The following is a 273,889-nucleotide window of genomic DNA, read 5'->3' as shown; positions in this document are numbered from 1 at the left end:
TTGTGTTAAACCCCAAAAAACCATTATCTATGATTTTGCGTTGTAACCCCCAAATATTTCATAGTTCATTTAATTTACATTGGTTTCCTTTTTTTACTGGTCATCCGTTTGTGCAGTTTTCATTAATGGAACAAAACTGTGTAGGTTTTAAAAAATCTGCTTCATCTTGTAAGCGTATTTCATATTTTTCTCAACTTCAAGGGGAGATGATTCTGAACTTATTCTTACGTTGCTCATTTACGATAGGGGTTGAGTACTCATTGATATGAAACACTGTAAAAGTTTGAAAAAAATTGAATGAAAACTGTAAATTGCATAAAGAATCTGCATTTCACAATACTTTGAATTCAGTAAAAGATCAAAATAGATTTATTGCTCCGATATCATCATTTTCATTAGGGTTCGAGTAATACTGATATAAAAACACTTAACAAGTTGGAAAGATTCAGACGAAAGTTGTGAAATCTTTTTAACAAGTGGAAATTGTTTATTTTGTCAAATTAATAGAAAAAATTCTGGACTTATTGTCCCGATGTTCCTCATTTTAAATGAGGTAAAAATGCTCATTGATATGAATACACTATAAGTTTGGAAAGAATCTGATGAAAAATGTTGACATAATCACCTACCAAGCAGTTTTTCACTTTATTTTAAATTCAAAGAGACATAATTCTGGATTTATGGTCCGATATTGCTCAATAGAGTTTGGGTTGGGTCCTCATTGATAAAAAAAAACTGTGCAAGTTTGGGAACAATCGGTTGAAAATTTGGCCTTCGAACAACGATTTCAAAATTTCTCAAATTCTAAGGAAGATAACCATTGACGTAAGGTCGGATAATGCTAAAGGGCCAATACCTCCTGGATAGTAATACGTGTCGCGCTTCGCGCTCTATATGTGGTTCTTAAAAAAAACAAACTCCGAGGAGTGTTTGACTCTAGGGAAACGGGTTGCTGGGACACAGCTCCTCCTTATAAGCGGCTGCTTCCTTTATCGCAACTCATTGTTACAATCAATAATACGTGTGTCGCGCTTCGCGCTCTATATGTGGTAGGGATAGTACTTAGGGCCTATGATAGACAACCATAAAAATACATGGATAATAGATGTGTTGTTTGCATTTATTTGGTAATATAAAAACGCGTGTATTTTTTATAAGATATTTAAGTGATGTAAGAAAGTTTTATTAACGTTGTCACCACGCGGCATCCAATAATTTTAATAAAAATGCCCAATTGTAGTAAAATGGATTTAAAATGTCTACATAAAATAAAGCTTTATTATATTATTAACCTGACTGAAAAAAATTGTCAGCCGCCGAACTGTTCCGTTCGTGCCGGATCCCGGGATTGAACTTCTAAATTAATTTGTCATTTTGTTTAATGACGCAATACACACTGGGTCACTCAACCTCCGCACAGAGATTTGACTGGAACCAGCTTAGCTGGATAAAATGAAAAAACATGTATGTGGGAGCAAGGAATCACGATTCGTTCTATATTTTGAGCATTATCCCAATAAATATACTCTGAGTCTGGTGTACCTATCAGAAGGAAATTTATTCAATGTACTTGGCAAGCTGAAACTCTGGTACTAGGAAAAAAAACGGTCAACCGTTGGAAAAGGCCCTTTAAAAGCGCTTTCAGTTCTTTCAATATAACAAAATTATAGATATATTGATCATTTTACGAAAGTTTTATGTCTATCAATGTCACCAATTATCATAGCACTTGAGATATACAAAAAATGTTTGTATATTTTATTTATATATGGGCAAGCATAAAGCAGGACTTTAATAGTTTGGAAAAGAGACCCCGACTTTCTTAGTCTTTACGAACAACAAGTTGTAATAGACACCCGACTTTCTTAGTCTGTACTGAGCCTATGTATTGTTACATAGAATCTAGATTATTAAGGAAATCTGGTATTTCAGGGAAGCGCAAATGACTCTCATTGAAAACAACTGTCGTTCAGACAAGTAATAAAAATAAAGTAAATTGGCAGACAACTGACCCAACCTTCCAGACAGCAGTCCAGGAAAACTGACTTGCAAGTACCAGACAACACAATTTTGTTTCTGATGCCTGAATTGAAATGCTGGACAGTGAACAATCAACTTGCCGGACTATACAACTGAGTCACCAATTGGTTCCAAATTGTTTAAGCGACTGAAGTGTTCAGTTGAATGTTAATTACTTGTAAACCATATGAGTCGCGTTCTGAGAAAACTGGGCATAATGCATGTGCAGTCCGCACAGGCTAATCAGGGACGACACTTTCCACTTAAATTGGATTTTTGATAAGAAGAGACTTAATTTAAACGAAAAAATGTCATACAAGCGGAAAGTGTCGTCCCTGATTAGCCTGTGCAGACTGTACAGTGCTAATCAGGGACGACACTTTACGCACATGCATTATGTCCAGTTTTTCTCAAAACACGACCCATATTAATATATATTCATATTTATATGATACTGTACATAACTATATACACTAAGATACATGCATATGCAGAAACATAGTTCAATAGGTGATGTCTTGTTCATTTACTAACATAAGTAAATACAGGATTATAATTTGTTGAAGGTATATACTAGACTATACTAGTAATTAAACAGTATTTTTATAATTAATTCATCATCGCATCGAAAGTTTATGCATAATGACAACAAAAATATGTGCATGTATTTCCTATGAAGAACCAATACTTGGTGTTGGCGGGGGAGATACACGCACAATGAATGAGGATGAACTCAGAATCCTAATGGTGTTGCAATTTAACCCATTTATGCTAGTGGACGCTCCCATCCTTCTAATTGGATCAATTTATTTCCCAAAATTAGAGATGTCTAGAATATTTATTTCTATATTTATAATATTTCTTACAGAAATTCCTTTAAGCAAACAGCGCAGACCCTGATGAGACGGCCGCATCATGCGGCGTCTCATCTGGGTCTACGCTGTTTGCCAAGGCCTTTTTCTAGAGGCTAGGTATAAATGAGTTAAGATATAAATAAATGGAACAACAAGTTTGTAAATATTCTGAACATTCGGTGGTAGCTTTATTTAATATATCACCCTATAAAGGTATTAAACAAGGTTTTTGCCCGTAAATTAGGTAGCGCATATGGTAAATTTAGAAAATAAATGCTCCCAAACTAAACAGCTTAAAATACAAGTAGTTTTAAACACTAAGGCATCACAGTTTTCTGACTACCGTTGTATGACTGGCATACTTCAAAATGCGGCGAAAAAATCCAAACAAATAAAGATCCGAATGAGCGACAAAATGACCAAGCAAATGTAATCAAACAAACCTATGAATGTTCGGATAAGGTTTCGCAGATCCTCCCTTCTCTGCAGTTCCGGCTTCCCCTCGATGAACTGGAAAACAAGCGCCCCAAGACACAGATACACCGTCACCACTATCATCAGGGGCAGCAGACGCTTCCATGACATTGCGGTATCCATGACGACGAGCGTTCCTTAGCAACGACAACGTTGGATTTCAGATCTCCATTCCAGAAAATGATGCAATTTACTTATGCACAATTATTTTGTTATTTCAATCAAACACAATTGTATGACATTTTATATTGTTTAAAATTGGCAAGAACCTTTTTAAATAGTTTATTAAAACTTTATACAATCCAAATCATTGTAAAACTGTATACTGATTTTCCGTCGAATTGTACTAAAGCACTGTAATTTTGGAATCTTACATTTTTGCAATACCATGTACTAACCACTGTTATATCTTACACTGTCTCAACAACAGAAGTACTATATTTAAACAATAAAGCTTTCCGAGACGTAATACACAACTAATATCATGAAATGTATCCAGTTCTTGAACAAAGACTAGTCCCAACAAACATCCAGGTATTTACTAACGGCAACTGACTCATTGGTTCGGAAACCCGTACCAAGAACGCCAATTGCCAAGGTTGTCAAAAGCCAGGTTATTGCTAATATCAATTAATATCAGCCGATTATGATTATTACAGCAACTACGTAGTTCGCTAATACTTTCACACCGATTCCCGTTAACAATTTGGCACTGAATGATCATACATTTCATCTCGAGAACCGCAAATCGCGTTGCGAGGGGATGCAGTCTTGTGTCGAGAGTAATTTCTCTTTATTGACAATATGCACCAAAAATAACGGAGAGTTCTGAATTTCGAGCGTAACAAATTTTGTGTTAACCCATTTATGCCTAGTGGACTCTCCCATCCTTTTAAATTGGATCAATTTATTTCCCAAAATTAGGGATGTCTAGAATATTATTTTTTATATTTAAAATATGTCTTACAGAAATTCCTTTCAGCAAACAGCGCAGGACCCTGATGAGACGCCGCATCATGCGGCGTCTCATCTGGGTCTACGCTGTTTGCCAAGGCCTTTTTTTAGACGCTAGGCATAAATGGGTTTAAAGAACGACTAGGGTTGTATTCAAACAGCAGCTTTGGAGCATCTTAATTTCATTTAAGATGTGAATATATTTTTGAAGTCATCAAATCGCATTTACACGGAGAAAATTAAACCCTCAACTTTGTATTGTATATACGGTAACACATGAATACAAAGTGCTTTTAAATAGATAAACACATTCAATACTTAATGTAAATAAATGTTTAAGTGTAAACCAAGGTACATTATACATATACCTTTTGTTTTAGTTTATCTCTCAACACACGTTCCCTTCACACGAAAGTTACTACCGATTTATAATCCAAAATAAACAGTTCTGACAAACGCACGGGCAGGACGCTTCTATTGAACTGGGAACCAGACAAATCTCCCGCGGATAGCCAGATGATTTCACTTTCTATATATGTCCGCTACCCCAGAACGCACTGACGCCAGTTTTATCAGAACCTACGTATAGCTTAACGTTTTTGCAGATGCCCGGAGTACTTTAAAGGGACAATCCCCATGCGTGTAGATGCAATATTGTAGACCTTTCTTTTTTATTTTACATTTTCACTGACTTTAATTTCGATCATATTTTGTGTAAAAGAGTGTTTAACGCTTTTGCAAAGTTAGGCTATTGTGAAAGGCTAACTTGTATACACAGTGGCAAACTCAAGTGTATTTTCACGGAAAGATGCATTTATGTACTCATATTTAAATAACTACGGTTTATTTACAAAACAGCAACGCAAAAAATATTTATAACAGATTTCATAAATCGCTACTTTACAAATTTTAGAGACCGTTGATTGTTTGGTTGTAGTCCAAAAAATATATCGTTCCTTTAATATGAGTGGAAAAATACAAAATAATAAAATCGTGGAAATAAAATTGAAAGCTTCTCCTGAATGCGTGCGACTAGATTTACAGAATAGAAGACATTTGCCTCATTGACGAATGCATGTAGCTTGGTTGAAATTAGGTTCGGAACAATGCCCGGGATACAATGCCGTCCCAAGAAGTCCGAGTATGACACCATTGTGCGACCCGTAGAAAAAAAATCGGCCATCGTAACGGCATGAATGTAAACTCCAATACGCAGCATCGTAAAGCAAAGTTTTGTGTACCGTTTAATTACTCACAACTGCGTCGACAAAAAAAGCTTACAAGAGAGAACCTGTTTCTCACGTAAATACCTAAGTATTTAAATCGCATTAACGAAAGTATATCAAAGCCATGTTTTATCTCCCTGTATCTGAGCACTTCGTCGAATTCCCGATGGGTTATTATACAATATGTACAGGCTCTACCGGTAAATCGAACTAGTTGCTTTTCAATTAACACACACCCGCGCAAAAAAGTTCTTAGAAACGTGTGAAATTCAGTTCAATTCCTCTACTTGCCATTCTGGAAAGTTACACATAATTCTGAGTTTTTGTTTGTGACCTAAACGCAAATTCAATTCTGACAGTATAGAATTAAGTTTGATGACTTCCCATACAAAAAAAATACTCTTAAGTTACTATGCTCTGCTGAAATTTTTATACATTTTCCTTTACCCAATGTCTTATCAGTTCGGATTTATACTACATGCATACTTATTGGAACTTTTAATTGATGTTTGTTGTAGTAACCTTTAAATTTTTAATCCATCCAAATTAAATCTGTGATATGATGATCATAATTGATACGTTTGATGTTTTCTGCTTGAAGGTGCTACTCAATAATACTGTGATAGTACATGTCTGCAAAGCTACAATGTGGTATTAATGTTTTGTTCATTGATGTGAATCTCAGTATTATATTTCATGTATTTATTATTATTAATATAGTATTTAGTATTATTTTATTACTAGTGCCTCTCTATGGTGTGCCACCAACAACAAGGACCACAATGGAAATAAGGGATATTGCTGTTTTTTGTGTAATCATTGGCGTTGGTGTGCATGCCATTGTGCTTTCTATGCATGTACTTTTCAATTATGATTGTTTTTTTTTTTACTTCATATTGTTTTATGAACATGTTGTTTTAATGCATTGTGTGTTTGTATCTCCAAAATAAATCTATCTATCTATAAATATAAACACACGGTCTATCTTGATAGGACATTGGGGCTTTTTTGAATACGAGGCATGACGGAAAATAATCTTGAATTAGTCGCGCCCATGAAACGTTAACTCGGGAACGTCAAGGGTTTATTCGCTTCTCAACAAGCTTACCATGGTCCAATCGCCGGTCCGGTGAGCTTGGTTGGTAGTCATCATAACGGGCAGGTTGTGTAAAAAGTAAGACCATGCTAGAATTGACATCTTTCATTAAACATTTAACAGCTGAAATATGCAGCTAACATGTATCATTCGTCCAAACTTTCGTGAGTCTATATAATTGATTAGATAGGAGTGCCTGGACCCACTCCGTGTCCGTATATGTGTCGCGTTCTGAAAAAAAACTGGGCATAATGCATGTGCGTCAAGTGTTGTCCCAGATTAGCATGTGCAGTCAGGGACGACACTTTCCGCTTTTATTGTATTTTTCATTTAAAGGAAGTCCCTTCTTACCAAAAGTCTTGTTTAGGCGGAAAGTGTCGTCCCTGATTAGCCTGTGCGGATTGCACAGGCTAATCTGGGACGACACTTTACGCGCATGCATTTATGCCCAGTTTTCTCAAAACGCAACACATATAATGCTGTATCAGGAGCGAGACTACCTCATAATTCAAAATGCACACGGTTCATGTTGTATGAGTCGGTCTTAGGGACAGTTTGGGTCAAATGTGTCAGGTCTCAGGCATAAAATGGCTCATCATAAACCGGCTTGAACGGACGAATGGACGATCATTATTCAGGTTACACATTTTCGCGCATTATGTCATAAAATCCCGTTTGAATTAGCAGGGATACACGTTGAATGTAACAAATTCGAGACAACAACAGTCTTACGCATTACACCATCATCATTCGCAAGTTATACAAGAAATCCATTGTTTGTGTTCGACCAGCAAAGATTTTGCTTCTATTTTTTACCACAAAATATCTCAATAGTTCTACATTATTTTGGCAACCCGAACAATGGTTCATACGTTATTTTGACAACCCTGTCAATGGTTCCTACGTTATTTTGACAACCCGGGCAATGATTCCTACATTATGTTGACAACCCGGACAATGGTTCCAACGTTATTTCGACAACCCGGACAATGGTTCTTACGTTATTTTGACAACCAGGACAATGGTTTCTACATCATTTTGACAACAAGGACAGTGGTTCCTACATTTTTTTGACAAAACGGACAATGGTTCCTACATTATTTTGACAACCAGGACAATGGTGCCTACGTTAATTTGACAACCAGAACAATGTTGCCAACGTTATTTTGACAACCCGGACAGTGGTTTCTACGTTACATTGACAACCAGGACAATAATTCCTACGTTATTTTGACAACCCGGACAATGGTTCCTACGTTAATTTGAAAAACCGAACAATGGTTCCTACGCTAGTTGGACCACCCGGACAATCGTTCCAACGTTCTTATGTCAACCTGGACAATGGTCCCTACGTTATTTTGACAAGCAGAACATTGGTTCCTACGTTATTTTGCCAACCAAGACAATGGTTCCTTCGTTATTTTGACAACCAGGACAATGGTTTCTACGTTATTTTGACACCCAAGACAATGGTTCCTCCTATTGGATGCAAACTTAACAACATAGTAAAGCCCCAGTCCCATAAAAATGCCGGATCAACACGGTTTATATCCGGGATGATCCGGCATGTGAACCGTGTAGCCGCAGTGTAGCTCCGTGTGGATCCGTGTAGGACTTGGGAATGTCCTTGGCGCTCCGGGAGGCCAACACGGCAGTTTTGGGAAGTTCAAAACTGCCATGTTGATCCGTGACGATTCGGGATGTAAACACCATCCGGGATGGTCCGTGTAGCTGCCGTGAGGGGTCCGGAGACAGCCGTATAGGGTTCGAGGATAACCGTATTTATGCCTTGGTTGTCCGTGTGCGTCCTTGACAGTCCGGGAACACAGTTCAGACCCATGTCCTTCAAGGACCGTGACGGCAGTTGTACGGCTGTGCTACGACGATGCAACATGGGCGATGAGATGACGACTGACAAGCTAATGGTCATGAGATGCCAGCTTCTACTACACATATCTCAGGTTGAAGTATCCTGATTGTTAAAGCGAAGCTACGAAAGAGAAATAGAAAATTCGCGAAACATATTTATCTAAACCAGTGACTTGAATGAAAAGGAGAACCATCTGGGTCAGAAAATGGCTTGCAAGACGACCAGGCCTGGTTGATTACTTACGACCGATAGAAAAAACGCAGCAAAAGACTTATCGTGCACATAGGCTATCAGATATACCAAAAGATCCTGAAACGTATTGAGCAAATAATCAAACCGAAGAAGTTAAACTGCAGAAGCATTTGACAGCTGGCATTAAGTTTTGCTAACATTTGGAACAGTTACCACTGTCTGATGCATGGCTTTCAGGTCGCACACAGCACCATCTCCAATGTCATCTTTCAGGTCTGCAATGTGTTATTGTAGAATTTGCTTAGAAACCAATGTCCTGTCCTTGAAACGCCATATAAGTAGATGAGCATCGGCAAGCAGTTTGGCGACCTACAACAGTTGCATTACTATGTAGTTGTTTTGGACGGGAAGCACATCGCCGTGCATAGTCCTCGGTGTGGTAGCTCCTTGCACTACAACTACTAGCATTTCATAATCCTCATGGCCTTGATCGACGTCGACTACAGATTGATTTGGGTTAAATTCTGCAGCAATTCATTTCTTGTTCAACATTGGGTTCTCATTGAGCCAATCGGCCATGATGTCCTCATTCTTCTGAAAGGACGAGGGACGTCTTCTTCTTTAGGTGTCAGTTTCTGTGGGTGGTGTTGATGGTTGTTGATCTACTTGTAAATGTAATGGCAAGCTTGATCGGGGCCTCGAGCTTGTTTCTCCTTTTTAGTGATGTTTTTCATCCATGGCAGATGCTGCTTGTGCCTGAAAGGCTCAGTTTGGTAATACGCTTCATTTTAGGTGGAATTTTGACGCTCTATATATGTATACGAGTTTACACCTTCGATATTTGATTGCTGAATGATGGAATCACCGAAAATCAACCTGCTTTTATACAAATTATTGTCGATCCGGCGAAGATCGGATTTGGTCCGTATAGATATCTTGTTCGTCCGTGTCGTTGTCGATAAGGTCCGTGATGGTCCGTGTAAATGCCGTGTTCGTCCGTGTTTATCCGTGTCTCGGACGTGTAGGTCCGTAGCCCTGTCGTGCATGTCCGGGACATTCCGCGTGGGCGCCGTGTTGATGGCGTGTTGCTGCCGGGTCTGGTCCATATGGATGCCGTGTTGTCATCGGGGTGATAGTCTTTGGAAGACCGTCGACGCTCAAAAATCCCCAAAAGCTACTTGATCCAGGGAAATCCAGGAAGATCCGGGACTGCCGTGTCCATCCGTGCTTATATGGGACTGGGGCTTAAACGCCAAACATAGTTTATCCCGTATACTTAACAGACATTAGACGGCTACACTGTCCATGTCTAATTAGTGACTCGTAAGCCATTTGCATGGCTGGGTAGTACTGTTTGATTTGAAATTGTATATAATAACTATTATATGTATGTACTATGTGTCACTTAAAAAAAAATATGTAACTAAAAATACTAAGCCGGCAATTCTTACCTAACTTGTTAACAGTAAGCCGATTCAACATGAGCAGAACAATCTGATTTTCATTTATTAGTTTACTAATTTACTAACTAACTGACAGTTTTCGACTCTTTCACTTACTGTGTTAACAATACGCATATATATTAATGGTCCACTTCTTCAACTTCACTTCCAACATGGTACTTCTAACGAACATCTACTGTTTGTCTGTCAGGGTCACTCGTACTCCAAGAAACACACGTCCAAGTTTACAATACGATGGCTATGCAGTACAAGTTGTTCCGATTCCTGCAAGGGTTTGCTTATAACAGATCTAAATCTAAGTAGATAAATTCAAAGAATGTTTAACATTATCATGCTCATTCTCACGAAACATTCTTTTAATCGTTTGAAAACTGATAAACTTTAGAACAATAAATATCTTTTAAAAGATATTTGGGGGATTTTGAAAAGACAGATTGATAATTTACATTTGGGCCGCGCCCTGTAAATTAGGGCTTTAATACATGTGCGTAAAGTGTCGTCCCAGATTAGCATTTGCAGTCCGCACAGGCTAATAAGGGACGCCACTTAAGGCCTGAAGTGGATTTTGCTAAGAGACTTTCCGTTAACGAAAAATATCATAAAAGCGGAAAGTGTCGTCCCTGATTAGCCTGTGCGGACTGCACAGGCTCATATGGGGCGACACATTACGCACATGCATTAAACCCCTTTTTACAAAGCACGGCTCATTTATAAATAATTCAATTAAAAACAAAGGTTAACCCATTTATGCCTAGCGTCTAGAAAAAAAAGGCATTGGCAAACAGCGTAGACCCAGATGAGACGCCGCATGATGCGGCGTCTCATCAGGGTCTGCGCTGTTTGCTTAAAGGAATTTCTGTAAGACATATTCTAAATATAGAAATAAATATACTAGACATCTTTAATTTTGGAAATAAATTGATCCAATTTAGAAGGATGGAAAGTCCACTAGGCATAAATGGGTAAATCGCAATTGGCAAGTTTCGAATGCCTATCCTGGCTTTCATGAAAGGTATCAAGACAGGAAAACCGCGTACTGACCTTGGAATCATATCTGTAATGTATTACGTCCAGAGAAAGTGCACAATATTTAAATCCATAAAACTTCTGTTCACTACCAAGTTTCATCATTTAGCCAAATAAAAAAGACTTTGCTTTGCAGCCATTATGTCCGATCCTCGGCTTCATTGTAAATTCACAAGTGTCTTCATTGAAATAGAGGTCCCAGATGCTGCTCAGCCGATAATTTACAAAAACGGATAGATCTATGATATGGTTTTCAAATGTATCGATATATGTTGTTTTCTCCAACTGATCGATGATATTTAAATTTGCATATTATATATCAGACCAATACATATTTGTAACATATGTTGTTTATTGCACTAGACGACACAGTTGGCTTAGGGTTTATTTTGCTTTAAATTAAGATATCACACTTAAAATCCAGTTTAAAGGAGCCTTTTCACGATTTGATAAAGTGACAACTTTGAAAAAAATGTTTCAGTTTCGCAGATTTTCGTTGTAGTAAAGATATGTGTGAGTAATACTGTACATTTACCATGCTCTAAAATATCTATTACTTGCATCTTTTGACGATTTAAAAACCTGCAAATTATTAAGAATTGCAACGCGAAACGATTGAATAATTTGGAAAGTTTTGTTGGTGTAGTTATATTTTGTGATAATACGAGGATTGCTTATATAAAGTATAAAATACATCAATCATTGTATGAGCACGGATGACCGAATGGTCTAAGCGATTGACTTTTACTCCAAGGGTAAGTGGTTCGAGCCCAGTTATGGATTACTTTTCTCTTTCTTTAATTTCATTCTTGTTTTTTTTTTACTGTAGCTTTTTAGATCCAATGTTTACATTTATCAATATACATGTAAAGCATTTAATGAAAAACTTAAATACATGCTAACATCTGTGAAAAGGCCCCTAATACCTAATTTAACATAAAGTATTGCATAAACTCGATTTTTTCCGAACAGGATACAACTCTTTTTTATGACGTAATTGAATTAGGCCAATATAATGGTAGTGTAAGGAATACGAATGGACAAAAAGAGTATGACATCCGGAGTGTTTTAATGTCATTATCAGTTTCAAGAATTGATAAAATTGACGAAAAATTATTTAGTTTATCTGTAATGTATGGTATACAGGTATTTAACATGGCCGTTAATCACATGCGCCACCTCTTTTTGCGTTGCATTAATAAATGAGCCATTTCTACTTCCGAGGTGGCACTAAGGACCGCATGTTTTGAAAATTCACCGCTAATTCTACAGAGTGACTGGTGAGTAAGATTCAACATATTTCGCATTATTAAAACAAATCGGGCAATTTAGTGCGATTCCGCAACGATAAATTTATCCACAAATGTACAGAAACACATACTCACAACCCATTTAGAAACGTGGCGACCTTTATTAGTTGCGTAATGGTGGAGTTATTGACAGCAAATCGATGTGTTTTGCCTGTGTGACGAGGACATTTCAAACAAATGAAAACGACAACGACACCAAACCACTGCTTTGAACATGCACAGGTTGGTACATTCACAAAACATTGGCCACTAGTCGATCTAATAGATAAAATTGTTTTTTTTTCGTAAAGATGCCAAGGAGGTGGGGTTTATGACAGGAGGTGGCGCCAATGCACACTTTCCGCTGTTTTTTATTTTCGTTACCGACCGTCCTTGAGGGGTATTCCAGGTTGCATGCTCGATTTTTTTTCTTAATTCGATGATACTGCAATATACATGTAATCGAAAAGCAAAGTTTCAAAATAATGAAGAAGCATGTGTTGCAAAATGATTTTGATGATTTCTGTCATTTAATATGCTATAAAACTGGAAAGTAACTTGAGTAGAAAAAAATGGTTTACGATAAAAGACCGAGCTATCCTAAAAAAATAATTGTAAGTGGGGACAAGCGACATTTTTTAGCCTAATTATAATTCGTTCACCTTTGCCTTTTAGTGAAATAAGCATTTTGATTAGGGGACAAATCTCATCGTTTCAAGCAGAAATAACATCTTTTGATTATTTCTTAAATTATCTTACTGTATAAACACATTTATTGTAGAAAAAAATATTTTGAGAATGTTGATAATTTTGTTATTGGATTATACGTATTACATATTTTGGGTTTATATCGTACAATATTTTTTATTCAGGTTGCTGACATCTTAATTGAGTTGGTTACTTATATATTGACATCTTTTTTATATAGAATATGTATATCTTCTATACATATTTGGGTTTAGTTATAGACGTTGAAAAATTAAATTGAAAAGGAACATAATGTAGCTAATGTTAGTCATGTGATCATTCATATATCGTGCATTGGTGCCACCTTATGTATTTAGCGCCACCGCCTTGGCATTCGCTCCATCTCTTTTAGAAAAATACAAAATTATCTGTTAGATTTGAAAGAGGCAAATGGGTTTGTGCACGAAAAAACTAGTATATGTTGAGCGCAATCGTTTGATGTCAATAGGGTGTCAAGCTGGTAGCATGTTCTCGTCTCACAGGCAAAAAATATCAATTTGCTTTCAAAAACTCCACCATGGCACAACTTATTGTACGTGTCTGTACAATAGTTGATCAATTAATCTTCGCTCAATCGCATTACATTGCCTGATTTTTAAACTATTGCGAAATATGTTGAAAAACATGATATCTACCTACCATGTAAAATTATCGTTGAAATTTCCAAACGTTCGGTTCATAGCACCACCTCGGAAGAAGCATTGGCTGATTTATTAATGCATCACCAAAAAGATGTGGCGCCCGTGATTTAATACATTGTATTCATGTCCATATTTACATAGGAAACGTGTTGCCTATTGTTAAGAGATTGTGAAATCGAGCTTTGTTTTTAATCAGATGACTCCAATGTATAAACTATAAATATTGTTATAGGTGGAAGAACAAACTGCGTCGTGACTCAAAATGTCCATGTGTACTAGTATTTATTATTTTACGTGTATTTCATTCTGCTATACCGTGCTATTTTAAACGTGTATATCACTACATATACCTGCCAGAGGCATAGGGTAAATAGGCATTGCCTTTCAACACGAAACGATCGACCTGTCAAACACTGACCTCGCCTTAGTTAACATGTAAATGGAAAGAGAACAAAGAGCCTTCAAATGTTAAACTAGAAAAATATAACAGTCAATAAACGTAAAAAAACTTATATGCCTCATTAACAAATTATTTTCAATTAATATTAAAAAGTAGCCAAAGTGTTGATTTTCATTTTTTGAACTTCCATGTGCATATGTTGTTGTATTTGCTTCTTTTAATTTCTGTATTTTCTTGCGCATAAAATCATAATAGCAAGTTAAATGAAGAACACCATATGAACTTAAAATGCGATCCTCAGGCTTTATTCCATTAAAAAACGGGCAGTTATTATAACAAGAGGGCACCCAAAGTCGCTCACCTGAGATAAAAAGAAATGACCTGTTCTTTGCAGCCCAAGATATCAATGGAACAAATGTTCTAACCAAGTTTCATGAAGAATGAACAACAAATCCCCCCCCCCCTTCCCTCCTGGCGGCCATGCTTTTTTAACAGACCTAAACCATTTTTGAACTCTTTTAAGATATGTCCAAATTTCATGAATATTGGGCAAAAAAATGTGTCTTCTAGACTGTTCACACGTTTTCACTATATACATATAAAGAAAACTGCCCCACCCCATGGCGGCCATGTTTTTTCACTGATCAAGACCATTTTCAAACTCGTCCGAGACATCCACATAACTAATGTTTTGACCAAATTTCATGATGATTATGCAAAAAATGTGACTTCTAGAGTGTTCTAAAGCTTTTTTACTATATGAATATAAGGAAAAAGACCCCCCCCCTGGCGGCAATGTTTTTTTTACCGATCAAAACCATTTTCGAACTGAACTGTTGTATCCAGGTGTGGTAGTGCGGTCTCGTTCGCAAGATTTAATGTTACACAAACAACTTTGAAACAACAAAACAATGAATTCAAATAAAAATATACTGTTACAATCTGCTTATTGCTCTTGTTGATTCTTAACTCCCAAGAATATACATATGCAGCGTACATATTTCACATTTGCAATATTAAAACATAGCCAAATAATATTTTAACAAATTTACACTTTCAGTAAACTTTAAATATTAACAATGTTCGGAATTTGTAACATTTTAGGCGTCATTAAATAAAAATCACACATAAGATTCTTTTCAAGCAACAGTTTATATACAATTATTTTACTCTGTACATTTCCTTTTCTTTCCGCACCGACTGAATTGCTGAAGTTTCCTACAGTCAGGACAATACCATTTTCCTTTCGGTTTACTCTCTACGTTAACACACTGGTAGTGGAACCAACCTATGGAACACGCATATTGTTGTCACAACATATCATGGTCCCAAACTCCCCCTGTTCACAGTAGCAGAAAGATTCGTCTTCAGCCACATTTTCACTGTTGTCAATCGACTCATTGTTGTTGACAATGGTATTTAAAGATATAGATTGCAAGACTTTGGGGGTCTGGAATAAAACTTCCCAACTAGCTCTGGGAGAATGGCAGTCTTGAACAAAATCTCGGATTCTGCACAAATTTTGTCCCATGTGACCTGACAAAATTCAATTTCTTCCACATGAAGATCCAGTGCTGTCCATACAACAAAGTATGCCCGCTCCATGCCAGTGCAGCCCAACTGAGTCTGTATCTGGTAGAAGTAGTCGTGATCCTTTGTTAAAGTTTTCACGCCGTCATTCGCAACTAAGTAATCCAAACCTTCTAACACATTGTCTCGACAACTATAGGGGCATTTAATTTCTAGCGTAGCCTGGTCACAGCAGTCGCAGGTCACAATGCCGTCTGGTGACGCACCAATAAACTGCTTTTCATCTGATATCACTTAACCAACATCCTCAACTCGACAATTTTCGTGCAGGGCTTCCATAGCAGAAATGAACTGCTCCTTGGCTTCAGATTCATTATCTTTACCCCATTTGCTGGCTGGAGTTTCCACATTGGCAATACCTGGATCGCAAATGCTCTTTATGAGGCTTTGTGATGGAGCAGCTTTACTTGTTACACAAACCTGCCTTGCCCGTGATGCTGTTATCCGACCGGCTCTAAATTGGTGCCATAGTTTGTTGTTCCGCTGTTCTCTGGTAGCAAATTCAATCGCACAGCACAGCCTTAGAACATTTCAAGTCCATTTGTTTGCAATGTTCAACCAATTCAAAGTAATTCATTTCTAAGCATTTGTCATTTTCTAAGTCCGATAGAACTGCTGGAAAGTCCTGCGATATTGCCTTTGGCACAAACTTATCACAGTAAGGTTCAGTGATTGACAAAATTGCTGCTTTTTACCCAGCTTCTGCAAGAGTTTTTAACAACTGGTAAATATCTTCATCAGAAGCTTCTGGAACTTTGTTGTCCCGTACTTTTGATGCTGGAGTTCTAGGAACTGGCGTTCTAGGAGTTGGTGTCTTAAGGGTGACTGTGTCACAAGCTTTCTCCTCTAGTGCGCTCCTGAAATTTTGCTTTGCTGTCTTTGCTGCCGTGAAATCTATATCTTAAATTTCTTTGTATGATACCTTCTTCAGGGCAGATGGCAGCAGCCAATACGCCTTTTCCTCTGTAAATGTTTTTGAATAACGAATTTTAACAGTTGTTTCAATAGCATAGAGAAGCGCAGCTATATGGGTACATGCCTCACCCAATCCGGCCATGCAGTTACAGTGCTCCCCAAGAATTCTTCCATCTTTTGCACAGATTAGCCATGGTCTAAGTGGAGTCTCACTAAGTCTCTGTTAATGCATAACTTTTGCACTTATTACAGTATTTCCGTCACATACAATGGCACATCGCTCTCGGACCCAACCATTTATAAACTGATTGTAGGCATCCAGACCTTTGTACCTGGCCGCCTCCAATGCAGACAATTTCTCTCTGTATGAAGTTGTATCCTTTTGTTAATACTTTAATTAATGTAACTGCAGTGTTTGAAATTTTCTTTGTCAAATTTAATGCTTTTTAACAACATATTTAACGGAACTACGGAGGTTTTCAAATTATCGGTAAGTATCATGAAGCGATGCATTTTTTTGTTTAGCCTCCAAAATAGCCTTCCGATAGGTGGCGGTGTTGAACGGACGTGTTTTTTTTTACATCTTGTCTTTTATGACTTTTTAAATATAATTTTAAGACATTTTTTTGTGGTGTAAGTGACTTTTTAACAGGTGGATGACAGCTGCGAACAACATAATAGCAACGGAAAACAAATTCGTGTGATTTCCCCTCCCTATTAGGAATATTTTTATGATTTTAATCTTCGTCCTTTGTTCGTCATGGCGCCCACGTGTTAAAAAACTGTGAATGAAAGAAAACAGTTATTTTATGGTGTTTTATCGTCTTAGATTGTGTCTTAACTGTTTGCAAACTGTGTTTTATATGTTTTATGTGTGCTTTTATGTGTGATGAACGGCAGAAACAGATTTTAGACCACATGTGCTTAATTTACAGAAAACCCCAGAATCTATAAAAGGCGGCCATCTTGAACCACGCCACGAAATGTGTTTATAGATAAACTTTAGAGTATTCCAGTAGATTTGTGCCTTCATCGTTTGCAAAACTGTGTTGTATGTTCTTTATGTGCTTTATGTATGCTTTTTATGTGTGCAAAGTGGTATAGACAGTTCTTAGACCACACGTGTTTACCTTATAGAAAGGCCTAGAAATAATAGAAATTATAAGAGGCAACCATTTTGAATCTTAATGCTGACACTTTTAACTGAAGACTTCTTAAAGTATTTTAGAAACTTTCGCATCCATATATCTGCCTGACATCTGTTGTGTTGCGCGTCACATTCTAATTGAAAGCCGTAAATCTCAACTGCAACTCATAAGAAACTTTTACGCCTGTCTGCCCGATATTTATTGTGTGTCCTGTGTCGTGGTACCAGTGTTTTGTGTAGTACCTAGCCGCTTATTCGCATTTATCCCATGATTAGAAAGTGCAAGAAACAATGGTAAAAGAACTCGGCTAATATTGCTGCTCTAGAAATCTCGCAGCGTCTACGGTGCAAAATCAAACAGGAAGCAGCCAAGAAGTCCCTGGTCCCACATGATAAACTTAGCAACATAAATCTGCAAGTGCCCAAAGCTTTTATATACAGACTACTAATAGTATTTGACCTCATTATTCCTTTTAGTCGCTATATCATGGCTTCGCTTGCTATTCCAGCAGGACCCCTTGAATCTCCAACCGTAGATACTGAAGCACGACCTTATACCTTGAACGTCGAGTCTGCCCTTATCAAGAAGCTGAAGGCCGCAAGAAGGAACATTTCACTTGAAATTCACCATAAGAGGGGAAATCTCGTCATCGATGCAGACCTGGCAACCTTTGAACTGTTGAAATGTGCTTTGCTCCAATATTACTCCATTAGAGGACCTAACCGTTCAATAGAAATTAAGAAAGTTTACGATAATAAGCGAATTGCTATCACAGAATACATTATCTGCGTATTGGGTAATGATTGTACTGAACATTCCTACACACTAAACATCTATCCTACAACCAGTAGATGCCTGGTCAACGGAAAAGGTATGCAGGGATTCATTGACGCTGACCTTCCCAAACTCCAGTCTATGCTTCAAGACGCCCAGTCTACTTGTGGTTATAGTTTTGAATACATAAACAGAACATTGCAATCTGAAATAGAAAAAGCTCTGAACAAGAACTCTGAGAAACCTTCTGATATTTGCCGAGGCTGTAACAAGAAATGTAAATCTCGTAGTACCCTTTGCACATTTGGTAATCATTGGATACACTACCGGTGTGAAAAACTGACAGAATTTGAAATATCATACAACGAAGACAAAGACAATAAGAACAAACAATACAAATGTAAGCTCTGCGTATCCTCCCTGCCTGCATTAGCTCCACCACCTCCCTGTGTCTTGACATGTGCACAAGATATACTGGATGAAGAGTTAGGTGATCGTTGTGTGGCCTGCGAAACTATCATAATGGACAACAGTGAGGCATGTGACAGTTGTATGGGTACTTGCCACCTGGCATGTGTATACAAGAACGGCGGTAGCGTGATCTGTAACCTTTGCGCCGCAAACCAGTCCCAGATTAACATGACAAGTGGCACAGCCCGTAATAACACTGCTTCTCCCAGACATGATGCTGATAACTCCAGAGGCGTAGCAACCACCCACAGCGAGCATAACTCCATCAATCAGTCCACTTCGCACCCTGGTTACTCCTCACCTGCTTGCACTACCGCCTCTCCGGCAGGCTGGAAATCAATCCTCAGTCATCAACAGTCTGTCCCTACACAGAACTGCGACAAATGCTTGCGGTCTGATGAAATTCGTGCAAAAGAAATCAAGCTAACCAAATGGGAGAGTGAATTAAAAATCAAAGATAAAAAGATGGACGCACTCCAAAAAGACAATACTAGACTCGAAGCATTAGTAAAAAAACTTGAATATAGAAACAACGAAATGAATCTGACAATTAAAACTCTAACTACTAGAATCTCCATGTTCGAAAATGAGACACTCCTCAGTAATACTCAAAACATTGGGAACACTTTTATGACGAATGAATCTGTATCGCCATCAATTAACAATAAGTCTGAATCAGATCAGGTTGGAAACATTAGGAGCAAATTTGCGATAAGCTGTCAAGCGCTGCATGATAAAATTTCAGATATTGTATTTGGAGAAATGGAAAAGAAAATCGACTTCATTGCTAAAGTTTTTAATAATAGCACACAATCTTCATGTGAGGACGATTCTATTACACCCAGTTCATGTATGCCAAATATACAGTCTAACACTACCGACCCTAGACCTTTCACAGGAGGTCCTCTATTTCATGTGACACCATCGCCACCAACATTTATTATACCCCCACAAATCCTGAAATGGCCCCCACCTACATTCCCTATACCTCCACCTGGTTTTCCTTGGCATAGAGGCATCCCAGACTTCCCCCCTGCACGCAGCCTTCATTCTATGCCAGGAGGCGATCAGACCATGAGCAGTGTCCCGGCAAATCCGCCTACCGATAACTGTTACAGGGTACCAGGAAGGGCCCAGCCGGAGAGTAGCGCCTCACTTAAACACCCTCATTGTCAGCCCTCAGCAGGATGTGCACAGCAGGCAAGCAGTGTCTTACGTCAGCTGCCAGACGATAGCCACCCACGCTCGGTACCCGGAAGTGCCAAACCGGTGAACATCGCTCGATGTACGCTACCGGACGACGCCTCTCATCACCCCAGACCAGGAAGCGACCTACGGGGAAACAGCATCCATTGCATGTCACAGTCTGGTAACAGCAAAGCAGGCTCAAGTCTGGATAAGATGGGTAATCCTGGCATGACAGAAGTGGTTACAGCTGATGCAACCAGAAATTTTCGACGAACAGCCTCAAACATCCTAAACTTTTAGCAATCGAGGACCACGTGTTACTGCGAGTAGGTTCGTTCAATTGTAAAGATATGAAAGCATCAACACACGCTATTTTAGAAATGTCGAAACAATGTCACATTATATTACTACAAGAACACTGGCTCTTTCAAATTCAAATGTCGCTCCTCGGTGGTGAAATATCCGATAAACTAGACTACGCAGGTAAAGGATCAGACTTTAATGATCCTTTATTGCCTATCCAATTACCCCGAGGATATGGTGGAGTGGCCATACTGTGGGACAAATCTATAAGCAGTTTCATCAAACCCCTCCATGAAGGTTCGGAAAGAATCCAATGTGTGGAAATCTGCGACAGAAACGCATGCAAGATGAAAACTCTCATTGTGTGTGTATACATGCCTTGTCAGGGGTACAGTACTAGTACTGATGACTTTTGTAGTGTCATTGATGAACTTTTTGAGATTATCTCTAAGTTTAGAAACTCTCACAACATCCTTATAGGCGGCGACCTAAATATAGACCTTAGAACGCAAAACTCTGAAAGAAGACGATCCTATATTGACAATTTCATAGACGAATTTCAACTGGAATATACATGTGTAGGCTCTACGTTCTTCCATCCAAGTGGGGCGTCTGAATCTGAAATAGATTACTTTCTAGCGACAAACTCTAACCACTTTATACACAGAAATAAAGAAGTTCTCCCAATAGTGTCAAACGTCTCTGACCACGTGCCAATCACAGTTATTATAAAACTTGAGCTTACAGCAAAACCATCAGGAGACTGTACTAAGGCTAAATTAACTATTATGAATAGTGTAAAGTGGGACAAAATTGATAAACAATATTATGCTGATCTCGTTGCTTCAAAGCTCAATAATTGTGGATCGCGTATTAATCAACCAATAGAAAAGTCAGTTACTGAAATTTGTAATATTATGTGCCATGCAGCTCATGAAGTACAGGGAGAAAGGAAAAAACCAAGAAACACTAAACCCAAATTAGCAATATGGAACAATGAAATATCTCAATCCTTAAAGAATCTCAGAATAATAAACAAACTATGGAAAGCGAATGGTAGTAAGAATGAAACGTGTGACCAAACATTCATTGAAAGAAAGAGCGCCAAGAAGGAATTTAGGCGACTATGTAGGGTTAGTGCCGCTAAGAAATTGAGCGATGAGAAACAAGAGATTATGAACTCTAGATCATGTGACAAGAAACTATTTTATAAACTGATTAATAAACAGAGAGGATCCTTGAAACAAGTGGTTGAAGATCTATATGTAGGAGAAACACTCTACTCAGGAACAGATGGTATTCTCGAGGGGTTCAAAGCACACTTCGAGCACTTAGCACAACACTCAGATGACACCAATTTTGATAAAACCTATCACAGTCAGGTTCAATGTGAGATATCCGCAATCACCAATATCGTCTCCAACTCACCTGTGATTCCTGTGACATCTGCTGAACTGACAAAAGCCCTGAAAACAATTCATAAAGGTAAAGCGGCGGATATTTTTGGTATTAACATAGAGCACGTTGCATTTGGCCCGGACAGTTTAAGAACTAGTATTCTTGAAATCATCAACATTATCTTCAATAACCGAGAAAATCCTACCTGTTTGAAAAGAGGTATCCTAACCCCGGTCTTTAAAAAGAAAGGTGTCCCATCTGAAGTAGGGAATTACAGAGGAATAACAGTACTACCTACTCTGTGCAAAATTATAGAGACATTTTTAAGAAATAGAATTCAAGACTGTATTTTAAAAGTGCAAAATGCTTCACAACGAGGCTTCAAGTCAGGGTCCTCCCCCTTAAATGCTGCCTTTATCCTGGAAGAGTACTATCGCGAGTGTACAGACCTAAAAACCTCTGCTCATGTGGTGTTCTTAGACGCCAAGTCAGCGTTCGACGTGGTCGACCACTCCCAACTTTTACGCAGACTCTACCATGCAGGTATAAACGACGGTCATTGGCTCTTCTTGAAATCCTTGCATGAAAACTCATCCAGTGTGGTCAAGTATAGATCCCAAATAAGTGGTTCCTTCGATATATCACAAGGAGTACGTCAGGGAGGGATCCTCTCCACGGACCTCTACAAGCTCTACGTCAATCCTTTACTGGATAGGTTAGCCGACACCGGACGAGGTGGGCGTATTGGCACCGTACTCGCTAATAGCTCAGCGTGCGCAGATGATGTATGTTTAATGGGTAGAGACCACACAGATGTACAGCTAATGATAAACATGTCCCTATCATTTGCAAATGAAGAACGTTACCTTCTTCAACCCACAAAGACTGTGGCCTTAAATATCAAACCTTCCAAAAGAACAACAATCCCTAAAAGTGAATGCTTCAAACTGGGTGAAATTAACCTTAATCATGTCGATACCTCCGTCCATTTAGGTATAACAAGAACGACGTCTGTCTGTGAAACAGCTGAAGTGAACGTAGAAGGGAACATCTCAAAGGCATGACGTGCTCTGTACAGTCTCCTTGGAGCCGGGCTGCACGGTCATAATGGTCTGGACCATAAATCAATGCTGGATCTTTATAAGTCATTTGTTCTTCCTGTGCTCACCTACGGCATAGAAATATTCACACCAAATAGTACTCTCATCAAACAACTGGACCTGTTCCAAAGGAAAACTATTAAACAGATACTTTCTCTGCCAAATAACGCTGCAGGTCCCTGCGTGCTTATCCTTACAGGACTTTTACCAATTGAAGCATTATATCATCTGAAAATCTTAAACTTTTTCAACAATATATGTGGCCAAAAGGAGTCTAGTATTGAACGCCAAATTGTGGTACGACAACTTTCTGTGAAATCAGGAAAATCCTCATCATGGATAAACTGTGTGCTCCCTCTCCTTGTAAAATATGACCTAGGAGATGTTGATGATTATCTGCAAAACCCTCTTAATAAATCCCAATGAAGATTAAAGGTACATAAAACGGTAGTGAATTATTGGAAAGAATATATCGATAGGATCGCCCGCACATATTCCTCTTTGAAATACATGAACATTCAATATTCACCTGGCAAATTTCATCCTTTGATACAAGTTGGATGCTCCTCAGCACTAGAGGTAACTCGACTGCCTACAAGATTCAGGCTACTCACCGGCACTTACGTCCTCCAAGTAAACAGATGCCGCTTCAACCAGTATGCCATAAGCGCAGTGTGCCCGAACTGTAAAGTGGAAGATGAAACAATCGAACACTTCCTGTTACACTGCTCTGCATTGGAACAGGTAAGAGCCCCAGTTATGTGCCAAATCTGGAATTTACTGGAATCTATGGACCTCACCAAACAAGTTACTTCCCCTGCTCTACTAGCCCAAACCCTCATTGACTGGTCAATCATAGTCCCAAACCACCCTTCATATAGAGACAAAACGCTTATGTTAGAATTTCATATACGAAGACTATTCTTCTACTTACATACTACAAGATATAGGCTTTATAAAGAACTGTCTGGAAACTGAGGACTTCTTGGTTGCATGGCATGCGGTCTAGATACTTGTTCAGTGTTTGTAATGACTGATGTGTGTATATACGAACCCTGTGATGTACGTGTGAAAGAAAATAACATGTGGTCCATTTCCCCAACGTCTGTATAACCCGTGTGTATATAGACCGTTCCATAATCGATAAATTGACCGCCGCCATATTGTCAGTCACGTGACTGTCCGCCATTACACTGCTGCTAACTGGTGCGAGACTGCGATTCCAAAAGCCAAAAACGTAGAGAATACCCGCTTAACCGTTGTCGGATAAATAAATTACTTAATGAATTAATGTGAGGCGATTATCACATTTTTGTTGTTTAAATGATTGTTTGAAGTTGAGATTGATTGTTACAAATAAAATGTTTAAAATGCTTTCGTGTATTTGTTTTTTTATATCTGTAATCAAGTGGTAATCATCGGCGAAAATTTGCCGGTTCAGTCGCTCATACTATGTCTTTGATTAGACTTGTTACTTTTAACGTTTCACAAACAATTCACGCATGTTTTGTTGTGTTGATTTTAATAGCCGCAACATCAAGCAATTTATATTTTAATTAATACTTATTAAAGATTCTCGCGCAATTAATTGCCGCTAATTGTTTGTAATTGGTCTCATGTGGTAAAAATCTACATTCCAAAATCATAACATATTATATTAAGTATGATATGTTTGATACGCCTTCCTTTATTTTTCTTGTTCTAACTGATATCAAAGATAAAAAATTGTGGTTTGGATTTATAATTATTTTTTTTTGTGATGGAATTTTGTCACGTTAAAAAACGAGCTTTTTATCGTGAGAGAGTGATATTGATCTTGACGATATTTTATGTGATTATTCGGAAGATGAAGAGAATGTGATCTATGTGATATATCTATATTTTCATCTGTGAATCATTTAACAGCTATAAAGCTAAAAAATACTAAACAATGTATTTTATAGGTCTTTGAAGTAACGCAAAACATATGGATAACGACACCAAATGTTTAGTCAATTAATCCACACAAAAAAACTCCGAAAAAAACACCTAAATAATATTTCAATAATATATTATTAAGCGCCAAACGAATGTATTAATACATTTATTTGCAACTTTAAAAACGCGGCATAAGCATCAAAATAAAGATTATCTGAAGACTAAAAGGCCGACAATTTGACACAACAAAGAGCTCTATGCATAAGCCGTAATATTTTTTGCAGAAAAGCTTCAATAAATTACAATAGTAATACATCTAATTATAAAAATATAATTATGAATGGCATGAGTACGTTAGTGTGATAAACACGTGAGTAATAGAAAGTATAAGGGGTGCATTGAAAATAAACGTACTACAAAGCCCTATTAAAAGCGAAGTGCATGACAGTATTAACATGTAATTTTAATTTGATGGGTTTTGTACAGAGAATGACGCTATTGAGGAATATTAACATACAACTGAAAAACACAACTTTACATGATGCAATTTAAACTGTGTATTCATGTATATTGAAAACTCGTTACTAGTGAGTACGAGTGGCAAATATCTAACATTTTAACACACATATATCTATATTAATATTTTTTTAAACATTATTTACCCCCGTTCGTGTCAAATGTAATTTCTTGTTTTTATGATGTCGTTCGTGCATTGTCGTAACATTAAATCTTCATACGAAATGACGTAGTTTTAATTAACCGATACCCGCTAAATACGTTAAATGTTATGTTTTTAGGTAAATTTTATAATTATCAAATACTTTTTTTCATAAATTAAACCAGGGATTAAACGGGCTAGTATCTTTACGGTGTACAATTTCTGATATTCTATATTGGACATAACTTTTAATTTGTACAATATGTAACATATCTAATGAACGCAACTGTTAAGTATGTCGGAGGTAAAATATTAAACCAAATGACTGCTTAATACTACCAGAAAGAGAAGACATGGTGGCATCATCATTTGTGTTTAATGACCAGACTGTCATCTGCCACCCAGTGTGGTTTATGACACCCCGGGATGACGCCATGTTGTTAGTTAAGTCTGGACAAAGACCTATCAATATATTGATAGGTTTTTGGTCTGGATAATATCTGATCAAAACGAGATAATCGGATTATGCAGAACAAACGGGCAATTAAACACTGGAATGCAAAGGATTACGCGATTTTAAGATTGATGCATATAATCAAATGATAAATATTGCATTTAGTTTAATTAAATGTTTTTTTAATGTGTCAACGTGTTTATTTTCCTAGACAAATACCTAAAAAATGCACGTTTTTCAAACATTTTTCTGTTATAACACTAGCTTAACATCTCCTCTAGCAGAAAAACTTTATTTCATACAATTTGCATGACAAACAAACAAGTTTTACAAAAAGAAAGAAATTCACCCGTTGAATAATCGGTGCTATCTTATATATGTTACCGGTTGTTTGGCAGTAGTGTAATGGCGGACGCGGAGAGTATTCAGGGGAGATAATTGGGTAATTACTAAATTATGGAACGGTCTATATATGTGTACTGTACGATACACCTGTGAAAACTGTGCAATGACCGTGATGTGTATATATATGTACCTTGTGATATACTTGTGAAACTATGTATATAGGAACTAGTGCGGTGAAGGTGTGATATTTATACTATGGACTTGTTCTCCCAGCAACCACTGGGGTTCGCCATCTTTGGCGGTGAAGAATACACAGATACAGAATGGCCGACATCCGGTTTGGACGCAGTCTAAAATGCGGATCGTGAAATACCTCAATAATGTGACTTCTAGAGTATTCACAAGCATTTTTTACTATATAAATATAAGGAAAATGACCCCCCCCCCCTCCTCTGGCGGCCATGTTTTTTACCGATCCGAACCATTTTCGAACTAAACCGTCATATCCAGAAAACACATGTTATGACCAAATTTCATGAAGATTGGACCAAAAATGTGACTTCTAGAGTGTGTGTGTGTATATCAGAGTTTATTTACAGGTCCTACCGGCCTCTTCACGAGGTCTTTAAGGTCCGACTTGGCCATGTGACTTCTAGAGTGTTCACATGTTTTCACAATATACATATAGAGAAAACTGCCCCGCCCCCTGGCGGCCATGTTTTTTCACGGATCTGGACCATTTTCGAACTCGTCTGAGATATCAATAAAACCAATGTTTTGACCAAGTTTCATGATGATTGGGCAATAATTGTGACTTCTAGTGTTCACAAGGTTTCTCTATAGCCATATAAGGAATACTGCCCCGCCCCCTGGCGGCCATGTTTTTCAATGGACCGGAACCATTTTTGAACTCAAACAACATATCATTTAGACAAACATTTTTACAAAGTTACATGAAGATTGGGCATCAAATGTGACTTCTACAGTGTTCACAATGTTTTTCTTTATAGATTACCTGAGTACAAGGTGCTCATGGTGAGCTTTTGTGATCGCCTTTTGTCCATTGTGCGTTGTGCGGCGTCAACATTTGCCTTGTTAACTCTCTAGAGGCCACATTTATCGTCCAATCTTCATAAAATTTGGTCAGAAGATTGGTCTCAATGATATCTTGGATGAGTTCGAAAATGGTTACGTTTGCTTGATAAACATGGCTGCCAAGGGGCGGGGCATTTTTCCTTATATGGCTATTTAAGGCTATAGTAAAATCTTGTTAACACTCTAGAGGCCACATTTATAGTCCGATCTTCATGAAACTCGGTCAGAAGATTCATCCCAATAATATCTTGGACGAGTTAAAAAATGATGCCGGTTGGTTGAAAAACATTGCCACCACGGGGCGGGGCATTTTTCCTTATATGGCTAAAGTAAAACCTTGTTAACACTCTAGAGGTCACATTTATTTTCCGATCATCAGGAAACTTGGTCAGAAGATTTTTCCAAATGATATCTTGGACGAGTTGAAAAATGGTTTTGGTTGCTTCAAAAACATGGCCACCAGGGGCGGGGTATTTTTCCATATATGGCTATAGTAAAACCTTGTTAACACTCTAGAGGCCACATTTATAGTCCAATCTTCATGAGATTTGGTCAGATTATTGGTTTCAATGATATCTTGTATGAGTTCAAAAATAATTATGTTTGCTTAATAAACATGGTTTCCAAGGGGCGTGGCATTTTTCCTTATATCATGCTATAGTAAAATCTTGTTAACACTCTAGAGGCCACATTTACTGTCCGATCTTCATGAACCTTGGTAAGAAGATTCATCCCAATAATATCTTGGATGATTTCAAAAATGATGCCGGTTGGTTGAAAAATATGGCTGCCACGGGGCGGAGCATTTTTCATTATATGGCTATAGTGAAACCTTGTTAACACTCTAGAGACCACATTTATTTTCCGATCTTTATGAAACTCAGAAGATTTGTCTCAATAATATCTTGTTATCTCAAGTGAGCGACTTTGGGCCTTTCAGACCTTCTTGTTTTTTGACCTAGTGACCTAGTTATTGACCCAGCATGACCCAGTTTCAAACTCAGTCGAGGTATCAATAGGACAAATGTTCTGACCAAGTTTCAAGAAGATCAGACAATAAATGTGGCCTCTGGAGTGTTCACAAGGCAAAATGTTGACAACTGACGACGCACAATGGACAAAAGGCGATCACAAAAGCCCACCATGAGCACGTTGTGTTCAGGTGAGCTAATTAATGTACCCTGGAGAGAAAAAATGTATGAAACAATGACTGGCATGTTAATATAATGTAGCAACCAATGTCCTGACTGTCAAAATAACGTAAGAAGGAATGTACAGGCAGTCAAAATAATATAGGAACCATTGTTCTGGTTGTCAAAATGACATAGTAAGGAATGTCCGTCTATGTCAAAATAAGCGTAAGAACCCTTTCCCGTAGGAACCATGTTCAGGATTCATTCTGTTACAAGACCAGCAACGTATTCTGTCATAGCAATGTAACCTCGTTTTAACCCATTTTTATATTTAGAATATTTTTTACAGAGATTCCTTTAAGCAAACAGCGCAGATCCTGATGAGACGCCGCATCATGCAGTGTCTCATCTGGGTCTGCGCTGTTTGCCAAGGCCTTTTTTCTAGACGCTAGGCATAAATGGGTTAAAGTTTAGAGCTGGTTATCTGCAGTTAAATGACGGTAAAATGTGCAAATGTTATGTATGCATTATTATTTGTAGATTTTTACCATCAGTTTTCGAAATCTAAGGTTAAATTTTAATTCACAAAGACAAAAGCCGCCCTGTGAGCACACAAATAACTATTCAGACCATTGTGTTACCCCAAGTTACCCCAAGTTATTGTTTTAGTGCATAAATATTGTGCATAGTTGCTCCGTGAAAACAGGGTTCAATGCATGTGCGTAAAGTGTTGTTACAGATTAGCCTGTGCAGTCCACACAGGGACGACAATATCCGCTTTTATTATTATTATTTTTTGTTAACAAGTATCTTCTTAGCGAAAATCCAGTTAAGGTGGAATGTGTCCTCACTGAATAGCCGTAGCGATTGCACAGGCTTTTCTCAGACAACACTTGATGCACATGCATTACACCCAGAACAAGGCTCATATGTGAATACAAAATACTGAGCATTTACATGAACATGAGTTATCCGTTCTCCAACATAAGAGCGATTCAAGAAAACGGAATGGACGAGACCATTGTAAAAGTATTCAATACTGGATATCATAGGTGCGTTGTTACGCTTCATGTACTCACAAAGCATAATTCTTTTTGGAATTTAATCACAGAGAGAATTGTATTAGTTTATCAACAATACTAAGAATACTTGGTGAGGCAAAGAAAACTTGAACTAGAAGCCTTGGTGAGTGGTTGAGCACATTAACCCATCTCCGATTCTATTTATCCTTTTTTATCTTATTTTAAATAATGATTTTTGTGTTTATTATGATAGAAAGAGCACCATATACATCAACCGATGTCATAACAAGTGCGTGAAAGGTCCAAAGTCTCTTACCTGAGATACAAAGGAACTGACCTGTTCTGTGCAGCCCATATTATCATTAGAACAAATGTTCTGACCAAGTTTTTTAAAGAGTGAACTATAAATGTAACTTATAGAGTGCTAACAAGGTTTTACATGTATAAAGAATTAATTAAAATATATTGTCACAAAATTAATTAAGAATTACTTAAAACAGATCTTAAAACACACAAAAACGATATAGTGAACTTAAAAATTGTTGCACAATATTACATTGCGTTTATTGAACAGTGTCATTTTTTGTAAGAAATAAAACACTCCTGTATTTGATTTATGTAAAAATCTTTTTAATCATTTAATTTGATATACATGTCCATGTATCAGCCAATATAACAGCAAACCGTACAATAACATGTAAATTAAACAGTAAGAATAATTTTTGGTACAGAGCAAAAAGCCATTTTGTTTTATCGTCAAGAAACATCCCAGAGTAAAATTTATAGTAAATATTATGATGGGAAACATTGTTTTGTATGTAAAAAGCATTTGTATAAATAAAGTTCACAGAAACATCACAGAAAAGCATTGATATCAAAGCTGTGTTTATTGATACATTGTGTAGATCTTTGATTGATCTCAGTTTGTGTGCAAGTTTTTCACATTTGTTTTAGAGCCAATATTATAAAAAATTAAAGCCAATATAACTGAGCCAGTTCTGACTGGCCCTAACAATACGGCTCTTGTGCCGTACGCAGCCGGGAATTCGTCAAAAGCGACATAACTTTGGAAAAGAATTAAAGCCAGAAAAGGGAGGTGAATGTGGCAAAATCTGTGAAATATTGTGGATTTCCTTGTCTCCCATGTTTGATAGTATTGCATGTAGTAGCCAAGGAAAACTGACAGAGGAATGTTGAATGTCAGCATCTGAAATAAATAAATGAATATTTGATGAATTACAATGTATAATTATGTTTTGTAAATACATTTTCAGAAGGCCTACATGGTGCAGAGGATAACGTGTCTGACTTGTGATTGGAGGTCATGGGTTCGATACCCACCGTGGCAGAATTCTATAGATCTCCCCAAAAGATGCAAAGTACTGGTTATACCCAATAAGCCTTAGGCTTTCGATGCAATCCAGCTAAAAAAAAAGCTTTAATTTTTTTTTTAAATACCGGTATATTTTTTTTTTTATTGTGTGTGTTAACACATGATCAAAATCATTATTTAATTGCCTGGTAAGATAACATACTGAAGTTGTCCTTTTCTTTTATGCAAAATAAAACTAATGAACAAAAGTAATAGCGCCATGATGGCCTTAAAGCGCTCATCTGTACGGTGAAATAACTTTTGGATGTGACTTAACCTTGGTATTGTCAAAATGTATCAATCTTACCTGGTTGCATATAGATTGATTGATTGATTAATTGATTAATTAATTGATTGATTCTTAAATGTGGCCACCTAAGTAGTAACAAGGTTTTTAATAAAATTTAGTAGTAACAAGTTTTTTTTCTTAAATTTGATCAGGTGACCAAAGTTGCACGTGACTAGGCCTAGATATTAAGGTAAACATTCAAACCAAATTTTGTCAAAATTGAATCATAAACGTTTCAAACAGAGTAGTATTAAAGATTTTAAAAGATATGACCTGGTGACCTAATGTTTGTACACACAGGACCCAGATTTGAACTTGTCCTTTGTATTGACAAGATTTACATACTGACCAAGTTTTATCAAGATATGAATCGTGTTCTGAGAAAACTGGGCATATGCAAGTGCGTAAAGTGTCGTCCCAGATAAGCCTGTGCAGTCTGCACAGGCCAATCAGGGACAAAACTTTCCGCTTTTATGACATTTTTTGTTTAAATGAAGTCTCTTCTTTGCAAAAATCCAATTTAAGCGGAAAGTGTTGTCCATGATTAGTCTGTGCAGACTGCACAGGCTAATCTGGGACGACACTTTACACACATGCATTAAGCCCAGTTTTCTCAGAACACTGCTAACATAGTCATAAATGTCGTCTCTAGATTGATAAGAGGGTTTTCTAAGATTTGACCAGGTGACAAAGTTCTGGATGAATGTGACCTAGAATCAATTTCGGCCTAGATAAGTTCAAGATAAACATTCTGAGCAAGTTTTATTCACAAGGATGAACATTATTTCCCAATGAAAAATGTTGGTGATAGTGCAATAGCGTACTAAAGTTGACAACAAACAATGTAGCCCACAGATCCCTCAGACAGGGTGATAACAATGGCTCACTATGAGAACTTTGTGCTTAGGTGAGCTATAAATAAAGACGTTCAATGATTGCAAAAACACATATTTAAAGAATCAATATGTTTGTGTAGTACAGAAAGAGAAAATTCATTAAATTAACTAGATATCTGTCAGCAACAAGTCAAGCCTATTGTCAAGAATGCTTGGAATTACTTCAGAGGCTCAACCATGTACATGTTTGACCTTGGGCATTTAGTTTGACCTCAACCTTTTCCCATGGGTTGGCACACTTTCTCCACATGGTGAAGATTATTGGTACATTATTTTAAATGATGAAATAACAGTCTGAAAAGCTTTTTTATGGCCTATTTAACATTTGACCTTTATGTGTGACCTTGGCCTTTAAGATAGACTGCTGTTTCATCAACATGACGTCTTCTCTCTCATGGTGGTCTTTTGTGTGAATTTTACAACAAATATATTATCTACAGTCTACAGCCAAATTTAACCTGTTGTTACATGCAACATTCTGCCTTCACACGGCGGTCATTTGTATGAGTTGCATGACAAATTTACTTAGTTAAGTCTACAACAATTATTAACAATGATTGTGACTTCTATATAAAGCTTTCAGTAAGCAGGCTTGAAAAAATAACTGTGACGAATTAATGTTGAATGTTGAAAAAATGTATATTTGTATCAAAAAACAAAAATGGTTAAAATATAAAAGTACAATGTCAGAGCATTTAATAAAATAAGTGTCAAATAATGAAAACATTGATCTACATTAAAAACAGGGACAGTCTGCACCTAGACATACCTGAAAGATTCCATAGAGATACAAAAGGCAGGCAGGAAGGTAAGTGCCGCGTACGTACATCCCCCACACAAACACTACCCCCGTGTGGCCGTCAAGAATCTCACCAGCAAACCAGGGACCTAGTGCCAGGGAATATACAATTGAGACTCATCCTGAGACAACTTAATGCATGTGTGTAAATTGTCGGCCCAGATTAGCCTATGCCATCTGCACAGCTTAATCGTAGACGACACTTTATGCCTAGACTGGATTTTCATATAGCGAAGACTTTCTATAAACAATAAACATTCCATAAAAGCAGAATGTGTCATCACTGATCAGCCTTTGTGGACTGTATAGGCAAATCTGGGACGACACTTTACATACATGCATTAAGACCAGTTTTCCTAAAATGCGGCTAAATTTAAGATTATGGTCTCCTATGTTGTTTGTTAAGTAAATCATGAATTTGCAGAAACATGTCAGAGTTACTTAATGCATAAACCATTACTCTTCAGTTCATTTCTAAAATGTAATGTTAGCACATAATGAACAATTTGGTATACTCAAATATAATGCAATTTCAATGAGGTCTCCACATAAGGTATGTACATTTGATTTTCAATACAAAACCTCAATTTTTATTTATTGAGCAAAAACTTTTTTCCACAGTTATTAACGGTGACCTTGATCCCAACCAACAACCATAACCTACACAAATGACGTCTTAATATAAGGTATACAAATTTCATTGCAATAACTCCCTCCATTCTAACTTTATTTTAAGTTTATTGGGCAGAAACATTTTTTGTTATTCTTTATAATGATAACTCCATCCAATCAATGATATCCTTAGCAAGGTCTATATATAAGGTATCTATGTATGAAAATTCCTCAAAATACTTTAATTTGTTCCACAGTAAGAGAGTGGAAAACAAATACTGACACCTCTGAACAGAAGTAAAGCTATGAACTTAAGTTAATGTGTCTTATTCTTCAGGTAAAAACAAAGCGTACACAACTGAGCATCTTTCTAGACAACTGGGTTTAAAACACATGCATAAAAAGTAGTCCCAGATAAGCCTGTGCAGTCCACACAGTCTACTTAGGGACAAAACTTTCTGCATTTTTGCTACTGAGAGATTTCTTATAAACAAAAAATGCCATAACAGCAGAAAGTGTCATCGCTTATCAGCCTCTGTGGACTGCACCTTCTAATCTGGGACAACAGTCTACGCACATGTGTTAAGGCCAGTTTTCTCAGAACAGGGCTCAATAAACACAGGGCAATGAAACCATATTTATGACTTATGAAGTGCAGAGAAACAGTTGTTATTCACTAAACTTCTTAGAAATGCTAATTACTTTAGAGCCCCTGTAAACAAAACTGTGGGCCCCAAATCAATTGATAATTTTAAATCTGATTATTAAATTTGCAAATTACACTACCATCATAAATAATATTATTGGTCGTTGTGGTGTAATGGATATGGTATCCACACAGCTACCAGGCGGTCACGGGTTAGATCCCCACTGTGGGAGCGTTCTTTAGATCTCCATAAAGACATAAAGTACTGGTTCTAGGCCCAGGATATGGATGTCAGCGTTTGAAATGAGTAGTAAGAACTTTAAATGATATTGAGCTAAAATAAATAGGTTTAGACTAAACGATAATAGATTAAGTTAAACAGATCTTGCAACTTACCAAAGGCCACATACAATGTGAAGCCTACTAAAGGGTAGAAAAGTCTTCCAACATGGGCCAGAAGCCACGCCCTGTACAGCCAACTATTGAGGACTCTGGCCACACAACCTGTGACACCAGTTTGGCCTGAAATGATTGCAAGTTTACATGGAGATTTAAAACTGTTTATAATAATGAATTTAATTCAATAGTGTTTGGGGGATAAAACAACTCAGATTTATGCAGTGAGCTTATTTCAGGCGGTATCGGGTGATATAATATCAGGGATTATATGTTGAACACATTTTAGGGGTTATTTATGGGGTGAATTTTGTTCAGGGGTTATGTGCCAAACTAATTTCAGGGTTTCTTATTGGTTGAACTCAGTTCAGGAGTTATTTATGAGCTGAGATCATTTCAGGGTCTATGGGTTGAAATTAGTGAATCCTATAAAAAAAGAAATCCCACCTGACATCATGTAAGGCTTGATATTGGAGCATCTATGAAGACTCACAAGTAAGCCAACATAAAGAGCAATCAACAGGTAGAACACAGCTTGCAACTGAAAAATAACAAACTTGGATGACAGATATAGGCCTTGTTTTATGTTTTTTTGCATCGTTTATTTACATTGTAAAAGAGTTTAACTGGATAATTTCCCAGGATTTATGACGTCATTTCGTCGATAAAATGACGTCATTTCACAGTAAAACAATGAAAAATATTTTTCACTATTATTTTTCACTGTTTAAAACAGTGAAATATCAGTTTTATTTCACTGATATTGTTCTATAAACCACCGAAAAGCATAAAATAAATATTCTCAATTCATGTAAGTGTAAAATAAAATACTTGAAGCAAGACGACTCAGGATAGAACACTTGATGACTAATATGCCAGGTACCAAAAAATATGTCAATAAAAAATGGTACAAAAAGAATGATAAAACATGAGGGCCATGATGGCTATAGTTTTTAAACACTCTAGACCCAGATAAAAATGGCCTTAGATATTGTCCAGATAAACATGCTGACCATAAATGTGGCCTCAAAACTGTTAGAAGGGTGTTTCTAAGATTTGACATGATTATCAAGTTTACCAACAGGTATGACACAGATTCAAACTTAACCAAGATATTGACAAGATAAACTCTCTGACCAAGTTTCATCAAAATTGTGGTATAAATGTGGCCGCTAGGTTAGTAACAAGGTGTTTGCAAGAATTAACGGGACGACCTAGTTTTTGGACGCATGTGACCCATAAATTGAACTCGGCCTTGCTATTGTCAACATAAACATTCTGACAAAGTTTAAGTACCATAAAAATTTTAATAAGGATTCTAGAGTTGTAACAAGATTTTTCATAGATTTAACCCGGTGAACAAGGTTTTTGAAGAACATTACCAATATTTGAACTCGGTCTAGATATTGTTCATATAAACTCTCATAACTCAGCTTAGATAATGTCCAGAAAAACATTCTGTCCAAGTTTCATCAAGATTGAATCATAAATGTGGCCTCTAGTGTGATAACCAGTTTCTTCTTACATTTGAACTGGTGACCTAGTTTTTGAATTCAGAGTAAAACTCAGCCTAGATATTGTCAAGATAAACCTTCTAAGAAGTTAAGTCTAGCTTAGATAAATAATGCGCCGTCTTTAAAGTGGAAAAGATAAAAAATGACCTTTGCACAACGCACAACAGAAATCATACTTCAAATAATGACAGACATCCATCCACAATAGCTCAATATGAGAACTTAGTGCTCAGTAACGCTAATAAGCATAGGTCATACTAAATTTGTTTAATCTATTATAATAATGATTGCTTGCACCAGTGTGAAAATAGAAAATGTCACCATTTCAATGTGTAAGATTATGGAAGTCTTTAGCACCTTTTTGAAGATTTGATTTTTCCATGACTATAATTTTGATTTTTTTGAAAATAAAGCAACATGATTGCGGTAAGAAATTCCAAATGATTAATGCAAGCTCTCATTACTGCTGTATGTCTATGAATGGGTTGACGACTAGTCCAGCTTGTGAACAAAGTCTTACCAAAGAACCAAGATCCATCATCAGAATAAGTCGTGCCCTAAACTGAAACAGCGGACTGGTTCCGTCCAATGAAAACACGTGCTCTTTTATGTGCAGTCCATATACATCATCCTGAAAGCATGTAAAATTCATATTATTGAGCCACCAACTGGTAAAATGAAATAATGCATTTATGTAGTGTTGTTGCAGATAAGCCTTGCACTCTGCATAGGCTTATCAAAAACAACATTTTTAGCTTTCATGGAAATTTTCTTCAAAGGAAACATTTTATGAAAGAAAATGAAGTACAGGAAGAGGGTGTTGTCCCTGATTAGCCTGTGTGGACTGTTGTTCTTGATAAGCCTGTGTGGACTGTTGTCCTTGATTAGCCTGTGTGGACTGTTGTCCTTGATTAGCCTGTGTTGACTGTTGTCCTTGATTAGCCTGTGTGGACTGTTGTCCTTGATTAGCCTGTGTGGACTGTTGTCCCTGATTAGCCTGTGTGGACTGTTGTCCTTGATCAGCCTGTGTTGACTGTTGTCCTTGATTAGCCTGTGTGGACTGTTGTCCTTGATTAGCCTGTGTGGACTGTTGTCCTTGATTAGCCTGTGTGGACTGTTGTCCTAAATTAGCCTGTGTGGACTGTTGTCCTTGATTAGCCTGTGTGGACTGTTGTCCTTGATTAGCCAGTGTGGACTGTTGTCCTTGATAAGCTTGTGTGGACTGTTGTCCTTGATTAGCCTGTGTGGACTGTTGTCCTTGATTAACCTGTGTGGACTGTTGTCCTAAATTAGCCTATGTGGACTGTTGTCCTTGATAAGCCTGTGTGGACTGTTGTCCGTGATAAGCCTGTGTGGACTGTTGTCCTTGATAAGCCTGTGTGGACTGTTGTCCCTGATTAGTCTGTGTGGACTGTTGTCCCTGATAAGTCTGTGTGGACTGTTGTCCCTGATTAGCCCGTGTGGACTGAAGTCCATTTTCTCAGAATGCAGCTCATTTGCTTAAAGAACTTATAGCATTCTTGTAAATAGTAATACTCCATATTGTTAAATAATATTTCCCCTTGATATTATTATATGCACTTGAGAAATGTACATAATATTAAAGAGATGTGATTATATATATAATATTTAATGTGGTGAGTAAAGTACTTGTATTTCTTCTTATAATATATTCAAATATAAAAAATGAATTAGCTAGTATATATCTAAAAAAAATGTTATCAGGTTCAAATTTAATTTTTTTATAAAATTATGATTGTATTAACCTTGACTTCAATGCGTAAAGTATGAAGTCCCCACTTGTAATCACTAGGTGTCCAAGGTAGCACATATACAGGCCCTGTAATGCTAGTTGCCTGTCCTAGGTATACCCCATCAATGAATACATCTATAGAGGTTATGGTTCCTGCTGTAAACACCAGCATTCTGCAACGTGACAAGAAAATTAGGCCTCGCTCTCTGAATACGGGATAAATTTATGTGCCTAAAACGTACGCCCAGATTGGCCTCTGCACAGGCTAATCAGGGAAAACAAATTCCTCTTTTATGGTGTTTTTCATTTAAAGGAAGTTCCTTCTTAACTATAATCCAAATTAATCCAATGTAGGCGGAAAGTGTCATACCTGATTTATCTGAGGGGACACTTTACGCACATGCATTAAACCCCGTTTTCCACTGCTTAGCTCATTCATAAACAAGAAGGCCTAAAGGCCAAAAGTCTCTCACCTGAGATACAAGGGAACTGACCTGTTCTGTGCAGCCCAAATATCATTAGAACAAATGTTCTGGCCAAGTTTAATGAAAAGTGAATTAACTTGTAGAGTGCTAACAAGGTTTTACTATCTATATAGCCAAATAAGGATAAGTTTTTCAAAAGACCACAACCATATCTTCTGACCAAGTTTCATGAAGATCGGACAATAAATTTGGCCTCTAGACTGTTAACAAGGCAAATATTGACTCCTTACGACAGAAGACGGATAAAAGGTTATCACAAATGCTCACCATGAGCACATTGTGCTCAAGTGAGCTAAAAATAGTAACATAACAATACAGAAAACAAGAAGGTCTCAAAATGTCCCAAAGTCGCTTACCTGAGATACAAAGAAACTGACCTGTACTGTGCAACCCAAGATATCATAAGAACAATGTTCTGACCAAGTTTCATCAAGAGTGAAATACAGTCTACTCTCTTAATCTCGAAGTCGGCGGGAACAAGAAAAAATATCGAGACAACGAGAGTTCGAGATATCCGATTAGGTGTTTCAAAGAAAAATTGAAACAAAAATTTATCTTGTTTTTAACATCTAAATACCTGTTAAGTGGTCTAACTAAAGCTGTCACCGTGTGGCATAATAGTCTCTACTACCTTACAGTATTTGCTATTTAAATGCTTAAAATGACGTTTTAAGTGTTACAATTGCATGAACACATGCGGTTATCATTTTTCTAAACTGTCGAGCAAACATCCGGTAACGTTGCTATTTAAAGTTATGATGTAATTGACGTCCAATCAAGACGAGGGTTTTCCATCTGAACATGCGTAAATCACATTCCGGAATACTGAGCTGTACATGTACATTTTGTAGTTTGAAATGCTAATTTCAATTGATTATTAGCAGCACATAGACATCGACATGGGCGATCATTTAAATCAAAATTTGCGAAGGTTTATTTATGCAAAAATATAACTCAATTCATTTTGGAATGTTGTTTGTAAAAACAATTAGTCTTGCGGCCTTTCGGCAGGCTGTGTATTAATTGCAGTTAAAGTGACAGTTAAAGTGACAGGCCTTACTCAAGTGTAAATGGCTAACCACATTACACACGTGTTGTCATTGATGTAATTAACGGATCAATTATCTACCGCACAATATTGGGAGCAGCTGGGCAAAGCGGGACGGTGAAGTATCAAAGAAAACATTTCTCACCTTTGCCAACACTGGGACTGTTATTAGCATTTCGAGATAAACCACAGTAAATACATGTAAAATTGAGATTTTTATATCATTATATCGAATTAATCGACATAACCAAAATCGAGATATGTGATGTTTATTAATATAGATAAAGAGGGAAAAAAGTTGGAACATTGAGCTTACTTCGAAACATAGAGAACATTGAGATATACAATGTCGAGATAACGAGAGTAAACTGTACATGTAATTTTTAGAGTGCTAATAAGGTTTTACTATGGCCATGTTAGGATAAATTCCCCGCCCCCTAGCGGTCATGATTTTCATCAGACCTGTACAATTTTCAAACTCATCCAAGAGATCAATAAAACAAATATTCTGATGAAGTTTCATGAAGATTTGACAATAAATGTGACTTTTAAAATGTAAACAAGTTTTTCCTTTAGCCATATAAGGAAAAATATCCCCCACCCTCCTGATGGCCATGTTTTTCAACCAACCCAAACCAGTCTAGTATGCTCTGCAAGTGGCAATTAAGCTGTTGTTGCTATGGTGAGAAGGTGTATCCTCCTGCCTACCTTATGTGCGAAGACTTGTTCACAGCATAGTATGGTTCATGTAAAGGGGTCTGCATCGAAGCTTCCTTGGGGTTTGTCACCAGTACAACAGGCCACTGATTCATCACAGAGTCTTGTATGGACAGCATGTCATTATCTACAGCCAGGACTCTGTATCTAAAACAAACACAACGAACATTTATCCAGGCTTACTCTCTTAATCCTTTCCTGCTCAGATACACGTTTTGACACATTTGTAGTCCCTTAGAAAATCAAATTAAATTTAAGACCTTTCTTACTTGTTTTAAAGGCTTCGTCCCGACCCTAAGAAACTATTGAGAAGCAAACAGCATACAATCTTAACAGAGTGCGAGTACGGTAACTCTAAGGCTGTTTTGGTTTTATGCTCTTTGCATATAGCCATTATCACTTTGGTTCCAAGCAGGAAAGGGCTAACCTGTTAAGACCAACACTGTATCAGAATTTCTTTGTCATAATATATATCTTTAGAATTTCTTTGTCATCATATATATCTTGCAGTTCAATTCACATCACAATGAGCTGTTACAAATATAGAATATAAATGATCCGCGTTCTGAGAAAACTGGACTTAATGCATGTGCATAAAGTGTCATCCCAGTTTAGCCTGTGCAGTCCGCATAGGCTAATCAGGGACGACACTTTCCACTTGTATGGTATTTTTAGTTTCAAGGGAGTCCCTCCTAACCAAAAATCAAGTTAAGGCGGAAAGTGTCGTCCCTGATTGATTAGCCTGTGCAGACTGCACAGGCTTATCTGGGATGACACTTTACCCACATGCATTAAGCCCAGTTTTCTCAGAGCAAGACTTAAATGTGAATGAGGGACGCACTGTCTGAACACACAGTTGTTACATCATATAGTTAGACCAACACTTGAATCTTACACTGAAGGCAATATTGTAATTTTTTCCTAATTAAAATGAAATAAATTAAAGTAAGTTCAGCCTCTTTCCAGGAAATCTGGGGATAATGCATGTATGTAAAGGGTTGTCCCAGATTAGCCTGTGCGCATGGATGACACTTTCCGCCTAAACTAGATTTTCAATTAGGCAAGACTTCCCTTTAACAGAAAATTCAATAAAAGCAAACGTGTTGTACCTGATTAGCCTGTGATGACTGAACAGGCTAATCTGGGACGATTCTTAACGCATGTGCATTAAGCCCCGTTTTCCAGAACAAGGCTCATATAAACTCCCTATTTGCCTCACATGCGTTCATCCTTCCAGTCGCCCAACTCCAATTCTAGCATGCCGGTCTTGTGCCTGGCAAACATGCGCCGTACCAGGCCTCCCAGTGTGTGAAGATGTCCACACAGGTAGCCTGTCACGTTCCTGAAATAGTGGCCATCACCTATCAGACAGCAGTATCATTAAACCATTTATGCCTAGTGGACTCTCCCATCCTTCTAAATTGGATCAATTTATTTCCAAAATTAGGGATGTCTAGTATATCTATTTCTATATTTAGAATATTTCTTACAAAAATTCTTTTTAGCAAACAGCGCAGACCCTGATGAGACGCCGCATCATGCGGCGTCTCATCTGGGACAACGCTGTTTGCCAAGACCTTTTTTCTAGACACTAGGCATAAATGGGTTAACCCTTTACCACAAAGATACGCATTTTGACCAGTTTTTAGTTCCTTTGAAAATCTAATAAAATGAAAAGTCTCCCCTGCTAGATATAAGTTTTAGAGCCTTTATTTCCAACCTTAAGATACTGATGAACAGCAGACAGCATTAAACCTGAACAGACTGCCAGTTACTTGCAGACTGATGTGGTTTGATGCTGGCCGCATAAAGCCATTTTAGTGTTGCTTCTGAGCCAGAAAGCGTTAAAGGAGCAGTTATTTAAATATGGCATAAGGCAAAGCAAACCCAAATTCCTGAAATAGTGGGTATCACTAAAAAGTATCAGTAAAGAAGCAGTTTTTCCTGTAAAACACTAATGCAGTTAGGCTATATCAATACCGTTATCTTGATTTAGGAAAAATATATAAGAAAGCGCTCATTATTAACAACTTTGATGCCCATTGTGTGTATAGTGTGGATGTATTTAAAACAGCCAAAGATCCCTTGATCAATGACAATAAATGAAAAAAGATGACAAAGTGTGATTAACACCTGATTGAAATTGGTTCTGCCCTATTATTACAGATTTTTTTTATAAATACCGGTATTTATTATGGTCATAATTAATAATGAATAAAAATACATTGTAATTGGAAATTGGCCTTCTTGCTTCAAACACTTCTCGATGGTCATTCCAGTCCCGCTAACCATAACAATGTACTAGTTAATTGACATGTAATAAAAAAAGGCCAATTACCTATCAACTCATAACAATGGAATAGTTAACTGGCATATGAAATAAAGGGCCCACCACCTGTAAGTGACCATCTCCCCACAACCTTTATCGCAGACAAGAATTACAAATAAAGAAAATGACCGACCTAAATTCTTTATTCTTTTTGCCAAAATCAGAGATCCTTGAACTTGCATGTCCACGAAATAGTCTTTCTTTTTAACCACAAAATCATACGCCAACAAAAAATGGTTTTACAGCATTTTAATTGAAAGATTGATATTGAATTCAGAGCATCTTTCATGAATAATAATTTTCAGCCAAAAAAATAAAAATTCAATTAAATAGCCTTGCTTGAAGTTTGAAGGCGTTACAAAAAATAATTACTTTAACACATTTGTCATTATTGCTACCTACCTAAGTAAGTATCTGATATCCGTGCCTGACTCCATAGTAATGAGAGACGTTGGATAATGCCCAAAAGCGATTGTCAAATTGCTTGTTCTGCTGCCATTCAAAATTTGGTTGAGTGTTGCCTCTCCAGACTGCAACAAATAAGTATATCTTTAAGGATAAAACCACAATATGGCAATTTGCCAATATGAAACCAATAAAGGGAATTATAGCACAGCTTCAAGATGAGTCAATACTTAAATGCTGAGAGTTGAGCATAAAACAAATTGAAATACTTGACATTCCTATAATCAAGCCTAGTTCTTAAAAATATGAGCTAAATGCACGTATGCAAAGTGTCGTCACAGATTTGCCCTCGCAGTCTGCACAGGCTTATCAGGGGTGACACTTTTTCGCTTTTATGCATTTTTTTTTACAAAATGTGTATTTAAAAGAATTATTTTCTTAACTTTAGTCCAGTTAAGGGGGAACAAAAGTGGCATCCCTGATTAACTTTTTGTAAACTGCACAGGCTAATCTGGGACGACTCTTTAAACACCTGCATTAAACCCTGTTTTCCTAGAACAAGACACATATAATTATACATAAATGAGTACAAGATCATGAGCTTCACGCTCATCACTTTATACTTGTTCTTAAAAACTATTTTTGTTTTTTCATAATTAATTTCTTTTAATTTCTTAAACCATCAATTGCGTTATGCATGGTTTTCTTATGTTCAAAGAAGACAATAAGGATATTGTTGGTAATGTCTGATAGTGGCATTCCGGAAACTAAGGAAGGAAGGAAAGAAGTAACTGAATAAATTGAAAAATTATAAAACTAGACGTGTCACAGACACTGATACAGGCATATCACATGTTTCCACACAGTCAAATCTGCCAGTTAGTTGCTTCCTCACAAAGAATCATTGATATATAGAATACAAGAGCGTTAACTCCAAACAATTAAACAAAAAATTGCAGCTATCATTCTTTCCCTACAAATAAAAGTAATACAGCTGTGAAAGTTCAACAAAGGGTGATTATTCTGTCGTTTTGGTTTCTGACTTAATTTGTGTCTGTGAAAGGATGGACAGAATCAGCCAAATAATAAAAGAGTGGAATACACATATTTTTGGTGACTATATTCTTAAGTGGAAGAACTTTCTGTTTGGCGTTCCTGTAGCAATAAGGTTTCAACAGGGAAGGGTAGCAAGCCCTACACCCAACCCTCCTCCTTTTTTCAGCGAGGGCTTTGGAACATCCTTGGCGGACTTCCAGCAATTAAAAAGGAAAGGAAAACACAAGATTTATATTGGGGAAACAGAGAAATGACCATAAATCTGTCAAAACTGGTCACAGTCAAAATTTCTTCATTTAATATCATCTACACACTAAAGTCCTTAAGCTGTGACAGTTTTAGCAAGATCTTCTCTGCCCTTAAGGAGTTGAAAACACAGGCTTCCAGACATTTGTACAGTGGTTAATATGGGCAGGGCAAAGTGTTCTCACTGATTAGAATGTGCTGTCTGCACATGCTCCACCGGGACAACACTTTCTGCCTAGACTGGATGATTATTTAGAAGAGAACCCCTTAACCCTTTCAGTGCGGGAACCGAATTGTAAAGGCCTTTGCAAACAGTTTGGATCCAGATCAGACGCCACCGAACGTGGCGTCTCATCAGGATCCAAACTGCTTGCTATTCTGATAGTATTCTTTGAAAAAAATCGAAGAAAATGCTTATTTTAGAAATTCAGCAGTCGACATTTTAGCAGAAGACAAGCATGCAAAGGGTTAAAACCAAAAATTCATTAAAAGCTGAAAGTGTTGTTCCTGATTAGCCTGTGTGGTAAGGCTGATTAGCCTGTGTGGTAAGGCTGATTAGCCTGTGTGGTAAGGCTAATCTGGGAAAATACATTTCGCACATGCATTAAGCCCTGGTTTCCCAGACCGCTGCGCATATCCTTTGTACAAACAGTGGTACCCTAAGCAGCTACATGTATTGTAAGGATGTGATTTTAAAGAGATTTGCAATACCTGCTGTATGTAGCCAAAGAAGTTGAAGGGTCGTTTGGGTCCAGGATTGGGGGTGGCATCCACTGCCACAAACGAGTATGTCCCGTATGGCTTCTTGTGGTGGTACACGTAGGAACTTGGGTGTTCTCCACCCTGAGCTGAGAATAACCTGCAATTTAAATTCTCTTGTTTTCTCGCCTTTTTTGGCATGTACTTTCATACAAAAACAGTTTGAGATACTGAAACGTTATTAATTAACTTTGAAAATGCAAAAATGTCAAAATTGATTGTTGAATATTGCCTTCATTGAACAAGTATAATTAGGAAACTGATATTTGAAATGTGTGAGTTTGTCCTAGTTTTATTAATGCAGTTCAGTTCAAGGGTAAGAACCAGATTTGAAAAATAATTGAATAAAGATTCAAAAATACAGTGCAGCACTTTAAGAGTGAATTACTCTTCATGGCTGACAGTGAGAATATCAATAATGAAAGTAAACTTAACCCACTTATTGCTATACATCATTATACAATATGTAAATATGTTTCACAATAATTTCAATGTCAAATAATAAAAAATCTTTTTGGCTATATAACAATTGCCTCTGACAATGAAATGTTGAATGTTTCATAGCCCTATTGGCTATGAAAAAAATAAGTTAGTTTTGCAGACTGTATAGAATGTAGTGGAAGTGTTGATGAGTAACCTGAACAAATTATCCTCATGGCCATGGCTGGGTGTACCAAATGAATCTGAAATTATATATGTACATGTTATAACAAGGGCTGTTTGTAAAACATGCATGCCCCCATATGGGCTGTCCGTTGTACTGGCAGCCATTGTGTGAATACGACTTTTGTCACTGTCACCTTAACCTTTGACCTAGTGACCTGAAAATCAATAGGGGTCATCTGCAAGTCACGTTCAATGTATCTATGAAGTGTCATGATCCAAGGCAAAAGCGTTCTTGAGTTATCATCCGAAAATCATTTTACTATTTCGGGTCACCGTGACCTTGACCTTTGACCTTGTGACCTCAAAATCAATAGGGGTCATCTGCGAGTCATGATCAATCTACCTATGAAGTTTTATGATCCTAGGCATATGCGTTCTTGAGTTATCATCCGAAAATCATTTTACTATTTCGGGTCACCGTGACCTTGACCTTTTACCTAGTGACCTGAAAATCATTAGGGGTCATCTGCGAGTCATGATCAATCTACCCATAAAGTTTCATGATCCTAGGCATATGCGTTCTTGAATTATCATCCGAAAATCATTTTACTATTTCGGGTCACTGTGACCTTGACCTTTGACCTAGTGACCTCAAAATCAACAGGGGTCATCTGCGAGTCATGATCAATCTACCCATGAAGTTTCATGATCCTAGGCGTATGCGTTCTTGAGTTATCATCCGGAAACCATTTTACTATTTCGGGTCACCTTGACCTTGACCTTTGACCTAGTGACCTCAAAATCAATAGGGGTCATCTGCAAGTCATGATCAATCTACCCATGAAGTTTCATGATCCTAGGCGTATGCGTTCTTGAGTTATCATCCAGAAACCATTTTACTATTTCGGGTCACCGTGACCTTGACCTTTGACCTAGTGACCTCAAAATCAATAGGGGTCATCTGCAAGTCATGATCAATGTACCTATGAAGTTTCATGATCCTAGGCTCAAGCGTTCTTGAGTTATCGTCTGACAACCACCTGGTGGACGGACCGACCGACCTACCAACCGACCGACCGACATGAGCAAAGCAATATACCCCCTCTTCTTCGAAGGGGGGCATAAAAATGCAAATAATAATCTTCACCTCTTTATTGTAATTTCAATTATTTTTGTGTTTTATTATAGTGTAACTGTGTATCATAGCTCGACTTTTCTTCTGCTTTTATTTTCTGTCAGTCAACTGATATAAAGACCACTTACGCAATTCTTGAGGTTGAGTACATAGATTTGTAGCTTAGTTTAAGCTTAAAATGTATAATTATTCAAGAAATGTGACCAGTCCAAGAAACGTGTTTTTTATCGTGTTACCAATTAAATTAGCTGAATTTAATTAACTTTGAAAGCAATGTTTGCTTATAAGCTACCCACACACAAAATAAAGCACAAAACCTACCAACACAAACAGTTATTAATCAGAAACAATGTTACTATTTGAAGTTACAATGACTCAAATGGCTCCAAATGCAATACAACTTTTGGTCTGCTTGTAAGGTACATAGAAACACAATTACAGAACAATACCTACATTCCAACTTAAGTATTTTCATGGACAATCCTTTTCTGTGTTTAAAAAAGTGGTCTTTACTTCACTAGGCCCCAAATGGAATCATATTCTGAGAAAATTGGGCTTTATGCATGTGCGTAAAGTGTCATCCCAGATTAGCCTGTGCAGTCTGCACAGGCTAATCAGGGACGACACTTTCCGCTTTTATGACATTTTCGATAAAATGAACTCTTTTCTTAGCAAAAATCCAAATTAGAAGGAAAGTGTCGTCCCTGATTAGCCTGTGCAGATTGCACAGGCTAATCTGGGATGACACTTTGCGCACATGCATTATGCCCAGTTTTCCCAGATCGCAACTCATATCCTAGATAACCCTGTAACCTACATGCAAATGAATTTCAGAACAATATCTCCATCCCAACTGAAGTAAAAGCCCATTCTTTCTATTTCTTAATAAAACTAATACTTCCTTCTTTAAATACGAATATCCGCAAAATCTTTACAGTAATAAATTTTATTTTCTGTGTGCTAGTTTTATAAATTTTGGAACCAACGCTATTACTTGCATAGGGCACAATAAAGAAAGATCTCCAAAAATAATACAAGCCCTGTTCTCGGAAAACTGGGCATAATGAATGTGCATAAAGTGTCATATCAGATTAACCTCTGCAGTCTGCACAGGCTAATCAGGAACCACACTTTCTGCCTAAACTTGAATTACGCTAAGAAGAGACTTCCTTTAAATAACAAATATTTTTTCCCAGAGCGAGGCCCATATTTAACCCATTTATGCCTAGCGTCCTGAAAAAAGGACTTTGCAAACAGCATAGACCCAGATGAGACGCCACATAATGCGGCGTCTCATCTGGGTCTACGCTGTTTGCCTAAAGGAATTTCAGTAAGTAATATTCTAAATATAGAACTAAATATACTAGACATCCCTAATTTTGGAAATAAATTGATCCAATTTAGAAGGATGGGAGAGTCCTCTAGGCATAAATGGGTTAATGTTAAAACAAATAACAACCATGGTTTCCCCTCAGATCCAGCCAGGTGGTGACAGTCTTCTGACAATGTTGAACAATGTTTTGATACGTCTTCCATTCGTCCAAAAACTGCTTTGAACCCCTCAGATCTTTGAACTTTGCATCTGTAAGGTCGCCTGTGAACAACACCGAAGGTCATTCAAACCGCCACATACTGATGCTGCTTTGACAAGGTTACACCAAATTTGGAAGTCCCATATTTTGAAATGTTATGTCAATATATGACCTTGACCATGAAGGTTTAAATGTAATAGTTGCATGCAACATATCATGTTACATATTATAGGTCAAGTCAAACAAAATTATGCAATGTGATCATTCAGTTTTATGAAAAAAATATTTAAAAAATTGGAAAAAGGGCCATCTTCATAGAATCTTTGGACCATCTATGTCACACATTATGTCTCCTTTTCAATACAATTGGTGAGAAATTAAAAAATAAATAAACAGAAATCAAAGAAGTAGTTCACAGGACAAGCTGTTTTTACCAGCAGCCACCGATTTAATTTGCTTTACCCATTTATGCCTAGTGAACTGTCCCATCCTTCTAAATTGGATCAATTTATTTCCAAAATTAGTGATGTCTAGTATATTTATTTCTATATTTAGAATATTTTTTACATAAACTCCTTTAAGCAAACAGCGCAGATCTGGATGAGACGCTGCATCATGTGGCGTCTCATCTGGGTCTACGCTGTTTGCCAATGCCTTTTTTTTAGATGCTAGGCATAAATGGGTTAAGAAAAGTCCACAACACTACTTTTTTTATATCATGAAGCATGAGAAGATTATTAAAATAAACAAGTGCTGCCAGTGTAAGAGCTGAATGCACCCAATAATTGTTTGCCCCATAAGTTTTTCTTGAAAAAACAAACAAGTTTTATTAATTTTAATTTAAACAAACCAGAAAACAGAAAATGAATAAAGAACAATAGCTCTGTCATTCTGTAGAAATAGTTGTATATGTTCTCTATTCTGCCTCTCAAAGCTCCTTTAAATGACATGAACCTTTGTAAGATTCCCCTCAATACTCAAACAGTAATTCTCCATTAAAAAATATCTTCAAAACTTATGAATTTATGCTAAACACATGTAAATTAAACATGGGGCAATAACCCTGCATACATTGAAGACGTAGCGTTATGGTCCTCATATTTTTACATTCCTTTTAAAGCCATCTATCATAAAATGAAGATTCAATTGAATACCTTAAATAACTGGAGAATAATGTTCAACAAAACAAACTATCCAAAAATGAAGCAAAAGGCACTAGCTGCAAAAATTCTGACAAAAGAGTTGTTTGCACTTACCGGTACTCTCAATGTCTTCTGTTAAATTTTTATGTTAAAAGATTCCATACTAAGAGAGTTATGCTTCGCACAAGAAAATTTACTAAACGGCACTAGTCCTTGTACTCCATGCTCCCCCTTAAGCCCCATTAGAAATTTTATTTGAATCCCTTCCATACTTCCACAGTTATGCTTCAAACCCAAGGAAATGGACTAAACAAAAACAAGAGCACCGCATAACGGGTGCCAACGCTCCGCTGCGGATGCAGTTTTGAACAAGAGCTTGTCACAGTAGTGCCAAATCCCTGCCGAAATGTGTTCGCTTGTATGTCAACATTTGTTTTAGAGAGTAGAATAATATTTGTAAAAACAAATAATTCATTATGCTCCGGACAAAAGTTTACTTTGAAATTAAATAAAGGGAGATAATTCAAACACTAAGGTAGATAGAGTTATGGTTCTTAGAAACTGCACTTCTCCTACTTGCCATCTGTTTATATTTCAAGTTTCAAGTAAATCCCTTCAGTAGATTTAGAGTAATGCTCCAGACAAAAAATTACTTTAAAATTATATAAAAGGGGAGATAATTCATAAACTAAGGTAAATAGAGTTATGGTTCTTGGTCACTGCACTTCTCCTAGATGCCATCTGTTTATATTTCAAGTTTCAAGTAAATCCCTTTAGTAGATCTAGAGTTATGCTCTGGACAAAAATTTACTTTAAAGTTATATAAAAGGGGAGATAATTCAAAAACTAAGGTAGATAGAGTTATGGTTCTTAATCACTGCACTTCTCCTACTTGCCATCTGTTTATATTTCAAGTTTCAAGTAAATCCCTTCAGTAGATTTAGAGTTATGCTCCGGACAAAAATTTACTTTAAAATTATATAAAAGGGGAGATAATTAAAAAAACTAAGGTAGATGGAGTTGTGGTTCTTGGTCACTGCACTTCTCCTAGTTGCCATCTGTTTTTATTTCAAGTTTCAAGTAAATCCCTTAAGTACATTTAGAGTTATTCTCCGGACAAAAATTTACTTTAAAGTTATATTAAAGGGGAGAAAATTCAAAAACTAAGGTAGATAGTTATGGTTCTTGGTCACTGCACTTTTCCTACTTGCCATCTGTTTATATTTCAAGTTTTAAGTAAATCCATTGAATAGATTTGGAGTTATGCTCCGGACAAAGTTACGGCCTGCCGGACAGACGGCCGGACAGACGGACAGGACCAATTACTATATCCCCTCTGAAAAAAATCTCGGCGGGGATAATAAATGAAAGCTTGTCAGAATTTTATTTTTTTTAGAGGTCACAATGACCTTGACCTTTGACCTAGTGAACCATAAATGGGTGTGGCGTGTAGAACTCATCAATGTACATACTAAGTTTCAATGTTGTAGGTGGAAGCACTTTTTTTTTAGAGCCAATGTTAAGGTTTTATCACGGCGGATGGCAGACACCGGACGGCGGACGACGAGCTGGCTATGACAAATTGACAATACATCGGGTTTTCTCCGAAAACAGCCAAAATAATGAAGCAAATGCAATTATTCACACAAATTATGACACAAGAGTTGCAATTTTGTACTCTGCACCTCCTTTCAATGTTCTCCATTAACATACAAGGTTGCATTTAAATACCCTAAATACTAAATAAATTATGATCCACGCAAAAAAATTACTAAAGAGGCAGAACAAATAGTAAAGGACAATAAATCTGTAAATCATGAAGTGAGATGTTCAATTTGTGTACACTGCTTTTTTCCCTTAAAGTCCTTTTTCATTACATGAAGTTTTATTTAAATCCCTTTCATTGTTCAAGAGTTATACTTCTCAAAAGAAGTGGACAGACGGACAATGTTATTACCAGGGATCATATTTTCCAACAACATCAATCGGTCTGGATTTTGAATGGGGGAAAAGTATTCGAAAAATTACATCTGAAATCCATGCATGCCAGAATTTTTCAGGTCCAAATCGGGAGATTCCATAAAAAATTGTCGGGAAATTTGACCAAAAAGCAGGACAACTAAAACGATCATTCCACCTTTACTTTAGTCAGCATATTACTTACAAAAACTGTAATTTTCTGCCAAATTTTGACGATACATGTGTTTCAGTAATTCATGAACACAGCGTTCTCCATTTTCCAGGGGAGTAAACACACATAAACTGAATTGTGGTGTTTCCCCGTATGCCTCGATTTGACATCCAATCGGTACAGGGATATCCCCTTGAACATATGTAAATCGTGTGACGCAATGTGAATGCATCGAGCACTTTTCTTATTCGACCAATCGTCAATTAACTCTAAATTTAGATTGATGCAGTATGTTACAAATTATTTTCTGGCAATCAGTCGAAAACGAAAGTTAATTTATGTTATTACTATATGAGCTGAAGGAGCAGAATCAGATGTCAAAGGAAAATCCCTGATTTGGAACTTCAGGCACAGCAGTAACTCTGTGCTTAAACGTCCTTGGTAAAGGCCTATGATACAATTATACCTGTTGCTAAAACAAAGTCCGGCTTGATGACAGTAAGATGTGTATCACAAAAGTCTTGAAGGTCGGGTGCACGTTTAAAACCATAATAACGGCTTATGTGGATGTCTGTTACCTAATGACATAGAATAAATAACATTTAATAAATATACGTAACACATAATCATTTAATTAAACAAACATTATTTGTTTATTTAACTGAAAGACAAAATAAAAACTAAATAAAAACTAGAGCCTTTGTCACAGACGTGACGAATACCCCCACATGACGCATTGACATAGAATATTTTTCACGTTGTCTTCACAAAAAACACCAGACACCATGCTCAATGTTTAAAAACGCACTAAGTGACCCAATGACCTAGTTTTTGACCCGGCATGGCCCATGTTCAAACTTGACCTACACATCATCTAGTTACAACTTCTGACCAAGTGTGGTGAAGATCGGATTTAAACTACTTGAAATAGAGAGCGGACACCATGCTCAATGTGTAAAATATGTACTAAGTGACCTTGTGACCTAGTTTTTGATCTGGCATGGCTCATGTTCGAACTTGGCCTTCAGATCATCTAGATAAAACTTCTGACCAAGTTTGGTGAAGATAAGATGAAAACTACTTTAATAAGAGAGAGGACACCATGCTGAATGTTAAAACACGCACTTAGTGACCCCGTGACCTAGTTTTTGACCCCGCAAAGCCCATGTTTGAACTTGGCTTTAAGATCATCTAGATACAACTTCTGACCAAGTTTGGTGAAGATCGGATGAAAACTACTTGAATTAGAGAGCGGACAAGCTGAATTTTTAAAACGCACTAAGTGACCCGTGACCTAGTTTTTGACCCGGCAAAGCCCATGTTCGAACTTGTCCTAGACATCATGTACATACAACTTCTGACCAAGTTTGGTGAAGATCAGATGAAAACTACTTGAATTAGAGAGCGGACACTTAATATGGACCGACAGACAGACCAACAGACCGACCGACAGACCGAACGACAAACAAGTTCACTCCTATATACCCCCCTAAACTTTGTTTGTGGGGGTATAATGATTATTATGAAATAAAGTACATAGGAGGGATAAATGCATATATTATAATTGCATTTTTGCTATAATATTTTGTCTTTGATAATTGGTCAGTCCTCCATTTAGGAACAATGTTGCAATATGGTGCCTCCATGTTTGACCTCATTAAAATTTCAAAACAATATCATGAATGGGTGTTAATGAAATCGGAAAAAAACAAACTAACCAAGTTTCAGTTTTTGTTTCATTTTATAAAAATACATGTTAACGTTATGATAAGCATTCTATTTTCCTTTGGCTATTGGTCCTTGACAAGTAGAATACAGCGACTCCACTTTAATGCCAAAGGAAGAATAATAAGGTAAAATGAAGTTTGCTTGAAAGGTTTAAAGACCATACCGAAAATGGACCATACGGCCCAGACCATACAGCCAAGATGTGCAGACCATACAGCCCAGGTTTGCGGATTATACTGCCCAGATTTGCAGACTATACAGACTATATGTCTTTACGCCATGTAGATTATTTAAATACACGAAATACTAAAATACTTAGTATGCTGTGATATTATGCATCTGTTAAAAATAAAACACCGGTAATGAAACGTTATAATCATTGCATTTTCGCTATAATATTTTGTCTTTGATAATTGGTCGGTCCTCCATTTAGGAACAATGTAGCAATATGGTGCCTCCATGTTGGACCTCTTTTAGTTTCATTTGATAAAAATGCATATTAACATAATGATATGTGTTTTATTTTCCTTGGACTATTGGTCCTTGACAAATAGGCAAAAGCGACTCCATTTAAATGCCAAGGGAAGAATATACTTAAACCCGGTTAACTCGCCCTCTGGATTTTTAACCTGCGTGACCTACTTGTCAAATCTGACAGAAAACATCTCTTGCTATAGATTGGAATCAATTTTTTATAAGATAATGTTGAAAAGCTCAGAATTTAACAATATTTGAATTTGCATAGTTCATCTAATTGTCGTAACGAAAAAATACGACATTGCTTGAAAATAACTGTGCTATTTATTTTATTTGATGTCTCAAAATCTATTTATTTAAATTGTTATATACTTATTGATTGTTACTTTGAATGGTATGTCAGAGCTTTGATTATTCAGGTTTATTTTAAAATTGGTGCTGTTTAACCTTTTTACCGCGAATCTACCAGGAGAAAAAATTAAACAACAATGGCGGACGGTGGGGTTGAATTCGTTTCTACGGCAGTTAATATTGAAGGATTTTCGTCATAAAAAGGCAGTTGTCCAATAAAGTTAAGTTAAACATGATTGTCCTTAAAATCATTTATCTGATACATGAAGATCGTTTCTAGACGCAAGTGAATATTCCTCAAGTACCACGAGTCAACCGTGTTGCAGTATAATAAGAACAAGAGCACAGCATAACGGGTGCCAACGCTTGGCTGTGAAAGCTTGTCAGAATTTTTTTTTTTTCTAGAGGTCACTGTGACCTTGACCTTTGACCTAGTGACCCAAAATTGGGTGTGGCGTGTAGAACTCATCAAGGTGTATCTACATATGAAGTTTCAAAGTTGTAGGTGGAAGCACTTTGATTTTAGAGCCAATTTTAAGGTTTTAGCACGAAGCCTACGGCGGACAGCAGAAGGCTGACGGCAGACGACGAGCTGGCTATGACAATACCTCGGGTTTTCTCCGAAAACAGCCAGGCTAATAATAAGGTAAAACGAAGTTGACTTGAAAAATGATAAAAATTTACATTATGAAATTGAATTATTTATTTTTGTTGTCATAAATCTTTTAGTTATGCATTTATCAATCTGATGCAATGTTACCTCTCTGTGTCATCAGCAAATAAATGACCTCATAGTCATACCTGAACAAACCAAAATATTTGGTCTGCATTTCCATTCTTCACTATTTTTGGTCCCAATCCGTAAACTCTGTTTTGGCCTGAAATGTCATTATGAATGGCCTTTGAAATGTATATGAAAATTAAAACAAACAACGATATAAATGAAACAAAATGAGTAATTGTTCTCATCGTTGGGCGTCTGCTGTTTGTTTACAAATGAAACTCCCTTCTTTAGAGAGAGATATCAAGACCGACAACTCTGTCGGGTACCCAACTCTGTCAGCCGGAAATAGTCGAAATAAGCAAGCGTCGTGAAGACTGTGATGAGATGAAAAACAACAACAGACATATATGATTTAACCAAATTATTGTAAATAATTGTAGAACAACTGTCAAAATGGCCTGTGTGAAAACAATAATTGTGACGTTTATAACGGGCATTGCGTTTGCAGATATTGGTTTGTAGAAATAATTGTATACAGTCAAGTTACCATTACCGGGGTCCATAGCGGATAACTTTGATGTTCAAGACTGCGTATCGCGATAAATAGTTGACATTTTTAGATGATATTTTGCACACAGTATCTTCAAGGCCTGTTCTTTAAAACGCATTGATTGAGTCGTAATCGGAGCTACACTTTGTCAAACATTTCAGTATGTTTTGCTGATATGTATATACGACTTTGTTGACTTCCGTCTCGTTTCCAAATCGAGGTTGAACATTTTTCGGGCACCCAATTTTTCGCTTCCACATGCTATAACTCTGTTGGAAAGTAAGAAGTTTATGCATTAATTTAAAGGCCATTTAGTAGTCTTTCTGCCTGCAAAAGTCAATTTCAGTTTGTATTCGTGTTTAAGATTTTGCAACACCTGTCCTCAAATAAAATTAAGAATTTGGGAAATAATATTTTATTATATTAAAATATATGCAAATCTTCTTAATTCTTACAATAAATGATATCAATCTTAATGTTTTATTTATTTTCCATGTTCAATATTTATAAGTAGATATGATTCAAACAATTTACATGGTTTATCAGTGTTTTTTTTCATTCAAAATCGGGTTCGGTAACCGGATCCATTCCCAATGGAAAAAAGTATATATTTTTCCCAAATGGGAGCAAAAAATTCCCAATTTCCGAAAAAGATTTTATTTTTTTTTTAAGATACCAATATTGTGTTCATCTCCCATCCAAATAAGATCAACATTAGTAAATATAATACTGGACACACTTGTATCCTCAATTTTTGAGCATTTGTTAGCAAAACAACAACAACACTAATTTCCAAATTTTAGTCAAAACGCCGCGAATTTTCCCAATACAAAGGGACCAGGCCCCATTCCCAAAATGGTGAAAAAAACCCACTGTTTACAAGATGCCCATAGCTTTTCTATCTTTTGAGGATTTTTAACAGATAATTCACACAAGAACACCATGAGTAAAGTGTGGATACAAGTTCACATATAGAAAACAATTAATAACAAAAAAATGAATATAATTTATAACTGGTAATATAACTTGGTCATTGTAAACAACACATTTTATGTTTTGACAGTTTAAATAGTGTGTTAGATGCCCCATGAGTGGTTTCAGTCACGTGATCCGTTATGGCTACAACTGATCTGTTAATGTATGAATTCTGCGGCCAAAAAAGGTATCGCAAATACATTTTGCCTGCGTTTAAAAATAAGACAATGTGCTGAATCAATAAGCAAAGGTATTATTTAATTAAAATTGGGTAAAAGAAGTCTCAAAACATTTATTGCTTTTCACCAGAACAACTTAATTACACTACTGATCCGGTAATGGTAACTTGACTGTATTGTAAATTTTAAGATTTCTAATCTAAATGTTCTCATTTGACATTTCTCATTTCTGTCAAAGTTTCAAAAGTGTCATTTTAATGTAGTGATTAATCAATAATCAATTTCAACATTGGTTTACTTTCACATTTATTTTTTCAATGCCAGACACCAACCGTTTGGTTTCTCTCAATCTTGACCTGTTGTTGCAATAATTCAACTCTCAGCTGTAGACCCTCCAGGTAGCTTGGTGTTGCAGTGATAATAGCTTTTTATCCCCCGCCAAAAGATTGGTGTTTTCCGTCCTTCATTTTGTCTGACCATCTGTCCCAACATTTTCATATTGGCAAAGTATATCAATTCAACAAATTGGCTTGTTTCATGTAAATTTGCCATCTGGATTCCAATTTAATCGGTAATATGAGTCACATAAACTATTTTCTGGCACAAATAAACACGAACAGTTCATAACTATATCTGTAATGATTAAATTATTATATACAGGGCTCTAGCTTGGCTCAGATTTTAGGGAGAAGTCACTTCTCCCTCAGCTCACAGTAGGGAGAAGTTTTTAGAAATAGGAAGAAGTTTTCAGAATCAGGGCCCTGGGGAAATGTAGCGATCGGTCCAAAATGGGACTTATTCTAGCAGACGACTAAAACATAAGGTTTTGTTAAGGCTGTTAATAACTTTTAAAGATAATCAGTCAGCTGTTACATCTTAAACTAAAAAAGAAAAACAAATAAAATAACTCATCTTTATCCTAATAAAAATGTTTGTCAGAGAAACAAATATGCATTATCACTTTTATCTTCAGTGGATAATTACATGATATGGTGTGCTTGCAGAATGATGATTTTAATCCAAGTCAGGTTTTTTTAGGCCCGATTTAATATTCCCAATCTCAAAATGAATACTTTTTTTCTCAAAATCTGCTCAAAAAAATTCCCAATCTTGAAAAAAAACGCTAATGAAATCAGCTGTTTTGCTTTTTAACAAAGCGTTCATAAGTCTGATCCGGTCTCGTACGGGTTTTAGTCTATACCTCGATTGGGATAACATTAGCATTGTTCGTGTAAACAATATTCTCAGAGTTGTTCAGGCGCTTATTACATTTGCGATGAAATTCAAGGTTTTTGTGATTTGGCTGAATGGAAAAGTATACCTTTTCCCAAAATTCTGCTAAAAAATTCTCAATCTGGAAAAAAAACGCTAATGACATCGGCTGTTTTGCTTTTTATGCCCCCCTTCAATAAAGAGAGGGTATATTGTTTTGCTCATGTCGGTCGGTCGGTCCATTGGTCCGTCGGTCCGTCCGTCGGTCCGTCCACCAGATGGTTTCTGGATGATAAGTCTAGATCGCTTACGCCTAGGATCATGAAACTTCATAGGTACATTGATCATGACTCGCAGATGACCCCCAGTGTTCTGCCTTGGATGCGCCCTTGCGTCATTGGCGCGAAAATAAAAGATTTGTCCCAACCCGTTTTCTGTATATGGGTCCGCGGGCACACAGGAATTAAGAATTAAAACTAATTGATTCAATTAGTAAGTCAGTAAAGTAATCGAGTGAATGTGTAACTAGAGCGAATTATTAAATTGGACGTGACGTCATTTTGCAGCTAATGGTTAATTTACTTTAATAACAATTGATTGCAATGGTAAGTTGAGATTATAACAATCAATCAGCTGATATCAAGGAAATTTTTACGCCTATCAAAATGGTGGAAAGTGACCGGCCGAAGAAAACAAAATCCATTTGAGTTTTTTTCCTCCGGCAAGTAAAATTAGAAAATATGACGATAATAATATCAACACCCCAACAGAGTCTTCCCAAGTCCCAACATCGTTTAGCAATGACAAAAAAGTCTGCCCTTAACGTACATTCCAAGCTTTCGAAAATTGTCTTGGTCACTGTTTGACAACAACAAAATGACATGCAGTTTGTGCATAAAGCACAAAAAAGAAAATGCCTTAACTATCGGTAATTCTAATTATCAAACAAGTACTTTGACACGCAATGCTGAGTCCAATGACCATCAATCTGTTCAAAGTTTTGTAAATATAATGACAATTGTTTGACAGTTTTAAAAAGTTTTTAAAATGTTCAAGTTTGAATTAGAATGTTACATCCTGTGGACTGGCTGTAAGAAGAAATCAAGCAAATTTAAGAGTGCAAGTAAAAGGTAATTTGTTTCTGAAAATTTAATTCTGCTACAAATATATTTCTGTGTCCCCCAGATTTTTCCTTTTCGTCCCCACTTTTGTAACCATAAAGGGTCCCTGTCCCCAACAGTAAAGATTCATGGCAGAACACTGGACCCTATTGATTTTCAGGTCACTAGGTCAAAGGTCAAGGTCACGGTGACTCGAACCAGTAAAATGGTTTCCGGATGATAACTCAAGAACGCTTACGCCTAGGATCATGAAACTTCATAGGTACATTGATCATGACTCGCAGATGACCCCTATTGATTTTCAGGTCACTAGGTCTAAGGTCAAGGTCACGGTGAATCGAACCAGTAAAATGGTTTCCGGATGATTACTCAAGAACGCTTATGCCTATGATCATGAAACTTCATAGGTACATTGATCTTGACTCCCAGATGACCCCTAGTGATTTTCAGGTCACTAGGTCAAAGGTCAAGGTCACAGTGACTCTAAATAGTAAGATGGTTTCCGGTTGATTACTCAAGAATGCTTACGCCTAGGATCATGAAAATTCATAGGTTCATTGATCATGACTGGCATATGACCCCTATACATTTTCAGGTCACTAGGTCAAAGGTCAAGGTCACATTGACTAGAAACAGTAAAATGGTTTCCTGATAATAACTCAAGAATAATTAGGCCTAGGATAATGAAACTTCATAGGTACTTTGATCATGACTGGCAGATGACCCCTATTGATTTTCAGGTCACTAGGTCAAAGGTCAAGGTCACAGTGACAGAAAACGGATTCACACAATGGCTGCCACTACAACTGACAGCCCATATGGGGGGCATGCATGTTTTACCAACAGCCCTTGTAAACAAAGTGTTAATAAGTCTGATCCGGTCTTGTACGGGTTTTAGACTATACCTCGATTGGGATAACATCGGCTTTTTTCGTGTTAACGATATTCTCTGTGTTGTTCAGGTGCTTATTAAATTTGCAATGAAATTCAATCTTTTCCTGATTTGGCTGAATGGAAAACAAAGATGTCGCGCAATTTGAAATATTAAGTGAAAAAGATTCCTAAGCAAAAACCTGGTGGCCAAACGAAAACTGTTGATTTTTAAAAGCAAGCGTCATTAGATAAACAAACATCGTTATCAAGTACAAGTCCTCCCATTGAAACTTCTTCCATTGTTAATAATAGATATTTAATAACAAGTGACTCATCCTCGATTTCCGAAAGCAAAGTGCTGACTGATATTCAACATTTTGAAAGCTTTTGTTCTTCAGAAGAAGCCTCCTAATAAAATGGTGCCTGATGTGACTGAAGACTTTGTATGAGCTTATTATGTGCAAAACTGTTGATCATGATGGTGTTTGTGATTAAAGATGTTGAACTCTTTCATGTAGTTTTATATCCCCATTTTTTTTCTCAATTTTTTAAAAATGCCTATAAAATTGTCAATTTCAAAGCCATGGGCTATCTTCCCAAAAAGCTGATAAAAAACCTGCAAGTTTCAAACATGTGAACGGTTCATGGAAATGTTGATGGTAACAGGCATCGTATTTGTTACAATGTATTAGGTTGATTGAACTCAATTTAATAGACATACATGAGACATATTTTTATGCCCCCGAAGGAGGGCATATAGTGATCGCACTGTCCGTCTGTCTGTCCGTCCGTCCTTCACACTTTGCGTTTAGGTTTCGAAAACTGCTCATAACATCTATGTCGCTTCAGATGTAACTTTCATATTTGGTATGCATGTATATATATGGACAAGGTCTTTCCATACGCACACAAATTTTCACTCTTGTGACCTTGACCATGAACTTAGGGTCAGCGTTTAGGTTTTGAAAAATGCGTTTAGGTTTCCAAAAATGCTCATAACTTCTATCAAAGCGTTTATCGGGGGCATATGTCATCCTATGGAGACAGGTCTTGTTTACAGATTTTATCAGGAAGAACATTGAGCTGTACCAATGTTCTCATAAAAGCTCAAAGCATTCAAGAAGAACTATCTTGACCTGAGGCACACTGTTGATAAAAGTTACATCCTGGTAGACCTTTTTACAACATCCTACTCAAATTTGTACCTGCCTGATCCAGGAAACCTTGTAAACCGTAATTACTCTAAGACTAAAATATTTTTAAAATACAGGTGTTCGAAAATTAAGAGACTTGTATTTATTTTATGTTTGTCAATTATTATATTGAAATAAAGACAAAAAATTAACGTCTAATCATTTTGTTTTGTTGTTATCTTTTTTCTCTGCTTTGAAATAAATACATGTACAACTTCACATCTTTAAAAATCACTTACCTGAAATAAGACATAAAAAATAGAAACATTAATCTTATTGCTTTCTTAATACAATAATTATTTCAAAGGCTGTTGGAACAAACCAGTGTTTATTACCAGTTACCCATTAACGAAAATGTAATGGTCAGTTGCCCTTGGGCATTCATCTGCCAATTTTTATGACTTTAATCGGGTTGTAAAAACACATTATCAAAGGGTCACCAGATAAGCGAAAACATGGCCGAAATTTGGTAAAATAGAGCTGTTAAATTGACTCTCCGAGAATGTAGAGTCTATTATTATAGACAAAATTTTGTATTTTGGCCTTAAATAAGGGGGTGTCCAAAAATTTTGTGTCCAAAATCGTAGAATAATTAGGGAACTGATCTTTGAAACTTGTAGTGTTTTCTTCAGTACTAGAAAGCCCACAACCTAAGCTTATGATATATTATAATGGCCATTAGAACATTGAGCAAATGGAAAACACATTTAAAAAAATAATTTATATATTTTAGTAATTCAACCAGATGAATGTCCAGGAATGTACTGTGGCAGAATGAACATTGGACCAGCTCGCTACTCAGATTGTGGGGTAATGTCTCTATTTTATTGTGACTTTTTACTAAGACTAAAGAGATGCAGTTTATTTTTATTTTCAATGTAAGTGTAAATAAAATTAATTAATTTTTTTTTGTTTTTGCAATGGACCAGGTACTTGGTGTTTTAACTGTGTTAAGATATATATTATATTTAAAATGAAAGTAGTTTAATGGTTTATAACAGAGATTGGCCTAGCGTCAAATTTTTGGGAGAAGTTACTTCTCCTTTGAGTGGGCCTTGACTGGGAATCAGGAGAAATCAAGGAGAAAGCATGTATTTTGGTTAGATAATAAATATCTTGCATTAAGTTGCATTATTTCATCATTTTTTAAGTATTGAATACACATTTTTAGCGAGGCTGTTTTTCGGAGAAAACCGGAGGTATTGTTATAGCCTGCTCGTCGTCAGCGGTCCGCCATCCGCAGCCGTCGTGCTAAAACCTTTACATTGGCTCTAAATTGAAGTGCTTCCACCTACAACTTTGAAACTTCATATGAAGATACACCTTGATGAGTTCTACACGCCACACCCATTTTGGGTCACTTGGTCAAAGGTCAAGGTCACTGACCCAAAAATTTCTGACAAGCTTTTGCAGCCGAGCGTGGCATCCGTTATGCTGTGCTCTTGATAAATTATGAATTCTTCGTAATGAATTATTTTAATTGTTAATTAAATTGACCATAAGAAAACTCAATACAGGATATTCCATTATGACAAGTTCATTTCGGCCATGCTCTGTGAAAAGTGTGTTTAAGTCATGTGCGGAAAGTGTTTTCCCAGATAAGCCTGTACAGTCGGCACAGGCTAATCAGGGACGACAATTTGCGCACATGAATTTAACCCCCATCTCACAGAGCACGGCCCATTTATGTTCAAAGGCCTGTCCTCGAGGATATCAAGCAGAGAACTCTGTCTGTGGTGAATGCACGAGCTCACCCGACCTCTACGACTGGCTCTACTTGGGATTCATGGCCATCACATCCATACTTCTACATTGCTTCTTCATAGATTACACAAACGTTAAAAAAGAGTGAGTATATATCATGCTATATGAAAATGTTTAATATAAAACTTTCTTTTAATTTATAGAGTTTGGCATTCAGCTGTAGTATTGGCATATATTACTGGTGAACATGCATGTCTGGTTAATTCATTTGAGTTATTCAGTAACTTGATTGCCTGTTCAATCCAAAAGCTTTTATTTATTCTTTAAAAGTGGCAATTGCTTCTTTGACTGGTCATATTATTGGTACAAGGTTATTATGTTAATAAAAATAAATGACTATTATTGTAAATACTAAATCCATATTAAAAATGAAAAAATATGAAGTCATTTAGGCAATGTTGTCTGTACAAAATAACAACATGATCAAATTTTTTGTCAACATGCTTTCAGGTCTCTAGTTGTTCTTCACCTGTCGGCCGTAGTTGAAAGCGTGATGGCCGCCATATTGACGCTCCTGTTGGCAGACCCGCTTGGTTCACTAAGCCTGCGCTCATGCCCAGTTGCCAGGCTGCAGGACTGGTATTCCATGCTCTACAATCCATCGCCTAACTATACTACGACCTTGCATTGTACACAGGAGATTGTTTATCCCCTGTAAGTCTGGGTAATTGTTGTGTTTTCTTATTGAGCCTTGTTCTGGGAAAACTGGGCTTAATGCATGTGTTTACAGTGTGATCGTAGATTAACCAGTTCAGTCCCCGCAGGTTAATTAAGGAAACCCTCTCTGCCTAATCTGGATTTTTGTTAAGAAGACTCTGCCTTGAACAAAAAATTCCCTAAAAGTGGAAAGTGTGATCAGCCTGTATGGACTGCACAGGCACTAGGCTAAATTTGTGTCTTAAATTATCAACCAGGGTTGTGATTACTATTCCTTTCAGCTGATCGCTTCTTTGATTAAGTTTCATGATTTTACAAATATTGTAGAGTTGGTTTTATTTTGCCTGTGTTAAATTTTAAATTCTAAACTGGAGCATTAAGTATGTTTATCCCAATCTTAAAATATAAATATGGGCAGTGTTTTGAGAAAACTGGGCATAATGCATGTTCGTAAAGTGTCGTCCGGGATTAGCCTGTGCAGTTTGCACAGGCTAATCAGGGACGACATTTTCCGCTTTTATGACATTTTTCGTTAAAATGAAGTCTCTTAGCAAAAATCCACTTTAGGTGTAAAGTGTCATCCCTGATTAGCCTGTGCAGACTGCACAGGCTAATCTGGGACGACACTTTACGCACATGCATTATGCCCAGTTTTCTCAGAACACGACTCATATATGTGTTCTTGCCACTCTTAGCATTTGTGTTACATGTATCAGCGTTCTAGATAAGCTGCGTATCAGCGTAATATACGCATTAGAAAAATCAAGATACGCTCAATTTATCATTTCCGTGCGTACATTTAAGCAAGCCAATATGGACTTACGCAAATGATGTAAATTCTCTGCATACAACTTAAACAAAAAATATAAACAGCTGATTGTCTTTTGTCAAAATATGAGACAGGTTGTAGTAAAAATTAGAGATAATTTGTGTGCTGGATTGTAGAAATACTTACCCAGTTGGTATGTATACTCTGTATCATCTAGACGCATGAAGAGGTCAGCATGGCTTCTTCGAAGCCAAAACAAATTACTTCTCAAAGTAAAATAGATTCTTTTTATACGGCAAAAGTTGTATCGAGTAAAAACTTTGTACTGCCAATACTGAATGATTTAATTTCCTCTGTTTTCAAATCAAAAAGAAAACACTTAAACACTAATAAAACAACTGTTGAAAGTTGGCAAAAAAGTTGCCCATGGCTCACGGTGGTGGAAGCCTATAAACCAAGCACAGTTAAAAAAAACACTTTACGAAACCTGCTACTATGAAGGAATACACATAGTTAATGGTTTATTGTGTTTAACATGATTAAAGTAGTGTGTCTGTACCCTGGCTATATTCTTTTACTTTTAGCAAATTACCCTTTAAGCAAGGCAAAATTTGACAATTTACCCCCATGCTTTGAAAAGAGGGGGTATTTACCCCCATGGGTAAAAAATTATCTATAACGCTGTGTTGTATTACTAAATGGTTCGAAAATGTGTTTAAACAGCCTTTTTATTGATGTGCGATACTGTTTTACTAACCTAAAGAATAAGCATTTGCAACGCTAGTTCATGACATGTTCATTTAAGATCCTAGATTAAGTAATGCAATGTTCATTAAAATTAATTTAAGTTGTCTATTTTAACGTTCATTTTAAATTTGGGTTCTTAATGATAATGCAAATTAATGACTTTGGGAATAAAACAAAAATCTTTTTTAGCTGTCCTAAAGAGCTCTGTTGTTGTGCATAGTTTGTCACCTTTAGCTTGTTATTGCGCTAAAGGCCACATTTTTATGCAATCTTGAATTGTGCAAAGTTCAATTCTTGTGACCAATAGTAGATATCCAGGTCAAATAATAGAAAAATTGTATTACCTCTCTATGGGCGACATTTATGACTCAATGTTAATGAAACTTAGTCAGGATGTTTATCTTAATATTATCTAGTTTTAATCTGGGTCAGGTGCATTAAAAACTAGGTCACCAAGTGAAGTATTAAGGCAAAATGTATCTGTCAATCTCGGTGAAACTTGGTCAGAATTTTTATCTTGAAAATATCTAGATGGATTTTTAATATGGGTCAGACTCTTGTGTTATAAAAACTAGGGTCAAGGTCAAATCTTGGAAAAACTTCGTGACCACTCAAGCGGCCACAATTGTTACCCAATCTTGGTTAAACCTGGTCAGCACATTTTTTTTGAGACAATATATACACCAAGTTTTAATGTGGGCCACATTTGTTCTAAAATAAGGCAATGAGGTAAAATCTTTACTTAGAAAACCCATAGCACCACTCTAGGAGCCTTATTTATGATTCAATCATGGTAAAACTTGGTCAAAATTTGTTTAATGACAATATCAAAGCCATGTTTGAATATGTCTATAGTGGGGTCAAAGGTGTACTTTGAACTTAGGTGAGCATATCACAGTCGTCGTGACCCTCTTGTAAGAAAAAAAAACAACATGCACATTCATCCTCACAAATCCAGAGCATTCCACAGGAATACTTGAAGAAACCAGCAAGTGACTACTTACCGTTGGTCCCTAAAATGTGTTCCAGTTCCTTTGATTTTCTGAGAAAACTCATTTGTCATCCAGGCCTTTCCTGAGAGCCTTTAAGCACAGTGGCACCATATACCTACATTTTCAAATCAAGGGCACCTATGTGCCTGAATTTCCAAATCAAGGGTACCTGTGTGCCTGAATTTCCAAATCAAAAGGTACCAATGTGCCTGAATTTCCAAATCAAAAGGTACAAATATGCCTGAATTTCAAAACCAAAGGGTACCTATGTGCCTGAATTTCCAAATCATGGGTACCTATGTGCCTGAATTTCCAAATCAAAGGATACCTTTGTGTCTGAATTCCTAATCAAAGGACACCTATGTGCCTGATTGTCCATTTCAGGAGTACCCATGTACCAACATTTCTTTTAGTATCTTTGTGTGCTTGTTTAAGCTTATGAGTAATCTAGATATTAATATGGGACATATACTTTAAAGCAAGAAATCAAACTAATTCCCAACTGTGGGTCTATGCCTCTGTGCCTAAACAAAATCTTGTTTATGCAAGAAGTTAAATTTCGGCAATTGAGGTCAAACTCTTAGTTTATAAATAAGTGTTGTCCCTAATTAGCCTGTGGCCTCAGGACTGCACGGTTTCACCAGGGAAGACATTTTACGCACATGCATCAAGCCCAGTATTCCCAGACTGAGGCTCATATGAGTCGTGTTCTGAGAAAACTGGGCATAATGCATGTGCGTAAAGTGTCATCCCAGATTAGCATTTGCAGTCCGCACAGGCTAATCAGGGACGACACTTTCCTCTTTTATGACAATTTTTGTTAAAATGAAGTCTCTTCTTAGCAAAAATCTAATTTAGGCGGAAAGTGTTGTCCCTGATTAGCCTGTGCAGACTGCACAGGCTAATCTGGGACGACACTTTACGCACATGCATTTTATGCCCAGTTTTCTCAGAACACGACTCATTTATTGCTTTATGGTTACAGGTACACTATAGTGATGATCTACTATGCCTTTTCCCTGGTATTTATGATGTGCTTACGGCCATTCATCAGCTACCAGTTTGTGGATTGCCTGGGCACTAAGTCGATCTACGCTGCACTCTATTTTCTGCCGATTCTTATTGTTGTACAGGCTTTATTGGCTGGGCTTCTGTGTAAGTCTTTTACTTCATTGAACAGATTTATCATTAATATTGCTTGTTTTTAGAATTGTGTTCAAATTTAATCACTTGTCTATATATTTTATTATTCTAGCTTATTGTGATTTTAATGCCTCAAATAAATAAATGTAAGCAGGTTAAGATGTGAAAAGGTGTCTTCTCTGCTAACAGTCAAAATATGTGTGTTCTCATGTTAAGAAAAAATGACACCAGGGAGCAAAGATTAATTTATAGCCATGTGAACTATTTTTAAGTTCAAACACAAGACTCAATTTTAGCTCGACTATTATATATGAAATATATATAGTAGAGCTATCCTACTCACCCCGGCGTCAGCGTTCCCGTTCCCGTGAGCGTTGGAATGTTAAAGTTTGCGCACCACCTCAAGTATTTCCTATGTCCCTTGACATATTGCTTTCATATTTTGCATACTTCTTTACCAACATTACCCCAACCTATAAACAAGAGCAGACAACTGTATCAAGCATTTTGTAAGAATTATGGCCCTTTTTCCACTTAAAATATGCATATTATTGATAAATCTATGTTAAAGTTTGCATACCACCTCAAATATTTTCAATGTCCCTTGACATTTTGCTTTCATATTTTGCATACTTCTTTACCAACATGACCCCAATCTATAAACAGGAGCAGACAACTCTAACAAGCATTTTGTAAGAATTATGTTCCCTTTTTATGCCTTAGAATATGCATATTATTGATAAATCTATGTTAAAGTTTGCGTACCACCTCAAATGTTTTCTTTGTCCCTTGAGATATTGCTTTCATATTTTGCATACTTCTTTACCAACATGACCCCAATCTATAAAAGTGAGCAGACAACTCTAACAAGCATTTTGTAAGAATTATGGCCCTTTTTCCACTTAGAATATGCATATTATTGATAAATCTATGTTAAAGTTTGCGTACCACCTCAAAAATTTTCTATGTACCTTGTCATATTGCTTTTATATATTGCATACTTCTTTACCAACATGACCCCAATCTATAAACAAGAGCAGACAATTGTACAAGCTATTGCTTTCATACTTGCAACACTTCCTAACTATCATAAGGGGACTGTGCAGGCAAAGTTATGTACAATGTAACTCTAGCATTTTGACTGAATTATGGCCATTTTATACCTAGATAATTTAACATTTGGTTAAGTTTTGTGTTTTGGTCCAGTTGGCTCCTCTAAAGTATCATAGCTATTGCTTTCAGACTTGTAAAACTCGCTTACTATCGTAAGGGGACTGTACAGGGCAAGTTGCATAACTCTGGTTGGCATTTTAACAGAATTATGGCCCTTTTTTGTCTTAGTAACTTTTCATATTTTGTTAAATTTTGTGTTAAGATCCACTTTACTTCTGGTTCAAACTTAAAATATTTTCTTACTATCATGAGGGTACTGTACCTGGCAAGTTGACTTTGACCTTGACCTTTGATTGACCTTGACTCTCAAGGTCAAATTAATAAATTTTGCTTTAATTGCCATAACTTCTCTATTTATGATCAGATTTGATTCATACTTTGACAAAACAACACTTACCTGACATACCACAATGGACTCCACCCAAACCATCCCCATGCCCCACCCCAGAATCCCCCACCCCAAATTATGTTTTTTTTTCTTATTTTTGAAAGATTATCTTATAGATGACCACACCCCCACATTATACCCCCCTCTCCACCCCCACCCACCCAAAAAGATTTTTTGTCTTTGAAACATGGTAAAAAAAAATATTTTTGAAGGACCATCCAACCATCCCACCCAAGCTATTGCTATCAAACTTGAAATAAAATCTTATTAGTTTGTTTTATGTCTTTACAAATGCTCAATATATTGTGGAAAATATACCTGAACTCAGAATCATATATTAAAATAAAACACCTTTTTCAAACATAAGCGATCAATATGTTTCAATTATGGTCCTTTTCCACTTAGAATATGACCATATTACCTTGACCTTATTGAATATGAACAATTTCCCAATGATGGCTTACGTTATACTGTCAAGCACTCGAATAGTCGAATGCGCTGTCCTCTGACAGCTCTTGTTAGATTGCCCATGCAAAATAAAGCTTTGTGTTTGAAACAACATCGTTTTGACTTTTCTTGAAGAATGTGATGATAAAAATGGGTTCTGTTCAGAGAATTAAATAGCAAAGTAGCACAGTAACCCAAAGATAGAGAGACTGTTGTGTTGTTGAAGCCTGAACTATTTCTATGTGTCCAATATTTTGCTTTGTTGTTTCAGATTACTCATTTCCCTACATTCTCATTATTGTTACCCTGATAACAAGTGCCGTCCACCTGTCCAGGACTGTCCACTCGGTGAGTAGTCTGGGGCCAATGTCTATAAATAGCATTAACGCTGATAATATTTTGTGTTTTCAATGGGCCTCACCTTGGGAAAAGGGGCTTTAATGCATGTGAGTAAAGTGTTTTCCCAAATTAGCCCATGCACTTTCCTCACTAAGAAGAGATTCACTTTAAATGAAAAATACCATAAGTGTCATCATGATAAGCCTGTGTGTTGTGCACAGGCTTATCTAGAACTACACTTAAGGCACATGCATTAATACTATTTTTCACTCAAATGTATTTTTTGGTTGATGATATCAAAAACTTTGAAGTAAGTAACAACGGTTGATTAAGTCAAACATATAAACAAAGCATTCAACATTACACTAAACATGTTTTAATGCATTCCAAATTTGCAGTAATTATGATAAAATGAATTTACAAACATGCCTATAAGAAAATGTATCTCATCCTTGAATATTTTTATGTGTTATTAAAAGCAAACATTTGATTTTGCGTTACAGAGCGTCAAAGATCTTATAAAAGAAAACCTGACGGACGCCCGTCGCCTAATTATTCTTATCTGCCACTGGGTTCTACACGGATATGGAATTATATCACTTACCGAGCTAAAGAATCCGGAACTTCATGGGCCAGTGCTGCTACTGGTCTTTTGCCCTACAGTTTTTTATGTTACAACAACAAAGTTTACAAATCCGAGTAATTTACAAACAGCGGAATAATGTGTTATTTTTTAAAATTATACAGGAATTATATAAGTTATGAACAGTTAGAACATTCATCAGATATATTTATTGTTTTAATTAGCATTTTTGTTACGAGTGGATATTGTCAACATGACTAGGTTACAGTACATGTATGATATCATAAAATATTATTGCGTATTTATGTATTGTAAATTTTTGATAGAATATTTTAAAGAAATATATTGGCGTTTAGATATGGAAAAACCAGTTGGGTGGGTAGAAGGATGGACTTGCTGGAAAAAAACTCCACTGTAATTACAATTCCAGTAAAGTTTCATTATCCTGACGTGTGCAAACGTTTTTGGTCTATGTTGATGAAACTGAACACTAAATACATACAAGGGGCACAACTGCATGTAAAGCAATGTTTTGATAAGAGTTTATTCTTGGATTGATGTCTTATTCTAACTTCACAAAAAAGTGAAACTTTTCTCACAGTTTCATTTATACCATATGTGCTAATGAAAATACTTTCAATAGTACTATTAACATCATCTTTACTGCCTAGCGTGTCATTGTTTGCAACCTGGAAATGAAATCAATTTGTTAAAGCAATTTAAAGACAAGCATTAAATCAAAATGCTTGTGTTGAGAATATAATATAGATATACTTTCACAGTTTATTGCTTTACATCTATACATCTGTACAAGGCATATTGCTGCAATAAAGGAATCTAGGTTTATTATTAATGATTTAAAAGGATGTCATATTAGCCTGGGGAACACCTTTGTTTAAAAAACGATTACCTGCATTTTATCAAACATTTCACTTGCAAGATTAATGTTTTCATATGCAGTAATTCTAACAAATACATTTTTGTGTAATTAATAAGAATACATAATCTTTGGAAGATATTTATTAGCATTTCCTTTATTCCAAATTTAAACTTGTTTGTGCCATTAGATTTATTTTTTTAAATCTGAGTATTGCTAGTACATAACTTGCCTAGCTATTTGTCATGAAATCCTTTCTATGGCCATTCTCCCCCTACCTTTGATGATTCCAGCAGTTGTCAGTTACTGGCATAAGTGAGCTTATTACTAGTTAACCAGCCCTCCCATGAAATGTTTAAGTTGGTAAACTTATGGCTGTGATATTACTGAAATACTGTTGACAAGGCAAACAATCCAATCAACAAAAAACAAACATTTTTGAGAGCAAGTATAAGTACATGACCACCAGTATGTATCAGGCTAATGTAGTTTTGCTCAACATGCTCATGTATGACTTTCAGTCAGTACACTACTTGTTTATTGATGTGACATGTATAATTGTTTGAGTCTCGTCCTGGGAAAATGGTGCTTAATGCGAGTGGGTAGTGTTGTCCCAGACTAGCCTTGCAATCAGAGAAGACACTTTCCATTTAAACTAGTTTATTATTTAGAAAAGACTAAACAATTTTTTTATTGAAATAGAAAATGTAATTCCTCATCTGGGAAAACATGTCACCCACATGCATTAAGCACCGTTTTCCCAGAGACAACTCAGTTTTTATTTGTCGGCTTCTGTGGAAAATCTCAATTCATATGACTATGTCTACCTATTTTATTTTTTTATTTTTTCAGAAAGACATTCCTTAAAAAACATGAATTTGTCTCGATTCATTGAAAACTATCAGAGTTGTCTTCACACATTTGAAGACATGCATATGTTTGTAAAGTACTTGAACACTTGAACATTTGATAACCCATGTTATAAATGAGTAATTGGCTGTGCCAAGAGGACTGGAAATATTTTCATAAAGGAGCTTTGCTTCCAGAAAACCGACCTTAATGCATGTGGATAAAGTGCCGTCCCAGATTAGCACGTGCAGTCCACACAGGCTAATCAGTGACATCTATTCTGCCTAAACTGGATTTTTATAAAGAAGAGAATTATCTTAAGACCAAAATTACAATAAAAGCAAAAAGTGTCGTCACTGATTAGCCTGCTGAACATTCTAATCTAGGACGACACTTTACACACATGCATAGTCCTGATTTCACATAGCGAAGATCAAATCTAGGCACATGATTTTGCTAATTGTGTTCATGTACAGGTATATTGCATTTCATTTCATGAACACTTGAACATTGCAAGGTTGAAAATGGTAGTAATACTAATAATTACCTTTGACAAATTGCCGCATAATGCCTCTTTCAGTTTATATGCTGGAATATTAGCAATACTTTATGTTATATGATGTTCATTCCCTACATTTGTGTATTTTCATTGTTGATTCACCTATCTTTATGTTTGGTAAAAATGTGCAAGGCTTAATAAATATCATTTGTTATGCGATTTATTACAATTTATTTGTTGTTCCAACATTTAACCTTCGAAACTTAAACTTTGAAATACTACAAAGATTTAGCACTTTAAGACCCTGTATCAGTAAATAAACTTGACTTTAGAAGTTTTTGAAATCTTATTAATTTCTTTAACTGTCAAAAATTGTGATTGCGATGGTTACAGAAATAACAAACATAACTATGTAATGAAACCAATATTTCAATGTTTAACCTAATAAATTTAAATAATTTTGCTATCCCATCTAGGTCTGCATGTAAGCTACATTCAAGCAAATCGCAAAGCAATACCTCCCTCAAAACTCAAGTTATTGATCAGAAACCGATTTTCCTCCTATTTTAGTAACAGTGCTCTTGACCATATCCAGACTGGCAAAAAATGGACTGCATTATACAAAACCTTTACAACAAAAATCAGCACAAAATCTCCATCCAAACATGTGTTTACTGGAAATTATTATTATATTTCAGGAAAAGTGACCTTGATCTGACTGGTCAAGAAAGGCAATTCCAAGCTTGATTTGTTTTATGTACCTACACACAAAATTCAGTGTAATACCTCTTACCAAATTTAGTGTATTACGAGTAATTAAGCCATTTGTTCTGTTAAAAGTAATAGTGGCCTTGACATTCACCAGACACGCCTCAAATACAATTCCAAGCTAGGTCATCATGCAAGCTTGCTATGTCTCAAGTTTCATTAAGGATCGTTAACTACTGTTAAGTTAGCAACCGCAAACAAACTGTTTAATGTTGCCAGCCTGGACAACATACAGCAATCTCATAACCAGGATTTTCAACTTCATTGAAATCAGTTCTTTAAATGAAAGATTAATCTAGATCCTGTGATAAATCAGAAAATCTTGGTATGTTGTTAAAGGGCCATATGTTGAATATGTATGATATTTCCTTTTTTTCAAAGGACAAAAATTGTGGTTGTTATGGTTATAGAAATAATCAAATACTAAGATCCGGATCCTCGATAAACTAGAGCTTTGTCACAGACGTGACCAATACCCCACATGCTGAATTGACACAGAATATTTTGCAAACTGCACAGGCTAATCTGGGACAACACTTTACAAGCATACATAAAAAACTATTTCCAGATCAAGACTAAATTGCAAATTCTTTCTGTACCATTTCAAAAGCAATGCACCTTTACACTGTCTAAACAAAACAGGGTGCATGATCAATGGGGTTTACACGCTTGCTGGACAGAATGAAAAGACACTGTTAAAAACTTAATTTTTGCAATTATCTCAAGTTATTAAAATATGTTTGCAAAAATCTTTAGTGCATAAAAGGCAGTTTGTGCTGATATCTTAAGATTTAAGACTTTCTCACTGAATATGTCCAAATCGGTGCCGAAATTTCACGTTGCGTGTAGCATTACCGTGCATTTGAATGACTGTAAAAATCTAATTTTAAGCCAAGAACACAGGCTTATTAAATTAAGCTATTCAAACGTATTTATGTCCCCGGTAGGAGGGCATATATTGATCGGACTGTCTGTCCGTCACACTGCGTTTAGGTTTCGAAAAATGCTCATAACTTCTATGTCCCTTGAGATGTAACCTTCATATTTGGTATGCATGTGTATATGGATAAGGCCTTTCCATACGCACACAAATTTTGACCCCTGTGACCTTGACGTTGAACTTGGGGTCCACGGTATGGTTTCGAAATCTGTGTTTAGGTTTCGAAAAATGCTCATACATGTAACTTCTATGTCCCTTGAGACATAACCTTCATATTTGGTATGCATGTGTATATGGACAAGGCCTTTCAATACGCACACAAATTTTGACCCCTGTGACCTTGATGTTGAAGTTAGGGTCTGAATTTAGGTTTCGAAATGTGCGTTTAGGTTTCGAAAAATGCTCATTACTTCTATTTCCCTTGAGATATAACCTTCATATTTGGTATGCATGTGTATATGGACAAGGCCTTTCCATACGCACACATATTTTGACCCCTGTGACCTCAACCTTGAACTTAGGGTCCGTGTTTAGGTTTCGAAATCTGCGTTTAGGTTTAAAAAAAAAACTCATAACTTCTATCAAGCGTTTAAAGGGGGCATAAGTCATCCTATGGTGACAGCTCTTGTTCATATTTCCATAAGTCGCATAAAAAACTGTCTGCAATAGTTGAAATTCTTAAGAAAAATTGTTTTAAAAAGTTGTATTTTTTAACTGCACTATTTACTGGTGTGATTACATACATTAATATCCATTTGTGAACCCCATAAAGTGATCCTGCACCCTGAAATGTTGGCTTCAAATAACAAGAAGTGTATGGTGTGTTTTTTTTTAAAGACAAGCGTATCAATTTTATATCACAGGATTCTATTTGTTTTAAAGTACTAGTAGTTGAAAACCTTTATTTAAAGACCATCATTAGCATACATATTTCAAACCCAGTATGTCACTTATTTATGTATTTTTTAGTTGTTCGCTTGCCAACAACTAAGGTTAATACCATATGTATCAACCCAGTTTTCCTAACTACTAATAACTATAAACCTTTAGGTCGCCGTGGTGTAATGGATATGGTGTCCGCCTAGCGACTGGGAGGTCACGGGTTCGATCCCCACTGTGGGAGCGTTCTTTACATCTCCCCCAAAGACACCAAGTACTGGTTCTAGGCCCAGGAAACGGACTCGAGAGCGTTTATATAAGCCTTAGGCTTTCGATGCAATCGAGCTTAAATAAATAGGTTGAAACTAACTACTATAAACCTGATAACTGCTGCATCTGCCGCATCCGCCCCGAGAAAGAGTTGTATAATTTATGCAAGAGGGTTGAGTTCTTCAACTATATTCATTCACAAATGAAAACAATGTGAATATCGTGTTAAATTGAATATTTTATAACAGAGCGTATATAGAAAAGAATCAATAACCAATGTTTGTATTATATGTGTCACGGAAGAGAATGTTTATGAATGATTTAAATAGTCCACTATCTGTTGTGTCTTAATGATGTGGTATTTTTGCTCAGCACAGGTCATTCATAATCTGAGACTATTAATAGATGTGGGGAAAAAAAGTACTGCTTATCAACAAGAGATATGGAGTCAGATACACTATCAAGCGTCTGTTGCGTAACCTTGTTGATAGTGCTTGCTACTACAGCGGGGTTAAATTTGATATGTCTGGGTAATGTTACGTTCTTTTGTTCTCAACAGATAGCGGCGATCTCTTGTATTTCACAGGTGCTAAACATCGAAATAGTATAGGGTTAAGTTTGTTTATGTTCACAGTTCCCAATTTATAAAACATTGAACATGAGTTCACCAATAACTACAGGTATAATATAGATAACCACAAAAATGCTTTATAAACCGAATATAAAAACAACCAAATATAATAAGAAATATCTTTTTTAAAGATATTCTGCAAATATGCTGACTTTGAAATAAAGTTTGAAATTAATGTTTCTAAATAAGTAAATTGAAAAACAAAAGTTAAACAATTGTGCATGTTTTTTCACTTGTTAGTCGCATATTCACTGCATGAAATGTGTGCTCTAATAGCCAAACCACACAAGTGTGTTAGTAAATTATTCTACGTGAATTAACATCATGTGTCCTCACATGGCTTATTTTGAGTTTATTTCTCCACCATTGAAATATATCGTGCGAAACATTCAAATCACACTTTCATTACCGCTTCATGAAAAAGTGGGTCTTATGGCGTTTCGGCCAGCGTAGCTCAAGCCCAGTCAGTGCATTCTGGTCAGAGGCGGTTGGTACTGTCTGCTATAAAATCATTCAAGGTTTTATGGTCTCATGATGTAACTTCTGACTTGACTGAGACATGTGCAGGCTGGATTGGCTATAGCTATGATGGCTATGGCATAAGACCCATTTTCGCATGATGGGGGTCTTTGTAAATCTCATTGCGAGTTGTAAATAGTATTTTTTAGCACATTGCATTTTTGATATAAAATTGAATTAAAAAAAATCAAATACAGCAAACTGACAAATAAGGGTAGCCTATTCAGGCGTTCAGAAACGATTTCCAGACGTGTTGATCGAGTACGGCAAAAATTTGTGGTTAGATAATTGAACGATTTTCCGCTTAACATGACGCTTAACTATTTTTAGTTTTTTTTCTCATCTTGAAAGCAAAACTATGTTTATCGATAGTCAATTATATCTTCCCCTGACGATTTAGTGACCGAGTACAGACCCTGCAATTCTGCGAGATGGACTTTGACGCATAAATGTAACTGGGCCACATTAAGTGTCTATGTGTGGTTTGAACATGCAGAAAGTAGTCCGGAATTCCGTACATTGAACAGTGTTACATCTTTTACACTGTGCACAGACACAGTTATGCAGCAAAATTCAGGGGATTCCTCTTTAATCAGCCCATTTAATATTCTAATATATTAATTCATGCCTGCTGGCGTTATGTTGAGGTCATTTAAGGTGAAAAGCTGGATAAAACAGCTACGCCGAAAAAGAGCACGAGTGTTCTATACTGATGTTAAGGGCAGAGACTGGTTGACAATGTGTCTAGTTACTAGAGTGGTGATGCATAAACAACAAAGTACGGGTTTACAACGCTGTCTTTGTGACTACCTAATTTGAAGTAAAATGTATTGCTCGCAGATTTATTATTTTCAACAATTATCTTATTGTTTATTATGAATTGCATATGGTCAGGTGTCAAAAAAGTATTGAATTTCTATCATGAAATTATATAATTAGTTTGATAGGTATTCAATATTCCCACAATATTCATTTAATATGATGGTGATTGTCAATTTTACTTTATATTAACTGGTTATCATTATACCATTTTCATCATATTTTAAATGCTTTCAGAACGTCTAAAAAAGAGTTATTTTGTTTAAGTTATCTCTATAACATAAATATGATGATAAACAGTGCTCACGCATCTCGACTTGTGCATTAAGACACACTCTTATAAATTTGAATGGGTTGTCTTTCTTTCAAACTTGCGATTTAAAAAGCTATAAGATTATTTAAAACAAGAGGGCCTGAAAGGCCCAAAGTTGCTCACCTGAGATTCAAAGGAACTGACCAGTTCTGTGCAGCCAAAGATGTCATTAGAACAAATGTTCTAACCAACTTTCATGAATAGGGAACACCCTGGCAGCCATGTTTTTGAAAAGATCGGATACATTTTTTTTCACATCCAAAATATAATTTAAAAAAATATTCTGACCAAGTTTCATGAAGATTGGACAATAAATGTGACATTAAGAGTGTTAACAAGTTTTTACGATCGCCATATAAGGAACAAGAGATGTGTTTGTCAGAAACACTATGCCCCCTACTGCGCCGCTTTGATTTATCTATTTATTTTTTATCATTTGGCAGGTTCAGATAATTTAAAGGGATTTACTAAAATATTACTTGCCTTGTAAAATGATCTGTACCTGCCAAATGAAAAATATAAATTTTCTCCCTTTAAAGCATGTTGCTTCCCTTGAATTTGTTTTTTTGACCTTTGACCTTGAAGGATGACCTTTCACCACTCAGTGGGCATGTTTTTCGACCAACTGGAATAATTTTTGAACTTGTCTTAGATATCATTGGGGCAATTCTTGTGACCAAGTTTCATGAAGATCAGACAATAAATGTGGCTTCTAGAGTGTTAACCAGGTTTTACTATAGCCATATAAGGAAAAATGCACCGCCCCCTGGTCCCGATGTTTTTCAACTAACCGGAAGTATTTGTCAACTCATCTAAGACATCATTGGGACCAATCTTCTGACAAAGTTTCATGATGATCGGACAATAAATGTGGCCTCTCGAGTGTAAACAAGGTTTTACTATAGCCATATAGGGAAAAATGCCCCGCCCCCTGGTGGCCAAATTTTTCAACCAACCCATATCATTTTCATACTCGTCCAATATATAATTAGGATAAATCTTCTGACCAAGTTTCATGAAGATCGAACAATAAATGTGGCCTCTAGAGTGATAACAAGGTTTTGCAAAAGCCATAAATAGCCATTTCAGGAAAAATGCCCCGCCCCTGGTTGCCATGTTTTTCAAGCAACCAGAATCATTTTCAAACTTGTCCAAGATATGACTGCGACAAATCTTCTGACCAAGTTTCATGATGATCAGACAATAAATGTGGCCTCTAGAGTGTTAACAAGGTTTTACTATAGTAATATAAGGAAAAATGCCCCACCCCTTTGGAGGCCATGTATTTCAACCAACCGAAACCATTTTCAAACTTATCCAAGATATCATTAGAACAAATCTTCTGACCAAGTTTCATTAAGATTGGACAATAAATGTGGCCTCTAGAGTGTTAGCAAGGTTTTACTAAAGCCATAAATAGCCATATAAGGAAAAATGCCCCGCCCCCTGGTGGCCATGTTTTTAAAGCAACCAGAACCATTTTCGAACTTGTCCAAGATATAATTGGGACATATCTTCAGACCAAGTTTCATCATGATTGGACAATTAATGTGGCCTCTAGAGTGTTAACAAGGTTTTACTGTAGCCATATTAGGAAAAATGCCCCGCCCCTCTGGCGGCAATGTTTTTCAACCAACTGGCATCATTTTTTTAACTTGTCCAAGATATAATTGGGATGATTATTCTGACAATGTTTCATGAAGATTGGACAATAAATGTGGCCTCTAGAGTGTTAACAAGGTTTTACCATAGCCATATAAGGAAAAATGTCCCGCCCCTTGGCAGTCATGTTTTTCAAGCGAACATAACCATTTTCGAACCCATCCAAGATATCATTGAGACCAATCTTTTGACCAAATTTCATGAAGATTTGACAATTAATATGGCCTCTAGAATGTTAACAAGGCACATGATGACGGCGCACAACGCACAACAGACAAAAGGCAATCACAAAAGCTCACCATGAGCACATTGTGCTCTGGTGAGCTAAAAATAGTTGCGTCTAAGATTATGCAATAGCGAACAACTTCATTGCCTTCCGCGCTTCGATTTATTTGATTTCAATGTAGTGTTATAGTTCTTACTTCACAACAAGTTGTTTTACTTAAGTTAATTACCATAGTTCAGTATGTTGTTTTTGTTTTTCAAATATTCCATAAACATATTTGGAAGTTTATATCTATGTGCACATTGAATCAATGAATGTGATTATAAGAACAGTTAGAACACAGGAAGTTTTATCATTGAAAAATGCTTTATTAAATTCTTAAATGCAGATACAACATGAAATGAACATATCATTTTTACTTCTGTCATTCAAAACAATTTTATATCAACATAAAAATTGAATTTAGCTTTGAAATGAGCTTAAGTTAGGATGAAAATTGTTTATTATAGATTACCAAAGTGTGGGCCAGCTCATAATGTATATCCAAAAATAAAAAAGGTGGCAAAAATATTTACTATAAGAAAATATATCTCAATCTCCATATTGATACAAATTCAACAAAATGCTCTAAAAATCTTTATCTGGAAACTATTAACATTTATAAATAAGAGGGCCTGAAAGGCCCAAAGTCGCTCACCTGAGATAACAAGATATTATTGGGACAAATCTTCTGACCAAGTTTCATGAAGATCAGAAAATAAATGTGGCCTCTAGAGTGTTAACAAGGTATTACTATAGCCATACAAGGAAAAAAGCCCCGCCCCCTGGCAGCCATGTTTTTTCAACCAACCGGCATCATTTCTGAACTCGTCCAAGATATTATTGGGATGAATGTTCTTACCAAGTTTCATGAAGATTGGACAGTAAATGTGGCCTATAGTGTGTTAACAAGATTTTACTATAGCCATATAAGGAAAAATGCCCCGCCCCTTGGAAGCGATGTTTTTCAAGCAAACAATTATTTTTGAACTCATCCGAGATATTTTTGAGACCAATCTTCCGACCAAATTTCATGAAGATCTGACAATGAATGTGGCCTTGAGAGTGTTAACAAGGTTTTACTATAGCCATATAAGGAAAAATGCCCCGCCCCTGGTGGCCATGTTTTGAAAGCAACCAAAACCATTTTCGAACTCATCCAAGATATCATTGGGACAAATCTTCTGACCTCTAGAGTGTTAACAAGGTTTTACTATAGCCATATAAGGAAAAATGCCCCGCCCCCGTGGTGGCCATGTTTTTCAACCAATCGGTATCATTTTTGAACTCGTCAAAGATATTATTGGGATGATTCTTCTGACCGAGTTTCATGAAGATTGGACTATAAATGTGGCCTCTAGAGTGTTAACAAGATTTTACTATAGCCATATTTAGCCATATAAGGAAAAATGCCCCGCCCGTTGGCAGCAATGTTTTTCAAGCAAACGTAATCATTTTCGAACAATTCCAAGATATAAATAAGACAAATCTTCTGACCAAATTTCATGAAGACTGGACAATAAATGTGGCCTCTAGAGTTTTAACAATATTTTACAAAAGCCATATATAGCCTTATTAGAAAAAATGCCCTGCCCCCTGATGGCCATGTTTTTAAAGAAAGCAAAACAATTTTCCAACTCATCCAAGATATCATTGGGACAAATCTTCTGACCAAGTTTCATGAAGATCTGAAAAATGTGGCCTCTAGATTATTTACAAGGTTTTACTATAGCCATATAAGGAAAAATGCCCTGCCCCCTGGCGACCATGTTTTTTAACCAACCGGCATTATTTTCGAACTCATCCAAGATATTATTGGAATGAATCTTCTGACCAAATTTCATGAAGATTGGACAATAAATGTGGCCTCTAGAGTGTTAACAAGATTTAAAATGAATAAAATTGACCTTTGACCTTGAAGGATGACCTTGACCTTGAACTTCCACCACTCAAAATGTGCAGCTTCGTGAGAACGCCGCTTTGAAAAAAAAATGTTGTTTTTTTTTCCTTTGACCTTGAAGGATGACCTTGACCTTGAAGGATGACCTTGACCTTCCATCACTCAAAATGTGCAGATTCATGAGAATGCCCCATTGAATTAAAAAAAAAAAGACCTTTGACCTTGAAGGATGACCTTGACCTTCCACCACTCAAAATTTGCAGCTTCATGAGAAAGCCGCTTTGAATATTTTTTTTGACCTTTGACCTTGAAGGATGACCTTGACCTTGAAATATGACCTTGACCTTGAACTTCCACCACTCAAAATATGCAGCTTCATGAGAACGCCGCTTTTAAACAATTTTTTTTTTTTACCTTGAAGGATGACCTTGACCTTGAATTTCCACCACTCAAAATGTGCAGCTTCATAAGATACACATGCATGCCAAATATCAAGTTGCTATTTTTAATATTGAAAAATGTGTTTGTCAGAAACACTATGTCCCCTTCTGCGCCGCTTTGATTTTTTTGTGTTTTTTGTTTGACCTTTGACCTTGAAGGATGACCTTGACCTTTCACCACTCAAAATGTGCGGCTCCATGAGATACACATGCATGCCAAATATCAAGTTGGTATCTTCAATATTGCCAAAGTATTCATAAAATGAGCGATTTTGGCCACATATACATGAACTCTGACCTTGAAGGATTACCTTGACCTTTCACCACTCAAACTGTGCGGCCCCATGAGATACACATGCATGCCAAATATCAAGTTGGTATCTTCAATATTGCCAAAGTATTCATAAAATGAGCGATTTTGGCCACATATATTTGACCTCTGACCTTGAAGGATGACCTTGACCTTTCACCACTCAAAATGTGCGGCTCCATGAGATACACATGCATGCCAAATATCAAGTTGCTATCTTCAATATTGCAAAAGTATTCATAAAATGAGCAATATTGGCCACATATATTTGACCTCTGACCTTGAAGGATGACTTTGACCTTTCACCACTCAAAATGTGCAGCTCCATGAGATACACATGCATGCCAAATATCAAGTTGATATCTTAATATTGAAAAAGTTATTGCAAATGTTAAAGTTGGAGCAAACAGACCAACGTACAGACCAACAGACAGGGCAAAAACAATATGTATCCCACTATAGTGGGTGGGGGACATAAAAATGCCCTGCCCCCTGGCGGCCATGTTTTTCAACCAACCGGAATCATTTTCGAACTTGTCCAAGATATTATTGGGATGAATCTTCTGACCAAGTTTCATGAAGATCAGACAATAAATGTGGCCTCTAGAGTGTTAACAAGATTTAACTATAGCCATATTAGGAAAAATGCCCAGCCCCATGGCAGCCATGTTTTTCAAGCAAGTGCAACCATTTTCGAACTCATCCAAGATATGATTGAGACCAATCTTTTGACCAAATTGCATGAAGATTGGACAAAAAATGTGGCCTCTAGAGAGTTAACACGGCAAATGTTGACGCCGCACAACACACAAAAGGTGATCACAAAAGCTCACCATGAGCACGTTGTGTTAAGGTGAGCTAAAAAGGACTACAGTATTCACAAAGATTTGGGAAAAACCTAAATATTTGTAGACACAATAAAACTTAAAAGCATATATATCTGCATGTAAAATTGCCCACATACTTTCTGAATGAAATAAATGTTTATATTTACAAAAATGGCTTTAAAAAGACCTGCATCCATCAAATGATCGACAACAAAATGAACATGGCATTACAAAAATGAAAATGCATAAATTGTACAATGCATGAAACTTCTCACTGTATATGAAACAATGTGATAGAATTAATGCTTTAAAAAGCTTTTCAATAAAAATGTTGTCTTCTTTACAAGTTCAAAAAAGGTTTGACTTATACATGTTGATTATCGGAAACTTAAAGATAACTTACTACATTGATGAAATGTAAAAAGAATTCTTCTGAAAATCATTTACCACTTGTTAATCAACTTAAATTTAACATGTATTTATGAGTTACAAAACAAGAGATCATTGGAAGAGTTAATGTTATATTCACAAATAAATGGAACATTTGTATATTACTCCAGCTTGACATAGTTACCATAAAATTTCTACATTTTTAAACACATCAAATACACTTAAATACCAAAAAAGCAAGAACTGATAAGTTGTTACTGATCTCATCTCCCAAAAACTGAAAAAGGTCAAACCAATTACTTTCACCTACATTCAAAACATAAAATCAAACCATTTGATAAATGTCAACACTACCTTTCCTCACAATGAACATAAAAATTTACTTAACCAACCTGAGTTCACACAGGTTTTGTAAGTTTATCATTCTTCACAAACTTTTTTGCCTCCTTTTTCAAAGCTTCTATATCCTCTTCTTCCTCTTCCTCGTCTTCTTCTCCTGATTCGTCTACACTATCATCATTCTCTTGGGTCTGACTCTTGTCGTTAATAAAACTGTCTTTATAATCGTAGGTGTTAGGACCTGTCTCACCATCGTCATCGTCATTTACCCTCTTTTTATTTTTCTTCTCCTCTGCAACTTCATCATTTTCTTTTTTCTCTGAGATTAAGAAATGCATAATTATTATGATTTCAAAAGCACATAAAACATCAGCACAGACTTATCAGTGACGACAATTTCAGCTTTTATAGTATTTTTTGTTAAGAAATAATCTTTGTACAGAGAATCCAGTTTAGGAAGAAATTGTTGTCCCTGATTAGCCTGTGCAGACAGTGCAACCGGCATCATTTTCGAACTTGTCCATGATATTATTGGGATTAATCTTCTGACCAAATTTCATGAGGTTAGGACAATAAATGTGACCTCTAGAGTGTTAACAAGATTTTACTATAGCCATAAAAGGAATAATGCCCCGCTCCTTGGCAGCCATGTTTTTCAAGCAAACGTTACCAATTTCTTACTCATCCAATATATCATTGAGACCAATCTTCTGACCAAATTTCATGAAGATTGGACAATAAATGTGGCCTCTAGAGAGTAAACAAGGCAAATGATGACGCCGCACAACGGACAAAAGGCGATCACCAAAGCTCACCATGAGCACGTTGTGCTCAGGTGAGCTTAAAAGCAGCAACAATATGAGCCGCATGAAAGCAAAGTTGAGAAAGCTTAAGAGGTAACACAGACCACCATGCATGTTTGGCAATATTTGTTACTGGTAACTGAGATTGAAAGTTTCATCTTAGTTTTTTAAGCAACTTATATTGTTATATCTTTGAATGGCATATATGGAGTTACTCTTTCCGATTATCAGTTGGTTTGCAGAGTTCAGCCACCCCCGCGATGTGACTTATGATGAACAGTCTGGAGGACGATGATATCCCATACTGCCCTTATGGGTCCACTTGCTATAGGTGAATAATTGAGCCGCTATCTTACAAAGCTGGGCCAAATGCATGTGTGTAAGGTGTCATATCAGAGTATTCTTGGCAGTAAGCCCAGGATAATCAGGGACGACACTTTCCGCCTTAACTAGTTTTTTGCTTAAAAGAGACTTTCTTTAAACAAAAAATACCAGAAAAGTGTAAAGTGTCGTCTCTGACAACACATTACCCACATGCATTAAAACCCATTTTCGCAGAGCGGGGCTCAACTATTGATCTGCTGGGCACACACCGTTAGGGGTCCTTTCTTCTTTGTCGTTTGTATGATGTCTGTATTGCTTTAAGTGGCTGGTATTCGTTCTGAAAATGCAACACAAAGGTGAGCATTAACAGATTCAATATATGAGCCGCATCCTGAGAAAAGGTTAAATCTGGGACAACACTTTACAGGCATGCAATATGCCCAGTTTTCTCGGAACGCAACTCAAAGGATTACATAGCTTTTAATAGGCTTTTTACCCTAAAGTGTATTTTATCCCCTCATTTTGTTGTGAAGGGGTATTTTACACCCTGTACCAGTAATTTCCATAGGCCATTTGAGTGTCCCTCGCCAGGGATGATTGAGTTTCAAAATCAGAGACAGCAGGGCACTTGAAATTTACTGATTACCGGTAGTGTATTTTTCTGCAACTAGCACTTCTTAAGATCAAAGCGATATCAACATAACAAGCAATAAAAGTCCCCTACCGGCTCCACCATTGTCAGAAATTCCACCAACTCTGTAATTGATTAATAGTTTGCGTTGCTATTTATATGCATCATCCTCTTACCCATATATACACTCATACAAGGTTTGAATGAAAACTTCCCAAACAGTTCCAACATATAGATCCGGACACAAAAGTTCTTGTACGGTCTGACAGACAAGGCAAAAAGAATACACTGCAACTCCAATATATCAGGGTCCGTTATATCGCGTTGTCCAATATATCGCGAATCGGCTATGGCTCCCAAAAATCTGACGAGCATAATCCCCAAATAAAATGTTTTAATCTGAGAATTTGATGAATATAAATCCGTTTCAAGCTAGTACTTTTCCTTTTTTTCACCAACTTTAATCCAACATTCATAATCCAGTTTTGACCAGATTGTTTGCTTACATTGTACATCACTTTAACACCTGTGTACTGCGATAAACAATAGCCCCTCTTGTCAAACATCACAGGTCATTTCGGGTGTTACCATTCTGTATTGAATTTGCTTTGAACTGCCGAAACGCACCAGTGCACACATGATGGTGTACACAATTATAACTGTAAATGTCACAAGTCAATACTGACCTATCTCAACAATCTGTGTGCGTTAGATACAGTGTAAACTACTTGCTTTTAATTGAGAGGAAAATATCCCTCAGTTTGTCAAAATGCACTACTGTTAAAACCCATGCTTTGCATGAGAATGAATGACGTCATTTTGTACATGGGTCTAATTTGTGCATGCTTTCTTGAACAATACAACTCGGCAATGTTTTTCGGATTACAAATTTAATTATATGCATTTAAAAATACTCACAAGGAATAATGTTTTGTGTTATACCAATGAATAACATATGGATATAACACATAATTGAATAAGGTAGGTAAATAGCGTGTTTTGAGATTGCATAACGATGCTAATGCATACATATACATGCATACATAACCATACAATTTATATCGCGCACCGGATATATCACGGTCGCGATCTTTGGACCCCTTTAACCGCGATATATTGGAGTTGCAGTGTATCTCTCTGCCTATTGCGCTGGATAATTACTCACCTATAGCAAGTGCTGGATAATTACTCATCTATAGCAAGTGCTGGATAATAACTCACCTATAGCAAGTGCTGGATAATAACTCACCTATAGAAAGTGCTGGATAATAACCCACCTTTAGCAAGTGCTGGATAATAACTCACCTATAGCAAGTGCTGGATAATAACTCACCTATAGCAAGTGGACCCATACGGACAGTCTGGGATATCGTCGTCTTCCAGGTCCGACTGTTCATCATAGCTGACGTCCCCGGGATGGCTGAACTCTGCAAAGTGCTCTGGGTTCTTCCTGAAATTCATGTGAAATATTGTGTTGTGACTTGGAGAACTAGTTGTGACCTTTTTGTGTTTTAATTAACTTGCATGGTGTCAGGGATTCAAGCATGGCTGAAGCAGTCAATATTTTCATTTCAACTTAATCATAATGCAATCAAAAAAGAGCTTTATGTTTACAATAAAGGCAATATGTGCAATGAATTATTAACAAATTACTGGAAACTAGAGATTTGTTCTATGAGTACTAAACCCAAACTGCTTTGTCAGCGATTTTCAAGGGCAAATAACGAATGTGTGGATCAATGGGAATGAAGAGTTCTGCAAATCTGCACTTCAGGCTGATGAGATTTTTTAAGTTGTAATATAATAACAACAGTAATAGGTTGAGAATTGTAGAAGTATAAGCTTCACAAACTTATAGCATTTAAAAAGAAAATGACTGACCACCCAACAAAGTTACTCTTATTCATTTCATCCCTTAAGATTTATAATAAAATATGTTCATAAAAAAAACACTATTAATCTAATTTACCTGTAACATTTCTTGCCGAACATACATGGTGGTCTGTGTTTACTCTTTAATTGCCTGACTTTCTCAACTTTATCCCGACCTTTTCCAGACGATTTGTCGTCATCATCATCATCACCATCAACATCATCCTCATCAGAACTTTCCTCCTCCTTCGCAGCTTTCCCTCTTCCACGCTTCTTCTTGGGGGTAACTTCTTCTTCCTCTTCTTCTAATTCTTCATCCTCTTCCTCCGAAACAGAACCCTTTTTAGGTCGCTTAGTTTTAGGGTCTCTTTTGGGCGCAACATAATCGTCTGAGCTCGATTCCTCTTCATCGTCGCTACTTGTGCGTTTCCGTCGGGCTCCACGACGACCACGTTTGGCAGGCGGAATGGCGGCTCTCCGTTTCTTGGATGACCTTGGGACATATTCATCCTCTGACGATTCAAGGTCCTCGTCAGAGTCCGCATAACGTTTCCGTTTGCCAACAGTACGAGATGATCTCCGGCTACCTTGCGGTTTGGACTGAAAATGGATGACTGGTTTTGATTTTGGATATTCGAGTGGCATTCTGGGAAAACACGTATTTTTCATGATAATTGGAATAAAAGAGTGACTTCAAGAAAGTTCAATAAGTTTGACTGTAGCCATATAAGCAAAACTGTAATGCCCACTGACAACCATTTTTTTAAATGCACAGGAACAGTTTTTGAACTCTGCTAAGCTATCATAAGAAGCAAGATTTTGGGAAAATTGTACAAAGTTTGGAAAAAAAATGGACTTCTGAAGTGTTCACAAGGATTCCCTATAGCCTTGTAAATAAAAAAGTCCCAATGCCCTAGCTGCTACTTTTTTAAATGGACCAGGGCCACAACAAATGTTTAAAGTTTCATGAAGATTGGACAAAAAATATAACTTCTTAAGCATTCACAGTAGTTTTTAACCAACATGGGCAAATCCCAAACTTGGCTGAGATATCAATAGAACAAATAATCTGACCAAGTTTCAAAAGGACTAGGCAATAAATGTGGCCTCTGGAGTGTTCACAAGGTAAATATTAACAACACACAAAGGACAGCGCAGGACATACAAAAGGTAATCACAAAGGTTAATGACACAACAAGGACAACACATGACATACAAAAGGTAATCACAAAGGTTGATGACACAACAAGGACAACGCACGACATACAAAAGGTAATCACAAAGGGTCACTATAAACATATTGTGCTTAGGCAAGCTAAATAGCAATCTGATAAATAATTTGGTTTTTTAAATCTTATGAGCTAACCATCTTCTTTTTTTAAATAGGTTAAATAAAAGTCATCTCAAAAGACAATTACCCAATCCCAGACCAATCTTTACCAGCGAATGATTGAGCTGCTTTCAAAGAAAACTAGGCAAGATGCATGTGTAAAGTGACGTCCTATATTAGCCTGTGAAGTCAACAAGGGCTAATCAAGGATGACAGCTTCTGCCTTAAGTGGATTAACGTGAAGAAGAGCCTTTCTTTAATTGAACAAGAGCTGTTTTTGTGAAACACAATGCTCCCTACTGCGCCGCTTTGAAGCCATATATTTGACCTTCAACCTTGAGGGATGACCTTAACCTTGACCTTTCACCACTCAAAATGTGCAGCTCAATGAGATACACATGCATGCCAAATATGAAGTTGCTATCTTGGATATAGCAAAAGTTATGACCAAGGTTAAATTTTTGGGACAGACACACAGATACAATGACGGACAGACAGACAGGACAAAAACAATATACCCTCGATCATTCGATCCGGGGGCATAACAATAATATGAAAGTGTCAAATAATATGCTGACAAATCTAAAACTGCAAATGATTCACCTTTTTCTGCGATGCTGATTTGATTTCCTCCTCCCAATCACTCCCAGAGTCCTCCTCCTCCTCTTCACTAGCGCTCATCACAAAGTCACTGTCCTCGTCCTTCTCCATGGACTCCTTGGGCACGTCCTCGTCCGAGAAGTCCATGAAATCATCCACTGAAACAGGAATGTATTATCACTTATAACAGCCATTTTTTGTGTGCCCAATCTGTACCAGTATTGTGCAAATTGGAAAAAATTAGTGCCAAAATCCCAAAAATTGGGAAAATTCGCATTGTGAAATCTTCAGATTGGAAATTATGGGTCTTTTAATTGCTTTATACTTCAATGCACAAACCAATTTGTATATTCTTTTACATGACTTTTGCTAAAATGTTTAGCATCAGAGCTCATTATATTTGTTCAGTTGCAGATCATACGCTTCTGGAATGCTATTGATGCAAACTTTCTTTGCCTTTGGGAATTTTTCGGTAGGGGATTGGGAAATTTGGACACAGAGTCAGCTTTAAAGTCCAGTAATTTTTCAAATAAGCTTTAAAATAAGGTAAACAACAAAAAGCACCACAAAGAGACCAAGTAACTTTTTGGATAGGAGAAAAACACAAACATAACAAGAGCACCGCCTTGCGGGTGTAGACCGCTCATCTATTTTCTTTTTAAAGGTGAAGAGACTCTCATTTTCAATCACAAACGAGGGAGGGGTGGAGTTAAGAGGGGTGTATAGTGTGGGGGTGAGGACATTTATTACATTATTTTCCAAAAATGCGAAACAAAAAATATCGGGGGGGGGGGGATTCTTGGGTGGGTGGGGTGGGGGGGGGGGGGGGGGTATAGTGTGAGGGTGTGGTTGTCATTTGTGAGATGATCTTAAAAAAAAAAAAAAAAGAAAAATTTAAAGGGGGGGTGGGATTCGGGTGGCGGGAGGGGGGGGGGGGATTCTACGGTGCGATGGTTGGACGGTATTTCAAACATAAAATAATAAAATAAATCTTAGTGTTTTTTAACAGTTTCAAAAAAAATAATTTGGGGGGGGTGGGTGGGGTGGGGTATAGTGTGAGGGTGTGGTGGTCATTTGTGAGATGATCTTAAAAAAAAAAAAAAAAAGGGGGGGGGATTCGGGGGGGGGGGGGGGAGGGCACGGGGGATGGTTTGGGGGGAGTCTATTGTGGTATGTCAGGTAAGAGTAGTTTTGTCAAAGTATCAATCAAATCTAATCATAAATAAAGAAGTTATGGCAATTTTAGCAATATTTAAAAATTTGACCTTGAGAGTCAAGGTCATTCAAAGGTCAAGGTAAAATTCAACTTGCCAGGTACAGGAACCTCATGATAGCATGAAAGTTTGAAGTTTGAAAGCAATAGCCTTAATAGTTAAGAAGTAATATGGATCGAAACACAAAATTTAACCATATATTCAAAGTTACTAAGTCAAAAAAGGGCCATAATTCCGTAAAAATGACAACCAGAGTTATGCAACTTGTCCTTTTACTGTACCCTTATGATAATTTGCGAGTGTTCCAAGTATGAAAGCAATATCTATGATACTTTAGGGGTAAAGTGGACCAAAACACAAAACTTAACCAAATTTTCTAAGTATAAAGGACCCATAATTCCGTCCAAATGCCAGTCAGAGTTACATAACTTTGCCTGCACAGTCCCCTTATTGATAGTTAATAAGTGTTGCAAGTATGAAAGCAATAGCTTTGATACTGTAGGAATAAAGTGGACCTAAACACAAAACTTAACCAAATTTTCAATTCTCTAAGTATAAAAAGGGCACATAATTCTGTCAAAATGCCAGTCAGAGTTAAATTACTTTGCCTGCAAAGTCCGCTTATGATAGTTAGTAAGTGTTGCAAGTATGAAAGCAATAGCTTTGATACTTACGGAATAAAATGGAATAAAAAGTATAAAAAGGGCACATAATTCTGTCAAATTGCATGCCAGTGTTATCTAACTTTGCCTGCCCAGTCCTCTCATGATAGTAAGTAAGTGTACCAAGTTTGAATGCAATAGCATTGATACTTTCTGAGAAAAGTGGACCTAAACACAAAACTTAACCGGACGCCAACGCCGAAGCCAAGGTGATGACAATAGCTCATAATTTTTTTTCAAAAAATAGATGAGCTAAAAACACAAAACATTCTTTACCATAACTTTTCCGCTTTTCTCGGGCTGCTCTGTTAGCTCTTGAAGTGCCAGGTGTAATGTCACCTGCACCTTTCCGTTCTTTCTTTGGCTTTATTTCCTCCTCTTCCTCCAACTCTTCCTCTTCACTCGAGACGGCCTTTTTCCGCGCCCGAGGCTTGGGCTTGGCTTTCGGGGTAGCCTTTTTCGCTGGTGATCTTTTCTTAGGCTTGAACTCTTCTACCTCCCAATCATCATCATCGTCATCATCATCACTGCCTGCATAACTCTTTCGCTTCACAGTTCGACCTGGGTTGAAGATGAATATTTTCGGAGTAGGTACACATTATACTATTATACAATTAAATCAAATATACAAAGCTTGCTTCACCAAGAGGGAAGAGAAGGTTTGTATCATTTAAAAATATTTCATAGCTTAATGTTCATGAATCAATCTTCAATTCTTAGAACTCACTAAAAAACAGACCTCAACCATTATCAATTTATATTGAAATAAGTTTTTGTTTTTATGAAATCAGTAGAAAAGCTTTGATGGAAGACTAAACCCTGTTGATAATATATGAAAAAAAAGAAAGAAAAAAGTTTCATAAATTCTGATCATTGCTTTCCGAGATCTCAGGTGGAAAATAAAGATCTATGAGACAATGAAATATGAATAATGGAATGTGCATGTCCACTCAATAGGATATTGCATATCAAGTTTCATCAAATTCAGATTTTTATTGTCTGAGATCACATGCAAAATGAAAGGTATCAGCAAAGGGAATTAACTCATTGAAAATGATTGGACAGGAACCATCAAAGTCTAATGATTAGTGTCTGTGATCTCATGCAGAAACAGAAAGTTTGACCCACTGAAGTACTGATGCACTGACAGACGGTAGGACAGACATGGAGCAGCAAAGAAATGATAAATTGCAAAAATGGCTTATGACCCATGCAAACTAAATTCCATCAAAATTAGAATTAAGACAGAATCGTTGCTAATGTGCTCCATTTTTCAAGAAGCATAATAAGACTGTCTCTTGGTGACTAAACTTTGGATTAAAGATCAAGCCCCAAACCTCGTTTAGTTGTTGTAACCACCTCTTCTTCTTCTTCCTCGGCTTCCATTTCAAAGTCTTCGTCATCTTCACTCTCAGTCTTCCTATCAGAATTAATCAGACATTTTGTTCAGTTTCTTTAATTGTCCACATGAGCTGTGTCAGGAGACGGTGGTTCTTTTTGCCATATGCCACCAGCTTAGCTCTAGATCTGCCTCAGCATACACCTATGCTTTAAAGCACTACCACACTCGGGTTAAACAAACATTGTTTTAAAGGCTATTTTTTCAGCACTTATGGTATTTCCATTGTACATGAATGAATCGAATTATGAGTTTCATTTGTTAAATATTTGAACCATATATATTTTTGTGTTATATGTAAATCAATAAGGGATTTTACAAATATAGATTAAGTTATATGGCTATAAAACTGCTTTAATCAGTTCACTATTCTGTTCTTACTTTTTCCTGGCTGCCTTCTTTGTGCTTGGTTGGGAAGTGCTGACTTTTCTAGCATGAGGTTTAGCTTCAAAAAATAATATAGAGATAACAGTCAAACATTAGTTATAATGCTGGCAAAACAGATATATCGAATTCCACTTTTGTATCAAAAGTACACTAATTTAAACAAGAGGGCCATGGTGGCCCTGAATCGCTCACCTGACTAACCAAATACAATCCCAACCCAGATTTCATCAAGATAAACATTCTGACCAAATTTCATAAAGATTGGATGAAAACTGCAACCTCTATTGTCTACACAAGGTTTTTCTATTATTTGACCTAGTTTTTTACCTAGTGACCTAGTTTCAGACCCCAGATGACCCAAATACAATCCCAACCCAGATTTCACCAAGATAAACATTCTGACCCAATTTTCATAAAGATTTGATGAAAACTGTGACCTCTACTGTCTACACAAACAAATTGTTGACGGACGGACGCACGCACACACCCACACACAACGGACGCCAGACATCACATGGCCACAAAAGTTCACCATGTCACTTTGTGACAGGTGAGCTAAAAACAAGAGCACCGCCTTACGGGTGCAGACCACTCATCTATTTTCTTTTTAAAGGTGAAGGGACTCTCATTTTCAATCACAAAGGAGGGAGGGGTGGAGCGAAGAGGGGTGTATAGCATGGGAATGTGGACATTTATTACATTATTTTCCAAAAATGGGAAAAAAATGCTAAAAAAAAAAAAATCGGGGGGGGGGGGAGGGGTTTAACCATTAAGAAAAAATGAAATTTGGGGTGGAGGTGGGGTGGGGGGGGGGGGTATAGTGTGAGGGTGTGGTGGTCGTTTGTGAGATGATCTTAAAAAAAAAAAAAAAAAAAAAAAAAAATTAGGGTGGGGGGGGGGGGGGGGAGATTCGGGTGGGGGGAGGGGGGGGGGATTCTTGGGTGCGATGGTTGGACGGTATTTCAAACATAAAATAAATATTTGTGTTTTTTATCAGTTTCAAAAAAAAATAATTGGGGGGGTGGGGGTATAGTGTGAGGGTGTGGTGGTCATTTATGAGATGATCTTTAAAAAAAAAAATAGGGGGGGGGGGGGGTTCGGGGGGGGGGGAGGGGGGAGGGCACGGGGGATGGTTTGGGTGGAGTCTAGTGTGGTATGTAAGGTAAGAGTAGTTTTGTCAAAGTATCAATCAAATCTAATCATAAATAAAGAAGTTATGGCAATTTAAGCAAAATTTAATAATTTGACCTTGAGAGTCAAGGTCATTCAAAGGTCAAGGTAAAATTCAACTTGCCAGGTACAGTAACCTCATGATAGCATGAAAGTATTTGAAGTTTGAAAGCAATAGCCTTGATAGTTAAGAAGTAAAGTGGATCGAAACACAAAATTTAACCATATATTCAAAGTTACTAAGTCAAAAAAGGGCCATAATTCCGTAAAAATGATAACCAGAGTTATGCAACTTGTCCTTTTACTGTACCCTTATGATAGTTTGCCAGTGTTCCAAGTATGAAAGCAATATCTATGATACTTTAGGGGTAAAGTGGACCAAAACACAAAACTTAACCAAATTTTCAATTTTCTAAGTATAAAGGGCCCATAATTCTGCCCAAATGCCAGTCAGAGTTACATAATTTTGCCTGCACAGTCCCCTTATGATAGTTAATAAGTGTTGCAAGTATGAAAGCAATAGCTTTGATACTGTAGGAATAAAGTGGACCTAAACACAAAACTTAACCAAATTTTCAATTTTCTAAGTTTAAAAAGGGCCCATAATTCTGTCAAAATGCTAGTCAGAGTTACATTACTTTGCCTGCACAGTCCCCTTATGATAGTAAGTAAGTGTTACAAGTTTGAATGCAATAGCATTGATACTTTCTGAGAAAAGTGGACCTAAACGCAAAACTTAACCAAAATTTTCAATTTTCTAAGTATAAAAAGGGCACATAATTTTGTCAAATTGCACGCCAGAGTTATCTAACTTTGCCTGCCCAGTCCTCTAATGATGGTAAGTAAGTGTACCAAGTTTGAATGCAATAGCATTGATACTTTCTGAGAAAAATGGACCTTAACGCAAAACTTAACCGGACGCCAACGCCAACGCAGACGCCGACGCCAAGGTGATGACAATAGCTCATAATTTTTTTTCAAAAAATAGATGAGCTAAAAACAGCCATTTTATGGTAAAATTCGACCCAAGACCTTTAAGTGTGACCTTGGCCTTCATAAGTTGGGAGATGAATCATCCTGATTCTTGCAAATGAACAATGTCTTGTGATAATTGATAATATATGCTTAACACATTAAAGTTTGAATAACATGATGATGAGGGAATAAAAAGAATTGTTGACAATATATTGCCTTACAAGAGTTTTTCATTGGTGATGACTTTGCCATCTGCATCATCCAGTCTGGCAGCTTTCGCTTCTTCTGCAAGGGTAGGGTCATATCTAGACCACCCTCTGGCTTCACTATACCATTCCACTGAAAAAAACGCATTTTTTAACATATGAGCCTCCCCTCTGGAAATACTGGGCTTAATGAATGTTCATAATGTATTGACCCAGATTGGCCTGTGCTGTCTATTAAGGCTAATCAGGGTTGATTTCCGCCTAGACTTGATTTTCATTTAGAAGATACTTCCTTCAAAGAAATATTCCACTAAAGCAGAAAGGGTCATCACTGATTGCACTTAACGCTCAAGTATTAAGGGCAAAGTATTAAGCACAGTCTCCCCAGAATGAGGCTCATATGAAAATGTTGTGCCACAGTTCTTTTGGAAAGATTTATACAATGTCTATACAACCATAGCAAATAATAATGTGTTTGTATGTCTCTCTTAAAATATTAACTCATATTTGTGCAACTGACACATAATATTTTGTACAGAATGAAGCAGGATGGCTTGACTTGCACATACCTATGCAGGAGGTAAATAAAGTCTCTTATCTAAAATAAAATCATTTACTACCACCAGCTGAAAATAACGTTTTAACCAAATAATCCTTTTCAAAAATGGTCTTAAAACGTATTTACAAAGAGAAATATTTGTCACAATTGTAAGCTTATGGTAGACATTCAGAATCAATTCTTAATTAACTGTATGTTACAATGTACTGTGAAACCATTTATTTTCGACAGCACAAAATTTCGTCATTTTTATAAAAATGACGATTTCGTCAGCACTTAAATTCGCCGATTACTGATTTTGAATTTTTTAAAAATGCGTCAGTCAATATCCGATTTGTATGTAATACATATTCGCGATCAATCGCAATTGCAAAAAATCGTGGTACGAATTCGGGAACACACTTGAGAATCACTGCAGGAGGTGGGGCCTGTTTGTCACATGCCAATTAACTAGTCTTTTGTTATCAAGGGACAGTAATGTACCCTCTTAATGTATGCCATTCACACGTTCATTGTTATGATTAGCGGACAAGTGGGATCGAATAACCGTTAACGAGTGTTTGTAACAACGAAGCCAATTGCCAATTAGTCTTATTCTATCAAATAGCAAATCAAACTAGTCACTTTTGTTTATTTTCTTGGGTATGTGTTCTAGTTGGTATGATTTTTATTAAAATGCTGTCAATACCGTTTAAAAACTGTTTGTGTTATACGACAGAGGTTCCAGCTTGTTAAGTGGTTTTTTTACAAATAAAATGCTTTTTTATTCTGATATCAACATGAAAATTATAAACTCTGTATGTGTGTTTGTTCTTAAAAAGTAAACTACAGGTATATAAATCAATAATGTCAATAATTTAAAAATAAATAAATTGATACATATAAAATAGTAATAAGTGTGCTTAAACGCAAACAATCAAACAACAAACAGCAACTAAAATATTCTTTATTAATTTGTGATAAATACGCATGTTGATCACACATCGTTATCTTTTCATTTGGTTTATTGTCTTTCATCGGCATTTGCTGCGTGATGGCTAATATGCAACACCCCTGAAAAACACAATGCACCTAATGGGTAATAAAGATATAAACAATTAGCGCTAATTCATTACCATTCTACATAAACGAAGTCAACGCATTCGATACAGCTGTACTGCACACGCGTTTTAAAGAAGTGTAACGTGTCAGTTAAGTACCTTGTGTAATCAACATCCCTTTGTGTCAAAACCGGATTAATCGTGATTACAAAACAGCAGTGAATGTGTGCACGGATTATGTTGGAATTTAATGCCTCATGTCTACAGTAAAGTTTTGAAATATTGTTCAACTTAGTGTTTGTTTTTGTTCAAACATAGAGCACGATTGTTCGTTAGGATCTTAAATTCGCCGATCGGTCGACTGACGAAATTTATGAAAATTAATGCCTGACGATTAATAATGGTTTCACAGTATCTAAAACCACTGAACATTGCAATAAAAATATCATTAAAAAGGACTCAGAGCAGGATTTGCATATTCTGTATGGTATGTACATGTAAGCTTCTTTCTTACCTTGTTTGTTATCATGGAAGTTTCCTCCTCTACAATTTCTGAAGAAAACAAGACAGTACGTTAATGGTCAGTAATTGTAACCTGCTCTGGGAAAACGGTGTTTAATACATGTGCTGAAAGTGTCGTCCCTGATAAACTTGTCTGGACTGTACAGGTTAATCGGGAATGACACTTTAAGCATAAGCCTGGTTTCCCATAGCAAAGCTCTATTTTTACAAAATTTCATTCAGTATCACTTTTAAAAAATTCACATAAATTCATTTTAACAAGAGATGTGTTTGTCAGAAACACAATGCCCTCTATTGCGCTGCTTTGAAGACATATATTTGACCTTTGACCTTGAAAGATGACATTGACCTTGACTTTCACCACTAACAAGGGCTGTTTGTAAAACATGCATGCCCCCCATATGGGCTGTCCCTTGTAGTGGCAGCCATTGTGTGTATACCATTTTGTCACTGTGACCTTGACCTTTGACCTAGTGACCTAAAAATCAATAGGGGTCATCTGCGAGTCACGATCAATGTGCCTATGAAGTGTCATGATCAAAGGCAAAAGCGTTCTTGAGTTATCATCCGAAAATCATTTTACTATTTCAGGTCACCGTGACCTTTGACCTTGTGACCTCAAAATCAATAAGGGTCATCTGCAAGTCATGATAAATCTACCTATGAAGTTTCATGATCCTAGGCGTATGCGTTCTCGAGTTATCATCTGAAAACCATTTTACTATTTCGGGTCACCGTGACCTTGACCTTTGACCTAGTGACTTCAAAATCAATAGGGGTCATCTGCGAGTTATGATCAATCTACCCATGAAGTTTCATGATCCTAGGCGTATGCATTCTTGAGTTATCATCCGGAAACCATTTTACTATTTTGGGTCACCGTGACCTTGACCTTTGACCTAGTGACCACAAAATCAATAGGGGTCATCTGCAAGTCATGATCAATCTACCCATGAAGTTTCATGATCCTAGGCGTATGCGTTCTTGAGTTATCATTCAAAAACCATTTTACTATTTAGGGTCACCGTGACCTTGACCTTTGACCTAGTGACCTCAAAATCAATAGGGGTCATCTGCGAGTCGTGATTAGTGCACCTATGGAGTTTCATGATCCTAGGCCCAAACATTCTTGAGTTATCGTCTGACAACCACCTGGTGGACGGACCAACAGACCGACCGACATGAGCAAAGCAATATACCCCATCTTCTTCGAAGGGGGGCATAAAACTGTGCAGCTCAATGAGATACACATGCATGCCAAATATCAAGTTGCTATCTTCAATAATGCAAAAGTTATTGCAAAACTTTAACAAAGGTTAAAGTTTTGGGACACGCACAATGAATGAATGACAGACAGACAGGCCAAAAACAATATACCCCCGATCTTTCTAACCATAATCTCATAACGGACTCAAGAGTATTTCGATAAGCCTGAGGCTTTCGATGCAATCAACTAAAATAAATAGGTTTAAACTTAACCTTAATCTGACAATTCCACATGATGTTTGCTTACCTTTTGGTTCACTCTTCTTATTGGGCTTGCTGAAAAAACACAAGAAAACATTTATACTCAATATTTGTTTTAAGTATTTCATCATTTAGTTATGTGTTGTAACTTGCAGTTTGACTTTTGTTTTCAGGCAGATATACCATAAGATGAATTTTATAATAACAATGTTAATATTTGTAATTTACTTAGTAAGTTATTCAATTGATCCAAGGAGTATAAAAAACGTTACTTTATGTTCGATTATCTTTTATGTTGCAAAGTATTTGTTTTTTATCATTAATCAGGTTGTTGTTTTTTAATATAACAGCCCCTCTCTGAGAAAAGGGGGCTATATGCATGTGAGCTATGTGTAATTCCATATTAATGCACATACATAAAGATTAGGCACAGGCTAATGAGTGACAACACTTCCCCGATGACTATATTTTCGTTACAAAGAGACTACCTTTAAACAAACAATTCCATAAAAAGCAGAAAGTGTCATCCTGATAAGCCTGTTCTGATCAAAACACAATTAAACCCCATTTTTAATTCCTACTTGTGACAGATATAGACATGGCAATAAGGAAATTCTGGATACAGTGCTCCAGCAAAGCCTTAACACGAGCACCACATAATGGGTGCCAACGCTCGGCTGCGAGTGCAGTTTTAAATAAATGAAAGATTGTCAGAATTTTTTTTTTAAAGGTCACAGTGACCTGGACCTTTGACCTAGTGACCCAAAAATGGGAGTGGCGTGTAAAACTCATCAAGGTGCATCTACATATGAATTTTCAAAGTTGTATGTGGAAGCACTTTGATTTTAGAGAAATGTCAAGGTTTGAGCATGACGCGGAGGGCGAGCTGGCTATGACAATACCTCGTGTTTTCTCCGAAAAAGTCCAGCTAAAAAATACACTTCCTTGTTCTCAGTGAGTACAGACATACTAACTTGTATAATCAACGTTCAAAGCGTTCTTTGTACTGTACTGAAACTAACTGCTATTTTGACCAACCAAACCATCATCCAACAGTTGCAAAAACAATACTTACCACATCTTCAAAAGATAATTGGAGCCTCGAATTGGGAAAAGTGGAATGCATGCATTTGCGGCAAGTGTCGTGCCAGATTAGCATGTCTAGTCAACACAGGACTATCCGGAACGTCACTTTTCGCCTAAACTGGATTTTTTGTTTAGAAGAGACTTCTTTTAAACATGAATTTCATAAAAGCAAAAGTGCTGTCCCTGATAAGCCCGTGTCAACTGCACAGGCTAATCAAGGATGACACTTAAGGCAAATGCATTAAGCCCATTTTTCAAAGATTGTGGCTTAGAGTTACCTTTTGGTTGTACCATTCTCTGTCACAGGGCAGGAAACTTTAAAATAAAGGCTATCAGGGAGGAGACCAAAGATGTGTCCATTTTCCAGCAATCGCCTCTCATCCTTTTTCATTATCTCTACGCTACCCTTAGGTGTCTTCTTGAAAAAGCAGGGGTTGGTATGTGTCTGTAAATATAGTGACATGCGTGTTAGTCAAATTCTTTGATTTAGCTTGATTGCATTGAAAGTCTTAGGCTTATCGCCGTTATCGGAATGCCCTCGATTCTGTTTCCTGGGTAGAACCAGTACATGGTGTCTTCGTGATCAAATGGGGATCGAACCCATGGCCTTCCGCTTGCTAGGCAAGCAACATATCCACTACAACACAGCATTCATTATTCAGAATTTGCAGATCTGCAGAGATACCTGAAAGCTACCAATATATATAAATATCACAGTTCCATTTTATACCAAGAAAGCATTTATTTATAATACTGTCCAGGTAATTGATATCGTCTTAAAAATGCAATAATTACCATAAATAATTTATAAAACGGTTAGCCTATGGCAACAGCTATATTTTTCCTTCTTTCCCTATGTAGAAAATATTACAAAAATTTCTAAGTGCTTTTTGAATCCCTAATCCCTAATAGGATGGAAAGCTGCATTAATTTTGTTCCAAAACCACATTATCAGCAAGTGAACAAACAAAATGAGCATTGAAACATAACATTACCAAATAGGCATGTACAAGAATATTAATTGGATTGTGCAATTTAGTACAATTCAATTACAAAGACCCATAACTCCCAATCTGAAGATTAACGATGCAAACTTTCCCAATGTCAGGGTTTTTCACGATAAATTTCCTTGTTGACGCTTTAAAGGGATCTTTTCACGCTTTGGTAAATTGACAAAATTGAAAAAAGTTGTTTCAGATTCGCAAATTTTCGTTTTAGTTATGATATTTGTGAGGAAACAGTAATACTGAACATTTACCATGGTCTAATAGAGCCATTATATGCATCTTTTGACGATTTTAAAACCTAAAAATTATAAAGCGTTGCAACGCGAAACGATTGAATAATTTGGAGAGTTCTGTTTTTGTCGTTAAATTTTGTGAAACTACGAAGATTGCTTATATAAGGTATAAAATACGTCAAGTATGTGTACTCGGCGGAATAGCTCAGTAGGCTAAAGCGTTTTTACTTCAGGACTCTGGCAGGACACCAGGGGTCACTGGTTCGAAACCTGCTCCGGGCAATGTTCTTTTCCTTTTTTTAGTTTTATTCTTGATTTTTTACTGGAGCTTTTACGATCCAATGTTTACATTTATCAATATAAAGCATTTAATGAATAAGTTAAAAAATGCCAAAATCTGTGAAAAGGCTCCTTTAATGGTACTTTTCCCTATTTGGTAAACAAAATCGCTAGCACACATTCCAATATGATGTTAATTTTTTATCAATATTACCGGTGTGAGATAAAGTTTCCCATCAGAAACCTCCAGTACCCCATGATTTCTGGACACCCGCTTGTCTGTAACCTGAAAAGTTTAAAATGAAATTTTTGTTTTCATTTAAGTTGATAGCAACTACATGCTTAGAAAAAAAGATAGAAAAATCATTAAAACGGTATACTTCTACTTATTTTTTATCAAAAGCAAATTAAATTATAATTTGATGAAAATAAATACAGATCTGTCCAAAGGCAAATCATATCATTTAAACGTGTACCTGCAGAAATGCACCCCGTCCAATGACTGTTTTTCCCTCTTCAATTGTGATGGGCTGGGTATTGCTGTCATCTAGCTTAACTATTGATATGGCACTCATGGTTATTGTTATCTTATAAGCTGCCTCTAAAGTCTAATTGAAATATCAACACTAAAATCAAAAGTAGGTCATCAACGCTGTTTGTGTGTTTACAGAGATCTTGCAAGCAAAGACAAAATTAAGAACATATTACAAAATTACTGATAACTATGTTTAGTATCCCATAGATATTCTGTAAAAATTTATATAAGATCATGAAATTTGTAGGCAAAGCATGTTGTTTCACTGATATTTTTGTAATTTGCTTTTTTGCATAAATTTAACTCAAAGAGAAATGAAGCCCAAATTCAAAGAACATTAAAAAACGGTTACACCACACTTATTTGAATTTAACGTGGTGCAAAGGGTGTACAGTGTGAACATGCAAAAATATTTGTGTGCGGAGCACAACCAAAAAGCAAAGTTAGCACATCAAAACCAATGTCATCTGTTTATAGAACGGAATAGAACATAACCTTTATTTCTCACAAATGTTCAAGCTATACACAATAAGAGTAAAATGAACAAAGCAAAATACTAAAATTATGCATATGAATAGTTTACATTCACTTCATTTAACTAATATAACACGGCTATTTGTTTAATACAGTTTAATGCAGAAAGACCTCTGCACTAAATGGAAATTGCTCGAGGAATGAAATGATTAAAAAAAATAAGTTTTTCCTAAAAGCTTAATGAAATATGCCACGTGTCAGTATTCATACAACACCTAATGAAAATTTTAACTTCAGTTGTAATTTACGCGAAAATTTCAGATCATTTTTTTCAGTGGTGATTGAATGCTTTATGCTAACAAAAACGGTAAAATACATTTTAGCAACATTTACTGATTAAAATATGTTAACTTTAAAATGCCTAAACACGTTATAGTCTAAATGCATTTTAAGAATTGAAGTAAAATACTTCAGTTTCCTTCGGGGCGTTGTGAATATCGGTCCTGGTCTGTAGGCAGATATCGGATGCCGCGAGAACCGCTGGGAACTCGCGACACGCATCTGAAAAATCTTTCCTCGGATTTACTTTGAAACAAACCGAATACACGCGAAGTTCTTGGTGTCGTAGAGAATGAATGTGAATATGAAAGCCGTTCTCGTAAAGGGTGTGTACGTTATTTTTAAACGGACATCAGTATCTCAGATGTTTATGGCCCCTTCGACCCAAAAATGCGTATGCGTGCAAAATAAGATCCTTTTTGCGATATGCAGTTTGAGACGTTAGCCTTTCTATAGGAATGTAGCCTTTATACCATCGCTCATGCAGGCAATCAAATAATTTATTCTTTGGTTCATGATCTCTTATATTTGACACCACAATTTTTGTACAATGTATACCAGTACATACAGGGCATGAGTGTTAGTGAAAAGTGAATTAGTTGACCAATTCAAATAGTGTCGCTTTCAGTGCGTTCACCTTGTTACGCAACGGTTAACATACCATTATTATCATTACATAACAATTATACCTGTATGTTTAAAATACACTTAAGGTGTCATATTTTTATTTGAAATAAAACTTTTTAATATTGAGTTGTGAAAAATGTCCCTTTTCATATAATTAGTGTGTGTTTTTTTTATGAGGGATGTCAGACGGTTGCATCAGGTGCGTGTCATCGGAGTATGCTATGTGTACCTAGTATAAATAGCAACTAGACGGACCATGCATGCCATTGTCATAGTAAAGTTATGCTTTCATAAACGCCATACTGGCTTTAACAATAAATAAGTCTGTCATAAAGTAGCGCACGTTCAAAACAGTACAATACACCATATGCCTGTGGTATCGGTGACAGGTTTTATATTAGTAGGTGTATACACGCCTTCAACCATGCTTATCGAGTTTAACAGCCTGTACAAACCTTACGGTCTATAGTCAACAGTATACCTTTGTGTACCGTCGTTGGCAGGCTACCACATTTTAAAACCTTAAACGGAAGATATGTATTGATGTGTAGAGGTATGGTTTAAGGACATTGAACGGAATTTAAGATGCCGTGTTTATATGTTTGCGAGGGAATAAAGACATACTATAATACAACAGGGATTACTTACAACCAATAATATGACCATGGAAGGTGTTACCAGTGCCATGTATTGTGTGATAAATATGTAAAGAAAATTGTTACGATGTATTCATGTCCAGGACTTCATGAAATGACATGACGTTAAACGTGCACAAACTATGGGCAGGCAGTATAATAATAGTACGACAAAGGTCAGATTTTCGTGGATTTAACCATCAGAACTGGTCATGTTCAAAGCAATAGGACGCTGGAGCGCTCAGATACGCTCGAATGGCTTAGAGCTTATAAGCACTATATTCGGAAAAGGTGGCAAAGGCAGAAAATACGGAGGAATCGACGATGAAACGGAGGAAATTTTCAGCGACGCGAAGGAAGAACTAGACAGCGATGATGACCTCTCAAGTGACAGTCACAAGGTTGAGATACACATTAAACAGGACAAAACACATTCTTCGGATAATTTAAGTACGTTGAATGTACTTCCAAGTACAGTTGAAACTGATACTCAGGACAAAAAGTCGGGAGCAGATGTGACAGAAAACAAACATGGAGGCAGTGAACATAGTTCAAATAGCGACCTGTCTGGTGACGTGACAGATTCTTTCGCGGATAAAGCTGAAAGCGTAAAGATTGATAACAATGTAGCGAATATCAAAGTCCAGATAGATGAGCCAAATGATGAGGTCGGCGACATCGAAGCTGATAAGTCGGAAGCGGAAGAGGTGGTGCAGGATCATGAACATAATCATACAGAAGACAATCACCACGAAGTAGACCACAGCGACACCAAAAAGATGCTAAAATCCAAACCAGGTGATATTCCGAAATCCAGTTCATCTTCCTCGGTGTTCCAGAAAATGCACAGAAGGGTAAACAGTTATACTCAGAGACAGTACGCAAAATTTGACAACTTACAGGAAGATGAACACGGACATTCTGTTAGCAGTGTTCTTGAACAGGCCAGTACAAATGGCAATAATCATGTTGACAATGTGATATCGTCCATAGACCATGTGGATGGAGATAATTCGTTACTTACGAGTAAATCGAAGAAAAAACGAAAGGTACCATTTTTTAGTTTTATTCGAGGATTTTTTCGTCGAGGTGGAAAGGAGAAGTTGTAATTACATAAATTATTAACATTTGCATAAAATACTCTTGATGTGATGCAGATGCACATTGATTTTCGCTGAAAAGTATTTACATACATATTTAACTAACCACTAAACAAAATGGTTTAATTGTAAATTTTAAAATGATTACACTGATTGCTAAAACGGTTATCATTGTACTGACGAAAGTGTGCTTTTGGGTATCAATAAAATATTGGGCTGGTAATGCTATTTTAAACTATCCAAACCTTGATGATTATAAAAGGGTTAGAGACAATCAGTTCAATGTCAAACATTTCCGCGTAATATTTTTCAAAGGAAAACTTCATTTGTTAGCTGTATTAGTTTGAGCTGCTTAAGTTAGTAAGATATTCAATACAACAAATACTCTAGATCTACTTTGTAAATTCAACGTTCTTTGCAATCATGTATGTTACGATGTTTAACCCATTAATGCCTAGTGGACTGTCCCATCCTTCTAAATTGGATCAATTTATTTACAAAATTAGGGATGTCTAGTATATTTATTTCTTTATTTAGAATATTTCTTACTGAAATTCCTTAAAGCAAACAGCGCAGACCCTGATGAGACGCCGCATCATGCGGCGTCTCATCTGGGTCTACGCTGTTTGTCAATGCCTTTTTTTCTAGACGCCAGGCATAAATGGGTTAAGGGTTGGGCAAATGTATTTACCGGTACTTAAGCGTTTAAAACTGGCCTTTTTCAACAAGCCCGACCGAACCTTGTTTGCCAACCAAAGATATTTTCGTCTTTAAGTTTGATTTTTTTAAAGTATAATTTTTGCTGCATTCCATCGTATTCGCCAATGTAAAATTTACACGCGAAGACAGAAATATGAATTTTGAATGCATACTGGGAAGATTTCTACTCATGCACAATTCTTATTTAAATGGGAAGAAACTTGTTTATGAAAAAAGTTTTACGCAAAAAATACTTTAGCCAACCTACCTTTCCTATTTTTGAAAGTGTGAAAGTAAAAAAAATTATTTGGACTGATAAAAAGGGGATTAACACTTGATTTAACAATGGTTGATAATCCCAAGGTATAAACGAATAATTATATTATTATCTTTCGATGATTGAATAAGGCAAATGTATTTAAGCGATATATATATCGGTATTTCGGTCTATTGTATATGAAAGGAATTTTCATAATGCGCTGTAAGATAAATATTAACGTTGTTTGCGTTACATATAGACACATTCTCTGCGTTGATAGTACATATAAATTTGATATACAGTAGTACATACATGTAGAAGTGGGTTATCTACTAGTATTACAAACGGATAACATAAACATATACCCGCCGATATTGGCATGCCATCTAGTATCTATATAAAATTGCTCATTTCATAACATGATTGTTTTAAATGTATAATCTGACACTAGCTATGCCTCTTTCACTTTTTGTTGAATCCAGGTAATTTAGTGCATTGTCCATATACTGTTGTTCAAGCAACCAGTGTTTTGTATGATTTTGATTATGCATCCTAACTTATTTATTTATTCATATTGCGTTGATCATTTTTGTTCCGCGTTAGTTCGATTAATTTGTTAGGTGTTATTTTGATGAATCAATCAGATTATTTGTATTTATTATTAATATCTCGGTATTCGTTTTTGTGTGTGCACAGTATTTATTAATATTGCGTCTCATATAAACATTTTTATTTCGTTGCTCATTTTTGTCCGTATCAAATTAATAAAGCAAACCAAACATTTGCTTATATGTATTGAAATGAACAAAATAACCCTTTGAACGAATTAAATGTGTATGGCATGTATGTACAGTATTGTAATGCATTTTGGATGTCGTTTTTGTCAAATGTGTGCGCTGATATTTATTGTACATGTATATAAAATGGACTACCGGTACCTGGTATATGCATGTCATGATTTCAATGTACATTTAGAGTATATTTGTTAGAGTACCACTTGTTTTGTTTAAACATTTTTAATTCAATTAAGATACCCTTATGCTTTTTTTTATTTATGTTGAACTTGCATAACCAGAATGATCTGATTTTAACATGTTTTTATTTTGGAAACTTTGCATACTACGTATCATATACTCGCAAAGAGTATAAATGCAAAACAAGTACGAACTTTTAAAGAAATGTTTATTTATCGAGTATTTGTATATAAAGGTTTTAATAAAACCGTTTCATAGTTTAAGTAGATATATTGTTGAATAGAATCTCTATTTAATAAACTGTTTGGCCTTAACGCTGCTTACGAATAAAACTATTCGTGATCAGATACTTGTGCGTGTCATTAAAGTAAACATAACTGGTTAATTTATTCGGAGCATATAATCCCCGCACGCGTGTCGCCTCGTATTTTACTATTGCTGATTTTGTTCACTTGCTATTCACCCGACCTTTCCGATTGGACATACCGCTGACTTATCTACGATTCACTTCACCCCAAACATAAAACAACCCGTATTTACCCTTTTATGCCTAGTGGACTCTTGGAAATAAATTAGTCCAATTTAGAAGTATGGGAATATTTCTTACAGAAAACCCTTTAAGCAAACAGTGCAGACCCTGATGAGACGCCGCATCATGCGGCGTCTCATCTGGGTCTACGCTGTTTGCCTAGGCCTTTTTTTAGACGCTAGGCATAAATGGGTAAAATTTGTTTATACAACGTAAGCAACACACTTTTACCTTTGGGTGAATCCATTTAGCTTATATGGACTATCTTCAAACCGTAATCTTCTTATTAAATTAACATGGGTTATGGTCCTACACACACACGTCGAAGTTAAACCAAGGTGCGCTAACCTCTCAGGCGACCTGCGCCATATCCACGAAGCTCTCCCCCCATGGCACAGTCCAATAAAAGATCTTAAGAAAGATATAAGTTAGTGCCGAATATTGTTGCAAGAAACAAACGTTGATCATGTGATCACGTGCAAGATGCCAAGAAAGTTAATACAAAAACTTTAATTAAGCATGCATAGACGTTAGAGCAAATGAATACAAATATTAACTAGAAATGGCGCGGCAAAGGCCGACGCGTATCCCCACGCCGCATGTTTTACCCAGGGGGCGCCCCAGGCTTGGTAATTGGGCCCTGCATAGTTCAGATTGACCGTATTGTCAAAAGAGATGTTCATTATCAATTTGAAGTAAATCAGTGTAGAAATGAAGAAGTTATGGTAAAAGGCAATTTTTGGTGGGCGTGGTCTATGTGGGCGGGCATGCCCCAAGGTTGGTAATGGGGCCATGCATAGTCGAGATTGACCGTATTGTCATAAGAGATTTTCAGTATCAATTTTAAGTAAATCGGTGTAGAAATGAAGAAGTTATAGTAAAAGGCAATTTTGGGTGGGCGTGGCCTATGTGGGGGGGGGGTGCCCCGGGGTTGGTAATGGGGCCATGCATAGTTGAGATTGACCGTATTGTCATAAGAGTTGTTCAATATCAATTTGAAGAAAATCTGTGTAGAAATGAAGAAGTTATAGTAAAAGGCAATTTTGGGTGGGCGTGGTCTATGTGGGCGGGATCGCCCCAGGGTTGGTAATGGGGCCATGCATAGTTGAGATTGACCGTTTCGTCATAAGAGATGTTCAGTATCAATTTGAATTAAATCGGTGTAGAAATGAAGAAGTTAATGTAAAATAACATAAAAAAATGAGTGAAAATCTCTGACCCGGTCCCACCCCAACCCCCATAACTTCTGACCCAGGGGTCAGATCAAAATTCCAAATAGTGTAGAGTCGCACATATGCTCATAGCTACCATGTGCGTAAGTTTCAAGGTTCTAGTGCTTATAGTGTAGGAGGAGATAGTGGTCAGGATGGACGGACAGACAGACAAACAGACACACAGACGGCGGAGATAACCACAATACTTGAAAAGCGTGGAGATAACGACACTTTTCACGGATTTTTGTTGCGTGTTTTGAATTTTATCTTAGAATGCGTCAACTTTAAAGAAAGAACGGAATTGAAGAGAACAAGTTTAAGAACATGACAATGTCTGCACCCCAAAAACAACATAAAAAGTTGACCACTCAGGATTCGACCCAGGGTCGTCCGGATAAAAAAGTCTGCACAGGCTTATCAGAGACGGCGCTGTGCGCCTAAACTTGATTTTCGCTAAAAATAGACTTATTTTACACGAAAAATAATAAAGAGCGGAAATTGTCGTCCCTGATTAGCCTGTGCCGTTTGCATAGGCTCTTAATTCTTGAACGACATTACGCACATGTATTTAGCACCGTTTTTCAGTAGCTAGGCTGAATTAAGTTTAAACAACAACAAAAAACACAACAGCGTTGTGACTTTGGACCCAGGTGATCCATTTCTTCTACAGATGGCAAAGAAGGCGCGACGGGCCGTGCGCGGAACCTGGAAGTGGCTTCAACGGAGCATTCGCATGATGGTGGACACTCAAGGCTTTCTGGCGCCATCTTTTGTCAGCGCGTTTCAGGCCAGCAGTGCAAGGAAAACGTGATCGGACTATCAGGATATGAGCATTTCGTTTCAGATATCTAATTGCCGAATGTTTCATTTGGCTCTTCATACGTAGCGTAACTTAAAAGAATAAAAAAAACAATTACGTGCAGTTTCAGCAATTGCAAACGAAATTCGCCTTTTGCAGGCAGTCGTATGAACGTATATGTTGATTATAGGTTCGATACATTACAACCAGCGCTTGGAGGATGTACTCATCGTGATTGTTTGGGTTCAAGCAATACAACATGTGCGTAATAAAATAAATGTGATCGTATTGTTTGGCTGTCATAGCATTCAATCAGTGTTTACAAAATGTAATCAGATAATACAACCAGTGCTAAGGAAAAGTAACCGTAGACTCGTATTTACTTTGTGAGGCTTTAAACAATACAGCCAGTGCATAAAGCATGTATTTGTATAATTACTTTTGTAAAAAAAACTGTTGACATCAATTGCACAGAACAGTGAATATTTGGTAAGCGGTTTAAAGGCTATTTTAATTAAAAGGGGTTTGCCGTTTGCTACGAAAATGTGAACATTTCCGCTCGTAGTACATGTTGCTGGATTCTGGTAATTGTGTTAAAAACCAATTCACAGGAATTGGCTTACTCCTTAATATATTTAACAACTAAACTGCTTCAATCGAACATAAAGAAGATATTAAAAATTGTATCTGAGCATTTGGTTGAGAAAGAAACGATGGTGTTTTATTACTTTTAATAATTATTGTGCTTTTCCATAATTGTACCTAACTGGACACATGATAAACACGCTATTTTTAAATGAAGTCATTCTATGTGTAAAATGTTATAATTTGCAATAAATTTATTATCGTCATGCAATCTCTTTGTCCGGTTAGCGTAGTTGTCGGAATAGAGGCTTCTTCACTAGGCGACACCTTACCATCCCAAAGCCCAGCTCATGTCGGACGGGTGGTGTTTTACCTTGGAACTATGACCCTTCACCACACATGACAACGTAACAATTGAATACATTTCGGTAACGTGTGCCGACTTGTAACATGCAAAGCATGTTTAAAGGTCTTTGTTATATTGCGTTTGAGTTAAAGAGCTGAACACATTATTTTGGCATATTTTGGATAACTCAAGGGACATAATTAATTTTTTTAATGTGATCCGGTACATACCCGAGATTTAAAGCCCAAAACAATGTCATCAAGTTTGATGATAACAAGATTGCAACTGTTTGAGGCAATAGCGGACTGGTCATTAATATAGCTTACCGGAGCTAAAGGTGCACATTGTAAGCTATAAGAAGACCGTGATGTCTGTCGTCCGTCCGTGTGTGTACCCGTACGTCCTTTAACCTTTTATTCAAGCGACATTGGAACTGCTGGGCGGGAAATGACAAAACTTCACAGGAGTGTTCCTTGGATAGTCTTTTATCAAAATTGTTAAAATATTGTCGATCCATGGAATAATTATATCAAAGGACTAAAGAGGGGGTTTCGGAAATGAACAATAAAACAATGCCCTAAACTGCATGGCCAAATGTTCAGTATTTACTATTTAGTATGAAACATCTTATTTTGGTTCTTGACTAAGTGTTCAAATCATCCATATGGGGTAAAAATTCACCCGGTCCTCGGGATAGCTTGTATTAAAAATAATTATATAACGCAGACTGATCTCATCTTAAACCACAGGGTCCAGAAGTTTTGTAGTTATTGTGTAACATGTATTGTGGCCGTCTACCATGTTTGATCCAATAATTCCCTCGAGGTCAAATAGGTTCTGATATTGGGGACGCATGCTTTCTTTACAGGTATATAATGACATTTAACAAATATCCTCTTACGTTTTAAGGCAAAGTGGTATGGTATTTTAATGCAATATCATATAGTGTCCTAAAACAAGTTTGTTTAAATCATGCCACATAGGGACCGATATTGGTCTAGGGTTAACTTGAAGCCTTTGAAAATAAGTTTAAAAAAATCTTCTGTAAAAGAATATGGACCATGTGTATAATAGTTGGTACTTTGTAAAAAATAGACTTACATAGCATTATATGTTTGAATTATGCCCCTGTTGTCAAAAGTAGCCACATACCGTTGATCTCCAGTATTATACCGCTAAGCCGCAGTCATGCTTTTTAAAGGACCGCAACCATTTTCAAACTCAGACCAGATATCATTAGGGCTAATGTTCTCAGCAAGTTTCATCATGATTGGACCAAATATGCGCCTTCTAGAGCTAGAGTGTTAACAAGATTCCACTATAGCTGTTAAAGGCACGCCATGCTTTTCTACGAAACATTTTCAAACTTGGCTGAGATACTATTAGAATAATTATTTTGACAATGTCTCATGAACATTAAACTGGCGCAAAATCTTCTATTCAGAAGGAGTGCTGTTTTGGAAGATTTTACAAAAAAAAGTTACTTCTAGAGTTTTAAAGGGACCTTTTCACAGATTTTGACATGTTTGGAGTTTGAAATTAAATGCTTTAAATTGATAAATGTAAACATCGGAACTAAAGAGTTCCAGTATAAAACAAAAATAAAATTAAAGAAAGAAAAAAGTAATCCACACCATGGCTCAAAACGCAGACCCTTGGAGTAAAAGACTAGGCCTTAAGCAATCAGGGTCATATCAAGAACTATGACAACATAACTTTCCTTATTATACATTCGTTTCGCGTTTGTAACGCTTGATAATTTTCAGGTTTTTCATTGTCACATGATGCATACAATGCATATTTTTTTAGCATGGTTCAATTTTACCGTTTCTTTTCAAACACAATAACTAAAACGAAAAATTGAAACAATTTTTTTCCATTGTGTCAATTAATTTAAACATGAAAGGTCCCTTTAATAAGCTTTTTATTTAATTTGACGATTGACTACAATGATGCAAGACAGACAAAATGCAATCACAAAAGGTGAGCTAAGAACAGTATAGTTTACCCCCCCCCCCCCCAATTGTTTCCTTATATGTTAGGTTCTAGGCCTCACCTGATCCATTACAAAATCGTAGGGCAGGACTACCTATTATCCTTTATATATCTGGCACCTTTGTAATCAGGTTGATATCAGCATAGTTGTATGATAGAAACTAATTATTGGTCTGCATCATTATAGATGCTTCTCATACATGTATATACATGGGTATATAAATTTTGTTTCAGCATATTGACTCCCATAACCTTACAGTGTTTGAACATTTAAAACTGTAAATGAAAATATTGTCAATAATTACCAGAGCTCCAGATATGGTTTTGTGAAATTCTTAACGTTACTAGTACTACCAGATGTTCAAAAAGAATTCTTAACTCTGAAATTCTATTTTAAACGTTACTACTAAGTTTTGGAAAATAATTCTTAACTTTTCTAAATGATCTAAAAATAAATAATAATGGGTGTCATCGTATAAGATCTTTTATATATTGTCTTTCTTAACATTCAACTTCGGCTCACTTTGCGTACAATGTGTTAAAAGCGTGTTTTTTGATTGCTTTGCAGTCTTTTTAGGACGTCCTCTGGGCACAGTCTTTTTTTTGAAAGATAGACTGTACACGCGCTTTTATTGGAAGAAATGTGCTTTGTTAAACAAACCTGATAACAATTCTATATAAGTACCGAAAAGATCGTTAATATGCGAAAAGAACTCAATAAAAATCTATACAAACAGATGTAAAAATAATATTCGTAACTTGATTTTGTAATTTTTAATGGTACAAACAGATTTTAAAATAAATACGTAATGGACTTGAAAATAATTCTTAATTACGAAAATAGGACCCTTATCTGGAGCTCTGATTACTGTTGTACAATGAAATAACAAGAGCTGTCAGAGGACAGCGCGCTCGACTATTCGAGTGCTTGACAGTATAACGTAAGCCATCATGGGGAAATTGTTCATATTCAATAATTTATTAGACGATCTTTAAAAAATAAAAACAGGAAAAAAAAATTTGGGGGGGGGGGTGAGGGGGGGGGTGAGAGGGGGTATAATGTGGGGTGGGGTAATTTATTAATGATGTTAAAAAAAATGGGGGGGGGGGTGGGGGGTAGGGGGGGGGGGTGGGGGTGAGAGGGGGTTATAATATGGGGTGTGGTAATTTATCAGCTGATGTTTCCACAAAAAATGGGGGGGGTGGGGGGGTGAGAGGGGGTATAATGTGGGGTGGGGTAATTTATTAGATGATGTTTAAAAAAAAATGGGCGGGGGTGGGGGGGTAGGGGTGAGAGGGGGGTATACTGTGGGGTGTGGCGATGAATTAGATGAGGTTTTAAAAAAAAATGGGGGGGGGGGAGGTTGGGGGGGGGGGGGGAAGGGATTCTGGGTAGGGGCGTGGGGTATTGTTTGGGTGGAATCCATTGTGGTATTCATAAGGTAAGTGTTGTTTTGTCAAAGTAATAATAAAATGTGATCATAAATAAAGAAGTTATGACAATTTAAGCAAAATGTTCAATTATCTAAGTGTAAAAGGGGCCATAATTATGTCAAAATGCTTGATACAGTGGTCTGCTCTTGTTTATAGGTTGGGGTCATGTTGGTTAACAAGTATGCAACATATAAAAGCAATATGTCAAAGGATATAGGAAATATTTGGGGAAGTACGCAAACTTTTACATAGATTTTTCAATAATATGCATATTCTAAGTATAAAAGGGGCAATAATTATGAAAAAATGCTTGATAGAGTTGTCTGCTCTTCTTTATAGGTTGGGGTGATGTTGGTAAACAAGTATGCAAAATATAAAAGCAATATGTCAAGGGACAATGAAAATAAATGGGTTAGTACGAAAACTTTAACATTTGCTGCATATTCTAAGTGGAAAAGGGGCCATAATTATGACAAAATGCTTGATAGAGTTGTCTGCTCTTGATTTTAGGTTGGGGTCATGTTGGTAAACAAGTATGCAAAATATGAAAGCAATATGTCAAGGGACAAAGAAAATATTTGGGGTAGTACAAAAACTTTAACATTTGCACGCTAACGCAGACGCCGGGGTGAGTAGGATAGCTCCACTATATATATTTCATATATAATAGCTAAAAATGCATGTTTGTGATAAATCCTAATCAAATAATGCCTCACTATCGCAAAAATGTCCACACATTCATGCTTAATAAAATATGTTTTACAACAAATTGGTAGTCAGGACACAACATGCATGACAATTAAGTTTAAAAAAAGCAAGCAGCATGATGCTTACTAAGTGTGCATCAATATAATACCTGAATGATAACAAAACATGAAATATTGTTAATTTTATTAAATACTTTGAGTTTTTATGTATGCAGAACAACCATAGCATAACTTTCAATAAATACATGGATACACAAAAAACAACAGGGAAAATCTAGCACTGAAAATTTTATATATTCAATTTTATTTATTTTCCAATTTAATTACATTTGATTGTTTACTATGCGAGATGAAAACGACAGCTAATAAATTGTACATGTTTGTCAGTCCCTATGCAAACTTTGAAAGACAAAGCAGTTAAGTAAGTGCAGTTGCAATTATATTTTGTAAAACAAGTAGCTTTAAGGACTTGTTCACAGATTTTTGTGCGTTTGGAAAGTGTCATAAAATGTTTTTATTAACACAAATATAATATTAAGAATAATCTAAAATAATTATAAAAGCAAGAAAAACGCTTTTGATATAGGGGACATATTTTAAACAATAATTAAGTTATACAAGCATTTTCATTATTATCGATGAAAAGGGTTAAAAAAACACTTTATTATTTTGCTGATTCTGATTGATGATTATTCTGATATCTTTCACATTTTTCTAAGGCATGTGTGTGTCATCGTCTGCAATATTATTTAGCTTGCTTACAATACAAACATTTGTTTTTTAATCAAAGACGTGTTTTCTAGAAATTGTAATTTGGGTAAACTGTGAACAAGTCTCTTAAAAAAAAAATAAAAATCCTCAAATACCCAAATGATTGAAATTAAGCTGTATGTATTACACACAGCAGGTTTTTCAATACTAACAGATTAAGGGAATTTATTTATTATAGACAAATAGTACTTTTTAGATGACCTATCACTATGACAAAAAAGAGATTAAACAAACTTTGTAGCAATAGACAAAATTTTGGTGAATTCTCCATCCTTCCCTCGTAAACACGAAGGTATGGGCACTCGAATTCTAGTCCCAGTGGGGGTGCCATTTTCCTCTACTAGTACCACATTGTTATTATCAAACCTTGGCGTGTTAGGCTTTTGCTTCTGCTTACATCCTACAATGTAGCCATGTTTTTTCTCACCACAAATAGCGAGTAACACTTTGTCACCAATTTTCCCAATACCCGCACTATTATAAACATGAATGATCTTGGCCTTTTTTCCACGTTTGACAGCAGATCGTCCAAGGATGGAATTGTCTACCACCTGAACTGTGGACAACTTCTGGAGCTCGCTTAGACATGCTGAGGTCCTGAAAACAGATGCTGGTACATAATTACATGGCAAAAATCATATCATCATTATATGCGCTCTGGGAAAACTGGGCTTTATTCATGCCTTTTAATTGTCATCCGAGATCAGCTTGTGCAGTCTGCACAGGCTAATCAGGGCAGAAACTTTCCACATTGGCAGAATTTTTTGTTTAAAGGAAGTCCAGTCTAGCCGGAAAGTGTTGCCCTTGATTAATCTGGGATGTCACTTTACGCTTTTGCATTAATTAAATTATAAGTACATATATATTTAGATTTATAAGTTTTGTAAAGGCGAATTGACGCTTCATTTTAACCTGGCCTGATGAAAATAGTTTTTCTAGTTTGAGACAATTCCCTTGTTGTTATTTAATGCAGTAAATTACTCTTACATGTGAAACCGCAGAGAATGTTGAATAGAAAAACAAGAAAATAGCAAATGCCCACAAAACCAGGTTTTTAAATTTCAGTTTCTTATCTAATTAAATGTGCTACCCCATGCTTGATCTGCATCAAGGCTACAAATACCAATACATTAATAGTTTACTCTTAAATAAAACTAAGTCAGAACATTTGTTCTGATGATATCTTGGGCTGCAGAGAAACAGGTCAGTTCCTTTGTATCTCAGGTGAGCTCGTTTGGGCCTTTTAGGTCCTCTTGTTCTATTTTTAGTTTGTGACTTTGACCTTGTCACGACTGGCCTTAAATGCAATCCATAGCTAGGTTTTTATGAAAACTCAATCAAAACTCAAGTTATTGAGTGAAAACTCTTTCTATATTTAACAACAGTGGCCTAAACCATCACCCGACATGCTAAAAATTAATCAAAAGCATACATGCTTTCCATACAAGCTTGTTATGTGCAAAAGTTTCATCAAGATTTGTCTATGAAAACTAAATTTGTTCACTGCAAACTACCATCTTGACACAGGTCGCCCGCCTTCCCGCCATAACCATATTCTAATAATCAGGATTTTCAACTTATTTGTAAACCTGTTAAAAACTCTATTATAGATCTGATGAATTCTTTTTTTTCCAAATAATGTCAAGTGTGGAAAATAATCAGATCATTGCTGGTTATTAACCTCACAATAATTATCATAATATGATATTATTGTCCCCTACCGGTTTCACCGTCTGACACACTTTTCTGGATCCTGCGATAACTTTAAAAGTTCTTCATATTTTTTCATGAAACTTGAAAAATGGATAGATGGCAATATGGACATTTTGCACATCATTTCATTTTGTTCCTACGTCAAAAATTATGGTTGCTATGGCAACAAATAGACTAGAAATACTGCTGAAAATGGTGGTTTTCTGGATCCTGCGATAACTTTTAAAGTTCTTAATATTTTTTCATAAAACTTGCAACATGGATAGATGGCAATATGGACATTATGCACGTCATTTCATTTTGTTCCTACGTCAACAATCGTGGAGCCGGTAGGGGACCATATTGCTTGACAATAGCCTCGTTTAAATTATCATTAGCTTTGTCATCATTAAAAGTTTTAATAATAACAAGGGCTGTTTGTAAAACATGCATGCCCCCCTATATGGGCTATAAGTTGTAGTAGCAGCTATTGTGTGAATACGTTTTTTGTCACTGTGAACGGTGGTGGTGGTGGTGGTGGTGTAGTAGTAGTAGAAGTAGTAGTAGTAGTAGTAGTAGTAGTAGTAGTAGTTGTAGTAGTAGTAGTAGTAGTAGTAGAAGTAGTAGTAGTAATAGTAGTAGTAGTAGTAGTAGTAGTAGTAGTAGTAGTAGTAGTAGTAGAAGTAGTAGTAGTAGTAGTAGTAGTAGTAGTAGTAGTAGAAGTAGTAGTAGTAGTAGTAGTAGTAGTAGTAGTAGTAGTAGTAGTAGTAGTAGTAGTAGTAGTAGTAGTAGTAAAAGTAGTAGTAGTAGTGGCAGTAGTAGTAGAAGTAGTAATAGTAGACATGGTAGAATAAGTGGTGGTGGTGGTGGTGGTGGTGTAGTAGTAGTAGTAGTAGTAGTAGTAGTAGTAGTAGTAGTAGAAGTAGTAGTAGTAGTGGCAGTAGTAGTAGTAGTAGTAGTAGTAGTAGTAGTAGTAGTAGTAGTAGTAGTAGTAGAAGTAGTAGTAGTAGTAGTAGTAGTAGTAGTAGTAGCAATAGCAGCAGCAGTAGCAGCATTACAATACCAATACTTAAGAATGATCAAATGGGAAAGGTAACCTAGCACTGGCAGTAAATATGGGGCTCATTTACAGGTCAGATTTGGAATCTCTGCTGTAAAATGAGATTTTGAATGAATTAAAGGGAGGCAAATCTGTAATAAAAAGAACATGCATAAACCGTAGTTGTTTCCCTTGTTTGAACCGTGCTAAATCCTTAAAATGCCTATTTCCAGTAACTGTGACCTTCACCTGTGACCTTTGACCTAGTGACCTCAAAATCAATAGGGGTCATTGCGAGTCATGATCAATGTACCTATGAAGTTTCATGATCCTAGCCCCAAGCGTTCTTGAGTTATCATCCGGAAACCACCTGGTGGACAGACGGACCGACCGACCGACACGAGCAAAGCAATATACCCCCTCTTCTTCGAAGGGGGGCATAAAAAATGAAGGTCATAGAAATGTTACCTGAAATTGCACTGTACAACTCGAGGCAAAGCACTACCAGCAACCTGCAGTAGCTTTAATATCTGTGCCATGGGTGCCTACAAAAGTTAAAAGAAAAAAAATGCAATCACTTAAAGAACAGAACAAAGGGCAAAAGGCCCTAGACTCTCACCTGAGACCTGAAAAAAATGAACTGTAAGAGCAAAGGTTGAGCTTAAATTGTGGCCTCTCTCATGTTTAAGCTTGAAGCTTTTTTTTTAAAGTGTGATCCTACATGACAAGGTTTTGAACTTGGCAAGGATAACATTGAGCAAAATGTTTTATCCAAGATTCATGAAGATTAGGCAATTACCAGTGATTAAGTTTTTGTATTGCACTTGACCCAGATTCAAACATTTCCTTGATATTGTCTAGTTAAACATTCTGAACAAGTTTCATCAATATCGAGTCATAAATGTTGTTCTAGAGCGGTAAAATTATTTTTCTAAATTTTGACCAGGTGACTTAGTTTTAGGATGCACAAGACTAAAATTCGAGCAATTTTTATGAAGAATGGGCACAAAATGAGAGTTGACTGGGTTTGAAAACAGCCATAAAAGCAAGCATTCCTTGCCCACAGACAGACATGTTTTCTAGATATCTTTAGAACAAATCTTCTGAGTAAGTTTTATAGTTATTGAACTAAAAATGTTACCTCTGGACTGGTAACAAGGTTCCACTTGATCAAATAATAGAAATACTGCCCCACTCCATTATAGGTTGCTGGGTTCTTTTAAACAAACTGGAACCATTTTTAACTCGGTTTAGCTATTATGAGAACAGATGTTCAAATCAAGTTTCATGAAGATTTGACATAAAATATAACCTATAGAGTGTTAAAAAGCATTTCTCTAATTGTCCCCTACCGGTGAAACTAGATGAAACTTATGGTTTGCGCTCTGTGCGTCAGTCTGTCAGTCCGTCACACTCTTCTGGATCCTGGGATAACTTTGAAAGTTCTTCATATTTTTTCATGAAACTTGAAACATGGACAGATGGCAATATGGAGATTATGCACATTTTGTTCCTATGTGAAGAATTATGGTTGCTATGGCAACAAATAATAAAATTATTTATTTTTTTACTGACAATGGTGGAGTTTCACCAGAAGGGGACCATATTGCTTGGCAATCTCTTGTTTTATCTAGTTTATGACCTCTCATGATCCAGTTTCAAACTTTGCCAAGATATAGCTAGGACAAATGTTCAACCCAAAGTTAATGAAGATTTGATTAAAAATGTGACGTCTAAAACTCTAAAGTATAAACAAGTCTTCACTAAAGGCAAAGCATTATAAGAAAATCTCCTTGCGTTTGGAGACCATGGTTTTCAATGGACTTGAAACATTTTTTAACTTGGACCAGACATCAAAAGATCAAATATTTAGGAAACCTTTCTAAAAAAGACTTCTTGAGTGTTGATAAGCTTGTATCCTTATACAGAAAACTGCCGTGTGTCCTGGAGGTCACGTTTTTCAAGAAACCAGAACAATTTTTTCAACAAATTTTTTAACAAAGTTTAAAGAAAATTGGACTATTACTATGACTTCTAGAGTGTTAACAAGTTTTTACTTTTATTTGACCCAGTGAGTGAGTGACCTAGTTTTTGACCCCATCAGACCCAGTTTTCAACTCAGAAAAGATATTATTGGGACAAACGTTCTGACCAAGTTTTATGGACATTGAACAATAAACAAGGCCTCTAAAGTCAACAAGGCAATTATTGACGATACACCACATGAAAAAGGCACGTCAAAAGCACTTCATGAGCACGTTGTGCTGCGATGAGCTAAAATGGCAATTTCTTTAATAGTTTCAAACAATTATGGAATTATTTAAGATTTTTGTCACTGTAACTTTTAGCTAACAGATCAACAATATTATGCGCTTGCGAGCATGCTATCTATCTTCAGATACTGTTGAACTCCCCTTTCGGGTATTATTAACAAATCAACTTGTGAATCTGCCTATCAGCTAAAGGATATGTATGTTCTAACTAGCTGTTCCCGAAAACTTTGAACTTTTTAGAGTACGTACGTACAACTCAAACGCATCGGGTCGTTAAGAGTTTATTATTGCAATTAAACCCCTCCACCCCAACACAAAAAGTTGGTGTGAAGTGATCTGGGTACGAAATCAATATTTCATTTAATGTTTCCCGTATAGACAAACCTTTGACAGTCATCACTCAATTAATAACAAAAGTTTTGAACATGCTTCCAATTTATCAGAAATGTAAGAAACCATACGTTTGAACAGCCTTTGTTCTCAACCAAAATAGTGTCAAACACAACCTTTCTTGTTTAAAGTAAGTACTATGGGTTACATTAAACTAATTTCTTGGAATACCGGAAAAAATAAACTGCGCTGTGTGTCGGTGAGTGCCTGGTGAGTAACTAAAAGTGTGAAATTTAATTAAAATGATCATTTATGCAGTGGATGATTAAATCAATATGAAACATATTTCAGTCACAATCTACTATAAATTTACTTTGATAATGTTATGTGTAACGGGCTATATTATCAGTTGTTATGGTACTTTCGATTTCGAGACCAAGTTGAAATGAAGGGGGAAATTCGAGCGTTGCTGATCTCAGAGATGTTGATCAATTTAAGCTACTGAATAAGTAAAAGGCGTACGCAATTGAAACGAAACTGTGTAATAAATTATTATCAATATATAATAAGTGGTTTCTTATGTTAGCTTGTACAACTCTTCGGAAAATGATTTGTTAATGAAAAACACAACATATGATATGTTAGTCAAACAATGAAGTTTTATAGGTTTATAAGGATTGAGTAAGGAATGTCCACTTTTGGTATTAATTTTTAATACACAATGTAAAAACATTCCATAGTCACAATTCATGTCAGTCCGAATGAAGAAGATGGCTTAATCTATATACACTTGTATTTTCAAACATTTACAAGTTACCGGCTTTAAACCTTTATACCTATAAATGGACTGTAACAGAGATTTCACATTTATTGGCACTTGATTGGTCATTGTCAGCTCAGGTACTACTTAAATGTACCCCGGGTACTCTTAAAGGGACTTGTTCACAGATTTGGGCATGTTTTTAAGTTTGCCATTTAAAGCTTTAAAGGGGCCTTTTCACAGGTTTTGGTGTGTATTGAAGTTTGTCATTAAATGCTTTAGATTTATGAATGTAAACATGGGATTTAACAAACTCCAGTAAAAATACAAGAATACAATTTAAAAAGGAAAAAAAGTAAACCTTAAAGGGATCTTTTCATGGTTTGGTAAATTGACAAAATTGAAAAAAGTTGTTTCAGATTGCAAATTTTCGTTTTAGTTATGATATTTGTGAGGAAACAGTATTACTGAACATTTACCATGGTCTAATAGAGCCATTATATGTATCTTTTGATGATTTGAAAACCTAAAAATTATAACGCGTTGCAACGCGAAACGATTGAACAATTTGGAGAGTTCTGTTGTTGTCGCTTAAATTTACGAAAATACGAAGATTGCTCATATAAGGTACAAAATACTAAAATTGTGTATACCCGGCGGAATAGCCGAGAGGGCTAATGCGTTTTTACTTCAGACTAATTCCAGGACTCCGGGGGTCACTGGTTCGAGACCTGGTACCGGCTACTTTTTTTTCCTTTTTTAAATTTTATTCTTGATTTTTTACTGGAGCTTTTAAGATCCAATGTTTACATTTATCAATATAAAGCATTTAATGACAAACTTCAAAATATGCCAAAATCTGTGAAAAGGCCCCTTTAACTGGGCTTAAACCACTGACCCCTGGAGTAAAAGTCTATCGCTGAGACCACTCGTCTATGGAACGCCTTGTCTGTCTCCTGTTGACTATTGATATATTGGAGGTTTCATTGAAATGGTGTGGGTTTAAATCATATGATATGTGTTTATAATAGTATGCTGTGTGCTTGCCATAGTATGCCGTGTGTTTGTGATGGTATGCTGCGTCTTTGTGATGGTATACTGTGTGTTTGTGATGATATGTTGTATGTTGTCATAGTCTGCTGTGTGTATGTGATGGTATGATGTGTGTTTGTGATGGTATGCTGTGTGCTTGTCATAGTATGCTGTGTGTTTGTGATGGTATGATGTGTGTTTGTGATGGTATGCTGTGTGCTTGTCATAGTATGCTGTGTGTTTGTGATGGTATGATGTGTGTTTGTGATGGTATGCTGTGTGTTTGTGGTGATTTGCTATGTGTTGTCATAGTCTGCTGTGTGCATGTCATGGTATGTTGTGTGTTTGTCATGGCATGCTATGTGTTTGTGATGGTATGCTGTGTGTTTTTGATGGTATTCTGTGAGTTTGATTGACATGATGTGCGTTTAAATAAAATGATATGTACGTGCTTATAATAGTATGCTGTGTGCTTGCCATAGTATGGTGTGTGTATGGGATTGTATGCTGTGTGTTTGGGATGGTATGCAGTGTGTTTGTCATGATATGCTGTCTTTTGTCATGGTATGCTAGGTGTTTGTCGTGGTATGCTGTGTGTTTGTCATGGTATGCTGTGTGTTTATCATAGTATGCTGTGTGTTTATCATGGTATGCTGTGTGTTCGTTATACTATCATGCGGGTTTATCTAAAATGATGTCCTTTTCATTTGCTATGATGTAAGTTGGCGTTATTTTAATTCGGAACACTCGGTGCTTGTCAAAGAACTAATGGTTTCGTCATACGTATGTCCGGCGGTCCGTACGTCCATATTTCCGTATATCTGTGCGCCTGTCTCTTTGTCTGTTTTTCTTTCTGTGTGTCTGTCTTTCTGTTTATCTGTTTGTGTGTCTGTTGTCCGTATGTCTGTTGTCTGTTTGTCGGTGTGTCTGTCTTTCTCTCTGTTCCTCCATCCGTCCGTATTACCGCCCGTGTGCAGTGTTTTTTTTATGGCATTTTCGAGGCCGATATTCGGCCCCATTCACCTCCAAAAATAGTATATATTTTCCCCCATTTTTTTTTAAAAATCCCCTCCAAAAGTAAAAAAAAAAACAACAAATTTATATTTTTTTAAATATTTTTTTATAGAAACGACTGCCTCATGCCTGATGTATCTATATTGTGTCAATATTTGTTGACAAAAACATTCCAATTTGGCCAATTTCATTGATAAAAAATTCTCAAATTTTCCATTTTATTGATTAAAAAAATCCAAATTAGACTCTAATTAGCTTGAAAAACTGATACTGTGCATGACGGCTGAACTGACTGAAACTAATGTTGAACAAATCATTGATATAAATTTAAAAAAACAAACAGAGACATTCAGCTGTGAATATTACATTCATACATACATGTGTATTCATATAATAAATATCATTACATATAAAAGAATGACTTCTTAATTTTTCCCTTTTCCTAAAAAACGACGTGTTTTTCCCCTTTGGACGGGCCCCGCCACCATTCCCCTATAGGTGAAAAAAAAAACTGGTGTGTCCGTCCGTCCGTGTGTCCTTATTATCTTTTGTCCGTCTGTCTGTGAGTCTCATCTGTTTGTCTGTTTTTCTGTATGTCTCTCTGTCTGTCCGTATGTCTGTATGCCCATTTGTTTGTGTGTCCGTCCATGTGTCCTTATTTCTGACTCGTGTGTGTCCGTTCGTCCCTTGGTCAGTATATCTGTCTGTCTTTCGGTTTGTCGGATATGCGGACATAAGGACGGACATACGCACTGACATGCAGAAATAAGGACCCGTGGACTGAAGGAGGGACGGGCGGACAGACAGACAAACAGACAGACAGACAGACAGACAGACAACAGACAGACAAACAACAGAAAAATAGAAAGACAGACACACAGAAAGAAAAACAGACAAACGAACAGATGGACAAATGGACTAAGGGATGGACGGACACACAAATTGATAGACAGAAAAACAGACAGACACACAGACAAACAGGCAGACGCACGGATTGACGGAAACACTTCGGCGCAAATTTCCGCAAATCACGGATCATTTCGTAATGTTCAAACAAGTAAAATAGTATAAGTCACAAATCAATAAGATTGCATATTATTTTATTAAAGTGATATTATGAATGAGCTGAAAAAATTAAGAGGTCAAAAGAGTTAGTTAAAATGTGGTTAATGACCAATTATCTGCAACGCATCTTGCTACCAGTTGTTTATAAAAAATATATATTATATTCAATATTTTACGTGACTGGTGAGTCCTCATAGTCGAAATGATCCGTAAAACAAAATAGTGTCTTTGTGTCGTATGAACAAATCTGCATAAAACTCAATTTAGATTCACATTGTAAATCGAATCATTCCTGTCGTCAGTTTAAAAACGTTATTACGGTTGATATTCAAAAGCATTATATTTCTCTTTCCGGGACATTTTTTCAATATGTTGATGCTGCATTAACGAATATACTTGTATATGAAGTAAAAACACCAAAAATAAACAACGGTTGCGAAAGACACCTATAAACTGTAAGATGCACATAATATCACTTAAACATTAGTTCATTTTTGTTGTTGCAGAATTTATATATGTCTTGCATTAATTTATGACATCAATCTTAACTTGTTATATCTAATTTAAATCTAAATTAGCATAAATTATATTGTTTTACATGTTTTGCATTAAATTAAACATTTGCATTTATTCGGCTACTGCCGTTTGCATATTTTTGCTACTGACGTTTGCCATTCCTAAACGTACTACTGACGTTTGCCATATTTGTTTTCACTCTTTAAACGTTTATTTAATATCTGGTATATATTTTTGTTTGTTTATGCATTGACATATGTAATATATGTTTGTCCAGTTAAGCATAGACAGTTGTGTGATCGTTAATTTTCGAGAACACTGACTCCTTGTAATTTTACTACTGACGTTTGCTTCTTAAATGGAAATTTGCGCCAAAGTGTTCTTGAAAACCAGAGCAACACACAAAACGCGTGATATACCGATCGAAAGCTATATGCATGCCATATTGCCTGCACTAGGTCGTATGAAAGTCAGAGGATGATCAGCAAAGATATTGGAAAAAAAACTACCTTGCGCGGCTGTTTGTTGTCATAAAATGACTACTGACGTTGACTTTTGTGGTCACATGACAGTTTTTGTTCATTCACAGTGATATTTATAAATGTAAACATTGGATCTAAAAAGCTCCAGTAAAAAAATCAAGAATAAAAGAAAAAAAAGGAAAAAAAGTAACCCTCAGCAGGGCTCGAACCACTGACCCCTGGAGTCCGGGAGTAAAAAGTCTACCCATTTAGACCACTCGGCCATCCTTTCGGATACAAGGACATAATGTATTTTATACTTTATATAAGCAATCCTCGTTGTTTCACAAAATATAACGGCAACAACAGAACTCTCCAAATTATTCATTTGTTTCGCGTTGCAACGCTTTATAATTTTCTGGTTTTAAAATTATCAAAAGATACATAATTATAATGGCTATGTTAGAGCGTGGTAAATGTTCAGTATTACTGTTTCCTCACAAATATCATAACTTAAACAAAAATTTGCGAATCAGAAACATCTTTTTTTTCAATTTTGTCAATTTCCCCAAACGTAAAAAGGCCCCTTTAAGAAGACCAAGTTCCTGGAAATTGCTGCACAATTGATGAAGTAATGGCTGTTCAAAGTGATGCACCGTGTTTTCGGGTCATTTTGAGTTAAATACCTTGTTATTTATCATATATATTGGATATTGATTTTTTTTCACAGAAGATTGATTTTTCGTTATAATTTGATGATTTTTTCATTCAAAATGATGTTTTACTAATTAATATCATTACCACACACTAACCACCTGTGTTATAATATAGTTCAGTAAAACATTAGTTGAGATAAGAACTTTGTGAAGGTATTGTTTATTTTACAATGAACAGATTAGAAAAGCATCAACTGTATTTAATAACAGGTAACATGGGCAAGTATTTTAAAATAAAATAGATAAAATTTTATATTTATGATTTATAAAGAAAATGATAAACTACATATATAATGATCAACAGTTAATCATCTGACAAACATTAGTTAAGACTTAACTGAGTTAGGTTTTCCTGGATATCATGTTTTTCATCTTCTTTCAGATGATAAAAAATGACATGTGGTTTTGGAAGTAGAGTGAAGATATGGAGATTACTTCTTCAGTACTTTGCTTTTACTGTTTAAACTATTTGAGTGGTATGAACTATGGCATGCTAGCATTAGTTGGTTGCTTTAAAACTTTTGCAAATAATAGTTTAAATGTATGTCTAACGGAGAAATGTATTTCGAATTCAATTAAAGACTTCAAGCATAGGACCACTGTACACTATGCTAACAAGTTTCCTATCTTTCTTTACAGTTTGCAACTATGTTTACATCCAAGACAGAGCATCTTGCAGTTGCCTTGATTGTTTTTGTGTTCGTATGTACGGTATGTTTTGCTAGTTCTTTACAACATTTCCCAGTTTTCTTGCTTGCCCGTCTTTTTTTCACTGAAATTAGAAATGTGGTGCTTACATTCATTATGATGAAAAATTAAGATTGAAAGTTCATGCCATTTGATTTTAATATACAGCATGTTTTTAAAGTACAATACTACTTGAACATGAATTCCTACATATGCATGTTGAAGTCCTAGAATGTCCTATCATATTTGAAGCATTTAACTTAAATATCTTTAAATGCACTTCTATTAATGAGCTTGTCAAATTCAGTTTACTCTTTTGTTCAGATTGTCTTAATGTTTTACAGTTGAACTGTGTATCTTTATTGAAGCTTGACTAATCTATTGCTGGTTAAGACATTGTTCTTTTTATGTCAGCATGAGCCCAGTAGATGCTTTGAATTATATACTGTGCTTGACCATGCACTTATTAAATTCAACTACCATTCAATTCCAGATGCAGTTCGCACACGCCGCCTATGTTCCAGAAGTCGCATGTGTGCAAACATGTCAAAAATTCAAGGTAGCTTTCCAGAGATAGCTTTTCAATTTACTTCCAATTTACTTCCAGTACATGTATAATCAAGTTCTTGTGATAAATACAGCATTGTCTAGGAGCACAGCAGGATCAGGTTGCTGCTAAAATGGGCAGGTTGGAAAGCATCAGTATGGTGACATTTAATATTGAAGTCCAAAATCATATGAATTTCTTAGTTTCACATTTGTTATTAAGTTTTTTAGCTCACCTGTCACGAAGTGACATAGTGAGCTTATGTGACTGTGTGATGTCCGGCGTCTGTATGTGCGTGCGTGCGTAGGTGTGTGTGTGCTTGCGTGTGTCCGTCAACAATTTGTTTGTGTAGACAGTAGAGTTCACAGTTTTCATCCAATCTTTATGAAATTTGGTCAGAATGTTTATATTGATGAAATCTGGGTTGGGAACGTATTTGGGTCATCTGAGGTCAAAGACTAGGTCACTAGGTCAAAAACTAGGTCAAATAATAAAAAAAATGTTTATTTTGATGAAATCTGGGTTTGGATTGTATTTGGGTCATCTGGGTCAAAAACTAGGTAACTAGGTCAAAAACAAGGTTAAAAATAATAAAACCTTGTGTAGACAGTAGAGGTCACAGTTTTCATCATATCTCAATGAAATTTGGTCAGAATGTTTATCTTGATGAAATCTGGGTCGGGATTGTATTTGGGTCATCTGGGGTCAAAAACTAGGTCACAAGGTCAAAAACTAGGTCAAATAATAGAAACACCTTGTGTAGACAGTAGATGTCACAGTTTTCATCCAATCTTTATGAAATTTGGTCAGAATGTTTATCTTGATTAAATCTGGGTTGGGATTGTATTTGGATTATCTGGGGTCAAAAACTAAGTCACTAGGTAAAAAACTAGGTAAAAAAATAGAAAAACCTTGTGTAGACAATAGAGGTCGCAGTTTTCATCCAATCTTAATGAATTTTGGTCAGAATGTTTATCTTGATGAAATCTGGGTTGGGATCGATTTGGGTCATCTGAGAACAAAAACTAGGTCAAATAATAGAAAAACCCTCAACAATTTGTTTGTGTAGACAGTAGAGGTCAAAGTTTTCTTCCAATCTTTATGAAATTTGGTCAGAATGTTTATCTTGATGAAATCTGGGATGGGATTGTATTTGGGTCATCTGGGGTCAAAAACTAGGTCACTGGGTTAAAAATGAAGTCACTAGGTCAAAAACTAGGTCACTAGGTCAAATAATAGAAAAACCTTGTATAGCCAATGTAGGTCACAGTTTTCATCCAATCTTTATAAAATTTGATCAGAATGTTTATCTTGATAAAATTAAGGTTGCGATTGTATTTGGGTCACCTGGGGTCAAAAACTAGGTCACTAGGTCAAATAATCGAAAAACCTTGTGTAGACAATAGTGGTCACAGTTTTCATCCAATCTTTATGAAATTTGGTCAGAATGTTTATCTTGATGAAATCTGGGTTGGGATTGTATTTGGTTAGTCAGGTGAGCGATTCAGGGCCATTATGGCCCTCTTGTTTAGCTTGGTCTTTTAATTTGAATATAAATATTTGTCAATATATTTTTTAACTTCTAAACAGTTTCATACCTAATGTGTTGACTTCTCTACAAGGGCAGTAAGGTGATGGTGAAAAAATGCAAAACAGATGAGGGCACAGAAGCTTGGTATTTTGCCCTTGATATTTCCCTACATTGACTGACCATAATTTTTTTGTTTTGCATCCACAGTTTGGAAATGTAATCAATTATTTTTATGTTAAACTTTCATGCTAGGATTTTCTGGTAAGTTAAATTTTGTGGATTTGTTTTATTTTTTCTCTGGAGTTCAGTTAGATTATTTCTCATCTCATATCTAATTCTGTCTGGTAAACATTTATTGGTTTGGGCGTTCGTAAACCTGTTGAAAGATGGGATATGGTTGAGCTTTGCAGGATAGCAAAAAAATCTGAAATGATACTTTCTAGATTGGACTGTTTCCTTTTAACTTGTTTCAGTGAAGGGTTTGTATTCAGACAAATTTTCAGGACTGTCCAAATTTGTTACATTGAAAACAATATTTCATGCTGAAAAATATCAATAAATTAAAAAAGAAAATAGAGCAAAGTACCCTAATGTCGACATGTCCATTGTTTCGACATGCGTTGACATTTTTTATCTAATTTAGCCTAGTGCGTTGTGTGTTCTAGTCAATTTAAGTTTTTTATGATGACGTCACATATTTCTGACATCATCAAATTATTTCACCCATAAAATTTGTGTTTTTTTTCTGCAAACCAAGGTTAAATAACACGGATTGTTTTGTGTTTTTATGCGATTGTGGCCCTTATACAAAGCTGTAAGACATGCAGCAACCAATTGTTAGTCTCCTTTTGTTTTATTTGCAGGAATACGTTTTAATTTGTAGCGAGAACTGAAAAACAAACATGGAATATGATATTTTTAAACAGTTCTACATAGCCGTGAGCTTTTTAGCGGCCAATGCAGGGATGTCGAAGTTAGGATAACAAAAATCGTTTGGACCGTAAATTCGACATAGCGAGTAATATAACTAAATAACTATTAGGCATTGCCTTATGTAATCTTTTCATTATATATAGATATATAGATCAACACCATTACTGTGTAATTTAATATAACATGTACATACCAGCTCTAGTGCTTTTTGAATGCTCTTGAGATTTTATGAGTACATACGTACAGCGACCCAGAGGGTCAATAGCTGGGAGTTTGATTATTGCAACTAATACCAGTTCCATATCTTGGTAAATGAATCTTGCATTCCTGTTGCACAGCAGATTTTGCAAAAGATGCGTTTGTTCTTTTCGTTTTACACCAACCAGTCAAACTGGTTTAACCAAGTCGCCTGAAAAACATGGGACTTAGGTGTTTCGATTGGTTTGTTTTTGTTTTTCTGATTTTGTAGATTCATTTATTTTAATCAATTTCTTATTTCTGTTTCGTCAAAAGTGGAATGCCAAAATCGGCAAGCATACATTGTGACATTCTGAACACGAATGATAAATGGTACAGGTTCAATATTTTTGTCAAAGTCATATCTGTGTTTGCCAATTTAAATATTTTGACAAGTTACAAACGGGTCGCAATGTTCATAATTGAAACAATGGTGCAGGCCTACTAACTGTTACAACAATAAACAACTTTTCGCCAAACAGGGTCGAAGACGGGGTCTCAACTTCTTTGCTGACATTCACACGTTATTGTTATCAAAACATCGTGACAATAAACAAGTATTTACTTCAATTAAGCGCTGTCCCCCTAACTGGAACAGCGAATGTGTTAAGATTGTCGTCTGCTACAATTCATCAATACACAGGTGTCTACTGTGAGACTGCGCCAATCGTATTGGAAAGGAGGCTGAGTTAAGACTGATCGAGACATGTGCAAAACAAATTGAGTCTGGATAAAGCAGTGTTGATTGAAGCATTTTAATCGACAGCTTACGTGACGTTGCAATTTTCGGCATATTACCAATTTTTAGGAAGTACGGTGGACATCATGGGTTTTGTTATCGGCGTATGGAAACAATTATCGGGTGTAACATACGACCGTACGCCACATAGTGCAAGAGGTGCTCTTAATAAATTATAAATCAAAGACTTAACAAGCGGAATACATTAATTACAATTTTTAAAGGTTGTGGTAATTATCTGTTCCATGGAAAGAATTTTTGTTTTCTTTGCATTTTTTTAAACAAACTAGGGGTGTCGAAATAAGGGGCACCATGTCGAAATAACGATTTCATACTTCGTTAAAGTTTTAAGTAAATACGATACATATAAAGCATCCTCACCTGACAGTCAACACTTAAAAAGCGCGGGATGCAATAAGTTACGTTAATGGTATGTCGAAGTAAGGAGGATGCCGATCATACAAATTGGTATACACATTTTAACCTTAAACTGTCGAAATAAGGGTACTTTGCTCTAGTAAAATTAGAATCAACAGATCAATATTCACTGAAAAGTCTGAGCTAAACCGTATTTTTTGGATGTGTATGAGGCATTTTTTACCAGACAAAAGTTTCCTGCATGTTATATTTTAATGGGCCTTATATATAGACACAGTAAAATTCAGAATTTCTTTTTTTTACGTCAGAATTGCATAAATGCAGGAGGGATAATCATTACCTGTACCATCGGTTACACACTACTAAACATATTGTATGAGAGTACAGCAAGGTACTGTAGGTTTCCACGTATAGCGCGCTCCCGTGTATAGCGTGCAGGCTGTTTTTTAAATGCAAAAATGGAGAACAAAATATTTAAAGACAATAAAACCACCAAATCGTACCGAAAATGGCTGCCATTTTACTATTGCACAATCCAATAATCCAGGGCATTGGAAAGCTTAATTAAGCATTCAAAATAGGAAGCGTCATTATGATTAGGAGCATGGGTTGCATAGCACTATACTTTTCTGACAATTTTGTAATTTTCTAGCAAAAGATTAACAGTCCACGTGCATTTCGTGAAAAACGTGAGAAAATAAGAATTAGTGTACATCGTGTGATTTTTCCTCGGGTAAAGCATGGGCATTACCGGGAAATTTTAATGTCGCATGGGAGACAGGGATTCAGTTGTTGAGGTACACCACTGTTAAACGTTTAATATTTATACACACAAAATGCAATTGCATATCTTCACGTTCTCAAGTGTCAATTAGTATCTCAAATGTCAATTAGCGTCTTAACAAGTCGTGGCACATATTACTCAATAACATCTGCCAATTAGGAAGTGCAAAATGACCCCCTTTCACACCTACCGTTACCCGCAAAAAAGACCTCGTTTGCACCTACCCTTGCCTGCTTTCCGGAATGTCGACAACAATCCCCATCGGAATTCATCAATAAAGAAGTGTAAAAACACAAACACAAACAGAAATGTCCGCAAGTTTATTCAAACAAATTTATTTTTGACCAAAACTTCTTCTACCACATTCATATCTACCAGTAGCGACTTCTTGTTGTTTCGACAATGGCCCCTCAGTCTGTACGATTATAGGGTGGTAGTTTTCTGGATAAAAACATGGCGGCCATTTTGATTATTTACGGCCACAACATATTTTTTACCAATTTAGCAGCCAGGATAGCGTTGTATCAATGTATAGCGCGCATCAGCTTTTTAATTTGAATTTTGGAGGTAAATCACTGCGCGCTATACGTGGAAACCTACGGTATATTATTGTACATTCAAAACAATATAAAATATGACAACTCAAGATAAAAGTAGTTTCCCATTGAATTTATTTATTACAATTTTTCTTAAAGATTAACCCAAATGTGACATTTTTAATGACTTATAACAAAAACAACAAACAAACAGTCAAAACAAACAGATTGAATTTAGACTCTTTTGGTAAGACAATTTCCCTAAAATTCTGAAGTAGTTATAAAAATCATCACATTACCGTAAATGTTTACGCAATTCACATTATGGACGTAGGCACTAAAGATGCACTAAAGATTGTTGTGAAAGGTTTAAACCAGTTATGCATGAATAATTATTGCCCTCTGTCACTAACAATCAAATATATCAGTGGTTTTGTGGCATTTTGTTGAATTTGTTAAAACTACCACATTCATTGGTACCTACAATGTGCTCCTTCCAATATCATATTATAGCCAGTTACTTAGGAGACAGATGATGGCAAGCAGCTGTTTTCGCCTGAAAATTTCATGAGCATAGTTTAATTTGCAAAACAAATAAAAATTATGCTGAACATGTACAAGAACACATCATCTGCATGGAAAACTTGGGTGTATAGATTTTTGCAAAAAAACAAATCACAGATGAAAGTGAATTTGCTTAAAAGTTTCATAGTTCATTTTAACAACATTATTTATAGCAAATTATTTGGAATTAGGAATTATTTAATCATTTACTGTAATGTATACTATGATTAAACAAAAAACTGGATTTAGTTTTGGGTGTTGTGAAAACATTCTTAGCAGGTTAATTGACGTTTTATGTAGACAACAATGTTTTAATTTAAACCTTTTACTTTTAGCTTGCTTGCACATAGAGCCAAACGCTTATTTAAATGCTTTCGAGTCTTTTTCCTTGGACTAGAACCAGTAATTGATCTCTATGAGGGAGATCTTAAGAACGCTCTCACGTTGATGATTCAACCTGTGACCTCCCGATCACAAGGTGGACACCATATCCAATACGCCATGGCGACCTGTACTGTTTTGACAATTTGCGAATGCAACTCTTTGCTGATTTTTGTCCATAATTTCTGGTTATACATTATACTGACTCTTGGTATTGTGTTAATTAATACAGGGGTGTGATTTTTCCTCTTTTCAGCTGATTTCCCCCCTTTCATTGTCACACTTAATTTACAAATAGTTGTAAACCTTGCTGGATCTACATAGAAATGAAGAGTTTAGTTGAACCATGTAAGGGTAGTAGGGCATTTTCCTCCCCTGTGTCGCCTATTATATCACATCCCTGAAATTTAATATGTTCTGATAAGTATAAAAGTTTACAACCATGTAATGATGTAAATATATCAACCAATGATAAATATAAGGCCTCTTCGCCAGGACTATGCATTTGATAGAGTATGATACTAAGAAACCTCAATGCTTCAGCAATGGTGTTTGATATGTGTTTTTTTTTTCTTTTAACAATGAACTTGTAAATGGCATACTATAATGAGGGTCCATTACTATCACCTGATAACAAAGAGTAGTTAACTGGCCTGTGATAAACAGGTCCCACCTCCTGAAAGTGACTCCCAAGTGTACTCCCCCTTTCCCCGCCACGATGTGTATAACAAACAAATCGGATATTGACTGATGAATTTTTAAGCCCCCGAAGGAAGGCATATAGGGATCAAACCGTCTGTCCTTTTGTCTGTCTTTCCGTCACACTTTGCATTTAGGTTTTGAAAAATGCTCAGCACTTTTATGTCCCTTGAGATATAACCTTCATATTTGGCATGCATGTGTATATGCACAAGGCCTTTCAAATTTTGACCCCTGTGACCTTGACCTTGAACTTAGGATCCGCGTTAGGTTTCGATATCTGCGTTAAGGTTTCGAAAAATGCTCATAACTTCTATCAAAGGGTTTATAGGGGGCATATGTCATCCTATGTTGACAGCTCTTGTTTATTAATTTTTTCAAAATCAGAAATGTGCCAATTTAAGTGCTGACAAAATAGTTATTTTGTGAAAAATGACAAAATTTCATGCTGACAAAAATAAAAGGTTTCACTGTTGCTTGAGTCTACCAACATGACTTACAGATGAAGTGTGAGTTTTGTTCCAGTCTATTGATTTTTGACGAAGTTATTGGCCTTTGACTAAGATTTTTTTTTAAAGAAACACTTTTAGATATTTTGCTGATATTTGGTGTGTGAAGCTACCTAAATGACTTACAGATAAAGTGGGAGTTTCGGTCCATAGATTTTTAGCTCACCTGATTGCTCAGGTGAGCTTTTGTGACCGGTCTTTGTCCGTCGTATGTCCGTCCGTTTGTCCGTTAACATTTGCTCGTAAACACTCTAGAGTCCACATTTCTTGTCCCATCTTCATGAAACTTGGTCAGAAGCTTTGTCCCAATGAAATCTCGGCCGAGTTTGAAACTGGATGGTGCCGGGTCAAAAACTAGGTCACTAGGTCAAAAAAAAGAAAAACCTTGTAAACACTGTAGAAGTCACATTTCATGCCCAATCTTCATGTAACTTTGTCAAAATGTTTGTCTTAATGATATCTTGAGTTCAAAAGTGGTTCCGATTCGTTGAAAAACATGGCCGCCAGTGGGCAATGCAGTTTTCCTTATTTGGCTATAGAGAAACCTTGTAAACACTCTAGAAGTCACAATATTAGCCCAATCATCATGAAAGTTGGTCAAAACATTGGTTCAATTGATGTCTCGGACGAGTTCGAAAATGGTCGTGATCGGTGGAAAAACATGGCTGCCAGGAGGTGGGGCATTTTTTTCTATATGTATATGGTGGCAGTTTTCCCTATTTGGCTATAGAGAAACCTTGTAAACACTCTAGAAGTCACAATTTTTGCCAAATCATCATGAAAGTTGGTCAAAACATTGGTTTTATTGATATCTCGGACTAGTTTGAAAATGGTCGGGATCGGTGAAAAAACATGGCCGCCAGTGGGCGGGGCATTTTTCTCTATATGTATATAGTAAAAACATGTGAACACAGTAGAAGGCACATTTTTGGCCCAATTTTCATGAAATTTGCTCAGAACATTTGTTTCCTTGATACGAGAGTTGAGTTCAAAAATGGTTCTGGTCAGTTGAATAACATGGCTGCTGGGAGGGGGGAAGTTTTCTCATTCCCCCCCCCCCCCCCCCCCCCCTTCGAAGAAGAGGGGGTATATTGTTTTGCTCATGTCGGTCCGTCCGTCCTCCAGATGGTTTCCGGATGATAACTCAAGAGCGCTTATGCCAAGGATCATGAAACTTTATAGGTACATTCATCATGACTAGCAGATGACCCCTGATGATTTTCAGGTCACTAGGTCAAAGGTCAAGGTCATGATGACCTGAAATAGTAAAATGGTTTCCGGATAATAACTCAAGAACACTTATGCCTAGGATCATGAAACTTCATAGATACATTGATCATGACTCGCAGATGACCCCTATTGATTTTCAGGTCACTAGGTCAAAGGTCAAGGTCACGGTGACCTGAAATAGTAAAATGGTTTCTGGATGATAACTCAAGAATGCTAATGCCTAGGTTCTTGAAACTTCATAGGTATATTGATCATGGCCCCTATTGATTATCAGGTCACTAGGTCAAAGGTCAAGGTAACAATGCCAAAAAACGTATTCACACAATGGCTGTCAAGGTCACGGTGACTCAACTTAGAAAAATGGTTTCTGAATGATAACTGAAGAATGCTTACGCCTAGGATCATGAAACTTCAAAGGTACATTGATCATGACTCGCAGATGAAATAATGATGAAACTTGACCAGGATGTTTGTCTGGACAATATCTAGGTCAAGTTTGAATTTGGTAAAGATTTAATGAACCGACTCCTCTCAGGTGAGCGAACTAGGGCCATCTTGGCCCTCTTGTTTGTGAAGTAAGCCTCATAAGTCAATGATTTTGGTCCATTGATTTTTTATGCCCCCGGATCAAATGATCGGTGGGCATATTGTTTTTTTTCCTGTCTGTCTGTCCCAAAACTTTAACATTGGTTAAAGTTTTGCGATAACTTTTGCAATATAGAAGATAGAAACTTGATATTTGGCATGCATGTGTATCTCATGGAGCTGCACATTTTGATTGATAAAAGGTGAAGGTCATCATTCAAGGTCAAACGTCAAAAAAACAAATCCAAGAGAAGAAATAAGCTTTAAAGGGAGATAATTATCTATACCTGCCAAATGATAAAAAGAAAAAAAAAATCAAAGCGGCGCAGCAGGGGGCATTGTGTTTCTGACAAACACATCTCTTGTTGGTGAAGTTATAGGCCTTTGACTTAGAAATTTTGTTTATAGAAACCGTTTTCCTGATTTTTTTAAACAAATATTATAATTTTACAATATGCTTTCAGATATTTAGCTGATTTTTGGTATTTGAGTATTTCATGACTTTCAGGCGAAGTGTGAGAATCGTTCTGGTCCATTGATTTTTGGCAAAGTTATGGGCCTTTGAGTTAGAAATGTTCTCTTTAATAATAGTTTTCTGGATTTTTTTATAAATTACGTTAGAGATTTTCAGCTGATTTTTGGTCTGCGAGTCTACCTAGCCGGTTAATGACTTAAAGATGAAGTATTATTTTCCTTTTGGATTTCTTTCAGATGCGGCCAATTTCCTGTAAATTTTTCAGATATCAATAAACTGCTTTCTTTGTCGTGATTTTTATATGCCCGTTTTTCAAAATGGGACGTATTATAGTTTCACCCTTGGCGGGCGGCAGGCGGGCGGGCGGTCGGCATCCACAGCAGTTTCCGCTTTCTATTTCAAATAGTTTTCATCCGATCTTCACCAGACTTGGTCAGAAGTTGTATCTAGACAATATATAGGTCAAGTTCGAATATGGGTCATGCCGGGTCAAAAACTAGGTCACACGGTCACTTTGTGCATTTCAAGGATTTAGCATGGTGTCTGCTCTCTAGTTGAAGTAGTTTTTTATCCGATCTCCAAATTTGTTCAGAAATTGTGTGTACATGATATGTAGGTCAATGTCAAATATGGGTCATGCAGGGTCAAAAACTAGGTCATGAGGTCACTTAGTGCATTTCAAGCATTAAGCATGATGTCCGCTCTTTAATTGAAGTAGTTTTCCTCTGATCTTCACCAAATTTGGTCAGAAGTTGTGTCTAGATGATGTCCAAAACCTTCAAACGGGCATATCTTGTGACAGTTTGGCACTCTTGTTTCAATTTGGTTACAGCTGCTGTGTGGCTTAAAAGTGCATTAGAGGGTGTTCTGAAACAGCTCTTGTTAAACTTTCAATAATTAATCTAGATATTAACCCCCTCTATCTGGTCCTTTTTGTGCATCCTGTAGTTCAGTGCGTCTTATTTATTATAAATTAGGGAATGAGTCTTTAGCTTCTGTGCAACTTATACCGGAAAATACAGAAGTCCTCATCCAAATGTTATGTTGGCTTTTGAGTAATGCTCTGGTTAAGATAAATTTACATGTTCATATCATTGTTTCTACTGCAGGTATTGAATTCAAACTTGACAATACAAATACAACTTTAATCAATTAAATAGGCATAAATCTGTATAACATATTTTATTAATTGTTATCTTCTTTTGTAACAAGATTTACTATTAAATATGCTCGCTTATAAAATATTTGTATAACTTTGAACATTTTATACACAAATAACAATGTGTAGACAATTTTTATATTACTAAAGGCAATAGAAAATAAATACCTTGATTCTCATTTAAATTTTGGGGAAAATTGGGCGGGTGGGTTTTTAACCAGGTTTTCCGAAGGAAAAAACTGGTTATTAGATTGGCGAATGCGGGCGGGCTGGCTGGCGGGCTGGCTGGCTGGCGGGCTGGCGGAATAAGCTTGTCCGGGCCATAACTATGTCGTTCATTGTCAGATTTTAAAATCATTTGGCACATTTGTTCACCATCATTGGACGGTGTGTCGCGCGAAATAATTACGTCGATATCTCCAAGGTCAAGGTCACACTTTGAGTTCAAAGGTCAAAAATGGACATAAATGAGCTTGTCCGAGCCATAACTATGTCGTTCATCGTCAGATTTAAAAATCATTTGGCACATTTGTTCACCATCATTGGACGGTGTGTCGCGCGAAATAATTACGTCGATATCTCCAAGGTCAAGGTCACACTTTGAGTTCAAAGGTCAAAAATGGCCATAAATGAGCTTGTCCTGGCCATAACTATGTCATTCATTGTGAGATTTTAAAATCATTTGGCACATTTGTTCACCATCATGGGACGGTGTGTCCCACGAAAGAATCACGTCAATATCTCCAATGTCAAGGTCGCCACGACTAAAAATAGATTTAAAAAAAAAAAAAAAAACTTACAAAGGGGGTTAATTTTTTTTGGTCATTTCAAAAGTTCAGTTTGAGTTTTCTCCCTTTATCAGATTTTTTTTCACAATGAAAACCTGGTTTTGTGACAATTTTGTCCCTTGTTATTTTTTATTTTTCATTTTATGTGTCGGACCAATATGTATGTAATGAAATGTTCACGAATTTGTTGGTTTATATGCATAACGCCTATATGTATGTAAAATTATATAGAATAAAAGAAATACATTATCAAAATTTGACTATTGTGTTTTATTTTACCCTTTTAATATCATTTTAAACATATTCTGACATTCAATGAAACATTGACTAGACAAAGTATTAAAGAAAATACAAATCTGTAACAGAACAGAATAAAATTTCCTAGTCAGTCGACAGCTTGACTTACTGTAACATCGGGTGACACCTGTGTCAATTCTAATTTATTTCGGCCGACGAAGGCACAGACAATTTTCGGGTGGTCAACTTTCAACGATTGGGCTAAATCATACGAACCACAAATGAACTCATCGTACAGGTCTGCAAGAGTTAAAGTTTCTGCACATTTTGACACCAGCAATCTTTTAGGGTTGAAACGCCGTTTTTACACCTCAAAATAAGAAACATTTTGTTGTTGTTTGCGCTCGATCACTAAAAATTTCAGACGACGCTCATGCGCCGTTCAAAAGCAATAAGCGTCTTGGAGACATTGAGTTGCCGATTTGCTATTTTCGTAATCTCAGCCGTTTTGTCCTCAGTATTTTGCGGGTCAATTTTTGTTACGGAATAAATTTTTATGTCCCCCACTATTGTAGTGGGGGACATATTGTTTTTGCCCTGTCTGTCTGTTGGTTTGTTGGTCTGTTGGTCTGTTTGCGCCAACTTTAACATTTTGCAATGACTTTTGCTATATTGAAGATAGCAACTTCATATTTGGCATGCATGTGTATCTCATGAAGCTGCACATTTTGAGTGGTGAAAGGTCAAGGTCAAGGTCATTCTTCAAGGTCAGAGGTCAAATATATGTGGCCAAAATCGCTCATTTTATGAATACTTTTGCAATATTGAAGATAGCAACTTGATATTTGGCATGCATGTGTATCTCTTGGAGCTGAACATTTTGAGTGGTGAAAGGTCAAGGTCATCCTTAAGGTCAGAGGTCAAATATATGTGGCCCAAATCGCTTATTTTATAAATACTTTTGCAATATTGAAGATAGCAACTTGATATTTGGCATGCATGTGCATCACATGGAGCTGCACATTTTGAGTGGTGAAAGGTCAAGATCAAGGTCATCCTTCAAGGTCAGAGGTCAAATATATGTGGCCCAAATCGCTTATTTTATGAATACTTTTGCAATATTGAAGATAGCAACTTGATATTTGGCATGCATGTGTATCTCATGGAGCTGCACATTTTGAGTGGTGAAAGGTCAAGGTCATCCTTCACAAGGTCAAATTCATCCTTCAAGGTCAAACATCATATAGGGGGACATTGTGTTTCACAAACACATCTTGTTTCTAATAAAAAACGTTTGGGCGGAACAATTTTCGAGGAGCGGGCGGGGATGATAATATAGGAATTTATTTTCTATGGCCTAAATGGGATTAAGATGTCCTATCAGCTATACAAATTAACATTTTAACAAGCATAAAGCTTTATCCCATATTACTTAAACAGGTGGTTGTATTGTGTGCTTTGTGAAAACAGTATATGTGTTGACGATCTAACTTGACTCATGTGTGTCAAACATGTACTGGTGTTTATCGTTGTTGATGTTTTGAAAAATACATTATAAAATACAGGTTTGAAACAGGAATAATGATTATTATATAAATAGTTGCCTTTAGCTATTAGTGATATATTCTCTTTGTTTTGTGAACCTGGTATACTTTGGATTGATAAAAACGGACCCAAGTGGATAGAACATGTACTGTTGGTTGTGTTTGTAAATATGTTGTAAAACAAATTAATCATTTTATGTTTGTTACAGTGATAATAATTGTTATTTAAAGCCCTAATAATACTTGCTAAAAATACAATGCCAACCTCTGTCTGTATATAAGCTAACAAAAAAAATAACTTTGCATCACAATATCTCCATCCAAACTCTTTTTCTAGTCAGGAATTTTTTATGCCCCCGGAGCCAAAGATCGGGGGTATATTGTTTTTGGCCTGTCTGTCTGTCATTGTATGTTTTTGGTCTGTCCCAAAAATTTAACCTTGGTCATAACTTTTGCAATATTGAAGAAAGCAACTTGATATTTGGCATTCATGTGTATCTCATGAAGCTGCACATTTTGCGTTGTGAAAGGTCAAGGTCATCCTTCGAGGTCAAAGGTCAAATATATGGCTTCAAAGTGGCGCAGTAGGGGGCATTGTGTTTCTTGAACACTGCTTTTGTTTGAGTTAAATAATTCCTTTGGCCAAATTTGCCATAAACTTTAGAAATTCTAATAGTTTTTGACTGTTCTATGTAGTCTTATGCAAAAAATGTAGCCAAATATATGTGTTTAAGGCAAATTTGTCTAATGTAAACCCTGTTTTGTCAGAACATTTTGTTCTTCTGATTTTTCAGTAGAAAAAATATGGTTCTGGTCTGCATGAGGTGATAAGTTTTCATTTGTGTTTATAGTAAATCTTTTAACAGTCTAGAATTCACATTTTTGACCCACTTGTTAGGAAAATTCTAAGAACGTTAAAAAAGTGTTGTTATGGTATTGGATGATTTCAAAAATGATTGTTGTTAAAAAAAATGCTGTCAGGTGCTGAAACATAGCAAAGAACAGTTAAATACAAGGGGCAATTTCTGTGAGAACATTAGCTCAACTGTTTGGCACTTTATTATAATTTGGTGATTAGTACCCTACTAGTGTTACGGGAAAGAGACTATTGGTTTACCCCCAGATCCAACAGTCCATGAGTCTGAATGTCCGTCCGATTCTGGGTCCTGCGATAAAATAAGTGAACTCAAGCTTGGATGATGAAACTTTGTTTGTGGATATAGGAATTATATAAATAATAAATAAAAATAACATAACAAGTACTTGAGTTGGGTTGATTAAAAAATGGATATCATGTTCCTACTCAGATAACATTGACCCAGTAAAGGACTGCGGTTTTGTCTGTTACAAAGTGCTTGTTTATATTGCAACTGTAAATACGTATAAATAATAATAAATTGGTAGGACAATATTTTTTTTCAGGATGAAAAATTTGACAATTACTGTCATAAATACGGTTCATGTGATTGGTATTGTGCTGCACAACGGATGAACTGTTCCGCTCCATACACGTACCACTGCGCGCGTGCATTTGGATATCTTGAAAATCAGTTTTTCAATGTATGCGCCATCCCAATACGGTGCAAAAAAGGTATGATGTTTTAGTTATAACATACCTTTCTAGCTCATCTGAGTACAATGTGCTTAGGGTGAGCTTTTGTGTCACCACCTTTTGTCCATCATTTGGCATTCAGTGTCAACATTTACCTCTACAACATTTTAGAGGCCACCTTAATAGCCCAATCAATAAAACTTTGTCAAATCATATGTCCTATCATACCTGGGTCATAAGGGGTCACAAACTAGGTCATCTAAAGAAAAAAATTGTGAAATTGTAAAATCAATATTTGTTTTCCAATCTTTATGAAACTTGCTGAGAACATTTGAGCCGAGTTCTGCGGAAACTGGGCTAAATGCATGTGCGTAAAGTGTCATTCCAGATTAGCCTGTGCAGTCCGCACAGGCTAATCAGGGACGACACTTTCTGCTTTTATGGTATTTTTAGTTTCAAGGAAGTCCCTCCTTACCGAAAATCAAGTTTAGGCCAAAAGTGTCATCCCTGATTAGCCTGTGCGGACTGCACAGGCTAATCTGGAATGACACTTCACGCACATGCATTAAGCCCAGTTTTCTCAGAACACGACTCATTTGTTCTAATCATATATTATGAGTTTGAAAATGGCTCCAGTTTTAGAGGTATCATCTTGACACTTGATAAGTAGGTCAATATCATTAAAGGGATGTTCATTTATAAAGAGTTAGAACTCTTGCTTCCCTATTATTAAGTAGTTGCCCTATATTAATTTATTACAATTAAAATATGTAAAGGGCATATTTTTAAACTATATTGTGTTTCAACTTGACAAAATAGACCATTTTCACATTAAGCCAAAATCAATAAGAGCGAAGTCACGTGACTCGCAGAATTTCAGAACGAGGCTGAAGTTATGACATTTCTAATCGCGCCACTTAATGCCATGGCTTATTGCAACCCTTCACTGTTTGGAACATTTGGCGATGTAACAATATTTTCAACACAAGATGACATTGTATAAATAAATAGTAAATATATACTTCCCACAATAAGTTTCAATCCATTAAATAAATTTTCTTTATTGAAGTACTTGTTTTTTTTCAAGTGTTTGCATAAATTTTGACGCTTCATTTGAGCATTTTTATCGCATTGTTTAATCAAAGATCAATCAATGATCTTATTTATTGATAGTGGTTCTGTTGCTCCTGTGTTTAGCACTAACCCACTATTTCACCACGATCAGATACTGTGCCGACAAATACTAAAGAACAACATGATGTCATAAACAACAGGTGGCTGATGTCTGATGATTAAACAATACAAGACAATTGATTTCGTAATTAAAGGCAACCTGCCCAAAATACAAAATAAAGGCATGTCACATTATACATGCATAAGTTGTGAATAGTTTTATGTTTATGCTTTGCTCATTAAGAAATATATGAATAATGCAATTTTGTTCAATTTTAGATAATTTTTCGTTTTTATCAGATCAATAAAATCTATTTCTTCTCTGTATCCACAATACCAAGAAAAAAGGTGCATGTTACTTTCTTCGTGACATTTAGGAAAATGAAAAAATACATGAAATTCATTCTCAATGACTCAAGTGTTTTCTACATTTTGACATTTTGTTCAATATCTAAGATCATGTTCTATACCAAGATGTCGTACAGTTTCAAAAAGAAACTTGTGGTTGGAACATCTAAACTTTGCAAGTGATTTCTATAGTAGAATGGTATTTTAAGCGAAATATATTTTTCTGTCTCAAGCAATGATAAACATGTTTCACATCTTGACGAGTTGAATAAACTCCCTTACCATTTTTGCTAGTTACAACAAATAAGGCCTTGGACCAACTTAATTTTGAAGTAAACAGTAAACCCATGTTTTTGTACACTGATGTAACATTTACACAATTTTCATTTAGGAACCAACTTTCATATGACCGCAATAGGCCACCATTTCTGAATATAATTATTTTGTTTTTCCTTTTCATTTACAGTCATGCCACTTATTTGGCGAAAATCAAAAATACTTTTCAATTGACGCTTTAGTTCAATTGCGGTTTCAGAGCAACTCGCTACATCATCCGCAAATAATTTACATCGTATTTTTGGAATATCTTCAGAAATGAAAATTCCTTGATTGCCTCTAAAACACAATTTATGATACCCATATGTTTTCTAGTAGTAGTAGTAGTCATTTCTTGGAGTAATTTAATTCAAAATACTCAACTGTTGCTCTAATTAGATATGTAACATATTGTAAAAATTGAAAGTAGTATGTCCAAACAGATTGTCAGTAACTAAATACTGTATAGGTATTTGACAGCTTAAACAGAATAATGAAGTGCTTAATATCTAAACAATAAAATTTTTTTACTGCAAAACATTAAACAGATGTAGCGGGTACCGGCAAAATTAAACTCCGTCATTACGTTGTCCTATAGAGAGTATACGGTAGTGTATATAAAAACATAATTAAAACAAGCATTTTTGTTTGACCACAAAGGGGTTAAATTATGTTTCCGAAAAATACAAGCAATAAACATTAATAACATTAAATGCCATATTATAATCACTCATCATCACTTATAAAGAGATTTCAATATGCATGCATAGACATGTAGACAGTTTGAGTTTCACCGTGTTTTTTTAACTTGTTTAAAATAATTCTTCAATATTTTCCTTCACTTTTAAAGAAATTCCATGTTAAATAAAATTAACATATAACATTTTAATAGTGTCATGTACTATAATTTTTAGAGTGTTTTGTCTTGTGGTTGATTGAACACACCTTTTACACTTTCGATAGTTCATGAAACCATACCATTGAGAGTTCAGGGCTATAGATAACTTTTGGGGTATATTGGGTAATTCACCCTCTGTTTTTGACAACAATTGGGTTTTTGTAAATTCAATAGAGTTTTAGTAAAAGTGTTCACCCCCTACTTTTGAGGTTAATTGGGTTTTTTAACCCCGTTTTTTTAACTCAATTGGGTAATTTAAGGAATGACATATATAATATAATAAAAATCTACAATTATCTATATTATTTATACAAATGGAATTCAAAAAGGTACCTGTGCATAACAACAAACAATTAATTTCTGATCAAAGTTCATTCATTTTTGCTTTGAATACGACCGAGCTCGTGAAAATCACTGCATAATTGATTAAGTTATGGCTGTTCAAAGCAATGCAACCCGTTTTTGGGTCATTTTGAGTTGAACACCTTAAAAATGAAAGTAGAAGTTGGACTGGTCTGCAAATTATTACAATAATACCCCAAAAATTGATAACTGCTGGAAAGATTGCCTTCTTTTCTTCATAGGATAAACTTTCCGGTACATTTTTGTACGGAAAATAGCCAGTCTAAAAAATACGCCCAGTGTTTTTAAGAATTGAGTTTCGTGACGCAAGGTTTTTTAAGGGAATTATGTTATTAAATTTGTATTTTTGTTTGTGTACGCTTTATTTTGAATTTAATTATGTTTTTGGTTATTTCAATTGTGTAATAATGCAAATACGCTTGTTATCTATAGCCCTGGAGTTATAGTTATATAATACTATGTATTGTATTTTGCGGCTAATTATGTTTTGAGCAATTATCAATGTTTTGTTTTCAAACCAAATTTACTCTTATATGATAATTTGTTACTTGTATTTTTATAATAATGAAATAAAATTTATAAACATTTTTGAATTGTACTAAATATTATGATGTTTAATTACTATTTAGGTGTTATGATGTTTATTTTAGAATTACTTATCAATTTATGGACCAAGCACATAATGTAATAACTGTCCTGAATGTAAAGAAATACATTTAATAATCATCAACATTCTCCACCATCTGCATAATATAGGAAAAGAAAGTTATCTCGTACAACCTTGTTCTGAGATTTCACATGATATCTTAAATAGTAACAGTGTAAGTTATGTGAAACTGGTATATTAGGTAGATAGGTCTCAAAGAAATGAAGTGAATAACATAAGAATCGTTAATGCTGCCTTCATCATTTCATAGTTATTGCCTTCAGGAAGTTTCTTGCTGAATTTTTTCTCTAAGTTATAGTTTGACTGTTACGCGATATATCTTGCATTGTTTGGAAACCAGTTTTTATCCCCACGGAGAAAGCATGGGGATTATGTGGTTATCTCCGCCGTCTGTCCGTCCTTGCCACTATCTCCTCCTACACTATTAGCACTAGAACCTTGAAACTTACACACATGGTAGCTATGAGCATCATATGTGCAACAGTGCACTATTTGGAATTTTGATCTGACCCAAAAGTTATGGGGGTTGGGGTGGGGTCGGGTCAGAGATTTTCACTCATTTTACTAACAACATACAGCGTGGGGATACGTGTTGGCCTCTGCCGTGCCATTTCTAGTTAAATCTGAACTGGCTTTGTCCTCTGACAAGGTGGCATGCCAGGGTATTTCAGACACAACAGTGACAGTTCCTGTATTTTATAAGCACCGATGCCGTGCTATTGTCTTATGCACCTATCACTGTAATTCACTTTTATGAAGCAGGTAAGGATGTAATGTTGGAGCATTAAGTTATATTCCCTGTACACAATTTAGATCAGTTCTGCATGAATAGGCTTTTGTTGTCCCCTACCGGTTTCACTCTGGTTTGTGAGTGAGTGAGTCACTCTGTGTGTCTGTCTGTGAGTCTGTCTGTCTGTCACACTTTTCTGGATCCTGCGATAACTTTAAAAGTTCTTCATATTTTTTCATGAAACTTGAAACATGGATAGATGGTAATATTGACATTATGCATGTCATTTCATTTTGTTCATACGTCAAAAATTCTGGTTGCTATGGCAACAAATAGACTAGAAATACTGCTGAAAATGGTGTTTATCTGGATCCTGCGATAACTCAAAACGTTCTTCATATTTTTTCATGAAACTTGAAACATGGATGGATGGCAATATGGAGATTATGCACATCATTCCATTTTGTTCCTACGTCAAAAATTCTGGTTGCTATGGAAACAAATATATATAAAAAAATCTGACAATGGTGGAGTTTCTGACAATGGTGGAGCCTGTAGGGGACATATATTGCTTGGCAATAGTCTTGTTTATTATTAATTTGCTTACAGTGTTTTTTTATGGCAATTTTGGGGCTGATATTCGGCCCATTCCCCTCAAGAAAGACTTTATTTTCCCCCAATTTTGTAGAAAAAATCCCCTCCAGAAGTTAAAAAAAAAAAAAAATATTATTTTTTTTTTGGGTAGAACTGTCTTAGGATTAATATATCGCAAATTTATTTCATAAACAACTCACAAAGTATATAACTATAATTAATATGAGTTTTTCTTATTATAAACAGTAATATTAAATTAGTTTTTCCCAAATCAGTGGACTTTTCACATGACATGCATTTTTTCCCGAAATGACCAGGAAAAGCCTGATGTATCTCTATTGTGTCAATATTTGTTGATTAAAAAAATTCTTATTTGGCCCATTTTTTTGATAAAAAATGCTCAAATTTGCCATTTTATCGATTAAAAAATCCCAATTAGACTCAAATTGGCTAGGAAAATTGAGACTGTGCATAACGACTGAACTGTCTGAAACTAATGTTGAAAAAAATCATTGATACATATTAAGAAAAAGGACAGAGACATTCAGCTGTGAATATTACATTCATACATACATGTGTTTTCATATGATAGATATCATTACGTATAAAAGAGTGAATTTTTAAATTTCGCCTTTTCCTAAAAAAATGATGATTTTTTCCCCTTTGAACAGGCCCCGCCACCATTCCCCTACAGGTGAAAAAAAAAACTGGCTTAATATTAATATGCTCATCAGGATAAATTAATACCATAATTTGCAGGGACAATTATTGTCCAGTAACATGTCATTCAAATACACATTTCTTTTTTATGGTCCTTTTTTATACCCCCACAAACGAAGTTTAGGGGGTATATAGGAGTGAACTTGTCGGTCGGTCTGTCTGTCGGTCCGTATTGAGTGTCCGCTCTCTAATTCAAGCAGTTTTCATCCGATCTTCACTAAACTTGGTCAGAAGTTGTATCTACATGATGTCTAGGCCAATGTCGAACATGGGCCTTGCCAGGTCAAAAACTAGGTCATGGGGTCAATTAGTGCGTTTAAAACATTCAGCATGTTGTCCGCACTCTAATTCAAGTAGTTTTCATCCAATCTTCACCAAACTTGGTCAGAAGTTGTATCTAGATGATCTTAAGGCCATGTTCGAACATGGGCCTTGCCGGGTCAAAAACTAGGTCACGGGGTCACTTAGTGCGTTTTAAACATTCAGCATGTTGTCCGCTCTCTCATTCAAGTAGTTTTCATCCAATCTTCACCAAACTTGGTCAGAAGTTGTATCTAGATGATCTTAAGGCCATGTTCGAACATGGGCCTTGCCGGGTCAAAAACTATGTCACGGGGTCACTTAGTGCGTTTTATAACATTCAGCATGGTGTCCTCTCTCTTATTCAAGTAGTTTTCATCCGATCTTCACCAAACTTGGTCAAAAGTTTAATCTAGATGATCTGAAGGCCAAGTTCGAACATGGGCCATGCCAAAAACTAGGTTACAGGGTCACTTAGTACGTTTTACACATTGAGCATGGTGTCCGCTCTCTATTTCAAGTAGTTTTAATCCGATCTTCACCACACTTGGTCAGAAGTTGTAACTAGATTATGTGTAGGTCAAGTTCGAAGATGGGCCATGCTGGGTCAAAAACTAGGTCACGAGGTCACTTAGTGTGTTTTAAACCGTACCATGTTGTCCGCTCTCTAATTCAAGTAGTTTCTATCCAACCTTCACCAGAATTGGTCAGAAGTTGTATCTTGATAATGTCTAGGGCAAGTTTGAATATGGGTTATGCTGGGTCAAAAACCAGGTCACGGCCTCACTTAGTGCGTTTTAAACATCACAATTTTGTCCGCTCTCTAATTCAAGTAGTTTTCATCCAATATTTACCAAACTTGGTCAGAAGTTGTATCTACATGATGTCTAGGTCAAGTTTGAATATGGGTCATGCCGGGTCAAAAACTAGGTCACGGGGTATCTTAGTGCGTTTTAAACCGCACCATGTTGTCCGCTCTCTAATTTAAGTAGTTTTCATCCAATCCTCACCAAACTTAGTCACAAGTTTTATCTAAATGATCACTAGGACAAGTTTGAACATGGGCCATCCGGGCCTAAAACTAGGTCACAGGGTCACTTAGTGCGTTTTTTAACATTCAGCATGGTGTCCGCTCTCTAATTCAAGTAGTTTACATCCGATCTTAACCAAACTTGGTCAGAAGTTTTATGGAGATGATCTTAAGGTTAAGTTAGAACATGGGCCTTTCTGGGTCAAAAACTAGGTTAAGGGGTCACTTAGTGCATTTAAAAAATTGAGCATGGTGTCCGCTGTTTTTTGTGAAGACGACATGCAAAATATTATGTGTCAATGCGGCATGTGGGGGTATTCGTCACGTCTGTGACAAAGCTCTAGTTCGCTTTGTCCATCAGGGGTTTGAAATAGGAATGAAGTAAGAGGCCTTAAAAGCTTTAAGCTCTTTTTACAAATTTGTGTACATGTTTGATTAGAGATCACCACATGGCTTTGTTAAGCCTTAAATTTGGTTTTGTGTGTGTGTTTTATTGGTTTAAAAAACAAAAACAAGAAGCTTAAGTCCTAATTTATTTTATCCATATTTGCTATTTTGAATCTCTCTAACATTCACAAATAATGCAGGTGAAGAACCATTTATCAACATGACAAACACGCCTGCAGAAGTCAAGTGCATTCCATGTGTCAATAAAGATTACTACAATGACAACGATCAACTGATGTCCTCAACCTTCTCAAAATGTTCTCATATGAAAGTCAACAAATGCACGAAGGAAAACTATAAGATAGACTGTGGACTTGAGCATGGAAATAAGGCATGGAATGTTCAGACGGAGACGGATGGGTTCTGTCGTTGCGACGCAAGAGCGGGATACGAGCCAAAATATAAAGATGTATTTCATATTAAAGGAGGATATTGCTTTTATGAGAAGGTGGAATGTGTTAAGAAAGAATGTCCGGGCATGGAAGTTTCACTGAGTAGGGATATTTCATTTTTCTTTTTCTCGTCAAGGTTCCTTATTGAATAGCTCTGTAATTAACACTTTAATTTAATTTATTAGAATTATATAGTTCTTGAGTGAGGATGCCAATGCATGAAAAGATTGATGAATTGATATGTATTGTTTAATTCATTTTAAAGTTTAGTGCCCTTGTATCTTAGATGAGTGCCTTAGCCCTTAGGGCCAATGGCCCTCATGTCTTTATGAAACTTCACATTGTTATCAGACTTATTCTCAGTCTTATTTTATTTCAGATTATGAATGCATGCCAAGGTGCCCTGATGGACAAGGTCGAAACCAGTTGTCAGATGTTTGTACTGATCTTATGTAAGTTCTGTATGCCCGATATTTACACAAAACTAATGAAAGGTTTTTTACCTTAACAGAGCTTATGGTGTTCTTTTGTGATCACCTTTTGACTGTCGTCCCCAGTGTGTTGTCAACATTTACCTTGTTAACACGGTAGAGACCACATTAATTTCCTGTCTTCATGAAACTTGGTCAGAACATTTGACCCAATTATACTTTTCAACTTGGTCATTTGGGGACAAAAACTGGTCATTAGATCGAATAATAGAAAAGCTAATGAACACTTTTGAAGTTACATGTCTAGCCCAATTGTATTGGAAATTGTTTGAACATTATTTTCTTACTTGGGAAGTTTTCCTTAAATTGCTATATTGAAACCTTGTTGACACTGTTGAAGCCACATTTTTAACCAAATCTGCATGAAACTCACTAAGAATATTTGTTCTAATGATATCTCAGCTCTTTTGAAATAGTTGTGCTTTTGATATCTCGGCAGAGTTTATAAAAGAGTCCAGTCCATTCCAAACAATGTCTGTCAAAGGGGGATGGGGTGGGGGACACTTGTTCAGAACATTTGTTCAAATGTTATATGGGCCGAAATTCAAACATGGTTCCAGTCTTTTGAAACACATATGTGGACAGTTTTTCTTACATGGCTATAGTGGAACAATGTAAATACTCAATTAGTCTCATTTTTTTTCCTATTCATGATGGAAATGGCTTAGAATGTATTTGCTGTCCAAACATTTCAGTTACTTTGAGGCTCAGGTGAGCAACCAAAGGCCTCTTTCATCATGCAAATATATTATGTTTTCAGCAGATTCTCCATGTCTACTTCTCAATTAAAGCAAAATTGCTAAATTGGATTTAAGTTTACATGCACAAGATTTTTATGTCCCCCACTATAGTAGTGGGGGACATATTGCTTTTGCCCTGCCTGTTGGTTGGTCTGTTGGTTTGTCTGTTTGCGCCAACTTTAACATTTTGCAATAACTTTTGCTATATTGAAGATAGCAACTTCATATTTGGCATGCACGTGTATCTCATGAAGCTGCACATTTTGAGTGGTGAAAGGTCAAGGTCAAGGTCATCCTTCAAGGTCAGAGGTCAAATATAGGTGGCCAAAATCGCTCATTTTATGAATACTTTTGCAATATTGAAGATAGCAACTTGATATTTGGCATGCATGTGTATCTGATGGAGCTGCACATTTTGAGTGGTGAAAGGTCAAGGTCATGGTCATCCTTCAAGGTCAGAGATCAAATATATGTGGCCCAAATCGCTTATTTTATGAATACTTTTGCAATATTGAAGATAGCAACTTGATATTTGGCATGCATGTGTATCTCATGGAGCTGCACATTTTGAGTGGTGAAAGGTCAAGGTCATCCTTCAAGGTCAGAGGTCAAATATATGTGGCCCAAATCGCTTGTTTTATGAATACTTTTGCAATATTGAAGATAGCAACTTGATATTTGGCATGCATGTGTATCTCATGGAGCTGCACATTTTGAGTGGTGAAAGGTCAAGGTCATCCTTCAAGGTCAAGTATATGGGTCAAAATTGCGCATGTAATGTCACTTCTGCAATATTGAAGCTAGGAATTTTATATTTGAAATGCGTGTGTATCTCAAGGAGCTGCACATTTTGAGTGGTGAAGGGTCAAGGTCAAGGTCATCCTACAAGGTCAGCATCATATAGGGGGACATTGTGTTTCTCAAACACATCTTGTTTATCTTAAGTATTTATGGAACATTATTTGAAAAGAAAATTCTCAGTGAAAAGTATGTTATTTTTTCTTTGGTGTAGAATGATTATTTTCACTGTTTGATATAAAATTGTAATATTTATTACAGACCACCAACAATATTTACAACAACAAATGGAACAACAAACATTGTCCTATCATCACAACAGGAAAAGGATAGCACACTAGGTAATACTATTGTTTTTATATGGCAATCGTTTCAGAAAAACAAAAGTTGGAGGGTGGTCATTTTAAATCATCTCAAACAATTTGTATACCTCATTTTGAGAAACAGCGGTATTATGGGAAAACTAGAGCAGACGGGCTGGTGATGGGAAATATTTGCCCTAAGGATAAATTTGTTCAGCATTTATGGATTTTGACAAAGTGCTCATGGTTAGCTATTGTGATCAGTATGTATCAGGTGTCTATTCTACTCAAGAAGCCAGATTTTAACCTAAATCTTTAGAAATTTGGTTACAATATATATTTGGAAAATATTAGGCCAACTTAACATTTTTATCACCTGTCTAAAAACTAGGTAACCAGAGCAAATCTAAGAAAAACCCTAAGGTTACCATTATAGAAGCTACATGTGCGACTCCATGTTGATGAAACTCAGTCAGAATGTTACTCTTGACACTATTAAGGCTAAATTTGAAACAGGGATGCTTATGCCCAAAATCAAGGTTACCACCTCAAACATATAGAACCTTGTTATAACTGAAAAAGCCATATTTATGACTAGATACTTATGAAACTTGGTTAAAATGTTGATCATGATAATGTTGAAGTCAAGTTTATATTTGGGTCACATGGAAGCGTAACTTGGTCACCATAATAAAACATGATCAGATTGTTCTATATATGTCAAGACCTAGGTCCCTAGACACAATGTCAAAGGTCAAATTGGTATCTTGGTCCACCATTTATGGATTTCAATTAACAAGTCAAAAGTGATCTGCATGCTGAAACAGTTTGAATTGCTTTTTCAACTGTTAAGCAGATCCGATTCATTGCTGAGAGTGATATTTATGCCCCCCTTCGAAGAAGAGAGGGTATATTGTTTTGCACGTGTCGGTCCGTCAGTATGTCCGTCCGTCTGTCCACCAGATGGTTTCCGGATGATAACTCAAGAACGCTTAGGCCTAGGATCATGAAACTTCATAGGTACATTGATCATGACTCGCAGATGACCCCTATTGATTTTCAGGTCACTAGGTCAAAGGTCAAGGTCACGGTGACCCGAAATAGTAAAATGGTTTCCGGATGATAACTCAAGAACGCTTATGCCTAGGATAATGAAACTTTATAGATATATTGATCATGACTCGCAGATAAGCCCTATTGATTTTCAGGTCACTAGGTCAAAGTTCAAGGTCACGGTGACCCGAAATAGTAAAATGGTTTTCGGATGATAACTCAAGAACGCATATGCCTAGGATCATGAAACTTCATAGGTACATTGATCATGACTGGCAGATGACCCCTATTGATTTTCAGGTCACTAGGTCAAGGTCACGGTGACCCGAAATAGTAAAATGGTTTCCGGATGATAATTCAAGAACGCTTATGCCTAGGATAATGAAACTTTATAGGTACATTGATCATGACTCGCAGATAACCCCTATTAATTTTCAGGTCACTAGGTCAAAGGTCAAGGTCACGGTGACCCGAAATAGTAAAATGGTTTCCGGATGATAATTCAAGAACGCTAAGGCCTAGGATCATGAAACTTCATAGGTACATTGATCATGACTGGCAGATGACCCCTATTGATTTTCAGGTCACTAGGTCAAGGTCACGGTGACCCGAAATAGTAAAATGGTTTCCGGATGATAACTCAAGAACGCTTATGCCTAGGATAATGAAACTTCATAGGTACATTGATCATGACTGGCAGATGACCCCTATTGATTTTCAGGTCACTAGGTCAAAGGTCACGGTCACAGTGACTCGAAACAGAAAATGGTTTCCTGATAATAACTCAAGAATGCTTACGCCTAGGATCATGAAACTTCATAGGTACATTGATCATGATTGGCAGATGACCCCTATCGGTTTTCAGGTCACTAGGTCAAAGGTCAAGGTCACAGTGACTTGAAATAGTGAAATGGTTTCCGGATGATAACTCAAGAATGCTTACGCCTAGGATCATGAAACTTCATAGGTACATTGATCATGACTGGCAGATGACACCTATTAATTTTCAGGTCACTAGGTCAAAGGTCAAGGTCACAATGACTCGAAACAGTAAAATGGTTTCCTGATGATAACTGAAGAAAAATTCGGCCTAGGATCATGAAACTTCATAGGAAGATTGATCATGACTGGCAGATGACCCCTATTGATTTTCAGGTCACTAGGTCGAAGGTCAATGTCAGTGACAAAAAACGTATTCAGACAATGGCTGCCTCTAAAACTTACAGCCCATATGGGGGGCATGCATGTTTTACAAACAGCCCTTGTTATGATAAAACTTAGTGCTGACAAACTTGGTCCTTAGGTTAAAATTTATGGTCAAAGATGAAATTAAGGTATTTAGGTGATGAATTGACCCCATATTCACCAAGCCATTCTTAGACTAAATACTTAATAATAGAATTAGAAACACACAAAAAAAGATCCTTATTTTAATGCACTTTTATTACTATTACTGTAATTTTACTTTAAAAATTAATTGCAAAACGCATAATATTTGTCAAATTTCTTCTTGTGCTGATTAGTTGGGACTGTGGGAGACTTGTTTCAAAGCAAACTCTAGTTTTAATTATCAGCTTCTCCTGCAGTCTTCCTTTTTTGCTCACCAATGTCATCATTTGTGTCTGTCATCAAGTTAAACACTTCTGCTCTTAAACACTGCTCAAATTTTCATGAACCCTCACATACAGGAGTGTTTCTTGGGTAATACTCTTTTAGAGATGCATGCAGATAAAACTCCAGTCTGCTGTATTTGTAGGACATGTGAGCTTAAAAAAGATTATTAAAAAGTGAAAACCAAACAAAACATCTTGAAGACTACAATTCCCAGAGATTGTATATGTAAGGAACAGTCCTTAAAATAAAATTTTTCAACTGTGGGTAATTTTGGTAACTTTTTATCCCCCTGAAGGTAGGCATGTAGTAATCACGTGGTGTATCCGTCAGTATGTCTTACTTCTTTGATGGAGGTTGATTCTAAAAGTATTTAAGGGATTAAAATGAAACTTATTATACTGATAGAGGTATTTAAGCACAGAACCACATCTCTCTTAGAGCCATAACCCTTTTTTTAGTAGTTGCACTTTTTTATTTTTGTGTGCACTCTATAATTCTATGTCAGTTTAAGATATCAAGTTGAACTTTCTAGATCTACTGAGAACATAGTGTGAAAAACATAGTGTAAACTGTAACTAAAAAACCCACAAATTGTAATGAACATTCATATATAATTTGGGGACAAATGTTGTTTATCTCCATATCTTGTACTTTTCAGCTACATCTCCACCAGCAACACAAACGTTTGAAGGTGATAAGAAATATGAATATCTGCACACCTTTATCAAAGTAATAGGTGTTGTTGTCGTAAGCGTTGGTGTTGTTATTGCAGGTAAAAACAGTGATTTTTTTCCGGCTTTCTATACTATTATGTAGTGCTGTACTATGATGTAGTGCTGATAGTTTAAATTTGAAAATGTGTTTCTACTTTTGTTTATGCGTGGCAATTAAGTATAAACATGTATTAAACAAAACATATTACCTCTTTTTGATTTGATATGGTTGTATCTTATGGCAAGGTAAACAAAATACTATGCCCAAATAATTTTTCCTTGACCAGCCTTTAGTGAGGTTTGAACTTTATAAGCTTTCAACTTGCTGAATTTTGAAAGAATTTCCCAAAATACCGTATTTTCCCATGTATAGCCCACCGCCATGTGAGGCTGTTTTTGAAATGCAAAAATGGAGAAAAAAATACTTTAAGCCAATAAAACTACCAAACGGACCGAAAATGGCAAACATTTTACTATTGCGCAATCCAATAATCTGGGTCATTGGAAAGCTTAATTAAGCATTCAAAAGAGGAAGCGTCATTATGATGAGGAGCATGGGTTGCATAGCACTATACTTTTCTGACAATTTTGTAATTTTCTAGCAACAGATTAACAGTCCACATGCATTTGGTGTAAAGCATGCGAAAATTAGAATTCATGTACATCATGTCATTCTTCCCCGGGAAAGCATGGGCTTTAAATTTGAATGCTGAATAAAACTTCGTGGCGCATGGCAGACAGGGCTACAGTTGTTTAGATATGTCAGTATTGACGTAAAAACTGTTCATCTATTATGTTGGACAAGTGGGGCTTTGGTTTGTCGCACTACACAGGCATGAATGTGATGCACAATGAAGGCGCCATTGCAACAACCTGGACCAAACTGCAAAGCACTAAGAAGTCCCTGTTCACACCTACCAATACCTGCAAAAAACATCTCATTGACATCTACCTTTAACAGCCCAATGTAAGCGGCCAATGAAGAAGTGCACAAACACAGACTAAGAAATGTTTGTATATTTTATTCAAACATTTTATTTTCTTGTTAAAACTGTTGCTACCCCATTTATATCTGCTGTTACCAACTTTTTGTTGTTTCGACAACAGCCCCTTCAGTCTGTAAGATTATAGGGTGTAGTTTTCTGGAATAAAAAAAGGAAGCTATCATGAAAATTTATGATTACAAAAAGATTTTTTTGCAATTTAGAAGCCAGAATAGCGTTGTATCAATGCCTAACGGGCACACACTTTTTTATTTGAAATTTGGAGGTAAAAATGTCATTTGGAAAAAAAGTCCACCAGAGGGTACAAAAACGTAAAATATGTATTGTATTCCCAATATAAAAATGACCCCGTATGCAAAGTTTGGTGACTTTATTTTAAATATTTGTTAAAGAAGCCATTATTCCCTTAGAAATGTGTATACACTGCAGATTTACTATATCGCAATGCATCATTTTGCAATGTCTAATAAATCTCAAATAAATCTTGTTTTCACTCACAATAATTCTCTGTATAATCTGACATTCAGAAATCTAATTTTGTCCAGATTGTGTGCCTTTACTGTACATCACGTTTGTGTTGTGCAACAAACAATAACCTCACTTGCCAAATATCATAAGTCATTTCCTGTGTCATCTTTGACAACATTTTCTATTGAATTTGCTTTTAACTGACATGATGCCAGCCGGCAATAATATTATTCTTGAAGTAAAGAAAGTTGTTTCCAGATTTTGAAATCCATGTGGGAAATAGTAGTGTTCATAAATACAAGAAATACAACATTGTGGGATATGAAATAGGATGAACAAGACTATAGCCAAGCAATAAAAGTCTCTGGAGGGGACTTATGGATTGCGCTCTGTGTGTCTGTCAGTCTGTCACACTTTTCTGGATCCTGCGATAACTTTAAAAGTACTTCATATTTGCTCGTGAAACTTGAAAAAAGGACAGATGGCAATATGGTGATGTGCATGTCATTTCATTTTGTTCCCACATCAAGAATTCTGGTTGCTATGGCAACAAATAGACTAGAAATATTTCTGAAAATGGTGGATCCTGCAATAACTTTAAAAGTCTCTAAATCTCTCTAAAATAGCTACCGTAGGGGACTTTTATTGCTTGGCAATAGTCTTGTTATTTAGAAAATTTGTACAAAAAAATGTTGATTTTAGGATCAAAACGCATGAATTTTAGATTTTGTGTTGGAGAAATATGCTTTTGATAAAAAATAATCAAAATTTGCTGCACGTGTTGTGAATATGCAAATTATTAAAAAAATTCTGTTTTAAACAGTTTGGTGTTTATTGTCCCCTACCGGTGAAACCGGAGGGGACTTATGGTTTGCGCTCCGTGTGTCAGTCTGTCCGTCACACTTTTCTGGATCCTGCGATAACTTAAAAAGTTCTTCATATTTTTAGCTCACCTGAGCACAACATGCTTATGGTGAGCTTTTGTGATCCCTTTTTGTCCGTCGTCCGTTGTCTGTTGTGCGGCGTCAACATTTGCCTTGTTAACTCTCTAGAGGCCACATTTATTGTCCAATCTTCATGAAATTTGGTCAGAAGATTGGTTTCAATGATATCTTGGATGAGTTCGAAAATGGTTACGTTTGCTTGAAAAACATGGCTGCCAAGGGGCAGGGCATTAGTAAAATCTTGTTAACACTCTAAAGACCACATTTATTGTCTGATCTTCATAAAACTTGGTCAGAAGATTCATCCCAATAATATCTTGGACGAGTTCGAAAATGATGCCGGTTGGTTGAAAAACATGGCCGCCAGGGGGTGGGGCATTTTTCCTTATATGGCTATAGTAAAACCTTGTTAACACTCTAGAGGCCACATTTATTTTCCGATCTTCATGAAACTTGCTCAGAAGATTTGTCCCACTGATATCTTGGATGAGTTCAAAAATGGTAACCTTTGCTTGAAAAACATGGCTGCCAAGGGGCGGGGCATTTTTCCTTATATGGCTATATATGCTTATAGTAAAATCTTGTTAACACTCTAGAGGCCACATTTATTGTCCAATCTTCATGAAACTTGGTCAGAAGATTAATCCCAATAATATCTTTGACGAGTTCGAAAATGATGCCGGTTGGTTGAAAAACATGGCCGCCAGGGGGCGGGGCAGTTTTCCTTATATGGCTTTAGTAAAACCTTGTTAACACTCTAGGGGCCACATTTATTGGCCAATCTTGATGAAATATGGTCAGAAGATTTGTCTTAATGATATCTTGGATGAGTTCGAAAATGGTTACGTTTGCTTAAAAAACATGGCCGCCAAGGGGCGGGGCATTTTTCCTTATATGGCTATATAAGGCTATAGTAAAATCTTGTTAACACTCTAGAGGCCACATTTATAGTCCAATCTTCATGAAACTCGGTCAGAAGATTCATCCCAATAATATCTTGGACGAGTTCAAAAATGATGCCGGTTGGTTGAAAAACATGGCCACCACGGAGGCCGGGCTATTCTCCTTATATGGCTATAATAAAACCTTGTTAACACTCTAGAGGCCACATCTACTGTCCGATCTTCATGAAACTTGGTCAGAAGATTCATCCCAATAATATCTTGGACGAGTTCAAAAATGATGCCGGTTGGTTGAAAAACATGGCTGCCAGGCGGCGGGGCATTTTTCCTTAAATGGCTATAGTAAACCTTGTTAACACTCTAGAGGCCACATTTATTTTCCAATCTTCGTGAAACTTGGTCAGAAGATTTGTCCCAATAATTTCTTGTTATCTCAGGTTAGCGACTTTGGGCCTTTCAGGCCCTCTTGTTTCATGAAACTTGAAACATGGACAGATCGCAATATGGAGATTATGCACGTCAATTCATTTTGTTTCTACATCAAAAATTGTGGTTGCTATGGCAACAAATGTAAAAAAAATTAAAAAAAAATTTACTGACAATGGTGGAGTTTCACCGGTAGGGGACCATATTGCTTGGCAATCTCTTGTTAGTTTTAACCCTTCACCACTTAGATACTTATTTTGACATATTTGTAGTCCCATAGAAAGTTAAATTTATTTAAAGACCTTTATTACTAAATTCACGTTTTAAAGGCGTCATTTCCAACCCTTAGATACTGATGAGCAGCAAACAGCATAAAACCTGAACAGAATGCGAGTTACTCGCAGGCTGTTCTGGTTTTATGCTGTTTACACATAGCCATCTTCACTTTGCTTCTTAGTGGGAAAGGGTTAAAAAATATTTCTTTAATGATTAATATTAACATTAAAACAAATGTTTATTTTTTCCTATAAAAGTTATGACTGAACAAATTGATAGGAAAGATATAAATTAATCAGTGTTAGCCTTCTTAGCATCGGCTTGTTACTAAGGAAATATCCTATATGTTAATTATTTTGTTGCAAAGACAAAAAACATGTCATCAAATGTTTAAATTGTATTGAACATATTTTCATTCAGTCCGGAAAGTCAAATTAACTCTGTGGATGTTCAGGAAAAGAGGCTTGATTTGCTCTTTGAAATCTGGATCACATTGTCAAGTCTTTGACAATTTGTGTACCTTTAACTGAGATAAGCGCTTCAGGACAATTATAGACCTCTTAGTTATTTTCTTTCTAATTTAGGTTACTGTTGTTTCAAAACATGGAAGAGACAGAGAAAAAAGAATGGAGGAAGATGGTTAAAAAAATGGATGAGAGAGAAGAAAGAGGAGGAAGGAAGATCACAAAATAAAAATAATACAGATGAAAATTTGGAAATGGGAACTCGTACAGATAGTAAAAAATCAGACTCTCAAACACTTGAAAAAAACACTAAAACTGTTCACAAAACGACGGAAACAAACATAAATGGTGATAAAATCGAAATCATTGGTGGTGAAACACATTTTCATTTATATCAGGTATGTTACTTGTATCTATTTTCAGCTTGACAGAGCACAACCTGCTGAATGAGAGCTTTTGTGATCACCTTTTATCAGTTGTGTCATGCAGTATGTGCTGCTTAGTCTTTAGTCAGCATTTACCATTTGAACATTTCAAAGGCCACATTTTTTGCCCAATCCTCATATAACAGGGTCTGAACATGTGTCATAACGAAATCAGCCAGTATGGGGGTCACAAATAAACTAGGTCTCCTGGGGTCAAAAAATCAATTTTAAGAAAAAAATTAGTGATATTTTTTAAAAGTCATCATGTATCTTGCCCATGTTGTTTGTCCTGGCTATATATTGGCAGAGTAGGAAAGTGGTTCTGGTCCATTGAAAATATGGCTGCCAGTGGGGCCGGGAAGTTTTGCCTAAATGTCTTAATGGAAGTACCATAACTCTCAAAGTCCATCTGACAAATCTTGATCCTGCAATAACTCAAGTAATTTGCTAGGTTGATAAAACTTGGTATGTGAATAGAGGGCAATGTAGGGAAAAAGCATGTTTCAGTTTTTTTATTAGAAAAAAATTGGGGTTGCTTTGATTGCAGAAAAAATTTAAAACTAAAATATTGAGGCTAGGTCACTTAAGAAAGTACTAAACAAAGGTTGATGAAACTCTTATATGTGCATACAGCACTTTTTTGGGAATTAGCATGTTATTTCAGGTTTTTATGAGACCAACATTTTGCTATGATTGAAAAATAAATGAAAAACGAAAGTCTTGATCTTAAACTAAATAAAAATTACTTAAGCTTGGTTGAAACAAATGTATGCATACTTTTTATAAATGCCTACATGTCAAGATTTATAGTCTGCAAGTGTAAGTTCAAAAACTGGTTCATCATTTTTTGTTCCTTTGAGATTCAAAAGGAGATCATATTCTTAATAGAGTAGAAAAATCCTCTTCCCAAAAATAATAGGCCCTCTTGTTCATAAAAAGCTTTTGAACATCATTATATTTGCCCAGAACATTTACTTTCGTAAAACTCAGCCACAAAGCCTCAATCATGTAGTGATTGTGTAGTCAGTCCATCATGCTATCTTGCCATCCCCTTATCCCTTATACCCTTTGACAGTGATTCTGTAGTCAGTCCATCATGCTATCTTGCCATCCCCTTATCCCTTATACCATTTGACAGTGATTCTGTAGTCAGTCCATCATGCTATCTTGCAATCCCCTTATCCTTTATACCCTTTGACAGTGATTCTGTAGTCAGTCCATCATGCTATCTTGCAATCCCCTTATCCCTTATACCCTTTGACAGTGATTCTGTAGTCAGTCCATCATGCTATCTTGCCATCCCTTATCCCTTATACCCTTTGACAGATTTTCATAAAACTTGTCTCAAATATTAAAAGCATTGAGAGGATGTGCAGAAGACAGGGGTCAGTCACACCAGCTTATGGTCAAGATTGAACTTAAAGGTCAAAGGTTTAAGCTTCTATCCTCATGTCTGCTCACCATTGCCCTTTTGAAGGATTTTCTGGAATCGTGTGTACAATGTTAAGGCAATTGAGAATTGTGCAGAAGGCAAGAGTCAGTCATGGTAGACCTTTTTAAAAAAACACGAAGTCAGTAGTTCATGGTCTAAAGATTGAGGTCATTGAGACGATGTGCAGAAGGCATGAGTAAGATATTTGGGCTCAAAGTCAAGGTTGTGCTTCAAGGTCTAAGTTTTGAGCCTCCATTTTTATGTTTGCTCCAAACTTCCTTTACAGGTTGAAGGATTTTCATTTAACATGGTTAAATCTGAGTTAACGACGATGTGTAGAACACATACGTTAGTTAAGGCTGGCTCAAGGTGAAGGTCACACTTGATGGTTAATAGTTTATCCTTCATTTATTTTGTATCTGAATCGAATCTCCTTTCTGTAGGATTTTCATGAAAAATGAATGTAATTTTATGTCCAAAACTCATGACTCAACACAATGGCTTAAAATCAACGTCAATTAGTTCTGCACAAGTGGTTTTTTAAAAAGCATGATTTGTGTAGGTGTTTGTAGCTGTTTAAGTCACAACATTATAATTCATTTAGTTTGCATGTTTTATTGCATTCAATATTTTAGCTTTTTCAGTTGCCTTTAGGTTATCATTTTGTCAAATAACAAAGTTAATGATGGAATTTACAGACACAAACAGTGTAAACAAGTCCATTTACCATAGCTGTATTGTTTTCCATTTCAGAGTGATCCTCGAATTACATCAGGTGGGGCGCATAATATTGGTAGGTGATTTGTAACGCAGTTGTAGACATTCCACCATTTTTGTTTTTCACCCCACATGGCATGTTGTGGTATATAAAAATACAATGCTCCAGCTATGCCTTAACATAACGGCACAGCATCCTGCTGCCCCAAGGTCCCAATCTTCCCCAATCCCTATCATTCCCCCGATTATTCCTTATTTTATCTCATCACATTAATATGCAACAAATTTTATTTAAAGTTTTAAAAGTTTTTATTTTTACAGTATACTAGTTTTATCATTAAAATGAATTAAAATAAATGTTATATGAAGTATACATATAATAAATGCTTGATTGAAAATATGCTTCACTGAAAGGGAAAATATATTGGCATTCACTAAGGTACCCTTTTTAACAAAAAAGCACCCTGCCATTTTCAAATCTTAGCTTGAGCACTGTATCAGGTATACAGGGGACTCCAAGGCATCTGTAACAGTATGGTATATTTAATTTATAGACTCAGTGGTGGACACTCAAAGCTAAACCATTCTTGTATCTGTCCATATTGTACAATTTTTACACTCAAGGAGATTAAACTGAGCTAATGAGATTTATCTATAACTCAGATATATATCTTCAGTGTTTACCTCATTTCATTTGTTATTTATTCGACCCTCATAAATAATTAGTTTATACTTCTACTGACAGGTTTTGGTTGGAGCATGAGGTTGAAGATGATTCTCTTGGTTTATTTCTTTCAAATGGCTGCCATATAGTTTTGTAAAATAAAGCTGTATTGATGCAGTCTATTTTATACTTATGTGACATTTCTAGTTTTGGACTTTGCAGATGACATTATTGATAAAACGAAGATAACAGAATGTCCTACACCACCTCTTCTAAGGGACTTGGCATCATCAAAGGGATCATTTCAAGTATGAGCGATTGTTATTACATTTTACTTTTTAGCTCTCCTGTTCATGTGAACAGGGTGAGCTTTTCTTCTGTGGTCATTCATGCAGCGTCAAACAGCATTCTGTTCCAACTGCTTAGCAGATATTTATGAAACATCAGAAGAATGAATCTTGATGACCCTTTTTCAAAGTTGTTCAAATGGTTCAGTACACTTTAAAAGTAGTTTACAACAGCTCCAAACAGATTTTAGAAATGGAAACCAAAACCAAAAATCTTCTCAGAAACAATCAGGGTAACAGGTTTAATATTCGTTGTGTAGCCTTTTTAAACGTTTGATCAAATCATGGCCCAGTGGTCAAAACTAGCCCCACACTAGTGGTCACATTATTTATACAGACTTTTACTGAAAATTACTTCAATAAACAATCTTCTCTGAAACTACAAGTCCCAGAGTTTTGATATTTGGAATGTAACATTTTGTAATGGTCCTTTACAAAGTTTGTACAAATAATTTCCATGGGGTCAAACTGGCCTCTAAGTTTTTATCTTCATCCAAAGGCGGAGGGATATAGATTGGCTTTGTCCATCTGTCTGCCGTCCATCTTTCCGTCTGTCATTCCGTCCGTCGTTCACAAAACTGTTCATGATTATATCTCAGAAACTATATAAGATATCAACATGAAACTCCATGGGTGTATAGATATCAATGAGGAGAAGTGCCATGCACACGAAATAAAACCATGCACTTTCTTAAATAAGATTAATTGCCCTTTGTTGTTTTATTGTGATTTAACTTTTAAGGGCTTTATCTTGGATACAATACAAGACTTCAACTTGAAACTTCATGGGTGTATTGATATCAATTATGAAAGTGCCATGCACAAGAACCATAGCCCTACACTTTTTAAAATAAGAATTATTGCCGTTTGTTGTTTTTTGTATTGTGTAACTTTTTATGCCCCCTGTAGGGTGGCATCAAGCATTTGAACTGTCTGTCTGTCCGTCCGTCCAAAAACTTTAACATTGGCCATAACTTTTGCAATATTGAAGATAGAAACTTGATATTTTGCATTCATGTGTATCTCATGTAGCTGCACATTTTGAGTGGTGAAAGGTCAAGGTCATCCATCAAGGTCAAAGGTCAAAAAAACAAATACAAGGGCAGAAACAAGCTTTAAAGGGAGATAATTTCTATTTATCATTTGGCATGTACAGATCATTTTTACAAAGGAAGTAATATTTTTGAAAGGGATATAATCAAAAACTAAAGTAAATCAATCAAAGCGGCGCAGTAGGGGGCATTGTGTTTCTGACAAACGCATCTCTTGCTAGTGCTATATCTCAGATACGCTAAAAGATTTCACTATGAAACTGCATGGGTGTATAGATATCAATAAGGAGAATTGCAATACATAAAACCAATTACCCTACACTTACATTTTTTATGCCCCAGAAGGAGAGCATATAGTGATCACACTGTCCGTCTGTCTGTCCGTCACACTTAGCGTTTAGGTTTCGAAAAATGCTCATAATTTCTATGTTGCTTCAGATGTAATATTCATATTTGGTATGCATGTGTATATGAACAAGGTCTTTTCATACGCACACAAGTTTTGACCCCCTTGACCTTGAACTTAGGGTTCGCGTTTAAGTTTCGAAAAATGCGTTTAGGTTTCGAAAAATGCTCATAATTTCTATCAAAGCGTTTATCGGGGGCATATGTCATCTTTTGGAGACAGCTCTTGTTCTATTATGCCATAATATATCAAGGGATTTGCACCCATCCATAAACAAACTTTATTTGGTGGGGGATATCAATTCAACTAATTGGCTGGTTTCTTTTGTGTCAAAATCAGATGCCCCTTGGAGGGGCTTTTTTTATTATATCTCAGCCATGTTAGAAATGGTTGCATTCTGTTGAAAAAATCTTTAAATGGCTGAAGTGAAACATTGTAAACACTCTAGAAGTTGCAAGTTTTGTCCAATCAATATTAAACTTTCTCTGAACATTAGGTCTAATTAAATCTTTGCCAAGTTAAAAAACTGTTTTGGAAACATTACAAAAGTTCATCTGAAGTTTTCAGTAAACACAACGTCTCAGGTGAGTGACCTAGGGCCTATGGCATCATATCTAAACATTTTATTTATTGCATAATTGGAACATAGTTTGAATAAAAAGTGTACATGTCAAACACAGATTGTCATTGAGATGTAGTTTGTTTTAGGATAAAGCACATAATATTTTATTTTGCTCCCCGAAATAAAATTTCGGCGAAGCATATAGTTGCCAGTTTGTCCTTCCTTCCTTACTTCCGTCACACTTTTGTTACCGTTTCTCATAGCGCCTTCAATACTTTACCAATCTCTCATATTTGGCATGTAGGTACCTTGCATGGACCTCTACCTTTTGATGAAGTTTGAGGTCACTGGGTTCAAGGTCAAGGTCACCAAGGCTAATAATAATAGATTTTCCGTCACACTTTTTTAACAGTTTCTCATAGCGCATTCAATACTTTACCAATATCTTTCATATTTGGCATGTAGGTACCTTGCATGGACCTCGACCTTTTGATGAGGTTTGAAGTCACTGGGTTCAAGGTCAAGGTCACCAAGGCTAATAATAATAGATTTTCCGTCACACTTTTGTTACAGTTTCGCATAGCACCTTTAATACTTTACCGATCTCTTTCATATTTGGCATGTAGGTACCTTGCATGGACCTCTACCTTTTGATGACGTTTGAGGTCACTGGGGTCAAGGTCACCGAGGCTAATAATAGATTTTCTGTCACACTTTTTAGAGTTTCTCGTAGCGCCTGCAATACTATACCGACCTCTTTCATATTTGGCACGTAGGTACCTTGCATGGACCTCTACCTGTTGATGAGGTTTGAGGTCACTGGGTTCAAGGTCAAGGTCACCGAGGCTAAAAATAGATTTTCTGTCACACTTTTGTTACAGTTTCTCATAGCGCCTTCAATACTTTACCGATCTCTTTCATATTTGGCATGTTGTTACCTTGCATGGACCTCTACCTTTTGATGAGGTTTGAGGTCACTGGGTTCAAGGTCAAGGTCACCGAGGCTAATAATAGATTTCCGTCACACTTTTTTTACAGTTTCTCATAGCGCCTTCAATACTTTACCGATCTTTCATATTTGGCATGTAGGTACCTTGCATAGACCTCTACCTTTTGATGAGGTTTGAGGTCACTGGGGTCAAGGTGAAGGTCAACGAGGCTAATAAAAGATTCTTTTAGGTGGTTATTAACACATAGATTGACAAAGCTCATCATCGGGGAGCATCCATCAGTTTCACTGATATTCTTGTTCTTCTTGTTTTAGAACATTCCCAGCAATGAAGGTGCTTCTCCAAAACAAGGTACTTGTACATGACACTATTGTTTGTATAGGGCATATTTTGTATGAGCTGTTAATGCAAGGTCTTTAAGCTAAGTACTTTATTTCATTTGTTTGTCTTTTCATTTGGAATGTTATGCTATTTAATTTCTCCAAACCATATCATTACTGTATTAGTTAAGTTGCATGTGTAATACTGTGATGGGGCCTCCATTGTGATATGACATATTTATCCACAATACTGATTTATACTCTTTGAACAATTAACTAGAATAAAACTTGTATTTCTTTTTTTATATCCACTCTCAACTGTTATTTTCTGAAAATTGGACACCAGTAAGAGAATAATGCTGATTTGTTATGTGGATATGCATTTCTCTCAATCAGAAAGCCTATATTTGGTAAAGATTGTAACAGGTATAGTATACAACAAAATTATAAACCTGTCCATAAAGAAGATATTCCTATGTTAGGTTTTGCATTAACAACACTATGACCATTTAAATTGTTATAGTGGTTACAAGGGAGGAAATGAACACTCATTTTAATTTTAGATCAAGTTCACATGAGCTAGTATCAAGAAATTGGTTTCTGAAGGATATCTAGAGAATGCTTTTACATATGATAACCTATAATTGCTTGGCTGGTTTATTGGTAGGAAAGAAAGATGACTATTGATTTGAGATCAACAGACTAAATATCAAGGTCATTTGGCTTCGACATAATATCTAGAGAATTCTTAGGATGATATAAACTAGTATGCTGGTAAGGCTGAAAAAAAGGATGACCCTAAATGATTTTCAAATTAAGATGAATAAACAAGGTCATTGGGACAACTTTGCTGCAAGTCAGGGAGCATACTTGTTTTACAAACATCTGTTTTTAATGGAAAGATTATGGTTCTGGAATTAAAATGCCTTCAAGCATTACAATTTTTGTCTCTTAGACAGTGTGTTTACAAAAAACAATAAATTTATTTTGTTTGCTCACTGATTTATAACTGTAAAAATCATCTTTTGTGAAATGAGAGAAATTAATGTTGAAAAAGAAGGTCATTGAAATGATATGCAGATGACATAAAAGGTCACACATAAAGGTTACATTTTTAGACTCCGTGTCCTTATGCAAACTTTTTTGTTTATCTTGCATTTGTAAAAATTATTAAACACAAAGGACCACCATGGGGAGACCACATGTATCAAAAGATTTATGAAAAATGATTTTAAGGGGAATTGTAAAGCACACAAACTTATATACATTTTAAGTGCATTTGTGCAGTTTAACATCCAAAAAGAATGTTTAATGCTTCTATATAAGGTTAAAATTTATCAGCAGTGTCAATTTTCTGGATTAATATGTAAATCAGGATTTGAACCGTCCATTATTGATTTTGAGATCAATGTAAATCCAATGATTTTTTTTTGTGGTGGGGTAGGGGGGTTTAAATTTGTTTGAGTGCGCAATTGTTTGAGAACAAATATTGTTATAGCTTTCTCGGGATTACCAAAATTGGCACTAGTCTTTTTATTGATTTCTGATTTGTTAGCAGCTGGCAGGGACATGAACGCTTACTGACCAAACCTCTTTGCTTCTATCCGAAAATCTTACAAGTCTACATTTACCAAACCTCTTTGCTTCTATCCGAAAATCTTACAAGTCTACGAAATGTTGCAAATTTCTGCCATCTTAAAATATTAAGTGATCAATTAGTTAAGTCAAGCACTGCATTATGGCATAATGTAAAGCGATATGTAAATCAAATTGTATATTGATTATGTATTTGCTAGGTAACTGGTTTTAATTTACTGCAGTCAAACGGTATTTAGACTTATTTTATTTCATGTGCAAAACAGGTCCATGTTTTCGGGCTATCGTTTTCGGATGCAGTATTGTTCGTCGATTTTAATTTATTTTCAACATTCTTTCTAACATTTTTATAGAATGACGAATACAAATGGGGTGATAGGATGGTCTGATTTATTTCGCATTGTACAGAAATCGCAACTAGAAACTTAAGCCTAAAATAAAGTTCAATAAGCTAGGGCTTGGGGTTTCACCCCATAGGGGCTCTGCCCTTTATCCCCGTTGGGGACCTGCGGCCCCAAACCCCTGACTTAATTTTTCTGATTTTAAATTTGGGACAACTGACACCCTTGATTTAATGTCAAGAATTATATTACAGAAACCATTATGGTTGCATTTGTTTAATTTAGTAGTTCCATATTATTTTTTAAAGATCGTAAATGGCAGTCTCATGGCAAGACAGAGAGAGAGGAATCAGTAATATCTCAGCCAAGTGACGCTCCTGAAGATGACATTCCTTTTTGTGTAAGTAGTTGCAGTTTGTTAAAAATAGTTTTTGTTGGTGACTTTCAAACATGACACAAATAAAGCTATGAATTGATAGCTTCACAGGTATTGGAATGACATCTACAGCTAAACATGGTCATCTTAAAGTGGACAGGAATGCAAAACCCACTTGGACATATCAGTTGCTGGTCAGCATTTGAGCTAAGAGAAAATGGCATGGAGTTAAATTATCAGTAATGGTCAAAGGGACACAATTATTATATTATGTTTAATTGGGAATACCAATAAAAAAGAATGAACTACAACAATTATTATGGCACAAACATAACCTGATAAACATTAAGGTATGTAAACATACACTACAGAAAGTAATTGAAAGAAGCAAGAATTCAATTAATATTTTAAAAGTAACATTAAATTTGTTTTACGCATGAAAATCTGTTCTCGAAGTGCTGATGGTGAGCAATTGTTTTCACCTTTGTCCAGCATCATGCATCATCAAATTTTAGCTCTCTATCACTCTAGACACAACATTCTTAATCCCATTTTGATGATAATTTGTCATAATGTTTATCTTTACAATATATAGGAGGATTTTAAATATGTATGTGTCACATGTGAGTCAAAAAACAACCTTAGGTCAGACTAAGAAAAGCTCAATTTGCACTGTAGAGACCACATTTATGAACTAAAATAACGATTTTTTGCCAAAATATTATCTTTCCAATATCTATAAGGAGAATAGTGATCCAGCACATCCAAAAACAAGGTTACCATATCAAATCTTAAAAAGAAATTGTGACAACTATAGAGGCCACCATGATTCAATTTGGTCAGAATGCCTACTTCTGGGTGTTCTTGTATCCAAAAACCAGGTCTTCAGGTCTTATCTTAGAAAAATCTTGAAACCACTCTTGAAGCCTAATTTATGACTTGATGTGACTTGGTCAGAAGGTTTACCTTGACTATAGATATACCGGTACAAAGCTTGAATCTGGATCCCATTTGTCCACAAATAAAGAAACTAAGCTTCACCTTGTCACTACCGCAGAAGCCAAATTTATTTTATGACTTTATTTTGATAAGAATGTTTATTTTGACAATATCTAGGCCAGGTTCAAATCTGGGTCAGATACATCCATAAACTAAGTGACCAGGTATCATCATGGAAAAACCTTGTTACCACCCGCGAATCAATATTTATGACGCAATCTTGATGAAACTTGGTCAGATTTAGTTCATCTTGTCTACACCTAGGCAAAGTTTTATTCTAGGTCAGGTGCATCCAAAAAGTAGGTCACAATGTTAAATCTTAAAAGAAAACTTTTTTGCTTCTCTAGAAGCCATGTTAGTACTTGAATCTTCATAAAACTTGTTAAGAACATTTATTATGACAATATCAATTGTTTGTATATGTTTAATGGGTAGTAAAAAAACTCGGCAAAACTAGGATTACAGGCAAAGTATTTGACAATTTGTGTACCTTTAACACAGGTGAGCACTTTTGGATCATCATGGACTTGTTGTCTTTAACATTTTTTGCCAATTGTTGAAATTCTTTTGATTCAAATTATAAAGAAATTATATTTAAAAAAATAACAAATGAATCACTAGAAAAATAGAATATTAGAAGACAAAGCAGCAAAAACGTTAACATGCTGTGGGATAGTGGTCTGTGATGGTAAAAATGTGTATGCTCAACTGTTTTTTCGAACAGTCTTTTTAAGGCAGATGTGTTTTATCTAGACCAGTTTTTTGCGTATAATTGACTTGTTAAATATTTTTATTCTTACCATACTTACTCTATTATTTGAACAAGGGAGGCCAGCGGGGCTTATGTCATGGTCCTGTGTCCGTCGTGCGTGCGTCAGTCCGTGCGTTAACTTTTTCTTTAAACATCTTCTTCTCCTAAACTACAAGTCCTATTCTGATAAAACTTTTCACAAATGTTCCTGGGGTGAACCTCTTTCAAATTTGTTCAAATTATGCCCCTGGGGTCAAATTTGACCCCGCCATGGGGGTCAATAAATTGAACATATGCTTATATAAAGCCTATTTTGTGCAAACTTAAAAATCTTTTTGTCCATAACCATTGGGCCTAGTGCTACCACATTTGGTATGTAGTGACATTTAATAGTTCTCTACTTTGTTTGTTCAAATCATGACCCTTGGGTCAAATTTGACCCTGCCCCGGGGGTCACAAAAATGAACATATGCTTATATTGGGCCTATTTTGTGCAACTTTTAAAAATCTTATTGTCCATAACCGTAGGGCCTAGGGCTACCTAATTCGGTATGTAGTGACATCTAATAGTTCTCTACTTCGTTTGTTCAAATTATGCCCCTGGGGTCAAATTTGACCCTGCCCCGGGGGTCACAAAAATGAACATACGCTTAAATAAGGCCTATTTTTGTGTGACCCCCGGGGTAGTGACATCTAATAGTTCTCTACTTCATTTGTTCAAATTAAGCCCCTGGGATCAAATTTGACCGTTCCCCATGGGTCATAAAATTTAACATATGCTTATATTGGGCCTTTTTTGTGCAAACTTTAAAAATATTATTGTCCATAACCATTGGGCCTATTTCTACCAAATTTGGTATGTATTAAAATCTTAAAGTTCTCTACCTAGTTTTTTCAAATTATGCTCCTGGGGTCAAATTTGACCCTGCTCCGGGGGTCACAAAACTTAACATATGCTTATATAAAGCCTCTTTTGTGGAAACTTTATAAATCTTCCTGTGCATAACCATTGGGCCTAGGGCTACCAAATTTGGTATGTCGTGACATCTTATAGTTCTCTACCAAGTTTGTTCAAATTATGCCCCTGGGGCCAAATTTATCCCTTGAAGGCTCCCATTAAAAAGTTGTTCAAGAAAATTTGATTCGTCAAAAAACATAGCCACAGGAAGTCGTTGAACTTTGCATGTTTATGCGTTTTTGCTTTTTATTCATAATGGGATGAATTAACTATTTTCTTCTCAAACTAAAAGTTTATCAAAATACACTTGGAATAACTTTTTAATTATAAGAGATAAATGCATACATGTCGAGCGTGAAAGGTAGACCAACATGTTAACTATCCATAAATGTTAACCCTTTACCAAACGACACATTTTGGACTGCCCCAAATTGAAAGAGATTGCAGACAAGAAATAATATTGTAAAGGACTATTTATAAATTGGCTGGGTGGGGTAGAAATCATTGTGATAAAAGGAGAAATTGCTCATGAGCAATTTCTCCTTTTTGAAACTGGAAGTCCTGTTTTCAAAACGAAAACAAACTCTTCAGAAGGAGTTATGGTCTATTGGAACGTCAGATGGAAAAAGTAAAGGAAAGTTAGGTCAAGCTAATTGTTTGTCATGATATCTCTTAAAACCTCACGCCATATGCAAGTAGTGTTGCCATGATTGCCACATCTTGATGAATTATTATTCAATTTTTTGTCTCATAAACATTTACTTTGTTTAACAAACAACCTCTACAAAGTTATCATTCCTACTGCCTTTCGGCACCTCATGAACCTGAAAAACTTGTAACTTTATGTTGCCTCAGGCAAATATCTTCTTTGTACAATAAACAATTTCTTCACCACGTTAACAATCCTGCTACACTCACTAATGCCTCAAGAATGAAGTAAAGTTCAGGTGATCTACGTTATTAGGTATTTTGCATATTTCATGAACTATACAAGTAACAGAAACTTTAAATCCTACAAACACTTTTTGGAATTTTGGAAAAAGATTCATGATTGAATGAAGGAACTTTCATTAATCTTGTAGAGCATGCGTAGATTTGATCTAAAAATATGTGAAATAGAAAGAACGACAATATCTTTTGGAGAGATAAATGTACCTACGTTATAAGCAAAGGACCTGTGCAACAATTCTTGGGCTTTTTAGTCTGTTTAGTTAACACCGTAGTAACGTTTTCCATATATAAAAATGCTCACCTTTCCAACTTTAAGCGGCCAGTGGGACGAGGGATAGACAGAGAAAGTCACATGCTTGAGTACATTTCAACCCATGCGCATTGCACGCTTTTTTCGCATAAAAAAACAGTTGAGCGATACAGGGCCATCCATCATGGCCTTCTTGTTTCTATCTTCGTAAGTAAATTATCCTTCTGTTATATCGTACCATTTAATGTTTATCATATTGTCCAATTATTAGGATGACCCTCCTGAAGAAAGGATTCCCCTGTTGACAACTACCAGTACCATTACACATGGTAAGTAGTTACTTATAATATTAATAGTTTTGTGAACTAAATTTTAAAGAGGTCTGACTTTTGTAAATGCTTTGTTTCCATCACCATGTGATCAATGTTTTTTTTAGCTTACCTGAGAACAATGTCCTTGCCCGTCCTTTGTTATGCGTCCGTAACATTTACCTTGCAAACAAAGGGGGCTGGTAAGGTGTTGTGACAACATAAGTTAATTTGGACATAAAATGTCCAAAATAAAATTCCAATACATTAATAGTAACAAGATTTTCAACTGAAAAAGTTCTCATGTCTGACAGCCATCAATCAAAGAAAAGTTTCCTCAACAACATTTGCATGTAGACAAAAGTAAGGCACAGCTTTATCAAAGACAAAAACAACAATAACAACATTCAGCACAAGAATATGGTTGAATCACTAGTTTTCTTGGGGTATAATTTTGGCTATTTTTTCTCTCCGGCCATTGCAAGTATTTAAGACCAACGCAAATATTTACAAATGTTATCATTTTGCTGATTCTATACATGGATGACATTTGTTAATGAATCTTAAAATGCACCTCTTTTTAAGTTCACCTGTGAACAACCTGCTCATGGTGAGCTTTTGTGATTGCCTGTTGTGTGTTGGCCACATTTACCTTTCTAATTATCTAGAGGCCACATTTATTTTCAAATTTTAATTAAGCTTGTACTGAACATTTAATTACTTCCCAGTAATATCTCTTATCACTTGAGGTCAAAAGCTAGGATAAATAAAAAAGCTGTTAACCACTTGTTTCATCCAAGCTTCATTAAACGAAGTCAGAAGATTTGTTGTTACGATATTTCTGCCAAATTTGAAAATAGTTCCAGTCTGTTAAAAAAAATGGCCACCATTTGAAATGGCAGTTTTTCTTATATGGCATATTGAAACCCTTGAAACACTCTTAAGGCCACATTTATTTCCAATCTCCATGAAATTTGGTCAGATCATTTATTCAAAGGATATCTGGGCCATGTTTGATATTGTTATACTTGAGGTAAAAAAACTAGGTCATTTGGTCAATTACAAAAAAGGCTATTATTACTCTGTAAGTTACATTTTTGGTCAGAACAATTGTAATTATATCCCATATTATATATTCGAAAATGGTTTTGGTTGCTTAAAAAACATGGCCACCAGGGGCGGGGCATTTTTCCATATATGGCTATATATGGCTATAGTAAAACCTTGTTAACACTCTAGAGGACACATTTATTGTCCAGTCTTCATGAAATTTGGTCAGAAGATTGGTCTCAATGATATCTTGGATGAGTTCAAAAATAATGATGTTTGCTTGAAAAACATGGCTTCCAAGGGGCAGGGCATTTTCCCTTATATGGCTATAGTAAAATCTTGTTAACACTCTAGAGGCCACATTTACTGTCCGATCTTCATGAAACTTGGTCAGAAGATTCATCCCGATAATATCTTGGATGAGTTCAAAAATGATGCCGGTTGGTTGAAAAACATGGCTGCCAGGGGGCGGTGCATTTTTCGGTATATGGCTATAGTAAAACCTTGTTAACACTCTAGAGGCCACATTTATTTTCCGATCTTCATGAAACTTGGTCAGAAGATTTGTCCCAATAATATCTTGTTATCTCAGGTGAGTGACTTTGGGCCTTTCAGGACCTCTTGTATTTAAAATTTGTCAACATTTATAAAAATATAACAGGTTAAATTGCATATTAATGAAAAATCACAGTGTATCCAAAAATCATCTTTTTTTCAAACACCACACAATAATACGTGAATTACATCTTGGTATCAAGGGATTTGATTGGTTCAATGTGATTCTTTTCCACCACAAATGATGACTCAATAGTTGATTTAAAGTAATATGATACACCTTCAAACATGAAAGGATCTGTCCGGATATAAAATAATATGTAAGACACTGTTTTTTATCAGGCAGATATCAATGTATTAGCATGATACTGAAATATAGCGCAGGCATGGTATGTTCAGTTTTTTTTGCACCATTTTGGGAATAAGGCTGGAGCCCTTTGCATTGGGAAATATCGCATTGTTTTTACTAAAATTAGGAAATTGGTATTTTCGAGGGTTTTTTTCTTATAAAAACTTAAAAAATAGTTTGAACCTATTTATTTTGGCTCATTGGGTTTGCTGAAACATTCTCAATACTGTTTACTGGATACAAGCAGTACTTGGTGCCTTTTGGGAAGGCCTAAATAACCCCCAGACAGAAGGGATTGCAACTGTGACCTCACGGTCACTAAGCAGACACCATATCCTCAGGAATTTAAGGCAGTCATTTGGGAAAAGTGTATACTGTTTATGCCCCCGGATCGAATGATCAGGTTATATTGTTTTTGGCCTGTCTGTCATTGTGTGTGTCTGTCACAAACTTTAACCTTGGTTAAACTTTTGCAATAACTTTTGCAATATTTAAGATAGCAACTTGATAGTTGGCATGCATGTGTATCTCATGGAGCTGCACATTTTGAGTGGTGAAAGGTCAAGGTCAATGTCATCCTTCAAGGTCAAAGGTCATACTTAAAAGTCAAATGTCAAATATATGGCTTCAAAGTGGCGCAGTAGCGGGCATTGTGCTTCTGACAAACACATCTCTTGCTTTCTTTTGGACTCCTACTTTTTCCTAGTCCAAGGACTCCTGTTTTAAAATACATGTGAGACCCCTGATAGGGTCCACATTTATGAAGTAAAGTACATACTTTAAAATGAATTTTCTTTTTTATGCCCCCGGATCGAAAGATCGGGGGTATATTGTTATTGGCCTGTCTGTCTGTCATTGTGTCATTGTGTGTCCCAAAACTTTAACCTTGGTTAAAGTTTGATAACTTTTTTAATATTGAAGATAGCAACTTGGTATTTGGCATGCATGTGTATCTCATGGAGCTGCACATTTTGAGTGGTGGAAAGTCAAGGTCAAGGTCATCCTTCAAGGTCAAAGGTCAAATATCATTGTATTTTTCTTTCCTAAAACAACTTTAACTTTCGTTAAAGTTTGGTCATAACTTTTTGAATATTGAAGATAGCAACTTGATATTTGGCATGCATGTGTATCTCACGGAGCTGCACATTTTGAGTGGTGAAAGGTCAAGGTCATCCTTCAAGGTCAAATGTCAAATTTATGGCTTCAAAGCGGCGCAATATAGGGCATTGTGTTTCTGACAAACACATCTCTTGTTTCATGATGAAAGTGTTTAAATATCAATACATGTAGCAGAATAAATATTAAATCTGCTATTCATGATGTGGAAGAAACGGCACATTGTGATTGATAACAGTGCATTTGTGAAAGGTGTCACAGGTTCGGATAACGTGTGCTCTTTCCTTATTTGTGAGCAATATGTTGAATTTTTTTGATAATAACGTTTTATCTCCTGAGTGCGCCGTGGAAAGGACTGTAAGTCAGAGCAACAGTTGAAACTTTTATTAAACCAAATGAACATCAAACAGCAAAATGGCAAGTGCGAATGGGTGCAGACCCCCTTTCGCATCTGGCTTATATACTGCCTTGTTGCCATCTGCTGTTGTTATGGTCACAACTGTATAGACTTGCTCTGACTCACAATTAGGTAATGACAACAAACCATGTAACATCAAAAGGGAGCTTTGATTTAAGTGCCATAGTGCCATTAAGTGCCTGTCAGATGGATCTCAAAATGAATATGGTCTTTGTGACTTCATCCAAAAGCTAACACAGCAAGCTGTGTAAGAATTTAATTTTCTGACATGCATTGTTGATAATATTGGAGATATGGAAAAAAACACTGTAATCTGTTAAGTGCTAAAAGTCTGTTTAAAGTCAATTATTGACATGTGATGGGTAAACTAATACTTATACTTAACGTGGACACATTGTCAAGGGAATAATTCACTTACATGTAACTAAAATAAGTTTATCTTAATTTATGTTTAAAACATTTTTGTTCTTTGGTAATTCAACTCAAGTTTTGCGTGACACCTTAAAATATTTTGGCAAAGTTGGCCCAAACTTGTATCTATTCAAGTGGTTATTGCCTGTGTACATGTATCTCTTTGGTTCCTTTAACTAATGATGCTCTTTGTTATTGCTCTGTGTTTAACATGGGACAGTAAGGTTTTAAATTTTAGTAGCTTGTGCCATTATGTTTTTTAACTGAATAAACACTAAATGACACATGGTGGAACGAAAATGATCAAAAATGCACTTTATTTTGTACGAGTTTACTCTTGATCTTAATATACAGTTTGTGTGAAAGCTTTATATTTTATTTGTTATGTTTTCCTTAAATTGTATGCAACAAACCCCAGATAGATGCAGTATAAATCACATGCAAATTTATCACATGAAAATAACTTGTTATTAAAAGCATTTTGGTTGGTATAATACATGTACCTGTTATGACATTTTTTTCATAGTAAGTAACCTATATACTCGAAAAAAAGATAAAGATGTAAAGATGTATCATCAATATTTATGAATTAATAAATTTTGTTTTTCAGGTATTGAAAAAACATTGAAATTTGGCACAATGAGGCAGGACCTACAGCTGAAAATCACTAAAAACTTACAAGCAATAAAAAAGGATATTGATGCTAAAGATTTGCTGGATATATTTATTGAGAAAAATGTCTTTGACTTCAAAGATAAAGACGAAATAGAGGGATGGAATCCAAATACTCAGGAAAATAGAAATAATTGCTTTATACGAAAAATTCTGCAGAAAGGGGATAATGCATACACAGTATTCATAGATGCATTGAAAGCACACGGGTTTCAACATTTAGTGGACCTGCTTGAAAGTAACCTAGTGGATCCACTAAATCAAGGTATTTGTTTTAATTCAGTTCTGAAGATATAATATTATATATTAAATTATTAAAACTATTTGTGAAAAGAGAGTTTGCATATGGGAAGAATGTTGTTGTGGCATTGTGCTTCCAAATTTAGCGGTCCTGCTAGAAAATGTCTTTTAGCATTGACCATATCACGGTATTTGTATCGAAAGACTTTGGATCTGGGTCACATGTCTTCAAAACTGGTTCACCAGTTCAAATCATAGAAAAACGTGATTAAGCATATGTTATATGTGAGACAACTTTATTAATATTTAATATAGGTTTGACACAGTTGATCCCATTTGACTGCAATATTATTCTTGATTATTATTATTATCAATATTATTCAGTTTACTTGCATGTGTGTATTATTTGTATGTTTGTGTTATTTGCAGCTCAATCAATTCTATGCCCCATTTCAAAGAACAGGACATTTAGCAGTCACATGTTAGGTCTGTGCAAAATTACCTCAACCATAATTTGTCTCAATCTGTCACATTTTGATGGATTTTTATGCCCCTGGATTGAATGATCGGGGGTATATTGTTTTTTGTCTGTCTGTGTCTGTCTGTCTGTCTGTCTGTCTTTCTGTCTGTCTGTCTGTCTGTCTGTCTGTCTGTCTGTCTGTCTGTCTGTCTGTCTGTCTGTCTGTCTGTCTGTCTGTCTGTCTGTCTGTCTGTCTGTCTGTCTGTCTGTCTGTCTGTCTGCCTGCCTGCCTGCCTGCCTGCCTGCCTGCCTGCCTGCCTGCCTGCCTGCCTGCCTGCCTGCCTGCCTGCCTGCCTGCCTGCCTGTCTTTCTGTCTGTCTGTCTGTCTGTCTGTCTGTCTGTCTGTCTGTCTGTCTGTCATTCTGTCCCAAAACTTTAACCTTGCTCAGAAAATGAAAACTCTTGGGTCTATGTTCTTTAAACTTCACATGTGCATGCATCTCATTGAGATGTACAATCAAACAAGATTTGAGGTCACAAGGTCAAAGGTCAAGGTCACTGTGACTTTACATTCAAAATTTAACCTTGTTTCTAAAATAGCTGCTGTGCAGCTTCAAAGCGCAGTAGGGGGCATTGTGTTTCACAAACACAGCTCTTGTTCCGAATGGGAATGGGGCGGAAAAACACCCCAGAATTCGTACAAACAAAAAACACACACTGGTATTGGAAACTGACTCGCATTTCTATGTCAATTGACTACCTGTTTTATACACCTGCATTAGAAAAAGTTATGTATACAAACCCAGAACGAATTGTGCCACGCCCAGGGGTTGAAGAATCCACTCGACCGCTCGCATATGCGAGTGAAGTTGACGGTCGGGCGAGTAATTTTTTTTTAATACTCGACTGACCGGTCGAGTGCTGTTTTTCAAGTTGAGAAATATAAATTCAGTTCCAGAACTCCTTCCACATCGATACAAATTGCGAACAATTTTTCGAACAAACAAAAAATACATTAAGTACACAAAGAAACTGAACTTTCGTTTTGACTATGAAAAATGACGTCACAGGCACAGTAAAAATAACTCGAAATCGGCTGCGCTCTTTTCGTCGTTGTCAGTGCTCTTAGCTAATCGATTTAAAGTGAATAAAACTGTTAAATATATTGGTCATTCCGTGAATTTTAATGTAAATATCAATAAAACAATAATACATCACTGGTTAATTATAATGCTTCTTATATTTAATTAAAAAATAAACAGAAAAAAATAATTATTAATAAACAGAATAACTCCGAATTTCGTGATCAGAAGCCTTAGGCAAAATTAACCATATTGTAAGGTCTGAAATATTAAAATGGAAAAGGGTTCTATTTTAAAATATCTGCAAGGTGATGGCGACAGGGAACAGAAAGAATTAGAAAGGTTGTCAAAACGCGAAGCGGAAAGAATTGAGAAAAGGAAAGAGGTGCAGAAAACGTAAGGAACGCAAATATAATCCATCAGATAATGTAGATAATTTGTTTGCAGTTTAGTGTCACTATTTTTAGTAGGTTTAGAAGGTTCTGGTTGATCATAACTATAAATATAGATATCTATTTTTTTTTATGCAGGGCGAGTAGATTAAAGTGAAGGGTGAGTGGATTGTCAGGCCTTCTCGCCCTGCAGGGCGAGTGGCTCTGGAAAAACTCTTCAACCCCTGACGCCTATTAAAAAAATATGTTTTTTTGTTTTTAGCTCACCTGAGCACAACGTGCTCATGGTGAGCTTTTGTGATCGCCTTTTGTCCGTCGTGCGTTGTCCATTGTGCGGCGTCAACATTTTGCCTTGTTAACTCTCTAGAGACCACATTTATTGTCCAATCTTCATGAAATTTGGTCAGAACACATTTATAGTCCGATCTTCATGAAACTCGGTTAGAAGATTCATCCCAATAATATCTTGGACGAGTTCAAAAATGATGCCCATTGCTTGAAAAACATGGCCACCACGGGGGCGGGGCATTTTTCCTTATATGGCTATAGTAAAACCTTGTTAACACTCTAGAGGCCACATTTATTTTCCGAACTTCATGAAACTTGGTCAGATGATTTGTCCTAATGATATCTTGGATAAGTTCGAAAATGGTTTTGGTTGCTTTAAAAACATGGTCATCAGGGGCCGGGCTTTTTCCTTATATGGCTATATATGGCTATAATAAAACCTTGTTAACACTCTAGAGGCTACATTTATTTCCAATCTTCATGAAATTTGGTCAGAAGTTTGATTTCAATGATATCTTGGATGAGTTCGAAAATAATTATGTTTGTTTGAAAAACATGGCTTCCAAGGGGCGGGGCATTTTTCCTTAATTGGCTATAGTAAAATCTTGTTAACACTATAGAGGCCACATTTACTGTCCGATCTTCATGAAACTTGGTCAGAAGCTTCATCCTGATAATATCTTGGACGAGTTCAAAAATGATGCCAGTTGGTTAAAAAAAATGGCTGCCAGGGGGCGAAGCATTTTTCCCTATATGGCTATAGTAAAACCTTGTTAACACTCTAGAGGCTACATTTATTTTCCAATCATCATGAAACTTGGTCAGAAGATTTTTCCCAATAATATCTTGTTATCTCAGGTGAGCGACTTTGGGCCTTTCAGGCACTCTTGTTTCATTTTTGTACTTTGTGTAGGTCAGTAATATGAAAATTGTTCAATGGGTTCATTATATCAGGGTAGTAATTGTCTTGTAAGCTTAGCTTAAACCTATTCAAGCATTTCTAAGAAACTAGCCGACTGAAAACTTTTAATTGACCTTGATGGTGGGCATGCATTTATACATTTCAAAATGCATAAATGTAGTTCAGCATTAACAAACGTAACCAAATTCTGGACATGAGTTCATCTCAATTTGGAAGAACTGTTTTAAGTTTGAATAAAAACCAAAAATCTTTTCCTAAGAACCGGCTGACCGAAAAACTTTTACCATTATAACTGACAGTGAAACTCCAAACCAACGTTGGGACGTTTTTACTTGTCAGTGATGCCATCCCCACCGGCCGACACAAGTTATAATTTATAAAAAAAGGAATAATTAAACTATTCTTATAACAAAACAACACACTACCTCAACCTGAAATTGAAAAAATCAAAATTCATACAGCCAGTAAATATCATAGATTTGACAATTTAATACATCAAAACGAATGACAATAGTTATAAACATTGATGTAAGCGATGCATGCAACACAAATGTTAGCGGCCTTACCAAAGTATACATGATTCGTAACATTTTTAGCTCACCTGAGCTCAATGTGCTCATGGTGAGTTTTTGTGATCGCCTGTCGTCCGTCGTGCAGCGTCAACATTTTGCCTTGTTAACACTCTAGAGGCCACATTTATTGTCCAATCTTCATGAAATTTGGTCAGAAGATTGGTCTCAATGATATCTTGGATGAGTTTGAAAATGGTTACTTTTGCTTGAAAAACATGGCTGCCAAGGGGCGGGCAATTTTTCTTATATGGCTATATATGGGTATATATGGCTATAGTAAAATCTTGTTAACACTCTAGAGGCCACATTTATTGTCTGATCTTCATGAAACTTGGTCAGAAGATTCATCCCAATTATGTTTTGGACGAGTTCAAAAATGATGCCGGTTGGTTGAAAAACATGGCCGCCAGGGGCGTGGCATTTTCCCTAATATGGCTATAGTAAAACCTTGTTAACACTCTAGAGGCCACATTTATTTACCGATCTTCTTGAAATTTGCTCAGAAGATTTTTCCCAATAAAATCTTTGATGAGTTAAAAAATGGTAACCTTTGCTTGAAAAACATGGCTTCCAAGGGGCAGGGCATTTTTAACTCACCTGATTGCTCAGGTGAGCTTTTGTGACCGGTCTTTGTCCGTCGTATGTCCGTCCGTCTGTCCGTCCGTAAACATTTGCTTGTAAACACTCTAGAGGCCACATTTCTTGTCCCATCTTCATGAAACTTGGTCAGAAGCTTTGTCCCAATGAAATCTCGGCTGAGTTAGAAACTGGGTTGTGCCGGGTCAAAAACTAGGTCACTAGGTAAAAAAAAAGAGAAAAACCTTGTAAACACTGTAGAAGTCACATTTCATGCCCAATCTTCATGTAACTTTGTCAAAATATTTGTCTTAATGATATTTTGGTTGAGTTCAAAAGTGGTTCCGGTCCGTTGAAAAACATGGCTGCCAGTGGGCAGGGCAGTTTTCCTCATTTGGCTATACAGAAACCTTGTCAACACTCTAGAAGTCTAAATTTTTGCCCAATCATCATGAAAGTTGGTCAAAAGATTGGTTCAATTGATGTCTTGGACGAGTTCGAAACTGGTCGAGATCGGTGAAAAAAAAAGGCGACCAGTGGGCGGGGCATTTTTCTCTATATGTATATAGTGGCAGTTTTCCCTATTAGGCTATAGAGAAACCTTGTAAACACTCTAGAAGTCACAATTTTTGCCAATCATCATGAAAGTTGGTCAAAACATTGGTTTTATTGATATCTAGGACGAGTTTGAAAATGGTCGGGATCGGTGAAAAAATATGGCTGCCAGTGGGCGGGGCAGTTTTCCTTATTTGGCTATAGAGAAACCTTGTAAACACTCTAGAAGTCACAATTTTTTCCCAATCATCATGAAAGTTGGTCAAAAGATTGGTTCAATTGATGTCTCGGACGAGTTTGAATATGGTCGAGATCGGTGAAAAAAAATGGCAGCCAGTGGGCGGGGCATTTTTCTCTATATGTATATAGTGGCAGTTTTCCCTATTTGGCTATAGAGAAACCTTGTAAACACTCTAGAAGTCACAATTTTTGCTCAATCATCATGAAAATTGGTCAAAACATTGGTTTTATTGATATCTAGGACGAGTTTGAAAATGGTCGGGATCGGTGAAAAAACATGGCCGCCAGTGGGCGGGGCATTTTTCTCGATATGTATTTAGTGAAAACATGTGAACACTCTAGAAGTCACATTTTTGGCCCAATTTTCATGAAATTTGCTCAGAACATTTGTTTCCTTGATACGAGAGTTGAGTTCAAAAATGGTTCCGGTCAGTTGAATAACATGGCTGCTGGGAGGGGGGCAGTTTTCTCATAATGCCCCCCCCCCCCCCCCCCCCCCCCCCCCCCGTTTCGAAGAAGAGGGGATATATTGTTTTGCTCATGTCGGTCCGTCCGTCCACCAGATGGTTTCCGGATGATAACTCAAGAGTGCTTATGCCAAGGATCATGAAACTTCATAGGTACATTGATCATGACTCGCAAATGACCCCTATGGATTTTCAGGTCAAAGGTCAATGTCACGATGACCCGAAATAGTAAAATGGTTTCCAGATGATAACTCAAGAACCCTTATGCCTAGGATCATGAAACTTCATAAGTACATTGATCATGACTCGCAGATGACCCCTATTGATTTTCAGGTCACTCGGTCAAAGTTCAAGGTCAAGATGGCCCGAAATAGTAAAGTGGTTTCCGGATGATGACTCAAGAACACTTATGCCTAGGATCATGAAAATTCATAGATACATTGATCATGACTTGCAGATGACCCCTATTGATTTTCAGGTCACTAGGTCAAAGGTCAAGGTCACGGCGACCCAAAGCAGTAAAACGGTTTCCGGATGATAACTTAAAAACGCTTATGCCTAGGATCATGAAACTCCATTGATACATTGATCATGACTTGCAGATAACCCCTATTGATTTTCAGGTCACTATGTCAAAGGTCAAGGTCACGATGACCCAAAAAAGTAAAATGGTTCCCAGATGATAACTCAAGAACGTTTATGCCTAGGATCATGAAACTTCATAGGTACATTGATCATAACTCGTAGATGACCCCTATTGATTTTCAGGTCACTAGGTCAAAGGTCAAGGTCACGATGACCCGAAATAGTAAAATGGTTTCCGAGTGATAACTCAAGAACGCTTAGGCCTAGGATCATGAAACTTCATAGGTACATTGATCATGACTCGTAGATGACCCCTATTGATTTTCTTGATTTTCAGGTCACTAGGTCAAAGGTCAAGGTCACGTTGACCCGAAATAGTAAAATGGTTTCCAGATGATATCTCAAGAACGCTTAAGCCTAGGATCATGAAACTTCACAGGTACAATGATCATGACTCGCAGATGACCCCATTTGATTTTCAAGTCACTAGGTCAAGGTCAAGGTCACGGTGACCTGAAATAGTTAAATGGTTTCCGGATGATAACTCAAGAACGCTTATGCCTAGGATCATGAAACTTCATAGGTACATTGATCATGACTCGCAGATGACCCCTATTGATTATCAGGTCACTAGGTCAAAGGTCAAGGTCACAGTGCCAAAAAACGTATTCACACAATGGCTGTCAAGGTCATGGTGACTCAACTTAGAAAAATGGTTTCCGGATGATAACTCAAGAATGCTTACGCCTAGGATCATGAAACTTCATAGGTACATTGATCATGACTTGCAGATGAAATAATGTTGAAACTTTTTTTTTTTTTTTTTATTCAATATCATACATACAATGTAAACATGTATATGATCATACAACATAGTGATTGTACAAAGCAATAAAGTTCAGACATGTTATACAAGATATGCTAATATATTTAAAAAAAATGAGAGAAAAGAAAAGAACAACAGAGGAATAGTTATGAAAAATGATGAGTTGTATAAAGTCGGGAGAAAGCATACTGCACTTGTGTGTTCTGTTGTGTATTCACAATGATCTTGTCAGATTGAAAAATAAAAATAAAAAAAATAAAAAAATAAATAAACAAAACTATTTTAGAGAGATAAACTAACATTAGAGTGAAATGTATATAAGTGGACAAAACATTATGAGAATTTAATCCGATTCCATTTTTGTTCAAAGATTTGTAATGTGTCTTTACTGAGGGCTATTTCTTTCTCAATCTGGATTTTTAGTTTAAGACTGTGGACAAAACAATTAAAATTTGGTACTTGTTTTTTGTACTTCATGTTTAAGATAAAATATTTCATCAATATAACCATAAAATTCACAATATTATTACAGTCTATTGATTTCAATGAGTTAATTCCGAAACTTACATTTAAGAAAGATAGTTTAACGTTTAGTTGATGTTGTTCAAGAAAAGATATTAATTGATTCCAAATAGGCTGGATGTGTTTGCACTCCCAAAAAAGATGTTCTATAGTTTCAATGTTTTCACTGCAGAAGTCACACAGATTTGAGTTAGATAATTTGCATTTAAAGAGATATTTATTTGTAGCTATAATTCTATGGATGTATTTGTATTGAAAATTTCTCAGTGTGCTTTCAATAGTTGCTTTATATGGCATGGTAAATATGTGTTTCCAATTAAGTTCATTTTCTCCAAAAAGGACTTGCCATTTATTTTGGATTTTGGAGTTTTCTGTAGGGTTTTTAATTTGTAGTGTGTAAAATATTTTTTATTTTGTTTGTTTTTTCTTCCAAGTATGTTTTCTACAAATGTTGTTTGAGTACATGGTGTATTATTTGTATTGATTTCAGATTTTATATGTATGGGTATTCTTTTGATTAGTGTGTAGTATTTCAGAAAATTATTTGAAGGTATCCCATATATGTAGCATATATTATCAAAAGAGTAGAAATCCTTAATTCTGTAGTCATATAATTGGTCGACATATTTAATGCTTCGTTCAAACCAGTCTTTATAGAAAAACGTCTTATTGTTTGAAGTTATTTCTTTATTGTTCCATAAAATTGTTTTACTGCTGGTTTGGGTTTCTAAGTTATGAGTGACATCACTCCACGCTGATAGAACATCAGACAGAAATATGTTTTCGTTTGCAATTTCATGTAAGATAGTATTGCTGATGTTACATTCAAAGAGTAAGGAGTCACCATATTTTTTTAGGATTTTCTGGTAGAATAATTTCCATTTACTCGTATTGGTATTATCTAGGTATTGTTTAACCCAGCTGCATTTGATTGCATTTAAGAATGAGTCAATGTTCGTTAATTGGATACCTCCATTTTCTACAGATTGAATTAACTGAGTTCTTTTTATTTTATCTGGCTTACCGTCCCATATGAAATTAAATATTGCTGATTTTATATCGTTAATAACATCATTTGGTGGATTTGGGAGAACTGTTAATACATATATTAATTTAGGAAGTGCAAACGTTTTCAATACTGTGTTTTTTCCGATTAGTGTAAGTTTACGATGATGCCATGATTTTAAGCAGTTTTTAAAATTCTGTAATTGAAACTTGACCAGGATATTTGTCTGGACAATATCTAGGTCAAGTTTGACATTTGGTAAAGATTGAATGAACCGACTCCTCTCAGGTGAGCGAACTAGGGCCATCTTGGCCCTCTTGTTCCTAATATGGCTTTATTAAAATCTTGTTAACTCTCTAGAGGCCACATTTTTTGTCACAATAATGTTTGGGACAGGTTCGAAAATGATGCCGTTTGGTTGAAAAACATGGCCGCCAGGGGCCAGGGCATTTTTCCTTATATGGCTATAGTAAAACCTTGTGAACACTCTAGAGGTCACATTTATTTTCCGATCTTCATGAAACTTAGTAAGAAGATTTGTCCCAATAAAATCTTGGATGAGTAGGAAAATGGTAACCTTTTCTTGAAAAACATGGCTGCCAAGGGGCGGGGCATTTATCCTTATATGGCTATATATGGCTTTAGTAAAATCTTGTTGACACTCTAGAGGCCACATTTATTGTCCAATATTCATGAAACTTGGTCAGAAGAATCATCCCAATAATATCTTGGACAAGTTTAAAAATGATGCCTTTTGGTTGATAAACATGGCCGCCAGGGGGCGGGGCATTTTTAGATCACCTGAGCGATAGCTCGGGGTGAGCTATTGTGATCACTCAGCGTCCGGCGTCCGTCCGTCCATCTGTCTGTCTGTAAACAATTTGTAAACATCTTCTTCTACTAAACCATTGAGCCAATTTCAACTAAATTTCATGTGGAGCATCCCTAGGTCATGGGACAAAAGAATTGTTAAAAAAAATTTGATCACATAACCAAGATGGCCGCCATGACCATATATGGTAAAAACCTTAAAAAATCTTCTTGTCAGAAACCGCTCATCAGATTTTCAAAAAATTTCACAGGGATGACCTTTGAAGGCTCCCCTGAAAAAGTTGTTCAAAGAAATTTGATTCGTCAAAAAACATGGCCGCAGGAGCTCGTTGAACTTTGCATGTTTATTCGTTTTTGCCTATTTTGTGAAAACTTTCAAAAATCTTCCACATTTTTTGTCCGATCCTTTCCAAATTTGCACAGTGTCTTTATATCAATGAGGACACGAACCCTACAAAAAATGAGCATTATTGGTCCATGAAGTACAGAATTACCTCCCCTTGAATTGAGAAAATGGTGTTTATGCAATAAAGTCCAAATTTTTCATCCAATTCTTTCCAAACTTTTAAGGATTTAGCATGGTTCAAACAAGGGAAACAACTAAGGTTTATGCATGTTCTTTTTATTACAGATTTGCCTCCCTTTAATTCATTCAAAATCTCATTTTACAGCAGAGATTCCAAATCTGACCAGTAAATGAGCCCCATATTTACTGCCAGTGCTAGGTTACCATTTCTTATTTGATCATTCTTAAGTATTGGTCTTGTAATGCTGCTACTGCTTCTGCTACTGCTACTGCTACTACTACTACTACTACTACTACTACTACTACTACTACTACTACTACTACTACTACTACTACTACTACTTCTACTACTACTACTACTACTACTACTTCTACTACTACTACCACTACTACTACTACTACTACTACTACTACTACTACTACTACTACTACTACTACTACACCACCACCACCACCACCACCACCACCACTTCTACTACTACTGCCACTACTACTACTACTTTTACCACCACTACTACTACTACTACTACCACTACTACTACTACTTCTACTACTACTACTACTACTACTTCTACTACTACTACTACAACTACTATGACTACTACTACTACTACTACTACTACTACTACTACTACTACTACTACTACTACTACTACTACACCACCACCACCACCATTCACAGTGACAAAAAACGTATTCACACAATGGCTGCTACTACAACTTATAGCCCATATAGGGGGGCATGCATGTTTTACAAACAGCCCTTGTTTCTATGGGATTTTAACCACAACTGTTCATGTTTATCTCCGACACATATTTTTAGGTCACCTGTCATGAAGTGACACGGTGAGCTTATGTGATCGTGTGATGTCCAGCGTCCGTTGTGCGTGCCTGCGTGTGTCCGTGCGTCCGTCCGTCAACAATTTGTTTGTGTAGACAGTAGAGGTCACAGTTTGCATCCAATCTTGATGAAATTTGGTCAAAATGTTTATCTTGATGAAATCCGTTTTGGGATTGTATTTGGGTCATCTGGGGTCAAAAACAAGGTCACTAGGTCAAATAATAACACAACCTTCTGTAGACAATAGAGGTCACAGTTTTCATCCAATCTTTATGAAATTTGGTCAGAATGTTTATCTTGATGAAATCTGGGTTGGGATTTTATTTGGGTCATCTGGGGTCAAAAACTAGGTCACTAGGTCAAATAATAGAAAAACCTTGTGTAGACATTAGAGATCACAGTTTTCATCCAACCTTTATGAAATTTGGTCAGAATTCTTGATGAAATCTGGGTGGGATTGTATTTGGGTCATCTGGGGTAAAAATCTAGGTCAAATAAATAGAAAAACCTTGTGTTGACAATAGAGGTCACAGTTTTCATCCAATATTTATTAACTGTGGTCAGAATGTTTATCTTGATGAAATCTGGATTGGGATTGTATTTGGGTCATCTAGAGTCAGAAACTAGGTCACTAGGTCAAATCATAGAAAAACATTGTGTAGACAATAGAGGTCATAGTTTTCATCTGATCTTAATGAGTCAGGTGAGCGATTCAGGGCCATCATGGCCCTCTTGTTCCTTATATGACTTTAGCAAAACCTTGTTACACTCTAGAGGCCACATTTATTTTCCGATCTTCATGAAACTTGGTCAGAAGATTTGTCCCAATGATATCTTGGATGAGCTTGAAAATGGTTTTGGTTTCTTTCAAAACATGGCCACCAGGGGGCGGGGCATTTTTCCTTATATGGCAATATATGGCTTTTGTAAAACCTTGTTAACACTCTAGAGGCCACATTTATTGTCCAATCTTCATGAAATATGGTCAGAAGATTTGTCTTTTTGATATCTTCGATGAGTTCAAAAATGGTTACGTTTGCTTGAAAAACATGTCTGCCAAGGGGCGGGGCATTTTTCCTTATATAGCTATATATGGCTATAGTAAAATCTTGTTAAATCTCAAGAGGCCACATTTATTGTCTGATCTTCATTAAATGCCGTCAGAAGATTCATCCCAATAATGTCATGGACGAATTAAAAAATGATGCCGGTTGGTTGAAAAACATAGCCACCACAAGGTGGGGCATTTTTCCTTATATGGCTTTAGTAAAACCTTGTTAACACTCTAGAGTTCACATTTATTTTCCGATCATCATGAAACTTGGTCAGAAGATTTGTCCCAATGAAATCTTGGATGAGTTCAAAAATGGTTTTGGTTGCTTTTAAAACATGACCACCAGGGGCCGGGCATTTTTCCTTATATGGCTATTATATGGCTTTAGTAAAACCTTGTTAACACTTTGGAGGTCACATTTATTGTCCAATCTTCATGAAAGTTGGCCAGAAGATTGGTCTCATTGATATCTTGAATGAGTTTGAAAATAATTATGTTTGCTTGAAAAACAAGGGGCGGGGCATTTTTCCTTAATAATATGGCTTTTGTAAAATCTTGTTAACACTCTAGAGGCCACATTAACTGTCCTATCTTCATGAAACTTGGTCAGAAGATTCATCCCAATAATATCTTGGACAAGTTCAAAAATGATGCCGGTTGGTTGAAAAACATGGCTGCCAGGGGCCGGGGCATTTTTCCTTATATGGCTATAGTAAAACCTTGTTACCACTCTAGAGGCCACATTTATTTTCCAATCTTCATAAAACTTGGTCAGAAGATTTGTCCCAATAATATCTTGTTATCTCAGGTGAGTGACTTTGGGCCTTTGAGGCCCTCTTGTTTTTGTGAAGCTAATGCAAAAACTTAGTAATGCTGTAGAAGTAAAATATTTGGTCTAATTCCTCATGAAACTTAGTTAAAAGTTTTAATCTAATAATGTATTGGCAAAGTTCAAAAATTGTTCTGGTCTATTGATAAACATTGCTGCTGGGTTGGGGCAGTATTCCTTATATTGCTATGGTGAGCGCCTGTGAACACTCTAGAAGTCTTATCTTGGGCCCTGTCAGTATGAAACTTGCTTTAAAAATAAGTTTTAGTAAAATCTCAGTTAGAAAATGATTAGGGAAACATTGCATAGGCTGCTTAGAACAATTCAGCTCTTTTGGGTGATATATATGATGTATATGCTTCTTATCTCCTATAACCATTGAAAAATTTAAAAAAAAGTAAATGTCGTTCAGACAATTCGAAGAAGTCATGAGTCAATCACACTTGCTCAAAATCGAGGTCATCATTTAAAGGTAAAACAAATCTCCACCACAGATCAAGCTGTTTCTTTGATCACCTTTTTACCTCACAAAGCACACCTTATTTATTCAATTTAATGTTGCTATGGCATATCATAGGTCTTTAAATTAATTTGTGTGTCCCATAGGCATACAATCTTAAGTTGGACGCTCAAAATGTTTTGGTTCTTAATCCATTTGGATGCACAAATGCTTTATTCACCTTTCTGAAAAGTATATTCATAGAAGAAAATGTCAGCTGTCAAACAATTTTTTGTTACCTAATCATGTTGCCCACACCGCATTCACAAACTTACCATTACAATACACATTTCTTGCACCTTTTTGTTAAAGCTGTTTCACCTAATTCCAAGAAACATGCTTTTTGTTACAAGTATTTTGATTAATTTAGTTATGTGCTTAAGTACTTTTTATGTAACTGCAGGGTTCCCTCTGGGCTTTAAAAAGTTGTAGCCACTTACTTTCGCCTTATTCAAAAAGTTGTCACCAAACTGGGGCCACATATTGGGACAGTGAAGATGTTATAATAATACAAAGAAAAACATAACATTTTACAGTATGTTTAATAAGTGTATTTAATTACATTAATTTACTGTTTATTTACTAACAGCACATATAACAAGTTTATTTTTGAAAAAGGGCATTTAAGCAGTTATAACTCTTGTTTATTGGCACAACCATAGAAGCCTGAATAGGTTGCTTGAGTTTGGATGCTTTAGTACAGTAAATCTCACCTTTGGTTTTCATCTGCTGAACAATAATCTATGTTCTCATAACAGTATACCCTGTAGTAAATGAATTGTTAAGTTTTGATGCAATAAAGAGTTCACACAGCATAGATTATGTGTTTGAATCATATTTAAGAAATGGAAATTCTGATTTCAAACATTTTGTAAGCTGGTGAGAGGTTTTTTGAATTTTTGGGGGAGTCTCAACATCATCTGATTCTAAAGTTCGCTTTAATTAGGAGTTATAAACTCTAAATTTGCCATTTTGACAAGTGGAACAAAAAATTTTATGTCATGTTATATAGCACCAATCAATGTAAAATGTTTAATTATTGCCTTAACTCACACCAATTGTGCTAAAAAATATCAATACTTACCATTTTGGTTACCAATCTTCTAAACGTAACAGCCTTTAATCTGCTTCGCATACTGTGACAAACACTTCGCATTTAAGCGCAAAGTCGGTATATTTGAAGGTTTTCTCTTCTCTGAAGCCATAAAACTGATGACCATTTCAATTTACTTGTAACAGCACCACAAATAATCGCAATTACAACCATAACATGCCATTTTGCGGCAGTCAGCACACTCCATTGATTACTGCACGAGAATCGCTTACATCATGGAAATCTTTAAAATAACAACTGGCGTAAAGAGGCTGGTAAACAGAGCGTCTTATCTTATTTTAAGGAAATATCAAAGCAGAAAAATGTGGATTTTCGATACTTTTGTGACAAAAGTCTAGTTAATTATTATTTTTAAGACTTTATAAACTCATATAGAGAAAAAAATAAAAAATAATTGAGTTATAGATGAGATTTCTGTGTATAAATCAAAAAGAAAATGCTTTAATGATTTGCCTAATAAGTATAAACTCTGTTATGGTCTGAATCTTTCAGTCAAATTGACTACATGGCTGTTGTCTTTTGCTGTGTACAGTACATATTTATGGCAAAGTTAGAAAAATAGGCATATTACACAAACAATATTTGTAAGAGTTATTTCTCTTACAGATAATGGACTCAAACCTGTTGGTCTAACTGAGGAACCAGAGACTGATTGTGATGATGGAGTTATTTCAGATGATGAAAAGGTAATTGCTCAAATTCGAAAATAGAAGACACAACAAATAACAAACAGTTTCATGTGGATTTCAGTTATTAAAATTGTTTATTCATTTAATAAGGTTCTGAATGCAGTGGCATTGCTTTTATAGCAAACACAAAAATGTTATAAACCTGATTGACACTATGTAATAGTAATGGCAAAAAATGATGATTGTTAAGCGGATAGTGGCAAATATACAGGATTTTTTTAATTCCATCACATGTTTAGATAAAGCATTTATTCCAAACATCTGCCATTATTCTTGTTTTTATTTCAGGAAAAATTTGCAGAAAACTTTCTGAATGGAGTTCTACATTCTTTCAAAGACTCAAATGATTCTAACTTAGCTACAATTGAATCCATTCTGGACAAAATGACAGAGAAAGAGAAAGTGAAATTATATCTTATGTTTAAATTCCCTGAAAGGGAGATAAAGACACCTGAAATATTCCAAAATGACTTCACATGCAAAAACTGGTAGGTGTGATTCTAGAACCTTATCATTATAACAGGGCCTTTTTATGTCTATTTTGGGAAAAAGTACCTAGCAAAATTGGGTAGACAGGAATTCTTTCAAATTGGGAAGAATTTTCATAACAAACGCATTATTGGGGAAATTATTTTTCTTAATTTTTCTTATTAAATCTAATGTTTTCATATATACATATTGCCCTAAAATGCTAAGAAAAGTATTAAAAATTAAAATGTTTTTACCATGCAACAGTACTTGTCCGCTGCTAGCGTAAGTATGTAAGTATGTGTAGGCTAAAAATACAGACTTTGTTAATGTTATGCTTGAAGTTCAAATAAAATACATAGCTCGATATATCATTTTGGATTTTTTTATGAATATTCTGTTTTCACAGTCGAAGAACCTGTGTCCAACATATTATAATTCAAATTCAAGTTGCCAAATGTCTGAAGGCAACTATTTTTTTAAACACAGTAACGTTGAAAGTGAAACCAGTCCGCATTTCTCTACCTCAGACCATCGATATCAATACTCAACCAATTTACAATAATTAATACGTACACATGATTATCACTTGTTGTATACCGGGTACATTACCTGATAATTCTGAATAATCCAGCACTTCAATATTTGTAAAACAAATTCTGACTGAAAATGTGTCTTAAGAATTGCATAAACACAACCGGTCGCCATTTATCTGAAGTGTCAAGGTCACTAAAATTGCATTATGGAACACTTGATACGATGGCGTTTTAAAGGGGTTTTCCCATTGGCACTCTAAAACACGGCACACGCTTATTTAAAAAACAGTACCTACCGGTAAACTCATTTTTCCGCTTAGGTCATTTCGGTCGGATATTGGGATATGTTTTTGAGAATTGGGAAAAAATATGCATATTTGGCATTGGAAATGGGTCCGACTATCGGACCCGTGAGATAGGCAGAAAAAGGCCTGTATAAGTGCAATTATTTTTTGAAAATGCATAGCTGTAAATGAAAAATAAATCTTATAAAATGAGCACAATTATGTATCATGATGTACTCGGAAGTATTTTTTGGGGAACTTCATTTGGTAGATTGGTTCTCAAGGTTAATGTATATAATTAGTCCCCTACCGGTGAAACTGGAGGGGACTTATGGTTTGCGCTCTGTGCCTCTGTGAGTCTGTCTGTCACACTTTTCTGGATCCTGCGATAACTGGAAATTGGACCATTTGACATACCTTTCCAAAAAAAATAAAAAATGGTCTGTTCAAACCTCTTATGTACTATTTCAGTGGTAAGAATTTCATTCGCGGCAATTCTTCTGGGAAGAACAACTCCTGCATGTACCAAAGCATAAGCAAGCTACTTTGTGGTGATGAACGCCTGCAGAATCGTCTACGTTTGTGCAGCACCCTGCATGCTGTAGAGTGGTTCAATTATTATGTTAAACAGGTGGAAGCTTTTTGCTAGTCATTTGTTATAAGCTCTGCTGTTTTCCGAGAAAACCCGAGGTATTGTCATAGCCAGCTTGTCGTCCGGCGTCCATTGTCCGCCGTGCTAAAACCTTAACATTGGCTCTAAAATCAAAGTGCTTCCACCTACAACTTTGAAACTTCATATATAGATGCACCTTGATGTGTTCTACACACCACACCCATTTTTGGGTCACTAGGTCGAAGGTTAAGGTGACTGTGACCCCCCCAAAAAAAATCTGATTAGCTCTCATTTTTTGTCCCCTACCGGTTTCACCAGAGGGGACTTATGGTTTGCGCTCTGTGTGTCCGTCTTTCTGTCTGTCTGTGAGTCTGTCTGTCACACGTTCTGGATCCTGCGATAACTTTAAAAGTTCTTAATATTTTTTCATGAAACTTGCAACATGGATAGATGGCAATATGGATATTGTGCACGTAATTTCATTTTTTTTCCTACGTAAAAAATTGTGGTTGCTATGGCAACCAAAAAACAATATTCTGAAAATGGTGGAATTTTTGACAATGGTGGAGCCGGTAGGGGACCATATTGCTTGACAATAGCCTTGTTTAAAACTGCACCCGCAGCGGAGCGTTGTCACCCGTTATGCGGTGCTCTTGTTTTGTATATTGTTCTTTGTTTTGAGATCCCAAGTTGACAATTGTGTCATGGTTCAAAGTTTAAGGTCACACTTACACCAATTATTTTCTAAATCTTTCAATTTGGTCAATAGAGGAGGACAATGTAAATACAAGTCTGTCTACAGTAGTTATGGAGTACCAGTTGGCGAGTGTTTTCCAGACAGAATTTAAATTTTTGTTAAACATTTTTTTATTTTTTTTTCGAACATTTTTTTTATTTTTTATTTCTTATTAGCTTACCTGATTGCTTAGGTGAGCTTTTGTGAATGGTTTTTGTCCATCGTCCGTCCATCCGTCCGTTAACATTTGTTCGTAAACACTCTAGAGGCCACATTTATTGTCCGATCTTCATGAAACTTGGTAAGAAGATTTGTCCCAATGATATCTCAATCGAGTTCGAAACTGGGTCATGTTGGGTCAAAAACTAGGTCACTTGGTAAAAAAAAAAGAAAAACCTTGTAAACACTGTACAAGTCACATTCCATGCCTAATCTTCATGTAACTTTGTCAAAATGTTTGCCTTAATTATGTGTTGGTTGAGTTCAAAAGTGGTTCCGGTCCGTTGAAAAACATGGCCGCCAGTGGGCGGGGCAGTTTTCCTTATTTGGCTATGAGATGTAAACAGTCGTTAAACTGCTGGACTACTGACATCCTCAGTCGAGAGCCACCGATCACTGAATGTTTCGACCCATTAATCTCGATACATTCTCCTGGTGGTGGGTCCGCAGGGATTGATCAATCCCCTACGTGTCAGTAGACGGCTGCCAGCTCCTGTCTTCTCTCCTCAGCCAAAGCCATCTCGATGCTCTCTCCGCTGCATCCCCAAGTTTGTTGATCGCTCGCTTTCTGTCTCTTCCTGTCAGGCCAAGTGCAGTGAAAAGTCGCCAGAGAGACTTTGACGGAAAGCCTCGGACGCGGACCTCCACTGGGAATAGCCACGTGTGCCACCCCTTCTCCTTGCATTCCCTCTGCAGATCAGCATATTTTGCTGTTTTCCTCTCCATCGCCTCATCACATCGCGACTCCCAAGGAACTGTAAGTTCAACCATCACCAGACACTTGTCCTTTGCCGACCAGATCACCATGTCGGGGCGTTGTGTTGTCTGGACTACACTTGGGAAAACCAGCCTGCGTTTCAGGTCAACAACCATCTCCCATGTCTGCGCACGATCTAGGATCGATGCTGCTTGCGCCTGCCGGTTCTTGATGGTTTCCCCTTCCTTTACAAACTGCATCTTCCTGGTCTCTTTCACAGTCCTCTTCTTTCGCCTCTCCTTTTCCACTATGTCTGCCAGTTCTTGGAGGACCTTGTCGTGTCTCCACCTGTATCTTCCTTGTGTAAGGGCTGTCTGGCAAGAGGATAGTGTATGTTCTAGCGTGCCTATCTTTCCGCAAAGTTGGCAGGTTGGGTCATCACGTTTTCCCCATCTGTGCAGGTTTGCTGGTGAAGGTAGCAGGTCGTAGACTGACCTGAGCAGGGAACTGATGCGCAGAGGTTCGCTACGCCAGATATCCGCCCATGTCATCTTCTTTCCTGTAGTCTGCCACTTTGTCCAAGCACCCTGGCACCCCATTGCCACTGCCCTTATGCCTCGATCTTCTTCTTCGGCTAGACGTACCTCTGCCTGGACCATCTATAGAGAAACCTCGTAAACACTCTAGAAGTCACAATTTTTGCCCAATCATCATCAAAGTTGGTCAAAACATTGGTTTTATTGATATATCGGACGAGTTTGAAAATGGTCCAGATCAGTGAAAAAACATGGCTGCCAGTGGGCGGGGCATTTTTCTCTATATGTACATTGTGAAAACATGTGAACCCTCTAAAAGTCACATTTTTGACCCAATTTTCATTAAATTTGGTCAAAATGTTTGCCTTAATGATATGTTGGTTGAGTTCAAAAGTGGTTCTGGTACGTTTAAAAACATGGCCGCCAGTGGGCTGGGCAGTTTTCCTTATTTGGCTATAGAGAAACCTTGTAAACACTCTAGAAGTCACAATTTTTGCCCAATCATCATGAAAGTTGGTCAAAACATTGGTTTTATTGATATCTCGGACGAGTTTGAAAATGGTCCAGATCAGTGAAAAAACATGGCTGCCAGTGGGCAGAGCATTTTCTCTATATGTATATAGTGAAAACATGTGAACACTCTAGAAGTCACATGTTTGACCCAATTTTCATGAAATTTGGTCAAAATGTTTGCCTTAATGATATGTTGGTTGAGTTCAAAAGTGGTTACGCCGTTGAAAAACATGGCCCCCAGTGGGCGGGGCAGTTTTCCTTATTTGGCTATAGAGAAACCTTGTAAACACTCTAGAAGTCACAATTTTTGCCCAATCATCATGAAAGTTGGTCAAAACATTGGTTTTATTGATATCTCGGACGAGTTCAAAAATGGTCCAGATCAGTGAAAAAACTTGGCTGCCAGTGGGCGGGGCATTTTTCTCTATATGTACATAGTGAAAACATGTGAACACTCTAGAAGTCACATTTTTGGCCCAATTTTCATGAAATTTGGTCAGAACATTTGTTTTCTTGATACAAGAGTTGAGTTTGAAAATGGTTCCTGTCAGTTGAATAACATGGCTGCCAGGGGGGGGGGGCAGTTTTCTTATATTTATATAATAAAAAAAGCTTGTGAACACTCTAGAAGTCACATTATTTGCCCAATCACCATGAAACTTGGTGAAAAGATTGGTTTTATATATATTCAGATGAGTTCGCAAATGGTCCCGATCAGTCAAAAAACATGGCCGCCAGGGGGGTGGGGCAGTTTTCCTTATGTAACTAGAGAGAAACCTTGTGATCGAACACTTAAGAAGTCACATTTTTTGCCTAATCATTGTGAAACTTAGTCAATACATTGGTTTTATTGATTTCTCGGACAATTTGAAAAATGGCTCAGATCGGTGAAACACACTTTTTAGCTCACCTGATTGCTCAGGTGAGGTTTTGTATTGGTCTTTGTCCGCCGTCCGTCCATCCACATTTGGTTTGTAAACACTCTGGCATTCACATTTCTTAAGCATTTTTTATCAAAGTTGCTGAAAGATCTCAGTCAAGTTTGATAATGAGCAAAATCACATAAAAAAATGCCATTATTATTGCCCTTAGATTGTCCAAATTTTCATTATATTATACAAAATCCTTGTAAACACTAGAGGTCACAATTTTGTTTCAGATTTTATGAATCTTGGTCATATTTATTTTTGTAAGCAAAGTTTGATGTTTTGTTAGGGGGGTCAACTCAAAATATATAGGTAACCAGGTCAAATCTTACAAAAATAAAAACACTCCATGCGCCAGAGTTTTGGTTCAATAATGATGAAACTTGACCAGGATGTTTGTCTGGACAAAATCTAGGTAAAGTTTGACATTTGGTAAAGATTGAATGAAATGACTCCTCTCAGGTGAGCAAACTAGGGCCATCTTGGCCCTCTTGTTTGCTTTTAGAATTGTGTTATCCTGTTAATTTTTGCATTATTTAGAAAGTAGTATTGATCCCCCAGAAAGGGAATTAACATTAAGTTAAAAAAATACAAAATTATTTTGATACTTGATATGTGTTTTGTTTACATTCACATACAGATACAAAACCCAGGATGCTTATTGTTAATTTAAATTGATGACTTCAAACATTATTGAAAACCATGTTTATAATGGAAAATACTCACCAACCAGTAAAGCAAAGCTAAAAGTTTCAGAGCTTTTCATGAAGGGTGAAATGAGAATTTGTTGTAAAGGCTTTACATTTCTGCATAAGATACAGTGCTTCAGGTTCAGTTATCTATTGTCACTATTTTCTAGATCTTCTCCTTCTTCCAACAGAAATAAGCATTGGTGCTTAATTGGAATTTTTAGCTCGACTATTATATATGAAATATATATAGTGGAGCTATCCTACTCACCCCGGCGTTGGCGTTAGCGTGAGCATGTGCGTTGGAATGTTAAAGTTTGCGTACCACCTCAAATATTTTCTATTTTCCTTGACATATTGCTTTCATATTTTGCATTCTTCTTAACCAACATGACCCCAAACAAGAGCAGACAACTGTAACAAGCATTTTGTAAGAATTATGGCCCTTTATCCACTTAGAATATGCATATTATTGGTAAATCTATGTTAAAGTTTGTGTACCACCTCAAATATTATCTATGTACCTTGTCAAATTGCTTTTATATTTTGCATACTTCTTTGCGAACATGAGCCCAATCTATGAACAAGAGCAGACAACTGTATCAAGCATTTTGTAAGAATTATGTTCCCTTTTTATACTTATAAAATGTAATTTTTGTTAAGTTTTGTGTTTAGGTTCACTTTATTCCTAAAGTATCAAAGCTATTGCTTTCATACTTGCAACACTTACTAACTATCATAAGGGGACTGTGCATGCAAAGTTATGTAACTCTGACTGGCATTTTGACTGAATTATGGCCCCTTTTATACTTAGATAATTGAACATATGGTTAAGTTTTGTGTTTTGGTCCATTTTACTCCTAATGTATCATAGCTATTGCTTTCAGACTTAGAAAACTCGCTAACTATCGTAAGGGGACTGTACAGGGCAAGTTGCATAACTCTGGTTGGCATTTTAACGGAAATATGGCCCTTTGTTGTCTTAGTAACTTTGAATATTTTGTTAAATTTTGTGTTAAGATCCACTTTACTTCTAATGTATCAAGACTAATGCTCTCAAACTTAAAATACTTTCTTACTATCATGAGGGTACTGTACCTGGCAAGTTGAATTTGACCTTGACCTTTGAATGACCTTGACTCTCAAGGTCAATTTAATAAATTTTGATTTAATTGCCATAACTTCTTTATTTATGATTTGATTCATACTTTGACAAAGCAACACTTACCTGACATACCACAATGGACTCCACCCAAACCATCCCCCCCCCCAAAAAAAAATAACAAAAATAAATATTTATTTCCCCTTTTTTTATAGTCTGTCCGTGTGTCTGTGTGTCCGTCCGTGCACAATTTTTGTCCGGGCTATTTCTCAGAAAATAATGACCGGAATTCAATGAAACTTTATGGGAAGCTTCACTACCAAGAGGAGATGTGCATATTATCAGCGGGTTCTGGTCGGATGATTTTACACAGAGACATGGCCCTTTGAAATTTTCCATTTATTGTACATATAGTGCAATTATTCTTGTCCGGGCTATTTCTTAGCAACTAATGACCAGAATTCAATGAAACTTTATGGGAAGCTTCACTATTATGAGGAGATGTGCATATTATCAGCGGGTTCTGGTCGGATTATTTTTCACAGAGTTATGGCCCTTTGAAAATTTCCATTAACTGTACATATAGTGCAATTCTTGTCCGGGCTATTTCTCAGCAACTAATGACTGGAATTCAATGAAACTTTATGGGAAGCTTCACTAACAAGAGGAGATGTGCATATTATCAGCTGGTTCTCGTTGGATGATTTTTTTACAGAGTTATGGCCCTTTGAAATTTTCCATTTTACATATAGTGCAATTCTTGTCCGGGATATTTCTCAGCAACTAATGACTGGAATTCAATAAAACTTTATGGGAAGCTTCACTACCAAGAGGAGATGTGCATATTATCAGCTGGTTCTCGTTGGATGATTTTTTTACAGAGTTATGGCCCTTTGAAATTTTCCATTGTACATATAGTGCCATTTTTGTGCGAGCTATTTCTCAGCAACTTATTACGGGAATTCAATGAAACTTTATGGGAACCTACACTACCAACAGGAGATGTGCATATTATCAGCCGGTTATGGTCGGATGATTTTTCACAGAGTTATTGCCCGTTGAAATTTTCTATAAACAGTACATATAGTGCAATTCTTGTCCGGGCTATTTCTCCCCAACTACTGACTGGAATTCAATGAAGCTTTATGGGAAGCTTAACTACCTTGAGGAGATGCGCATGTTATTTGTGGGTTCTGGTTAGATGATTTATTTTGTGAGTTATGGCCTTTTGAAATTTTTAAGTTGCTAAACCATCCATCGTATAATTTTGTCCAAATTTATGCCCCTCAAGAGGTTTCCTTTTAATAGCTCACCTGAGCTTTTGTGATCGCCTTTTGTCCGTCATGCGTCGTCCGTCGTCAACATTTTGCCTTGTGAACACTCTAGAGGCCACATTTATTGTCTGATCTTCATGAAATTTGGTCAGAACATTTGTCCCTTTGATATTTCGACAGTAGTTCGAAACTGGGTCATGCTGGGTTAAAAACTAGGTCACTAGGTCAAAAAAAAAAAAACCTTGTGAACACTGTAGAAGTCGCATTTGATGCCCAATCTTCATGTTACTTTGTCAAAATGTTTGTCTAAATGATATGGTCGTTGAGTTCAAAAATGGTTCCGGTCTGTTGAAAAACAGGGCTGCCAGGGGGCGGGGCAGTATTCCTTTTATGGCTATAGAGAAACCTTGTGAACACTCTAGAAGTCACAATTTTTGCCCAATCATCATGAAACTTGATCAAAACATTGGTTTCATTGATATCTAGGACGAGTTTGAAAATAGTCCAGATCGGTGAAAAAACATGGCCGCCAGGGGGCGGGGCAGTTTTCCTTATATGGCTTTAGTAAAACCTTGTTAACACTCTAAAGGCCACATTTATTGTCTAATCTTCATTAAATTTGGTCAGAAGATTGGTCTGTATGATATCTTGGATGAGTTCGAAAATGGTAACGTTTGCTTGAAAAACATGGCTGCCAAGTGGCGGGGCATTTTTTCTTATATGGCTATATATGGCTATAGTAACCTTGTGAACACTCAAGAAGCCACATTTATTGTCCAATCTTCATGAAATTTGGTCAGAAGATTGGTCTTAATGATATCTTGGATGAGTTCAAAAATGGTAACGTTTGCTTGAAAACATGATTGCCAAGGGGCGGGGCATTTTTCCTAATATGGCTATATATGGCTATAGTAAAATGTTGTTAATCCTCTAGAGGCCACATTTAATGTCCGATCTTCTTGAAACTTGGTCAGAAGATTCATCCCAATAATATCTTGGACGAGTTCAAAAATGATGCCAGTTGGTTGAAAAACATGGCCGCCAGGGGGCTGTGCATTTGTCCTTATATGGATTTAGTAAAACATTGTTAACAATCTAGAGGCCACATTTATTTTCCGATCTTCATGAAACTTGGTCATAAGATTTGTCCTAATGATATCTTGGATGCGTTCGAAAATGGTTCCGGTTGGTGGAAAAACATGGCCGCCAAGGGGGCCTGGCATTTTTCCTTATATGGCTCCATATGGCTTAAGTAAAACTTTGTTAACACTCAAGAGGTCACATTTATTGTCCAATCTTCATGAAATTTGGTCAGAATATTGCTTGAAAAACATGGCTGTCAAGGGGCGGGGCATTTTTCCTTATATGGCTATAGTAAAATCTTGTTAACACTCTAGAGGCCACATTTATTGTCCGATCTCCATGAAACTTGGTAAGAAGATTCATCCCAATAATATCTTGGACAAGTTCAAAAATGAGGTCTGTTGGTGGAAAAAATGGCCGCCTGGGGGTGGGGCATTTTTCCTTACATGGCTATAGTAAAACCTTGTTAACACTCTAGAGGCCACATTTATTTTCCGATCTTCATGACACTTGGTCAGAAGATTTGTCCCAATTATATCTTGGATGAGTTGGAAAATGGCTTCGGTTGCTGTAAAAACATGGCCACTATGGTACGGGGCATTTTTCCTTATATGGCTATATATTGCTTTAGTAAAACCTTATTAACACTCTAGAGGCCACATTTATTGTCCGATCATCATGAAACTTGGTCACAAGATTTGTACCAATGATATCTTAAATGAGTTCAAAAATGATTCTGGTTGGTGGAAAAACATGGCCGCTAAGGGGGCGAGGCATTTTTCCTTATATAGCTATAGTAAAACCTTGTTAACACTCTAGAAGCCATATTTATTGTCTGATCATCATGAAACTTTGTCAGAAGATTTGTCCCAATGATATCTTGGACAAGTTTGAAAATGGTTCCAGCTGCTTGAAAAACATGGTAACCAGTGGGCGGGGCATTTTTCCTTATCTTGGATGTGTATGAAAACAGTCTGTTCAAAAAACATGGCTGCCAGGGTGTACACTAGTCATGAAAGTTGGTAAGAACTTTTTTTTTAATGACATCTTCGGCTGCACAGAACAGGTCAGTTCCTTTGAATCTCAGGTGAGCGACTTTGGGCCTTTCAGGCCCTCTTGTAGGTTTTTGAGTCAACCTGCATGAGTTACAGATCAAAATAAGAGTTTCGTTCTGGTCCATTAATTTTTGGCAAAATGATGGGCCTTGGATTTTCACTACAAAAACACTTTTCCAGATTTTTTTCAGATATTTACTTCATCTATGGTGTGTTAGTCTACCAGCATTACTTTCAGATCAAGGTTGAGATGTTTTTAACCAGATTTTCCGAAGGAAAATTGGCGAATGTCGGCAGGCTGGCAGGCGGGTGGAACAAGCTTGTCCAGGCCATAACTATGTCGTTTATTGTGTGTCATTTGGCACATTTGTTCACCATCATTGGATGGTGTGTCGTGTGAAAGAATTATGTCAATATCTCCAAGGTCAAAGTCACACTTTGAGTTCAAAGGTCAAAAATGGCCATAAATGAGCTTGTCCAGGCAATAACTATGGCATTCATTGTCAGATTTTAAAATCATTTGGCACATTTGTTCACCATCATTGGACGGTGTGTCGCGCAAAAGAATTACGTCAATATCTCCAAGGTCAAGGTCACAATTAGAGTTAAATGTCAAAAATGGCCATAAATGAGCTTGTCCAGACCATAAATATGTCATTCATTGTGAGATTTTAAAGTCATTTGGCACATTTGTTCACCATCATTGGACGGTGTGTCATGCAAATAATTATGTCAATATCTCCAAGGTCAAGATCACACTTTGAGTTCAAAGCTAAAAAATGGCCATAAATGAGCTTGTCCAGGCCATAACTACATGTATGTCGTTCATTGTGAGATCACAAATGTCCAGACTATAAATATGTCATTCATGGTGAGATTTTAAAATCATTTGGCACATTTATTCACCATCATTGGACGGTGTGTCATGCAAAAGAATTATGTCGATATCTCCAAGGTCAAGGTCACACTTTGAGTTCAAAGCTAAAAAATGGCCATAAATGAGCTTGTCCAGGCCATAACTATGTCGTTCATTGTGAAATTTTAAAATCATTTGGCACATTTGTTCACCATCATTGTACGGTGTGACATGTGAAAAAATTACCTCGATATCTGCAATGCAAGGTCACACTGTGAGTTCAAAGGTCAAAAAATGACCATAAATGAGCTTTTCTGGGCCATAACTATGTCATTCATTTAAATTACTCAGTACATTTTTTCACAAACGGTGTGTCATGCGAAACAATTACGTCGATATCTCCAAGGTCAAGGTCACACTTTGAGTTCAAAAGTCGCAAATGGCCATAAATGAGCTTGTCCAGGCCATAACTATGTCATTCATTGTGAGATTTTAAAATGACTCTGTACATTAATTTTGTTCACAGTAATTGGAGGGTGTGTCATGCAAAAGAATTCAAGAGTTCAAAGGTCTAAATGGCAAAAATGATAATGGAATAATAATTCTTAAAAATCGCCATAAATTATGGACACATATCTGGTTTTTATAGCATTAAAGAGATACTCTTGTCTGATTACTTAAACCAACTTTCCTCAAATAAAAAATGGTTTTGTTGTTTGGGATAGACTGTATTTCTGAATTCAATTCATATGCGAGTTTTTTCCTTAGATGGAGGCTTTTGCTGGAAAAGAGAACTCCCCACCGATGCGTGTTCTTCAAATACTTGGCCAAGCTGATATAGCTCCTCATGAGATTGAAGACTGGAAAGTGAGCCTTCGAAAAGGCATCAAGGAAATAGTTGTCCAAACAAGTGAATTAACTCGAGATAGTTGTATGTATAGAAAATTTCAATTTTTTAGTAATTCATGTATGTTTGTAAGAATAAATGTTACAGAAAAAATTATGAACCTCGTTATGGTATGTATGCATGTATATAACTATACCTACAGTACATATACCGCTACATATACTTTTTGTACATCTTTCAAACATACATCCCTTTTTTTTGTGTTTCAAAAGCTTGTTGCAGGTATCATGAATCAAGTGTAGTAAAAAGTAAATTCAAAATAAATTTTCATTCTAAAGGATCATTTTATCATCACAGGTCAGTTACATATCATGTTCCTGAGTCATGCCTTGGGGTGCAAGATTACCCAGCACTTTGAAGACAGCAACCATCATGAAGATACTGAAGATTGCCCGGTGCTGGAGAAGGATACAGCAAATACCTTGGGCATTCTTGATCTCCATATTTTGTGGAACAAGGATAGAAACCATTTGATGCCATTGTTTAAGAAGTGAATATGAATATCATGTTTGTTTGTGAATTGTTGCATTAAAGGGGCCTTTTCACAGATTTTGGAATGTAATGAAGTTTGTCAGTAAATGCTTTATATTGATAAATGTAAACATTTGATCTTAAAAGCTCCAGTAAAAAAAAAAGAATTCAATTACAGAAAGAAAAAAAGCAACCCTCAACTGGGCTCGAACCACTGACCCCTGGAGTAAAAGTCTATCGCTTAGACCACTCGGCCATCCGTACTCATACAAAGAGTGATGAATTTTATACTTATAAAGAAGCAATCCTTGTAGTATCACAAAATATATCGACAACAACGGAACTCTCCAAATTATTCAATTGTTTCGCATTATATCGCTTTATAATTTTCAGGTTTTTAAATTGTCAAAAGATGCATAAAATGATATTTTAGAGCATGGTAAATCTACAGTATTACTGTTTCCTCACAAATACCACTACAACGAAATTTGTCAATTTAAAACATTTTATTTTTTATTTTGTCAATTACCCAAAATGTGAAAAGGCCCCTTAAATGATCCCATATTGAGTGAGTTATTAGAATTGCACTTGTCTGTAGATATGTACGTGTAGATACGTTTGTTTGTCTCACATGTTGATTGGTCTGTCCTATCTTGTCCAGTGAGTAATTTTATCATGTATCATTAAATGTCAATTTGACTTGTTCCGTACTGTTGCCATATGGGAACAATTTCATGTGATTCCAATCATATATTGAGGGGCATCTGCGTCTATGACAATCCTACCTTTTTTCAGTCCTGAGGCTGTGTTTGAAAAGCTCAAGTCAATAAACCATCTTTTCTAAGCAAGTTGTATATAGTTGTTAATGTACTGATTTTAGTCAGGGGAATGTTGGATGATCTGTGATATCACGTTTAGTATTTTAGGTGGTTAGATACCTGTGATCAGTTGGATAAGAATAATTTCTTAAAAAAGAGAAAATAAAATATTTTATATTTTTCTGTTTATAGGATTTGAAAAGGGAGGCTTTTTGTCAAAATAGCATTATAACGTGGGTTGTAATATTATCCCTCTTTTTATGCCCCCTGTAGGGTGGCATATAGCAGTTGAACTGTCAGTCTGTTTGTCTGTCAGTCTGTGTGTCCGTCCGAAAACTTTAACATTGATCATAACTTTTGCATTATTGAAGATAGCAACTTGATATTTGGCATGCATGTGTATCTCATTCATTGAGCTACACATTTTGAGTGGTGAATGGTCAAGGTCATCCTTCAAAGTCAAAGATATGGTTTCAAAGCGGCGCAGAAGGGTGCATTGTGTTTTTGACAAACACATCTATTGTTATTGTCATATTATATTCAATATATCAAGCGTTTCATACATATATTTCATATTGCTTTCATTTATGAAATTGTTTCTGTAATTCTTAAAATTACTTTCACTGTAAACATTTTGTAAAATCATTGAAACTTCAAATAAAATTTGTTGCATAATATTGTGATAAGGTATAAAAAAAGGCATTGTGAGGAACTGAAACAGCAGAAGGGAATGTGTTTTTCCATTCCATTTAAGTCTAGCTTGAGCACTGAATAGTAATAATTAAGTATTCAATCATTTATAATATTTGAATGCCATTTTGCTCATGATATATTTTTTATTCATTTTTTGTATTTTCGTTTTATAAACTCTTACATTTTATTGTATATTCATCTTTAGAGAATTAATATCTCTGTTATATTGTATTTTTCTCTGTTAATGTTATACAATCATGCATAATTTAAAAAATTGATAAAGCTTTCATGTAAGAAATGTTGCCATTTTGTGAATTATTTTTTTAAATTTCAAATCAGATATTGAAAGTCAATGTTGTTCAAATGAATTGTTTTATTGTTTGTAAACGTGTAGTAACCAATTAAAAGTAGGAAATCTGAGTTATTTTAGATAAGAATAAATGAAGTGCATACTTAAACAGATTTATCAGAATCAGACATTGATCTTTTTAGAATACATTTCCGTAGCATGCAATTGGTTTATCTTGTCAGATTACATACCGGTTACTATTATAAAATTGATAAGAATAAAACAAGTATTTTTTAACCCTTTTGCTATCAGTCCTCAGTTGTACACTGTATTGGATATTCATTCACATTTCCCTGAACAGATGTCCAACTCATGCTAGTTCAAATACCCTATGCCCCAGCACTGCTTTGTCAGCTATGATCAAGGGCCATAAACTCTGGAGATGTTTTGGTAACTGCTGGTGGGAATTGTCTTCCACATCTTCACTTTCTAGTGATGACATTTTTTGCTCAAAAAGAAGAAAAGTTCGCTCCACAATTAGGACCTTAAAAATCAACACGTCTGAGTTCAAGGGCAAATTACTCAACAACTTGTGACCCATTTGGACTGAAACAAGAGATTTGCACATGTACACTTTATGGTGATGACCTATTTAAAGATTAATTTTATTACATATGAAGTAAGTTGTCCTCTCCACAGCAGAAATATTGGCTCATCTCAAGAACTTTTGACAAGTAAATCGTGTCTTGTTTATTCAGTTCATGGTGCTGAAAAATATTAAGCCTACAGTTAATTGCTGGGAAAATAGAGCATTAACAAATATATTTAAACCCCGCACTTCATTGCCACAGGCAAGACAGCTGTGTAAAGTTGACTTGCCTATGACTTAAGTTGGTGAAAATTGTGTCTTTAACATCTCTTGCTTGAGCAATTTAGAAGTTCGCTAAACCATTTGTAAACTTGTTATGTGGCAACCATTACCGTGACTAAGTTCATGGGCACACAACTCGTAGATTCATTACTTAATATGAACATTGGGTCTCATATATTGTTCATGGTGAATGCATATTTAAATTAAATTGAGCAATCTAGAAGTGGTCTACTACTGGAAACATGCCTTTTATATGGTAGCAATGTCCATGGCTAATTGAATGGCGTTATGCTTGGGAATAAGTGAATCACTTCATGCGACATTGTCTCTTTACCGCACTAATTGGACTGAAATATTGTTGCAAAATGGCGAAAATCCAAATAAACAAACCTCATGCATCGCATTTACGACCAGCAGTCAATGATTGGAAGATTAAAAAACATAAGGTATACAGTAACTTATCAAAATTTAAACATTATTAATGGGAAAGAGGTCTGATCCAAAGTTCTACAACATTAACGCAGGTCTTAAACATGAAATAATATTTACATGTTGATGTGTTGATCAGTGTTCTTGTATACAATTAATTTCCATTCAATAGATAAACAACATTAAATAATATCATCCTAGATAAATAAGTTAATAGATATCGGTCTGCAAGCTTGTATGAGAATGTAAGGCGTGTTCCATGTATAGTGCGTCCAATCTGCATTACGACACAACTTTTAAGAAGATGGCAGACAGTTTTGCATACGGTAAATACGCAAAAAATTTTTTATCTTATTGTTATTATTACTCTTATATATTATATTTATGATACATGCATTATCTGGACTTACAGGAAAAGTTATTCTAAATGGCCATTGCCAGTTTTCCCAATACCGTTAGATGTCAATATATATTTAGTATTCAAGAAAACGTGCTACTGTAAAACTTAATCTTAAACGTCAGTCTTAATATTGGTAAAAACATGTTTATCGTGTGTCAAATCAGGTTTATCGTGTGTCAAATCAGTTAAATAATCCGACAATAAGGAATATACCGATAAGTGAACATTGCATGCGAGTTAAAACTGAATTTTACATAAGCGCTGAAAGCGTCACGAATGAAATCCCCTAAAGAAAACATAATTTATATGCAGAAATTACATTTTGAATGGACTCGAATTGTTCCTAGACTTATGGCGCCTGAAGCAGGCTCGAAAAAAAGACCTGCCACGGCCGTTCCGTTTCGCGCGAAATGGCCCGATTGCGTGCTAACAGAAAGACCTTCGAGCGCCCCAGCGATACACATAAGCAAAAAGCTGAACATGTAGTCGTCTACATGATTTTTAGTCGCACAAGCGATCGACAACAAGCTTAACCGGTAATCATCTACATCTGTATGTTTTCAGGGTATAAACAATACAATAATTGAATCCTTATCCCTAATGTGTGGAGAGTGTTTTCTTATATATAAAATCATCAATCGAAACACAACGTTACACGTGCAAACGCCGCTGCAACGTGATCAAAATCCTCGCAATAGTTGCCTTAATATATATGCGGGATAATGGGAGCTTCAATCCCTGAGCTGGTATTGCAACGTGATTGAACAAACTAAAATTGTTGCAAGGGAGACATAGCGATCCTATGTAATATGGATACTCTATTTACAAAACATAAATCGCTCAAATAAGTTGTTAATGTAAAAATGTAAGTGTATCAGGGCACAAATGTCATGTATAAACTCAACTTATCAGCGTGGCAACATGATAGTATGAACTGCATATAGCAGTGGCGACTCCTCGCTCGGAGAGCGCTTCCACCAGCCTCGGCGTATCCGACCGAAAGAGGTAACGGTGGCCCTTCCCGTCTGTGTGACCCAGTCTGCCGTCACTCCCACAGCCCCACGTGAAAATGTGTCCGACGAAACTGACAGCAGCGCTGTGTATTCCACCGGCCGCTACGTGACGTATTTTTTCATTACTGAAGTGTTGTTGTGGTATCTGCGTCGCGGTAAACCTGGATATTTGGTCACCGAACCCTAGTTTACCTTTATAACCATCACCGCACGATAACACGTGGCCATCTGCGTCTAGAAACAACGTGTGTCCGTGTTTTTCACCTACGCTGCAGCTCACTTCGACAATTTTACACTCGCGATGTAATGTCTTGACTAACGACGGAACACATGTTGTTTCCAGGTGACCTTGACCGTGACCCAGTGCTCCGCCTTGACCTCTACCAAACGTATAGACGCCTTTATCGGTAACAGCGGCACAGTGCGAAAATCCGGCGCTCATGAATGATACGCGCGAGACATCAGCCTCGAACTGACAAATTAAGGTTGGGTTAGTCCTTGGCAACTCGTCTCCGTGGCCCAAGACGCCGTGGCGTCCGCAACCCCACGAATACGGCACCCCGTCAGTAGTCCATAGTAAGGTGAAATTGTTTCCGCACGACACACCGGCCACCTTCATAGTGAAAGGGCCTGGTAGAAGGGATGGTTTAGAAAGGTGCGGGACATCAGCAGACCCCAGCACGCCATGGCTTCTGTTGAAGCCCCAGGTATAGAGCTCGCCTTCGTTAGAGATCGCTGCACCGTGCCAGTTTCCGCAAGAAACCTGCATATAAACACAGTACGAAAAATATTCACATGTGTAATACATATAACAACTTCAATTGTAACAAACATTTGTGTTAGAAAAGAGTGTCCTTTCTCTTTCGTTCAAATTCTCCGCTGCGGAAATACTGCTGTCAGTCTTTACAAACATTGTTTACACAAAACTACCTAGATTATACATTTGTCGCCCCTTATATGTCTATTTTTATGCCCACTTTTTACTTTTCCGTCGGTCGGTAAGAAGGGCGTCGGTCAGTCCGTAGAACATTTCGATTTCTACACACGCTATCTCGAGAACGATTGTTCCTATTATCACAGCGATTTTTCCCAATTGAGATAAGTACCGGTTCCGCTCTAATTGGCAAAATAAGCGCGAAAAAAACATGACATAGGGAAAATTCGCGTCGTGAAATCCTCTGATTGTGAATTATGGGTCTTTTCAAATATTCTTGTACATGCCTTTTTGCTCGCAATTCTCAGTTTCAACCCTATTTTTATTGTTTACTTGGAGATAACTAAAAGTGTGTTGATAGAACTTTTCTTCCTTTTGGGATTTGTTCATATGGCTATTGGGAATTATGCAAATTTTCCTCATTTGGGAAAGTACCTTTTACCGGTAATTTATAAAGAAGAAAAAATCGCTGATCATTTAATTTGATTTACTGGCTAAAAGAAAGATAGGTCAAGGTCACAGAGACGCGTATTATGAAATTCGTTTAATCATGAAATCTAGGGATCGCAGTGAGGTATAATAATCGAAATGGGTACGCTGGTTACTTCAAATTAAAGGAAGATGCCTATTAACTAAAATTTAAGGTCAACAGATCAAATATTAAGGTCACATGAGCTTTTCTGAATGTATGGATAAAAAGAGCGGTTTGATATATATAAAAGTTAATACGTTGGTTACGCGGGATAAAAGGGAAAAGCCTATAGCTTTTGAGATCAACCTATCAAAGACCAAAGTAACAGTGGCCGTTTCCATACAAAAGTTAGAGAAATTCCTAACGTAGTGGCATTACCCGCGGATCATAATTATATTAATTACGCCGGTTAAGGAAAAATGCTCATATTTGAGATTAACGGAATAAAGGTCAATATCACAGGGGCTTATAAAAAACTTTCAAGTTAAATCAAACAAACAAATGGTAACCGTATCCTTATTATTATATAATAGAAAGCTTCAACTTAATCATTTCTCCTCATAAAATAATATATACGCGCATAGTCCAAATGATGATACGTAATCTACCGATTATATATCGACCTCATATTTGTAGGAGTAATACGCGCAATACATCAACTGCCCTTATTTACGACCATAAATTAGTCTACTATATATAACACCGGATAACGGAACGCCATTTCAGAAAGTGTAAAATCTACCTAGCTATCAGTTGTTCAGTCTAAAAAAATACGTTGAACAGGAAGTGAGACATGTTCGTATTGGAAAATGACGAATAAAAAAAGAATCTAAATATTCGCAAAAAGCCAAACTTGTTGAGCTGATAGTACTATCAACTTGCCAATAGAGAATCACATGCCAAAAAAAGTTAAATATTTCCATTAGAATTTTGTCCTTTGGGCTTTTGTGTATATATGACAAGAGGATACAAATAAATGCTATTATATCATTTTTCTGTATTATTATTTTGTCGCAGTACACTTCTGATTTTTTTTTTCAAAAATGACCAATGAAAGTACGACAATGAAAAAAAATCATATGATCACAAAAACTTTAAAATAAACAGTTTATAACGCTGTCATTTAACCATATTCAAGATTTAAAAAGGTTTTATTGAAAATAAATAAACATTACCTATAATAGCATGATGCACACAAAAGCACTCACTATCGCCAATAAAGGATCACTGTTTACAGCATTATCTCCCCTGTCAGATCAACGTTTGGAGCATCTTTTCACAAATATGTAAAATTGTACATTTATCCAAGGGACACACTATGCAACAATTGTTTTTGATTTGATTTTACTTTTTCATGAAATACACAAAAGTTACCCTCTATTGATGTGACCCCCTATTGGCAAGTTGACTGTATATGGAAACTCACCGAGTGTATGGCAACTTCATTCCCGTTCTTCGTAATCCTTACTCGCACAGGTGTTCGTCTGTCCGTCTCATCCCCGGTCCCCAATCGGCCGTACTTTCCGCATCCGAACGTGTATAGCGCCCCGCTATCGGTGACGACTGCTGTGTAGTGTCCACCGCACTGGACCTCTCTACAGCTTTCACGTAGTTTAACTTCCACAGGCGTGTGGGATATTTCCGTTTGTCCGTTACCGAGTTGACCCAGTTTACCGAAACCCCACACATAAACAGACATAATTGCGTTTAAATATGTCCCGTAACATATTTTTTTTATAATAACTATGTGCTGTGATAGCACATGAAGTTTTGTATTGCTAAAAGTTGATATATTTTGTTTATTGTATAAATTACATGTTTTAATCTCGGGTATATCAAATTCGTAAACACAGGAATTGCGCGAGTCATAGCTATATATAGCAACCAAGGGTGAACGTCGCTTATTTTTAGACGATCAATGTGGTTTACTATTTTATGGATGTTTTTCGTTATTTCTGTGTGAAAATATAGAGTTGTATGCGCGTCGATACATTCACTAGCCTTCAAGATATAAACATAGGTCCTTGTGTAACTACGTATTTATTAGATTCAGCTGTGTCTCTGTAGTGTCCGTCTGTACTGTAATTAAGGCGGCAAAGACATTTGTGCATGTTTTTATGTATGTCCTTCCCACGACTTTGTAACTAGCTCCTTCGACTTAGGGGGTCTAATAACTCGTTCCCACGACTTATTAACTTACATTTACGATTCACGCAGTTTTGGGAACTATGAAATACCTACTCCTATAAATATGAGGTCGATTTTCTATTTTGGTGTGTATCTATTTAGTTTTTAATAGGAACATTTCATTGTGTGTGTGTGTGTTCTTGTGCTGTATGGGGTACTCGGCGTATCCACACCCCCGGGTACAAACCCCGCCTATCCGGTATGGTGACCACCCAATCAAGCCCCGAAGTACAGGGACACGTAATTGAACCCGTTTTTCGAGGTGTAAATGGTGTGTTCCAACCACTGCGCATACGGGCCATCCAGATGCATTGTTATCCAAAGTTTATGAGGTCTTTCCGCGCCAGGAGCTGCTGTGATGACCCATTTACCTCATTAACTAACAAGACTCGCGGATTTGACTAACAGAGAAAATTAATTTCCAGCTATTTCGGTTTTGCACTGATATATTCTTGTTATATTCTGCAATATACCCGGAAGGAACCCAGCTTGTCCGATATGGTGACCACTTATCACGCTGGCGTGCGCCAGCTGCGGGGATTGAACCCGGGTCGCGTATGTGATAAGCGTGTGTACAAACCACTGCGCTAACAGACAGTCAACATCCGGAACTCGAAAAGTATGAGCCTTGCTCTGAAAACGCGGTTTTAATGCATTCGCCACACAGGCTAATCAGGGACGACGCTTTCCGCCTAAACCTTCGCTAAGAATAGACTCTCTTAACGAAATTTAACGTACATCGGAAAGTATCGTTCCCGATTAGCTGTTCGGACTGCACAGGCTTATCTGGGACGACACTTTACGCACATGCAATAAGCCCCGTTTCCGCAGAGCGAGGTTCATATGGGTTCCGACTAAGCTACCAAGTGACTGAATTAAGCGATGAGATCCTCGGCTTCAATGTATCGTTTGTACTCAGGTTCGATCCTTAATACAGTTCTTCTGAACCACATACAACGTTCAGCTTTTATGTTACTATAACAGTTTTTGTGAAAAGCCGTATTTATTTCTAAAAAGCTTAGTAAAAACATTACGCGAGAGATTTAACCCGGCCCCATTCATTTTTACCCATTTTACGCCATTCTCCGTAATGAAATCAGGGAATATCAACAAAAAATCCCAGCCCAATTCATATCTTAAACAATAGAGCGAATTATTAATTTCTTTGTTCAGTTACTTTTAAGCTGTCGGTTTATGTCAATTTCGACCGGTAAAAACATGAATATATTCAGATGTCTTGAAATATCCTTTTCAATAATGTAACAAATTAAGTATATAAATTTAAAGTCGGCTACGAAACTCAACGGGAGATACATGAACGCCATGTTTAAATAATCGAATATTGATAAATAAGCAAACTCCGTATGAACAAACTCCGAGATTTAATAATTAACCCATTTATGCCTAGCGTCTAGAAAAAAAGGCCTTGGCAAACAGCGTAGACCCAGCTGAGACGCCGCATGATGCGGCGTCTCATCATGGTCTGCACTGTTTGCTAAAAGGAATTTCTGTAAGAAATATTCTAAAAATAGAAATAAATATACTAGACATCCCTAATTTTGGAAATAAATTGATCCAATTTAGAAGGATGGAAGAGTCCACTTGGCATAAATGGGTTAAATTAAGGGCCGATGGCGACCCCGTTCTACAACAGACAACAACTTCTTCCATTAAAGATGAAATTTCTGAAATGCAATACATTGCACTGAAAAATCCTCAGTAGCGGAACAAAATAATTAAATGATTAAATATTTATATGGTTATTTCCGCTTCCTTATTTGAAATTATGATTATGCCGTTGTGTCAACTTGTTATTCGAGCGTGAAAACGAATAAACGGATCATAAAATAGTTCGTCAACAATGGTTTATATCCATTCATTCTTGAAGAGCATACGCAAGCATTCAATTGTATTCCATGATTTGCAAGTGTTTCTATAGCGCTGTTGACGACATAGTTATACAATTTTTTCAGCGTTTGCTTTAACCCATTTATGCCTAGTGGACTCTCCCATCCTTCTAAATTGGACAATTTAGTTCCAAAATTAGGAATGTCTAGTATATTTATTTCTATATTTAGAATATTTTCTTACAAAAATTTCTTTAAGCAAACAGCACAGACCCTGATGAGACGCCGCATCATGCGGCGTCTCATCTGGGTCTTCGCTGTTTGCCAAGGCCTTTTTTCTAGACGCTAGGCATAAATGAGTTAAGATTATACGTACGTATAATAAATCTAGGCTAAAACAAGAACTTTTATATCTATGTAAAACTTCGGTTATTATTTTAATGCTAACATGCTAAGCATTTTAATTTCGAATTATGATATTTTAAATTATATAATTAAATTTGTTCATTTAAATACCCCAATATTCCTATCTTGAAATAAATGTTCATCTGACATAACATTTCAAGTAAAGATGGTAGCATCTTGCATATATTTATAAGATTCGTTACACTACATATATTTTAACTTCAATATTAAATATGCGTGTAATATATTAATAATTATTAAATGTATTTTTTTAACTGAACACATTATGTATATCTTGCATGATCGCAATAATTAAATATAATTAGAATAAATACGATAATTTAAATATCCGTATTAGCCAAATACATGTATTCACTCGAAAACATCTGTTTGAAGAACTCATATTTGAAGAATGGGTATGTATCGAAACAATTTAAGTTTCGCAACTCGCCTTCACAAAAATGTCGTTTGTTTGACAGTAGCATTACTTTCCGAAAGCCACCATTCTCAATATAATCTCTAGGAGAATTATATCAGATCTTCTTACCAACAGGGATAGTGAACAAATAACATATGAGTCGTGTTCTGAGAAAACTGGGCATAATGCATGTGCGTAAAGTGTCTTCCCGGATTAGCCTGTGCAGTGCGCACAGGCTAATCAGGGACGACACTTTCCGCCTTAAATTGGATTTTTACTAAGAAGAGACTTTATTTAAAACAAAAATGTCATAAAAGCGGAAAGTGTCGTCCCTGATTAGCCTTTGCGGTCTACACAGGCTAATCCGGGACGACACTTTACGCACATGCATTATGCCCTGTCTTCCCAGAACGCGACACATTTAATAAATCATAGGAACGCATAATTTTAAAGCAGAGTAAAGCTGGCAAAATTATGCGCAAGTATTCATGAATATTCAGATCGTAATTGATTGTCCTTGGTCTTATTTTGTAATATAATAAGTTGATTCGCATTGAAAGAATTGAAACAGTGTGCATGAATAATATTGTGACATTAACTTTCCAATACTAGAACAAAAAGTTTATGGTACAGTATTTTAAAGCTGAGAAGCAATTGTGGGGAAATTTTAGCCGCGCTCTTAAAAAAACGGGACTTCATGCATGTGCGCCAAGTATCTTCCCAGATTAGTGATGACTGCACATGCTTATCTGGGACGATACTTTACGCACATTAATTTAGCCCCTTTTTCCCAGAGCGAGGCTCGTTGTGTTTGCATGCGCTGCATGATCAATGAAAGGTAACGTGTGCGCGACTGGGTGTAATGCATTCAACGATCACGATTTTATATTGTATAAACGATTCCTTTTTACGAAAAATGAAACGCAATTATTCAGATGAATTACGGGTTCACAGTAGCTTATAATCAGATGTAAAATATAAAAGTCATTAAGATGTTTTAGTGTTTATCCCTATGTCTGTAATAACTCAACTTATTACCGTACACGGGTTGTTAATCTATGTAGTAAATGGTTCCACAATTAGTGTTCAGATTAAACTTATTTACTTAGTTCGAATGTTTTTCGAACGCCATCGAGTCCGTTTTCTGGGTATATTTGGTGTCTTTTGGTGACACTTAATAGGGGTATTCCACTACGACCCGATTCCCCACGATTTTTCCCGATTTCCAATATTTTGAGGTCGGAGACATTCGTAACTCAATCGGCGAAGGTCCTAACTCATTCGTAGCTAGTCGCGGGCGAGTCGTGAGCTCCCAAAAAATCGCGGCCAGTTTTTAAACGTGTTTAAAATTTGACCAAGACCTCCAAGACTGAATTTAATCGCAGTTGACTCGTAACAGTGTCGTAGTGCGTTCTTGGGCGTTGTAATGGAATCTTAGGTAATTCGCGACTCAATCGGGGAATCGGTGATCACGTGATCTGTCTACGAATCATTTACGACTTTGTCAAGACTCTCAGGAGTTCACCCCGATTGAGTTGCGATCCCGCTAAGATTCTCGCGATTTAGTTACGAAACAGTTACAATTTTGTAAAGAATGATAAAGAAATAATATTTTTCCATCATGTTTTGTTGTCGAATAACCCACAGTTAGGAGTATAGATGCGTAGGAATTAAATCACGAATGCGGAGCACGAGTGCTTTGATAACACGAATCTATACTCCTTACTGTGGGTTATTCGACAGCAAGCCATCATAGAAAAATATTATTTCTATTCTTTCACGATTCTGATTGATTTGCTTCAAGCTTTTGGACGTGAACTATATTTTTCGATACTCCGCCCTTCATAGTACAAAGTTCACTATTTAGTGACGTCATTGAATTGTACAAACATTTGACGTCGTTTTCATTCATAAATATTTTGCAACTTACGTCACTTTCATTGAGAACAACACTCATAGAAACTAAATGACGTCACATGTGTTAATTCTTCTGAAAAGCTGACATGCTATAAATGTTTTCTTAATTACGTTTCTTAACAAACAAATTCTTAGCAGGCGTCGTCATGCCACTTATCACCAAATATACAATTTGTTGTTTCATTACATGTATATACGTACTACATTTTTTTTACATTTCTTTAAGAGAGGGATTAAAGCACGTGCATTTTACTGCAATATTTTCTTTATTTATTCGGAACTATTTTCGAAACATTAAGCTCCGCCCATAATTTATTTCAGAATAACCCACACTTTATTTCCTTCTTTGTCTATAGAAAACAAGTCGCGTGCCGTGTTAGAATCAAGATCAGTAGATATTGACGCCGAATTCATGGGTGCGTTCGGTGAGGTCCTAGCTTAGTCGTGACCGATCTGCATCGTTCGTAGTACAGTCGCAGTAGATTCTTACACATCGTAGTAAAGTCGCGACCCTATTCGCAAGACTTCAACCGAACCCCACGATTCGTCGTAACTCAATCTTACCACTGTCGTAACTGAATCACAGACTGTCACGAGTCTTCCCGATTCAATAAATGTGAGAAATCGAAGCGAATCGTGGGCTTGTTTTCGTAGTGGAATAGGGCCATAAGGCGAACAAAATATTCATTACGCCACGGCTACCTTAACCCATTTACGCCTTGTGGACTCTCCGATCCTTCTAAATTGGATCAATTTATTTCCAAAATTAGGGATGTGTTGTATATTTATTTCTATATTTAAAATATTTCCTACAGAAATCCTTTAAGCAAACAGTGCAGACCCTGATGAGACGCCGCCTGATGCGGCGTCTCACCTGGGTCTGCGCTGTTTGCCAAGGCCTTTTTTCCTAGACGCTAGGCATATATGTGTTAATACTACTGGCGTATATTATCTCGGTCTGTGGTCCCCACGCCACCCAGGTGGCAATCCGGTTCTTCCCCCCTTCCCCATCACACCCATATATAAACACACAGCACAAGATTGCATCAATATTTGAATATCTCATAGGATTCATGGGTTAAAGAAAAACAAAGGAAGTTGCATATAGCGATAAATAAATATTTTGTTTTAATCTTATAACAATGTCTGAAATGAAATATTGCAGAGTAAATTCTCTTGTAACAAGTTAAATACAGCTCAAGACATGCATAAATAATATATGTAACAGAAACGATATTGTCTTAAGAGGAAGTCAAGCAAACAAACGAGCCTTGCATTGGGAAAACTCACATGCATTAAACCCCGTTTTCCCAAAGTGAGACTCAAGTACACGTTTTAGTTTACGGCCGCGCACAAATGAGTATGCTAAATTATAAGAGTTGTACACAAATGCACTCATTACCTTTTTGTACCTGGCACACTTTAGGCTTGTTAAAATGTTATTTGTTCTTGTAATTTGCTGAAGCTTGTATGAATTTTAGAGCAACTAAAATGTCCACGTTATCAAAATTCTGTACTACACAATTATTCTTGTTATTCTTGTTGTATATCTATAAGATAGTCAATTTTATAACATTCTAACGAAGTGCACGAACACAATACCACGAAGTCTACTTTTCAGTTTAAATATTAAGAAGGTGATTAAGATTATTTGCGAAGCCTTCTTTCGTAGGTTATAAAACATATGAACATTAATGGGCATAACAAACAAACATTACACAAGATTTGGGCATTGAGCATGAAATAGGCATAGAAAAGCAGCACTGAACCAGAAATATTGCATTAACCCATATATGCCTAGCGTCTAGAAAAAAAGGCCTTGGCAAACAGCGTAGACCCAGATAAGACGCCGCATGATGCGGCGTCTCATCAGGGTCTGCGCTATTTGCTTAAAGGAATTTCTGTATGAAATATTCTAAATATAGAAATAAATATACTAGACATCCCTAATTTTGGAAATAAATTGATCCAATTTAGGAGGATGGGAGAGTCCACTAGGCATAAATGGGTTAAAAATGTATGCAGCATGTACTCGTAAAATCACAAAAGCTTCACAACGACGGCAAGTACGTTTGTCGAATAGAATCGACCTTTTATATGGTAAAAAATAAATATCTTAAAAATTCATTTCTTATTAGTTCAATTCATAATCTAAGGTATGATACTCAATTTATTAAATTGTGAAAACATATAAAAATACTAAATCATATTGTTTTATTGTTAAATATTATATCGCTCCAATTATTTCGTTTTCAATCAGTCCTAAACGAGTCCTACTCGAGATATAAGTTTGCGATTTTGATTTGATAAAGACGTACACACGGACTTTTTCTTGTGAAAAAAACACAGAAATGTAGGTTTTACAGAGCATGGGTTTTGTGCAAAAGACATTTTTTTTAAATTAATCATATATGTGGTAGTTATATGTTTAAATGTACATAATGTTAATATGTTACAATATATATTCCAGATGATTCAACATAAATAAAAATAAATAATCAAATGTGTACGAAATTCAATTTAAATATAGCAAAACGTGACTTTATAGGAGTAAAAATCTATGAGCCTTGTTCTGGGAAAACTTATTGCTTGTTCATTAAGGTTCGTCCTAGATTAGCCTTTTCAGTCCGCTCGGACTGACAGCGGACGATACTTTCCGCACCAGCTGGATTTTCGTTCATAAATAAAACTCCATTTTAACTAAAAGTACCATAAAAGCGGACAGTTTCGCCGCTTATTAGCCTGAGCAGTCGGCTAATCTAGGACGGCATTGAACGCACATGCGTCAAGCCCCGTTTTACCCGAACGAGGCTTTAATAATTAACTTTGAAACGATTGGAAACATATGAGTCGCGTTCTGAGAAAACTGGGCTTAATGCACGTGCGTAAAGTGTCGTCCCAGATTAGCCTTTGCAGTCCGCACAGGCTAATCAGGGACGACACTTTGCGCTTTAATGGTATTTTTCGTTTAAAGGAAGTCCCTTTTAGCCGAAAATCTAGTTTATAGCGGAAAGTGTCGTCCCTGATTAGCCTGTGCGAACTGCACAGGCTAATCTGGGACAACACTTTACACACATGCATTATGCCCATTTTTCTCAGAACGCGACTCATATCATTCCAACAATTATGGTAGAGTCCGACTATCCAAACGCATATGCTTGATTTACGTGTTATAGCATAGTAACCCCCCTTTGTTTCGTATTCATTTGGAAATAATATCGTTAAACACCTATATGGCATGAACAGGACATTCCCGATCTATGACTTAAATTAAGCAAACACAATATGAGAAATATGTGTTACAATTAAAAAAAAGGTACTATAATTTGCAGAGATTAGTGATGAACGTGTGAATCGTCCCCATACTTAGCAGGATAACACGAAAAAATAGAAGACCTTACATAAAACGATATATTAGAGAGTTTTTGCAGTCAGTGTTACGTGAATATATTTGATGTCGTCCAAGAAAGCTTTTATTTAGGATTATAATTAACCTAAATTAACCCACTAACCCCATTTAGTTGGTAACTGTGCAAATTGGCTGAATTTCAATCAATCGTATTAACATACAGGTAACACGGATCAGGAAATAAAGCCGCGAAAGGATAATCTCATTGAAATAACATTTAATAAGCTCTGAGAGCTCTGAGACTGGTGAATAGGCAAGCTTAACACGTTCACCTCTGCAAAAGAATGAGCATAAAGTGATTATATACAAACAGATTAAGGGTATCAATGACGGCTATGTGGCGTTTTTATGTTCATAACGAAAACATTGTATGTCCGACATGTTTAAACCAATTCTGCAATTCGAGGATTCACGTGAAAACGTGCTTAACAAGTTGATGACATCAGTGAAGACTGAAGCGTCAAATAACCACCTCATCCACTCTGGTGTTTTACACAACATAATCCGGATTTCAAACACTCGTAACGGGTGCTTGTTTTGTGCATTCGGTCTATAATAGCACCAAACCTGCTCGATATTGCATTATGCATACATTTTAGCCTTTACGTTGTAGGCTAAGTTAAATGTGAGAATACTCGCAATATATTCACTATACACAGAAATATATTCACGCGAACATAGAATTGGAGAAGAAAAGCGATCCTCCCCTTGAAATCTCCAAGCTGATGTCAGAAGACGCGCAGGAAATTTTGTTAAACGTAATACTGTAGTCATATTGGTACTTTTTGAACTGGGAATCAAACCAGAAACGATAACGACATGAGAAACAAAACGTCGCATCGGAAAGGGAGCCGGTGTTCCATGCATGACTAGTCGAAAGCCGGCTTGCATGTATGATTCGCTGACCGGCTTTATGTGTCAGACCTTTATGTGACCTTCCTTTTGGTTATTGCTCATCCATTGCTTCACCTTCCGAGAGGAGCTGATTTCGATAGCGCGCGGCGTCGTCTCTAGATCCTCGTCGTACCGTTCGCTCTCGCGAGATATTATGTTGAGCGCGAGGTCGGAATCGCCGCCGTCGGCCGGCTTGGTTGTGTTGTCCACCGCGCCGTTCCGCGGTGTGGTATCCATAGCGTCGACGTCGGAGTCGGATAACTTCCTCGCCCTTCGCTTCTTTTTCTTTTTGTTTGTTTGAGCGTTAGGTCGTAATGGTAAGAGGAGAGCGGCGGTCTGACCTTGCCTTTGCTCGGTGTCTCTGTTTGAAAACTGTCGGCGATTGTCTATGTTATTTTGAGGAAATGCATTGAAAAAAGAATCACTTCGACGCAGCGATAGTGAATTCAGCTTATCCGTTTTATTCCTCTCTCGTCGGGTAGTAACGTTATTAATTTCCGGCGAGCCCGCATTGTCATTCGTGAAAATACTTGGAAGTTTTGATGTAGTGTTCTCGACATCTGTTGATCCCACGTCCGAGCTTTCGGCGTCCGTGTGGGACAGATTCCTATTGAACTTTTTAAACTCTACTCTATTGTCCGTTCGGGTTAAACCAAGATTGGAAGGGCAGCTCGGCGATCTGCAGTAGTTTGCACGGAGCTCCCGATTGCTGGTCCGGTGCCTATTTGCCCGGGACCCGGGCAGGCTCGCGATGCTAGTGGAATTGGCGCGATCTATCGGCGGGAATTTCATTGGGCTAGCCGAGAAGGATCCCGGAACGCTCCCCCGTGTTGTCAGCGACTTCCGGTCTCTCTGCGATGGAGGGTTGCAATAGTCGTAAGGGTCGTTCTCGCTTGCGACTGAGATTGCGCTTTTCCGCGCTATTGGTGGGAATAGGGACTCCTCCATAGTTCGGACAGAAGGAAGCGACACGATTTCCGGGCTTATCAGTCCAGGCAGCATTGCGTGCAAAGACCCGTGGACATCTCCAACGAATCACAATTTATGAACAACCTGTTGCCGCGAACGCCCTAGGTTTCAACAAGTGCACTGGTATAGATCAATTCGCAGACCGACGAAAATCCGATTGCTTACGATGTCCTGGTTTGGATAAGAAGTTGGTGATGTAGCATGGGGCTTATTCAACTGAAAATAGTAATGGAGATGCACTTTAATGTTTTATTATTTCACATGTTTTGACTAAATTCTTGTAAAATCTTAAGTTATCGCTAAAGAATATTTTTGATCAATATATCTAAGAATAAAAGTATCGAAATACATAAAAGTACATAAAGTAAAGTAAAGTACATAAATAAAAATCCAAGCGCCCCGGAGGGTCGCATATAACTGGGAGTTGGAACTAATTTCTTTATCAACCATCTGGAAATAAACGAACGAACTGTTAACTCTTGTTCAACTTAACGGTTACACGCGCGGAAACCAATTTTCTTCTCAAGTCATTAGAACACATTGTACGATGAATGCATCGCCATTAGGGCTATGATTCTAGAAGGTAAAATATAAGTGAAGGTAGTGTCATGTGTTATATGTTTGTTTATACCGGCAAAAGCGGGGAACCAGACATACGGCATTTCCTGGTTTTAAGTGCACGCATATATAAATATCTCATGAATACTTAACTTTTCATCGATTCTTAAAAATATAATCACATGTGTCCCCGACACGTGCCCACATTTTGATGCCTTAGTACTTTGGATACCATTAGATTTAGATCTGTGACCTACTTTCGCAAAAGCTTTGGATCTGATAAGCGCACCCAGTCAACCGAGCCAGGAGAGCGCTTTCACGTTGCCTTTGTTCTTTAATTGCTTATTGACTATATATGTCAGGTAAGACGTATTACGTATGAATTATTCACAACCGTGCCTAGGTTATATAAATGCATGGGTAATACGATCAAACGTTTTCTCGAGTGAACGAATATCTATATGGCGAATCTAGCAATTACTATGACGTACAATCCACCTTGTAATCCATGTTATCAAGCTTTCAGGATAAGAGTGCATAATTTATATTACTAAATAATTAAAATTAGAAAGCAGCCAAAAAGTTCGAACTATCCTGACCGCACAAGTAGGAACATTATGAAGTTTTGTGAGTGCTGACATTTGTTGCAACATAACATTGTCATATAGAGCGTCCGTCCGTCCGTACTGGCCACTATCTCCTCCTTCACTATTAGCACTAGAACCTTGAAACTTACACACATGGTAGCTATGAGCATATGAGCGACCCTGCACTATTTGGAATTTTGATCTGACCCCTGGGTCAAAAGTTATGGGGGTTGGGGTGGGGCCGGGTCATTGAATTTTACTCATTTTTTTAGGTTATTTTACTATAATTTTTCATTTCTACACCGATTGTCTTCAAATTGATACTGAGCCTCTCATATGACAATATGGTCAATCTTAGCTATGCATGGTCCCATTACCACCCCTGTGGCGCCCCACCCACATAGGCCACGCCCACCTAAAATTGCCTTTTACTATAATTTCTTCATTTCTACACCGATTCACTTCAAATTGATACTGAACCTCTCTGATGACAATACGGTCAATCTCAACTATGCATGGCCCCATTACCAACCCTGGGGCGCCCCGCACACATAGGCCACGCCCGCCAAAAAATTGCCTTTTACTATAATTTCTTCATTTCTACACGGATTCACTTCAAATTGATACTGAACCTCTCTTATGACAATATGGTCAATCTCAGTTATGCATGGCCCCATAACCGCCCCTTGGGCGCCCCACCCACATAGGCCACGCCCACCTAAAATTGCCTTTTTCTACATTTTTTTTCATTTCTACACCGATTCACTTCAAATTGATACTGAACCTCTCTTATGACAATACGGTTAATCTCAACTATGCATGGCCCCATTACCAATCCTGGCGCGCCCCGCCCACATAGGTCACGCCCGCCCAAAATTGCCTTTACTATAATTTTTTCATTTCTACACGGATTCACTTCAAATTGATACTGAACCTCTCTTATGAAAATACAGTCAATCTTAACTATGCTTTGCCCCATTACCAACCCTGGGACGCCCCGCCCACATAGGTCACGCCCACCCAAAATTGCCTTTTACTGTAACTTCTTCATTTCTACACTCATTTACTTCAAATTGATACTGAACCTCTCTTATGACAATACGGTCAATCTCAACTATGTATGGCCCCTTAACCAACCCTTGGGCGCCCCGCCAAAATAGGCCATGCCCACCCAAAATTGCCTTTTACTATAATTTCTTCATTTCTATACCGATTCACTTCCAATTGATACTGAACTTCTCTTATGACAATACGGTCAATCTCAACTATGCATGGCCCCATTACCAACCCTGGGACGCCCCTGGGTCAAACATGCGGCGTGGGGGCCTCTGCCGCGCCACTCTAGTTTATTTTCAAACCAGTATTATTGGAGAAAGATATTTAACTAAAAGATTCATTCGTATTACCGTATTATTGTAAAGTATTACTATAATCAGATTACAAACTGTCAATGTAAATTAGTATAACTGTGACTGATGTTGAGTAAAGGAACATCGTATTCTCTAAAATCGCATACTTCTACTAGTATGCTTAGTACTTTGTTATACGTGTTATGCGAATATTCACGACTTGTCCGACGCCAGTTTTCATTTAAACCATATGACAACCTCGAGTCAATAATCAAATGTTAACGAATTGTATTGAAGATATTTTAAGAAATGCTCATTTGGAACCTCCACTGTCGGGCGGCTACAGGCCATTTAAACACCTCGTGCTATCGACACAGGGCTTACATACAGGAACGGACTTACAATCTTAGAAGACAAGAAACTTGTACATTGTACTTATTCATACACATATCAATTAAATAAAAAAAAATACACATGCCTCGCTCTGGGAAAACGGGGTTTAATGCATGAGAGTAAATTAGCGTCCTAAACTAGCCTGTGAAGTCCGCACAGTCTAATCTGGGACGACACTTTCCGCCAAAATTGTGGTCTCGCTAAGAGATTTCCTTTAAACGAAAAATAGACATTACATCGGAAAGTGTCGTCTCTGTGTTATCTGGGAAGACACTACGCACATGCAATAAGTTTTTCCAGATGCAATAAGCCCCGTTTTCCAGATGCAATAAGCCCAGTTTTCCAGATGCAATAAGCCCCGTTTTTCCAGATGCAATAAGCCCAGTTTTCCAGATGCAATAAGCCCAGTTTTCCAGATGCAATAAGCCCCGTTTTTCCAGATGCAATAAGCCCAGTTTTCCAGATGCAATAAGCCCAGTTTTCCAGATGCAATAAGCCCCGTTTTTCCAGATGCAATAAGCCCAGTTTTTCAGATGCAATAAGCCCAGTTTTCCAGATGCAATAAGCCCCGTTTTTCCAGATGCAATAAGCCCCGTTTTTCAGATGCATTAAGCCCCGTTTTCCAGATGCAATAAGCCCCGTTTTTCTAGATGCAATAAGCCCCGTTTTCCAGATGCAATAAGCCCCGTTTTTCTAGATGCAATAAGCCCCGTTTTTCCAGATGCAATGAGCCCCCTTTTTATAGATGCAATAAGCCCCGTTTTCCAGATGCAATGAGCCCCCTTTTTCTAGATGCAATAAGCCCCGTTTTTCCAGATGCAATAAGCCCCATTTTCCCAATGCGAGGCTCATATGTACTTACTTACACTCGCAAATGTAACGAGCCGGGAGTCAGTATATGCCTTTATACAGGCCTTTCGCAATATATATATTTACACCTACATTTAAACAATGATATATGCAATTATAGTTTAAAACGGAATATACGATGGATCTAAAGTTCGTTTCTATTTATAAAACATTGTTTACATAATTCCATTTTTAAAACACGGAATCAAGTAGAAAAAATAACACAACTATTTAAACATGACAACAAAACCATATATCAAAGTTTAAGTGCAAAATGTACAGCTGCGCGATTCACAAACATCAAGCAAGTATGAAAGTAAACATGAACGTCTACGCAAAGCCCTTAAAGAAAATTTATAACCTTTTAGATTCCATGTATAAGCTAAGTAAAGTAAAAATAAAATTGATGAATAATACAATCTAACAAAGATAAGAAATATCATATTTACTATGACGTCATAAACACTTATTGCAATATGCGCAGCAAAAACACGTGTGCGTCATTTTTACACAATTTAACCCATTTATGCCTAGTGGACTCTCACATCCTTCTAAATTGGATTAATTTATTTCCAAAATTAGGTATGCCTATTATATTTATTTCTATATTTAGAATATTTCTTACAGAAATTCCTTTAAGCAAACAGCTCAGACCCTGATGAGACGCCGCATCATGCGGCGTCTCATCCGGGTCTACGCTGTTTGCCAAGGCCTTTTTTTCTAGACGTTAGGCATAAATGGGTTAAACTGGGAATAATACTTCACCACTTTGTTACTTTGTTACGAGTTATATAAATGACGATAAAGTAGCAACTTGATCATAAAAATGATGGTTACATTTTGCAAACCCCATTAACATATATAATTCTCCTCTGAAACCGCAAGGCGAAAGGTTTAATATTAATCATGAAGATCATTTTGTGGTCCTCTACACAATTTCTTTATCCCATTTATGCCTAGTGGACTGTCCCATCCTTTTAAAATGGATAAATTTATTTCCAAAATTAAGGATGTCTATTATATTTATTTATATATTTAGAATATTTCTTACAGAAATTCCTTTAAGCAAACAGCGTAGACCCAGATAAGACACCGCATCATGCGGCGTCTCATCTGGGTCTTCGCTGTTTGCCAAGGCCTTTTTTCAAGACGCTAGGTTTAAATGGGTTAAATGAAACCGTAAGGTCAAGGTCACAGCCGGCCTCTACGCGAAGTCACACGCGAAGTCACCAAACTAACATAGACAAATACTTGTCTACTTAAAAATGTTCTTGTCTGAAAACGTAAAGCAAGCTGTGTTCATATTATGTAGTGTGCATCATCTATGAGTCCTCTACAAAGTTTTTTAAAAGTATGCCACTTTATAAAAAAACTGACCGCACCCCGGGAGTCAAAAGTTTTAAATTGACTTATAAAGGGAAACCCCTATGAAATCATCTTCTCTAAAATCGAAAAGCCCAAGACTTCATATTTGGTATGTAATATCATATAGAGATACTCTACAAAGTCCATTCAAATTATGTCTCTATGGTCAAAACTTTACCAGCCCCGGGGGTCACTAGTTTTACATAGAAGTATATAAGGAAAACCATCACAATCTTCTTGTCTGAAACCGCACACCAAACGTTTTTCATATTTGTATGAGGAATTCTCAAAATGTCCTCTGAAAATTTCGTTCTAATTATTTCTTTGATGTCAAACGTGGCCAGGACTCGAGGGTAACCATTTTCTAATAAAGGGCAAACCGTCTTAACCTATTTATGCCTAGTGGACTCTCCCATCCTTCTAAATTTGATTAATTTATTTCCATAATTAGAGATGTCTAGTAAATTTATTTCTATATGTAGAATATTTCTTACAGAAATACCTTTAAGCAAACAGCGCAGACCCTGATGATGCGGCGTCACATCTTGGTCTACGCTGTTTGCCAAGGCCTTTTTTCTAGACGGTAGGCATAAATGGTATAATAAAGGGCAAACCGTCTAAAACGACATAGCCCATGGCTTCGAATTCAATATGTAGCACAATATAGCGATCTTCTCCCATTTTGTTTCATATAAAGCCCTTCGGGTTGTCGGGTAAACAATTTTATATCGCCTTATATATGAAAAATCTTTCTTTTTTAATCTTCTTGTTTGAAAACTGAAAGCCCATTGCTTTCTTAATTGGAATGATCCATAATATAGAGGTCCCCCCCCCCCAATACAAATTTGATTCCAACCCTGCCCTTGGGGCAAAAATTGACCACAGCCATGGGTCACATTTATAATATGATTATTGAGCTAAATAATTGTGTTTATCTTCTATTCAAAGAAAACTCAATGAGCGTTGATATTTAATATGTAACATCACACCATGATCCTCTACAAAGTTGGTTCAAAACGTGAATCTTTTCTAAAATGACTATGCCCGGATGTTTAAATATTGGTAGGTGACACTGTATAGTGATTCTTGACCAAGTTTGTTCAGTATTTGCCCCTTAGTCCAATGTTGCACCTAACCAGGGGTGTCAAGTATTATACCTCTACGCTACAGTTGTTCAGGCGAACGTTCAAGGATCATCATCGTCCTCTCGTCTAATTGTATCGCGTTCTGGGAAAACTGTGCATAATGCATGCGGGCAAAGTGTCGTCCCTGATTAGCCTGTGCGGATAAAACTAAAAACTAGATTTTTGCTAAGAAGAGACTATCTTTAAACATAAAATATCATAAAAGCGGAAAGTGTCGTCCCTGATTAATCTGGGACGACACTTTACGTACATGCATTATACCCAGTTTTCTCAGAACGCAACTCAATTTACTAAAGTAGTTAACCTTTCATGGGCATGTCAATTGTTTATAATGCGATTTGCACGGGCACATATAGAAACATAATAAAACATAAATTAAGTATCAATACCGTGTTATATCCTGATCGTACCAAGATCCAATCAACGAAACTTCTATCCGCTATCAAATAAAAAAATATCAAGTTTCAAACAAATTTAAACCTTTTTTCCCACGCGAACTTTAACATGCAGTTGACATTCGATCGCGAATTTCTCAACTGCTTTACCATGCTATATAAAATTATCGGTACACAAAATAAACTTTTCTTTTTAGACCATAAAATGGATGTGAGTTATTTCAAATACGATTGACGGATTAGTGTAGATTACTTATATGTCTAGTATTCGTCGGTTCAATATTGAAGAAAGCATTAAGTAGTTTTAATCTGTGAAATAATGTTGTATACATGTTGAACATTGATTCTGTTTACACTATTTTAAAGTTCAGTCCAATAATTATTTTACTTTCTATAATAAAAATAAAATATCCGATTTAAAATAGTGAGATTGGTTATGGTTCGAACATCTAAATACAATTCAATAAACAGGCACGAAAATATGCACAAGCGGCTCTATTCGACGTACATTTGATAGTAAGTGAATTATTTTGATGCTCAAATAGGTCTACAGAACCATATGTTCCACAAATAATATTTGTTCTATTCCTCGCAAAATCAGATGTAATTCGTCGCTTGTATGAACAGCGAGTGGTCGAGATCACCAGCGATATAGTTCCCAAAATATTTTACACTTTTTTTTACATTTTAATCAAATTGGTATATAGATGTATATCCAAAAGAAGCTCGGAAAATTATTATAATTAGCACTCATTTAATTGCATATGGAGTGTATCACAACATTTCGAGATAAATGCAAGATTCTTAAGTATACAATTTACTAGATCCTTCCATGAACAATAATTGATTTTTTTTATAATGTTTAAAGTGAGATTTCGTGTTATTGGTTTCGTTTTATGAATGACAATGCCATGTCCGACTGCGATGAAATGTTTGTCTAAGTGACTTTCATAAAAGTCAAGTTAACCATCAAATTTATCAAACGATTTTTTTTCCAAAGAACTTACCGATTGGTTTGCAACCCCCCCATCCCCCCCCCCCAAATAATACCTTTAAAAGTCGAAGTAAGTTGAAAAAAATGTTGGTGTTTTGGAAACGGAAATACGCTTGTAAATAAATGTGTTGCATAAAATGAACGGATTGACATAATATATGAACAGAAGTAGCTTATCAATGGGATAAATGTCACAGAAAATTAATATATAATAAAATAAATAACGTGCGAATAAATAACATCTCATCCGGAATCGCTCCGCCCACTTTATCACGTGACCTAGCGGTCAGAAAATCTCGACAAGGTAACACCGAAGTGACGTTTTATTTTATTGATTACGCGATGTTGCGGATGATTTTGGTGAACCGTTTTATTCGTCCAACACTGGTTAAAGGAATGTTATCATGAATTTATTATTCAAATTAAAAAACTATTCGTTTTAAATGACAATATTATCTATTGTATTTAGTTAGACCGTTAAGAATCGAATGAAACATATTACCTCCCATGAATTGATCCCAAAATTTAAATCACCATTCGTATTGTATTGCACACATTATTGTAAACAACGCGCTACACGATTAACTACTCAATAAAACGTGATTGTTTGGCAAGTTCGTGCTTCGTTTGATTGGAAAGTGAAACCAAGACCGGAGTCTGTGTTCCATTCATGAAAGTGGAGACGCCAAGGGTAATTACGTGACGTCACCACTTACAATCGGTAACGTAATCGATAAAATAGTTCAAAAGAACCAATACAAGACCGACTGTACGGTTACTAACATGTAATGTAAGAGATCAAATTAACCATACAGCTGAAGACGTTAACGTATTAAAGGCCCTATAAAGGTGACAAATCCAATTCTTATGCATATAAACTTGCATAATTTTTACCGGATTTCAGTTACTCTTGCATAAAAAATGCTAATAACACAGCAGAGGTGCAACGTTGTCAAGAAGTATTGAAGACATACCCGTTTCATAATTGGAAGAAATGTTTACAACTTTGCAACTAACGTGATATGTAGCCCCAAAGCGGTGACGTATGCTAAAAATAGCCAAAAGAACATTCACTTTTAATTCTAGTTAAAACAACTTTTTACCAGCAAAAAGTAACAAATTAGATCACTACAAAAGTTTTGACCATTATTAGAAGAGACATACTTTGTGAGTGATACCGGAAAACATTAAAAATCAACGATATATTTTTGGTGACCTGAGTCACTTTCACTTTCCCGAGTAAACAGCGATGTAAATAAACTGATTGTTTGTAAACACGATTGACTTGGAGGACATTGTATTTTGAGCTCAAAACAAGTTGTATTGCTCATATTTTATGGAAATGCCCAATAGCATATACATATTGTTTTTTGATAACCTTTATATATAAAATACGGAAAAAATATTTAAAAATTGGTAAATAATTACGGATCTCACATTTAAAGAGCCTTTAATTATCGATGCGGGGTTTAAAGGTTTAACAAGAATTATCCGCCACACGTTGATTACATTTCCTATTTTTTGCTAAGTATTATTTCGAAAGACTCACTTATGCTCATTGGGTCATTGTCGACCTGAAGTAGCCCTAACGTCACCCGGGGGTGACTAGAAGCCGATTCATGTCACCCTGTGGTGACTTCAAGCCGATGCTAGTCACTTACATGTTAATCGGCTTTTAGTCACCCCTGGGTGACAAGAATCGGCATCTAGTCACCCGTTTATTATATTTTATCAAAGGGCACCCCATCCAGATATATAATATAGGTTATTGTGGCTGACTCTTGCAATTATTAAATTTAGTTTATTAAGAGATTTAGCTCTACTTTCGTTTGTGGAGTATTTTTTACCCCGCATATGAACGGCCAAATCATGTATTTTTTGTTGAAAAGTAAAATTGTTGCCAGGGGTGACTTTATGCTGATTTCGAGGGTGACTAGAATCGGCTTCATGTCACCCCCGGGTGACAAGAATCGGCTTCATGTCACCACGAGTGACTACAATCGGCTTCATGTCACCCGGGGGTGACTAGCGTCGGCTTGAAGTCATCCTAGGGAGACAAGAATCGGCTTCTAGTCACCCCCGGGTGACTTGAGGGCCATTTCAGGTCGACAATGACCCATTGAGCCCATATGTTTTTTTAAATGTATTATGTCCTTCCGCGCCTGAAGTTGTATTATGCGAGGACACAGAGTGTGTCCCAGCACCCCTACCTAACGTTTACGAGACTCACGAAGGATGGGACGCATTTTGAATTATAGCTGTAATATCCAGCTATTTAGTTTTCACTGAAAGATACTCAATGCCAGCGTGGTATTGTGCTGTTTGAGGCGGTGTGGGGGAGGAAACCCACCCATGGGCATGGTGATCACGAAACAAACTCATATTCGCCATGAACGGGGATTGAACTCGGGTCGCCTAGGTGATGAATACGTGTACCAACCACTGCTCTAACCAGACGGCTAATGCCTCAGTAAATAACATATCATTTAGTTTAAACCGCGGAATGAGATGGCGTGTTTTCATATGATGAACGTTGCCAAATCGTATTCATCTTATAAGTACGTTGTTTAACGACGATGCCAATTTATTTGAGTAAGCATATGCGAGTTTCAAAAGTAACGCATATACAATTAAACAGTTCCAGTTATTTGAAGCTGTCTGAAAAGAAATTTCATACTCTAACGAAGGCTTATTTTAATGTCATATAAGGGTTCAATGTATTGTAGATATTCTGTTATTAACCTCCTGGATTCAGCCATTTTGACAGGTTTATAAATTTTGCTTTATCCGTTAATACGTTTTATCGAATTCTCAATCTTAATTGAGTTGATAAGCAGTGGTTTCGTTGGCGTATTACGAATTACTCAATAAATCAAATTAATTTCAATGATTATGCAAAACTACCATTCGGTCCTTTCAAATCCCAATCGCGAAATCGCCAATAATGAACTATAATTGTAATGTGTCAAATTGAGTGGAAATGAGTTTTTACATTTCATGATATAATCTAGGTATAATTAGTTTCAATAACAGACGCTCAATTACTTTAAAATAAGGCAAAAGTTCATTTTATTTATATCTTCAAATCAGCAAGTCGGCAACTATGCATTGGGAAGAAATACGTTAAAGGTACAAGTTCGCAAAATGGAAATTCACGGAAATAGCATATTATATGAGCCTCTCTCTGGGAAAACGGGGCTTAATGGCGAGTATTGGATTATGCATGTGCATACTATCGCACATGTTAATCAAGGACTACACTTTCAGCTGAATTGTATTTAAAGGAAGTATTTTCTGAGCGAAAATTCGGTAAAGGCGGAAAGTGATGTCCCTTATTAGCCTGTGCGGACACATGTATTAAGTCCGGTTTTTATCAACATTCGCAGATATATTATGATCATCGATGAACACTCGCAGATATATTATGATCATCGATGAACATTCGCAGATATATTATGATCATCGATGAACATTCGCAGATATATTATGATCATCGATGAACACTCGCAGATATATTATGATCATCGATGAACATTCGCAGATATATTATGATCATCGATGAACACTCGCAGATATATTATGATCATCGATGAACATTCGCAGATATATTATGATCATCGATGAACACTCGCAGATATATTATGATCATCGATGAACATTCGCAGATATATTATGATCATCGATGAACACTCGCAGATATATTATGATCATCGATGAACATTCGCAGATATATTATGATCATCGATGAACACTCGCAGATATATTATGATCATCGATGAACACTCGCAGATATATTATGATCATCGATGAACATTCGCAGATATATTATGATCATCGATGAACATTCGCAGATATATTATGATCATCGATGAACACTCGCAGATATATTATGATCATCGATGAACACTCGCAGATATATTATGATCATCGATGAACATTCGCAGATATATTATGATCATCGATGAACACTCGCAGATATATTATGATCATCGATGAACATTCGCAGATATATTATGATCATCGATGAACATTCGCAGATATATTATGATCATCGATGAACACTCGCAGATATATTATGATCATCGATGAACATTCGCAGATATATTATGATCATCGATGAACACATTGCATTCTATACTCTATATTCTATACTTGCGATTGTCTCTTTCTCGGATTGTAAGCTTCGAATTACAATTTAATTACACTCGATATTTACCTCCTGGCAAGCATTTTAATCTGTGAAACGTGGGTTTACTGATTTCGATTAGGGTATACACTTGCTTTGTTCGGAATTCAGTTTAATTGATTAACATGTAAGTGATCAAATCGGAATGTTACATGTTTGGTATGGCTCACGTAAAACCTTAAACACACTTTTGTTACAAACGATGATTATGTGGAAGATGGTGATGCTACTGATAATAACGATGATACGATGATGATAAGTTGGACGATGATGATGATAATGGTCTGGATAACAATAACGATGGTTAAATTATGATTACTAGGTGTGAGTATTTTTAACCGCTTAAAGAGTGTCAGTTAAGTGCCTCTGTGAGAATGCTCCAACTGTTCTCAGATCGATATAATAAGCATAATAGGTGCTTTTCCATGCGGTGCGTTAGTAAGATCTTTGTGTACACAACACTTTTTTGTTAAGCGAAAACATAAAATGAAATCATGTAAACATGTAAAGTGTAACCCTTCAAGCATTACAATCCGAAAGTTACTGTCTTCTGTCGGCTGACATAACATTAATATCAACTGCCAATTAGCTGACAAAAACACAAGTTGAAACAAAGTAACTGACAGCACAATTCACGCCCGAAAGCATTCGTATATTTCAAAATTGGAACGTATTCAAAAAAGTTGCATGTAAATGAAGTCACTATTTGCTATATTGCATTTACTATCCTAGTATTGGTCTTTACTCTACAATTTTGGACATCCGTGCAATATATTTAGACATACACAACATCACCCCATTATGTAAACTTAGTAGGATAATTCATATATATCCAGAAAACTAAAGTTATAATCGATATGGATTGAACAGTAAATACACAATGCATCCTTCTTGCTACCAAAAATATTACAAATTCATATAAGTACAACACTATACTGATATTATACTCGGGTAAGGCAGTGTTGTTTGGAACCCTTCGCTGAGATTTGTTGTTTTCTTCCTAGCATAATACGTCTTGATAAGCGTTGATGAGTGATTGAAACATGTTATTTACTATTTGTAAGAAAAATGAGTTATATATACTACTACTACTACTACTACTACTACTACTACTACTACTACTTCTACTTCTACTACTACTACTACTACTACTACTACTACTACTACTACTACCGAAAACAAAACAATTGTAATTTAACTGACAATACAATCCGGTTTTAAAGAGACGTTTTGTTGCCAAATTTAATTACATAATATGATAAAAAAGCTAGGAAAAACACTACATAAACACATAAACGAAACATTTTATTGGCACTTTTGACAGACATGCAACAAAAGCACGAAACGAACGTTTGAATCTGACATTGACATGTCTGGATTACCCTACAGCGATATTGGATTTTTGTTATTCCCCGACGTATTGTAAACATCTTGCCCAGTATTCTATCAATAAAAATAAATTCGTTGTCTAGCAATTACCAATTACGTTTCTAGGAATATGCTGCAAAACTTATTATAGCATCTGTTACATAAACATTCACAGGCCCGTACCCAGGCACTGGGCCCAGGGGCCCGGGCCCCCCCAGCTGGCTGTCGAGTTATGATTTTTTAATAATGGGCCTACTGCAAAATTTCTCACATGAAAGGGCCCACAGTACACTTCCCTGCAATACAAATGTGCAGATGTGTTTTATTGCCCCTGATACTCAAGGGGATTAGCGCTAACTTACTCGCCAGTGAAGATAAGCCCCTAGGCATTGTTTTCTTATCACCTTATTCCCGATCTGTCAATTGACATGACGCCTTATCTATGATCGCTCCGCCCACTAGAATTGATCCACCCATTGTGCTCAATGCTTCATCTTTTGATGGTGGGTGTAACACGACTTTTGATTGGACAAGGAAAGAGAAACAGCGGATGGATGGAACTGATACAGAAGGTCGTAGGTCTGAACGACAATAGTGTTTTCTCTTTTGAATTCAAACCTCCTCTATAGAGTCATAGCTTATTAAATTTCTGTGAAAACTGTGCTGTAGATGATAAACACTGTATAATGAATTTGCTTTGAAATTTAAATAGAGGAGGTTTGATTTAGAAAATACTAGTAGGTTATATGTCAGTTACTGACATATAACCATAGTAGTATTTTCTCTTTGAAATCAAACCTCCTCTACAGTCATACTTTTTTGTTACATTTCATAATAAAGGTTTTTTACTTTCAAAGGTGACTTTTACTTCTTTATAAAGTGTTATACATTTATGAAATCTAAAGCTTTACACATGTGTGTGAATTTCACACCAAGGGGTCGTTGATAATGCATGTCACGCTTTTTTTGACCATTTTTACTCCGGCATGTCACAAACTGTTACACAATTTTGGACCCCCCTCGGCTAAAGTACGTCAAAAACTCACACTTTCGAACATTTCTTTTAAATTAATACTTAATTTAAATTTAATCTCAAACTCAATTCACTATAAAACCGTATTAAAATTTCACTTACCGGTAAAAGAACTTTCACATTACAGGCTTTTATAACTGTAGGGTTGTTACGATGAGCAGTATGAATATTTATCCACGTGTTAACCTCTAATAAAAACGAAATTATAGTTTAGATTTTCTTTCAACCCTTTACTAACTAAAAATGGAACAGTCCAATTATATCGTCATTGAAATCTGTGTGGAGGTTGTGCCTATTGAATAAGCCGGCCCAGCCAAGTTGCCTATTAAACATTCGAACAACAGAATCAGGAGATACGCAATTCGTCTTATTTTGACATAAAACTAACAATTTTTTTGAAAATTATTTTTAAATTCTACTAAAGAAATAATAAATAAATTATACAATTTTTTTTAAATAAATGTTTGACATCACACATCGCCTGACCCCCTCCCCCATGTCACAAACGGTCACTTTCTTACTCACCCTCCCCCCACCTGGAGCGTGACAATCTTTATGGACGGCCCATAATGGTTAAAGCTTTAGACTTCAGAAAGGTGCTGATTTACTTGTTATATATCCATAAATTTATAACACAACATATGTTTCTATATGCATTAAAATTCACATTGAACAGTGCCGCACCCTCCCCATTTGGGCCCCCCCAGTCAACATTTCCTGGGTACGGCCCTGATTCAATACACACATTCAGTTTACTAAGGTAGTTTGGGGAAAAACATCTTAAACTAAAGATGAGCATGGTCAACACGTTTTAACAAAGACAACGTGTCGTCAAAGTATTTTAAAGTTATTTTCCTCCGAAAAAGCAAAATAATAAGTTATATTGCTTAAGCAATGTTTGACTTTTGATCTATATGTGAGAATACGAATTTTAAGTTAGGAAATCTGGCTTTGACATTACACGTCGTCTTCACACAGTGGTTTGTTGTGGAAATTTGTTTTACGATTGTTAAATTATAGTTTCATTTCGGGTAAACTGTGTTGTGGCAACATTTAATATTTGACATTTAAGTTTGACCGTCACATTTTGAATATGGCTATACCCGTCTGCATACCGCATAGTGTCAACTGAAAGCCAGGCGGTGTCATCCATGCTAGTGCCAAGAGGTCAGACGGTCGACTCTGTTTTAAAAACCCTTCAAGCTATTTGAATGATCGCTTGACTTGCATTTACATATCGATGTATTGGTCAAAGTATTGAAAACGAATTCACGAGACGTCGTTGCCATTTTGCCCACCGAGATATACTAATCAGTTGCAGAACCGCTCTGGAAACGAATGACCAAATGCGAACGGCTTGACAAAGAGTAATTATCGGATAAATGGAAGTTGTCCTGTCTGACTCACTCAACTGTTCTTTCACGATAATAATGCAATATAACCGGTATCTGCATATTTAATAACAGTCTATTACTTATGGTCAAACAATGCCCAGGCATTTGTTCTGTTTGGTGATGAGTCGACCAAGTGTAAACCCATTATGAGCATATTTTCAAATAGGAACATTTAAATTGTCTTAAAGTGATCTTTTCACGGTTAGGTAAATTGACAAAATTGAAGAAAGTTGTTTCAGATTGGCAAATTTCGTTTTAGTTTTGATATTTGTGAGGAAACAGTATTATTGAACTTTTACCATGTTCTAATATAGCCAATATATGCATCTTTTTACGATTTAAAAACCCTAAAAATTATAAAGCGTTGCAACGCGAAACGATTGAATAATTTGGAGAGTTCTGTTGTTGTCGTTAAATTTTGTGAAACTTCGATGATTGCTCATATATTGCATAAAATACTTCAATCAAGAATGTTTGGCAGAATAGCCGAGCGGGCTATTACTTTTTTACTCCAGGTTACTCTAGGACTCCGGGGGTCACTGGTTCGAGTCCAGCTGCGGCTACTTTTTTGTTCCCTTTTTTTAAATTTTATTCTTGATTTATTACTGGAGCTTTTAAGATCCAATGTTTACATTTATCAATATAAAGCATTTAATGACTTATTTCAAAACATGCCAAAAACTGTGAAAAGGCCCCTTTAAGGGTCATTACATGTACATACCATGCATTGAAATGAGCTACCTTTTTTAAGTGCGTTCAAGCCCGTTTACCCACATTATAAAATACGTTAAAACAGCGTGTCTTTACGGACATTAAATATGTGGACATTTAGTACTTACGTAGCACGCACTAAAATCAGTTGCACTTTTTCAATACAAAGCTCACCGAATACAACTTTTTGAATGTATTTTCTTTATTGGCATTAATCACGTAAACTAAACACGTAGCAATTCAAATTAAACTTTATTTAAGAAACAATTTCATCTGGCGCCTTATAAGCAAATTTGATCTGATACAAACATATATATACCACGAAAATTTGTAGCGACGACAAACAACTTCCCACTCGCATATAGAACGCTTCAGGCTGTCTATATACTAGTAATCTAAAAGCTTTTATGTCGGAGCTGTTGAAGTGCATCAGCGTTAAATACATGCGACCAATGAACATCAAACAGCGTTCACGCACCATGGCCCGTATAAAACAAACAGATCTTAGACTCAAGTCCAAGAAAAATAAAAAAATATTCTTTAAATTGGAACATTCAAGAATAGCTTTTATTTTGAGTCAAACTTACTATTAACTTTCTCTCTTTACATTATTCTTCATGTAGAAGATTTTGTCATCGTCTCCTAATTACATATACACATATATAATGTTTAGAATGCATCCTAAATGAGTGGTAGGCCTAAATATTACGGACACTAAGAAAACGAGTACAGTAATCAACGGTATCCAAATTTCTTTCTATTAAAATGTGCATGTGTTTTTCTGAATAAGCAACGAACCTGCACTTAATTATTCTCTACAATATGTTGTGGTTATGCATACAAGGATTATCAACGAATCCACTTAAGTATAATGCAATACTACAATATGTTAATACGCCAAAAAAAGAACACACACATACACACAAACAAACGATATTCAACATTTTATAAAATATGATTACAAAAATGGGTTTGTCAAAAAAATCGCACATCAACACAATCATGATTGTTTCAACAACAAACTCTATACCCAACCTCTCCATTCAATGACGTAACGGTCCCATCAGTCACTGAGTCGTGCTCACGGTCCCATCAGTCACTGAGTCGTGCTCACGGTCCCATCAGTCACTGAGTCGTGCTCACGGTCCCATCAGTCACTGAGTCGTGCTCACGGTCCCATCAGTCACTGAGTCGTGCTCTGATAAAACTGGTCATAATGCATGTGCGTAAAGTGTCGTCCCAGATTAGCATGTGCAGTCCGCACAGGCTAATCAGGGACGACACTTGCCGCCTAAACTTGATTTTCGGTAAGGAGGGACTTACTTGAAAATAGAAATACCATAAAAACGGAAAGTGTCGTCCCTGATTAGCCTGTGCGGACTGCACTTGACGCTCATGTATAAAGCCCAGTTTTCACAGAACGCGGCTCCACTATTCAAGTTTAAACTTATGTACCATGATTCTGTTTTGGAAAAGTACACAATGGCAAAGCTGCCTTGCAGAAGGGCAAATAGGTCACGCATGGGACATAAATATTTAATTGTTTATATGCAACTACAAATGGTTCACGTGAATTTCCCCGGAGGGACTACCGCACGTACTTTGTCGTAGAAGGATTATTGTTCAGAGTAATTCATTATTGAAGAGTATACCTTACAGTTTAAAATTGACCAATACTTGCGAGGCGAATGGTTCTAGTCTGCGACTGTACATGTCATTAACAAAAGTATTGTTAATCGATTGGGACTGATGTCTACCGTTCGTGAAAGGTTAATCACGTACCAGGTAAACAAATCTCCATAATGCCACGTAAAAGGATTATGGCGAACTTTCCGCTTATTGCAAAACAAAAAGTACATAAGTCATTGATAGTATATAGTTCATTTTGCATGTTCGTGTGTTTTGTTATATTCAAACAAGCGTGGTCACTTATAATGTTTAAATTGCTTGTAAAGCTTCCTCATACCGTAGATATGTGTACTCATACCGTAGATATGTGTCCTCATACCGTAGATATATGTCCTCATACCATAGATATGTGTGCTCATACCGTAGATATATGTCCTCATACCGTAGATATGTGTACTCATACCGTAGATATATGTCCTCATACCGTAGATATGTGTCCTCATACCGTAGATATATGTCCTCATTTCGTAGATATGTGTGCTCATACCGTAGATATATGTCATCATACCGTATATATGTGTGCTCATACCGTAGATATACGTCCTCATACCGTAGATATGTGTGCTCATACTGTAGATATATGTCCTCATACCGTAGATATGTGTCCTCATACCGTAGATATATATCCTCATACCGTAGATATGTGTGCTCATATCGTAGATATGTGTCCTCGTACCGTAGATATATGTCCTCATACCGTAGATATGTGTGCTTATACCGTAGATATGTGTCATCGTGCCGTAGATATGTGTCAAACTCGTATTATATCAGTGCCGATGTTTTTAATCAAATTATTTCAGTTTATGCTATTAACATAACATGATTAGTTTAGTTTATAATTGATTCTATATTTAACCCATTTATGCCTAGCGTCTAGATAAAAGGCCTTTGCAAACAGCGTAGGCCCAGATGAGACGCCGCATGATGCGGCGTCTCATCAATGTCTGCGCTGTTTGCTTTAAGGAATTTCTGTAAGTAATATTCTAAATATAGAAATAAATATACTAGACATCCCTAATTTTGGAAATAAATTTATCCAATTAAGAAGGATGGGAGAGCACTTGGCATAAATGGGTTAAATATGCTGGCTATCGCATGATAATACATGTGTCAATATCTCGACGTTTTGGTCGTTGCAGGCTCTTTTATAAACATATGTGTGTCTTGTTCTGAGAAAACTGGGCTAAATTCGTGCGCGTAAAGTGTCGTTCCAGATTAGCTTGTGCAGTCCGCACAAGCTAATCAAGGACGACAAATTCCGCTTTTATGGTATTTTTAGTTTCAAGGAAGTCCCTCCTTACCGAAAATCAAGTTTAGGCGGAAAGGGTCGTCCCTGATTAGCCTGTGCGGACTGCACAGGCTTATCTGGGACGACACTTTACGCACATGTATTATGCCTAGTTTTATCAGAACAAGACACATATATAGCCATTTCACACTTAAAAACATATATATTTGCACGTGTGAAACCAGATAATGTATGTAAAATACATAATCGCAATCGGAACATTTCAATTGTGTTAATTACTCTAAGCAAATCCGCAAAATCGGCTTGTTTAGACTAATCAAAACTGCTACAGTACACGAACAATTAAATATTTTCTGACAGCAATTTATCTCGTCATCATTAGCAATTAACAACATACCAAGTTTCTAAGTTTAGACATACAATAACAACTATTGTATCATTGGCTCGACTGGAGTAAGAATTTATAGCGGAAAATTTCCATTTGTTGGTATTGCAATATACATATTCCCATTAAAAAAAAGTTACAATAAGACATGAAACCGGAAGTCTACATTTGAATGGCTCCGAGAAGAGCTCAAAATAAGATTCCCTGGTCTAGTTATCAAACCTGATGGTTTCCATTAACAACTGCTTTATCATCGTGTATTAATTATTCAATAACAGCAAATATATTTTTAAGTCCGATCATGAAGAAAATGCGCGTTTGCCTGCATTAAAAGTTTATATTTGCACAACTGTAATCATTATAGATAAGGAAGATATTACATGTTACTAAAGTGGATTAATTGTTGATGTCTTGTTTTGTCTTTACATGTTTACCTCCTAAGTAACGAAGAAACATACACAGTTTTCTCATTATATACAGACACCCACACTTTCTTTTGTTTTTATAAAAAGACATACTTTCTCTTGTATGTACCGACAAACACACTTTCCTCCTTCTATACCGACATACACATCTTCCACTGTATATAAAGACAATTTACGACATACACATTTTCTTCTGTATTTAAAAAACAACTTTCCTCTATACATAAGGACTTCACAATTTACTCTTTCCATACAGATAGACACACACTCTGTATACGAAAACTGACAAACTTTCCTCTGTATATATAGACAGACACACTTTCCTCTTTACATACCGACATATACACTTTCCTATGTACATACCGACATATACACTTTCCTCTGTACATACCGACATATACACTTTCCTCTGTGCATACTGCATATACAATTTCCTCTGTTCATACTACATTTACACTTTCTTTCCTCTGTACATATCGACATATACACTTTCCTCTGTACATACCGACATATACACTTTTCTCGGTACATACCGACAAATACACTTTCCTCTTTACATACCGACATATACACTTTCATCTGTGCATACTACATATACACTTCCTTCTGTACATACCGACATATACACTTTCCTCTATAAATACCGACATATACACTTTCCTCTGTACAAACCGACCTACTACTTTCCTATGTACATACCGACATATACACTTTCCTCTGTTCATACTGCATATACACTTTCCTCTGAACATACTGACATATACACTTTTCTATGTACATACCGACATATACACTTTTCTATGTACATACCGACATATACACTTTCCTCTATACATAACGACATAAACACTTTCCTCTATCATACCGACATATATACTTTCCTCTATATATACCGGCATATACACTTTCCTCTGTACATACCGACATATACACGTTCCTCTGTACATACCGACATTTACACTTTCCTCTGTACATACCGACATATACACTTTCCTCTGTACATAGCGACATATACACTTTCCTATGTAACTGCCGAAATTTTCAAGTTCTCCTCGCATTCCATTTTCTGATAAGCCCCTTCATTAAGCGCTCAACCAATTAACCGTGATTAATTGAGTCGTATTCTGAGAAAACTGAGCATAATGCATGTGCTTAAAGTGTCGTTCCAGTTTAGCTTGTGCAGTCCGCACAGGCTAATCAGGGACGACACTTTCGGCTTTTATGACATTTTTTTCGTTTAAATGAAGTCTCTTCCTAGCAAAAATCCAATTTAGGCATAAAGTGTCGTCCCTGATTAGCCTGTGCGGACTGCACAGGCTAATCTGTGACGACACTTTACGCACATGCATTATGTCCAGTATTTTTCAGAACGCGACTCAATTAATGTTGAAATAGTTACACACATTCATTTAAATTAAGGTGGATTCGTTGGACCACTGCTGATTGTATGACGAATATTGAAACTAGTGAACATATACTACTTTAATACATTAAATATCACTCAAGTGGACCACATTGCATTGGACGCATTAAAATCAAATATAGTATAGGCATTTACATTCTTCAGCCTTCACCACATAAATGCTGCAAAAACACATGAACAAACAACTCTGTATCCTTTCATCTAAACAGAACACTCAATGGGGATAATACAAATGTCAACGTTATACAAAATGTCACTGTTGCTTTTTTCATGCCCGAATCGAACCTGCATCAAGGGATTGATAGCATGAAAGAAACACGAAGCTGGAAACACTAGAAAACATTAGGCCTACCGCGAGCTGAAGGGCATACTGTGGAATTACGCTTCGTAAAATGTAATGAGGCCATACAAATTATATTCTATGTGTAGCGTCCCCATGATTTTTGAAAACTTGCTAACAGGCAGACGAAAACTAATCACACGAAGATATCATAATGCTTTCAGAATCTATTCATGACAGTTACTGCTATGTGTAACAAAAGCTAAAGCAATTGGTTTCCTGCAACAATTTTATATTGCAACCGAAAACCAACCGTCTTGAAGATGATAAACACACGATACAATTGGTATGGCCAAAGTGATAGTCGTCTCTGAGACAGCAGTAAAACACAAAAGACATTTAACTGTCATAGAGGCACTAGGTCCATATTCTCAAACATGTAGAAATGAAAGGCACTTTTATCTGCCCCATAAAACTGCAACATAAAAGGCACTGAGTGGATTAAAAGCTTGTATTCAATGAGCATATTCTACTGCAATATGTCAACGATCCTGCCACCGAACAAAGCGCGGACGGCTTTCAGAGCTTTATCGTCATGGGTTGATAAATTATCGGCGCGTAGAACATAAGCCACCACGACGAATTTTTACTTTCCCATTCAATGTGTTCGCGCTGTAGATTATATTTACAATACCCTCTCCATTGTTTATGGTACTTTTCTACTCGAGAGCTTTTTTGTTTCGCGGATTTATGGACATTACTTCGCAAGATTGATGTCGGCGTGACGTCATAGACCTTTGACCGTTGGCGCAATATTGTTGTTTTTCAATAATTAAAATTCCCTTTGTATTTAAAGAGCGTTTCATTATGTAAATAACCTTTTATCTTTTTATCGATGATATGTATACATTAACCATAGCGTAAACCCAATAGAGTATAATTCAATAATCTTTTTAACAGGAAATTAACGCCGCACTTCCTATCTTTGGAAGAAACATGTCATTTTAAATCTTATCGACATCTGAAAACGTTGTGTTTTTATTCAAAACAGCCAAAATGACTTCAATGATGTTTGCTTTTGTTTAAAAAATGTATAATATGTCCAACCTATGCGATATGTATGGCAATTCGTATTCCTTGTATTTTTTCACATGCAGTTAAAAAAATCACATGTTATCGAAGATTCGTTTTAACTAATGACTCCCCTTTTTGGAAATGTTCTTGTAGTGTGTTTAATTATTTTTTAGCGGTTACGTCAACGATTTATGGTGTTCTAGAATATGATTTCTAACTAAATCATAAATAAATATCGGTTTGTTTTTTATTAACTGAATACGATATTAGTTCATATTAACGATTGGTAAACTTAACATGTTGAAAAAAGGTAATTTCAAACTTTTCAATGCACCTGTCCGCAAACTGATGAACAAAAATATTCCCAAAAGTTTGTCTCAGATGGAAAAAAGGAGAAAAGTAAAAGCGGTTTTAACGCAAAATGATATGATAATTAGCAACTTTTTTCATGTGGTTAGTTTACATAAAATATGTGAGGCAGTCTAATTGGTTCACGACGTAATTTTTCCCATATATGCCTAGTGGACTCTCCCATCCTTCTAAATTGGATCAATTTTATTTTCAAAATTATGGATGTCTAGTATATTTATTTCTATATTTAGAAAATTTCTTACAGAAATTCCTTTAAGCAAACGGCGCAGACCCTGATGAGACGCCGCATCATGAGGCGTCTCATCTGGGTGGGTCTACGCTGTTTGCCAAGGCCTTTTTCTAGACGCTAGGCATAAATGGGTTAACGTAGAAGACCCTCGTGAGAATTCCTGGGACGATATAACTATTCAACTAAACCTATAACTGCTATTATGAAATGTACGAATGCACGTATTGACGAATATACACTTTACACATTCACACATATATATACAATTTAAAGAGCACTTATACATTTATATACGCATTGCACATTCACGTACACTATCACCAAAACCAAAATAAAATAAACCTACCTTGGATTCGGGGAAATTCCAGGCATCAGAATTTTACACAAACTGGTTTATTTAAGCTGATACACCATTAGATTTATCGCTTCGTTTTGTCCCTCTGATTTCCTATTTTGTAAGTGACGTTCAATCGGATAAAAAAACGAAGTTTACCAGAGACTATAATCTGAACGATAATTACACAGACGACAATTGAGTTTCTGACCCGACGCGACCCTCGACTCGTCTGTTATTACAGTTTGATTGAATATTACTTATCGAACACTCTCTCGCAGACGACAATAGAAAGTTTGCTTTTCACGTCTGTTACATACCCCACATGTAGGCGCAGTGAACAAATAAGTCATGTTTACTTTTATCTCGACATTTAAATGTATGTTCGGTTATCGATAATTCTCTCGCACACCTTGTTAAGATCCAGTAGATAAACGGCAATCGGACACCAATTCATAATGGTTTTTAATCTATAAGCAAACCATTTCCGATCCGATAGCTGTGCGGTGTGGAATCTAATTATAAATATGGTATTAAAGAAGCCATCAAGTAGTAATGCAACTTTACCTGAAATGACGGAAAGATCGAATACATTGATAGAAGCAATGGTTTAAAATTGTTTTATTTTTATCCACTGCAAAATAATTTCTGTTTATCTTTTTTCTATATTAAAAAATTATTTAACACCACACCGTTGGCTGGCCGATGTTATTTATGCAATTTGTATCCTGTTTCAAGATTGCTTCATGCAGCATCAGGATACACGATTATAAGAAAAATGAATTGAACACACGCGTTATAATTTATTAACGTTTATCCCATTTATACCAAGCGTCTAGAAAAAAGGCATTGGCAAACAGCTTAGACCCAGATGAGACGCCGCATGATGCGGCGTCTCATCAGGGTCTGCGCTGTTTGCTTAAAGGAATTTCTGTAAGACATATTCTAAATATAGAAATAAATATACTAGACATCCCTAATTTTGGAAATAAATTGATCCAATTTAGAAGGATGGGAGAGTCAACTAGGCATAAATGGGTTAACTGAAAATATCAAACTACAGCATGCGATGGACTAAACGTAAATGTTTGACGTATGATTCATATTGCCTTTTAGATTATCTTATTAATTATGGGGTACAAATAAGACGCTAATACAGAATTTCGAATAATATAGCCATAATGGACTGTGCCCAAACACTTCAAACTGCACGACACATGTAGGGCCAATAAGTAGCGTGCAGTTATATAATAATAATCTCTTTATTTTCTAAAGGTAAGTCATTAAGACAAAACATTGATAGAGTCATGTAAACAGTTTAACACTGGCAATCTTATTTTCAATGAGGCCTTCAAACAACTATGGTATGTACAATGCATTTCTGCATCATCGTGCGAAACATGTAGACTTTGACGGACATTAGAGTACTGTAATAGTGTTATAGAAGTTTCATAAAAAGCAACTCTATTACATCACTTCTCTTATATTATTAATGTCTCTTTCAATATTGAAATGGTGTCGAGGAACAATTATTTATTTACAGAAAGTATTTAAGAATATTAATTTCTTGATGACTACATTTTTCCATATGCACACACTCTCACGCAGGCACGCACACGCGCGTGCACCCGCACACACACCCGCACACACCTATACACACACATATAGAATTAACATATCTTAATTAACACGACCAATAACAATATCAAGAAGTTAACAAGAACAGCCGCGTACATAATTGTACAAAGTCAGAGTTTCAATACGTGAAATACATTATTCTTGAAATAGTTTACGATTGACAGAAAGTGGCTGAAATACACAAAATTAATATCATTACAAAAAACAACATTCATGACTAGTGTTCACAATAGGATATGAAATCACACAACTGTTATGAAGAATAGCCTGCACCTCCTTGCGAAATAAATTGTTTGAAAAAGCAATATGTATATATTTGATGGCAAAAACTAAATCTACAGTAATCATTACGACTTACGACACTTACGGAGTATTTGACTTTTGTATTTTGCGCCTCACTAAGGAAATATTTCTTAAGCCTATGTTTGAAAGTGGTGAGAGTGAGAGATTGTCGAATACTTACCGGTATGTGGTTCCATATTTCCATACCAGAGTAACTAAACGACTTTTAAAAAAGGTTTGAGTGAGGTGTTTTATGCGTCAAATCATTGTTTGATATCGATCTTAAATTGTAATTATTGTTTTTCAGCAGTTTTATCATGTCGTCGATATATATGGGCGTTAAATTATGAAGAGATTTGTAAATAATTATACTTGTGAAAAATTTGCATCTGTTTTTAAAAGAAAGCAATTGATTTTTTTTGTGAAAAATCATAATCATTTATATTTAAATCATTACGTAATATTAGTCTTAAAAACCTTTTTTGCAGTTTTGATATTCTGTTTATGTCTCTAGTATTTGCTTGTTGCCATGTGACACATCCATAATCAATAATTGGTGTTACGTACGCATTATAGAACATAATTTTCATCTCATGTGTTAGAAGATATTGTATACGCCTGAACAGTGATAATTTCAAAACAAGTTTTGAACAAGTATTATCAACATGAACCTTCCAATTTAAATGTTTATCAATATGGATACCTAGAAGTTTTTGGGTTGCTACATGTTTTATTTTTGAGTTATTTATAACCAAATTTAGATCTTCTGAATGTTTTAGTTTTTGGCGCGATCCTATAGTCATGCAAGTAGTATTATCTGGGTTGATTGCCATATTATTTATCATACACCAATTTTGTGACCTTAGTAAGTCGTCTTGAAGTGTGCAATTTATCATCGTTATAGTATTCCCTTTACAGTGGATTGTTACATCATCAGCATACATGTCATATTCTGATTTCAGTTTTAAGGGTAGATCATTCACGTAAAGTGAAAATAACAAAGGTCCTAAAATGGAGCCTTGCGTTACACCGGAACTTATCATGCAGGTGTCTGATGTTACTCCATCTGCTCGAATTAGTTGCGAATGGTCTACTAAGTCAAATGCTTTTTTGAAGTCCACAAAAACAGTTCCTATCAAATAACCATCGTCCATACAATTTAACCATGAATCAACGAGTTTGATTAAAGCAGTTTGGCATGAGTGGTTTTGTCTAAAACCCTATTAGTATTCATTTAGTAAACATTTTTTTTTAAATATTTATTTAATTGAATGGCTACGTGTCTTTCAATTATTTTAGAAATTGTAGGTAATAAGGAGATAGGTATAAAATATTAGGATCATGTTTATCTTCTCCTTTATGGAGAGGTACGACACTTGCTAATTTAAGTAAGTCTGGAAAGATTCCAGTTGCAATTGAAGTATTTATTAATGTCGTTAGAGGTTGTACTATATAATCTTTGCAAAGTTTTAGGATATTAGGTCCTATTCTGTCTAAGCCACTACTTTTATTAGGATTAAGTTTATCAATTAGTGTAAGAACTTCCACAGGCGATATATATTCTAATTTTTCATATAAGATACATTTTTAAATATTAAAAATTTTCGGGTTTAAAAACTGTTTTCTTAATTATATGAGATATGTTAACAAAGTGTTTGTTAAGTTCATTAGCCACAATCTGTTTCCCACTAATATTAACATTGACACCTAGACGTATACGTCTGTTCGATAAACCTTTCACATTCGTTTGTGTGAGTCTCAAACGAACTTCAGTTTGTCGCCCCTTTTTCTGTCATGTGTTATATTATGTTAATAACTCTTCGAAACGTAAACAAATAGGAAAAGTTATTTACTACAGAAAAATATGCTTACTAATACTTGACTGTAAATTGACTTTATATCTCATGTACTAAATAATTAAGCATTCTTGAAAAAGTCGAACCTTCCCGATTTTTACGAAGGGAGTACTTTGTTTACGCCTTTTCCCCTCTTCTTAATGCTTTAAATAATTTACTGAAAAAGTTTGCTAAATATGTGGGCAACGGTAACTTTATACATATTCATTGTCCCTATGTATATTACTGAAAACAGACCAATTTCGTTACTGGTGCCAGTTAGAGAAAGGCAGTGTTGCACATAATACCGGTGTCAAGATGTGGTGGTAGCACGTACGAATATAGTTTAACGAGTCATCAAACATGTTTTAAACATCTCCAAATATCAAAATTCGGCAATAAACAATAAATCGTGGTTGTACTTATCCCATCACTGAAAAATCGACCGCAGTCGCACTTGTCAACTTAAAAAAAAATAGCATGCGTACTTATCAATGACCGCTATAGAATTGTGTAAATTGTATTTTACCCCACCTTCAGTAAGTTACCGATACTAAGGTCATTCATCATTAACTGCATGTCTCAATTTAGTGGTGTTTTGATTTATGAATTGTTCAATGGCCTTCCTTCGTGAACAAAACCTCAAATGCGTAAATTAAAGTCATTATTATCATATGCACAATTAATACATATTTTCATAACCCCAATATATAAAGATTTGTCATGCTACATGTATGACATAATGTACCAAAACAAAAGGCAAATTTAAGTCACTTTTTTGACGATGCTGCGAAGCTCTAAGTTATCATACCATGAAAAAATTCTTCACAATGGCGAATTATGTAAAAGACCGAGCCAGTCCGATTGAGATAGCTCGATTTTTCTAATCGGCATACCCCGCTGATTATCGTTGATAAAGGTATTAGAAGCTCAGCTATAAATAGGACAGCATATTCTGGGAAAAAGATATAATAACAGTTTGAAAACGTTAATTTTAAATCGGTTATATTCAATTCATTATGTGTTTATAGATCAATAACACATCTATGCATTTTCTGTATTGTATTTGACATTTGTCGTGATTCAGTAAATATATTGCGAATTAAAACGTGTATAATTAACTTTCAACGCGATCATAAGTGTTAAGAAAACGAATTATTTCGAACCTGCCATTTGTAAACGTTGGAGCGACTATGGCATATAAACAGCATAATAGCTAGCCATATGACATCTGTGAAACCCGCTCTTATGCGTGCTGTCTCATTTTGCATATTTAATAAACTTTTCAAACAGAAATACAGAGCCACATCTGTTCACATACTATATTTGATAATCCATTCGTTTGTTGGATATTCTTTGCTGTTTTAAACACATATCATATTAGGTCATATCGCGGGGATTTAGTCAACTTTACCACGTGTTCATGGGCGAACTCACGTATTCAAGTGCGCTTACGACTATGTGCTCATACTTACTTTCGGGAATCATCATGAAATTATTGCCATACTTAACGAACAAACATGCCTAAGCTTATTGAATTAGAGAAAAAATTAATCAAAAGAGAAAAATTATATGTTCATGCACATGGGCATGTTAAATCACGTCCGTACATTAACTTAGCAAAGGAAACAACGAAATATAAAGTTTGGTATGATATACATGTGAAATTAAAGAGCATGTCAAGTTTTGAATTTATATGCTGAAACGTAATGTTAAAACCCACAAACGTTTTACTGTAACAGAACGTTTTTTAAGATAAGTGGTACAGATAATACACGTCGAATATCTTTTTAAAGGTTTTTCTTGTTATATTTGATCGAGAATGTAACCCGCCTCCCAGTTTCGCTGAATGAATCAAGTTCCCCACGGGTCCTACTTCCCCGTACCCCCAATTTTTTGTTCGTACCCTACATTTTTCGTACCCAATTTTTTTTTCGTAACAAAATTTTTTCTCGTACCCAAATTTTTGTTTCGCACCCAATTTTTCTTCGTTACCAAATCTTTTTTCTTACCCATTTTTTTGGCATAATTTTTGTACACACAATTTTCGTACCCAATTTTTTTCCTACCCAAAATTTTCGTACCCATATACACAATTGTGGTTATGTAGATAAACTTAAATATATGCTTTTATATCAATCCTCTTCAAAAGCATCGTCACACCAGTACTGTCAGTACTTTGATTATTATTTAACGTTCGATATCATTGACTATGTCTATTGGTGTAAATATTTATTATCTTGTTTTCTTTTCGCCATACGATTGTGAACCGCATTAAATTTTTAACATTGGTATTATTCATGAACATGGATGTTTTTTCTTTGTATCAAGTGTTTACAAAAAATGACTGCTGATAACAGAAGTAAATTGAACTAAAATAATTATAGCTAAATACATTTTGAGTTTTTTCAGAAATCTAAATTGTCGCCAGCATTTTGTATTTCATATGTACAAGTATTCCATATAATACATGCAATAGACGAATATACACGTTCAAAAATAACTAAAAAACGTTTCTTATTTTGACAATATACACATTACACAATGAGATGTCTGTTCAAAATGAAATTTCAGGGTAAATTAGAAGTACAGTTAATTAGAGGTCCACGTGATTACATGAAAGCTGAATACATGTATTCGCTTTAAAATAATTCCTGTATAAACCCGATCCTGACAAAATGTTGATGCATGCGCAGTAGTCTGGTGCTAAAATCATGTACATTAATGATTAAACGACTGTCACATCTTGGTCGTGTAGATGTAAGCGACCGATTTGCAGTGTTACTTATGACTTATTTAAAACAAAGTACACATAAATCACGTTTATTGACATTACATTTTCTATTCTCTCAGATTTCTTATTTTAAACATGCCACCACAATATCAGGAATCAGAAAATTGACGATGTCTTTACGAGAAAAACGATAAATTAATAGGGAACTAAAGAAACAGAATCGCGGGATTCTAAAAGCTTGATACACACAATATACCTAAAAAATTAAAAAAGATCGTGACACTTGAGTATCATATTACAACGAAACATGACATATCAATAAGAATCGGTGTCTGGGAATGTTTGTACATGCAGTAAATGGTCATTTGAAACATATTAAAAATACCTAAAAATGCGAGAAGAAATATCAATAAACAATTATTAAAATGTTAATATTATATCGAAACAAAACAATTGAACAAAAAACAAAAAACAACTCTAAACGTACATTTTTTTATAATGAAATAGATGGGGTTAAGATATTTGTCACAATGCTACACATCAACAATCGTTTCTGTATTTAAATATGAATTATATATATTACATATAAATTACTTAACTGTTACATGTATTTATATTGTAATATACGCAGAAAACACTTGACGATTCAAATCAAATACAATAAAAACATTGGTCTAGGACATCGGGACATAAATAATTGTAATGGCATTGTTTAAATGTTTGCATTTTGCTTAAAGTGGTTGAAGGGGTACAGATAACACGCAAGCCAGTAATTATAGCTATCGTATCACTATATTTTTATGTCTTTAAACTGTCTTCCAATAAGTTGAAATTTATAATTTTCAAAATTAATGTGACGTCACGTCCGGCTAAACAAGTTTAAAAAGGACGTTAAGTTAAAACTGGAAAATAATTATTATTTCGGTCATAAAAAAAGTAAATTAAACAAAAATAGTGTGGAAGAAAGCTTGAAAAATTCTCTACATTTACATGTTAAAACTATTTTCGTAAGTGATTGTTGACGGCAAAAAATGGACAACGAAGATTCAGCGGTCGCGCAAGATCAACCGGAAGTTCATGCAAAAATCAAATTATTTGACATTAATGAAGCTCGCCTGTTGAAAAAAACTAAAAATGGAAGAAAAAAAAGGAAAATTAATAATTATGAACTTACGCCATTGACAATAAATTCTGGCGGGGTGTACAATATGTGGAAGTGAGAAATTACAGTCTGAATGAAAATGTAAATATGAAGAAGAAATTAAGATCTACTAAAAAGGAACCGTTAGAAATTATACAAACAAACAGAGGAACAAAACACGTACTAAACACAGGTACTTATGAACTGTTAAAATTTGCTAGCAAAAAGTATTTTCAGACAATTCACGTAAGTTTAAGTACTAATGTAAACCAGCAAATGACAGAAAATCAAATAAAATGGAGCTAAGTTATAAAGTCGCGGATGAGAAGAACCACTTGTACACGTTTAACATGTACCACACGACTTCATAATGCTTGATAAATGGTAGAAACGTGGCTCACTTCTTTGACACAGACCTTCCAAAAATTCTCCAAATAATGAAAACTGACATTCAGTCAAATAATAAATCAATAAGTGAATTAAATGAATACATGAAACAGCAAATACTATCATACTTGGAGCGTAGAAGTCCCGAGCGCCCAACACCGAAAATGTCTGTAACGTATGGAGTTGATAAATCTGACACGTTTCTATACAGTATTTGTGAACAGGACTCCCGAAAAGAAGAAAATAGCTCCAAAGTAGTTGATAATGCCCCCGTGTAGAAGAGAATGCCCATTTAGTACAAGAGCAGAACCCCCGAACAGCTTGTTTACTTGTTATAGACCTATTTGTGTATGTTATTTTAAGAAAGCCACATTGTAAAAAAGTATTGATTCATCTGCATAATGTGTATAATGCGTCATTGTCTAAATGTGTAACCTTCTGTAAATAAAGCTTTTATTATTATTATTATTATTATTATTATTATTATTATTATTATTATTATTATTATTATTATTATTGGTATATATCGTACAATATTTTATTCATGTTGGTGACTTCTTAATTGAGCTGATCACTTATATATTTTAAAATCTTTATCTAAATAATTATAGAATGTGTTTATGTTCTGTAAAGATTTGGGCATTGAAAAATAAATTAAATATAGCAAATAACAGTATCTATCAAAAGTAAGTCATGTAATACTGTGATTGCGATACGACTGTTAATTGATACACCCTGCATTGGCGCCACCTCCTATCATTAACGCCATCTCCTAATCCTAACCATTGGCTACATCTCATTTGGAAAAATGCACAATTATCTACTACGTCGACAAGAGGCCAATATGTTTGTGCAAGCAGCATCTATTGTATGTTGTACGAAATTGTTTAATGCCGTTAGCGATTTAATTGGGTGGAAATCTTCTCGTCACACAGAAAAAACTTATCGAAATGCTTTTTAAAACTCCGCCATGCCACAACTTATAAAGGTTCTCACGTTTTTAATGGGATGAGAATGTTTGTTTCTGTACATTTTTTGATGAAGTAATCTTCGCTGAATCGCACTACACTGCCCGATTTGAAAAATAATGCGAAAATGTCGAAAAAACATATTAAACCTAATCACCCTTTAAAATTGTCCATGAAATTTCAAAACATCCGGGCTTAAGCGCCATCTCGGAAGTTGCATAGGCTCATTGAATAATGCATCTCAAAAAAGAGGTGGCGCGCGTGATTAACGGTCGTGTTATCATTTCACATTCATTACGATTTCGTATAGCATGGCGATATTGCATAGGTTAACAGGGCCCATAATTCTTTATATATGCTATTTCCCTTCTTTCATTTATCAGCAATAAATTACCACTAAACTAGTTTAAGAATATCATTTGAATCCGATTCTTAAATATAAAGATGAATAATTGAATCATTAATAAAGAACTCTGAGCCGAAGATTATTATGAAATCTGATTCTTATTGAGGCGGTGTCACAAACACTATTGATTGTCTATTATTAATTGGAAAGAAACACGAAATTCTATAGCAAATCGTTCAAACCGCATTTTCATCCATTCAGTTTTGCATACATTAATCGATTCTCGCATGTAAATGCTCGTAATGTTTTGTTACATGTATTTTGCAGTTGTCACTCCTGTTATTTAGAGTTTTAGACCTTCTTTCTCGAATGCATGCCTCACATCTAATTGATATCAATCTACAGCAAATAACGCACGTTAATATCCATTAAAAATTATTTTATATAAGTATATATTTTAGATTTTAGGGACTTCTTTCATCCATCAATATACACATGTCAAGAATTTTGACTAAAATGCGCTCACATACTATTTGCATTCCACATACACCAACATATTTATGAAAGGACTATTGCTGTAAAAAAAGAATTTAAATTCTATTTTCCCTGTAAGCAAGTTAATTATTTTAACCTAACTGATAACAATATAAAATATGGAAAGTATATACATGTAGAAACAAATATAGTAAGCTTTAACATGGTGTGGCCCATTTACATCAGCACTGAAACGGTGACTTCCCATGTATATCTCAATTATAAACAAGTTGAAAGATAAGTGTGAAATATAACGAAGATTTTAAATACAAATCTGTATTTTAAACATAAAAAATATATATAACAACTGTTTACAAATGCAAATTTCTATTTCGAAAGATAATTTTAGACTTTTAAAAAGAACTATACAAGTTCATGTTATTTCAGATTCATGACAGATTTCAGAGACTTGTTTTGTTACAGTAGGCAATACCATTGTCCATTATTAAAAAATTATGCTTTATAACATCATTCGATACTTCTTTTCCTTTCTTTTCAATTCATACGCTTTTTTTGTATCCCATCATTTATTTCATATAATAGATTCAAGCCAATATTCACTTCTGAACGTTGCCAAATGCCCAATGCGACAGACGTTGAATTTGTAGAAACACATTAACCCATTTATGCCTAGCGTCTAGAAAAAGGGCCTTGGCAAACAGCGTAGACCCAGATGAGACGCCGCATGATGCGGCATCTCATCAGGGTCTGCGCTGTTTGCTTAAAGGAATTTCTGTAAGAAATATTCTAAATATAGAAATAAATATACTAGACATCCCTAATTTTGGAAATAAATTGATCCAATTTAGAAGGACGGAAGAGTCCACTAGGCATAAATGGGTTAAATGCAACCTGAATTGCGGCGGCGCTCCTTGGTTTATGCCAAACACTCGCAAATAAGTAATGTGATATTTATATTGCATTATATTCTAACATTAGTTGAAGTGGAATAGCAAATCCATTACAAAATCTCGGTCTTGGAAAACAAGAGTTACAATCCAGAAACGTTTGAATTGAACTTAAAATAGCCGAAGAAGAGCACAACACACATATAGGATTGTCACCGCTAAATTGACATAGGGCAAATATAAACAAAATGAACTTTCCGCTGCTCAAGCATGAGAGAATACTTATGATAGCACATGGTCTTTCATTTTTTTGATAAGATCTAATCTTAATAGTGAGACACAAATCTAAAGCACGAGGCACAGACAAAACACAATAAACCAATATGAACAGACAGGGGTCACCAATATGAACAGACGGGGGTCACCAATATGAACAGACGGGGGTCATGGATTTCAACCACCTCAAATCATCACACTTGTTTCATAAAATATTTTACTATAAATAAAAGTCAACATCATGGCTTCTAAATTCAAATTCAATAGCAATGCATGTGACTATCGTTCGATTTAATTACCGTTTACTTTATATAAAGTGTTGGATAAATATCAGGAGAGCAAATGTCTTACAAGAAAGTCAGACAAGTATCAATCTTGAATACGCTTACGCACATTTTTACAATTAAAATGTATTACCATCCGCTGAAATCTGAGAAGAACAAGCAAATTCGTTGATTTGATATCCCCTTTAAACTATATAGTTTGTTTATGGATGGTCGCAAATCCTTTGATATATGGTATAATCCTAGAAAAAATTAAAGTTAGGGTAATTGTTTTTATGCATTGCAATTCTCCTCATTGATATCTATACACATATGCAGTTTCATATTGACATCTTGTAACGTATCTGAGATATAGCCTTTACAAAGTGTACGGTTATGATTCTTGTGCATGACGCTTCTCCTCATTGATTTCGATGAACTCATGAAGTTTCATTCAAAAGTCTTGTATGGTATCTGTGATATAGCCCTTAAAAATTACATCATACACAAACAAGGGCAATAACTCTTTTTTAAGAAAGTGTAGGGTAATGGTTAATGTGGACAAAGCCAATTCTAAATCCCTCCGAAATTGGCGGGGAATAAAAGCAAAATCATATGAGTCGTGTTCTGAGAAAACGGGCATAATGCATGTGCGTAAAGTGTCGTCCCAGATTAGCCTGTGCAGTCCGCACAGGCTAATCAGGGACGAAACTTTTCGCCTAAATTTGATTTTTGCTTAGAAGAGACTTCATTTAAACGAAAAATGTCATAAAAGCGGAAAGTGTTGTCCCTGATTAGCATGTGAGGACTGCACAGGCTAATCTGGGACGACACTTTTCGCACAAGCATTATGCCCAGTTTTCTCAGAACGCGGCTCATAGTATTGTATGAATAATTAGATCAGCCAAAAACAAAGACAAGTTGTTTTCGAAAATACGTGTGAAATCGGCAACGTGAATAGTTATGATTTCGCACTTGTTACGATATCAACTCGCACCTTCGCGTCTGCACTATGCAGTTTATAACGACATCTCTTCTCATCTTAAGTTTATATAATTTAATACATATAAACAAGGAATAATCCTTTAAAATAGCAGAATTAAGCCGATCGGATTTGAAATATCATTGAAATAACACGATTCCCAACGAGAAAAATAACACATTAATTGAAGCATATTAATAAAAACCTCGATGCGGAATATAGTTGAGAAATTTGATTCTTATTGCGTCTGCGACACAGACACTATTGATTCTCTATTATTAATCGGACACAACACGAAATACGATAGCAAGCAGTTCGTTGAGAAGTTTCATATATGGACTTTCCATACCTTAACCGTATTCGCATTTTCTATCTTCTGCTTATTTTTCTGCGATTTTAAATTGTTTATAGATTATCAGTTTATAGGGACTTGTTCAAAGATTTTGGCATGTTTTGAAGTTTTATCATTAAATGATTTAAATTGATAAGTGTTATCATTGGAATAAAAGAGCTCCAGGATAAAACAAACGTATTATTAAAAAAGTACCAATCAAACCACAACTAGGTTCGAACCACTGATCCTTGGAGTAAAAGTCTTGCGCTCAAACCACTCGGCCGTTCGTACGGGTAAAATGCACGGCGTATTTCATACTTTATATGAGTAAACCTCGTAATGTCATAAAAAATAACGATAACAACATAATTTTCAAAATTATTCAATAGTTTCGCGTTTGTAATGCTTTATAATTTTCTTGTTTTTCGTCAAAAGATGCATTCACCTGATATTTTAGAGCATGGCAAATGTACAGTATAACTGTTTCCTTGCAAAACCATAATTACAACGAAAATGTGCACATCAGATACACTTGTTTTCAATGTTGTCAATTTAAAAAAACGTGAACAGGTCACTTAAATTTTATTGACGGTTATTTTACCGTAGATACCTTTATAAATTCAACACAAAACAACTAAAAGTGTGATTGAAACCGTTACGCGTTCAATAATTTCTCACTCATCTCTGAGTATGGTATGTTGGACGGATGCGATACTAACACACACTTGATTTTGGAAACTCTTGAATTCCTTCTAATCGGGAGACACATCTCAAGACTTGAAAATTAATAAATTTACGATACGATAGAATAACTGTCGGAATCAAGATTGACAGGAAACCAATGCTCTACTTACAACACTTATTCTCTATGTATTAATGTTCAAACCCATCCAGTAGAAATGTATACATTCGCCATGCAACAAAGAAGAAATTGTATGGTAATGCCGGAAAACATGTCTTTAACTGATGATTCTCCAGAAAACGGCTAACTGATATCACGAGTTATAACCCTTTGATCAGTGACAATACTGGCTTGCACGTGATTTGTACCTCTTCAACCACTTAAAGCAAATTGCAAACATTTTAACAATGGGCATTGAAGTTATTTATGTCTTGATTAACTAGACCGAGGTTGTTATTGTATTTGGTCTCAATCTTCAAATGCTGATTGCGTGCAGCGTCTATTACAATACAAATGCATGTAACAGTTAAGTAATTTATAAGTTATATGATTCCCATATACAGAAACGATAGCTTTGTGACATATATTTTAATGACATCTATTTCATTATATCAAAACATAATGTACGTTTAGAGTGTTTTTTTTGTTGAATCAAGTATTGTGTTTCGATATAATATTTACATTTAAAAAATGTTATTTGATATTGCATTTCGAAATTTTACAGAGTTTAATTATGTTCGAAATAAACATTTTTTGCATTAAAAGCATTCCAAGCCACCTATTCTTATTGTTATGCATTGTTACGTTGTAATATGATTCTTAACTTTTACAATCTCTTTTATTATCTTTACATTCCATTTTATGTATTTTGTGTATGTCAAGCCTTTTTCGAAATCTCACGGTTTGTTTCTTTAGTTTCATATTAAGGTATAAATTGTTTAAACGGTGTGTCATCGTCAATTTTCGTATTCCCGATAATGTGGTGGCAGGTTTAAAATTATAAATCTGAGAGAAGAGAGCATGTAATGTCAATAAACGTGATCTATGTGTACTTTGTCATAAATTAGTCATAAGTAACATTGCAAATCGTTCTCTTAATTCTACACGATCAAGATGTGACAGTCGTTTAATGTATATGATTTTTGCACCATCAAGTGTCGTAAGGATCGGGTTTTCAAAGGAATGATTTTAAAGCGAATACATGCATTCATTTTTCATATATGCACGTGTACTTCTAGTTTAGTTTACTTTTTGATAACTCAGACGTTTTCATTTTGAACAGACATTGTGGAATGTGTGTGTTGTCAAAATGAGAAACGTTTTTTTTATTCATTTGTAAACGTGCATATACATCTAGTGCATGCAAATATGAAATACACAATGCTTGCGACAATGTAGAATTCTGAAAAGACAAATTACATATAACGAATGACAAAGTGTATTCAACTATAATAGTTATAGTTCCGTGTTCAATTTACGTCTGTTATCAACACTATTTTTGTAATCACATATTATTACAAAAACAACAACAACCAACATTCCACTTAAATCAAAATCCATTAAGGTATAAACAATTTATCGAAGTACATATATTATGCAACAAGATCAAGAACTCTTTTTACTTCGAATGTACCTTAAGTAAATAGCACATTATTGTCTCTTACATAATTATTTCAGAAAATAGCATTTTATTTTCGCTTATCGTTTAAAGCAACAGGAAATAATTGTTGTGTAGATATTTAACTATGCCACGAGCTACACGAGAAGAATCTTTTTTAAACGATAAACGTATTTAACATTAAAAAATAACTTAGTTAGTTTTAAGAGTACATAGCTTAAATCACTATAAAAGTTTGCTTAATATGTGGGCACCATTAAAGGTGACTTGATTGATATTCATTGTCCCTATGTATAATACTGATAAAACAGACCAATGTCGGTTCCGGTTCCAGTAAGTGTAAGACAGTATTGCATATAACGCGTATGTCAAGCTTTGGTGGTAGCATGTACGAATCCAGTTTAACAAGTCATCAAACATATTTTAAACACCTCAAAATATCAAAATTCGACCATAAACTATAAGTAATGATTGTACTAATCCCATCCCTTATATCGACCGCAGCCGCACTTGTCAATTTTTTTTATAATAGCATGCGTGCCTATCAATAAACGCTATATAATTGTATTAATTGTATTTTATTCCACCATCAGTACGTTACCCATAGTAAGGTCATTCATCATTAATTGCATATCTCAAAGCGCAATTCAGTGATGTTTCAATTGCCTTCCTTCGTGAACCTAACCTGAAATGCGCTCAGCTCATAGTTATCATATGCACGATTAATAATTTGTTTGAAAACCAGAACTATAACTTTTTGTCAAGTAAATGATATGATGAACCAAAACACAAGGAAAGTTTTAGCTACGTGTTCTTACGTGTATTCTTATCACACGATCGGTATCCTTGGCAATGTATACTAGTGTAAATATATTATATGTTATCGTATTGTCTTTTCGCCATACGGTTGTAAACCGCAATTAATTTTAAATATTTAACGCAGTATTATTCATGACTATTGGTTGCTGTTTTTTGTATTAATAAGTTATTACAAAAAAATAGTGTTGAAAACAGAAATAAATTGAACACTGCACTATAATTATTATAGTTGAATACACTTTGTCATTCGTTATATGTTATTTGTCTTTTCAGAATTCTACATTGTCGCAAGCAATGTGTATTTCATATGTAAGCAACTCGAAATCGAACCTATGGTCATTTGGTCCCGCGAAAAAATTAATTGCGTAGGAGTGTGAGTCATTTCAGCGTTGCATTGTTATTGCATGCCTATTATCAGCGAATGCTTAAACGTTAAATTTTAACTGTGCTAGTTATAACGTAGATTTGTCAAATAGTTTTACTACATACCGATTAGCGAAACATTGCTGGTACATTTTAATCACGTACTCAATGTCAATGTGTTGGTTCATTTTTATCATGAGTGTAGCAACTCAAAATCGAACATATGGGCATTTGGTCCCGCGATTAACTTGACTGTCTAAGAGTATGAATATTGCAACTGAGCAGCGAGTATTTGTGTTATAACCAAAGCCGGGACTTGCACCCAGATTTCTTCTCCCTCAAAGAAGGAAAAGCGTTCTGCTTTGAACTACTTTGGTTTTGTAAACACGTTTCATACAAGCTACATGATCAAGAGGTGTCACTCAGCGTTTGTACGGGCTTGTGACCGTTCTTTTCACAGCGAAATGAAAAGAGCCGCTTTACCACCTTGCGATATGCAATACGGACTAGCATAATAGCAAATATAGCAGTAGCTTTTGTTACACATACATGAAGAAACATTGGCCTTTCGGCAATGGCTAAACCTCAGAAATCCCATTTAAATAGATATTTTTTTCACATCTTGCAGAAATGTTCTGTTGCATAATTTCTCAAAATATCCTAAATCAGATAATATACAATAACATGTGGACATCTGTTCCAGTATCTTGCAAGACGAATAACTATTTGTGGAGCTGTAACATAGCACAACCTTAGATATGTTACTGCCTTTCAACTGTGTTATTTTATCAAATATATTTCATTGATCAGACACGACAGATTTTCATTTCAACTTCACGTGAACAAAACACGTTCGTATCAAACTGCAAAATCGCATTGTAGTGTTTGCAGACCAGCTGCTGCTGAGAATTTTCTTCTACTATACGAATGTGCCTACATATCTGTTACATCAATGCATCATATACTAGTATTTTATCTTACAACCAAACCATAGCATTGAAGTAATACTGCTTTTCAAACAGCGCTTGTTAATATCAACCTAGGTAGCAAACTATGCGATCGAGTGTAGATTTGGCCAAGAGGCAAAAGTAGTTAATATCGCAAACTGTTATGTATATAGATTTTTTTCATCCATATTTTGTATTATGTGTGAAACAAAACTGCAAACTACTGTGTACACTCGAAAGCTTACAAACGAGATGATTGACCAGCGCTTGTCAATATCAACTCAAGTAGCTAACTATGCGATCGATTGTAGATTATATAGTGTGTTTTGTTCGTATATTCTACAAGCGCAATATAAAGCCTAAATACTGTTGAACGTTTGTGTTAATGTGTCTCACTGAAAGACAAGTAATACCAATAACGAGCCGTTGTACAAAATGTGTATGCAGTCAAAAGCGAGTAACTGCTTTGAGTTTACGAGTCACTGCTTGCTAGTTTCAACACGAGTAGTTCGTAAGGCGCAATTAATGTTCAACGCAACATTGAGTAGCATAGTTTGTGTCCATATGGCAAATATCTTATAACGGTTAGTTGTTTATATAGTTTTTTTATCATTTCACCTCAAACTAAAGTTTGAAAGTTTTTTGCTTTGTACGATTGAAAGCTAGTGGTGTCACTCGGCGTTTTCACGGACTTGTGACCGTTCCTCTTGTCTGAGTACAAGAGAAGTCGCCTTCCCACCCCAGCCCTAGCAGACTTTGTGCATTGAAGCACTTAATAGAAATGTTATTGCTCGGTCATCGGTCAGGTTCGGTCAACGCGTGCCTGCGTTTCTGAGAGAGCCAGATTAAGATATTTCGTGTCACCGTACGAAAATACCATGGTGTCGCATAGCAAAGCACAGGCATGTCACCATGCGTGCCTACCACCCTTCCAACAGCGCAACAATGTGGTGTTGAAAGGATTCCCAGATAGTGTCGAAAGTATTGACGGTCATAACGGGGACGAGTTGCTTTATAGCGCCTCATTTCGTATTGACTTGCAACCCCGCCCTAGACCGCTACACAGCTAACTGGGCAGGACTCCATCTGACTATCAATCTCAGCGATCATAGTTTTGAAAAACGTCTGCTTTTTAATTGTTGGTATTTGGTACTTGGAGTCTCTTGTGCCAAAGTAGAGACTTACTTTTTGTTTAAAGATGAAGCAATCATTAACTGGTTGGTAGTCTTAACAGTGCGTCAAGATAAGCACCGTGAAAACATTTTAGCACCGAAATACCGAGGTGTTCACCCCCAAGTGCTATCAGTGCGCTTCACACTTGTGGAGTCTTAAACCCCTCGGCCGCCCAAACACAGTTAATGACTGTTAATGTTTATTTTTGTTTGATTTTGGTATTGCATAGTTTAAACACAAACACATACATCAATATTGCTGGCCAGCGCAATAAAACAAGGAAAAAAAAGGTAGGAGAACAATCTCCTTTAGTTTTCATGTAAAAACATAAACATAAACATACACACTGTCAACACTTGCCACTTGCAACACCGAGTTCGTTTCAGTGCAGAATGTACACATTTTTCGATCGACACATATTCGCAATGTTACATGGATTCACAAAGTTACATGGATTCACAAAGTTGCACTGATGTCCATACGCGGTCCAATGTTCGAGTTATCGGTGCGATGGACCCACGGTTTTGTCGCAGCTGTACGCCACACGTATGCATTGACTACTCGGTGTTCACATCAAGGTTTGTATATTGGCACTGAAAATAGAAAAGCAAATTGTGTTAAACAGTAAACGATGAAAGTAAACAGCCTGAAATGATAAAAACATGCATGTGTAATATACCATGTATCAAATAAAATAGTAAACACAAACTGCTAAAGAAAAACACACAACTCTACCAACTGTTTAACTGATACTTACTTTTTTGTTTTGTGTTGCATGTTCAGGCGCCTTTCTGTCACTGCTCGTCTAGCAGTACAGCTGAAATGAAATAGAAAGCATGATCAGAAACTTTCATTGTAATTGTACAACTTACAATTTATGTGCACAATTTTGCATTTAAGTATAACATACAGTAAAACAATTTCAACTAATACTCACTTTTTTGTTGTGTTGTTTCCACAAAGGCGCCTTGTTGTCACTGCTCGCCTGGTAGTAAAGCTGACTCGTCAAGTAGTAGAGAACACTCGTCTAGCAGTAAAGCTGAAATGAAATCGAAAGCATGATTAGAAACTTTTGAATGTGTTTGTACAACTTACAATTTATAAACACAATATTGAACTGTAACAGTAAACATGAAACAGATAACAATTTTACTTACCTATGTTGTCTTCGCTGAAATACAAAAGTCATGTTCATAGCAATCATAGCATATTAACATACAATGAATACAACTCAAAACTTTTAGTAAGAAACTCAGTACTTACTTTGTATTTTGTATCCAATCCCTCTGCGGGCAATCTTCTTCAGTCCACAATCGAGCTGAAATCAAGACTCAATGCATACATGTAAATTTTGCCAAATAACAAACAGAACTGTGAACCAAAACTTTAACTAAACAAAACTAACTTTTCAACTGTAATGGTACTCACCTCTGGCAACTGAAATCATACAGACATTTTGCATAGCACAATACATTTTTAGTTTGAAGATAAGAATGATTTATGAACATTTTACTTACACAAAGCATAAATATAAAATACATGCTATGATGAAAAAAAACAATATGTATACAAAATTATACATAAAAAAACACACTATACTTACCATTGCTGACCTGAAATTGAAAAAAGCACATTTTGTATAGCAGAATACAAGTCATCAAAACAGTTCAATATGAAAATTAAAGAAAGTTTGTGTACTTACCACAGCCATACTGAAATGAAAAAGAAACACATTTTACAATGCAAAATACAGGTCATCAAAACAGTTCAATATGAAAGGCAATTGTACTTACCACAGCCACACTGAAATGTAAAAAACAATAAGCATTGCATAGCAGTATACAAATCATCAAAACAGTTCAATATGAAAATTAAAGAAGGCAATTGTACTTACCACAGCCACACTGAAATGAAAAATATATTAAGCATTGCATAGCAGGATACAAGTCATCAAAACATTTCAATATGAAATTATACAAAGTTAGTGTACTTACCACAGGATACTGAAATGAAAAACAGACATTTTACAATGCAGAATACAGGTCATAAAAACAGTTCAATATTAAATTATAGAAAGTTTGTGTACTTACCACAGCCATACTGGAATGAAAAAAACATTTAGCAATGCATAATAATCAAGACTTACCTAGCTGATCTTGAATCATTCTCTGTTTCTCAACTTCTCAGTAGTCCAAAAGTCTGCTCTGTAACGACCCACCATTCCAATCTGAAAAATAGTTAAGCATAACAAAGCACAAAACAAACCAAAAGAGTAGTTTACTTACCTCATATTTTGTGCAGGTTTTTAACAGCCAATTTTCTTCTTGAAACCTGTATTCGTCTCTTTTTTGACCCACTGTGGAACAGTCACAGCAATGTAAGTCTGAAACATAGAAGGGCATAACAACATTACATACAAACCAGTATATTTGTTTTGACTTACCTCGTGGCTAGAGTCGAGAAACAGATGCTGAATTTCTTTTCTGCCACAAGCTGTCAAATCATCTCTGCAACATCTCTGCAATTGAAACCTGAAACAGAGTAAAACAGAAAAACATTTTGTATACAATATAGTAAACGCTTACCTTGTTATCGGCCTGAGTTGCAGCAGTGATTTTTTCTTGAAATCTTCTTCTTTTCCCTCACTGCATGAGAGACCTGAAAAATAGCATGCAGTGCAAAACACATGAGTTAAATTAAACCAAAATTTTGTTTCTACTTACCTTGCTTCTGTAGAGTTGAATCACAGTAGTAGAATTCCTTCTTCAAACACATTTCTCTGTCTACACCAGGAACTTGAATCTGAAACAGAGAAAAGCATCACATCAAATTGTACAGCTCAAGTGCATTCATTCAATGCTTACCTACTTTCTGTTGAGTTGTTTCACAGCAGATGAAATCCTTATTCACTGTTGGCACTGCTATGAGACCATTTCTGCATGTGAAATCTGAAACAGAGTAAAGCAAAGTATGCATGGTAAAAATCAAACCAACAATTGTAACACTTACCCTGTTTGCATGTCCCATTCACTTTCTCAGCAATGTTCCTCTTCTTGAATCGTCTTCGTCGCTGACTACAAGTACACCTGAAACATAGCATGCACAAAACATACCATATAAAAACAAAATACAAGTGTTCATACTAAAATGAAACACACTTACCTTTCTGCGTTGCTCAGCTCTGTTCGACTGTCAACTCTTCATGTCATGTCATACCTGAAACGAACTAAATCAAAACATGCATAGCACACTATCATTGATGAATCATTGATAAAATATTGAAACAAGTGTATGCTTCATAGCTCTGTGTATTTTTCACTTTAAATCACAGACAACTGGCGATCACAAAAGTAAAGACATTTTTGTACTACTCAAACATTAAGCTCACATTCACGAACACCAACCGACAGAGTTGTTATAGAGTGATAATCCCTAAAACTGTAAAAAAGAATCGAAATCAGTTTTCATTAATCATGGTTTATTGAAACAAATGTATACTACAATACTCACCACAGCTCCCTGAAATGAAATAGAAATGTTAACAGCATGCAAACAAATGTTAACCAATATCAAATCATCTATAGTAAATATCAACAAAAGCATTTTGATACACATAGTAAGTGTTCACCATCATAGTACATCATCAGTTAGTTCGACATCCCACGGTTGCTCAAGTGTAAGTACTGGCTAGCATTTACCCTTTTCAGTAAACCGTCACACATCAGCATTTTTAGACACAAGTGCTGATAGATTCAACCCTTGTTATCATCTTTCACAGACTTCTATGAGTAAACAACTGAAAAATATAAAACGTTTGTACTCACTGTTTGGCAGCTCCAAGAAACACGTCTGTACTGCTTGCCATCTGGACATCAACTGAAACAAAACATCTGAAAACACACATACATTTTAAACGTTTTTGAACAAAAATCAACACAGAGCAGAGCTAATCTGCAGCAGTTAATCTTTCTTAAAATTGAATTCTCCATCTCTGCATAGCACACATAAAAAATAGCATAACATCACATTACAGCAGTCAATGAAAACAAAAATTTGATCGACTTACCTTGCTTCTGTAGAGTTGAGTAACAGACGTGGAAATCTTCTTCCATGTGTAAACCAGTGACTCGAATCTGAAATAAAGTAAAGAACACATTGTACAACTCAAATCAATGAATTAAAACTTACCTTACTTTTGATGAATTGTGTCTCAGCAGTTGAAATCCTGTTTAATTTCTGCATGTGAAATCTGAAACAGAGCAAAGCACGCATGTTACAAATTAAACAAACACAAGTGTTACACTTACCCTGTTTGCAAGTCCCAATCACTTTCTCAACAATGTTCCTCTTCTTGATTCGTCTTCGTCGCTGTCAGCAAGTACACCTGAAACATAAAAGCATGCACAAAACATCCCATATAACAACTATTTTGTACTTACCATATGAGTGCTTTTCTGTTCAGGTCAGCTTGAAAACCCATCACTGCCATCAGCATCTGAAAAATAGTACATCACAAACAAACAAACAAACATAACATATCATAAAAACAGTTTAACACAACAGATATGAGAGCTCTCGCAACCACGTCTGTTCTGTTCGACTGTCCAAAAGCAAGTGACAGTACTTCAATTCACTAACATTGAGAAATTCTAAACTTACCTTCAAGGCTTGTTGAGTAGCTCCAAAAACAAGACTGCTTGGCTCCACTGTTCACTCCAACTGTCATATCATCACTGGATAAGCACTCCTGAAATGTATTGAAACAAAACATGCATAGAACAAACATTCAGTCAAAAGTACTTACCTTTCACTTTGTCACTGCCCTGTGCTCAACTCCAGTCAGCATGACATCTCTGCTTGAAAGTCTGAAACATATGAAAACATGCAATGCAAAACAAACATAGTTACTTACCTTCTAGCATATTGTTGGAGCTCCAGAAAACACGACTGTTCACTTCAGCTGCCAGACTTAAACTGCCAGCACACATCTGAAAATCTGAACAAAGCATTCATGTTCCATACTGTACTAGCCGTATGATTTTGAGTTACTGACATACTTATCATCCAAAAAAAGAGTACATGAAAATCTAGCAAAAAATAGGTTTTCATCTGTTCACGAGTTATACTCTGAAAGAAACCATGATGATGACAAAACTCACTTTATCTCTTCTTTTGTCAAAACACAAGTGTTCATTGTGAAATTTAACAAACTTACCTTTTCGTTTCCCAGCTCTGTTCAAATGTCAGGTCTACATTTCATGTCAAATCTGAAAAAGATCTACATCGAAAAATGCATAGCACACAATCTGTGTTAAAACAGTAAATGTTTGTTGTATTCAAAGCTCCGTGTATTTTTCACTTTACACATCACAGACAACTGGCGACCACAAACGTAGAAACATTTCTGTACTACTCAAAACATTGCTGTATGAACGCCAACCGACATATTTTTGTTATAGACTTATAGTCCCTAAAACTGTTCAAAAAGAATCAAAAGCAGTTTTCAGTCATAATCTTTTATTGAATTCTATACATAGGCAATACAATCTACAGTACTCACCACAGCCCACTGAAATTAAACATCATGAAATATACATGTTAAGCAATACATTTATCATATTATAGTGCATATCAACAAACGCAATTCAATAAATTTTATGCATTCAGTAAGTGTTCACCATCATGTTACATCATCAGTTCGATTAGCATCACCACAATACATCAACTCATAATACTGGTTAGCATTGAGCTCATGCTATAGCTATCATACATCAGCATTCATAGACACTAAAAATCAAGTAATATCTACAGTACTCACCACAGCACACTGGAACAAAATAGAAATGTTAACAGCATGCAAATACAAGTAAAGCAATATCATATTTAGTACATATAAGAAAAGTTTGTCAATACACCATCATATTACACCATCAGTTCGTTTCACATTCCCACGGTAGCTCAACTCTTAGTACTGGCTAGCATTTAGCCTTTTCAATAAACATTCAGCATTTCTAGACACAAGCACTGATTAATTCTACCCATCATATCATCATTCACATCATTCCATACTAAGTGTACAATAACAGTTTTCATTAAGCATCGTTAACTAAAAACCACACATACAAGTTAAATCTGCAATACTCACCACAGCCCACTGGAATAAAATAGAAATGTTAACAGCATGCAAATACAAGTAAAGCAATATCATATTTAGTACATATAAGCACATGCATTTAATATTTTTGCAACATTTTTCCATCATATGTTCGCTTCCTCAAAATAGCTCAATGAATATTCTGTTCCACCATCATCCACTATTATCGCTCATCACAACATATCGACACTGTATCAGCACTGAGTAATTTCTACCCAACACATTACAACCATCATACATCATCACGCAACTTGTAAACAGTAAAACGAAAAAAATTTGTACTCACGTTTTTTGTAGACAGCAGCTCGATGAACACGTCCGCACAGCTCGACATCTGAACCTCAACTGACAGTCAATCGCTTGACACCACAACATAAATTTAATTATTCACAACAGTCAGAGCTTAAAAAAACACGTCCGATCAGTCCGATGTCAAAACTTAAAGTGAAGTCAAGTCGTTCAAAAAAATTAATGTAAGTCAAACATTTCATATATAACGCTCACAAAATTTCGTTGTCAGTCAATACTAAACGTTCAAAAGTTAACATCGCATAAGAGTATGATTTCATTTCACAACTCAAGTCAAAGTCAAGTTGTTATCTCATAACAATAACCTAACACTTCAGTCATCCAGTCATTCAACAACCTGAGTACCAAGTCGCTATTCTATAACGCGAAAACTTTTCATCAATAGTCAGAGCTCACGAAAGTACGTCCGTCTTCGTCAACGTTCAAAAGTCAACTGAAACTTTTTAATCGTAAAAATATTTCAAAGTCAAATTTTTTTCAGAGCTCACAAAAACAAGTCTGTCTTTGTCAAAGACCATCAGTCAACTAAGATTCTGTCGTAGTAAAAAAAATTTAAAAGTCAAAACTTTTTTCAGAGCGCTTTAAAAACACGTCCGTATTGGTCAATGTCCAAGCCGCAAATGAGCGTTCTTTACCCGCGCAGTTCAAATTATAATTAGGTCACGACGTCGAGAGCTTCGAAAAACACGTCCGAACCCTTCAACGACCAAACGAAGAATGACAGAAAAGCACATGGAAAATGTTTATTCTTCATGATTTGAGTTACGATCGAATGTGTATTTGATGACAAATCTAAAAATCATACTTACCATGCAAAAATCCTACAAATATTGACTTTGTGATGATATTTTTTCATGACCATACAAGCCGAAATATTCACACTCACAGCTTGAATGGGCATACAAATTGATAAGCATGAGTCCGTACAATCCATCCAGTATTTCCTTCGAGTTAAAGCAAATCCATGGTCTTTAGGTCTCAA

At 36.1% G+C, this 273,889-nt stretch overlaps 8 protein-coding genes and 2 long non-coding RNA genes across 56 annotated transcripts; 4 read left to right on the top strand and 6 right to left on the bottom strand.

Moving 5' to 3' along the window:
• Positions 1 to 30,370: 30,370 nt before the first annotated feature.
• LOC127873041 (transmembrane protein 62-like) lies at positions 30,371 to 55,237 on the bottom strand. Its single transcript, XM_052416604.1, has 14 exons — positions 54,988 to 55,237; positions 52,097 to 52,208; positions 48,285 to 48,419; positions 45,722 to 45,767; positions 45,037 to 45,184; positions 43,021 to 43,148; positions 41,509 to 41,631; positions 40,281 to 40,436; positions 38,053 to 38,212; positions 36,807 to 36,917; positions 35,220 to 35,313; positions 34,773 to 34,898; positions 33,089 to 33,207; positions 30,371 to 30,969 (listed from the first exon to the last, which is right to left on the bottom strand). Exons 1-14 carry the CDS (start codon positions 55,153 to 55,155, stop codon positions 30,682 to 30,684), a joined length of 1,914 nt encoding a protein of 637 aa, XP_052272564.1. The 5' UTR covers positions 55,156 to 55,237; the 3' UTR covers positions 30,371 to 30,681.
• On the top strand, positions 55,238 to 72,454 carry LOC127873046 (JNK1/MAPK8-associated membrane protein-like). Its single transcript, XM_052416609.1, has 7 exons — positions 55,238 to 55,424; positions 61,747 to 61,823; positions 62,710 to 62,861; positions 63,228 to 63,431; positions 66,928 to 67,097; positions 69,365 to 69,441; positions 69,936 to 72,454. The coding sequence occupies exons 1-7, from the start codon at positions 55,364 to 55,366 to the stop codon at positions 70,152 to 70,154; spliced, it is 960 nt and encodes a 319-aa protein (XP_052272569.1). The 5' UTR covers positions 55,238 to 55,363; the 3' UTR covers positions 70,155 to 72,454.
• Positions 72,455 to 79,410: 6,956 nt separating this feature from the next.
• On the bottom strand, positions 79,411 to 102,117 carry LOC127873040 (aprataxin and PNK-like factor). 3 transcript variants are annotated; one of them, XR_008045911.1, is made up of 15 exons: positions 101,755 to 102,117; positions 101,493 to 101,564; positions 100,038 to 100,204; positions 98,720 to 98,748; positions 97,199 to 97,236; positions 95,101 to 95,218; positions 92,729 to 92,792; positions 92,286 to 92,368; positions 91,225 to 91,509; positions 89,076 to 89,230; positions 87,240 to 87,742; positions 86,604 to 86,720; positions 84,909 to 84,976; positions 82,110 to 83,831; positions 79,411 to 81,817 (listed from the first exon to the last, which is right to left on the bottom strand). XR_008045911.1 is itself a non-coding variant. In XM_052416602.1 (14 exons), exons 1-14 carry the CDS (start codon positions 101,851 to 101,853, stop codon positions 83,572 to 83,574), a joined length of 2,058 nt encoding a protein of 685 aa, XP_052272562.1. In that variant the 5' UTR covers positions 101,854 to 102,117; the 3' UTR covers positions 79,411 to 83,571. The 3 variants fall into 3 exon arrangements, 2 of the variants coding, with proteins under 2 accessions (XP_052272562.1, XP_052272563.1); XM_052416602.1 differs by having other exon boundaries at positions 79,411 to 83,831; XM_052416603.1 differs by lacking the exons at positions 84,909 to 84,976; positions 86,604 to 86,720 and having other exon boundaries at positions 79,411 to 83,831; positions 87,319 to 87,742.
• A 1,569-nt stretch (positions 102,118 to 103,686) lies between these two features.
• LOC127873043 (uncharacterized) lies at positions 103,687 to 110,313 on the top strand. Its single transcript, XM_052416606.1, has 2 exons — positions 103,687 to 104,937; positions 109,334 to 110,313. Exons 1-2 carry the CDS (start codon positions 104,101 to 104,103, stop codon positions 109,472 to 109,474), a joined length of 978 nt encoding a protein of 325 aa, XP_052272566.1. The 5' UTR covers positions 103,687 to 104,100; the 3' UTR covers positions 109,475 to 110,313.
• A 4,413-nt stretch (positions 110,314 to 114,726) lies between these two features.
• LOC127873047 (39S ribosomal protein L14, mitochondrial-like) lies at positions 114,727 to 120,903 on the bottom strand. Of its 3 annotated transcripts, none has more exons than XM_052416612.1 (3): positions 120,866 to 120,903; positions 118,500 to 118,576; positions 114,727 to 115,897 (listed from the first exon to the last, which is right to left on the bottom strand). In XM_052416612.1, exons 2-3 carry the CDS (start codon positions 118,568 to 118,570, stop codon positions 115,525 to 115,527), a joined length of 444 nt encoding a protein of 147 aa, XP_052272572.1. In that variant the 5' UTR covers positions 118,571 to 118,576; positions 120,866 to 120,903; the 3' UTR covers positions 114,727 to 115,524. The 3 variants fall into 3 exon arrangements, with proteins under 3 accessions (XP_052272572.1, XP_052272571.1, XP_052272570.1); XM_052416611.1 differs by lacking the exon at positions 120,866 to 120,903 and adding an exon at positions 120,689 to 120,836; XM_052416610.1 differs by lacking the exon at positions 120,866 to 120,903 and adding an exon at positions 120,766 to 120,849 and having other exon boundaries at positions 114,731 to 115,897.
• Positions 120,856 to 208,619, top strand: LOC127873039 (uncharacterized). 5 transcript variants are annotated; one of them, XM_052416598.1, is made up of 21 exons: positions 120,856 to 120,904; positions 126,838 to 126,909; positions 127,379 to 127,444; positions 142,164 to 142,332; positions 150,019 to 150,372; positions 150,650 to 150,722; positions 152,561 to 152,640; positions 155,927 to 156,040; positions 160,586 to 160,863; positions 163,076 to 163,115; positions 163,926 to 164,011; positions 167,335 to 167,371; positions 169,586 to 169,677; positions 173,834 to 173,891; positions 178,380 to 178,706; positions 179,111 to 179,167; positions 193,475 to 193,554; positions 193,846 to 194,045; positions 195,317 to 195,476; positions 205,913 to 206,075; positions 206,349 to 208,619. In XM_052416598.1, exons 2-21 carry the CDS (start codon positions 126,847 to 126,849, stop codon positions 206,543 to 206,545), a joined length of 2,694 nt encoding a protein of 897 aa, XP_052272558.1. In that variant the 5' UTR covers positions 120,856 to 120,904; positions 126,838 to 126,846; the 3' UTR covers positions 206,546 to 208,619. The 5 variants fall into 5 exon arrangements, with proteins under 5 accessions (XP_052272558.1, XP_052272557.1, XP_052272560.1 ...); XM_052416597.1 differs by lacking the exon at positions 120,856 to 120,904 and adding an exon at positions 121,069 to 121,175; XM_052416599.1 differs by lacking the exon at positions 120,856 to 120,904 and adding an exon at positions 126,612 to 126,674.
• LOC127873052 (uncharacterized) lies at positions 138,378 to 139,005 on the top strand. Its single transcript, XR_008045952.1, has 2 exons — positions 138,378 to 138,622; positions 138,785 to 139,005. It is a non-coding gene; the product is annotated as an uncharacterized LOC127873052 (long non-coding RNA).
• Positions 208,620 to 210,556: 1,937 nt separating the features above from the next.
• On the bottom strand, positions 210,557 to 214,296 carry LOC127873042 (uncharacterized). The gene is made up of 2 exons (XM_052416605.1): positions 213,868 to 214,296; positions 210,557 to 211,798 (listed from the first exon to the last, which is right to left on the bottom strand). Exons 1-2 carry the CDS (start codon positions 214,138 to 214,140, stop codon positions 210,923 to 210,925), a joined length of 1,149 nt encoding a protein of 382 aa, XP_052272565.1. The 5' UTR covers positions 214,141 to 214,296; the 3' UTR covers positions 210,557 to 210,922.
• Positions 214,297 to 220,320: 6,024 nt separating this feature from the next.
• Positions 220,321 to 248,918, bottom strand: LOC127873045 (uncharacterized). 2 transcript variants are annotated; one of them, XM_052416608.1, is made up of 2 exons: positions 248,842 to 248,918; positions 220,321 to 224,703 (listed from the first exon to the last, which is right to left on the bottom strand). In XM_052416608.1, the coding sequence occupies exon 2, from the start codon at positions 224,518 to 224,520 to the stop codon at positions 223,543 to 223,545; it is 978 nt and encodes a 325-aa protein (XP_052272568.1). In that variant the 5' UTR covers positions 224,521 to 224,703; positions 248,842 to 248,918; the 3' UTR covers positions 220,321 to 223,542. The 2 variants fall into 2 exon arrangements, with proteins under 2 accessions (XP_052272568.1, XP_052272567.1); XM_052416607.1 differs by lacking the exon at positions 248,842 to 248,918 and adding an exon at positions 248,287 to 248,704.
• A 17,703-nt stretch (positions 248,919 to 266,621) lies between these two features.
• On the bottom strand, positions 266,622 to 273,619 carry LOC127873050 (uncharacterized). 38 transcript variants are annotated; one of them, XR_008045945.1, is made up of 8 exons: positions 271,357 to 272,877; positions 271,104 to 271,191; positions 270,752 to 270,939; positions 270,511 to 270,577; positions 270,269 to 270,320; positions 267,382 to 269,670; positions 267,202 to 267,261; positions 266,622 to 267,037 (listed from the first exon to the last, which is right to left on the bottom strand). It is a non-coding gene; the product is annotated as an uncharacterized LOC127873050 (long non-coding RNA). The 38 variants fall into 38 exon arrangements; XR_008045946.1 differs by having other exon boundaries at positions 267,382 to 268,975; positions 269,168 to 269,246; positions 269,454 to 270,939; XR_008045950.1 differs by having other exon boundaries at positions 267,382 to 268,827; positions 269,168 to 269,246; positions 269,454 to 270,939.
• Between the last annotated feature and the right edge of the window lie 270 nt (positions 273,620 to 273,889).

Source organism: Dreissena polymorpha, chromosome 3 (genome assembly GCF_020536995.1).
Source record: "Dreissena polymorpha isolate Duluth1 chromosome 3, UMN_Dpol_1.0, whole genome shotgun sequence".
Taxonomy (NCBI): Eukaryota; Metazoa; Mollusca; class Bivalvia; order Myida; family Dreissenidae; genus Dreissena; species Dreissena polymorpha.
Note: the sequence above shows the minus strand (reverse complement) of the source record. Positions and strands in the feature narration are given on the sequence as shown.

What these genes read in the sequence shown, in the direction of transcription:
- LOC127873046 (XM_052416609.1), top strand. Translation starts at nt 55,364, where the DNA reads ATGGCCTGTGTGAAAACAATAATTGTGACGTTTATAACGGGCATTGCG. An exon ending in CAGGAGATTGTTTATCCCCT is followed by an intron (nt 63,432 to 66,927) that starts GTAAGTCTGGGT and finishes TTATGGTTACAG; the next exon opens with GTACACTATAGTGATGATCT. An exon ending in TGTCCAGGACTGTCCACTCG is followed by an intron (nt 69,442 to 69,935) that starts GTGAGTAGTCTG and finishes TTTGCGTTACAG; the next exon opens with AGCGTCAAAGATCTTATAAA.
- LOC127873040 (XM_052416602.1), bottom strand. Translation starts at nt 101,853, where the DNA reads ATGAGTGCCATATCAATAGTTAAGCTAGATGACAGCAATACCCAGCCC. An exon ending in GACGGGGTGCATTTCTGCAG is followed by an intron (nt 101,565 to 101,754) that starts GTACACGTTTAA and finishes TAAACTTTTCAG; the next exon opens with GTTACAGACAAGCGGGTGTC. An exon ending in AAGAAGGCAGCCAGGAAAAA is followed by an intron (nt 92,369 to 92,728) that starts GTAAGAACAGAA and finishes TAATTCTGATAG; the next exon opens with GAAGACTGAGAGTGAAGATG.
- LOC127873043 (XM_052416606.1), top strand. Translation starts at nt 104,101, where the DNA reads ATGTTCAAAGCAATAGGACGCTGGAGCGCTCAGATACGCTCGAATGGC. An exon ending in AATCGAAGAAAAAACGAAAG is followed by an intron (nt 104,938 to 109,333) that starts GTACCATTTTTT and finishes TTTCTTCTACAG; the next exon opens with ATGGCAAAGAAGGCGCGACG.
- LOC127873042 (XM_052416605.1), bottom strand. Translation starts at nt 214,140, where the DNA reads ATGTCTGTTTATGTGTGGGGTTTCGGTAAACTGGGTCAACTCGGTAAC. An exon ending in ATGAAGTTGCCATACACTCG is followed by an intron (nt 211,799 to 213,867) that starts GTGAGTTTCCAT and finishes GTTTATATGCAG; the next exon opens with GTTTCTTGCGGAAACTGGCA.
- LOC127873045 (XM_052416608.1), bottom strand. Translation starts at nt 224,520, where the DNA reads ATGCTGCCTGGACTGATAAGCCCGGAAATCGTGTCGCTTCCTTCTGTC.
- LOC127873047 (XM_052416612.1), bottom strand. Translation starts at nt 118,570, where the DNA reads ATGGCACAGATATTAAAGCTACTGCAGGTTGCTGGTAGTGCTTTGCCT. An exon ending in GTTGTACAGTGCAATTTCAG is followed by an intron (nt 115,898 to 118,499) that starts GTAACATTTCTA and finishes ATCTGTTTTCAG; the next exon opens with GACCTCAGCATGTCTAAGCG.
- LOC127873041 (XM_052416604.1), bottom strand. Translation starts at nt 55,155, where the DNA reads ATGAGAACAATTACTCATTTTGTTTCATTTATATCGTTGTTTGTTTTA. An exon ending in AACAAGTCTTCGCACATAAG is followed by an intron (nt 38,213 to 40,280) that starts GTAGGCAGGAGG and finishes GTCACGTTGCAG; the next exon opens with AATGCTGGTGTTTACAGCAG. An exon ending in ATCTCTATGGAATCTTTCAG is followed by an intron (nt 30,970 to 33,088) that starts GTATGTCTAGGT and finishes TATTTATTTCAG; the next exon opens with ATGCTGACATTCAACATTCC.
- LOC127873039 (XM_052416598.1), top strand. Translation starts at nt 126,847, where the DNA reads ATGTTTACATCCAAGACAGAGCATCTTGCAGTTGCCTTGATTGTTTTT. An exon ending in CGTTGGTGTTGTTATTGCAG is followed by an intron (nt 156,041 to 160,585) that starts GTAAAAACAGTG and finishes TTTCTAATTTAG; the next exon opens with GTTACTGTTGTTTCAAAACA. An exon ending in CACATTTTCATTTATATCAG is followed by an intron (nt 160,864 to 163,075) that starts GTATGTTACTTG and finishes TTTCCATTTCAG; the next exon opens with AGTGATCCTCGAATTACATC.